This window comes from Tachypleus tridentatus, chromosome 1 (assembly GCF_004210375.1).
Source record: "Tachypleus tridentatus isolate NWPU-2018 chromosome 1, ASM421037v1, whole genome shotgun sequence".
NCBI lineage: Eukaryota > Metazoa > Arthropoda > Merostomata > Xiphosura > Limulidae > Tachypleus > Tachypleus tridentatus.
This window is the reverse complement of record NC_134825.1, coordinates 125,778,655-126,034,662: the sequence shown is the minus strand read 5'-3', so window position 1 is coordinate 126,034,662 and position 256,008 is coordinate 125,778,655. Positions and strand designations below refer to the sequence as shown.

Sequence of the window (256,008 nt, the reverse complement as noted above, 5' to 3'; positions counted from 1 at the left end):
TTTCGTTTCTTCTTTCTCTCACATCTCTACAAACAATAAATATTTACAGGTTGCAGAATTCTTTAGAAACCCCACAGTTCAACACCAGCTGCGTCGAAATATGATGTATTATGTTCAACCGAAAACAGATCGTGTACTGATTCCGAACTCCGAAAACCGACTTTCAAAACTGGAACAATAACATGTATGAAAAACTTTGACGGTTCTTCATCTTATAATAGACACATCGATCGTTCAAAAAGTGTGTGTGTTTTGAATTTCGCAAAAAGCTACTCAAGGGCTATCTGTGCTAGCCGTCCCTAATTTAGCAGTGTAAGACTAGAGGGAAGGCAGCTAGTCATCACCACCCACCGCCAACTCTTTAGCTACTCTTTTACCAACGAATAGTGCGATTGACCGTCACATTATAACGCCCCCACGGTTGAAAGGGCAAGCATGTTTAGCGCGACGGTGATGCGAACCCGCGACCCTCGGATTACGAGTCGCACGCCTTAACACGCTTGGCCATGCCGGGCTACGTTCAAAAAGTGATGTATTTTCCAAGGTTTCTAAAATCACAGTAAAAATCTTTGGTAACACCACCAAGACGTTCAAAGACATTTAACATTCAAACACCTTATTTTCCTAGTGCTTCTAAAGATGTCATGACTTTCGGAAATAAAACAAAACACTTATGCTTTATTCAAGAGCTGGAAGGAACAGGTTACAAGACCGTTTTCCATCGCACATTGCGCAGTAACTGGTCTAAACTGGTAACGTGCAAGATGTCTGCTCCTGTATTCTCCAAGACATTGAAAGGTCACCAATGCTCTTCATCATGTTTACGTCGTTAGTCGTAAAGTTTCTAAAAATCTGTAAACTTTATCTTCTTAGTTACTTTTTAGTTTAATTGTCATCTGTTTTTAATTAACAGAAATCAGAATCCACAGTCAGCCGAGAATGGTTTTATACATTCATAACACCACAACTACCTGAAGACATTATATTTAGCCTCAGTTTATTTAGTGCCCATAACAATATTTCTTCGATTAAAATTCGCAGTTGTTGTTGTTTTTACTATTCTTGGAATACTATGGTACTAACATATAAACATCTAACTCAAACAGGTTATTTATAATAGTATCTCATAAGTTTTTCAAGATAAATATTTACGAATCTTCCACTGTTGTAGGGTATAGCTTGGCCACCTGAAGATAAGGTATATATATATATACACACATACATAAATATATAGACTTAACCATATTTTTGAAAATAATGCACTCTGTAAATATGGAAGACTTTAAACTGACTTCTCTTAATAATGCAATACATTTTGAATAATAAATTGAATTTTATTGAATAGTAAACAATATTAAAAATAAGTAAATTTTCTTCTGTAAAACTCAACATAAGTTAGGCGTTTCTAACTTCAATGTCAGTGTTGTCAGTTTCTTCATTGTTAAAAGAGACATTTCTTTTTTGTGCATATCTACCTCGTTATCGTAGATATTTAAATAACTGATTTATAACAACAATCAAACAAAAATGAAAATATTGCCATAAGCTCAATTTTGTAAATCAATTAAATGTAAAATTATCACGAGCTAAAAGGATAGTTCCTGAATCTACTTTATTTCATATTCTCTGTTAAAGCTAATAAAAGGGCTAAATCTAATAACGATAAAAGTGTGTTTTTCCAATTATTTCAATAAAATGGCAAATACTTCTATCTCATTTCTCACGTCTGTCTTTGGCCTTCTTACAATCTCCAGATTTTGGCTATACCAGTAGTAGGATGCATTACTAACACAGAAGAAAGATACCAGAATATTCACATGAAGAATGTGCTTAGTATTTTAATAGTAAGTACCAGTGAATTGCCGTTTAGTTGTCGGTTTAGTCAAATTTACATTATACTACTTAGGTGACCAATAAGAAACAAAGTGTTTAGTTGGTAGGTAGAGATGTAATCCTTCTGTGGGAGGTTCTATTTACTAATCAGTAAGTACCAAAGTATCATTGTGTAATATGTAGTGTGTACTTGGTCGGTAAAAAGTACTGTCGTCCTATGTAGGATGCTCTAATTACATGACCATAATTTGTGCAGCTTATTTTCATATAAATAGTTGGTTAATATAGGATATATACATAGTCAGTAGGTAGGCCATGTATATGCCATCAGTTCATCTCTGTGTATTATATATATATATATGATCAGTATGTATAAAAATATTCTTTTGCACAGACGCAAAATAAATTTGTCGTTAGGTATAAAGAGACAGTATTCATGAGCTTATTTCAATAAACATCTCTACAAGTTCCTATCATTACTAAGGTGTTCCCAAATGTGAGCTTGAGAGCTCGTAGACTACACCTTATTGTAAACTCCCACTTCACACTTTTGACCCGAAAGTGTTACAAGAACGGTGGTCAAGTCCTACTATTCGATTGACCAGCTCAGGGTTGGCCTATTAACTCAAAACTAGGGACAGTTAGCTTGGATAACCCTTGTGAAGCTTTGCGCTAATACCAGAAACAAACAAACACAAAAACAAATAACTATAATTTTATTAAGTACTGTAACATTTAGTGTGAAAGTGTTCAAGGTAAGTAATTTAGACTAGTGCGGTTAAATTGTTTGTTTTATGCATTCTTTTTTCTTTCCGTTTTAAATGTGGTCACATTTGTCAGACTACCTGTACGAATAGTTTATTTTTATGTAATTTTTTTCATTTATAATAATAGATAGCTATCATTGTACATTACCCATATATTTTAAAATTTAAAGTTCGAGAGGCATATTTCATATCGTAATACCAGTATCCTACATTCGTTGATTACTTAAATGGTACGTTTCGATTCTGTGTACATTTATTGGTGCTGTAACTTTATGACAAGTGTCGTCACTCTGATTAGGCCCCATCTAGTGAGTAATAAACGAATTAATTGTCAAACACGGTTTTATCTATGAAACAAAAACATAATAATGAGTTAAAACATTGTAAGGGTGTTTATCCATTGCAAAAATATAGATACAATTTTAAAAAATGTTTGCGCTCTTATAAAAGTATTGATGATATGGTTTGGTCAGCAGAGTAGATATATGAAATAGGTCTAAAGCTTCAGTGTAGTTTATTTTTAACATTTCGCTTTAATTATATATAACGTCATAACTAATACTTTTAACTTACTACTCCAATGCCTTAGAAACACCACACGAAGAAATACATTTGCAATCTACAGCTCATAAATAAAATATTGTAAGTTCATCTCATATGAATAAATATTACACTTAATATCAAAATCCTTAAACATTAATCGAAACTAAATCTCTTCACTGGATGTAACATTACTTTGCATGCAAGCAGGCTATAACGCACAAAATTATCCGAATATATTACTTCTTTTCTGTAACGTTATGCACTCGAAAACTGAACAAGCAGAAATACTTAATATATAATTTCACAGAAAAGAAATTTAAAAAACAACCTTACACAAAAAGATATTAATTTAATAAACAACTTAAAACAAGACAACGTCAAAATTCTAAAAGCAGATAAAGGCAATGCTACAGTTATAATTAACACAAATAAATACATTCAAAAAATGAACAACATCTTTCAGATACAAACACATTTAAACTGCTAAACACAAATCCAACAAAAACACATGAAAAACAGTTAAACAAAATTCTACTACAAATGAAAAAGCCAACAAAATCTCAGAAAACATTTATTTTTACCTACAAAAGACCGACTCACGAACACTACAACTATACGCCACCCCTAAACCTCACAAACCTGATTGTCCACTACCATCCATAATGTCGATCTACGAATCATTTAACTACAACCGTGGGCATTTTCTAAATATGTAACATCAGCCAGCATCTTTTTCAAAGCCTCTTTTAACTTTAAATATAGGCCCGACATGGCCAGGTGGGTTAAGGCGTTCGACTCGTAATCTGAGGGTTGCGGGTTCGAATCCCCGTCGTACCAAACATGCTCACCAGTTCAGCCGCGGGGGTGTTATAATGTTATAGTCCCACAATTTGTTGGTAAAAGAGTAGCCCAAGAGTTGGCGGTGGATGGTGATGACTAGCTGCTATTCCCCTAGTCTTACACTGCTAAATTAGGGACGGCTAGCGTAGATAGTCCTCGTGTAGCTTTTGGCGAAATTAAAAAAACAACAACTTTGAATATATTCTTAATCAAATAAATCATAAGGTCTTAGTGGCCAGTTTTGATGTAGTCTTCCTCTTCACAGAAGTTGCAACGATTGAGGCCTGCAAGATAGCTTTAGAACTTTATATCCAAGATCCCAACCCATTGATACACATCCCCAGCAACCAATTAGTTACCCTTATACAATTCACTACCACCAAAACTAACTTTACGTTCTATAACCAAAACTACCTACAAATAAATGGCCTAAAAAAGTATGGGAATTTCGTGTCACCAGTTCTAGTCAACATTTTTATGACACAGATTGAATCTCAAGCGCTCAATTAAGTCCTACACTCACCACTATACTGGTACAGGTATGTTGATGATACAGTTGCTGGATTCACATCTACAGAACACACACTTAGTTTTTTCAATCACGTTAACTCAATACACCCCAACATTAAGTTCACCTGTAGTAAACAGGAAAAACTAACCAAATAACATTTTTTAACCTCAAAATCACTAGACCTGATACACAATTCAAAACAAAAATCCACAGAAAAATCACCCATACTGGATTATACATTCCTTGGGACTCAACACATGAAACAAAACAAAAACTCTACATATTAAGAAACCAAATAAACACAGCCACAAAACTATGTTCACTTGATAAAATTAACGATGAAATAAACAAAATGAAACAACACTTCATCAACATCAACAAATTTCTTCAGAAAATCGTGGAAAAAATTATATGCACACTCCTAGATCAATAACAAACAAACAACAATAAATCCCAAGATACAACAAGCTATAAAACATTATACTGCTGCTTATCACACGTTCCCGATACAACAAACTATAAAACATTATACTGCTGCTTATCATATGTTCCCGACATCAGCGAAATTATAACCTACATTTGGAAAAAACTTAAAACACGACATTCCATTAAACACCAAATTTATTCAAAAACCAGGTACAAAACTAAAGTCCATATTATGTAAAAACTACACTGACAAACACAACACCAACATAATTTATAAAATACAATGCAACAAACAATTGCCACGACTTCTATATTAGAGAAACAGCAGAAAAATGGAAACTAGAATCAAAGAACAAAACAAAAACACCTTCACACGTTTTTGAACACTGCAAATCAAATAAATACAACATAACCATAGAAAATACCCAGATATTAAGTAGGGAAACAAATATAAACAAACGCAAAATCAAAGAAGCCCTACCTACACAACAACTAAAATCAAAATTAAACCAATATAAAGGAACACCTTTATGCTTATAGTAATTAATAACTTAACATCCATCTGCAACGCCCCCTACAATCCGGCACCCGTTTATACTCTCGTCCCTAAGACGTGTGTCTATCAACGGTCACATTCAAACACTCTCTCTTTCTCAACCTGAAGATGACCTAGGAAGGTCGAAACGTTGTTGTCTCCTTATCAGTAGCCTAGCGCGTTAAGGCGTGCGCTTCGTAAGCTGAGGGTCGCGGGTTCGCGCCCGAGTAGCGCCAAACATGCTCGCCCTCCCAGCCGTGGGGGCGTTATAATGTGACGGTCAATCCCACTTTGCGTTGATAAAAGAGTAGCCCAAGAGTTGGCGGTGGGTGGTGATGACTAGCTGCCTTCCCTCTAGTCTTACACTGCTAAATTAGGGACGGCTAGCACAGATAGCCCTCGAGTAGCTTTGTGCGAAATTCCAAAACAAACAAACAAACAAACTTATCAGTAAAAGTGTTAATACCCATACCTGTCGTTTTGAGATACATTTTTATTTCAAGTAGTTTCTCGTCATCAAGAATCTATTTGATTATTGTATGCTTTAAACTACGGAGCTAGTACGTCTTATATTATATGTATTATTGAAAGAAACCCGCCTGTTATTTTGTTTTGACATTTTTTTATGTAAAAGTTATCCTAGGATTAAATTATGTCGTTTTATTACCACTTGAATGTTCTAATCTATCATATACAAATTCTTTACAAGCACTTTATAATGATTTTTGTCTAAAACTTTGGAAATCTTGTGTTTTATAGGTTATTGTCTTAGGCAAAATATTTGCGTGTTTATAACAAATGAGATCATTGTTACGAAGTGTGTGTGTGTTTTCTTCTAGCAAAGCCACACAGGTCTATTTGCCGAGTCCACCGAAGTGAATCGAACCCCTGATTTTAGCATTGTAAATCTGTAGATTTAGCGCTGTGCTAGCAGGGGACTTGTTATTAAGATGAAATGCAAATACCTTTGATGGTGTCAAACTGAGAAATGGATCTTATATTAAATGTTTACATATGTAATTTGTGTAATGTGTAACGGATTTAATATTATTTTAATATCTATGTTTGTTTCAGTTTAATGCATGTAACTTACATTGTTTAATGTGTATCGCGTAAGTCCCACCTGTTCTCTAAATTTGTACACGATTCTCGAGTTTAAGAACCAGCTATACATGATTTCCGAAAACACTAATGTGTCTTCGATCATTGTTAAACATTCGAGAATCTCGCCTTAAAGTTATAAACCGACGCGTCAAGAGACAGATCAGAATATTATTGATCCGCTACAATCAACATACTATAAATCTCGTAAGCTATAATTGTGACAAAGGCTTAATAATCGGAAAACTACAAATATTTGATCAGGAATTTATAGATTTGGAACATTACAAACTTCAGTGAATTAACCTCGAACGTTAGTATTTCAACGAGGACTTTAAATATTGTCGTCAGTAAAAACTTATGTGTGAAGAATAAAGCTAGCTAGCATTGCTGTAAAGTGAAGCGTATCTGTGTATCAACATAAAATTAATTTACTCGTCTGTTCACGTCGATAAAATATTCAGTTCAAGACCAGCTAGAAATGTTAGTATTGTTTGCAAGTTTGTAAAGCTTTTGTATATAAATCAATATTTGTAATAACTAATGGTAATAACCGTTATTATAAACTGTACTGTTGTTTTTATATTAAAATAGATTTGTGTCAAAAAAGAAAAGTGCGCGTGTATCAGTCTTATTAAGAAATATCATTAATTTAATACATATCGGCATTTAAATAGAAAATAAAAAATTCTGATTATTTGAAATTGTAATACGTAACGTAAGTAACATAATAAATCGGATACACGTCCAAGATAAACTGTAACCCGTAACAAATAAAACAGGTTCTATGGACATCACGAATGATTTATTTTACCTATCACAATAAAACCTTACCAAAATATATGATGACAAAACATAGAATCATATTATTATAAGTAATAACTGTAACCTTATATCAGCTCATATTAAATATTCAGTGATTGGTTGGTCCTTCGTGTACTCCAATAATCTCCGCAAGGCGATGTGACATGTTGTTGATGAGATTATTGATGTAATTTACTATGAATTCATCACAACTTGTCACTAGAAGGCGCTACATCTCAGCTAAAGTAGCTGGTTTAAGATCATGATTAACTATTTTTCGACTCAGTTCTACTCAACAGTCCTCGATATGTTTATAATCTGGAGCCTTTGCTGGTCATGGCAGTCTTGTAATACCCTCCTGGTCAAGATAATCCTGTACAATACGAGCACTGTGGGCAATGGCATTTTCATACTGGAATACAATGTTATTACCAAACCTTGCCCTAGCATATGGCAGTAATATTGTCTCTATATATGGCTTGTAGAATGTGCCATTGACGTTTCCCTGAAGGATTTAAAGAGCAGCTTTCCCACCATAATGAATATCTGCCAAAACATGCACTGCACCTCCTCCGGTGTGTTCTACGTGGAGAAAACAGTCTTTCCTCATCTGTTCTCAAGACAAACAACGAATGCAAATCCTATCATAAGCTTTAACAAGCTGAAAATAGGACTAATCTTAAAATATCAAATGTCGCCAGTGTCCTAACTGTAGGTTGGCATGCTGTTTTGCCAAGGTAACACTATGATGATAGGAAATTCTAGTTAATATAGGTTTGCAGGTAACGAGTCTTGTAAAATAATCATGTTTGGTCACTCTCCCATTCACCGTTCTTGTTGATTCACTGAAATGGATATATTCATGGCATTCCTGTCGTAATGTGTTGTAAGACTTATTTCGACCTTGATGTGTTAACCTGATCAAAACACGGCCATCTCGGGCAGTAATTTTTCAGTGTGTACTAGTAAGTGTTTCTGAAAAAACATTCCTTGTAGTCTGATGATGTTTCAGGATTAGGGGAACTTCACTGTTCTGGCAATATCCGTTTGCTTCATACCATTTCTGAATAGTCGAGCAGTTTGATGCCCTATAACTTCTGGCACGTGATGAGGTATGACTGTACACTAAACACAGAGAAACTGTCTAGACAAAGCGTTGATCTGTTTCGAAAAAGATTATATCAAAAGCACACCATTTTATACAAAACAAGTATGTGTGTGTGTTTCACAAACAAATGTTCAAAACAACTCATACAAACCATAATAACAGCTCGTACATCTTTGTCTGATCATATACTACCTATGGCCAGGTGATTAAGGTGCTCGACTCGTAATCTGAGGGTTGTGGGTTCGAATCCCTGTCATCCCAAACATGCTCGCTCTTTCAGCCTTGGAGGCGTTATAAAAGGAAGGTAAATCCCATTATTCGTTTGTAAAAGAGTGACCCATTTTGACCAAAACTGTATAAAGAGCAGTGCTTGTTGACTCACGTTCTTGGACCCAAAAATATATTATACTAATCACTTTAAAGGAGGGACAACCCATACATTTTCTCATCGATTCTCTGACGTCAAACGCCAAAGCTTATTACTTCTGACCGTTGAAAATTTTGGTTACTTATTCTCCAGGAGATTAAATGATATAATCTTTGCTCCACTAAGTAATCCTATTAAGGGAAATACAATAGCACAAGTAGTACGAACTATCTAAACGCTCGCAATAGTACCATTTGTATGGAATATCTAATATTACAATCTGTGGTATAATTATATTTTCTGAAATATTTGCTAATGTGACAAACTGGTGTAAATGTGATTAAATTACAATAGCAACAATGATTACTCTGTCTCTTTCGACAGAATATATATTGAATGTATGTTATATATTTCAGTCGGGAAGAAGGATCAGTGTACAGTAAATTACGAATGTTATTGTTATTTCATACCTACCGCTGAAAATCTTCAACTAACAATAACAACTGATACATTACAATCTACATTTAAGAGTAACATAAACACTGGAGAAACTTTAGATATCTATTACTCTTTACTGTTATTTTTATTTCTTATTATTTTAAAAAGTACAGGATTGGCACCTCTAAAGAAGCTCATGTTCAAAAGAACAAAAATTTAATATTTTATACAATATACAGCGTTGAGTACGTTGTGTTAACTCGATTTTAAAGTCTCATGAAGTCATTACAATCCATGTCGTCGCGTCTAGTCATGCTTTATCTGTTTAAAGTGCATCTTGACAATAGCCCTGCAGCGTAGTTTCAATTGCAAAAGGCTCCGTCATGAGGCTCTTATGTGAAAAAACACCATTCTTCCCTGCATACTTTCCATTGTTCATAAAATGTACAAGAATGACTACTTCGTCGATGGGAAGCTTGGCTGATGTGCCTTTGTATGAAATAGTATGAGTATATGTTTCTTTTTCCATATGCTTGAGGTATACGACGTTTGAACAAGAGGTATGACTGGAAGGTTTATCTTATTGAATCTATGGCATGATAGTTTCGTTTTCAGACGGTGGTAATTTTTCCTGTTTATTTTGTGTATAGTTACTAGGAGTAGAAGAAGGTCGGCTTTAGCCACAGACCTTTGTGGTCGTTGACTAGTCACTGATCTCTCTATATAAATAATGCATAGCCGACAGTGTATTGAGGTCACGTGTCACCCAATTAGTGCTACCTTAAGATTGATTGGATAATATTGTACGAGACTTTTCTATTGAAGTTTGTTTCTTTAAAATCGGAATCATAGAATAAGAACAAAAATATTTTATATAGTTGAGAGGTGGTTATATTTATATAGTTGAGAGGTGGTTATATTTTATCAAATAAGGTGTAGTTTTATAAACACATACCAATAGAATATTTGACATTATTTCATGTAATTGAGTATAAAAATAAGAGAAACCAGTTTCATTTAATAAAATTTCCTTTGAGTTATATTGGAGGTACATTACATGCTTGCTGTGACTCAGAAAAACAGAGATAACAAAGATATGCCAAAAAAAAAGGGTATTAAAATTTATTTTAACTTTTTCCATAAAAATATGGAAGATCGACCCTAAATCTTACAAGAAAAAACAAATATTTATTCATAATTTGATACCAACTATGCGGATACTTGCACTGAATGGATTATTCATACAGACAAATTATGTAAGATATGATGCACAAGGAGAGCTTTTGCAAACATAAGTAACATGAATATTATTTTTTTACTTTTTTATAAAAATTTAAGTTTATGATAATCAAACAACAGTTTAATTAAAATCACGATGTTAACGTTTCCACGTGTATGATAACTTTAGTTGTATAAATAATGTTGACAGGAAATCACACTCTAAATGTTTCAGAGGGAAGGCACATGAGGTTCGTTTAAGTGCCAGAGTAAATGTACATGTACAAATTAACATATTATAAAGTGAAGGTATTTGCAACATAGAATCCAAGAAACTTACTTCAATAGCTCTTAAACCGTAATTTGTATTCAAGCTCATCATTTTGTTCTAACAATTTTCATTATTCTCTTATATCTCTTTTTTTGTTGTTTACATTCATCTATTGAAGTAATTTCACGCTATCCCAATCAATCAATACACGTCAATATTTCGTCATATGTTCACTCAGGGTTGAATAATTTGTTTCTAATTTATCAAATGTAATTATATATTCTTTCATTCTAAGATTCAAATTTCTACATGTATGCCCCAAATAATTTAAACCACGACGATTGTATGTATTCTACGTTTATATTTTAGTTTAATTGTATCTTCGCTTATTATTAAAACCATATTATGACCACAGAGCAGCAAATAATAGCTCAGAATTATCCTGACTTAACTTAATAAGTCAATAAGTAGGACAATTGTGATGCATCTAGCTTTTAATTATTGTTCATGGACTTACCCGATACTTTCGACGTCTCATAAAACCATTGAAAATTATCTTGAGTGTTGTGGTAGTGATTAGCTACTTGGAGGTTTCAGTGCTGCTACACACTAATACGCTTCATTCAAGACCAGCATCAAAGAGCTCTAGTTTCCAAGGCTTCATGGGCGTCTTGCAGGATTTGTTTCGTTCGGTGCGTCAAACAGCTTTTTAAGATGGTCAGTAAGCCTACATGCAGGATCACTTTTAGCGCCGATAGAAGCGAATAGCATCAGCAACTCTTGAACTTAGTATTCGTATAGTATAATAAATACTAATCTTTTGAGACTTCCATGTCATGTGAGTTGATTTGAGCTTGTTCCCTACTGTTGTTGTAGTTTGTTGACACTTTCTAGGTGCTGCTTGCTATCTTGCATATTTATCGACGCCAATAACCTATGAGCCAATGATCCCTGACCAGCTTTTGCATGCAAATATTGTTGAATTTAATTAATCATTTTCATATAAAACTAACTATAAATATTTATATGACACAAACGTACTTATCAAATAAAATTACATCACTTTCATTTCTAAATGCCAAAGACACACTTTTGTTTTGTTACTAGACATCGAAGATAAAATAACTACAGTCATAAATAAGCATGAAGAAAAAGGCTTAACACTTATTTTATTTAAACAATAACAATTTCCAAGACTATGTAGTGAATAGATACCTATAAACAGTCATGGTAAATTTTAAACGAGTCTCTGAACTAACTATGACAAAAATCTTCATTTTACACTAATACGAATTACAGTGAGAATTATTTGATAATCTTATGTGTAGATCAGGCTTTGTGTTAATCCAGTTACTCGTAATCACCAATAAAGTTTTATTGTGTACTTATCTGAATTTAATAAGTAGGAACAGCAGTAAGTCTACAGATTTACAACGCTAAAATCAAGGGCTCGATTCTCCTCGGTGGACACAGCAAATACCCCGATGTGGCTTTGCTTATAAGAAAAACACAAACTTAACAAGTAAGCAGTAATCCTTCTTAGTACAATGGATGAATGTACATTATACCAGTTACAAATTATCAGACTTCAGTTTCGGTTAGTTTTTGTTTGCCACGTGTGTTGCAGACAGTACGTTAAAGTTAATAAAGTTCAGATAACTGATGCGTGATAAACATGAAACAAATAACAATAAATGGAAGTTCTTGCCACATCCCTTGTGCTATATCATGCTACATCTGAAGGTCGAACGCACAAGCACCTTGATCAAATTACTACGGGATGGCTATGTATTGTTGTAGTGAGATGGTTGTGGACAGTCTTCCGGTGACTTCACATCCTTGACATAGCCTTATAGCAGCGTACGTTATCCACAGATCCGTGAGATTATCACCTGTTGCAAGACATTTCAGTTTGCTTAACACGGATAGAATACGAAACGTTGAAAGGCCTTTACCTGACGATCTTGGTAACCTAATTTGATCGATATTCATTTCTTTTCCAATATCACTAATAACAAGAGACATTCGTGTCTTGGAAACGTTTTATTCTCTACCTGTACATATCTTTATGATCTGAGTGTATGTATAACTTGTATCGAAAAGGGTTACTACATATCCCTGTTAAAAGCAATCAGTTTTCAGTGACATCACGCCATTTATGCCTTGGCAAAGAGTATTACATATATTCTGATACATCCCATGCCATCGAGCATCTATATCAGATGTGGTTGAGTGACTTCCTGATTTGCGTATCTGAAATTGTTTTAGTACAACGAGTTTATTACATTCACATATATGTTTCTTTTCATTTAATACAGCATTAGTGAAGTAGTGAAGGTTCAAATAACTTTAACAGAATCTACTTATATCGTTATATTAAACCAGAGCTAAACACTTAAAATCTACTTGCATCCTTAGATAAGAGGCCCTACATAGCCAGGTGGGTTAAGGCTGTGAGGGCGTTATAATGTGACGGTCAATCCCACTGTTCGTTAGTAAAAGAGTAGCCCAAGAGTTGGCGGTGGGTGGTGATGACTAGCTCCCTTCCCTCTAGTCTTACACTGCTAAATTAGGGACGGCTAGCGCAGATAGCCCTCGAGTAGCTTTGCTCGAAATTTAAAAACAAACAAACCTTATATAAGAATGCATGAATAGAGTAACACTAATACAGTTATAGACATTGACAAACAAGAGTTAACTTGCCGTTTGCGTAGAAGGAATATATTATTATTTAACGAAAGAAAGGTATTATTAATTTTGTCAGAAAATTAAAAATACGAATGCTACAACCACAAGTTGGTTCCCTGAGAAGCAATACAACATAATATTTTATTTTATTTTTTTGTAAATTTACCATGCGGTGAAATAAATAAAAAACAACGTGTAAAATTAACATAACCTTGAACCGTACATAACACTGAACTGAATGGCTCATATAATTACTTAGAATAATTTAGTGTATCTTATTATATAATAAAATAATTATAATATTTGTTCTATGAATCTGAAGTAGGTTTACAAAAACGCACGGCCAGGTGGGTTAAAGCATGCGACTCGTAATCTGCGGGTCGCGGGTTCGCATCCCCGTCGCACCAAGCATGCTCGCCTTTTCAGCCGGGGGGAGGGCGTTAATATGTAACGGTCAATCCCACTATTCGTTAGTAAAAGAGTAGCCCAAGAGTTGGCGGTGGGTGGTGATGACTAGCTCCCTTCTAGTCTTACACTGCTAAATTAGGAACGGCTAGCGCATATAGCCCTCGAGTAGCTTTGTGCGAAATTCAAAAACAAAGCAAAAACGTAGAAAAATTATTTTCATTCTCCACACAAAACCGTTTTCAACTGGTATGATTAACTTTTCTTGAAAGTCAAACTGAAAACAAAGATATTCTTAATTATCTATATCTTATTATCTGTATTGCAAAAGATATCGCTTTTCAGTGTTTAACTTTACAAAGAAAAATATCCTACTGCCAAAAGCACAAGTTAAACTTTTGTAACAAAAAGCAAAAATAAACGGACGTTAATTTGAGTTTACTTGACCAGTTGTGTTCTGGAAGCTTTTCCTGATGAAGTTACCTTTTTGAAACATCTTGACGCCGTTTTTTATTCTTTTAATCCTTGAAATTATATCAAAATCTGTTTAGCCCCTTACGGTTTATTAAAGAAACAAATTTTTAAATAAATAACTTTAATGAATTTAATTCATATTAAAGTTATTTTAACATAATTTTTCATTTTCGTTCCTTGCTGAACCAACAAATTAGTTTAGGAACGAGTTTTATTTTAACAGATTCAAATACTGGTTGTTGTTCTTCAAGGTTTATTCCATAGAACTGATTGAACAGATACAAATACAAAGAAAAAAGCAGTCCAAAATTAGCATAATAATCAACATTGACAAGGATGAAACTGTCTGTAAATTGGATGAACTAGTGTGCACGCTCTGAATGATGAAACATAGAAGGGGAAGATTGATTAATGTTATTTGCGGTCTTTAAGTATACATATAACATGGAAAGTTAAATCTGTAATCTAATACGGAAAACTGACAGAATAACCCCATCATAACAATTTTAATATCAATAGTTAAATGTGTTTTTTCTTATAGCAAAGCCACGTCAGGCTATTTGCTGGGCCCACCGAGGGGAATCGAACCCCTGATTTTGCGTTGTAAATCCGAAGACGTACCGCTGTACTAGCGGGGGACATCAATAGGTGAAAAATCAATAATAAACCTATTTGTTTGTTTGTTTTGAATTTCGCGCACAACTACTCGAGGGCTATACTGCGCTAGCCGTCCCTAATTTAGCGGTGTAAGACTAGAGGAAAGGCAGCTAGTCATCACCACCCACCACCAACTCTTGGGTTACTCTTTTACCAACGAATAGTGGGATTGACCGTCACGTTATAACGCCCCCACGGCTGAAAGGGAGAGCCTGTTTGGTGCGACCGGGATTCGAACTCGCGCCCCTCAGATTACGAGTCGAACACCTTAACACGCTTGACCGTGCCGTGCCCTATAAACTTATCTATTGGGATAAAAAAAATATGAGAAGGATGTTATTGAAACATAATCTGGTGATGATGCTATCTGTATATATATATATATATAGTATATAAAGTGTGAAAAAATTCTATATTTCTGTCTGTCTGTCCATTATATAACTACTCTTAGGTCACTGGGACAATCTCAACCAAATTGATGATAGTTCGGAACAAGGGGCATATTACTTTGGGTTAACCTCTCCACCCCACCCCACAATTATTGCTGTTGCTGAACATTTATTATTTTTTACTTAAGTTAATGTTAACTATATTCATAGATAGTACTACGTCCTTAAACAAAAAATTATTACATTTTCCGAAAAACAAACAGACGCACATTGTGAGGGGAGAGCACACAAACGTTTTGTACATGACAGAGAGCGCGCTAGCACTCTCTATGCAATAATACATAAACTATATGTAGATGACGTTTATACTCCAACAGCCACCAGATGGCTAATATGAAGAGCCGTTTCTTAAGTTAACCCAATTTCTACTTTGATCCATGACCTTCCAACTCTGGCCCTTAAAACACTTCTGCGGCCAACTACCATCAATTAATTAATCGCGTGAAACACTGTCAAAGGACATTAAGAGTTGTGTCTTTTTAAAGCAGTTAACATAAAGCACCCTCATCGCCCCTACTTTGGACGTTACCTTTTAATACAGTCATCCTAACTATCTTACAATGTATACCATGTTTTAAAAGTTATTAAAGCTTCTGCGTTATTTATCGTAGCATACATCCCCACATTTTTAAAGTTCATAATCCGAACAAAGGACAGCTACAACAGCTTGTAGAAAAGAAATTTCGACGTATTCAGTTAAAAATTAATAATAAAAAATGGCTTGTATAGCGAAAATTGTAATATATTATTTCTAAGAGTGTGTGTTTTCTTATGGGAAAGTCACATTGGCCTATTTGTAGAGGGCCCGGCATGGCCAAGCGTGTTAAGGCATTCGACTCGTAATCTGAGGGTCACAGGTTCACATCCCCGTTGCGCCAAACATGCTCGCCCTTTCAGCCGTGGGGGCGTTATAATGTTACGGTCAATCCCACTATTCGTTTGTAAAAGAGTAGTCCAAGAGTTGGCGGTGGGTGGTGATGACTAGCTGCCTTCTCTCTAGTCTTACACTGCTAAATTAGGGACGGCTAGAGCAGATAGCTCTCGAGTAGCTTTGCGCGACATTCAAAAACAAACAAATTTGTAGAAAAAATTCAGGATTTCATCTATAAACAGATTAACCCAAAAGACAACACACCTTGACCCACTTGGTCATGCGGAGCCATTCTGTTATCTATGTGGCCAATTTATCAAAACAAGAACGAAAAAGTACTCTGTGAAAGTATCTGCTAAAATGTGTGAAGCCTACAAGGCATATTTCGGCATGCCTGTCGGGGATCAAGACAAACCCTGGGCACCTAATTTTACCTGCAAGCACTACAAAAAATTCTAGAAGGTAAGACGAACAATATTTGCTTGCTTGAATAGTAAAATTTTATATTATACAAATTTTAGACATTTTAAAATTTAAATATCTTTCGGTGCACCTCAAAGAGGAATACAATAGCGTCAAGATCTTGCTAGAAGCCTTGAAATATGATAAATATGACTGGGAGGTTATCAGAGACTTCAAAATGGTGGCATTCCTGATGGATCTCCAAGAAAGCTTTACCAAGTTTCCCTGTTATATTTGCCTTTGGGACAGCAGGGACACCGCAGGGCACTATAACAGGAAGCAATGGCCACAACGAACCGAGTTCTTTGTGGGGAGACACAATGTTAACTGTGAACCATTAGTGGACCTCCAGAAGGTGTTGTTCCCACCATTGCACATAAAATTTGGTGTTATGAAACAATTTGTCACAGCTCTTAATAAAGAGTCTGCAACCTTCAAGTACTTTTGTGACTTCTTCCCTAAGCTGTCTGAGGCAAAAGTAAAAGCTGGTGTCTTCGTTGGACCACAAATAAAGAAGATTCTGGAGTGCACAGAATTCCCCAAAAAAACTCAATAGAAGGAAAAAACACTTGGGGCAGCTTTGTCGCAGAGGTTTGGGGTCTTTTGGGCAATAACAAGGCCGAAAATTATGTGGAACTAGTTGAGGCTCTGGTGAAGAACTACGACAAAATTGGCTGCAGGATGTCCCTGAAAGTCCATATCTTTGACACTCATCTTGATAAATTCAAGGAAAACATGGGAGCATACTCAGAGGAACAAAGCGAGCGCTTCCACCAAGATATACTCGACTTTGAACGCCTCTACCAAGGAGCGTACAACGAAAACATGATGGGAGACTATATTTGTGGGCTGATACGCGAGAGTGATTTAGATTACAGTCACAAATCTCGAAAAACTACTAACTTCTAAATATTTTTGTATAACTTAGTATAAATACATGTAATTCTTGAGATTTATGTGTCATTTTATTCAGACCTTATGTAAATGAAAATGCGTAAATTTGCCCGTTTTTACATAGAAAATAGGTTAGTTTTCAAATTTCTTTAACTATGTGACAAAAGCAAAGTTTGAAAGGAATAATGGCCATTTTCTGTACTTTTACAACATAAGCAATTAAGAAATAACACATAGTATCCAGAAACAAAATTTGTGTTACATAGTGCAATTCTACAAAACACAAAAATTCTACAAAAAAGACATCAAGATGCGCCATAAATAATGCCCTTACGTAACAAATTCAACGCTCCTCAAACACGTTGACTTAGTTGAAATAAATGACTTATAATGAGTTCCAAGAATATGTAAAATAAATTTGTAAAGATTGTTTGTTTGAAGTTAAATACTAAGCTACACAACGAGTTATCTGTGTTCTGTCCACGAATATCAAAATCCAATATATAGCCTTATAATGTTGCAGACATACAAATTTGAAAATAACGAGTAAATCGTAGCGTATTAAGAAATACGAAAATTTGTATGTGATCATTTTACTGAAAAAAAAAGAATTAATATTCCGTGTTTTTTTTAAATAATGCTCTACAAAATACGGAACTTTAAACTGTCCCTGCATTGAAAGAAATATTTAGCTTTCTTGTTTTCGTATTAATATTCCAAGAAATGCGGACGATACATAATCATTACACTGGAAAACATACTACTAATCCTATTTGTAATATTATATGATATTTAGCACTGACTGTGGTCAGTGTGTTGTGGAACCGTAACGTGAAAACCTAAAATAAGGTGCATCTGTTCGCTATGAAATTTAGGCTGTCTTACATGATTTTAAACTATAACACACATATACTCTATGTCGTATGAGATAGTACTACTTCATTGTTTCAGAGTGTATAAAATCACTCATTTGTTGTTGAACAAACGGTCACCGGTTGGATAATGTCAAAGAAGCGAAAAACAACAACACACAAAATCACACTGTAATGAGCACACAAAAAAACAGGTTCTAGGTCTGGTAGTTAGGCTTTTCTGACATCTCATGTTAAAGAGCGAAAAATAGGTTTTCTTCTTTATAAAAGATTCGAATAAAAGCCCAACAGAATGACAGGAAGCCAAAGCCTACCAAATTTGAATCCTTCAATAAGCACTTGCAATTTTGCTGCCTGTAAATAAACATAATGAAAATAGAGGGTTTTCTATCTGCGAGAAACCAAGTTTATCATGAGCAATATCTCCTTTACTTGAAGAACGTCTATCTCCAGCATAGATCTTTGTCCCAGTATCTATTGATCACACTTATTTTCTAATCACAGCAATTGTATCATTGTAATAGCTCTTTTAAAACCATATTTCTTGTAAATACTTGATCATTGTTCAAAAACTTTCCTTTATAACAAATGGCAAATTAATTTCACTCAGTGCTAAATAAATATTTGGTATAAAATCTACCTTCTTAACAGGCTTTTATATAGTACAAAAAGTGCCGAAATTTGAAGTTGGTTACACATATGTTAGCGATTGAATTCAATAGCAACAGGAAATTAAAAAAGGAAATATTATAGGAGAAAAGATGAAATTGGAACTATGTAACTCAAGAAATTCGGGGAAATGGAGCGTGATCGACTAACTAACTGACTGACACTTAGCTTTTGTGATTATGACAAATAACGGAGCTCTGTATATTTATTTTCTTATAATTTCCCATATTCTAAGTTTGTGAATTGGCTATATTTATTTGTAAAAAGCAACCACAGATAATATATGACTATAATACTTGAAATATTAACTGTATTATCGAACACCTCATGACTTGCTCTAGAACGACTTATACTGTTTTCATGTGCAAAACTAGTACTGGTAAATCACAGTAATAAACGATATACTTACCAATGATGTTAATTTAGAGGCATTGTCTAAATTACATTCCTAATCACTAGAGATGGTAATAAACTTCTGATAACTAAGTAAACATAAAAAATTACTCACTTAAAGCTGTACTGTAAAGATTATGGAATTAACAATTTGTATTAACACGATGAAAGACAGCAGGGATCAAACAAAATGTAAGGACAATTAAAATAAAGAGCAAAAGTATACTCAACAAATGAAACATTATATCAACTATGACTCAGGTGCAAGAACGAGGGAACCCAAGGCCATTAACAGCTTTGCCTTCTATTTTGGGACATCAATAGCTACCTTTCATGCAAGAAAATAGGATTAAGTACCATTTAGGAAAAGTTAGAATCAGAGAAAGATTGATGTGTTTGCTTGAATGGTTTTCTTTGTTCACACACACTTAAATTGTAAAACTTTAAGAATTACGTAAAGGAATAGGAAACTCATAGTTCAATTCTGTACCACACAAACAATATTTAATTCTAGTTTGGAAATTTTCCGTCAATATCTAATAGTTAGGTTCAAAATATTTCACAGTGTTGCAAGACATACTATTACAGCTAAAACACAATTAAGTAATTGTTAAGTTATCTTTATACAATGAGGAGAAGAAAATATTATAAAAAGATAGGTCAACTTTTTACGAAAGTTGATGAAACAGAGTAAAAAATATTATTACACCTACTTTAAGTTTGAACAAAAATTAATACTTCATATTCTTTTATTTCAAGAAAGCTTGAATAAAGTACTAAATAAAATTATTATTTCTAACTGATTTTTTCATACTGTTAGGAGTATGGCGTATTTAACAATGGGGACGGGGGACTTTCTGGCAGACTTGTTTTTGTAAAAGTTAGGAACTGATAAATGAAGTAATATTGAGGTATTTGAAGTATATTAAAGGTCTCTTTTGTTGTAAGATTAGAAAAGTGAACATTCCTTGTTCGCTAAATTGTTCAAGATTTCTAGCACTTTTATGTATTTAGTGCACTTAATGTACATATACCATCTTTGAAAAGAAGTAACCTTATTTTTGTATTAACCACGTACGATCAAGGTTTGTTACACTTTGGTGCTTAAAGATTTACCCATGGATGATACTGCTAAGGGGTATAGGTAGCTACTTAAGGGACTGGAGTTTTTGCCCCAAGAAACTGATACTACACAAAATATTTTAAACATTATTGCAATGTAATATATTGTAGTTAACGTAATATAAAATAAAATATAATAAATTGTGAATCTGGAATTATTTTACATATGTTTTAACTCGCTTCATGAGAAATCAACAATCTAACATTTAGTATATTACCATGCACATAGAAAATTAATAAGTTAACACATCTTGTAATCTCTCGAATATAATAGAGAGAGGTCAGCACCTGGTGCAAGTTTACTTCCAAGTAAGAGGTTCAAGGGCATTTTTTCTTGACAAAATGTTTAAAAAATAAACAAACAAAATTAAGTGAAATAATGTCTTTCCTCTGGTCTAGGCCAAAGAATAACTGCAAATAAAGTTAACTGGGATGACTATTTATTTCTTCATGCATCTTCTAAAACAAGTGGTAATATATACTTATCTGAAACCAGTTTGAAACAGTTATTCATCGAAACTATAGTTTGACAAAAATATATGTGTGTGTATATGTATGCCTGCTTATAACTGACGAACTGCAGAACCTGGCACGTAGTCTTAAGGTCCCAGGAAGAGCGACAACAGTATTTCTTAGGGCCTCCCAAAGAGTGGCTGGCATACGAAGGATCGGCGTTAGGATATAACCCATCTATATCATCCTTAGGGGACCTTATATTTTTTCCTGTGTATTAAACTGGTATGTCAGCTAATATCTTTATAACGGACTAATATTTGGTAAAGTAGTATGAACTTCTAAATCCAATAGGCAATAGAAAGGTTCTGAAATTGGTACCCTTCTGCATGAACCTATAAGTTTTGACAAGGATAATGACATTTGTTTTTAGTATTTTAGACCAAGGTAAATTTTAAAGTCATTTATAAGGTAAATATTTTGTATTACAGATGAAGCACTCTAAAAAATAAAACGAAAACTAACATCTTCTCTGTAAATTAAGTTTACAGTTTTCAAACGGGGCTATTAATGATTCATTAGATGAAGAACAAAATTTTATATAATAAATATTAAAACATGGTAATACCAAAAAATTTTTAATACGGACCTTTCGGAATTTTCTTAAATTTCTTCATTAACATTAATATCTCAAAAAAAGCTCATAATATTCGAACTACAAAAAAACAACAATATTTGCATTGAATAACTTTTTTGTATTAAATTAGAAGATTAAAAAGAGTATTTGAACGGTAGCAATATAATGCAACGTATGATATAAAGTGCAGTACACACACGTTTAATAAATAAATAAGGAAAACTCGCTCAATACTGACGTTTTTTGTAGTTTGGATATTATGAATTTTTTGAGATATTAACGTTGCTAATGGAATTTAAGGAAATTCCGAAACATGATTATTAAAGTTGTTTTTAGGTATCACCATGATTATGATATTTGTTATAGCTATTAATGATTCTGCAAAGAACGTGTTAGTTTTACGAAAGCTTTAACTACGTTCACAACACATTATTTTAGAATTAGTTTCAATATCTCGATTAATTTACATGACAAAGAAACGATAATTACTTTACATCTACCTGACCAATAATCTCACTTATCTGTTCTATGTCTTGCACTATTATATTTATAATTTTTACAGACATATACAGAGAAACAAAAATGATTATTTCAAATGAATAACCACTATATCACTCCTTATACTGTATGGTAGTTGCACCCCTCCTAATACCAGTGAAGTGACGGGCAATAAATATTTTTACCCCTTTTAGTTTAGTTAGTTTCATTTATTATGATTCATAATTCCTAAGGTTGGAATATAGCATTTATCAAGCAAATTTCTAATATTAACTTTCCCCAGGTCTAATTGGTTAAAGTGAAGAGTTGGTGCCCCATTCTCTGATTATCCTATCAGAATATGTGTGTGTGTGTTTTTCTTATAGTAAAGCCACATCGGGCTGTCTGCTGAGCCCACCGCAGGGAATTGAACCCCTGATTTTAGCGTTGTAAATCCGTAAATATACCGCTGTACTAACGGGGGGCATCTAGCAGCCTAACTGTGGATTTTATAATCATAATCCCGAGTTAGTCCTATCGGCGAATCGAGAATTAGTTGCAGGTAGACTCATCCTTTATTTTCACTGCTCGCTGACTGCTTTCGTGTTTCTGAAACTCGGTGGTTTGTATTATTATGTGTAAAAACAGTTGCACTTTCAAGTTAACTTTTATTTTCGTTTGTGCAGGTACCATTTGGCGTTTCCCTGTAATTAAATTAAATAGTTCTTCGAGTTGACCAGTTAGTGAATTATGTATTAGTTGCTCTTTACAATTGTGGAGTATAGGTTTTATTTAAAATATGGAACTTGGCATGGCAAAATGGTAAAGGCGTTCGACTGTTAAATTAGGGACGGCTAGCGCTGATATTCCTCGTATAGCTTTGCGCGAAATTCAGAAAACAAACAAGCAACTAAAAGTATGGATCGCTATTATTATTTTGAAGGTAAGACGAGCTTTCTGTATTACGACTTAATTTAAGTTGGGGCTCTCTCTGTTTGTGATTCTCTTTTATATGCTAGCTTAGTTAGAGGGGGGAGGTGCACGTACACACTGGTAAGTGCATATTATTTAGTAAAGTATCTAATGCTCTTGCCAGCTAGATATTGTTTCTAAATATACATATAACCACGTAATAACTTGCCTACTATTGTATAATAGTACTTTGCTGTTTATATACACTGTAATAATTTTAAATAAATGTTAGTCCTTTATGTAAATCCGTGAGTTCCGTCTAATACTTTGTGGTCCAACCGTCACATCCGTTGGAAAACACATTTGCATACAAAATCCATGAACTTCCTATTTTTACAGGTTCAGACTTATCTGCTTTGCCGAATATTCTTGAGATACCAAACACGGGCAAGTCATAGAACAAATAAAATTGTTTGTTTGTTTATAAGCACAAAGCTACACGATGGGCTATCTGTGCTGCGCTTATTAAGGGTATCGAAACTCAATTCTAGTCGTATTTAACCTGGATTATATTTAGTCACAACTTAAGGTAATCCAGTTAAATTTGTAAGATATTTCTTGATACGTATTGTCAACTAGTGTTCAAGGATTCGGAAAACTGTTTCATTTCTGGTAAATTTTCAAATTAGTTTATCACAGTGGGACTGCTTGTGTGCATTATTGGAATTGCCATTAAATTTTTGGGGGAAGAAAATGGTTTATCTTGATACGTGAGGAAAGCTGATATGCTGAAAGATGTTCTAGGTTTATCCATACTTAAACAAAACAATTTAATACACTTTATTTGTATTTCTTCGGTGTATTATGAGATAAAAAAATCCAATGCGCTTTTAAGATCTTTGTTAATCTACCTACTTTAGTTATGTTGAATTTTTTGCTGTTGTTGTTTCAATGTTTTAATGGCGGCAACGGGTAGTTCAGAAAGTCGTTGAGTTTGCCTTTTTTAGTTGATTTGTTTTCTATGGTAGACTATATCTAACCTGCCCAAGATAATATTGCAGAGTTAAACGGTATCCACAGTGATAGGATTAACACTGTAATATCCTTTGCTGATCAAGATAATAATACTTAGGTGTAATAGCTGACTAATATTGTGAGAAAACGAAGGTCACGAAGTGAAACTGTCGACAGGAAAAAAGAAGCTGAACTTATCTGTTGAATTCAGATAACAGCCCAGCATGGCCAGGTGGCTAGGGTGCTCGACTCGTTATCTGAGGCTCGCGGATTCGAATCCCCGTCACATCAACCATGCTCTCCCGTTTAGGCGTGAAGGCGTTATAATGTTCGGTCAATCCTGCTATTCGTTAATAAAAGAGTAGCCCAAGAGTTTGTGTTGTGTGGTGATAACTAGCTACCTTCCCTCTAGCCTTACACTGCTAACTTGGGGCAGATGTCCCTCATGTAACTTTGCGCGAAATTCAAAACAAATGATTTCGTTAATGGAATTGAAAATTTTGATACATCATTTTTTTGAGTCCTTAAAGGTGAGAATATTAGAACTAGGGGATACAAATGTAAATCATGGCGGGGTAGTAGACGTCTTCAGCTAAGACAGTTTTATTTTTCTAACCGGGTGGTTGGACTTTGGAATATGTTGCCTTCAGATGATCTAGGTGTATTATATTTAAACTAGTTTAAGGAAAATCTTGTAAAATACTTGAATGAAAGGGCCTGGATTTTAGTATTTTATTTTCATTGCTTTAGTCTAGTGAATGAGATAGCATAGATCCATTAGGTACCTTGTTGTTTTTACAATTTATAACATGTTACGTGATATAGGAAGAAAATAATATGATATAATACACATACAACTGTGTATTATGAATTCATGTCAACTTAAGAAATTATACCGACTCTTGCACATAATTTTTTATAATTGTTTTCATTTGTTTTGTTTTGCCCTTTCTACCGATTTTCGATATCTGTAGCGGACACAAAAGAGATAGCCCATTTCATAAACTTTGCTTAATTATAGACAACCAACTGATAACATGGCAAGGTTTGAGCATTTTAATATGTGATTTGTTTTTTGTATGTTATTCTGATTTATCTACAATATAATAAAATAATATTGAGAATTATTTCCAAAGTATTTTTCTCAGCTTGAAAATTTTACTTGTTGCATTAACGTAGCTATTCTTGAAAACAACTATACGTTACCAACAATAATATTTGTTTATTGATGCCAAATCTAGCTTATGATGTCGGAGTAAATTTTCAGTTGCTAAGCTAACTTCTGAAGCATGTTCCCAGGCCAACAACGTCAACAACACTTACATGAAATCTGTGAGCTTGGAGATAAACTTTGGCTAAGGTGTAAACAGAATCATTCAAAAATAAGACTAAAATAAACAGCTGTTATTTTGTTGGTAAGCTTTAATGTTATCTAATTATTTAAATTTAAATCAAATAATTAGGATCATTCAAATATGAATTTTTAATACAAGTAGCTGTAGTTTTTGTAAAGCTCGATTACACTGTGAGTTGTAACTTACGATGTTATTTTATCCGTTTGTAAACTATAATTGTTAGTATTACTAACACTTTGATACTGAATAATTCATTGTTAAGTGTATTAGTTTTTGTATCGTTTTCACTTTTATTGTTCAAAGTATTGTAGTAGCATTAATAAATTACGTTATTTTTGTGTTGTACATGTAAAGTTAGTGACTTGTTACCAGATCTTCTGGGGCCTTAAGCCTATTGACGTGATTATTAAAGACAAATGCCTTAAGTAGGCCTAACTGCAACGTACAGTTTTGCTGATGATATAACACATAACATTAGATTTTACCGGTCTTAATTTGGTTCTACTGGCCTGAAAATTTAATCCGTTTTTGTTCAGAACTTGACTAATTATATGAGAAAAAAAAAAGGCATCAGTAAGATAACATTTGTGTGAACAATTCACCAATTGAATTTGTAGACAGTTTGCTAGCATTTGTTAATAATATTATTGAGAACATAAAAAAAAGATTTGGCATAATATTTATGCATAGTGTCTTTTGCATTGGCATTATTTATAGTGAAAGTAGTAATAGTAAATAATCAACATAAGTGTAGAGTATTTTAAGCTAAAAAAAGGTTATATGGACCATCAAGCTCATCCTGTCACATGCTATAGCAGTTAAAATCCACTAAATGATATAAGAATATGATACCTGATCAAAGACAAAGCATCTTTGTTGTGTAGGAGAATACCCAACGTTTTTAGCAATTGTGCCAGTTTTTATGTTATGAATTTTCAGTAAAGTACCACTGACCTGAAAAAGCACTTCAAATGAAATTACACAGGAACTATGAAAGGGGACTGAAGCAGTCAAATTAAAAGGTATTGAAAATTAAATGAAACAATTAATAATATAACATTTGTCTTAATATTTTGTAGTTTTTGGAGAAATTCCAAAGAATAGTTTATGCAATGTGCCACAACGTATGATATTTTCTAAATGATGGGTGTGATGTAACTTTTTTCTTGCCATACACTGCCTATTTCTAACCTGGAGGATGAGTTAGTTTTCTGTACAGGGGTATATTGGTCTAGTATTTACCATCCCTTTATACAAAAATATTATATTAAGTATATATTTATCTATTCTGTGTCTTTAAGTAAGTAAATAGGGTTGACATTTGAAACTTTGATAATTTTATATGCCATCTTTATTCCTTTTGTTATTATGATTACAGATACAACTTCTAAGTATTTTTTTTAAGAACAGTAAATAAATACTTAGTGATTTTCATACATAAAGAATTACCACGTGGTAGCAGTTTTTAACATTTCATAGTCAATTTAGTCATCATTCTTGTGCCATAACTTAGCTAAACAACTAATAACTCTTAATAATCAAGCTTTTCTCTTTATAACTCTAGTTTTGTCTTTGTCTTAGTACTGATTACTGAAACAATATGTATTATATATTATGTTTCTGTAGGAAAGACAGATCTTTAGCAGCACTTTTTTTATACTTCAAAATATGTAATTGGAAAGCATTTATGAATTGATTTTTCACCTGTCATCACAAACTCATCTGTTTGATTGATCTGTTGTACTCATTAAAGTTGGTTGTGTTATAATGCATTGCCAACTTTTATTTGTTGGTAATTGGAACAATTTTTTTTTATTTCATTTACTAATTTTATAATCAGTGGTTCTTGAGAGTCATTGCTTATAAATGTTCCTGTTTTAAGAGTTTTATTTTGGTATTTTTAATGCCATTCTTGGAGATTGAGGAACATCTGGCTGAATGTGATCAAGGTTAAATTAGGTTTGATACTTTGCTGCATATGGGGATAAGAAAAAAGAAAATGAGGTTTGGGTTGCAAGTTTCAAAAACCAAAGCTTGAAGGAATGAGACAAGAATGATCTGTTGTGAACTGGACAACAGTATTAATTGTAGATACTGATCAAATGTAGGAAGCCTTTAAAAATATTTTTGTAAATATTCAGAATGTGCATTTTGCTTACAGAAAAAAGCATCTACAAGTAATGAACTAGATTGGCTCACAAAGGATACACAGGATAAAATTAAAGAAAAGCATTATGAATATAAGAAATTTAAATTGCTGTGATTTAAGACTTAGAGAATCATAGAAAAATAAGAGAAATTATAATGAGAAATTAGAAAATTGGAAAAAAAATACATGAAGAAAGGTTGGCTAAGAATGTAAAAGTTAATAGTAAGAATTTTTAAAAATACATTAAAGATAAGCATAATGTTATGATGGGTGTAGAGCCTTTGAGAGATGTTACAGGTAGTCATATTTAATAATTATAAAATGGTTAGGTTATTAAATTCTACTTTTTCTTTAATTTTTGCTAATGAAGATTCAAGCAATTTTTCTCATCCTGAACAACTTCTAGATGGAAACAAGACCAAATAGGATGTTTATATTAAATCTGTGTTTGTTAAGAAAAAATTGGGAAGTTTTTAAAGAATGATAAATTTACTAGGCCAGTTAATATTTTCTCAAGAATTTGAATGATTGCATAAGTGAACCACTTACTAGTGTATATTTGTAGATCCTTGAACAGTGGACGAATACCAAATGCTTGAAAGTTGGCTAATGGTAATCTACTTCTCAAGAAAGGTGATAAAAATTGTCCCAATAACTATAGGTCCATTAGTCTGATATTACTGGTAGGAAAGGTTTTGAAAGTCTGAAAAAAGATACTTTGCAGAGTCATTTGATGAAGTTTGAAATTTTGTTTGACAGCATGGTTTCACTGTGGGAAAATCTTGTCTTGCTGATTTTTTGACATCCTTATGTTGATAAGGTTATAGGTGCAGATATGGTTTATATCAGGATTTTCAGAAAACAATTAACACGGACCACATAAAGGGTTTGTTAAAAGAAAAATTACCTCTGTTAGTGTAGGGGATAGATTAGCAAATCAGATGGAAGAGTAGCTGAATGGAAGAAAGAAGAGTGCTGTTATAAATGAAGTTCAGTCAAACAAGCTATTAGGCACCCCACTTGTGGCATTAATCTCAGTATAAGGGCCTTTTCTAATTTTTGTTTACTTCAGTGATGTAGATTTAAGAATGGTCAATAAGTTACTTAAATTTGATGATGATATTATTTAACTTTTGTGGTGTTGCTGGCTGTAAAGAGGATGCTGCTGCTGCTGCTTATCAGAAGGATTTGTATTATTTTGAGTTAGACAAATAAATGGCTAGTGGGTTTTACTTATAATAAATGCAAGGTAATGCATGTGAGATATCATAACTTGAATTATGGTATAATTTTGATGGAAATAACCTTAACTGTAGAAGAAAAGAACATTGGAGTTCTAGTTTATCAGTCTTTTAAAACATCCAAGCAATGTGCTATTGCTAGTCTTAAGGTAAATATGATTTTAGGTTGTATCTATAGAAATATTGAAAAAAGTATAAAGAGGTTATAATTTCTATGTATGTCATCAGTGAGGCCAGTGTTCTGTTCAATCTTGAGCTCTTCCTTTAGGAGGGATATTAAATTGTTGGAAAAGCCTTGGAGATGGGCTGTGAGGAAGATATTTGGGATATAAAGGTTATCATATGTGGACAGATATCTTAAATTGCTTTTTCTTGAAAAAGGAAGAGTTAGAGGGGATCAGATTGAAGTGTTTAACATTGTTCAAGGAATTGTTAGGTAATGTTGTAATGTTGATGCATCATATTTTTTTATACTTAACAGTTAGAATGGTAGGATTAGGGGACACATAAATTTTGGCAGAGTAGATGTCATCTTCAGCTAAAACAGTTTTATTTTTTTAATAGTGTAGTTGGCCTTTGAAATGGGTTGCCTTCAGATGTGGTGGATGCACTTTTATATAAGAGATCTTAAGAGAAGGCTTCATAAATATTGAATAACATATGTTGAGTCTCAGTATTTTGTTTTATTTTAAAGTTTACTTTATTGGAGGGATGTCCTTGATGGACTAATAGGTTTCTTGTTGTCTTTAAATTATTTATAAACTATGTGTGTAAATAGAATTGAATTTAAATGGATAATTGCTAAAAACAAAAACTAAAGTTTTTTACACTCTATAACTTTCATCATTTTCAAAGCTGGTTACATAGGTTCCAATCTGATCTTTCAGTAATGAGGTAGAAATTCATAAAATACATATTTGGAATAAATGTTGATTATATAGTCAAAATACTTTAAAAACATTGTGTTAAATGCTGTTTTCATAACATACTGTGCTTGTAGTATAAATCTTTGCTATATCCTGCATGATTCAAAATATTTCATATTTTATAATGCTTGAAGTGTGACTTTTAAAGCTCTTTTATGTATCTGTTCTTGTTAGTGAAGAAAAAAAGGTAAAATTCAAAACTTGGCCTTCATTTTTCATTTTGATTTGTTAATTGATTTACAAGTTGTAAACTAATTCAGTCATTCAGAATTTTGTGTCAGTTAACAAAGTTTAAATAAATTAGTATTAAACAAACTTATGAAACTTATCTTTTACATCAGCTGTTTTGTACCTTATATAGTGTCCAGAATTACTATTGATTAAGATGAAGGCATTGCATTTAGTTTTAATAGAAATTTATCTATTATTAAGAAGGTGGATATAAGCTTACAGAAAGTGACCAAAAAATGTAGAGATGTTTTATCACCCCTATTATCCAGCTATCAGCAGAAGCTTATGAAAAAGATGCATATATTACAAGGGAGTATCTTACAACATTTCTTCTTATTCTTGAAATAAAAAAAATACTTTGCATGGACTTGAACATGCTTCTTTAATACTGTATCTGTGAGTGGCCATATCTTATTTTGTAGTGTATTATATTCTTATGATAAACTCTACAGTGATTTTTTTGTTTGTTTGTATAAAGAGTGGATATTCAACCATTCTCTGACATCAATGATGAAACTAAAAAATAAAAGAATAATAATATTTTATGAATTTTGTGTTAGTCAGCTAATTTCTCATGAATTTTAATTCTGTGTTTGCCATAATGCCTTATTTTTTTATATAATAGTTTCTGATGTACATTTTGTGGTTAAAATTCTAAGTTGTTTTTTTGATATTTTCTATATTATATAATATAAAACAATTTATATTTCTCTAAATTTTGTGTTTCTTACATTATGTAGTTTTGCTGTTTTCTTAAAACAATAGAGGTAATTATTTCAACTTGAAAAAATCTATTATTTTAAAAAATCTTGAATAGGCTCTGTTATAATTTTGCTAAAACATCAATCTATTTTTCAAGTAATGAATAAAATAAGTTCATACATAAAAAAGGTAATTACTTGTTTTAACTAAGCTGTCTGTTTTCTTTCACTTACTTATAATGTACAAAAAAAATTGTAAACAATGTTGTTGCTTTCTATATTACATTTTGAGTCACAATTATAAGGAGCCAATACAAAACTAAGAAGAATAATTGTGGACATTTATTAATTGAATTTTTTTATTTTATTTATAATGTTTGTTGCCTGTTTTTAAAGGTATGAATATTATTAATCTTTTGAAAGGAATATTTCCTTTTTTATCAAAACTAAAAATGACTACAAAATGACCCTTGATTCTTATATGGAACAGTTATTTTTTTAAAAAAACTTATTTAAATAAGTTACTGCTTTTGAGCATTCAAGTTAAAATTCTAAGTTTTCTTCTGTGTTACACATATATTGCATAGTGTTCTGATAAAAGATGAATTGTATATGTTTAAAAATTCCTGTTTAATAATTTAAATTTTAAGAGATTAGAAGGTGAAGTTATCTAATTTGATCGAGACTTGAATTTTGAACTCTTAATTCATAAAGGATCAGTCTAGTACAAAACCTTATAAGCTGAAAGTTCAAAATACTTCAAGCAAACAGAACAGTGCACAGTAACAGTATTATACCACCAATCCTGTGTCAATAGCTACAAAAGATATGTACACAGCTGACTCAAATGGCTTTATACTGTGTTTTAAACATAACTAGTCAGAGCATAAAATACTCTGGAAATATTCAAACAATGTGCATACAGCACAGTTTTAATGAAATAACACTGTATTGATCAAGGAATAAGTTTACAGTAATTTAAGGTTTAAATTCAGAAACTAGGTTCATATTATTACTCTCAGACAACCATAGTATATGCAATAATGGTGTTTTAAGACACCTATTTGTGTTTTGATTATTTTAAATCATAAAGGTTTAAAGGTATTTTGCTTTGTTTTCAGATCATTCAGTGTTTTATGAGGTATATATGTTATATTATTTTATTTAGTTTAAAATTATCTTATTATTAGGTGATGAAAATGTATTTTATATTTTAAAAAATTAAATTTTTAAATGAAAGAACCAAATGTGTTGTTTGGAATGATTAAATTTACAGTTGAATCATACTGCAGTTAGTTTTCAAAATCATAAGGCTTAGGTAATTTTTATTGAACATGTGATTGGAACAAAAGTTAATTACTTAAGTTCTATGGGTGAAGTTCTTATTTATCTTAAAAGTACAGAAAGCATCTGTGTTTATAACTAATACTCATCATAAAATAACTTGCAATGTTTGTTTTTAAATTCTAAAATATAATTAACCTTTATGGTTCTATACATAAATTATTAAGATCTAAATATTCTGTTTATTTTATGTAAAAGAGAGAGTTTATGTGATTAAAGGAGATGAAAAGTAATAGTTACTTATCTAAAAACTTGTGAACACTAGACAAAATTCACTGATGCATAAGTTTCTTGATTACTCTCATTCTCTGCAAATTAACTAGTTATGCTAGTAGCAAAGTAGATTTCTGTGAAATAATTGGAAACTTTGTTCAAGTTATAACAAAACATTTACCATGAAATGTCTAGACAAATTTTAGCATACAAATGTTCTCTGAAACAGTAAGCCAAATGTGGATTTCTGTTGGTTCTATGATACTATATGGAGACTTTGTTCTAGTCATAATAGAAACTTGCAAACAAATTTATTGACAAAGTGTAGTGTACAAATATTCTATGAATAAACATCAAGAAATATCAAAGAATTCTACAGGTGTGCAATCAAATAACATTTATGGTGTGTTGGAGAAAGAGAGAAACACTTGTTTCATTGTACAAGTTTATATAAGCTCTGTTGTAGATTTAGACATAATGTAACCATATCTTTTCAGGATCCTGGTCATGCACTACAGGAAATTCACTTTACATTGTTGGTATCAGATCTTTCTCCTGATAATAGCTGCAATTTGCTGTGCACTTTATCAAGTTTAAATGTTTCAGTTGTGTGAAATCTGTGGCAATCGCATATTATCTGTATTATGTTGGAAACTCATTATTATTGTGTGCTTAATAGTGAAGCAGTCTTTTTTGTTTCAGCCATTTAAGTGTATTCAGATCTAATATTACAACATATTTTTATTTTTCACATCCAAGGTATTTTACAATTTTTAGCTGTTCATCTTTCTGTCGCAAGATGTTTGTAGAATAGCTTATGAACTTGTAATTTATGCTATTTTTTTCATTTTTATAAAAGCAATATCTTTATGAATTATCTCATTAACAGTTGATTTGGATGTGTATAACTTGCTAGTAATCATTTAATAAGTTGAAGAGGTCCTTATATGACTATTATACACATTTGCAGTAGTGCTATATGTGGTGGAATGTTGTTTTAGATGGTTTTAGATCATCATATGGATGTGCTAACCTTCCTTTGCTGGTGCTATACATTGTGTTATAGAAATTGGTGTGCTATGAATATTGCATTCCTTTGTTTTATTTTCTATATCAATCTTCAAAAGCAAAAATCAGGACGTCATTGTGAACCAAATATTTGGTACTAAACCATGTTGTTCTTGGTACTGTAACTTGCACCACTATAATAGAATATGCAAATCAACTCCTTATATTTTGACAAAAAGAACAGGTTATAATTACAATGATTTATAGGAAGAACTTGTCAAACTAAATTTTTATTCATTTTGTTTATTGATAAACAGATAAATATGTTGCAAAGTGTATTTTATGATTTTCTTTTTTGCCACTTGATGTTACTAGGTAAACATAGTGAAACATGTATTTTTATACATTTATTTGTTTATCCACAAATAAATAAATAACATGTGAAATTAGTTTCATGCTATGCACAAAATCATAGTTTTTTTTTAAACCTTGTAAAATGTAATTCAGAAATTTGTTCAGTGTTTGCAATTGTTTCAGTTTGGTATTTTGTTTGAAAGCAAGTAAAACAGTTTCAAATTGAGTAATATACACATAAAAATAATGTTTGTATTTTAAATACAGATACTTAAGATCATGTCTGTTTGAACCTAATACAGTGGAAAGTAATTTAAAAGTGAGCTTACTACACCAAAACGAACTATTTGTACTAGTTAACTACACTTGATAAATAAATCATTTACCATGATTAGTTGAGAATTACAGTTTTATTGACTCTTACCAGTCTAGCTAAACAAATAGTAGAGAATACCACATTATTGAACCAAAGTATGTTTGAAATAATTGCAGTTGAAGTGAGATTAAAACTCATTACTAGGTTAATACTTTTATTTGGTCAAACAGTTTTGTTATCTTTTTAACGTTACCCAGAAAACTTTCATTGAATATGTTTCTTATTTTGTAAGCACTAAAACTGAAGTGTATTGAACGTTAATCCATGAATGTTGTAAATTACGAGACATCCTGAAGTATGCACTGCATAGTTTCTGTTGTTCTCCATTACCATATACGAAAATCAGCACCTTTGTAAGACGTCGTTTTTAAAGTATCTGGTTTCAAGTATAGTAGTAGTAATAAAATAAATCTTTTGTACAATAAACAAAAATAAGTTACAATAGAACTAGAAGAAGCTAGCAACAGAGACTCAATAGGCTTATTTCACTTTCAGTTTAATGTATGTTCTCCCATGATAATACTGGCAGAACACAGTTTTAGTTTAATGCATTCTACAGTGTATTCATAAACACCCCCACAGTATTCCTCATTCACAGCTTACAATGACACGAATGTAGGCTTCATATGATGACAATTGGTGTATTGCAGAGAAATGTGTTTGCAAGGAGTGCTTGTGACTTCTTGGAATTCCTTGTTTGTTTTAACACTTTTTTGTTTTAGTATTTGACACTGATTGATTTATTAAGGGTGTTTAAGAGAATTAAAGCTGTATAGTTGTAGTTAAAAGTATTCTAGTTAATATAAATATTTATATACGCTATTCACATAAAATTTCAAAATTTGGTGTTATAAAACTGACATGGCAAATACTAAAAATAAAAACAGCCGGCTATTTACTTTTAATAATGCTAGTAACTGATTTAGTTGTTTTTGTTTTTACTTTACATGTATATAATATGAATTTGTCTTGTTTTTATTGAATTTCGTTCATTTTTCAGTTCTTGTTTGCCTTTTTAAAAAAAATTGTTATATTTTTCGAGAGATAAATATTTTTGTTGTTTAATGCACTTAAATTTCCTTTTATTCGCGTCATTATTAATAACAGTGCTCTGAAATTGCTTGGAAAGTAAACGAAAACAAATATTTACAGAACATTTTATAATATTCTAGTCGCCAATACTAAAAGTTCGTAAATTCTTGTCGACGTCGTTTTAAGCAGACAATTGTGATAACAAAAGTATTTTGTTTTATTTTTCCTGTTTTGATATGCATGTGCTTAACAAATGTTTGCACACCAAACTGTTATAGTGAAAGCTTATTCTAGAAGTTTTATTCTTCAAATATATGGAATATGCATATGTTTATAAAGGGCGGGCTTAACGTGTGAGCTTTTGTCCCTCCTTCCCACTCCTCCTATATTAGCAGATATTGGTGACGGCCTGCCATGCTGCTTTCGAAGACAGCTTAACCTTTGGTATTTAGACTCAGGTTTTTATCGCTGAACGAGCACCATGTGCGCAAAGAACATTGTTGTTATACTAGAATCTGTGTCCATGACGCATTCTGTGACGTCAAACATATGGGGTGGTTTGTTTGTACCTTCTAGGCTCTAGTAAAATTGAGATGAAATGTAGCACGACATAAGTCTTTAATATGTGTACATGATTATAAGATTTGCACTACTAGTGCTTTTCGAGTAGTTCAACTCAACTGCAGCCTAGTAGCAATGCCTAATAGTGTTTTTTTATTCCTGTCTAGACGTTAATCAACTCGACCCATAGAGAATATAACAGATATTAGAAGTGTTATCGGAATCTTAAGGATGATTAGCAATTCATGTTATGTTCATACTTCAAGTTTGGAAGTTTTCGGTTCAGAAATAATTAGTGACATTTCTTAGCCACACATCCCCCCCTTTTTTTTTGGTCAAGAAGATAGAAGCGATCAATTTGAGCGAAAGAATACGCTTGTGAAAGTTATTAATTTATGACAAATTTCACATAATAATTGGCTTGAAGAGGAGCAACCAGGTGAGATTTTTGGATAAAATATAACCACAAGAGTGTCGTGCATGAAAACAGTTTAAGTGTGAGTATTCCTTCTATGTAGTTGAAACATTAAACATCCATTTTTATCTTGATAATATATGCTATAATATGGCTTAAATAGCGTGTAGAAAAATAAAAATATAAGTATTACATAAGTTCGAAAATGTAGTTTATATAAACAGTGTGCATTTACGTGAAAAAACTTTTCCCCAATATCTTGTATAAGTTTGATTTCATTGAAAAATTCCGATTAAATATTTTATTGGAACGAAGGTGGTCAGGTTTTGCTTTACGTCTACCAAAATGGTGTGCGTTTAACGTTCAAATTTTTTTAAGGAGTCGTATTCTGTACATTGATGCGTGTTCTATAGTAAGAAAGTAAAGAAAATCATACGTTTTCCTATGTAGTTTGAAAAATTTTACTCGAACTAATAATACAAGATTAGCTCGACGTGTTTTTAGATCTTATCATAATGACTTCTAAAGTTTGTTGAATTTAAATTAAACGTTCGAGATATTACAGCTTTTCGGCTGCGCTTATCATAAGATTACAAAAAATAAGTGTATTTGAGGATGGTCCTTCCAGATGCCCTAAACCTCATGTCGTTGTATGATGGATCACTTTTCCCGGGCTTCTGCAGCTATGTTGCTTATACGTGTTTTGTAGAGAACAGGATGACCTTTCCCGCATTACGAACTTTCCATCACTGGAAAATAAAACGTGGATAACTTACTTTCACAGGCCTTTACTGTTTTGTTATGAAATTAAAATGTATATGGATAAATTTTGCAGGCTTTCACCATTAAGTTAGAACAGTAAAATATGTGTGGATGAATTTTTTAGGCCTTTACTATTTAGTTAGAACAGTAAACTATATGTTGATGAATGTTTCGGGCCTTTACCGTTAAGTTAGAAATCTAATGTGTGTGGATGACTTTTCCAGACTTTTATAACATTATGTGAGAAAAGATGAATTATCAGATAGTCCAAAGTGGCTATGACCGTATCATCGAATGGGGAGAATACTTCCGTCGCTGATATATAAAATCTGATGGACATTCCGTCTAAAACACTTATCTTTCACTATAATTTCTTCGAAAACTCATCCCATACCCTACTCTTCTAGATAGCACATGCGCTATATAATGGTTTTTTTATTTTCACTGTGCAGAGCGACTCAGAATCAGCATACGGGTAAAGTTTCGGGAATTGTTTCGTATCCAGTTATTCCTGAACCTTATAACATGTTTAAGTAAGATATGCGTAGAAAATTTCAGAATGTTTACAAAAGGCAATACAAAGTTGTATGCGCATAACGTCTATAATTTTGAACAGACAGACTAGCGGGAAAGCGGCCAGTCAACAGTACCCATTGCCATCTTATGAACTACTGGGCTGAATAGTGGAGTTTCACCGCCACTCTTATAACTTACTCATGACCTGTAAAGTACTGAAAGAAATTTTACGCAGAGGGGATATAAATCAACCTTGAAACCTCGGCTTCACAGTCCTAACACATACTAATCACTAGGCCATGTCTGGTTCAGGTTTATAATAGGGGTAAGTAAAGGGGCATACTAAATGCTGTTTTTATTCACTTTTATGTTACAATATTTTATTTATCGCCGGATAAAAGAAACAAGTAACACCGGATAAATCCAGGCTTTTCGTGTCTTATTCGTTATTTGTTCAATTTGGTTGTTAAATTCATTAAGCAAAATTTATACTCTATGAAAAGAAATAAAAAATGTTTGGTACTATTCCAGGCTCCTGTTATTTTTAACACCACCGTTAAATAGGTATTTTCGTGTAGAAGTTGAACAATATTACTACACACCAATGGATAAACAGCTTTATTCATGAAGTTTCGGTTATAAAGTTTTTTAGGGTATTGTTTTTGTTTCATTTCGGTAGTTTCGTTTATTTTATTTTATCTATTTTAAAGTGTGGTGAACTCCTTGTTGTCTTGAATATGTCGTCCCCTGGTGGGACACGGGAAATCTACGGACTTGCAACATTCCAGACATTTTCTTGGGGTGGCAAAAACACCCAAAAATTCAACATGGCTCACCCAAATCCATAAATCTGTGGATGTTAATCATGTTTTTGAATAAAAATGGGCCTAACATGGCCTGGTGGTTAGGAAGCTCCATTCGCAATTTGCTACTCGCGGGTTCAAATCCCCGTTACATCGAATGTGCTCGACCTTTAGGCCAATTTCATTATTTGTGGGTAAAAAAAATAGCCAAAGAGTTGGCGGTGGATGATGTTAACTAGCTGCCTTGCCTTTAGTCTATCGTTTCTAAATTAGGGATGGCTAACGCAGATAACCTTAGTGTGGCTTTGCGCGAAATTCCAAATAAACCGTATCAAATGAAAGCTGTATTATATTTTCACCACACAACAAATATTTGTTATCTTTCCTGATCCTCTATATATGGTAATGTTACGCATGATGCATGTAACCAAGTCGTATTGCTAAATGCAAGGTTTTATATTTTAATGAGGCAAAGATGTTTTGTGGTGTAGCAAGTTGCGTTCCTCTATAGGTCTGCAGAAATTTTATGGACTTACATAACTTACTTAAGTTACGTAATTTTGAAAATTGAATTACAGCATGTGCTAAAACATATGTTTGTATATAAGTAATATAATCACTTTCACTTAAATATTTCTGAACAGTTTGAAAAAGCTATTGTTTTTCAACATCTCATGTTATAGTATGTACAGGTTTCGATGTTGTTACGTGCGAGTTCTCTAGGTATTTCGCGTATATAAAACAAATATATCTTATGTGAATAGTTATATACGTTGAAAATCGTGTAATTTATTAATTTTAGTCTTCTTTTTTTGTGGCACGCGTTGGCATTGCAGCAACTCTATGGATTTCGGTACATTCAAGCCAGGTTCTGATACTTTCGATACTGCAAAATATTTTTCTTACTTTAAGGTGTGAGTATGTTGTAAGAGAGATGGTTTGTTTGTTTGTGGAATTTCGCACAAAGCTACTCGAGGGCTATCTGTGCTAGCCGTCCCTAATTTAGCAGTGTAAGACTAGAGGGAAGGCAGCTAGTCATCACCACCCACCGCCAAACACAACAGATGTGTCTGACTCTTCACAGTTGCTGTTGTTTATTCGCAGAGTCAATATTAATTTTGCAATGCCTGAAGAATTAGTTTCTTCACCACCCACCGCCAACTCTTGGGCTACTCTTTTACCAACGAATAGTGGGATTGACCGTCACATTATACACCCCCACGGCTGGGAGGGCGAGCATGTTTAGCGCGACGCGGGCGCGAACCCGCGACCCTCGGATTACGAGTCGCACGCCTTACGCGCTTGGCCATGCCAGGCTGTAAGAGAGACAGTCAATCCTTTACCGTTATTGGTGGGAGATAGGATGCTTTTTGTTGACTATCCTCCCTCTGGTCTCTAGTTCAAAATTTATAACTTCGCCATAAATATAAAATAGAAATTGATTGTTTTATTGTACAATGGTATTCGCGTTTTACCGAAACGCTACAACTTATGTCAATTGTGTGTTTGTTGTGTTTTTTTACCTACTGAACTTTTTCACCAAAAATTTCCAACTACATAATTTTAATTATGTTGAATTTAGTATAAAAAAAACTACTTCATAAGTTTTGGTGTTGAAAGGTACAAGTTCTTTAGGTAATTTACGACACGCTCGAACATTTTCAGACAAATCAGTACCGGCAAGTACAAACGAAACGAAACTGAAATGTTATCCAGTTTCTTACGTCAAAAGTATTTTGATGCTAATTCATACGCAGTGATAAATCAGAAATAAATGAGACCTTATCAAAGTAAGAATTGAGCGTATAGATTACATTTTATATAGTTAATTATTTTCGTATATGTTTTAATATGTACTATATTTAGTTTTGTGATAGTTCTTGTAACCGTAAGTAAAAGAAACTGCATTTATGTGTTTTGATATACATTTAGAAATGAACTCTCTTTATTTGTCGAGGAACATCTGAGACGCAATTAGTTTATCGGGAGTTGGTTTTGACGTGATTGGGAGGATACAATACAGCATAGGAGATTTTGTTATTCTTCAATGAGGAATCATTAGTGAACCGTTGTGAATAATTTTCAAGGTTAAGCAAACAGAAAAAAAAGGTTAAATAAGATGAAATAAAATAAACTTTAGTAAAAGTCATATTTGTGTTAGTAATTGAAAAAGTATATACACTTAAAAGTATGTACGTAACTTTGGAAGATATGTTTGTTTGTAGTTAACCACAAAGCTACACAACGGTCCATCTTTGCTCACCTTACCAGGGATATAGAAACCTGCTTTTTACCATTGAAAGTTTGCAGACATACTGCTGTGCCATTGAGGGGAGAGGTATGGGAAAACTAATTATTATAGCTATAATAAGGAAGAATTATGATCGTAATACGATTTACAATATAAAACTTCAAGAAAATTGAAAGATCTAGCTGATTTAAATGGAGTTGGTTCATCAGTTAAAAATGTTTGCTTTTTTAGTGTCAGTATAAAGTACATCAAAAAAAAATTGCATTGGATTTAATATGGCGTTTGTGTATTTGTACAGAACAATATATGAATATAATAATGCTTAAGTATTATGTATTATTTAAATTCATACTTAATATGTATTAGCTCCCCAGTAGCACAGCGGTATGTCTTCGGATTTGCAATGATAAATACCAGGTTTTGATATCCGTGGTAGGCAGAGCACAGAGAGCCCATTGTATAGTTTTGTGCTTAATTACATACAAACAATAATATGTATAAAAACCTACTTGAAAAGGAATCTGTAATATGATGGTACTGAAAAGCACCTTTTATGGAATAACAAAAATCGTAAGTTACTATTATTTTCAGAGAGAGAGGTAAAAAGGCTTTTACGTTTATTTACCATTCATTGCGCGCTATTCAAATTAACTAACGATTGTGTTGAAGCTTTGTAGAATGGACGGCAACTGCCTTTTGTGGAGACACAAGTGTGGAGGACGACGTTGCAAATGTCTTCTGCCTTTCGTCTTCAAGTCTACTACACTTGTGTCTCCACAAGAGGCAGTTGCCGTCCATTCTACAAAGTTTCATCATGAATGATCTGCCTAAACAATCTATCAAAGAACGATTGTGTTGTTTAGGAGCTAATCTTCTGCAGTGTAGGAAGTCTTTTGTTGTTTATTTGTTATTGTAATATGTATAGTTTGTAGTATTATCAAATATTCAGTTGTTAATTTTGTCTAGTAAACTCCAATACTAGTGCTTTAATAAATCAGCTAACTTTAGTTACGGAAATAACAATTATTAACACTGCCTTCTGATAACCTATTGACCCGAAATCTTAAAATGTCTTTCTCGCAGCAAATTTTGTCATGTGACTTCTAGACCCTCTCTCACTTCACTATAGTACAGCAACAAACTGTATCTGACAAGCAGTAACAAAAAGGGCACAAACGTTTGTACATAAAACATGAACTGTCAGCAGCACAATAAACGAAACAACAGAGGGAGATTGTTGTAAAAGGACAAAGTAATTGACAGGATCGGGTGAATCTGAAAAGTAAACTCGAGGCTAGTTTTATTTTTTTTTTACCGATTGCTGAGTGCTCAAACATGGATTAGTTACTAATCTATACAAAAGTAATCGATGATTGTAATATGTTAATGCTTGATTAATTGGTTGTATACACAGAAACAATAATTTATTCAATTTCCATTAATTGACTTACTCGTTTAAAGAAGTCTCTTCGTAGGTCATTGGGTCGTAAACAATGTATTTTAGCTTCCAGTGATAGTGTTACTTAATACGAGAAAGAAAATTTAAAATATATCTATTACTTAAACCAGTGCATGACATTTTTTTTGTTTATTTATAATTGGCGAACTAGTGGACTGATTATCGCAAAACCTTGTATTTACTCTTAAAGCCTCCGGGGAGTGGCATAGAAGGACTGTCGCTCATATCTGATCATTCGTGTTACCCCTAAAGACTCCGTATGTTTTCCTTGCGCGCTGAACAGATGCATCAGTTGGCTATTGCCTCAATTAAGAGAAAGTGTAAACTAAATTGGGGTGGTTAGTTTTGTTCTGCATAGTGCAATGAACCTATTGTCGAATATTTATATTAAAAATCTGACACTTATATCAGAAAATCCTACGACATCGAATAAGCATTTTCTATTATACTAGATATACCTAGCTATCTTTTTATTAACAGGACATAGCTTAAACATATAAATACATGCGCCCCTATTAGCTTTAACCTAATACCCTCACTCATATTCTCAGAAAGCTGAACCTATGCCTGGTTTGGTTTGGTTTGAGTTTCGCGTAAAGCTACACAAGGGCTGTCTGCGCTAGCCGTCCCTAATTTAGCAGTGAAAGACTAGAGGGAAGGCAGCTAGTCATTACCATCCACTGCCAACTCTTGGGCTACTCTTTTTACCAACGAATAGTGGGATTGACCGTAACATTATGACGTCCCCACGGCTGAAAGGGCGAGTATGTTTGGTGTGACGGGGATTCGAATCCGCGACCCTGGGATTACGAGTCAAGTGCCTTAACCACCTGGCCATGCCGGGCCTAATCTATGTCAAGTGATTGATGTAAGTAGAACTAAACCATTTCTACTGCATCTTCGATATAATTCAATATGCATCTCTAAAACTAGGTCTGGTGGTTTGGATGATCTACTTGCAAGCTTCGGATCGTGCGACCAAAACCCGTCCACTAACATACTCGCTCATTCAGCCGTTGTGGCGTTATATTGTGACGATCATTCTTTCTCAATGTTCGTTGGTAAAGAATAGCTCAAGAGTTGGCGGTAGGTGGTGTTGATTATTGCCATCTTTCCGCTTGTCACTGTGATATTAGGGAAGTTTAGCGCAGATTGTTCTTTAGTAGTTTCGCACATAAATTCAACAAATACACTAAAACTACATTTTCAAAAACTAGCTATTATTATGATATTTGTGCAAATATCACAGTATACAAAGACTGAGTGCGTTATAGTAAAACAAAGCTAGAGCCTTAACATGTCTTTACTGTTTATGTCGTCACTGCCGGTTACAGTAGTCATGCAACGTAGTTTGTATTGAAAAAAAAAAAGCTTTGTCGTAAGGCTTCTATGCCCAAAGCACACCACTCATCCCTACAAACCTTTCCATAATATATCTACTCTACAAGGACAACGGATTCTCAACGTCCATTTCAACAGTCAGATCGTACATAAATCCAGAGGCACTGTGTTTGGCGACTTCACTGGCATGACTTCCTATGGAATAGCATGGATACCCCTTTCATTCTTCGGCTGCTTGAGGTACGAGACGGTCGAAGCCTTGTTGGCCTTGTTTCTGTATGAAGATCATGTTTAATTGTGTCTCTTACTGTGGCCTGGACGGCTTTTACCACTGACATTTGCATATTATGACTTGTTGCTGATCTCTTTCTGACTATTTTTGGATCATTAGGTTTTCCATGTTCCTTTATTTTCTAACGCCATTTAGTAGGATATTATCGTCTTGGAAATTCTGTATCCTTGAACACAGTTTCATAACCTGGTTACATTAATATCTTGCACAGAAAGGGCTGTTACATACCTTTACCTAAAGCAATTAATTTTTGGTTGCAGCACACTACCAACGAAACGCGGGGACTTTATATCGGTTGTTGGTGGCATGTTATTTAATAATTTGTAGGTTTCCAACCATTACTCAGTGCAGTGCCGCAAAGAAGATGATTCAAAGCTTGGAAAATATGTCGCAGCTTTTCCAAGGAAAGATTTACGAATATATATTTAATAACAAAGAGGTGTAAGGCCTAGAAGACATTAGTTGCCACGTTGGTGATGATGTGTAGTATAGTAAAGGGAAGACCAGTTAAACTATTTGGGGAATTTAAACCAACCAAACAGCATCTTGCTACGCGCAAGGTAATTCATAAATATATTGCTCTTTATAGACTTTGTCCCACCAAACATGGTTAATCTTTCAGTTATGTGGGCGTTATAATGTGACTGTCAATCCCACTATTCCTTGGTAAAACAGTAGCCCAAGATTTAGCGGCGAGTGGTGATGACCTTCTCCCTAGTCTTTTACTGCTAAATTAGGGACGGCTAATGCGGAAAGCTTTCGCGTAGCTTTGTGCGAAATTCAAATTAACGAAACCAATCTTTATAGACATTTCAACCACTTGTGTACAAGCCGATTTTCAAACACTAGTGAGAGAGAAACACAAACTATGGAAAACTCTATGAAAAAAAAATTGTATTGAGGGTTAAAAGTTTGTTGAAACACGGAACGAGGCCTGGATGTACGAAGTCGAACAATTACGATAAGAAAGGAACGATATGCTATAGATCGACCAGAAGGTGACAAGTACTTTTTTTTAATATTTTTGAGGGAAGGTGAGGAATGTTTTTTATTGGGTTATGTTTTTTGCAGGTTTATCGAATAATAGAAACTTTAAATTTATTCCGTCTTTAAACTCCATATAGTGCATTGAAAAACATAGGTAAAGCGTAGTCGCCATCGGAAGAACATATTGACACCAAATATGAGAGACAAGATCCTGCGTTCTGTGTTCAGGATACTCAAAAGGTACAGCTAAACTAGGATAAAGTATCAATTCACACTGTTCGTATCGCCAATAACTATGTAGTAATGCGATTGTGAATCTGTAAACTTTTATGGATTTGATTTGTTTAAGCGCTCTGGCAACAAAAACACGAACTAGGAAATACGACACGAAAAATACCTTCCTATACAATATCTTTAGCGTCCAGTGTAGACCAGAACCTTTCCAACCAATTAGGTTCACGTCAGTGTTTATAAAATTGACCACACCGTCATTTGCAGAAGAATTTTACGTGGGAACTTACGGTATCGGGCACATAAATTCGTAATAATTGCATTCATAAATTCCGGTCCTCAAACTACGGGAAACTGTACGATAAATACCTTGCTATACCAAAATGTGTGCGTTATGGACTGTATGTATAGTAATTTTGTTTTGGCAGGTGGAAATATTCAGTCATAACATGTATATAAGTACTAAATGCCAAATATCTTGAGTTGTTACTTGCTAGTCTGTTAGTGATATACAGCAGTGTCAATTTAAACATAATACAACTCGGTTAGCTAATTTAATTAAAGCATCCATCACCGACTCTTATGTGACTCTTGGGTAAAAATAGGCACGACGTTGACCAGGACCTTCGGGGAGAGATACAAGTGATTTATGGGAGGTAAGTGTAGGTTTGAAACCCACACAGCATCGGGTTAGTGACTAACTAACACGCAAAGACTAATCAATGGAAAATTTACCAGTGATTAGTTTTTTTAATAAAAGCGTGTAGTAAAAGTAAATAGATAGGGAGATGAGAAGATTGTTGGTTTTGTGTGTCCTTAAATTTTGAAGTTATAGACTACAGTTGGAAGAGTTTGTTTGTAGTTAAGCACAAAACTACACAATGGGTTATTTGTACTCTGGCAACCAAAGGTATCCAAATCCGTTTTGTAGCGTTGTAAATCCGCGGGTTTGTCTTGTGCTACTGTGGGGCGTAGGTGAAAGAGAACTATAGCCAACACCACCTACTGTAAACTCTCCTCAGACAGAATAGTGGTATTTGATTATCACTTTTATAACGCACTCGCAACTTCATATTGTTCAAAGCGGTGTTTTTGGTTTTTTATTATGCGGGCAATGGGACACGAATTACGGAATCCTCACAGCCCTGGACATTAATCACAGGGCCTCAAAACTGACCACTTTTATTTCGGTGAAGATAGAGCTACACAATCTAAATAAGAAGCTCTTTCTTCTATTCACGTCAAATTATCAGCTATAAAAAGTTGTTTGCCTGAAAAAATTCTCATTGGCTGAATTTGATATTTTCGTGATGAGCTCATCTATTTTATTTATCAACATCAAACCCTTATTTCTTTATTTGTCTATCCAAATAATAGTCTTAATATTACCATTTTGCCTAAATAGTGATATATCAGTTGAGCTGTGGTATTTTTCAAATTCTTTAGGTGCCTTTTTTTTTTTTTGCATGGGAAAGAGTTAACTGACTGTACTAGTCGGTTACATATCTTGCCGTTTAGAAACTTCAATATTTAGTTTAGACGTTAAAACGGGGAATGAGCATTCATTGGAAAATGTAGCAACATTACGCGTTTTTAAATGTACATCGACGATCAACCGATTTATTACTTAATGAAAACAACATTGTACATCAAATGAGGTTTTGCATACATCATTGAAAATTCTGGAATCCTCTGTATCCAAATATGCAATTCATATGGTAGTAACTTATTTCAGTTGGAGTTACGAGCATACAAAAAGACGCAGGGACACGAACTGTCCTCACCACCTTACCAGCAACGGTTGCACACGCACAAGAAGTTATTGTTTATCTTTGTGGTTCTGTAACCAAATTGTGCAAATTATCTTCACTATGACACTGAGGTTGGAAACCTTGTTCTTTATCTTCTAGTAATCATCTTCATGCGCTCAATCAAGGGAATATTAGTGATTGATAACGACAAGCCGAAGAGTAACAAAGTTCCAGTCATTGTCAGCTGGTCCTGGAATTACCTGCTGAATATTTATTGGGCTCTGTTATGAAAAACAGATAGAACGGCAAGCGAAGAACAAGACTTCAGTGGTGAGCCTGATAGTTAAATATCAAAAAGTAGTGCAAATATCTATGGGATTTCTGTTGATGACGTGCCCAATCATGGCTTTGTCATTATATACAGACAGAAGCACACTACATCCTAAATAAGTTTCACCAAGTTCAGCTGAAGTTAGTGACTTTTAACAATATTGAATTTTTCCCTGCAAAAGATCACACAACCAACTACTAAGGTAAAAACTGGGTTACTAAAACGATTATTTTGAAGTCATTATTTGTTTTTAACCCTAAAATCAGGAATTGATCATACAGACACTATTGGTTATTTTTGGTCATCATAGAATCCGGCAAACGATGAAAAGCACTTAAATTGCCTTGTAACAATACTTTATTATCAGAGCTTTCGCACAATACAATTTTTGCCCTTATTGGATTACCTTTTGGATAAAATTCTTCTTTTGAAAATCATTTCATCTCCCCATTTACTTCAACAATCTTTGTAGACTCTATTGCCTAATTTACGTATAGAATCCCTATTTTCAGTGTTAAATTACTTGACACACACACACTAGAAGAATGTCCGACAATTATTGTTTATCCTAGTCTCAGTTGGCAGTGTCAAGTTAGAAAGAGTGGTGTTTGCAGCAAATGCAAGTATTGTGGATACAGCCACTATGGGGTTCCTGTTGCAGTGAAAACAACGAAAAAGAGTTCGTCCACAAACATTAAAGTCTAATCAAAAGAGAGCATGTAAAAAATGAAACGAAAGGAATTGTAAGAAAAAGATAATTTGTTTTTCTCATTGTAACAACTGTTATTGTTTTTGGTTGTTCATGCCCTCCAGTGGTTAAGCGGTAAGTCTGAGGACTTACGCCGCTAGAAACCGGGTTTTGATATCTGAGGTGAGCAGCACGGATAGTTTATTGTGTATCCTTATATTTAACAATAAATAAACCAACGGTAGATCATTCAGTGATTGAGAGAACTGGATATAATTTATCAGATCTTAACGAACGGAAGTTATAAGAAATAGCTGAAAAACATTTATTTTGTTTCTACTAAGTGGTATAATGCCCCTGATGATATAAACATGCTGTAAACCATTACAATGAAAACCGAGGTTAAGATTAAGTGATATTTGCTTTGTAAAGGCTTTTAATCAACACCACACAAACTACATTTTGGGAATGTGTTACGCTTTTTCAAGTAAGAGGTCGAATTCTGAACTTATACAGAACTTATTAGTAGATAATGTAGAGTAGCTGACTTTTTTCGAGTATAACGGTTCTCAAACTGTGTGTCGCGAGCTTCTCTTAAGTCAGTGGTTCTTAACCTTTTTCAGTGTTTGCACCCCTTTCAAATCAGTAATCATTTCTCGCACCCCCTGGAAACTTAGGAAACTTCTTCTTAGGAGAAATATAAAGCATACTCTTATGTAAAAATATAGATTTGCTTTAATTATTCATGGGCATCCTCGCACCCCCTAGGGGTGCGGGCACCCCTGGTTAAGAACCCCTGTCTTAAGTGGTTCGTGAAAAGGTTACTTAATGGTGAAAAGAAGTAGCATCACAGTATATAGATCTTATTATTGCGTCTTTACGAAAAAACAAACAAGTGAAAAGAAAGTAGTCCCGCAAACCAAACGTTTGAAAATCGCTGCTCTAATCTACCAGTTCCAGCTTCCTAACGCTAAGTCTGAGGGTTTACAACAATAAAAACCGAACTCCGATTACCGCATTAGACAGAGCACAAATAGCCCATTATATATTACTTGCTTAACAACAAACAAGCTATCACCTCAAAATTATGGACGGGTTTGTGCAATTAGCCCATTGTACGCTTTGAATACTGTGAAACTAACAGTGAAAATGATCAAAAACAAAATAATACTGCATCCCAAAAATGTTAAATGCAGAACTGCGGTGCATTGGTTTATACTAAAGCGTACTGTTTGATTCGGCTTTGATCTTTTGCTTTTTCACAGAATTAATTCATACAAAATAACACGCGTGCTTCAGTGTATGCTTTGTGATAGCAAAGCCACAATGGGCTATCTGCTGAGTCCACTGAGGGGAATCGAACCCCCTATTTTAGCGTTGTAAATCCGAAGACTTACCGCTGTACCAGCGGGGGACAAATTATAGGTATACAAGTTAAGTTAGTTTTCCAATTTCATAATGCATCATTGTACTCAAACCTATGAAATTACGCTGATTTGCCGTTTGCCTGTGAGTTTGTTAACAGAAGCTCCATGAACCGATCTTAGGCCCTCCAGTGGCTCAGCGGTATGTCTGCGGACTTACAACGCTAAAAACCGGGTTTTGATACCAGTAGTGGGCAGAGCACAGGTAGCCCATTGTGTATCTTTGTGCTTAATTCCAAACAACAACAACAAACAATCTTAGACTTAATAAACGATGAGGCTTAGTATATTATTTTGAAATTCATTTTTATATGATACGTGTATTCAATTTGTATGCCATAAAATTAGGTAAAACACCACTCAAAGCTCTCGCTGCCTGTGTTTAAATGCTCATAAATGAACTAAACTTCATATTTTCGTTAGTACTGACATTTGCGAAAACAAAGTCTTGCTCTGTGAATATTTTTCGAAGTAATTCTGAAAGGTAATAACACTATATATAGTGTTTGATTATTTATAATTATTGATATTAGTTTGAATCAAATGTGAAAATTTGTGATACTTATCATTTTTTGTTTTTTTTTATTTAAGAGTGAAGCTTACTGTTATTAGTCTGCCACGTTACTGAACTCGCAATGTACGAGTTGAGCGATCGTATTTTGTCACTAGAAGTGTTCTTCCTTTCAGCCGTAGGGATGTTTTTAAAGTTTCAACCAATCTCAGTATTTGTTAGAAACCATAGCTCAAAAGTTGGCGGCGCGTGCTACTAACAAAGTTACCTTCCTTCTAATCTATTAATTCCAAATTATAAAAGATAGCTCTTGAGTACTTTTGCGCGAAATCCAACGAAATGAACTTATTGTTCTGATAAATAGTGGAAGAACATGAATTATTAATTTTAAAAATGTTTAACTCTCCATTAACATTTGCAAGCAATTAGTTTACGCATTCATATTTTATATACAGAAAATTTTTATATGCTTATGGTTCAGGAACCTAAGTTTAGAAAAATCATTTTTAAAGTATATTGTATAAGAAAATCAAACGCTGTATGTAACAATTTTACAAATTACTGACTTTGAAATTTAGTTCAACTTATACAACAGACTTTTAACATCGAAACACTTGAGAAAAGCTATACAGTTGCTCAAGTATGCATAGGAGTTATAAAACTTACTTGTGTGTTGTGTCGTGTTAAATAAAGTTTGAATACAGTAAGTCTTTCAAGTGCTATTTTATGTTGCAAGAAGTACTTTGTATTTAAGAAACTTTCGCGTAAATATAGTCAGTAACGTTGAAAACAGTTTCGTACGAAACATTGAATTAGAAATTACTATTGGTAAATTACTATATTTTGTATAGTATTTATGAAAAGAAATAATAACGCCTAAAATAGCCGCCATTATATTCTATGAAAGGTAATTTGAGATCATGGAAACGCATGTATCGGTTCCTTGTTGGCCCCCAGTGGATCAGCGGTATGTGTGTGGACTTACTACGCTAAAAACCGGGTTTCGGCTACACAGATAGCCCTTTGTGTAGCTTTTTTCTTAATTCAAAACAACGAAACAACAACAACGGTTCCTTGTTAATGCTAGGATGTTGTATAACTGCAACTACTTGATGAATACATACGCTAACCGATCTTGTAAAATACTGCCGAAACTTGATAGGTGGCTGGAAGGGCTATGTGACTACTTTTTCTAAAGAGAATATTGCTAAGCTTATAGATCAGTGTTTGAGCCATAAAGACTTTTTGCGTCCTCTAGCGTCAATATTTGCAAACTACTTTTAAGAAATCGTGGGTATTTATGTGAAGTAATAAAATTATAACTCTGGCATATTCTGTTTTTAATTTTGGTTTTAAGGGTGTGTTTTGGTTGAAAACATAATATTTTAACCATGCCTCTCATAGTTTATACTAGCTCGTCTTTTGTCTATAGGCCACAAACATTTAATTGACATGTAAAGCGCCAAACTAAATTTAAGAATCCGAGTAGAAGACATGCTGTTAATCTGAAAATAAAATATTGCGTAAATTAGTTTTTAAAAAAAAAGATATGTTAAATTGTAATATCGAGGTAGACTAGATCTGATGTGTTTGCTTCAGAATGCTTTCTCAAAATTCCACGGAGGGCTATCTGAGCATGGCTTTCCTTAAGTTTAGATTGATAAACAGAAAGAAAGACACCAATTCTCGGAGTACTCTTGTCTGACCGAATATTGAATTTAACTGTCACTCAGACCCGCGACTCTAAAAGAGTTTAAAGCATGTTTTTGTGGCAGCAAGCCAGGAACCATCACACTAACCACTAGGATACGTCTGGCCCTAGGTCTGTCATACTAAACGAGTGAACAATGAAAATTAACTGTATTGAAAATTTAACGTATATATTTTAATGGCGAACCTATTGAAAAATTTCTTTATTGAAAACGAAGATGAATGAAGGTATACCGAAACTTCATCTTCAACAAAGAAACCTTGCAGTAGCTTGCCCATTATATTTATATTTTACAAGTTGGTCCATTTGCCAACTACGACCTTTATTGGACCTAATCTATTCAATAAAGACTTTTAGAACAAACTATAGATTAATAAAGAATCATTATATATGGTTAAGACTATAATAAATCATAATGTTAAAGTGTTTTTCCTCTTTTGTGAAAAAACAAACAAACATTTTTATTCATTAAGAATTCACATTCAAATATTTGGAAACCAGGTTTTCACGCGTCGTTTGTGTCTAAAACTTTAAATCGTATAAGCAGTTGTGATATAAATGGTCGTCTGTAGCAGTCAAAGTGATATATAAAATTGTTCTTACACATTCAAGTTTTGAAATCCGTAATAAACTTACTTCGATGATTTTGATGAGAGAAATAAAAAATTTACATTTTAAAATAATGTCACGCTATTTATCCTCGTTAAAAAAACAAACAAACAAACATAAGTCTAGTCTGTTCGCCAAGGCAGATGCTTACACTGAAATACATAAAATTATAATGAATATTTTAGGGCGACTATCAAAGTACGATACTGGGTGAAACTCGTTCCAAAATACCTCTTGGTGACAGATGACAATATGTGTAACAGTTTGATCTTAAATATTTTTACAGCAAGATCGTTAAGCGATGTAAAATCAAAGGACTCAACATATGGAGAAAGAAGTATTCCTTGTCCTCTGTGGTGGCGAGACATTAGAGCATTTAGGACAACAATGGGTTCCGAAACCAAACACCAAGCTAATCAAAACAAACGCCGCCAGCCGTTTAAGGTGACAGTTACATAAGAACTAAAAAACCTTAGCGGTGAAGCATGGCATATCTCCTGGTGCTGCTAAAAAGTAGTAAACAACAAAGGATATTTTGAGTTAACGAAGGCTTACAAGCTTCAAGAACATTTTTGCAAGACTTCTTTTTAAAAATCGGTGATATTCAGATAGAACCTAATTTCGGATGAATACGGCCTTAAGTACTAGTATATCAAAGTTTAGCATTTGTTTCAAAGAGTTTAGGCGAAGTTAGGTTATACCTTAGGTTGTAATTACTTATTTTGTTTTCGACCTTAATATAGAAATGTTATTTTAATCAAAATGCAGTGTCTGTTGCAAGTTTCACCTAATGATTTGTTTTGTAACATTTATGTGTGTTTCTAATTTCAACTCTACACTAAGAACTTCAACTGATTAGACGAGATGGAAGCTAGCTAGTCAACAACATTCAGTACTAACTCTTGGGTTATGCTTGTCTGACGGAACGGTGAGATTCGACCGTCATAATTTCAACGCACCCATAGACTCCCCTCCCCTCCTCTACACAAGCGCGTTTTTGTAGCAAGGGGATACGAAAGGTGTAATTTCGCATTCACAATCTGAACACGTTATAATCGCAACGTTTCTTATGCTCCTGATTTTTTCACAAGCTAAGAAAATGCTGATCTTGAAACTGTTTAAGGTATTATAGTTTGACATTTGCTTCTTTTTTTTTAATGAAGCAAATAATTTTAGTAACTTTCCTTTATTTCAGTGATTCTTTCAGTATTTTTACGTGGTTTCAAAGATAACAATCAAATTAAAATTTGGTGAATTTTGCTTGTGATAATATACTTTTTTCGTAGACAGAAGTTGCGTACTCTATAATAAAAAGATTTTACAACATTACTATATTGTTAGAATTCATATCGTTGCGTCTGATTATGCTCTATCTGACGACTGTGTGTCTTGACTATAGCTTTATAGCGTAACTTTACTTGCAAAAGGCTCCGTTGTAATGCTTTGGTGTCTAAATCACATCCTTCTTTCTTGCATACTTTTAGTAAGCAATCAAGTATAAGATGCCAATGTCTCCCAGTTCCCGTTCAATAGTAACTAGATACGAATCTGTAGGTGCTGCATCTTTCAACTTGTGCAGCTTGCCCTCTTATGAAATAGCATGAACACCCGTTTTATTTTCCAACTGTTTGAAATGCGTGACAGTTGAACGAACATGTAGAAACAACTTGTGTACAATTGACTTGTATTTCTTTTTCTTGATTTATGTTGTGTATTGCATACTGGGGCACATAGACGACGTTTGCCAGTGGCTTTTGTGTTCGTGGATTTTTCTCTTACAAAACGTTGCATTTTGGTTATTACAACTTTGCACCTCTTTCTGGATTTTCCTGGTGTCTCAAGTTTATCCATATTCTTGTTTTCCACTGTTGTTAGGTGCAAAGGATTTACCCATCGTATGAATTCTAACTCCATGATCTGAATACATTGTACTATAATGGAACTCTTTTTTTTTATATGATACTAGTAAAACATTTTAATTACACGATGTGCAACCCCCAACTTTGCGAAGTTTTTATCCTGTGTGCATGTAGATTTATAATAGGAGCCACGATTTTCCCGTTTTCTGTCATGAAGAACTCTATTTTTCTCCATTCCTAGGGTACAAATATGACATCATTAATATGTTACACACTGATCTAATGCACTGGCGCAACGTGTTATTAAAATAATATTTCTATTTACGAAATAGTAAAACAGATCTTCCAAAAAAAAACTTTCAGACTAAAGAGGTAAATCTAGAAACATCATTACGATTACTTGAAACTCGCTGTCACAATGTTTTGAATCCAAAACAAACGTTATTTACTTTTATTATGCAAGTAGAAACGCGTGAACATTCTTGTCTTTATAATCTGATTGTTACATACCCTTCCCAAAAACGACCAATCTTATGTAGCATTACAGTATCTACAAAATTTCAAACATTGTAAAAATGTAATTATGATATTAGGTTGTCCAGAAATAAATGTCGTTTTTGAACTGCGAAGTTTGGAAAAGTATAAACCAGTGTTGTAAAACATACTTTAATCAAAGTGAGCATCATTTGCGTCGACACACTCTGGCCAACGTGTAACGATTCTATTTATGCCCTTGGTGTAGAAATCAGTTTCTCTGGTGAATGAGCTCCCTGAAAGCTGCAGCTGCCTGGTTTTGAAAGCGTTTATTGTTCAAATATTTATCAAAGTGCTTGAAAAAATGAAAAAATATGTAGGGGAAGGTCTGGGGAATAATGTGGATGAGGCAGAACCTCGATTTCCAATTCATTCAATTTTTGGAGCGTCATACTTAACAGGTCTCATGACGCCGATTTTGTTGATCTTCAGTCAGCTTGTGCTGAATCCACTTATTCAAATTTTTCGTCTTTCTAATCGCACTCAGGTGGTTAGCAATGCTTGATTTGCTTGTGCCTATATTTTCTGCAAGTTCACGTGCCGTTTTGCGATGGTCTGCCTCAACTGCTTCTCTTAATGTATTTTCATCTAAGGATGGCTTCCTTTCACGACCTTTGTGGTCTTCAAGACTTTCATCTCCATGTCGAAGCCTTTGGAACCAACGCTGACCTATACATTTAGTAACAGATCCATAGTCTAATGCCTGGTTGATATTCCCTGCAGTTTCGGTAGCTTTTCATCCAAGTTTGACGTCGTAGAGGAAAATCGGACGAAAGTCCTTCTTGTTCATGTTGTCTTGGGGATTACGAAACTTACTCTGAGTAGAGTTGAAACAGCAGACAATTAAGGCAACTTGTAAGCGACAAACGTTGGATTAAACCAACCAACCAACCAACGATAAGTTACTCAATATTCAGCTTCTAAATGTCACTGTGAGAATTCCGACACTTTATTTCTGGGCAACCCAATGCATATCGTACCAATATACTGTTTTTATCAAGTGACTTGTTGATTTGCATATTAAAGCATTTTCATATATTGCATGAAACGTATGTGCAGGTTAATGTCAGTGCATTAAGAAAAGATAAAAAGATAGAGGATCACATCTACTTTTTTTTTTCATTGTCCAATTGTTTGTTTGTTTTATGAATGCTTTTGGTATTTATCAGTTGGTTAGAAACAGGGGAAAATGCTTTGTACAAACTATAAGGGAAAGAAAAACACTAAGAAATTAGTAAGTTACTTTAATAGATAAAAGCCACATGTTTTTAAAAATACTCTGGATTAAATTCTATTGGCGTGTACCGTGGTCAAGAAGTATTTTATTAAGCTCTTATTTGACATCTGTGCCCGGCGTGGCCAGGTGGTTAAGGCACTCGACCCATAATCTGAGGATCGCAGGTTCGAATCTCAGTTACACCAAATATGCTCGCTCTTTCAGCCGTTGAAGCGTTATAATGTTACGGGTAATCCCACTATTCGTTGATAAAAGAGTAGTCCATGAATTGACAGTGGATGATGATGTTTAGCTGCCATTCTTCTAATCTTACAATGCTAAATTAGGGACGGCTAGCGCAGATAGCCTTTGTGTAACTTTGCTCGAAATTCAAAAACAAACACAACAAATATTTGACATCTACAGTGGTCAAGTGTTTTCCTAAATAAATTTTGAATTGAACTGTTATTTGGTGTATACCGTAGCTAAGTGTGTCCTAAAGAAACTTTGTATTAAACCATTATTTGGCAAATACCGTGACAAAGTGTGTTTCTAAAGAAACATTGTATTAAACAATTATTCGGGATCTATAGTGGCCAGGTGTGTTCCTAAATAAATTTTGGACTGAATTATTATTTATCATTTATATCGTTGCTGTGTACGTTCCTAAAGAAACTTTGGATTAATCGATTACTTGGCGTTTACCTACTCAAGCATATTTATGAAGAAGCTTTGGATTTAGTGCTTGTTTGACATGTACTGTGATATACAAACAAGAAGCTGAAAAAAGTATAGTACAATCATGCCGATACTTGTTACAACAGCGTGTATATATATTTTTGATATTACAAATACAGTTCGGTTTAAATCTTATTGTTCACTTTGTTATCCTACAATATATGACTTATGAGTTGCATCACTGCACTACATTTCCATTTTGATTTTCCTTATAGTTAAATATTTCAGGAACTACTTCATTAAAAGGATATCCTAAAGTAATTTACACTTCCTTGGAGTGTGTGTACATTATTTGTAAAGATAATTTACATTCAGTGGCATATAACTAATAGAGTTCCCAGTTTTATGTTCCCCCCCTTTTTATTTTGGAAAATTAAAGGAGAGTATGTGGTATTTTGAGCTTGATATAAATCTTTTTTGGAGAGAAAAAGAAAATATAAGTACACGGAGCACCGCCGCGTAGTAAAGATCCGCGTGCCATGAATGAGAAACCTCTGAGTAATGCATTTCAGCCAGAATAGAATTACTAATTATGAATCAACTTTTATCACTACTATCAAAATAACTTTAATGTCTTTAGCGTATGCTTTATTGTATGATATAATCAAATACCCACTAACTTTAAAGGAGGTTAATAGCTGCTGATGGATCTTTGGAATGCTTTTACGCTTTTTCTTCGTTGTTTTCTCATAGTGTGTGTGTGTGTGTGTGTGCAATTGAGTGCTCTTAGTTGAAAGTCATAAATTAACTAATACTGATAACCTAACTGTTTTGTAAATCGCGAAACTGTGCAACAAAAAGTGTATAAACAAGTAAATATTCTCTACCAAGTTTAAATTCTCGAATTACACGTACTGGATAGCTTTCGCATTTTGTCTGGATAAAATCTTCATTTTTTTCAATGGAAGCTTTAATATGTATATATACATATACATTACTAAAATGTACTGTAAGTCTACAGACTTGCACTGCTAAAACAGGGGCTCGATTCCCCTCGGTGGAGTCAGTAGATAACCTGATATAGCTTTGTTATAAGAAACACACACACACACACACACACACACACACACACACACTAAAATGGTTTGTTTGTTTTTGAGTTTCGCGCTAAGCTACAGGAGGGCTATCTGCGCTAGCCGTCCCTAATTTAGAAGACTAGAGGGAAGGCTGCTAGTTATCATCACCCACTGCCAACTTTTACCAACGAATAGTGGGATTGACCGTCACATTATAACACCTCCACGGTTCAAAGGACGAGCATGTTTGGTGCGACGGGGATTCGAATTCGCGACCCTCGAACTACGAGTCGAATGCCTTAACCACCTGGCTATGCACTAAAATGTACTATTCATGATGCACCACTACGTTGTCCAATTGTAAAACAAATGTTGAGAAAGTTTATGAACTTTGCTCTCTGAACAATATTTTAAGTTAATGAGTATTTTGTTGTTTTTTATTATATTTATGCTCCCCGCTATACGGTATATCTCCGGATGTACAACGCTAAAATCAGGGGTTCGATTCCCCTCGGTGGGCTGAGCAGATAGCCCACTGTGGCTTTGCTGTAAGAAAAACACATATACACACACACAAACACATACAGCTTATTTTAAATATAAATATAATATGTGTCTGGTGTTTTTTTAACATTTTCCAAACATATTCAAACGTAGAAGAACAAAAACGTGTTGTAATTGTAGGATGAAGTAAAATATAAAAAAATTCGTGAAATTGAGAATGAATATTTAAATACACAAAACTGAATTATGAATCAAGCTGTCAGAAGTTTCGATGTGGACCTAAAATAATTTAAATAAAATATTTATTAAAAAATGTGGATAGTTCCATAATCATTTGGAATGAGTATTAAAGCAATTTTGGAGTTTGGTGTAAGGAATTTAATATATGGGAATGTATGTGGAAAATTAATATTTAAACTTAGAAATTATGTGCCCTGTTGGATTACAAAAATATTAGTCCATTGGGTTAATGTTCTAAATACATTACATTTATTGTATATTCGTGGAGTTAATGTTTTTTATGACAATTTTAACTAAAATTTCGATGTACCATATATTTTATCGGCGTAATTTTCAAATAGTGTTAGCGACATTAAAATGGTGACCGAGAAATGTGCATAAAAATAATTATTTTGGGGTTGCTTGAATATGTCATGATAGCAGTTACATAGCTTTATGTTTAGTTGTTTCTCCACCGTAAACACATAACAGTTTATATCGTTCTGTTGTATATTTTTTTATATCTATTGGTTGAATATATCTTCACATGACATACGCATAGACGCAGTAAGTTGTAACAGTATATCGACTTTTGTATGCGCTGCATGGCTTCTCTTGGAACCCGCGGCGCACTCTTGAAACCGCGGTGCGCGAGCGGTATGCGCGCGTTGATCGAGTTGAAGCTGAAGATAGTTAAGCCATACAAAGAGAATAGGCTACAAGTGTTCATTCAACATAGCTTCGTGCTAACAAGCTACAATAAGCTTTGATGAATATTTACTGTTTATTAAAGACGAAAACGAATTTAATTGAGCAATGTTCTGCGTCAGAAACTTCGGAAAGCTGTTTGCTGTACGCAGCTCATAATGGCGAATCTTGTTCTAAGTGAGGTACGACGGAAAACGGTCAGGGTAAGTTCAAGCACAAGTTACTTACGAAATGATAGGAAACTTAGGTATGCTGCATCAGTACATGAGGTTGTGTGTTGTCTGTGATATCGTAAAAAATATTAAAAATACTGGTAATAATATGACGTCTGGCAAGTTTTACCTATATAAAAACAACAACAGTTGCATCGATTTACAATGTATGGTGTTTATTGTAAGAAAACAGAAAAAAGTTTATTTTAGAAAGAGCTTCAATAGTTGTGTTGTAGTCTTGGAAAACTGAACTTTTGGCGTTACCTTTTAACCGAATTAATGTTATCAAATTAGCTATTTCATAACTCAAGGAAAACTGAATTTAGGGTTATGATAATTCGCAATAGACTACTAAATCGTGTGAAAAGAATTAATTTTATTTTAATCAGTTTAAGCTAAAAATGTTCGTTCTAGAGTTCATTTATAACTAAATAAGAATGTTATTTTTGTCATTTTTCACTCGTAAAATTTAGTTGCTTAGCAATCCAAAAGTAAAGATTTTATTTGGATCAAATTATTTTTCATTGCACGACAGAGTAAATTTTATTAATAACGTTAAAGACGTATTGCGCACTGCATTCGTGTCTCTTAAGCATGTTTGGGGCTCTGTCTGTTTGGTTGCTATAGAAACGTGCCAGTTTATATTGTTTATATTTATAAAAGTTTTTTTCAGCTGTTCCATTAGCAGCTAAATTTATATACATATATGCGCAATAATAAAAAGTAATAAAGTGATTTGGTTTTAAATATACTTGTTAAGTAATAACAAGTTAGTAATTGAGAAGTATTAATGTCGAAGAGTGAAATAATCAAACGTAACGTTTTATTGTTCTGACAAAGGTTTAATATGTTTAGGAAAAGATGAAACAATGGAGGAACTATTTCAGAGTTTTCCTGAAGGAATAAAACTAACCCAGCGAAATTGCTGTAAATTCAAGCATTTGTCTCCCGTTCAGACTCAGTTTTTACTTCTTTGAAAAAAATTAACAGACAAAGAAATTACATGAAAATGACGGATTAAAAATAATTTCTTAAAATGTCTTTGATGTAGTAGTGAAAGTACTGGTTATTTTATTTGCTAGCGTTCAAAGGACACTCACATAGGTTTACTGAAATCAGGCGTTTATGTAACTATTGGTTTGTAGACGGTATATTATACTAAAATAGTTTAGGCGCTAATTTTCATCTTAATACGAGCACTATAATTCCACTGAGAACTTAACTTCATTTGATAGCACGCACACTGTCACTTCTAAATGTCAGTAGCTTCATCGAAAGTTTTTAAGAAAAGGTATCCAACGAATAAACTACTAAGCTTGAACACTAACTGGAATGGCTGTGTATACAACTTCCATTTTAACAACATATGACAGCGATATTACAAAGGGAAAGCATCATGGACTGGCATTCAAATTATAAATTACTGGCCAAAGTATCCGGCTTTGCTCGGGTTATTAAACTGATTTATTCTAGTTGGTTATGTCATTGTGTGTATTCTGAACCCACTTGAGCATAAAAGTATAACTTGTATACTTTTGTTGCTCTTTTACAGAAATATTTATAACGGTAACCTTCCCCGTGACTTGTCTCTTAGTTTCAAACTTAAATAATAAAAAACAAACCGCTTCAATTAACGTAGGCTCTAAATTAGAAAACTTTTTCTTCAATTTTTATAGTGTATACATTTAATTTTATACTTTCAACGCACAACCTTTTAACAACAATGTTAGGTTATAGTTTTATTGTTAAACAATATGATATAAAAGCTATTATTGGAACACACTGCCTTTTCTATGTATTAGAAGTTGTTACATAAGGAACCACTTCTCTTCTGTGCGGTTTTTCGCTAACTTGTTTCTACGTGTTTGATGCGATTGAAGTCTAATGAGCTTCCAGTATAGCAGGGTAGAAATTGATATATCATTCATAAGATTAAATCAAGGCCACCTATGCTAGCTTGTAACAGCATAAGGGGTTATGAGATGAAGTTCATATAATACATGATATTATGGGTACCATTCCACTGGATATAGAGATCAATGTGTAATTTTACTAATGATATACATGCCCACAATGTACTTCAATCACTGCAATGAGTATGAAATTTTTGTATGAAAATATTTCCTGGATATGGATCTAGAGTAATCTAAACGCTTGTTTTCTGGCTGCAGAGCAAAGTGAGGGATATCTGTAAAGTGGATATGTTTGCATATGTCCATATGTCTATGATCCATTGCACTGGTATTTTATACTATCGCAAGCTGTTTTGTTCCTTATTGTGAAAGAAATGCTTTGACGTAGACGTTGGCCGTGTGAAATCTGTTTCTAATCGTTTGTACACAGATACGACGTCCAGATGCAGCTAAAAACAAATGATCAAGCGTCACAATTGTTAGTCTATCATTGCAGAATCAGAATTGATTGACTATATGGTCACATTCTTATGTTGGGGTTGATAATCTGGATTGTCCAAGCAACTATGTAATTGGTTTTGGCAGTGGATGATAATGACTAGATGCTTTCTCTCTTGCCTTACACTGCAAAATTAGGGACGGCTAGCGCAGATAGCCCTCTGACAGCTTTGCACGAAATTCAAAAACAAACAAACATCCCTCAACAAGAACTATTTTTTATGATGTTTCTCATTAAATTTGTAAATAATATGAGAAACTCTTATATTTCATGAAAATATAATATTTATGAAGTAAGAACAGAAAGGCGCCTGAATTACATCATTATGTTTTAATATGAAAACATGCAAAATAGCCTTAACAAATACACGAATGCCAGGACCATCTGTGAGCTGTAGTTTCAAACAGTATCAGTTCTATAAGAGTAGCTAATTTAACAATACAGAATGTTGTTCTATGAAACTTTGGGCTAGGTATAATACAGTGGTTGGCATGCCGGACTGTAAATCCAAGTTTATGTTTGTTTGTTTGTTTGTAATTAAATCCAAAGCTATACAATGAGCTATCAATGCTCTGCCTGCCACGGGTATCGAAACCTGGATTCTAGCGTTGCAAGTCCGCAAACATTCCACTGTGCCACTGGAGGGCCAACGGTTTGTGAGTTTTTGCTATATAAAGACCATTCGTACTTTGGGGCTGTGAATGACACCCAGTTCTCACCATTCGATTAGAATATTCCAAGAGTGTTGGTGGACGATGTTCATTAGCTGGCTTCTTTCTATTCTATTAGCTCAAAATTACGGTGTTTGTTAGCAAAGACGATCTTTGTGTAACTTTGCGCGAGTTTCTGAACCAACCAATCCATAAAGCTTTATATGCATTTTGTATGTCATTTATATACGTATGTTTGTATAAATACGTATATACATCGCTACTTGTCCAATAGAAACCGAGGAAAAAATGTAATCCTTTTTAAAAGTTATTCGTACCCCTTTGACCAACTAGTTTGATCTTATTGCAGCTAGTTTAACAGGTACATGAAAGAGGAAATATTTGGCCATCAACATAAACAATTGCAAATAACGAAAAATAATGTTAAAATGAAAATAACGCAAATTTTCATTGAGTAAAATTGTTTTCGTCAGGTAGTCAAAATAACACACATACTGGTATATTAACAAATGTAAGAAACGTCAACAAAGAGAAACAAATTGCCACTTGCATTAAAACAAACTGATGTTCTCTAGTATGAAAAAAATAACAAAAAATTTCAGTAGCACCTCGATATGTCTAGGGTCTTGTAAGAATCGAGTTTCGATACTTCCTGTGGATACAGTACAGATAGCCTGTTGTGTAGGTTTTTGCTTAACAAAAAACAAACATGTAAAGTTGTTTTTTAATATTACATCTATTTATTTCAACTTATTTACTTCAAACAGAGATAATTAAATTATCTTTACTTACTGACGCCATCTCTTGTTTGTTTGTAGTTAAGTCCGAAGCTACACAATGGGCTATCTGTGCTCTGCTCACCACGGGTATCAAAACCCGGTTTCTAGCGTTGTAAGTTTGCAGGCATACCGCTGTGCCACTAGGGGGCGATGCCACCTCTTGTAGTCTTGTTATAAAGTAAAAGAAATCATATGTGGGCGTACTTAAGAGGTTTACAAATCCTCTTACAAAGATCCATTCTACAAATGATATTTCCGGCCTAGAAGCTGAGAAATTGCGAAACCCAACAAGTTTCTATGGTTACCTTTGCAACTACAACTTTTGTAAGGCTTAACAGACAATACGGATTATTATAATTCGAAAGGCATAAATTTACTTCTTTGTACAGTCCCATATAAAACTTTTGGCACGTACGCTGCATGAACAACAAAATACACGTTTTATTAACACCATATAACCTTTTAAAACTGTCAAGTAAGAATTACTTGTTGTTATCGTCGTGATATGGAATAAGGAAACTCTCTTCTTTTTTTATTCTTGGAGATAATCGTTTGTTGATTTCTGCATAAAACAATTTTATATCTAATGAGTTAATTGTCTTTTTTTCTGTGTTGTTAAAACTGAGGCAAAGATAAATTGTATTATGTTTGCACATTTTTAAATAAAGTGAAGATATGTGACAGTAATTATGATACACGTGCTTATAAAACTTTTTTTTACAGTTAAGTTATTACCATACCCTTTGTATGGCTTGTTTTTTTTACATTTTATGATGTCGGAGCTTACGTTATGATGACATCAGCTTTAAATGTAGAATTTTAAGATTTAAAAGGTCATTACGTTTCGCATTCAGAACTCGAAGTTTTTACTAGTAATTGTTTGAAACGTGCAAAATGCTTCAAGCGTTGAAAATCATTACATATAAAGAGAATTATTTTCAGTTTCCGCTACAGTTTTTCATTTGAAACTTTCAATCTGTAATTTTTACTAAATGTTCTTCGTATACTTTTCCTTATATGCAATATTTTGAATAATAAAGATTTCAGAAAAAAATAAAGTTACAATAAATTATTCAAACCTCGAGAGCAAATGTGTGTTCGTACATGCGTGTATAGCGTACTCATAGTATGTTTCTTTTTATTGTTTTATTGTTTTTATTTGGGGCTCAATCCTTATTTTGGACACATTTCATTATGAAGTACTTTCCTATTAATATCGAAGACGATTATTTTTATTACTTTTTTAATAATAAGTGTACTGAATTTAATTTAATTTATAGTATTGACTCCAAAGTATCAAAACCTACGCTTTCGTGGGAAGTTCTAAAACAAAAGCGTTTTGCTTTACACACTATATTTATACTTAGGATTACAAGATTTTACATTAAAAGTTCATTTTGCAAAATAATCGATATTCAGTAACCCTTCTTCAGCCTTAATTGTATATAATTTATACTGACATCGATCCAGTGTGTTACTAAATATCCATTGCGCTAAAATTCGGGATAAGATTGCTTTTGTGGGTACAGTGCAGATGCCCCATTGTGAAGTTTTGCACTTAATTGGGTAGGCATCAGAACGTTGGATTAGCCATTTGATGAATTTTATTTCACCAAGTCTTTCCTTTTCCAAACACCTCTTCGTCAGCAGAGCATTATGTTTTGTATCATTTGATACAAATTTGATAATCGTCATTGAATATTCCGTAACAAACCAAGATGTTATATCGTTATATTCTTCTTCATAGTACTGTTGCGTCTCCCAACGCTATTTATATATGTCGTATAACACTTTAAAAGTCACAGTTTAAAGGCTTAAAATCTGTGATACAAATTCACCTAAGCTGCAGATTTTTCATTGTTTTTTGCTTAACTTCCGATTTAATACTTTTGTCTTGTTTTAGAACCTGGTTATTACGCGGAAGACAGTTTTCTTAGCATCAATATCAGTAGTTATCCAAAATTTATTGGCTGTTTCAGAGAGAAAGGTGGGATTAGACATAGTACTATGAAGTATTAGGTTGTTCAGAAATAAATGTCATTTTTGAACTGATAAGTTTGGAAAAGTATAAACCAATGTTGTAAAACATGCTTTAATCAAAGTAAACATCATTTGCTTCGACACGCTTTTGCTGACGTGTAACGATATTGTTTATGCCCTTGCTGTAGAAATCAGAATTTCTATAGCCAATGAACTCCCTGTAATCTTATTCTGCAACTGCCTGGTTTTGAAAGCGTTTATTGTTCCAAAATTTGTTAAAGTGCTTGAAAAATAAAAATCTGTAGGGAAAATGTCTCTGAAATAAGTTGGATGAGGCAGAACCTCGATTCCCAATTCGTTCAATTTTTGGAGCTTCATTCCTGACAGGTCTCATAAGGCCGATTTTGTTGATTTTCAATCAGTTCCTGCCGAATGCACTTATCCAACTTTTCGTCTTTCTAATCGCACTGAGATGGTTAGCAATGCTTGATTTGCTTGTGCCTATATTTTCTGCAAGTTCACGTGCCGTTTTGCGATGGTCTGCCTCAACTGCTTCTCTTAATGTATTTTCATCTAAGGATGGCTTCCTTTCACGACCTTTGTGGTCTTCAAGACTTTCATCTCCATGTCGAAACCTTTGGAACCAACGCTGACATTTAGTAACAGATCCATAGTCTAATGCCTGGTTGATATTCCCTGCAGTTTCGGTAGCTTTTCATCCAAGTTTGACGTCGTAGAGGAAAATCGGACGAAAGTCCTTCTTGTTCATGTTGTCTTGGGGATTACGAAACTTACTCTGAGTAGAGTTGAAATAGTAGACAAGTAAGACACCTTGCAAGTGACAAACGTTGGATTAAATCAACAAATCAACGATACGTGACTCAATATTCAACTACTGAATGTCGTCGTGAGAATTCCGACATTTATTTGTGGACAACGTTATTGAATCAGAAGGCACGTTGCTGGGCTCTCACGACACTTGATAGACGAATGTTTCATGTCGCCATTACACTTGACAACAGAAGTTGTCTGCTACCAGAGAGCGCGTGGATAGAAGATCTCGCATGGCATCATAAGTTGAGTGTTACTCAACAGAGAGCGTGTTACTAGGAGTCGTAGTTCCAGGATGCGACATCAGAAGGTGCATCGGTACGATGAGTGCGCAGATAGTTCGCAAGCGAACTACCACAGGGTGACGTAGATCAACGTGTCTCAACTTTGTAGTAACAATCAAAGTCTTTAAATTATTAATTCAATTTGCATAATGTAGTGTTTACAATGACTAGTACCGAAAATGTGTTTTAATCACAATTACATTTTTGCTTTATAAGTGAAACATTTAGTACGTTTAATAAAGGCAGGAGGTGTTCCTCTAAGTGGATAGTGTTACTAAATATGGTGTTTGTACATATGGATGGTGTTGATAGGTGGATAGCTTAATAGGATGATGAGCTCATCGCAGGTTTTTTATGGGTGTCCCAAGAAAATGTATACACAATTTGAATTATTATAAATACAATGTTTATTAAGATATATCTAGGTTTTATAATCCAAGTTTAAGAAGAAAAATGTATAATATTTTGAGTTATGTCAGGTTTTCGAACTGATGACCGTTCTGATCAAGGCGCTGCTGATAACGCGGACAGATGGAATTGCAAACTTCATGAATCATTTCATTTGGTATTTGGGTGCATTCTCTTTCAGTTACTCTCAGCTCATTGATTGTTGCATGTTTTGTGCTATAAACCTTATCTTTCACTTATCCCCATAAAAAAAAAAAGTCCAGGGGTGTGAGGTCTGGTGAACGTGATGGAAATTCAATGCTACGCCTTCGCCCAATCCATCTGCTCGGCAAATTTTCGTCAAGATAGGCCCTCACATTACGATGGTAATGGGACGGTGCTCCATCTTGCTGCAATGTGGAGATGAGGAGTTTTATTTCCAGCAAGTTCAGATAAACGAGACCAGTGATTGTGTTTTCGAAAACGAATGGTCTAATAAAGCCAAACGCTGATAATCCACACCACACTGTAACCCCTGGTAAGTTTACGTGGTGTTCAACCGTAACACGTGGGTTCTGAGATGCCCAGTAAGTGCAATTGTGGCTATTAACTGAGCCATTTAATTTAAATGTAGCCTTATCGCTCCAGACAATCTTGTTTGGAAACTGTGCATCCTCTGCATATTTTACTAGGTATCACTCACAAAATTCAACACTCTGGTCAGGATCATCTTTAATGGATGCGTGGGCTAATTCTGGAATAACACTTTTCCAATGAACGTGCTTCAACATGCGATGGACGCTCGATTTTGGGATTCCTGTCTCACGGGCTGTTTGCCGAACAGATTTTCTTGGAGATCGGTGGAGACTTTCCAACAGCTCTACTTCTCGTGAGGGACTCCAACTCTTAGGCTAATCTTTTTATTAACGAATAGTGGAATTGACCGTCACATTATAACTCCCTCACGGCTGAAAGGGCGAGCATGTTTGGTGCGACGGGGATTCGAACCCGCGACCCTCAGATTACGAGTCGAACGTCTTAACCCACCTGGCCATGCCGGGCCTTCAGCTACGTTCTCGCACTTCCAGTAACACTTTAACATAAATTTCCTTTTCTCAAAGCTTAGTCTTGCTTCTGCTATTACTTTGAATCAGTTGCACCTGTAAAAAAGGAAAGTTTGAGTGAGTGAGTTATAATCAGTCAAAGTGTGTATACATGTTTTTGGGACACACTGTATATTTAATTAAATGTCCTAAAATGGACCAGCAAAACCATTATTTTAATTAGACAAATATTTTAACCTAGTGTATTACGTATGTCTCTTTTTGTACATATAATTAAATCTAGGCTACAATGTTGGTGAGGTAATCACATATTGAGATACCCTACCTAAAGTTTCATTTTTATTGCGCAAGATAGTATAAGCGATTGTATTTTTTTATGATTTAGTACACATTTAACATACAGTAGTATAATTTCGCCTCTGTATTTAATTTGAATAACTCAGCTGGTATAATAATGTGTCAGCTATGTTTATTGTTATGCGCAGTGTTGACTACGTCTTTCGCCGAACATTAGGGCTCATCAGGTCGGCTTCAGATAAAAAGTCGAGATGCTATTTAAATCATCAGCTACTTGAATAACTGATGTTTCGCTGTTGAATAGATTAAGCTGATGAATTTTACGAAATATATTTATGTCATTGCACATGTTTTTTGTTTTTTTAAATTCGCACAAAGCTACTCGAGGGCTATCTGTGCTAGCCGTCCCTAATTTAGCAGTGTAAGACTAGAGGGAAAGCAGCTAGTTATCACCACCCACCGCCAACTCTTGGGCTACTCTTTTACCAACGAATAGTGGGATTGACGGACACATTATAACGCCCACACGGCTGAAAGGGCGAGCATGTTTGACGCGACGGGGATGCGAACGCGCGACCCTCAGATTACGAGTCGCACGCCTTAACACGCTTGGCCATGCCGGGCCTGTCATTGCACATGAGGAAGTAGGATTTTAATGTTGGGACCAATAGGGAGCGGGGTAGTAAACTATTGTGCCGCCATCAGCGTTTTACTTTATTATTATTCCACCAGAATATACGACACTTCGCCCACTTGCTACCAAAAAAGCTAGTAACCTATAAAGTGGTTATACTTAAGACAGACGCATATAGATAGGTAAATAAGTTATTATTTATACATACACTGCTGGCCAAAATATTAAGGCCAATGAACGTAAAGAAAAGATATGCATTTTGCGTTGTTGGACTCAACCACTTATTTGAGTAGAGCTTCGAAAGATGAAAATAATAAAAGGGAAAATAAAATAAATTTTTTTTGGCATTTAATAGGGAAAATGTGAACACTATGAAATTAGCCTAAATACTAGCTGGTCAAAAGTTTAAGACCATACCAAAAAGAAGTCCTAAACAGGGTAGGAAATGCCCAGCAAGAGGTCTCGGTAGTGAATTGCACGGCCGTCCTTGCGAATAACTGCAAACATTCGCTTTGACATGGTCGATATAAGCGTTTGCAGAAGGCTGGCTGGAATGTTATTCCAAGTGGTGAAGATGGCTTCACAAAGATCATGTACTGTTTGGAATTGACGTTCATTTCTATAGACTTCCCTTGCCATCCACCCCCAAACATTTTCAATTGGGTTCAGTTCGGGCGAACATGCTGGATGGTCCAAAAGAATCACATTATCGCCATGAAAAAGTCCTTTGTTCTGCGGGCATTGTGGATTGCAGCATTGTCTTGCTAAAAGATCCAGTCATTTCCTTACAATTGAAGGCCTTCAGTCAATAAGGATGCTCTCTCCGACATGCCAATGTAACCAGCTACTGTTTGACGCCCCTGTATAACCTGAAGCTCCATTGTTCCATGGAAGGAGAAAGCAACCCAGATTATGATGGAACTTTCTCCACTGTGTCGTGTACAAAATGTCTCCAGTGGGATATCTTTAGCGTGCTAGTAACGATGGAAGCCATCTGGACCACCCAGGTTAATTTTTTTCTCATCAGGGAACACAACCTTCGTCCACTTTTCTACGTACCATGTTTGGTGCTTCTCAGCAAAGTTTAACCGAGCTGATTCGGGTTGTGGAAGGAGGCGTGGCCTTTGAAGACGTTTACGGTTTTTAATGCCTTTCTCTCGTAGATGCCGTCTTATTGTCCTTGAGCTGCATTATGCGTCCGTAAGGGCCTTAATCTGGTTCGACGAACGGTTGGTGTCTTGTCGGAGAATCCGTCGAATCCTCCTGCTCAACGCCGGCGAAATTTTCTTGGGCACCGACCACTTGAAATTTTCGTTCCATATATCTCAGGGTCTTTTAAGATATTTACAACAGCAGTTTCACTACGCCCAATCTCACCAGAGATGGCACGTTGAGAGAGACCTTGCTTTTGCAGCTCGACAATTCTGTCACGTTCTAACTCTGTCAACTTTTTAGCCTTTGTCATGTTTTTACTCAATGTTAACAACGCTAATGCTTGAACACAAATGACTAAACTTCGTTACGTGTTTACCGATTAACGCTTCGTTTCAGTATGGTCTTAAACTTTTGACTAGCTAGTATTTAGGCTAATTTCATAGTGTTCACATTTTTCCTATTAAATGCTAAAAAGGTTTTTTTTTTTCCCCTTTTCTTGTTTTCATCTTTCGAAGCTCTACTCAAATAAGTGGTTGAGTCTAACAACGCAAAATGCATATTTTTCTTTTATGTTCATTGGCTTTAAGATTTTGACCAGCAGTGTTTGTATGTATAGAAAATTAATAGTTAAACAGTAAAGCAAAATAAAACCAAAGGAAAGAACTGCGTTTAAAACAGTAAATCCAAACTTCTAATAAATAACATTTTAATGAACAAAACTATCCCAAACATACAATTAAATCTAAAATGCTGCATAAATTAAAGAGATATCTAAGGCACAAGCTGTAATGTGGGATATAAAATATGCACTGGGTTTTGGAGGTAACTTCAGAAAGTAGGACCCACATTGCGGTGAGGATACACTGTTTACCAGTTTTAACCTAGCGCAGATAATAGTCGAGTAGTTTTGCGCGAAATTTAAAACAAACCAGTTTTAACCTCAATACGCCAGTGTCACATAAATAAATCTGTAAAAAAAAAAAAAATCAAATACAATTGTTAGATGAAATACAGTTTAGTTTGATAAATTTGAATTCAACACAAAGCTACACAATGGACCATTTGTGCTCTGCCTACCAGGAGTATCGAAAATCGGTTTCTAACGGTGTGAGTCCGCAGATATATCACTGTGCCACCAAGGGTTTACTAGTTAAGAGAGCGAGATGTGGGTACTTAAGACCATTACGTTCCACATTTAAAGTATGAAGATTGGTAGTTACAATGAACATAACGGGTGACGGGTAAGGAGTTATACTAGTTACTTTAGATAATTGGTTGAGCTTTTATAACGCTATAGTAGTATAATTTGTCCATTTTACTTGTAATTAAGTTAAATTAGTGCGTTGGTTTTAATTTTTGGAGAACTGTTTACAGGCAGTGCAGGGTGATATTGATGTGAACTGTTTACAGGCAGTGCAGGGTGATATTGATGTGAACTGTTTACAGGCAGTGCAGGGTGATATTGATGTGAACTGTTTACAGGCAGTGCAGGGTGATATTGATGTGAACTGTTTACAGGCAGTGCAGGGTGATATTGATGTGAACTGTTTACAGGCAGTGCAGGGTGATATTGATGTGAACTGTTTACAGGCAGTGCAGGGTGATATTGATGTGAACTGTTTACAGGCAGTGCAGGGTGATATTGATGTGAACTGTTTACAGGCAGTGCAGGGTGATATTGATGTGAACTGTTTACAGGCAGTGCAGGGTGATATTGATGTGAACTGTTTACAGGCAGTGCAGGGTGATATTGATGTGAGCTGTTTACAGGCAGTGCAGGGTGATATTGATGTGAACTGTTTACAGGCAGTGCAGGGTGATATTGATGTGAGCTGTTTACAGGCAGTGCAGGGTGATATTGATGTGAACTGTTTACAGGCAGTGCAGGGTGATATTGATGTGAACTGTTTACAGGCAGTGCAGGGTGATATTGATGTGAGCTTGAGCACCCACATCTCATTCTCCTAACTTGTATTTTTTGTGATGTATTTAATTTTGTTATGAATTTCTTCATGCGAGATTGGCGAACGGAGGTTAGGACTGGTAGATAGTATATTCCCAGTGCAATGTGGTTCCTACTTCTGCAGCCACCTCCAAAATCTAAGGAACATCGTATATTCCACATTATAGCCTGCACCCTGGGGGTTCTTTTAATTTATGTAGCGTTTTTAATTTCATTTTTATTGTTTGAATTTCTTTTGCTCATTAATACGTACATACATATATGTTTGTCATACTGAATGTTTCAGTTATATATACGTAAATGTAGATTTAGAGAACTATTTTTGATTACATTTTGTATTAATAAGCTATTTGAAATGTTTTCCTTACACTCAAAATTAACTTGTGTGAGATTACATTTTTAAAGTAACCTACAAGGAACATAAATCCTGTATAACTCATTTCTGGTACTCAATCAACTGATATTTCATGATAAAAATTGATAAAGTAAGCTTTGCGAGAAAAAGATAGTTTGTGGAATATTTTGTAATGTAAAACCTAACATTATTGTACAGTGCTTTGCAAAAGTATTCACCTCATGCAAAGTTTTCACATTTTATTACCGTCTGAGCTTTCAATGATAATACTTTCAAACGGGACTTTATCTTTGGGATACGCACAATGTACTTCAAACTGAGAAATTAAAAAAACACGCTGATATTACTTAAATTTTCTATATTTTCAAAGAAAATTGGAATATCATCATTTACATTAGTATTCAACCCCTATGCTACGGCAACTTTAAATCAGTTTAGGAGCAAAACATTAGTTGAAAGGTCACCAAATTAATGTAATGACCTCTATCTGTGTGTAGTAAAAATTGCTTAACTTCAAAATAAATTAATCTGTTCAAGCCACAACTCGCATAGTGATGTGACAAACCAACCATGAAGACTAAGGAACATTCCAAAATAGTCAGGAGTAAAGTGATAGAAAACCACAGATGAGGTGAAAGTTTAAAAGAGAATTTCAAAGTCTGATTATCCCTTTGAGTACAGTGAAGTCCATCATTAAGAAATGGAATATGTTTCTTACTGACCAGTCACTATCTAGATCAGGCCGCAATTCCAAGCTAGGCAAGCAGAAAATTCGTTATGGATGCTACTGTGAAGTCAACAGTGACTTTGAAAGATTTTAAAAATTCACATTTGAGATGGGAGTCAGTTTTCATACAATACCCTGGTACTTACAAAAAGCTAGCCTGTATAGGCGAGTGACAAGCACTCATTGCTGAAAAAATCATCTTATATTTTTTACGGAGTTTGTGACAAAGCATGTAAATGATACTACAAACATGTGGCAGAAGTGTTTGTGGTCAGACGAGAGAGACAAAATTGAGCTTTTTGGTCTAAATTCAAAGTGTTACGTCTGGTACTCGCCTAACACAGCACATAATCCAGTTAACACCATCCAAACTGTCAAACATGTTGGTGGCAACATCATGTTATGGGGATGCTTTCATCAGCAAAATCTAGGAAACTTGTCAGTATTGAGGAAAATATAGACGGTGCTAGAAGAAAACCTGCTTGACACAACCAAAAATCTAAAACTGGATCTAAAATTCACATTTCAACAAGACAATGAGGGTCTAAAGCACAAAACCAAAGCAACACTAGAGTGGTTTCAAAAGAAGAAAGTAAATGTCCTGGTCAGTCTCGGCTTGAATCCAACAGAAAGTTTATCGCGAGATTCGAAGAGTGAAGTCTGTCAACAATTCCCAACAGACTTGTCAGAATTAAAGCAATTTTGCTAGTAAGAATGGACAGAATTACATCATTTTTTTGTGCATAGCTGCTAGACACCCATCCAAAGAGACTCGCAGCAGTAATTGCTGCTAAAGGTGCTTCCACCAAGTACTAAATCAGTGGGCTGAATTACTTATGCAATCAGTAAATTTCAATTTATATATTTTCTTTGCAGATTTTGCTGACGTTCAACCTCTTTCACACATACAGTGTTACGATTGATCATTAGAATTTTGAAGTTCATTAAAAATTGTTTACAGTATTTGTATTTTTTTAAATGTTACATTCTTGGTAGGAGTGAACATTTCTGCAAGACACTATACTTATTTAATATAATTAAGGAGTACGTAAAAAAGGAATAAATATGACAGTCAGAAGTCAGTTTGCCAAATTCTTCTATAGATAGATGGTTCAAAAGAAAATGGAATTTTATATAATTATCTAGTACAATTGTTACACCCATGTTTTCATTATTCATATGCTCGTGAAAAGAGTTATTTTATATTATTTGTTATTTTACATATGTATACAAGTTATTAAGCTCTGTATATCGTGTACGAAACATTTTACGCTAACCAAAAGTAATAACCTTTTGTTAAACAAGAAATTAACACTGTATCATAATAAATTGGCAAGCAATCAGCGCTACCGTATCATAATGATCTCACACTGGTGTTTTAGGTTTAAACGGATTTCTTTAAAAATTAAAAACATTTTAAGTTAGATATAGGCCCTGCTGAGGGTCGCGTGTTTTAATTCCGGTCCCACCAAACATGCTCGCCCTTTCGGCCGTGGGGACGTTAAAATGTGATGTTCAATCCCACTATTTGTTAGTAAAAGAGTAACCTAAGCGTTGGAGGTGGGTGGTGAAAACTAGCTGCCTTCCGTCTAGTATTTCACTTCTAATTTAGGAACGGTTGGCGCAGATAGCCCTCGTGTATTTTTACACGAAATTAATAAAAACGAACTAGAACTTAACTCGTTGCTCAAATATGAGGGCAATATAACTTTAGTTTTACGATCTAGCTCATCACACATTCAATCTCTACAATTCTTTGTGACTTTCGAGAAGCTACCGATAAAAATAATTCAACTTCCTCAAAAATCAACAACAACAAAACACCACTGTAGGTAGAAGTATCACTTATCCTGCGTCTTGAACGTCACGCAGTGATACTAATATGCAGAGGTGTGACGACAGTTGATTGAAGTTGTACAACCATAATTCAAACCAGAAGGGAGTGTTATTCTTAGCGTAGTCTAGGAGTATTTGCTCATCAGATTAAGATATCGTGTGACTATATTCTGCTTTTGTACGTAATGATAGCTAAAGCTCAAGTAGTTTGACGAATTAAATCAATTTTTTTATATCTGATATGATTTTTAGACGTTTTGTGTCAAGCATGTTGTACATACTTGTTTTTCTTTTTATTGTTATTAAAGCCTGCACCAACACGTGACTTAAGGTTTAATTTACACGTTTGTAAGTTTGTTTATATTAGCAGTGTATTTTAAAGATTACAAACCTACGCTTCTTATAATTCAAACAATTTTATTTGTACACTTTGTTCATACGATTTCATATATACCAGCGTCAATCTTCAACTCTATAATGTAAACTAAAAGGTTGTTGCTCGCCCGCACTGTTGATCAAATACTCGTTTCTTTAGTTGATTAGTTGTTATCTTGTTCAAACTGATTTTAATAACATTCATAACACATTTTCGTTATGTTTGTACGTTATATAAGTATGACAGAACATGCTTTTTCGTTTAAACTTACCTTGAATATATTACAATGTTCTTGATATAATTGCGTAGGAAAAAAATAAAATTACTGATTTATGCACTTGATGTTTAATTTATATATTTATAGTTGGACTGGTTGTAACGTATTAATTAGCGTTTCAGACTCTGAATCCATAATTTATGTATTTGTAGTTTGATATATTTTTTAGCTGGGCCGATTATAACGTCGTGATTAACGTTTTGGACTGTGAATCTGGGTGTTCTTTAGCTCCGTTCCTGTTGCCACAAAATCACACTCCGCATTTTGGGGACGCGGGTGTGTTATGAGAGTAATGGTTAAATCATATTAGTCAACTAAAGTAGCTAAGATTAGACAGTAGGTTTTGTTGACTAGATGGCCTTCGGTTTATCAGTTCAAAATTAGGGACGAGTAGTGCAAGTAACCCTCGTGTAGTTTTGCGCACAATCCAAAACGTAACCAAATCTTAGAGTAACAGACATGAGAAATTATACAAACAAACGTGAACACGTGTGTGTATGTGTATCTGTTCTTTATTTGTTTGCACATTTCTTGACCAATTAACACCAGATTTGACACAGTGATACAGAATTACATGAGATCTGTCAGGACAGGGTTGACCACCACCCCATCTATTTTCATATTGATAGAATTCTTTAAAATCGTATGCATTTCTTTTCAATATTTATACTTTAGTGCATTTTTTGCTCTTTTAATGTTCATTGTGTTAAAAAATATGTAATCACAATATTTTATCCTTTGCTACTGACGTGTTTATATTTCACCAATCCAGTAAGTGTAAAATAAATCCCCTCATTTATTTCGATTATTTTCTTCTCATCAGAACTTGAGCAACCATTTCTTTTTATTTATGGTTTAATGCACAGTCTTATATTTTTTATATCGATTTAAGTTAAAGTTTAAGGTTTAAAAGGTTTTTATTGAGTTTGTGGTTAAGTTTTCTGGTCTTGGAAACCAAAACCTGATACATAAAACATTAGATACACTAAATTCAATAATCATTGCTGGTAATAAAAGAACTCTTCTATAAAAGGTTTACTTTGTTTATCAAGTGACATGTTGATCTTGTACGAGTTTTTATTTGTTTGTAGTCAAGCCTGAAGCTATATAATGGGTTATCTGTGCTCTGCCCATTGCGATTGTTAAAATCCGATCTTAACTTATCAAAATATACGTATCCTTGATATTAATAGTTTTTTACCCTCGTCGGGTCAACTGTACTTTATTGGACCTGCAATGTAGAAATCCAAGGTTCGATTTCTCGCGAAGAATAGAGTACAGATAGTCCATTGTGTAGCTTTGCACTAAAAGTAATAATAACAGCTATAACAGTTCGTTTTCTGCAAGGCATAACACTTTGTGTGTTGTTTAAGATATATGTCAGCTATCCGTAAATTCATATTTATAAGTTACTTCGAAAATGTCATATTTGTATTCAAACCTATGGTCCATGATACTTAGGTATTTTATTTTTGAATTGTAGGGATGGAAAAATATTTAGAAGATGTGTACTTGTGCTCAGTGAAACGAGTAAATGTATTTTAAAACCTGTTAAAGTCGTTAGTGTGCTGGACTACATATAGATCTGTGGGTTCAGCGTTCGCGTCCCATTATCACCGAAATTAACAATAAAAATGAATCGCGCTTTTGGACTGAATGCGTTATTAGGATGACAGTCAAATCCTATTGTTTTGGTCAGAGTTGGCGGTAGTCACTACTGGCTGGTTGTCTTCCTTCTAGTCTAAAATTGCGACGAATATCTCAAACAGGTTAAGTGTATAACACTTCTTACTATCTGTTTCACTTAAAATTTTACTTATATACTCTTTCACTGAACACTTTAGAAGGCAATATGATCCCCACCCCCGAAGTGGCTCAGCAGCAATCTCAACTTACACTGCTAAAATTCAGGTTTTGTTACTCGTGATGGGTATAATATAATGGGATCATTGTTTAGCTTGATACCTTAATAATGAAAACAAAGCAATATATTCATAATTTTTCTCTTCATAAATATACAGTACACGGTTCAAATATAGAGATTACAGTTGGTGATTACCACATTTTTCTAGACTTTGCATACCATAATAAAAACGTGTATTAAAGACTAGAGAAGAAGGATTTTATCAAGAATTAATTGGTATTGTATGGAATTTTAGAAAGTAAATTTTAACCTTTTTGCGATTTCTGTCTAATTTGTGATATAAAATTGCATGTACTCTTTTGTTGTTATTTTATTACAATCTGCAAAATTCATAAAGACCAAAATTAAGTCGTATTAACTGATATTGCGTTTTAAATTTTATTATTTTCTGGTTTTTCAGGTCAAGAATTCACTTTGAGAAGAATTTCGTCATTCCTTCTCAGGACTGTGACTAGGCTTACGACAACTGTTTGACTGTGGAAAATATTATCATCCGAAACTTGAAACATGCAGATAGATGACTGCTGTAGCGAGATTCCTTGAGTGCATCGATATGGAAATCATATAATCCATTAAAATCGTGATAGTTTGAGTTATTAATTTTTTTTTAGTTAATAAAAGCTAGCCAAAGAAAACATAATCAAAGGCCAGTTTCGTTTTTGTGGGTTTTCTGTATCTTATCTTTTTCGTTTTATAAAAAAACATGGACAATTGCCCATAAGGCTGTCAACTCTCAAAATGCGGGAAACTGATCTACAGTTATGGCTGTCTTCGCGCACACAGCTGTGAAAAAAAAAGAAGAGAGAGAGTCAAGACTTAACGTCAGGTAAGATTGACTCGCATCAAATTTGGATTTGATCTTTTGGCATACGTCGACATAAATCTGCAGCCATGTTAGTGAAGGAATATCGGATCCCACTGCCCCTCACGGTCAGTGAGTATCGTGTGGCCCAGCTGTATATGATTGCAGTAAGTATTGACTTGTTTTAAACTTACCTAATATAACAAATGTACATTTTTATAGTGTTCCAGAAATAATCAAACTCTAAGTATGTCAAGGCAAATACTTGTTAAGTAAAAAAATATTACTAGTCGTTAACTGGATAGTTTTAACATGACACATTAATTCTTCATCTCACGGAACTGAGAGCCATTTATTTTGCGTTTCAAGTGCTCCTGAATAGCTTAAACATCTCAACACTAAAGCTAATAAGTAAAGATTGTTTTCTTAAACGTGAATGAAAACATTTGTACAAACACTTTCCATATTGTAATGATTTCATGCCATCAACACTCATTCAAACAGATCATTAGAGATCAATTTCACAAGTTTCTCACTCAGCAGATAGCCCGATGTGGCTTTGCTATAAGAAAACACACACACACACACACGTTCAGTTTGGATTAAAGTGTTTTTTGTTTATACTCTTCATTTAGCGAAAATTGTCATAAATTACATTTTAGAAAAAAACTGTAATAAAATTTACATTTCTTCGGAAATGTGTGGTCTGAAAGTTTCCATTATCCACAGATAAAATTGTGATAAAAATACGAATAGTTATTTAGATCTTAAATGCCTACAGTCTGAAAGATATAATGATTTTCGAATAAATCGTTTAAGTTGCCCTATATTGCGCTAGAAAAATATGATAGATTAACTTGATAATTTATTTTTGGGCAAATTTTGCTACTATATTAAGAGAGAAAAACGATATGTTTTGGCACAGTGAAAAAAAAATCTCTAAGCTATTTCAATCAGCTAGTTTCAGTATCACGGTTACCATCGTTAACGGTTTTATCTTTCATAGCGCAAAAAAATTCGTGCGTTTTGTTTTTTTCTCTCAGTGAAATGCTTCATTTGCCCCTCGTATCCTGAGTGTCAATATGTGGAGTTTTTTTTAATGCATGAAAAGGTAAACTATAAAGCTTGCTGTATGTGTGATATCTATACTTTATGTCAATTAAATATTTACTTTCCTTAAAAGTATGTGGTACTAAACTAAACGTCTCACATGTTATGAGGAAACGCACTGTTTCTATCCCGCACAAATTTTGTTGATATCGAAACTTAAAGCCATTTGAAATGATTCTTAAAATTAATGTTATCTAGATGTAACAACAAGTGGAAACGTTGTTGGTCTTACTACGAAATGTATATAGACAACGAGAACTAGTTGAAAATTTTATTGGAGTTACGAAATCGCTTCTTCCCTACAGAATAAACATTACAGTACAGATGAGCGATATGTGTTTGTATTCTCATGGATTGCGTTTTTGCACAGCGCATTAATATTTTTATATTACTTACATTGTAAATGTTTACATATATGCTGGTAATTTTGCATTTTCGATTATCATACATTCTTTGAGTTTAATAGATTCAATTTTTTGCTTGAAATATAAAAAAAGATATATGTCTCAAGAAGTCAACTGAAAGCTACTGCAAGAAAAGCAGTATAAATGAAGCATATAAAATGTTATTATATTCCCAAACTATATATTATGTTTTCTCTTTTCGGTTTCTCTAATATTCAAGTGGCATGTATTCTTAATTATCACCTTTTGCAGTTTATCAGTATATCAGCAAGGGATATATGGAACTTCAGAATAGCCTTACATCTATTTGTGATAACCTTTTACTGTATGTTTTAGCGGAATATCACCAAGTTTCTCGGAATTAATAGTTCAAATTATTCCAGTATACACTTTGACTTTTTGTCTTGGTCATTTCATATGATATACTCCTTTTATAGCTTTAATGGACGTTTATCAGATTTTCTTCACTTTTACAACTTTCCCACTGCCCTAACCAATAAACATATCACAATTACTGACGAACTTTTCCTTTCTTTCGGATCTATATTTGGTTATCGTCTTGCAGACATGTTTTTTTATACTTACAATCTGAATTTAAGACACGCATGGCCGGATCATTATGACGCTCGACTCGTTGTCTGAGGATCGCGGTTTCGAATCTCCGTCCCACCAAACAAGGGAGCGATATAATAGTATGACCAATCCCACTATATATATTGCTAAATAAGTAGCCCAAGAGTGGGTGATGATGACTAGTTTCTTTCCCTATAGTCCTTCACTGTTAAATTAGGAATAGCTAGCATAGATAGCTCTTGTGTACCTTTGTGCGATGTTCAAACCACTGAGTTTGACAAGTCACGAGATAATTGAATATACAAGCTGTCACCGTAATTTATTACCAACCCCTATACAAAATACCACAGTTAATTAGATTGTTTTGTGTTTTTGTTAAAATTATTTATTCAAACAAAACTAACAATAAAAAATTGTTTGTTCTAATATGATACTTAAATATATTATACTATAGTAGTTGTTTACAAATGAAAAATTCAAAAAATCGTATTTCCTTTTTTATTGCGTTTGTTGATTTAACTTTTTATATAAAAATTTAAGTTTTTTTTTATTTCAAGAGCGTTGCTTGAATTATATAGAATACCAAGAATTTGCATAAATTTATCTAGACCTTTTTATTTTTATGTAGGTTGAGCGTAGTAAGCGTTATAAATATTCTCGAATCATTATAAATCACTAAGTTCTTTCTCTGTCTTTCAATTATCATATAGTGGTTACTGATAATAATATTTTCTTACCAAAGAGCCGATGTCTCAAGTACAATAAATCGTAAAGTGCTATATGAAGTAAGTTGATTCTGTTTATAAAGTTGTCTCAGCTAGACTTGTTTATACTTTTATCCCATCTAATAGTGATTTTTTTCTTATCCTGCCAAAAATTTCCTCTAATACATCTCAGAGAGCCAAAACATTTCCGGTCCACGTGGCAACCGTTAAGCACTTCCTGTATGTTACAATCTAACACATATGCGCATGCAAATAAGAAATAATTTAGATTGAAAAGAAAAAACGAAGAAATTCACCAAGTTTTCAATTTTATATCTAAGCGAAAGGATAAATCTGCTATTCGTTATAAAGAACACTACCACAAGGTTAAACTGTAAAAGTATCACCAGTTTGCTGTTTTACAATAGAAAGTTTATTCAATGTTGAGTTGAATTTAAATTGTGGTAAAGATGCTATTAAAAATCGGTTAATCATTATTACTCATTTTTGTGTTTTTCTGCCTTCCGTAAATAAATTGGAGTGTGGGTTGGTCCTGCAGGAGAGCTCTCATTTTAGAATTTAGCGACCACAAAATATTCCTCTTACTTAAAGTTGTGATTGTGTTATATGAGTGACAGTTAACACCTTTAGTGTAGGTGGTAGGGTGCTGTTAATTGATTGCTTTCGTTTTGGTCAGTACTTCAAAATTAGTAGTTTCGCCATAACTACACATATGCAAGTACATAAAGAATTGTTTTTTCAGAAGATCTATCGTGTAATTAAGTTATTTTCTATAATATGACTAGCTGCCTTCCCTCTAGTCTTACACTGCTAAATTAGGGATGGCTAGCACAGATAGCCCTCGAGCAGCTTTGTGCGAAATTCAAAAAACAAACGAACAAACAAAACTTATACGAAACATTTCTGCCCTTTCAGCCGTGGGTACATACGAGAACTTCCTCTGCTGTTTGTTAAAGAGTTAGCGGTGGGGATGTTAACTGGTTGTTTCTCCTCTAGGCTTCCTCTCAGAGATAGCCCAAGGTGGTTATTTTTAAATGAAAACACAGACACACCCTCTAGTCTTACACTGCTAAATTAGAGACGATTAGCGCAGATAGCCCTCGGGTAGCTTTGCGCGAAATTCAAAACAATTTAATAATGCTGAAGCTAATGCATAATGCACTAAATTATTATAATAAAAATTGGCATGAAAATGATTTATTGTGTGATTTCGACAGATACTACGTTCATGATGAACATAGTCCTAAGTACCTCTCTCTCCTACGAATATATATTTAAGAAATATAAATCAAGCTGACCACCATGCACTAGACGCTTAAAACTAGTATAATATTCAATTTTTTTTTGTATTATCATTTTTTCTTTTTCTTTTTCCGTTATATATATATAGATTAAAAAAAATAAATGAAAGTAATAATGGGAAAAAAAAGGGGCAACTCAAGACAATACATAGACATTGCCCTGAAAATGGCTGGAGTACTGTGGGTTACTCCGGCCCGAAACCACTACAACAACATAGTAGTAGCCGACATGAAAGTTAGGGACGGAGGAAGAGGTCTTGTGCATCTGACCCTCCTGGGTATCTAAATATTCAACACACCAAAATACCCACAAAGAAGAAGCGAAGCTAACATAATTGAATAGTCAACATTAAGCTAAAGCACCTTACATATTTTTCTCTCTTTTTATTATTTTGATTTTTTTCTGTTGAAAACTCGTTGACAATTGATATGCATATATCAATAAGAGCCATGCTCGTGAGACAAGACTGAGTTAACGCACGAGTTTCCTGTTCATGAGGGTAACACAAGGTTACGACATTCAACCCATTCTGTTTGGTAAAAGTGTTGTTTTAGTTTTCTATTTCAAATGTGCACGTCTTTTACTACTGAATGGTGCAATAAAATATAATACTGCAAATAATACCTTTTTCTCCCTATTTTTGAGTGTCTAATACGTCATAAATAAGTCATCATACATTTTCAGTGTACCTTCCCTCCTCTGATCTTTTGGTCCGACATGGCCGGGTGATTAAGGCACTTGACTCGTAATCCGAGGGGCGCAGGTTTGAATCCCTGTTACAGAAACATGCTCACCCTTTCAGCCATGGGACGTTATAATGTCACGGCCATTCTCACAATTCACTGGTAAAGAGTTGGCGGCGGGTGATAATGACTAGATGCTTTCCCTCCTGTCTTACACTGCTAAATTACGAACGGCTAGCGCAGATAGCTCTCGTGCAGCTTTGTGCGAAATTCAAAACCAAAATCAAAACAATCCTCTGATCTTACTTTCTTTTTATATCAAAAAACTTAAGACTACATATCAAATAAAATTTAATAAGGCCTGAGGAAATCTTAAAAGTGCTTCAGTGACACTGTGGTATGTCTTCGAACTTGTACTGCTAGAAAAAACGACTTTCGATATTCGTGGTGGGTAGAGCACAAATAATCCTTTTTGTAGTTTTGTGCTTAATAACAAAGTCTTAGAAGAACAGTTAGCACATGACAATTGTGTCAGTTCGAAATTTAGCAGTTATCAAAGTTTCCTTAATTTTATTGAGGTAAAATCCAGTTTTTGTATAGTTTCGTGCTCTAAACGTTTGCGAGATCAGCTAGTTTATGTGTATGTGTAAGTGTTCTACGCAAATAGATTTTAAAGAACTTCGGTTTTGAGAATTTTTTCTTGCATAAACACTGGTGGCTGATAAACAGAATTTATTGTTGCGACAGAAGTGTTAGGAAATGACAATACTAACTTGTTCTTGCATGTTTAATCCAATGGGCTTTTAGAAGTCGTTTCAGTCGCCCTAAAAAAAACCTGCACTTTGTCTCATATTTGCACTCGCCGTCTGATAAGCCTATTTTTAAATATTCTTTCGATGCTTTATCAAGTCTTTTGGACTCATTTTCGACGAGTCAGCAACACAGAATATAAAAACTGAACAACGACCTGTGGTACTGTAATTAACGAAACCTGAGCCAAGTTGAGAAAATCCACTTCATTAAAAAATATCAATAACAGTTGAAATTATATTATTTTTTAAAATAACAATTCTTTGATATTTTGTTTATTAGAATTATAAATTTCAAGGTTGAACGACCGGATTTAACTAGTTCATACGAAAATGTGTGCACGGACTCGATTCCTCGGACAGACCTCGTATTGGAGAAAAAATGCTCACCATAGTTTCGAATGTACTATGTGTATCTAAACAAAATACGGCAAACCTTTAGTAAAGTGTGTTTCGAAGGTATTTATACTGTAAATTGACGGTCTGGTTCAGGCTCTTGACAAGATAATGTTCATTTGAAGAATACTACTACTTTTGCCATTGTATAATTTCATATCAAATTTCCATAGCCTGTAGAACTTCCGAAATGATTGTCCATAATTTTTTAAGCATCTATATATATTGTATTTTCTCCTTAAATTAATGTTTTGATGCCACATGTTTCCATATCATTATGATTATTCTATCCGGTATTTACTCCCCTCTATTGCGGCTTGTTACTAAAATCACCAATGTAGGGCTAAAGTGAACAATTGATAATCCTGACATCAAATACATAACACTGATTAATGGTACTGTAAAAGGTTGTGGAATCGTTATTCGACTCCTACCTGTACTCCTGAGGTGAATAAATCGTCGAAATCAAACTGATCGGATACATGTGATATGCAATTCAGAAATGAAGTAACCAGACTACTATTTCATTCTACGCGCGCGGTTAAACATAAACTTAACATTTTAAAGGTTTCAAAGTTTAGAGGATTTTTTTTGCGTCCAAAAGTATCTACCGTTTATGGGTGACTAAAAAAAATATTATTATATATATTTTTTTACCTTTAGGTGTTCGTTCATTTCCTGTTTACCTTACAGATATACCAGATCAAAACATGGTGCAGTAGTTTAACTTTTTTACTGCATTGATTCAGTTTTGGAAGCAAGAATTTGCCGTTGTACATTTTACATTATTGGAGCTATACAGCGCTTAAGTGATTTTGGAAGTCTTGAATAAAATTATTTTAAAAAATCGAAAATTCGAAATTATGTTTCATAAAGGAAAGATGTACATAATAAATTAGAAAATGATTAAATGTAAAAAACAGAGTTACAACCGTAAGTCTGTTTTTATAGGTACGTCAGGAAAACAAAAAAAGAAAAGTATGCCATTGTACCTTTGCTATAATTGTACAATTAATTAGTATTATTTACTTTCTTTTCATCTAAACATTAACCAAATGGTTAGAACTCTTGACTTGCAATCTGTGGGTCGCGGGACGAATATACTCTGCCTTTCAGTCGTGAAAGCTTTATTATGCCACGATCTATCTCTTTTTTTGTTAGTAAAGAGCAACCTAAGAGTTGATGGTGAGTTATGCAGGTCAGTTTCATTCCATGTGGTCGGCAGTTCAAAATTAGTAAATAGCTTTTCTTTAACCTTTCTGTGAAAAACAAAGAAAAAACAAAAAGTAAAATATTAGTGCACAACAAAATACTATTAAAATGATAAAGAAGACATAATTAAATCTTAGAGAGATGAAGCGGCAAACAGAGTTGTAGAACGACGAAACTTGTTAAACTTGGTTCATCTACAAAGGATTTAATCGTCATACACCTTAGTGGGCACACCAGGAATTCGTGTAATACGTATATTTCCCTATTACTTTCCCCTTTTAAGATCTAGCTAGCTGCTAAAAAGGTCAGAGCTAATATACCAGAAACCAGTACTTATCATGTGGGGGAGGAGTTTACCCCTATGTCTAATTCATTGTATGCTTAATTTGGTTCAGTCGTTTCCCTCTTGAAAGCAGAGTTAAGGTAGTTGGCAACATGCCATGAAGACTGATCAACTGTGAAGGTAATTACAGTATTCTAGTTTCATACTGAGATGACTTTAGTTAAGAGTAAATATAAAAAAGTTATCAAAATCTTCTTCATCTTCTTGGTGAAAGTAGGGTCAATGATGTAATCTGACAGAAGAAAAAGGAAAAAGTATAGTTTTGAAGTTATGTTCGATAATAAGATAATAACGTATTGTGGTTATGATGATACTCCTTATAAAGATTTTTTGTAATTAAATGTAAAATATCTCATCAGTATTATGAAAATATTTTGAAGAGTACGTTGACAGCAAGTTTATTACTATTGTTATCATATGTACAATGGTACTTATAATAGGAATGGGCCAGATGTGCAATACAAATTAAAATCTCAAACACACTGCAAACAAAACAAAATTTTATGAGCACTTTACAAACTATTGAGTAATAAACAAATCATCTGCAAAGTAACAAGCCACCAAAGTATTTGAGAAAGTTGGTAAAAATTAAAATTTCACAAAACTACGAATGTGTCAATTTGACTTTCTGACTGACTGATGTTGTTAGAAGGCATGGCTTTCTCCTGTCTTTACTTTATGCAAATCTAAATGGACATGATTGAATTAGGCTACCTTGGCTAAAAGCGTTTTTTTTAGTTTTGCTTATAATAATAGTAATAACAATAACCATTTTGCAACACTACTAACGAGCTACCAGTATATTAATAACCATATTATATGATTGGGAGAATACTCTATGGATTGTCAAAGTAACAGTTCATACTCGTATCTCGTGCTGGTGCACAGTTGCTTATACTTACCTGATACGTGATCAGTTAAAGTTGTATCAGCTAGATAACAAACGTGGACTATGTAGATTCACTACATCTAGGTTCTAACTGTTGTGTAACCTCTGAAAGCAAAGTTTTCAGTTCGATACATCTGATTCGAGAGTTTTGTGTTGGAAAAAACAATTCTATCTAGCAGTTGGTGCCTAAGACGTGAGCCTCTTACGTGAGGATGAATGTTACCACTACTGAAGACTGATATGACTTTGCTTAAGGAATGAAAACAAAAACAATAAGTTGTTTTGTTCACCTTTGTGTTAATTTCCAACTAAGTGTGACCCAATGACATCTAAAGTTGCACTAGAAACAGTGAGATTTTTAAAATATGCTTTTCAAGGAAAAAAAAGAGTAATGAAGAAAATATTATGTTGGTAACTTTGAAAAGTCTTTGCACAGCAGAATAGAGATAAGGTTAGAAAAAGTAGCATTGAATATGTGAAATGTGCCTTGCCCATTAATCCAGCTGAAGAAGAGGGTGTCACCTCGGCTAGAAAAGACTATAGCAAAGATATCAGCACGATCTAGGAAATGTCGAGAGATAGCCCTAATGAAAGCTACAAGAAGGATAAGCCTAGAGTCCAGTAATTCTCAAGACTTATTACCAGAAAAGTTGAGACAAGCATAATACTTTTAAAAATAAATTGGACTAGGAATTGGAACATAAAGTAAGGAAACAAGGTTTGAAAATTGGCAGGATAATATTACAACACTTTGTGTTTTTTGACATGTTCAAGCTCAAAATTCCACCAATTCCTGCTTTTGCTTTCTGTAACTTAGTAATTGTTCAAACTAAATAGGCCTGGCATGGTCAGGTGGTTAAGGTACTCTACTTGTTACCCGAGGGTTGCAGGTTTGAAACCCCGTCACACCAAAATACTCGCCCTTTCAGCTATGGGGGTGTTACAATATGATAGTAAATCCCACTATTCGTTGGTAAAAGTGTAACCCAATAGATGGTTTTTTTTTAATATACTTGGTATTTACTGGAATGTTGTGTTTTGCTATAAGTTTTTCCAAATATTGGTTATTTTTCTGCTGATGTTGGAAACATATGGTATGCAGGATTGTAAGGTTTTGTCGTTTGTTGTATCTTGGAATTTATTATTGTTAGTTTGTTGTTTGTCTAGGTGTGTGGGTACACTTTTTCCCACAGTCTTATGAGGAAATTTGTTGATGTTGATGAAGTGTTTTATTTTGTTGATTTCTTCATTAATTTTATCAGGTGAGCATAGTTTTGTGGATGTGTTTATTTTGTTTCTTGAGATGTTGAATTGTTATATTGTTTCATGTGAATGTATAACCCAGTGCGGATGATTTTTCTGTGGATTTCTGTTTTGAATTATGTATCAGTTCTAGTGATCTTGAGATTAAGAAATGTGTGTGTGTTTTTCTTATAGCAAAGTCACATTGGGATATTTGCTGAGTGCACGGAGAGGAATTGAACTCCTGATTTTAGCATTGTAAATTCATAGACTTCCCACTGTACTAGAGGGGGGGCAAATCAAGAAATGCTATTTAGTTAGGTTTTTCCTGTACACAGGTGTACTTTATGACATCATAAGGAATGTCGGACGTCGCACAGGAAGCTTCAGTGGTCATGCTTTGCTTATGGGAGATATTATAGCTACCTGACTGGTAAGGGGGTGGGCCAAAAGAATGGTGTCAAAATTACTGATTTTGGAAATTTATAAATTTCTTAAATATTTAAAAAGGATTAGCTACTGTTAAAACTCAATTCATGTCTATAATTGGATCAAAGTTCAAAGTAAAACACAAGGTAGGAATGATTATTACACCCACTTTGAGGTTGCACATGTCAAAAACCTCCAAGAGCTGTAATGTTATCCTGCCCATTCCTACCTTTTCTCCTTATTTTGTGGTGCTCTCATTCCTACTTTCTAACTGTTTTATTTAAAGATTTTGTTTTACTCTTATTATTATCTACTTTAGGCATGATATAAATTATCAAATGCATCTCAATGAATCATTGAAGAATTTTGGAAATATATGTTATGGTTCAGTTTCTAATGGGGTGAATTGTGAATTTCTAATTGATTTGCAATTACTATTTAACAATATAGTTTCAAAAGTATTGGATTGGAAATACTCCTAGTGGTTAGGACACTTGTCTTACAATCTGCAGGTTGAAGATTCAAATCCATTTCCTTCGATATGCTTGTCCTTTTAGTCATGAGGTCATTATAATTTGATGATCAATCCCACTTTTCATTGATAAGAGGGTAACATAAAAGTTGGGGGTGTTGGCTAGTCTATTATTGCTAAATTATGGATGGCTAGTACAGATAGCCCTCAAGTAGCTTTGGGTGAAATTTCAGACAAACTGAATTACCTTGCTAAATAGAAATATAATAAAAGCATTATCTTTACATTCTTTCATTTGTAATGTTGTTAAGTAGAAAATGTGGTCATGCATTTGTTTATGAAATTATTTTAAATTTAAATATTCTGTATCAGAAATGAATACAAAAATTGCAAAAAAACAAGCATGTTTTAATAACGTGATTACATCTTTCAGTTTCAATGCTAACAAGTTAAATAATAAATGTATCTGTATTTTTTCAAAGCAACAAAATAACATAACAGAATATACATAATGTTTTCATTTTAGATATTTGTAAGACATTTTACATTGAAGTAAAATACTTGTATTATAAAGGTTTACTTTCAGAATTGTATCTGTAAAAAATAAATTTAGCAAACTCTACATATTACACTCTGTACTATTAGTTTGAATGGTTATTACTTAGGTTAATACTAAAGATTATGGACATACAAAAAATATGTCTTGCATGTTAAGATATGCTAAGAATAGGAAAGTCATTAACAAAAGTTGATTAAATGATATTTCTTGATTTTTATACAAAGACGAAAGTAAAATATGAAAAAAAGAAAGAAAAACATCTGCTCTGTCACGATATCTCATCAAATATAAGAGAAAGTGTTGTATAAATAAGTATTAAACAGTTGTCATTTATATATATGTGGTATATATTCTGATACTGTGCAGAACAATCGTTAACGTGCAAGTCTATTTTGTTGGTCAAAGGAATAACTCTGAGATGTAATACATTTTTCAGTGTACCTTGGTTGGACAGTGGCAAGTTTAACGATTTATAACATTAAAATCTATGTTTTGATACCCTGTGGTGGACACAACAAATAACCCAATGTGGCTTTGCTATAAAACAAATATTGCTCAGTATTAAATATTTTGCTTTTCATAGCTCATACCTTGATGACCAATTTCGTGATATAGTGTGTGTGTGTGGGGGGGGGGGGTATAAGGTAAGTTTAATTTCATTTGTCATAGCCAAATGGTGTTTAGCAGTCCTCTATGATGGTCACAATGTGTACTTTGATACATGGTGTGATTTTTTTATACTATGTTAATAAACAAGGTAAAGAGTCATAGGATGTTTGAGTTCATTTATCAATCTATAAATATGCTGCAGAAGTACAGAACTGAGGCAAAAACAAGTAAAATTGTACATTTTTACAAATACTTCATTTATTAACTACCATGATTTCATAGTAGGGGTATCATCAAGTGTCAGTGCTTTTGTAGCGTTTTTGTTGAATATTGTTAGTTGATGATATTTTACTTATTTTGGTGTGATGAAACTCAAGTCAGAATTGATATTTTAAAAATGTAACATTATTGATAAAATAACAACCAATCAACCAGATCATATGAGGATATCAGTGGACTCATCACTTCAAAAAAACAAATGGGTTGCCTATTTGCCCATAACTTTGACCTAATTGTCCTTAACTTTGTTTAAAAGTATGCTAGATTAATAACCAAACCACACAGACAACATTGTTATTTAAGCCATTTTGTTGTATAATAACTATTAAATGAGATAAAGCCATGGTATTCCCATTTAACTGAACTTGTATTATTTGAAACTGAAATTCTCAGTGTATCACAAAATGTATTTTGTTACCTAATAAAAACTTATACTTTTCATATTGCAGTCCTGCTGGTAACATCTCTAACTAGTCATTGGATATAGCCTGAAAATTATATAACTAACTTTTATAATAAGAAAGACAGGTTCACAAAAATTCTTAGTTACATTCCCACTGGAGAATCAATACTTCCAATATGGTATTTATCTCTAGTCACAAGTTATTTCTGTTCAGGACTACTCTCTATATGTGAATTTTTGCTTTACACATGCCCACAAGCCTTGTACTTTTATCCCCTATTGGAATTACAAGATTCCAACATGTTTCTCATACAAATCATCATGTGTCACCTCCTTAACAATAGGAGTATAACATGTTTATGTGGCTGATGATTTTTATAATATTTTTCCATCACCAGAGTTTAATATTCCTTCTCATCTCAACCAGAGGAGTCTTTTAGGCCTAATTTGGTATTGAATTTGTGTCCCAGCCTTGTGCCATTTTATCCCTTTCCCCTAGTTTTTAGATAACTCATTCTTCTTTATTGCATGAGCAAGCGTCCCAACCCTTTTTGGTTTTTACATCTTTCTCTAATTCTCAGGCTCTTGCTGATCACTTTGCCTTTACAATTAAGTGAGGGGATCAACATGTTGCACCCTCAAAAGACTTCTGATCAGTTCACCCTTTACTACCATTGTGCTGACTATCCATTTTTAAATCAGTTGTTGTTAGGTTCCTTATCACCTACTTGGGGTCAGCTCCCCATTAAAATATCAGTCATATCCATGTCCAGTATTCTTGCTTACATTTTGCCCTTACCAACCTCATATGGTATTTTTCTTCCAAATATCTCCTATCTAAGACTCTCTACAGAAATCCTGAGGTGTTTTATGCAGACATCCTTGCCCTTTACTCGTCCACTTTATTCCACATATTGTATTTGGCATTATATACATGGTTTTTTGTTGTTTGGATCTTTATAAGTCATGATTTTGTATTGGTTCTTGTCTATTTATCATTTACTTTTCTTAGAAATTTACAAATGACCTTATTTCTGAGACGTTCCAATTTTGATATGGTCCTAGAAACTATTGTGCCTCAGGTGACATCAGTCCACCAACAATTCAGGCCATCCCTTTCAGACTATTCTTACATATTTGGTCGAGTAGCCCATGCTTTGTTCGGCATCTCCATTCTATGGGCTGTGATTTCATTATTACACGGATGACTGATTGGATTCTTCTGGCTTATTCCAAAAAGGAATCAGCCAATTATACTTAGCAACTCATTTCTGTAGTGACATGCATGGGCTGGCTAATTAAACTGGAGAAGTCCTTCATCAAACCCACTCAGTATTTTGTCCATTTGGAGGTTGTTTTAAACAAATGTATTATTTGAGCCTGACCTTTTTCTTTATGATTTTGTTCAATGACATTTATTGTTCAGCATGCCCTTTTGGCTACTGTTTCTGAGGTTCTATCATTTTTGAGGATGTGGTCTTTAATTACATTTCTGGTTTCTTTTTATCATACCTGTACGTGATTCCTTCACTGGGCATTCTACAAATGATGGAACCTTGCTTAGAATCCTCTTTCCTCCTTCAATGAGAGATGATCTGCTCTGGTGGTTGAACGAGGCCCATATATATATATATTGATGGGGGTCAGCTTCTTTCTTTGTATTCAGTCTAATATCTTTTAACAAACACATACCTTCAGGGATGGGGTCATAGTCAATCACCAGGAGGCTTTGGGCCATTAGTCTGTGAACAGAAGTATATAATGAGTGTTGCATAACGTCCTTCTCACCCAACATTGTCTGGTGATGGTTGATATGGACAATTATGTGAAGGTGGCACTTATCAATCAACAAAGGGACAGGCCAGAAATCTCTGTTTTTGGATGTTGAATCTATTATCTGGGCCCATGCATATCATACTTGCTTTACTATATTTCATGTTCCAGGTGATTTTAATATTGTCATGAATCATCTTTTGTGCCCTGAACAAATACATCCCATGAAATGGGCAATAGATCTCATTTTCAAGGATCTTTACCTTCAGTGGCGTTCTCCCCACTTAGATGCCTTTGTTATGGGCCTCAACACTAAGTTATCTCTTTTCTGGTTGCCTGTATCTCATTCACAGGTTCTGGTGCTCAATGCCTTCAGCCAGGATTGGTCACACAAGTATCTTTATATGTATCCACCCATCTGATTACTTCATTGAGTGATTTCTCTCGCCCACTACATTTTTTGTCAGCTCCTCCTGATTGCTCCTTATTGGACAGCTCAACCTTGATTTCCACAGTTACCATAGCTGCTCTTTTCCCTTCTGGTTCCTCTCCAATTTTGTCTGTCCCGTCTTTATCGACCTCAGCCACATGTCCTACATCCAAGTCCTTCATCTTGGTGCCTGGCTTTTGTCTGGTCCTTGGTGAGAAGATATGATTTCACATTTTGAGTCACTTCTTCATTAGCTGGTTTCATTCATCCATCTTCCCTGCATGTGTGCCAACACAAGCAGAAGGTATTTCATAGTTGGTCTACAACTAGGAGTTTTTCTATCGGCAGGCCTATTGTGCCTCATGTGGTAGAATTTCTCACCTGGCTCTTTGATTGTGGATCTTTTGTCTTCTCACTTTCCAGATATCAGGCTGCCTTATTCCATACTTTTCATTTTTCCCAATTCTGTAGAATTTTTCTAACCCTGTTCTTACCATTCTCATGCATTCCTTCTGGACATGTTGCCATCTGAAGTGTCCCACCCTTTCAAATTTGGATATTAATGTAGTCCTACATTCCTTTACTTTACCTCAGTTTGAGCACTTTCTTTATATTCCATGCTTTATCTTTCATGTAATACTGGTTTTCTTCTTTTAGCTTGTGGATATTGAAGGTTGGATTTCTTTGCCATTGATGTTTCACATATCCTTTATTACCCTACCTGGTGAATAGTGCCTGATCAGGTATTCTTTAAACCTAAATTTGCACTGTCTAGCCATGTTGAGTCATGCTTTATCTTCCATGGTTTTGCAGTCTCACAGAGACTTGTTCTACAAGATTACTTGAAGGTAAATAGCCTCAAGATATTTTACTTCATAAACAAGCTAATCCCATGTCATATTATCCATTGGCTGCACAGGTAAAGTAGAAGAGGATTGCTTTCCATCCTTGCCACACCTGGAGTGAATAACTCGGTAAGGTTTGCTTTTCAAAATAAGGTATCATGATCACCCATTGCACCATCTCCAGTGATTACATTCCACATGACTCTCCAATGCATTGTCACCTTCCTTTCTTTAAGTGTAGTATAGGAGTCCTTGCCACGTTTCCACTTTCAAGCTACTGAGGTGGTTGACCTATGAAGACACCCTGCTGAATGTATTCTGTACAATAACTATTTAGTTACAGAGTAGGGTGGTGGTGCTCTGTGGTTGTAAATGTTGTAATATTCTCCTATTTGTGATAACCAATACAACTAAGTGATACGTCCAATTGCAGCTCACGCCATTTTTGGAAGCCTTCATCTTTCTCTCACGTGGATGTTGCACCCCACACACAAGTTTTGGACTTAGAGTAAACTAATCATTATAAGTGTATCTCACACAGATTTAGGGTTATTTGTCTTCCTTCCTCAATTTCCTGAAATTTACATGGAATTGTTATGGTTCTGTCCTCTATCTCATGCCCTCTTATTACAGGGATATTATTGCTATTTGGATGGTCCCAGCTTGTTGCATGGTTGGGATAGTTGATTACCTGCCTTAGACAACCTTTTTAATACCAGATGTCAGATTCTTGGATCAATAGCTCAAAGCTAATTCTCACATTATAACTGGAAATTGGAGTGGTTTTAAATCCCTGGTTTGTGGGTTTGAGGTTAAAAAGGTACAGTCCTCATCATACCCTTATGTGGATATCGGTACTTTGCTAGGAGGTTTGGGATATAGTTGACTTACGGAGTATGGTCTGCCATACCCTAGCCACTCTACACCAAGTGACAAATTCTTGTTTACCCATTTTCTTATTGTGGAATTGAATTATAAAATCTTTTCCTAGTTAGGATCACTTTCTGGACATATTTTCTCCCACTCAGATGTGCTCCTCTAATTTCCTCCCTGATATCTTACACTTTCCATAAAAAGGCAAAGAGTATATCTGGGTCAGAAGTGATGCAGTTCCTCTCTTCTGATCTTTGTAACTGAATTTCTCATTTTTAGGGATGTCCTTTGGACACTTTCGAGGTGGTACTTCTGTCATTCCCTCACGCTTATCCCTCCTCCTTCTCAATATGTGAATCAAGCTAATCTTAAGAGAAGAGGTAAACACCATATCAGAAGTTACAATTTTTTTTTCTACTGGAAATGTATCAAAAGTATATTTAATTAGCTATAGTCATTATGAAAAGATGTTTATTTTTGCTCTAAGTACATAGTTTGCTGTGATTAAAAGTTAATATTAATCAAATTACAACAATCCAAGGACCATACTTCACAAACATCTTTTCTTTAATAAATGTGTTTAAAAAAATTATTGCAGTGTATTGTTTCCCTAGTGTATTTTGATGATTTCTATCTATCTGGAATATAGATCCAGTGAGTTAAAAAGTAAAACATTGTTTGTTATATGTATAATTTACTGGAACTTGGTCATATGTATCAGAAACGAATTTTACTTATTTAATTGTACAGAAAAAAAGTAGGGAGGAAACACGAGGAGCTGGGAGTGGTGTAGAGTTTCTGGTAAATAAGCCATATGTGGATGGTCCTGGTGGAAGTGGACAATATACTCACAAAATTTATCACATTGGCAACCATTTACCAGGTGAGCTTTATTTTTAGTCCACTTTTTGATAAAGTTAAAGAAATAAAAGGGGAGCATTTCATATTCATCCCCCACAAAATCATCTTTACAATATTAAGCAAGTTTAAAATCAATGATTTATCAGTGGGATATTTTCAGGTGTAATAATTTACTTACAAGTATCAGATAGTTATGCCTGCTAATAGTAGCACATTCAATCAGAAAGTAAAGATAGTATTCTGTGTTTGATATCTTGACTGGATTTTTAAATTGCATAAGAAATAAATGGATTGGATAGTTTTTGTGGACTGTGAAAATAATCTTCATTTAGACAAAAAAAAGTGTGTGGACAAGTTGACTATCATCTCTACTGAATTAGTGAATAACTCATTAGCTTTCCATCTCTCAAGATAAATTACTTTCAAACTAGTCACAATGAAACCTTGGGTAGAACTTAACATTTGAAGAAAATCTGCATTCAACAGTTAACAGTATCTTCTGTTGAACTTTGTTTTCTTACAGCAATGGTTGGCTGTAACAATGAGACAATGTCAACTCAGCCAGTAAATAATTTCAACCCAAATGTTGTATACTACTACAGTATCTGTTTGGACAGAATAGGCATTATCTACTATAGAGAACAAAACATCTAGAAAAGAGACAATCTCAATAACTTTCATGGCTATATGGTTATGCTAAAACTTAAAAATTAAATAAATGATTACTTTTAAAAATCCCTGAATAACTATAGCAAGTGAAAAACAGATAATATGCATGGATATCACATCAGTATAAAACTCATATACAAGCTTTGTTTGATGAGTTTGTGATATAGTGAGTCTCCTTCATTTTGGTTTATTTTTTATTTTTCTCTAATTCAAAATATATTGCACAGACCACAAGTAACATTCTAGCTGAACTTCCAAGACCAGATCATTGCCTAGTAGTTAGCATGTTGGACTGGGGCTCTGAGGGTCTGGGTCTCAATTTGTATTATAAACAAATACACTTTACCTGTGATAGTGTTAAAAATTGACAATCAGTCCTGCTATTTGAAAATATATGTTATAATTAATTTAGCTTTCAATATGCAACAAATCAGAAACATCAATAAGGTAATTCCTAATACTTACCATAAATGGAAGTAATTATAATAAATTTGAACAGAGATTTATTGGTGTCACTGTTTTTTTTAAACAGTTCCTTTAAATTGTTAAGTCTTGCATTGGGTCACAGGTACATTTATGGATTTACAATGTTAAAATTCAAGATTTAATTACTCCCATGTATACAGTACAGATAACTCATTGTGAAGCTTTGTGTTGAAACAAACAACCAAGTCATCAATTAAGACAACCCCCTCAATGCAAAGAAATTAAAAACAAACGTTTTTATTACCACATACAATCTGTAGAATAATATCGGAAAAGAAATTTAAAACATATAACCTGTATAATAATATGAGAAAAAATTTTAAAGAAGCATTATTGGATTGTTGAAAGTACAGTTCCTTAGAGAATTTAGTTGATTTTTTGTTTTATTTAAAATGCATGAATACTTTTGTTTGTCCTGTCTTTCCCTTTTAAACTGTAAGTTCTTACATTAATAAATTTAAGCTCAATAATTTCTACTTTGAGTGATTGGAAGTCTCTCCTTTATTAAAAAAAAAAAGACTTTAAAGGTATGTGTCAAAGTAAATATTAAAATAATGAAATGCTAACAAATATGAAAATTTTTATGCAGTGTTTCAGAAATTTGTTGCATGTTATGTTGTAGATAGCAAGACTTGGATGCAGGCAGATGTATCCATAAAAACACAATAACAATTTGTAAAATAATTCCTGCAATGAATTTAGGCAACAACCTTTTTATGCTAGTCTTATTAAAACTGATTCCCTGAATATATTATGTAAATTATTAACATTTATATGAATCTCAGGTGGATTTAAATTATGAAAAAACTCCTCTCAAAAGATTCAACAGTCACTGGAGCAATGCCCAGAAAGTATTGCAGACATTAGAATGTATTGGTGCTAAATTATTAAAGCATCAAGTGTCTTTGGGAGAATTATAGCTAGACTTAAAGTGAATCCTAAACTAGTTCCACCAACATTTGATGTAGCTCCATTAGGGCTGGATAAGTACTACAGATAAATCCATATACTCTACACTCTGAATTACTTTAACCCATTCACTGCAATTGGGATATATATACTTCCCAGCATGTTCCAGCTGCAGTGATGGGATTAATGTCACATGGAAATCTAAAAGCTGATGTATAACCACAGAGCAACCCAGACCTAACCTTCAAAATAGCCCATCTGCTACATGATGCTGCAAGATAGTATATTTTCCTTGAAGCAAACCAAAAACCTTATTGTAGAAGGTTCAAATAATGACAATCATAAAGAACATAAATTCCATTTGGTCTATTTGCCATGACCAAGATTACACACCCTTGTGTTAATTTTACATATTTGCATTATTTTCATATCTAATGACTTGGCAATCACTGAACATAATTTCATTTTTCATAAGGTTTTCAAGAATTATTCTAACAGAGAAGAGCTTGTGATCTCATCTCCTCAATATCGATGAAGGATATGGATGTAATTTATGTTCATTTCTTAGACATTCACCCATCTTAAAGTACCATTGACTGCTCTTGGTAATTTAATTTAAGTGATTAAGTTCACCATTATGGAATAGTACTTCCTATGTTTAATATTTAGAGAAATGCATTGGTGATTTCATTTTAAAGCATCTTTACAGCTCATTTCTTACTTCATGACTCGCATAATCACTACTTCATTTTTATTAATCTACAAACATGTTAATTTATTATAGAATCAAATTATGCCACTTCAGCAAAGTGGTTTAATCAGTAATTTCATGAAAAGATTGATTTCTATCTGTTAATGCATAACAATGATAGGTATTCTAATTATTGTATTAAATATACCTATTAAATGATGCTATTCAGTTTTGATTAAAGTTTAAATTTGAGCTGTATTATCTACTGTAAAATTAAGTTTAAATTGGAGCTATAATTCTTTCCATTGCATAAGAAATTTCATATGTAAACTGATTTTTTAAATGAGATTCTAGAATTTTTGATACTTTGCCAGAAGTATAAATGGTTATTAGTCATTAGTATTTTCTTGTCACCAAACAGTTAAAAAAAGAAATGAAATATTGCATCTAGTTTACTCAGACCATGGATGCAGCACCTTCTTCTTTTTTTTATTTTTATTTTCAAAACATAGTTATCCTCCAGTCATCTTCCAGGCTGACTTTCCTTAAATAGCAAAATAACTTTTAAAACCCCATGATTTACAATCACAACTCTTTTATGATCATCTTTATTTTGTGTCCATGAACTAATATCTAAAGTTCCAAGTTCTTATATTTTGTAATACTACGTTTACAAACAATTTGTCAGTTTAGGATTAGTTAGAATAATATGCTTCTTTATACAAGTACTTGCATGTTGTTATTATTTTTTGTTGATTATTTGTTGAAAGTGAAGAAAATTATTTTCTGTTACTTTGATGTTTTTTGTTCTCTATTGGTCATCATTTTCTTTTAATTTATTGTCAGTTGTTGTTTCTACCCCTGTGCTTTTTATTATAGTATGGGCTTTCTCTGATTTCTTTCCTCTCTGTTCTTTGGCAATTCAATAAATCAAATTTATGATTAATTTTTATTGTACTGAACTGATACAATAAAGTAAAATTTATAACATAAATAACTTGAATTAAATATACTGTATGTCTTAGGTGAAACCAAATAACTCATAATCTTTGACATTGGTTGAAATGCTCATTAGGTCCTGATGGCTTGAGGCCATTCAAGCTTTAGTCCACCCTTAAGTAACAGGAAGACAAGGTACTGATAGTTGCCTTGTGTATAACTTATTTCAGTCTCTGTCAATGCAAAGGCTATGTTGTCTTGTATTGTTGCTCTTCTGTCCTTGCTTTTTTATACTATTTCCCAACCAAAAGTCACTTTAAGAATTTACACAGCTATTTATTATTTCTTTTGAAGATAATAAACAAGTAATAATTAAATTTGAATAATTCAATTCATCTTTGAATATTAAATATAGTTTACTATTTATTTGTAGCTCATTTGAAGTTATAATTAACACTTGGAATAAAGTTACAAATTAGGGTTTTATTCCTTTTGAAACTACAAATTTCAAAACTAAGTTATTTACTGATTATATTAATAACTGATACTCAGGCATATTAAGATTGAAGTGCTAGAACTACTTTCTTATATTAACATTCAACCTGAAAATATGGGCAAGGTGAATTTCATTGTGAAAGAAGTAAGTTTTACTATGTCTGTTAAATGAACAGGGTGGTTTCAAAAGTCTGTTTACACTCTATATCATTATAGATTTTTGATTATTGAATTGATCCTTTTAGGGTGGCTAAAAGCATTACTTCCAAAATCTGCCTTGACTGTTGAGGAAGAAGCTTGGAATGCCTATCCATACACCAAAACTCGTTACACTTGTCCATTTATCGAGAAGTTCTACCTTGAGATTGAAACTAAATACTTCAATGATGCAGGACATCAGGAAAATGTTTTTAATCTTTCTTCTGCAGAAGCACGTAGCAGAATTATTGGTAAGCCTAATCTGTTTTTCAGAATGGTAAATGCAGCAGATCATGTGACATTAAAAATCATATCCTATAGTTTTACATTTTTTGGTAAATTGTACAGTAGCCAATGATTAAGATAGTAACTTACATCTGTTTTTAGCTTATTATTATGAATATTCACCATTAATCAACATGAATGGAAAATCCTAGCAAGATTTTTTTAGGGTAGGGCAATATTTGGAATAAGTAATACAGATGACTATCTAGCAGCATCTATGATTGTAAAATGAACTGTGTCTTGAAAAATATATTTAGTTAAAGTGCAATATAAAACTATATAAAATTTGAGATAAGCATGAATGAGATTGTCGAAATATTAGTTTTACAAATAGACTAGCATTAACCTTACCTTATTAAAGATGAATCAGATAGTCTTTATATAACTATTTATGAAATATAGTACTATACAAATCTAAATATTCAATAAACCACTTATTATATTAGGAATCTTTCAGTGCTATTAACTAAGATATTCTTAATGTGCAGAAATTATGTGTATTGTGATTTCATCATTACACAATGATTAAAAATAATTTACATAGTAGTAGTTTGAATATTTGATTTTTTGTATTTAAGAAATTAAAGCTGAATAAATTAACAAATTATTGCAATTCTTTGCCTTTTTTTATAGTGTTTCAATGGATAATTTCATTTCATTAACTTATCACTATAATGTTCAATATAAATGTCTGTTCATGATTACTCTCTGTGCTATTTAGCATTCTTTTAACTTATACCAGTTGCATTAATAATGCAAATTTCATAATATAACAGACCAATTTCTCTCTCCACATGTTTTTCAGTATTTGATAACAGACCTTCAGTATATTGAGATACATCTCAATCTAGTCAAATATGATAATACCTATAAAGAATAATTTTGTTTTTGGAATACAGTAACTTAATTTAAATTTGTAGTAATTCCAAATTAGTGGCATCACAGACATGATGTATATTAATTTAAACCAAGACCTGTCTTTAAAACTTTTAAATATGGTTTGCTTAATTAAATAAAATGTATAGTTTATAGCAAATTCATAAGCATAACCCATGCAATTTAATTTTTATTTATGTTAAACTAATAAATATGTTCGACAATTAGCTTGTGCTTCCAATTATTTCATGCAACTGTGTTAATACATGAAATTCAACATTTTTTTTGGACATTAGTCATAGGGAATAAACCATTTGTTTTTATTTTTTAAATGCAAGAATTATAGACTTAGCATCTATTCTCAATAACTATTTATCATTTGATAACTTCATGTTTATTTTTCAGATTACATTGATGTTGTAAAGGATCAACTTCATGGATCTGACTATAAACGAGAAGAAGATCCCAAGTACTATGTATCCACATGTACAGGACGAGGCCCTCTCTCAGAAAATTGGGTCAATGAATACTGGGAAGCCTGTAATGGTAAAGAAACTCCCCTTTCAGATGGGAAGGCCATCATGTGTGCATATAAATTATGTCGGGTTGAGTTCAGATACTGGGGAATGCAGAGCAAGATTGAAAAGTTTATTCATGATGTAGGCAAGTAGTTGCATGTTTCTTTAAATATTTGACTGTATAAATAGTTAAACTTTTCCATTAGCTGTATTGTAATTTAAAATTTTTACATACCTTGAACAAGACAATAGTTTTGACAGAAATGATTTTAAAAGTCCATTTTTTATATTTCTAGATATTGATCCACTATTACTATATATATACTGAGACTGTACTGTGTTTTTGGTGTATTGAAATATTTATGTTGACATAATTCTGCTTAATATAGAATCAAGTCAGTTTTAAAAAATTACTAGCCCAGCATGGCCAGATGGTTAAGGCACTCGACTCATAATCTGAAGGTCATGGGTTCGATCCCTGTCACACCAAACATGCTCGCCCTTTCAGCTGTGGGGACATTATAATTATTTATTGGTAAAACAAGAAGCCCAAAAGTTGATGGTGGGTGATGATGACTAGCTGCTTTCCTTCTGGTCTTGTACTGCTAAATTAGGAATGGCTCATGTGGATGACCCTCATGTAGCTTTGTGCGAATATTCAAAACAAACAAACAAAAAATAAGGTAACATGAATCACCTATGATGCATTTGTATAACATTTGCCAAGCACCTGTAGTAAAATGGAAGAATCTGTGTTTGAAACCTAGATTATTTTACTTGTACATATATGGTGAGTGATACTGCATCTACATTGCTTTCCAAAAGGGTTACATACTATGGAATGGAAACTGGGTTGGAGCAGCATCCTCTGTCTTGAAGTAAAAAGGTTTTGAGTAATTGCTAGTTTTATTAAGATGTTTTAATGCAATAGTAACAACTAAGTACACAGCTTCCACCTTATAAAAGGTTTATAGTTTTGTTAAGTGGCTTTCAGCTCTACCTCTATAAGAAGTGTTTTGATACTACTAGTTACTGATGTAAACTAGCAAATTTACATCTAATCTTGAAATGTATAAATGTAAAACCAGATGTTATGAAATGAATGAGAACTAGTTTTTGGTGTATGTTATATTACTATTTATTTTGCTTAGAAGCTCATCGCAAAATATTATGCAGAGTTTTATTTTTGTTAAAAGCTTATAATTTTAATCGAACTAAAATTGTTATTTTAAGCCTGCATGTGATTGTTAGGTATTGCATGAATATTTCCATAGTAGAATATTTGTTTAACCTTTGAAATTTATTGTTGCTTGTTTCTTCTTGTGATTTTAAGCAAGAAATAAAATAGATGAAACTTTTCAAAAAAGGTCTGCATCATACTGAAAACTTTTCAAGCACTTAATACTTTTGTATTAATTAATGTTTAATATATTGGGACAGAATATATTGTTCTGTTATGACCTAATCTGCAGCTTGTGAGAGTGAAATCCAGCACCAAACATGCTCTATCAGCCATGGTTTGCTGTAATGTGACAAACAGTTCAACTGTTTGTTTATAAAAGAGTAGCCCAAGAGTTGGTGATAGGTACTGCTGATTAATTGCCTACCCTCTGATAGGTGGTTGGAAATTAGAAACAGTAGCAAGTAGCTTTAATAGTTTTTTTCATAACCAAACAAACAGAAATTGCTAAAATGAAGTATTGAATGATCTTATGAAGAATATTAAAAACTTTGAAGCTGAGAATAATTTTGTTTAAAATGTTCTTGAGGTAAAAAAATTTTAAAAATGAATATTATATTTTACAGGTATAAGGTTTTGTACATCATTATCTTTTATTTTAGTAATAGTTGAACTTCTTAAAATCCTTTATATATTATGGTTACAAACTATTAAGCATACCTTAATAGTGCAAAAATGTTTTAGTATTTTTAATATATTTTTATTTGGATTTTCTCTGTTATTTGTTTGGTTGTGTTTGAAAGCATGCTTCTTGTATTGTAGCTCTAAGAAAAACAATGGTAAGGGCACACAAGCAGGCATGGGTGTGGCAAGATGAGTGGGTAAATCTGACAATGGAAGATATTCGTCAAATGGAGAAAGAAACACAAGAACTCCTTGCCAAGGCCATGTCTTCGGCTTCAGGTGAATCTGGTGGAGAAGATAGTGAGGACACACCAAAGCCAGATAATGCTCTACATACCAGTCCTTCTAGTCTTTCTGGACAAGAAGTAGATTTAAATGTTATTGACAAGGACAAGGACATTGGTGTGAACCAGGACTTGATAACTTGTCCTGCAAGAACCAGGAGCCCTTCTCCCCACAAAAGGCCTTCTTTCCTGTCTTCTCAGGAAGTATCCACTTCAAGAGAAACATACATAACAGAAAATAGTAGAAAAAAAGCTTGGTCTAGAAGTAGCTCAAAGTCAGCCCTTCATTCACCAGGTTGGTTGAAAGTGTATGACAGTAAAACTTCATTTCAACTAATGCTGTAATCAGAATTGTTATTGACTGTCAGATGCAGTAATTAGTGTGTTTTTATTTGATTTTTTGGTATTTGTTCAGTAGAATCATCTCTTTATCTGGTAAAATATTAAATTGAAAATTACCTTTCCTTTAAATTTAAATGGTTTCTGTTGGCTGGATGCTTCTTTGTAGTCTGTTTTGGAAGTAGGGATGACACCAGGCTACCTTCACTGTGCACTGGCCAATGTGCTGCAATGGGATTCCACTAATATGTAAATCATTAAAATTTTAAATTTGGTGTTGTGGAAAATTATCATTAATTTTCTTTACTTCTTTTTAAAATTGGTTATGATAGCCTTCCTGCTAGTATTTCTTCTCATATTGCTTGCTATTTTCCTAATGAATAGAAATAGTTCCTGCTGAATAGTTCAGGCAGTCAAGTAAAAAAAAGAGAGATTCAACAGTTTAGTCTTCAAATCTTTATGGAGCTAATTAGCATAAAAATATGCTGTATTATTTGTAGTGAGTAATTCACCTGACTTTATTGTAACCCCATCAGTTTAAAAACATAAATGGTAAGTAACTTTAAAAAAATCTTAACCAGTAAGTACTTGAAGATTAGTATTTAGTTTTTAAGTATAAAAAGATTAAAGCATTTTGTGATTCTGTTTTAATTTTTGTATTTGATAGAACTCGTTTAAAAACGTGACCAAAATTTGCTTTAGATTAAGCTTTCTTTAACTCCTGCATGATGTTCTTTATACAGATTAAAGAGTAAAACAAATATTCAGATATGTGTGTGTATGGTATATTATATGAAGTAGTTTCTAACATAACATTTTTTTCCTTTTAACCTTTTACTCATTTTAGTGATTCAGCATTTCAGACTATTTTGTCATATTTGATAAAATATTTGAATTTCTTTTATCTGTTACATATTTTATTGGATTGGAACTATAGTTTTTATAACAGCCAGCTTATTCTATCTAAGACTCAAATCCTTTGAATCACAAAAGCTTTTATAAGTAAGAAACAAGTATGAATAATTTATGGTATGTGTACTTAAATTCTTCTTTATATTCTTACAGATGGCAGCTCAGTAAAGAACTTTGACATTCAGATGGCAAACTGGAGGATGGAGAGTATTGTAAGAGATTTCGACTCTAGCTCTGAGGATGAATTCTTTGATGCTGAGGGTATGAAGCTAATAGGAATTTCTTGCTTATGCAGCATTTTTTATTTTATTATAAATTTTTTATTGTAAGATCTTTTATAAATGTTTAGAATTAGAACTTAAACAATATTTTGAAAACAAAAACGTGGTGATTATATTATTACTGCAAGATACAGTTGTTTAGGAAAGGAAGATTTATTTAAGATGTAACTTGTAAAATAATACATAATGAGTAAGTGAGCATAAAATAAGAGTTTCATAATTACTTAAATTAATAATTAATTTATATTTTTTAATTTGTATGTGGAAATTTGACTTTGTTCTTCAGAAACAGAATATTAAAAGTAAGTTTACAAAATGCTATTCACTGAGTAATATGTTATCTTGTAATAAAACATTGAGACCTCTTATGTCTTTAAAGATTGGAATCGGGTGTTATGTTATTACAACTATATATTTTAATTATCTTGCATTTTTAATCTCTTACTTGTTTTCCTCATGATTAGATGAAGCTCAAGTTGTTAGTCTGGCAAAGTGGAGCTCATTGGAGATGCTCTCAAGTGAAGAAGGAAAAGATTCAGAGGAGACAGTGAATATCTGTGATGGTAGGCACAACTTTCACCATAAAAGAAAGAGAAGACATAAAAAAAATACACTACAGCAATTGTTATTATCACAATAATGGTTAAAAAGTAGAAGAACTGAGGTGTCTTCAGTTGACAAAATCTCTCATTACTGTGGGTTTTCAGATCTCACCTGGTTATCCTAACTGTTGCCATTTTAAGAGTAACCTAAAATGTCCAATGTTTCATTTTAAAAAATTTGATCCATGCATACTACAACCATATTCAAAATTAAGTACAATTTGCACAGCTAAGTTTATCAATAATAAACCCAAAACAAAATATAATTGCCTGCTGTTTAGACTAGGAGTGACACAGGACTTTTTGATTACAAGATTTTTAGCATTAGGAATGTAAACCTATTATCAATGTATCATCACTCAGTTTCGTAACATTTAAGAAAGAAGGGGAAAAAAATTTAAGCAGCTGTCATCATGTCTTCATGTAAACTAAAGTGTACAATAGTAGAAGTTAATCACATATATTAGTTGTTTAGTGTCATAAATGTAATTTATGCCAAAATGAGTCTTGTAATATTAATTAATTTATGAACAAAATTAATTGAAAAAAGTTCATTAACATTGTAAAAGAAAAGACTTAGCTAGCCAGTTATTATCATTAGCATTCTAACTTCATAAATATGAAATTAATAAAAAACAAAATAAAACTATTGATGTATGAGTGAACTGATGGGTTTTTAAAAGTTTTTTTTATATTTTTGGTAAGGGCTTCTATAAAGGTAGGAATACTACAAAATAATGAAAATTATTATTATTGGAAATGTTACAAACCTTTTCATTTTCTAAGTGTAGTTATTGGATAAAACTAATTGCTATAATAAGTATTAAATTTTAAAAAAATGTTTAATACTTTTAAATCAATAAATTTTTGAGTAGCTGGGGTAACTGTGTCTATTGAAAATTGATCTTATTACTCAGTAAATTTTTATTACAACTAGGCTTTTAAATTTATTTTCTTTTTAAATGCATAAAGTAAATATTTTGGCACTTTAGAAATTACAAATGAAATTATAGAAAAATAATATGCAATTATAATAATAGTTTTCACCATAATCTTACAAACATTCGGCAAAATACAAATATAAATTACTAAAATGATAGGTTAACTAGAATTTCTAACATGAAAATAGTTTAGGTATTTTTCAGAATGACTTTATTTGTTAATTTATTTTTTATATTTTTTTCTTAATTTTTGTACAGAAAATTGACTTGTTTCTTCAAAAATAGAATATAAATAAATTAATTTATGAAATGTTATTCACTGAGTAATAAAACTTTACTGCAAATATAAGTTAATTTAAGTAAAAAGTTTCTAATACTGATGTATTTCATTTTTAGTAGGAAGTTTGATTTACATATTTGCAAATTATCAAGTATATTTTCTGTTTAAAGTAGAATGTATTAATTTTGTTAACAAATTTATCAGTTGATTTAACTCTTTTAAGCCCATAATTTTTTTGTATATTTTTCCAAAATTATTTTTATTATTTCCTAATAATTATCACCATAGTTTATAAATTTCAATTTTCTTAATTTTATGGTTAATAACAACATTTATATTAGTTTTCAGCTGATGAGACATAAATGTTATTGGAAACTGTCACTGTCCAATTGGTAAATTGAGATTTTGGGCCAGATTCTAGCAGCATCCACTCAGGTTTAAGTAGCTAAAGGTCCTTTTTTTGTGTGCAAATTTATTTCTATTTCTTTCAGCTCTGGTACATCATTGAAATATTTTTGTTGTTTGTGTAGTAAATTCTAAAACAGTATTACTGAAGTAACATATAACATGTATTAGTAATATTTTGTTTCCATAAAGCAGTAGTTAACTGTCTTTTCACCAGTTTGTTGAATTAGGCTTAAAATTGTTTTTGAATATTGTTACCAATATTTTGAAGACTTAAGGTTGTGGTTTTAAGTACTTATTCATAATAATAAATTGTTTTTAAGCTAAAGTATTTATGAGGACATTCATTTTTTCACCTCCATTACGACCATTTCTTCTAATTCCCATTTTCATATTTTTCTTTCTCTTTAATTCACACCTTTGTACATAAAACACAACCTAACCTTGCTCTAGCAGACAGTATTTTTTCGTCTACCTTCATTAAAAAAGTACAAAATGGACAAATTGGACAAATCCACCCATTGGGCCTGTCAGAAGTAGCTTCAAGTGGAAGTCTGGATACCTGTGTGCCCTCAAGTCCCTTTACTTCGCCCGTCCATCAAGTTTGTCCCACTACTGCACTGATACTGGTATTTCATTCTGGCAGTGTTCTAGACAGTGGTACTGATTTGAGCTCTAAAAAATCTGACATTAGCACCTTTCGCAGCACTTTTGAAAGCCTAATACGTCAACATTATCCCACCTTAATAAACCACATAGTAATTCGCCTGGTGTCTTGTCCTGCAGTATGTTCAGAAGCCTTAGCAGTTTTGTCCAGGTAAGTGCATAGCTCAGCATTGTTACACTAAGTATATAAACATCTTTAACTGTGGTTTTTTTTGTATATTTGTCATTGTTGAATGGATTCATTTTTTTTAAATACTTTGCTCTTTTACAGATTTATTACCTAAGAAATTGGTGGAAGAATGTAAATCTAATAGTTTTTCCATTAGTTTGTATAGAATTAGATCATCAAAATATGAAGTATGGTTTTTGTTAGTCTGCTTCAACAATATTATTTAATAATATAAAAAAATATGTAGCTGTTGTACTTGCTAATAGATATAGTTTTGTATGGAAAAGTTATATAATGGAAATCTAATAGCTTTTCCATTGGTTTGTTTAGAATTAGATCATCAACACATGAGGTATGATTTTTCTTAGTCAGCTTTAACAATATTATTTAATAATGTAAAAACATCTGTATTTGTTATACTTGCTGATAGATATGGTTTTGTGTGGGAAAGGTTGTATATTGTGTTTTCCATTAATTGATTCATTTTTTAGCCATTGTATATATTCTCTATGTTATTCAATACAACTTTATCAATCTTATATTAGCCTAAGCCCATATAGCTTCCAGTCTTCTCCATCTGCCATTGATGGTATTTCACACACTTATGATGCAATTCCTCTTGGCTCTTTGCCACTTTTTGCCACCTCATCTCCTGATTATCAAGAGAATGTTTCACGAGCAATTGCTACAGCCAACCAAACATACCATGAATTTCTTAAGTCTGAAGAAGGCAGTGGGTTTTCTGGTCAAGTAAGTTTTGAACATATAGTTTAAACAATAGTCAGGAAAAATGGATGTTTTATAGTATAGTTACATTTTTATGTACAGTCAAGGATGTCTATAATTTTTTTTATACTTTTATCTTTGGCTAAACACTAAGCTGCATAACTTAAGTATTATTTGCTGGTTTAAATTGCTTACACCTGAAAAGATATAACAGAGACTGATATAAGAATCTTTTTTTTGCTGTACATCATCAATTGTGATGTTGGTTATTTTTACTCAAGATTCTAGAAGTATTTAAATTGTAGGTTACACTTTGAGGTTGTATTTGAGGTCATTTGTCAAAAGGATGGCTTGTTAGAGCTTAGTTAGTGGATTGTCTTACTTCCGTTATGTTTTATTTTTTTAATTTGCTTTTTGGCATCTACTTTTTCCATATTAATCACATTGAAATCTGTTTTTTGTAACATTTTTCTCATCATTGTTGCTCAGTTTCATGGTATATATTACACTTTCACACATTAAATTAATATGTGCAATTATAGCATAATTCCATTGGTCATAAGTATCTTATGATTAATTGTTTACTTACCTACATATGTTCACACAATGTGCTAGGATTCTACTATGCAAGTTATAAATTCATTTCACATGTTGTGTGCTTTTTGCTCTTTGTGGTTTTTGCAGTTAGCAGAATAAATTAAGTTTCATAAACATATCTAATATTTAACATATTAGTGTATGTTCTTTTATGTTTTGTGAAGCATTGCAAAGTAAGCTGTAAGCCTAATAATGTGTATCATATATATATAATATCACAATAGAAAAAATACTGTATTATATAAACAGATACAGTTAGGTAAGACACATCTTATTATAAATTTTACCTCCTTTATATGTATTGTGATTTACTTGTGTGTACTATTTATCTGTATAAATATATATTGTTTTAAATAAAGTACATAAGTACAGAACAGTTCAAACTTGTAATTCTGTCTTTAATTGCAGCAAATGTTTTTTATTGTTTATTTTTTGTATCCTACAAATAAATAAATTTTATACTTTTTTACATTAGAGTATGAACAAGATTAGACTTTTAAAAGGTTTTGCAAATTCAGTTTTTGAAAATAGCTTATTTAATTTTTATTTTATAAAGATGTATGTTGTTTTTTTTCTGTGCTTTCTTTAGGTATTTATCATTGGAGATAGTATAGGTGCAGTGTTAGCCTATGATGCTTTGTGCCGAACATCACAGTTAAATAGCCGCTATGGAAGTGAAAGTAGTATTGTGGAAGCAGAACCCACTCATCCCAAAAGTATGGAAGTCCGTTATAGACCTCAGAGCCCCAGCTGTGTTAGTAATAGGCCTAATCCTTCAATTTCTATTGGTGATGGTAGTGGTAATGAAGATGAGGAGGATGTTAATGAGGTGACAAGGAGCAGGGAACCAGCTACTGCAGTGAGCAGAGCTTACAGGAAATCTTATTCTCACCCTCAAGATGCTGATTCTACTTTCTATGATGCTGTCTCGTAAGTTGACCCATGCTTGTCAATAGTTACTTGTTTGGGTTTTGCTCATAAAATTGCAGTAGCAAAGCAAAAGTATGAAAGGCCTGAAAGTAAGCTTTTTTTGTCCCTTGGCCTCTTTTTCTTTCATTGTTAAACAAGTTCAGAAAAAAAAATTTTAACACTGGAAAAATGTTGAAAAATAATTAGATATGTACTTCTGTGTGCAAATAGTGTTAATAGGTGCCTCACTCTATTTAATCAATGTTAATTACGTGGCAGTCAAATTGTGACATTTAACTCTTTTATAAATCTGTATGTTGGAAAAAGTAATAATTATGTAATAATCCTTCTACTGAGAGGCAAGTGTTACAGCTAGCAGCTGATGTAATATATAAGGATTAAAGCATAAAGAAATTCCTACATCATTATCATGGTTAATTTATTGTTGTTCCTTGCCTTGAAGTTTATTATTATTTTAAATTGATTGATGTTTGTTGTATTCCAATATAGGTCTATTTTGATTCCTTTAACTGTGTAATAGAAAGTCAAGTATTAAGATTTTGAATTATTTGTATTTAATCATTTTATATTCTACCTTTTAAAACCTTTCTATCACTTTTTTCATTATAACAAAATATGATTGCAAAGCATGAAATTTAAATGAAATATAATAATAATGTCAAGTCTTTGAAGTTGTTCAAAACATATAGTTCATCATCAGTGATGTCGAGAAACCCACTTGTTGAGAAATTTATATGCAAAAATGGCTCGTTTGGGTTGAGAAAATATTTTACATAGAAGAGCGAACAATACATTTCGACACACAGTTACACAACCCCTTTCAAACATGTGGTCAGCTTCCGGTCAGTTCCCTCTTTCTTTGTGAACCTGACGATGACCAAAGAAGGACGAAACATTGTTCGCTCTTCTATGTAAAATATTTTCTCAACCCAAACGAGCCGTTTTTGCATATAAATATAGTTCATCAATAATGTGTTATTCTGTTCTCAAGTGAAATCAGCAACAGTCAGTGTCAGTAATAAATGGCACTAGTTAACCTGAGATGATAAAAATCTCACTTGAAGTAAAAAATCTATCTTGGGATGGCTGGTATGGGTATTAACACTTTTACTAATAAAGCAGAGAACAATGTTTCAACCTTCTTAGGTCATCTTCAGGTTAACAAAGAGCTAGTTAGTAATGTCTGATTCTAGCCATTAAAATAATCAAATTACTTAATAACTACTTTTTTCAACTACAATATCTAAGGATATAGATCTAATGTGAAAGATGAAAATATTATTTTATAGCTATTTACTTCATGGTTTAATTCCCTGAAGTCAGTTTGTTTCAAATAAATTACTGCTGTAAGCTCTCTTATTTTTATTGTATAATGTATAAGCTTGTTTATTGTTTTGAATATTCCTTAGCTATACCAGACTTCTGTCAGCTCCTCCACCTCGTCGTTGCAGCTCTGCTTGTAGTGACTATAGCACTCATAACAAACTGGATTTCGAAGTTAGTGATTTCTTCATGTTTGGCTGTTCTTTAGGAATGGTGATGGCCTACAGAAAGATGCTATCATTGGATGACAAAAATAGTGCGTTCAAAAGAAGTTGTAATGTTCAAACAGATCTTTTTTAAAACAGTGATATGTAGTTTATAGTATTGATATTTTCTTTGACCTTTTATGCATTTTGTTTCCCTAAATTTAGTAAATGACTTATGATTAATTTTTCTTTGCATATGACTTTGTTATAATGTTATTCTTTGCATAGACTCAACTATACAAAAGTAACTGCCAGAACAGAAATATCAATAAGTATTTTTAATAGTGAAATGGTAAGGAATTTTTGATTGAGATACGTTACCCTTTATTAGGAATAAACATTTTGATCATGTAAACATTCACTGCCCTAAAACAGCTACATCCACAAATATATTATGCAAGTAGTAATTATGAAATAAATGTTATAGGCTGTGCAAGAACTTAGTCTCAGATAGTTTACTTAATATGGTTCAAAACAACCTTACACCCTATTTTATCACTTCAAATTTTCATCTCGGACATATCTGAAAGAAGAAATACAAAAACCTAATTCAGATTTAGTTCAAAATAGTAACATTTTCTGAGGAGTCAAAAACTTTTCTAACACACAAAGAACTTTCATGATTAGTGTATATAGTATGTTACTTAGGGTAAACTGAGACAGAAGTCAAAAATACTTTAAGATAAAATTGTGTGATTTCTATGAATTGAATATGAACAATTTAAAAATGTAATTACTGTTGCCCCATATGAACTCACATGACGATTACTGATGTTTAAATGGAATTTAGTGTGATGAACTACATTCATACCGTCCACACTGTGGAACTGTGACAATCAAGAATTAACTAGTTTAGTGATATTGCTAAAGTTCATATAAACAAACACACACATACATATATTTGAATTGCAGGCCCATACAAGACAATTGTACACAAAAGCCATATTGTTACTGGTACGAGCACAAAATTACAGCTTAACAGACATATCAATTAAACACGGGATCGTAGCAAGATAGAAACAATGAATTAAAACTTATACTCAATATCTTATACATTCTGACTCTTACATTATCAAAATAAAGACACTCTTTGAAAGTTTCCAAAAATAAACAAATCAATACTTTGTTCAACCAGCAGTCCCCAATTCAAATTCCAAAGCCTCTAGTGTCTATTTTAAGCAAATCTACATGGTTGTGATCTCACTAACCTTAGAGTGAATCTATTTATAGGTATTCTTATGCACTTGGTTTACAATGATGGCATAATTATAATGTAAGAAAATTGTGAAGATATATAACATGTATGAAGGCAATATAACAAAACACTGAAATATACAAATGCATACATTATCTCAAGGGTAAATATCAATTTTCATATATTCAAGTACTGTGCATGAGAGAACTAATTGTCTATGGAGATGAACGTGTGTGATTGGGTTTCCTGATCGTTTCCCAATCTGGATCAAACCAGATTCATCATTTAGAAGGGCATAAACTCAGATATTGTTAGGTTTCAGATTCAAAAAAAAATTGAGCCAGCTGTGACTACAGCTACCTAAAATACATTGTAGTTAATTGTGTATGTGGTGGAATTACTATTGTATGATCTTCATTTTTTCTGGAAATATTGTGAGGGAACAAATAAGTAGCATTAAAACAATACTAGTAATATAATTATAATGTCTTATGGCAGTTATAATTAATCATAATAATTATTTAACAGCTTGTAAAAGGTATTCTCATCGTAACAATTGTTGTTGTAACGAATGGCTCGTATAAATAGCGTTGTGACTTGCTGTGTTTGTGGTATCCCAACTAGTCTGGTAAGCTTTATATTGAGTGAAAATGATTGGCAGTGGATATGACATACCTTGTATGTTCAAAATAGTATTGTACACTTTTGTTCTTCTTGAAGAACCTGAAGGGACCAAATAAAGAATATATTGTTAAAATTATAATAGGCCTATTATGACAAGTATATTAATTATGACAATGCATTGATAGCTTAGAAAAGTTGTTCACACTACAACAATTATTGAATACACAAGACAATGTAAGTGTAAAGCAAATTTCTGGAAGACTTCTATCAAAATATGAAAAAGAAGCTTTTAGTTTGGAATTTTAGTCCAGTTCCAGAATATTCCTCAGTAGAAGACATGGTTACCAATTTATGATTATCAGTTTAAAAGTTATTTTCAAAAGACACACGTGATTGTAGGATCCCAGTGTGAATATAATAACTGCTTTCAAACATCAGTTATGATACTGTTGAAGATGTGAGCAAACTGTTTGTTTAGATGATAGAAAATGTATAGCTCAATAATCTTTGTGACTTTCAAAAGAAAATATAGTGCTAGAATATGTGAAGTGAAAGAGAGTCTTAAAAATTAATACTTTGACAAAGTAAACAGAGACAAGGATGTTCATCTCTTGAAAGTGTAAAAACAAACTTTCATGAATGTTGGAAATGATAAGGATTGATGAAAATTGCAATTGAATGTTACTAAATCATTTAATTTTTATTTAGGTTTGTTGTTGAATTCATTCATTGCAGAAAAAATATTATTAATATTAGGTAGTCATTTCTGATTAAAGTAACCTATTTTCAACTCTCAGTGTTATTGAGAATAAAATGACTCCTGCTTTGTGTTTTATTTTATCACTTAAAATATGTTAATTATGTTCATTGTATAAAGACCTATTTTTTTTTGTGCACGAGTTGAGTATTTTTATTAGTGATGGTTACAAATTTTCTTAGCCTACATTTTGGTTGTACAACTATGGCATGTAAAAAAACAACAAAAAAAACAACTTTTGTGATCAGTTAAATATACTTATTTATGGAAGATTACATTTAATTTAGACATATACAGTAGAAGTCATATATTTGATTTAGGCTTTTAATTATTTTATGTTGGTGCTTCAGTTCCACCTCCTCGACCATTTTGCAACCAGGTGTATAACCTGTTTCATCCAACCGATCCTTCGGCGGTTCGTATTGAACCTCTCCTGAGTGCTAGATTTTCTCATTTACCACCAGTTAATGTTGCACGATATCAGAAGTATCCTCTTGGAGATGGTCAACCAATTCATCTGTGTAACTATTATTTATATTCCTAAAATAATAATAATAACAATACTTCACAATTTTATTTCAGCATAAATTATTGTCTAATTGTATTATGTTTATTTCTTATGAACCTCTGTTTAGAATAAGATTTTCAGGAAACACATATTTAACCTATCTAAACTAACTGCTTTTTCTTTAATGTCTCATTTTATATGCATGTAAGTGTAATACCAAGCTTCATAGAAAATGCCTTTAATAATATTGCCAGTTTTTTGTTAGCTTCAGTACTATTTAACTCGGTAAGAAAACTATTCACTTTGAATAATATGTATGTCATTTTTATCTTGTTTAAGTGGAAAAAATTCTCTGTGTGTGAGTATAATTTTGTTCCACTTGGTTAAAATAACCATCTGTAAATGTAGTAAAGAAAAAGTTTATCAGTCTTGGAAAGTCTGTTTTAGTAAAAATGTTCTGGAAAAAAAACCTTTTAAAGATATGCATCTATGTTTTTTCAAAGCATGTGTTACTGAAATATATGTAACTGTCAGAATTTATTCAATCACTTATCTAATTTTGATATGTATTATTGGTAAATTTTGAAACTTGCAAATATACAATAAGTGTATGTGTTGATATTGTACTGATGTTGCTTGATGAACATACTGATTTAGTTATAAATTTTTATTTGATTGGCAATGTGTCGTAGAACTCAGTGTTAGAATACTAATACATTTTATTTTTCAATGGATGCTTATAATCTTTTTATCAAACTTGGAATTTAAATATATTAATTGCCTGTCATATTTTGTTCTATTTCTTTATATTTAGTAGACCATTTTTAACAGTTATTAGATGGTTCAAGATTGATACTATCATTTAGATGCAGTTTCATTCATTACTTTTTAAATCTATTTTGTCTTTCTTTTAAAAACAAATTGTAACAGCACAGAGTGATCAAGTAGTCTTCTGATTCTATCATTGTTAATACATCTATGTGAAACTTGTTGATATGCCTTACTAATCCCCTTTTTTTCCTTTTCTTTTATGTATATACCATTTTTTCTATAGTGGAATACATACAAAGTCATGCTCACTTGTTTACTGATGGTGGCTTCGCTGTATCCCAGTGTATGTATAGTACAGTGGGTAGGCGAACCAGTGAGGCTAGCATCACTAGCACAATGTCTGGCATCAATGAAGCAGTACCTCTCTCAACCATATCTACATGTGAGCACCTGCTGATATGTCTATTTCTTTGCTAGATTTGCTTCTTTTTTTGAAGTCATCTTGTATTCTCCTTTTTCCTGGCATGCTTATCTAAGAGGTGAAAGAAATTCAGATTGAACAATTGAAGGCCATATGTAAGGCAGCAAAACTTAATTAAATTATTTCTAACTATTAAAAGTTTCCTATATAATAGCAAAAACTTCGATCTAGTAATAAATATGTTTCTTTTGGTTTTGAATTTGGAACTAAATGAATATTTTATGATAACTCAAAGATGTACATATGTTATAACATTATACTTCAGTCATTTGTATCAGTGAAAAAGTGAACAAAATAAAATATTAAGAAAACCTATTTTTTTATTTAACCCTGTCTTGCCCAATTTACATGAGAAAAATTAACTGCATTTTACTTACCTTACTATAACTGACCAAATATAGGTTCCCAAAGTAAAATGCAACTGTATGTGTATTTTTTGTATCTGCTAAAGAATAATTCTAAGTGTTACTACGAACATTGCAAGTAATAACTTATTTTTCAGCTCGAAGTATGATACTGTTTCATACTTCTTCGTTATAAAATGAAGTAAGCAATCTAGGTTCAGTGCTAGTGATATTATATAAGACTTATATCTGTTCCAAGTTTCTCAAATCTAACACATATTTTCAAAAGTTGCAGTGAGGTAATGCTAAAAATTCAATTTTCTATTACAACTGACCATACTAGTGTCTACAAACACACCCATATTTTTTCTTACTGCAGTTTTTTTCTAGCATATGTGATCAAAGTATTGATTAAATATATTTCTGAAAATCCTTACCACATGAAAGATTTCATAGCTTAATTAAGTCCAATGTATAAACATCTGATAGCAAAATTAAGTTTTTAAACTGGCTTCCATTTGGTACTGCAGGGGTCTCAATTAAGTAATGATCAGATTTATTTGTTGGGAAGGTTTTTATTACAATACTTAGAAATGTCTGAGCAAAAAAAGAATTAATGGTTTATCAGTGTTTAAAGTCAAAACCCAAATTACTGTATGTGAAATTTATGAAATGACAAAACATTTTGTTGCTTTTGAGAAAATAAGAAAGATTTTTAGAGTATCTTATTTGAGACTTCTGAAATGTCATCATATAAAACTAATAAACAAGCAGTCATTAATTTAAAAAGTTTACAATTTGAATTTTTGGAAAATTATTTTCTGTAGAAAATAATAGACTCTTAAATACAATAAATTGCCTCTATGCCAAAATAATGCCTTTTGTATTTTCAAACATTAAAGAATAATCAACTCTTACAAACACTTCTCTTCTTATTTTGTTTCAATTTCTGGATCTGTTTTTTGAAACAAATTTTCATTCTTCAGACACATTTTTATTGTCTTCAAGTTCATATGTATGGAATAAATTTTATTTTAAAGGTATTAATCATTTTAACTAAAAGAATAATTTTATCTATCAATTTATAATATTACATTAACATGTATGTCTTTTAAGTGCAAACAGAGTTTAGGTTTATTTTTTTCATTGCAAGATAGAGTAATGTCTGAAAGTTTTTGAATGTATAGTATGAATTTCATTCTAAAGTTCTGTGCTGGTTTTTATACAGTTCTCTAACATTAAGCTCAGTTAAATTTTTTTATGTTATTCATTTCAGTGTATAATAATATTTTAATATTTTTTCTCTCCCTAATTTTTACTTATTTAATTTTTAACTTATTAAATTTGCTACTGTTTTATTATGTCACTTAGTGACACAGAAATGGTGGGGAACAAAACGACTGGACTTTGCTCTTTACTGTCCAGAAGGACTAGCTAATTTTCCAACAAATGTTCTTCCACACCTCTTTCATGCAAGTTACTGGGAGTCCACTGATGTCATTTCTTTTATCCTTAGACAGGTATGGGCTGTAAATTATTTGTTTTTATTCTGCAGATGGAAAATAGTATTTAGTACTTTACTACACTAACAGTTTTCAAAGCCACCAAAGAAGTGTTGTAAAACCAATAGACCTAATATTTATGATAAAAAGCATGTTAGACTACATGGTCATTTCTTATTGATTTGTTCATTACAGATTTTATCATCAGGTTAGTGTTTTTATCAAGTTGCAGTTTATTTATAACTGAAAGTGACTGTATCAGTCCTATGTTATACTATGATGCTCATACCTACAATTTTCACACTTTTTCACTTTTATTTTTATGCACACATTCATGCCCACAACTACCTCATGAGAGTAAGTAGCTGAAATGTAAAGTTGTAGATATAAACTTGGTCTTAGTATTGGTTAAATTTATCATTTCACTTGGGTTTGATTGATGACTTGGAAGGGAGGAGCCTAATTAATCCTCTAACTATGGACATTTTTTTTCTATGCATGATGTTAAAAGATTTTACTGAATTACATTACATTTATTGTCATATCATATGAAGAAATGTGGCATCAAGGTGTAACTAATAACCCAAATTTTAATATTAAATAACATTGAAGTTCTTAATTTTATAAGGCAGTATTAACATGCATTGCACGAACTAAGGGAAGTCATTTTTACTGTGGGGTTGCTGGTTGCCAAAACTTTTTCAATGTGGAAACTATTGAAAACCATGTATTTAGACATATCTTGAAACAAGAAACTATAACAATTTTATTTTATTTAATTTTTTTACAGAAATTGAATAAATATAACTAAAGTTATGCCACTTTGTTTCCAAGTGGATGTGTATAATCAAGCATATTGACATAGTAATACAAATACTATGGGATGGTAGCTATTTGACTCTTCTTCATCAGCTGTAACTGTATTCAAGAAACTAATGACTCTAGTTGGTCATTTCTTGAGAACACATTACTGGAACATCATATTTATGCCACACATTAAGATTCCAGACTTCATTTTTATAGTAATAGTGTAGCTAAATTCAGACACAAAGGACATTGTTGTATCTCCATAAGATTGCTGTATTTCCCTGGAAGAGTTAATGTCAAGTGTACCATGTTTTTTGTACTTTTCTGTGAGGGTTTTGATACATTGTTAAATCTCTGTGTTGGACGGTACATCAAACCAATCAGGATATTTAGATCACAGTTATTCAAGCATTTTTCTGGGATATATTCTATTCTGCTTGTCCTTTCTTCAACATTTCAACAACATTTTCCTTGAATCAATCTATATACTTTTGGCTATAAGCCTTACAATGTGGTAGACATGGTGCCCAACCAAATGTAAATTCTTCCACAAAGTATCTCACCATTACTGTAGGATATAATTCATCACATGAACAACCACAACAGCTGCAATTGAATCATATTCCATGATGCAGACACTTGCATTTACATTTTAAATACTCCATTAGACTTCCTTTACTATTCCTTACTACATTTTTCTTAATCTGGTCATCAGCAGAATCGTTGATTCAGTAAAAGTGGTGCCAAATGGCTGAATTTCAGCCATTGAAAATTCTCACAAGGTTAGAACAAAAATAAAAAGGCACGATAGGTTAACATTTCTTGATCAATAACAAAGACTTCTCCTCGGCTCATACAACACATTAAAAAAAAATCCCCAATTTTTTTTTCAATATGCAAATTGTGGCATTTGTTCTCTAGGTATCCACTATTCTCTAATTTAGTTATCACAGTTCCAAAAAGTATGAAATTTAATCTAAATTACTCCTTATATTCTTGTCATCAAACAAACAAAACAGAATGTTTGTAGCCTTTAGTCTTATTTGATTATAAAGCCATAAACTAGAAAATCACACCTTTTTTACATCCTCTCTTTCCCAATTTGCAAATAGTTCTCTCTATTATTTAACACTACACCATTTGTAACCAATAAAAAACTAAGGTTTTAATACATCAATTGACATACTATATTATTTTGTTTTTTGTACATACAAAATTGTGTATTTTGTTTCTATTTCAAAATTTATTTCAACATGAAACACAATGACAACTTAGCTAAATTTTTAACATACTTTTCACATAGTTAGAAAGCCATAAAAACTGTGACAATTACAAGAACATTGTCTGTTTTTTTATTATATGCTGTTATAATCCTGTGTTTTTTGTGCATTATTTATTTTGTACAGTAGTACCATTACAATAAAAAAGTAGGAAGGGTTAATTTTCATCAACAGTTGACAGAAAAAAAGAAGGCCCAAGTAAGCACTATATTTCTTGTTCTTCATGTGCAATATATATTTACTATTATAAAAGTATCAGAAATGTAAAACAATTAGAATTTTTTAGGTTAGATAATGTTAGATTATGTAAAATAAAGAAGAATAAAAAATTTTCACAAAGTACACTCATGAGCAACTCATAAGTAGCTTGTGCAATGTGTAATTCAATAAGGTGTGTGACACACATGCTCACCAAGTGATTTTCACTTTGTGTAGTAGGAATATTAGTCACAATATTAATTCAAAGAGCAAGAAAGCAATTAAATTTATGTAGGAACAGATACATACTATTACAAGTTTGAAACTATTAAGGATAAAGAAATGTAGTTTTGTGTTACACTAGTCATTCTAGAAAAAACAAAGGGGTTATTTGGTTTTATTTCAATTTTATTGGTAGTTAAGAGGTTGGTTAAAATGACCCACCTTAGGTAGAGTTATGGTAGAGAATATAACAGAAAATATAAGTTTTACTAAAAAAATTTCATATTTATTTGGGAGGTTTTAGAGATTATATAAATGAAATTTGAGGTAAAAGTATTTTTACTTTAAACATGAAAATCGCTTAGCACTTGGGCCAGTCAACACTTTGATCCCATATATTCATGTAAAAATGTAGTAATAAATATACTTTATTACAAATTCTGATTTTTGTCTACACAAAACTCTTAGTGATTACAGGAGGTTTGCAAAATTTCATGAAGATACACAAATAATATTAGAAGTAATAGTGTGGAAATAATATAGGTCAATTTGGCATACATTTATAATTCAAATTGACTAAGTCCATAGCAATAGAATGAAAGGAAGGATGTGATCAAATTCACAAAAGCAATATTATTCTTTAGTAGCAATGAAAATAGATTGCAGTGAGTTACAAAAAAATTAAGAAAGCAAGAATATTACAATGATGATAAAAACAATTTTACACTTGTTTGCATTTCTAAAAGTCTTTTAAATGTTCATACTTAAAAGTATAAAGCAATGAGAACATTACAACCAAGAAACATCAGAAGAGTTAAATTATAGTTAAAAATATTTGAGCATTTACAATTTGTATGTTTTTCAGGTATATGTGAGGCATGTTTATTGCCAGAATATGTTACCATGTATCAAGTCATAACATTAATTTTTAATAACCTAAGGTTCTGTTTATGTAAGTCAAATAATATGATAGTACAAAAAATGTTGAACGTTATTTTCTTATGAACTAATTTAAAGTATTGGTTAACCCTCTAACTGTAAAGCTCCTTTAACACAATACTATTAATATAAATAAAATAAACATCTGAGTCTGTCTTATGATATTTTAATTTGAGTTCTTATATTGTTAAGGAGATGTTTTTAAACATCTGGCCCAACTGATCAGACAAAGATTCTTATTCATGACAGTTTGGATAGTTAGCCATAACCATTATGAACTTGTGAAAAAGTACATTTTGATGTTTTTTGGAAAATAGTAACTATAGTAGTTTTTTCTAGTCAGGGCAACCCATCAAATGAATGGCATGTTTATATTTTACTATACATCATCTATGGAAAATTATATTTTAAATGTAGTATAATTTAGTGATCACTGGTCAGAAAAATTCTTTCAAATAAGTCTGTTTCAAGTGGTATCTTTTTTCTTTGTGAACTTCAGTACATTCAAAGTTATAGTTATAATTTTTTATGTTTATTTTTGAGAAACATTTCTTTTCCACAAAACTTGTTATTAAAGCATGCTATCCTGAAGTAATAAAATTTACTGCAAATTCAAGTTTACTCACATACATTTTTGGGAAGCCCTCAGATTTTTTTTATATGACAAAAATGTATGTCTAATATTAAGGTATTATGAAATTCTAACATTTAGAATCATAAAAAGGTTGTCCACATAAGATGTATATTCTATTATATTCATTATCAGTATCTGGCAAGAAAAATATGTCAAGAGAATTGATCTATCTGATTTCTTGGCCAAGTGAGTTTGAGAAAGAAAATAAATGAAAAATTAACTTGTATTCAAATATCTGACAAAGTTAAGTGTTTTTGATCAATTAGATATTTATTTCTGATGTTATCTACAATTTTGCAACTATCCTTGTATTCACAGAAATATATTTATTTCATTTAAGAGACTCTTTCCTGCACATGTGCTGACTCTCATAGGTCAATGTAACAAATGAAAGTCAAAAATAACTTATAAATTTTTGTCATTTCTCAATTTACATGAAACGAAATAAATGAAATGATTTTTTAAAATTGAAAACCACAATAAAAATAGATTAATCTTTGGATGTTTCCAAAGGTTGTGAAATCAGAACTATTAATACTTCAAGGAGAAAATGAGAAGGAGGTATCGGTCTTCATTCCTTCACAGCCTCGAGAAAAATGGCTGAAGAAAAGAACATCCATAAAGATTAAGGTAAATTACTGGTTGAGTCTGAGTTTAAATTTTTTTAGACTCTGAAGGTAAGAAAATGAGTAATATTTTAATCAGATGATGTATCCCAGAATTTTAAAATATATTGAATATATGTTTCTGGAGAAATGTTCTCATATTTTGTCTTAAAGATAAGAAAGGTATAGAACCATAAAAGTTATAACTTTTTGTTACTTTAGAAATCTTGTGAAAAAAATGAATAAAATGGGTTAAAAAATGCAAGTATTATGTGATTATTCTTACTGTGATGTATGAAAATAAACTTTACCAGATTGTAGTCATATGTTGACAGCTTATATTTTGATGGGCTGTCATCAGTGCTACATCAGCATAATGTCTGTAAAAGTATGTGTTGCAACATTATTCCCAGCAGTAATATGGTGAATGCACTTATATCTCAAAGAATAGAAGAGCCAAATGAGAAACATGTAGAAATCAAAATTTTGGCTTGTGAAGATTACTTCATATGACAAGTTGAAGAAAACTTTATATTACAATAGGAGCTGTATGGAAACTAAAGAGGATATTATTGATAATAGAAGCAATCAAGATAGAAAAGTCAGTCTTCAAAAATGATATTAAGCAACTCAGAGTGTGCTTTTTAAGTGTTGTGCAACAATCCAGTATAGATATTTTTTAAAACTCCATTATAGATCTTGAAGATAACCTAGCTGCCAAGTACAGGTGTAGAGACACCCATTGGCACAAAGCTGCTTAATGGTTGTGCAACTCCTAAAAAAAAATATGATAAAAAGCATTGCTTAGGAGATAGAAACAAACAAATGTTCTGAAATGAGCATTAGAAGTTAAACAATTGAATAAGCAAAATATACATAAATCCAAATTGTATGGCAACAGTTAATGATAGTTTAATGACAGAAACATTATTCAAATTGCAACTTGAAGCTAACAATCGGTGTTTGTGTTTTCCATAAGTGAAGTCTGCTGCATCCTTTCTTTAATCTTACATTTATTAACTGTATGTATTGGTTAAAATTTGTAATATCTGTTTTTATTATTTTTTTCATTTTCTGTTGTTATTACAGAGATTGCTTTGCGTCATTAACTTAGTATATGGAGTCAGGACGAACCCAAATCTCCTAAGCTGGCCAAATCTTGTGAGATATTGAGAGTTTACTGTTAAAAATATCATTGACAGCAAAGGTACTTAACTGATGATGAAACAATGCATTCTAACCTTCACTAGTAAAAATGGAAATTTCATAACCTCATCTTATAACCAGGCTGCTTGCTTTGATTGTAAGGTAATATTAATTTAAACCTACAGTAGAATATGGTGAGAGACCAATACAAGTGTTATTTGATAGTCAAAGAAAATTGATGGCAACCACAAAACTGACAGGCACAAGCCTAATTTTGTCCATCATTTCATCCATTTAAAAACAAAGAATTTTGTTTAAAGATTCATCTACTGGTAAGACAGTAACCTTAAGCAAGCAGCAAGCCTGATATTTGTATAAGTACGATGCCACACAGTGTGCAGTGTACAATAATTAAGAGAAAATTTTGCATTATAATTCTTGGAATAATATTGTATTTAAGTTTCAGGGTGGCTAGAAATGATGCAATTCCATCAACCTTACCAATATGCTGATTCTGAGTCTCTACTAAACAGTGAGAATACAGTTAATGAGTGTTAACAATTAAATGGTCAATTTATCATGTATTGCATAATATTTGTATTTTCACTGTTTAGTTTAGGTTAAACTGAAAGGTTATGATATACAACATTGAAAATAATTAATGAAAAGCACTCATGTATGTGTGGAACTGGTATTATGATTTGTTTTGAGTTATGCTAGTTCTCATAGAAAAGTTATTTATAATGAAAACTTCTCATTTCAACAATAATAGCTACATTTCTTCTACTGTACTTCTCATCAGTTTACTTGTATACTTTTAATTGTATTGTATACTTGTTATTCATATTTTCTAGAATGTGACTGCTAATCATCGGGCAAATGATGTGATTGTTAAAGAAGGTGATCCTCAGACTTTAATTGCAAAATTCCTGTATGGTCCATTAGACATGGTTTCCTTAACTGGAGAAAAGGTTATTGTAGTTTGAAATGTTGATCTTTCTATTGTTTGTTCGTAATTCTCTAACTGTTGAAAATCATTCTGTAATTTCTGTCATTAGATATAAGACAGGTTAAGAACAAGAAAAAGAGTTATTTTGTTTTAGAAGATAAAAAATTAATTGAAGAAAAATATATATCTCTGTCTATTTGAAGTTAAGCATGCTGCTGTGTCACTGGAGGGCTATCTCTTTGTCACTCAAACATGATTCTGATATAGGTTGAGTATTTTAGAGCATTACTTCTAGGGGGGTTTGTGTCCTACACCATTAACCAGTACAAATTTATATGCAGTGTATGTGCATATACAATTATCATACTGGTCTAAAGCTCATTTCCATGTAATATCCAAGCCCCATTTCATGCATCAGAAAAAGATAGTGAGTTTAACATTACTTTCACATAACATATGCTAAGTGTATATAATGCTCCTTCTTTGATTTGGCTGTGGGGTTACATCTTTTATATAACACCAATAAGAAGTAGTAGTAATAGTATGTACATGCAACTTTATTTTAAGATGATGTTTGCAACATAAATGTGTTAACTGTCTTTGAAGGTAGATTGACCATAGTGGAACATGTTTTTGTGCAAACAGTAAAAATGGCTGTGGTTGCATAACATTACACTAAATATTATACTAATATTTTGTATCGGTGTACGTTAATTAATTTGTCAATTTGTATGTAATAGGTTATATTTCTGTTATTTCTAAAAGGAACACTTCTATCTGTGATACAATATTTTAACTTAGGTTCTTATTTTGTTCACACAAAGTTTATATTCATTACAATTTGTATATTCAATCATAACCATTATGAATTTGTGAAGAATTACATTTTATTGGCATTTCTTAGGTAAAGTATTGCCACCAAAAGTTTAGCACTTTTAGAAGGGGTATGTAACACCTGTTTCCAATACAAAATATTCACACACTCAGTACATAAAGTGTGTTCAGGTTGGGGATTTAGAACTTCTAAGATGCAGATATCCTTGTATTTAATTGTATTGGAAAACAAGGGAAAAGATCAAACTGGGGCACTAAGTCCATCTAGAAAGAATATTGCAACAAGTCAATTCCCCAGTCATGATAAGCAGTGTAACATCTTGTAATAGGAATAAAACATGAACAAAAAGTCAGTGACAAACCTGTCCATGTGTCCCAGGCAATAGTATACAGCATAATCAAATGTATTTCTATATGTAAAAGAAACCAGTATGGTATGGGTTCACCAAGATAGGTCATACCTCATGTTAAATTGGTGCAAGCAGCTTGAGAAAGAAATAGATATCTACATTATTTTATGTGAAGACATACCATTTAAGTTTCTAGAGAAAGTTCTGATAAACTTCTGTGTTTTATCAGTTGAAACAGGCACTGCAAAACTATCACTCATATGCTAGATGGTTAAAAGAAAGCAAGTAAGGAGCAGTGGTGTGCTTCAGATATAACATCCCTATGATCAAGTTTATTTTGTAATGTAATCTAGACTGTAGAGCTATAGTCAAAATGCCCAATTTGTAGATAGAGCTTGAACAGATGTAGTTAAATGTACTACAGTGATGTGATAAGGCTCCATAATTCATATTAGTATAGTGTACACAGCTTCTGTATAAGTTATCAAACTATTAAGGGTTTGACTAGACTTTCTGAGGTTATTGTTAATAAGTTCATTTTCTATACTTCATTATAAAAGTGATTACTCTAAAAGTAGGAAAAACATTTTTGATTCTGCATGACATATGGACTTGAAAGTTATTAACATGTAATTCTGTATTTCTTTCCATTACACTACAATATCTAAAGTTAAGGATGTTAAATATCACTTCAAAACTTTTTCATTATGTCACATATCTATGGAATGATTGCATCAGACAGTTTATAGCTAAATAATATATTGTGGTATAAGCATTCTGTTCTGAAAAAGAAAACAATTAATGAGAAACTTATCAAAAATGCTGATATAATGATGGTTGGAGTCAAGAAAAAGAAATCAGTAGCTAAAAATGATGATAATAAGAATAGATTACTTAATGTATTTAATGGGATTCATGTTTCTTACACAGATTATTTTAATATGAGAATCAAGCTAACAAAGTTTGATATGTTTAGAGCTATAAATATGCCACTCATGATTTGTTATAAATATTTTAATGTTTATGAATAGATTGACATTCATATTATGAAAGATCCTCATTCATGTGAGTGGACATTCTTGAAGACAGAATCATCAGACAAGAATGGTAGAATCTGCTATACTATTCCTAAAGAAAAAGCATTAGGTTATGGGGTATTTCCCATAAAAATGGTCGTAAGGTGAGCTTTCTATTTACGCTTAAATGTTCATTTAATATGAATAAATTATAAATTTTTTGTAATAGAAGTAAAGGCATCATGTACTACTTAGACAGTGATGTTATTCAAACCAGTATTATTAAATACACAGGTATATAAAAATTAATAAATGTCTAACTTTTTGGTTTTCCACCAATACTGAAAAATTATAAACAAAGCAGAAGATTTATCTATATTTAATATTTATCCAGTTTGTGACCTTAAAGCATTTATGTATTTCAAAATACACTGTTTCTAGAAATTTCTGTGCATTCTGTGTAGGGGAGACCACACTTCTATTGACTTTTTCCTGGCAGTTGTACCACCAAAAACTGAATGTGTTGTCTTTAGTATTGATGGTTCCTTCACAGCCAGTATGTCTGTCACTGGAAGAGATCCTAAGGTTCGAGCTGGTGCTGTGGATGTGGTCAGGTAATTTTTTTTCAGTTGACAAAGAAAACACTTTTTGACATCAGTAGATTGGCCTAATGGTTATGGCACTCATCTTGAAGTCTGAGGGTCACAGATTCAATCCAGTGCCCAAACATGCTCACTTTCTCAGCCATGAGAGGTGATATAATGTGATGGTCAATCCCACTTTTAATTGGTAAAAAGTGTAGCCCAAGAGCCGTAGGTGAACAAATGTTCACTAGTTGATTTCCCTCTAGTCTGTCTCTAAAAGTAGAAGTAAGTAGTGCAGATAGCTCTTATGTTGCTTTATATGAAACTTATAAAAACTAACACCAATAGATCATCAATTGTAGGCAATCTTTACTTGAAATATTTACTACTAAAGAGTACAAGAGCATTTAAGACATGGTTATTTCAGATCCATTTGGGTAGTTGCTATAAACCCAGCAGTGTCAGGATCTAAATATACAATCCATTCATCTCAAAAATGATTATTTTCAACTTTCAATACATTTCAAGATCAGAGTTGAATTAAGATTTAGTGAAGTCCTAGGCTCAGGTAATATTTGAGAATAATAATAATAATAATAATAATAATTTGCTCTTTCTTCTATTCTACTAGCCTTATTAATCATAATATATTACTTGAGTGGCTCTAGGTGGCCTATGTGTTCAAGATATGTTAAATGTGAGCATCCTGTTGTCAGATAAACATTCATCTTTTTTTTTTTTCTATTCAAAGTTAACTGATATGGATCACTAGGACTAAAATAATTATTAATCACTTTTATTAATTATTACTGGTGCCAGCTGATGTGCAAATAAAAATATTCAAAATCTTAAAGTTCCTCATTATATATAACCAGAAGAAAACATGAAATCAAGCATACATTAAATTAATAAGTTTAATTAAACATTGTTTAGTAAAATAAATGAGCTTCAGTTTTAAGAAAGGTTATTTTACTTTCAAAATTTGTATATTTCAAATAATGTTATAATATTATGACTCAGTATTTTAACTTTGTATAATAATGGATAAATTCAACAATATGACACACCATTAAATGTCTATGATATTTAACATCTTAAATACTTTATATGCCAAGATAGTTTCTAGAAAGTGTTCAAATATTTTTCAACATTGTTATTACCAGTTCTGTTTCTGTTTATTTGCATAAAGAAATGGTATGAATCGAGTTTAAAATCTAAAATTATCATTATCTTACCTGTTTCGAGCTTAGCTCATCCATGGAATAGATTACTTCAGGTCTAAAATGTTGAGAAAGCATAAATCTGGTTTGCATTCTGGGTAAATCGTTTCAGCTATCATTAAATAAAAAGGAAAGAGATAACATGTATCAAGTGTAAGCAGAGTTTCAATGGTCAAATTAATTGTATTGATGAATAATAAAGAGAAACTTTAAACTTTCAGTGTAAAGACAATACTAAAATTTAGGTAGAAAATTTAAAATGGGAAAAGATGTATCAAATTGCTGTTTAGAAATAGTTTGAACTCACTATGGTCACATTTTTTGTTAACATTTTACCAAGACATTGGCAAGAATTGGGATATCTGATTATCTACATTACTGGCCGTCCCGATATGCAACAACAAAGGGTGGTTTCCTGGCTCTCACAACATAATTTTCCTCATGGACTGGTTTCTTTTGCTGAAGGACTCTCTACTGATCCATTGCGCCATAAAGCAGAATACCTTCGACACTTGAAAATGGATGTAAGTTCCCTTTTCTTTAAATAATATTACATGTTCCTATCTACCTTGTACTCAGTGTTACTGCATTTATTTTACTGCTTAACCTTGAATGTTGTTTAAAACTTTATAATAATTGTTTTTATAAATAATGAAGACATTTTTATATCCAGTTGAAGCATACTTTATTATAATTGCATTGAAATTTAATACAACTTGTATTATTTACATTTTATTTTCATTACAATTATTTCAAAATAATAAACTTAATTTTCTTTGTTTGTTACATATTTCAAGACCAATTAAGTTTATGTTACTAACAGATATCATAAAAAGGGGTTTTGGGGACTGTTGTATTCATGTAATAAGAATAAAATTAATTACAATTTGTACTTGACCATTTTGACTTCTTACATTTTTTCTCTTTAAAAGTACTTATCATTTGTTGTGTTATTTTCTAAAAGTTAAGCCTAATAGTTTCATATTAGTTTGCAATTATAGTTTCAAAAACTTTATACTATTTTTCTTTTTTTTAATTGTTATGATTTTCTCTACACTTCAAAAGATGTCTTCAATTTCCAGTATATCATTAAAAAACACTAAGATTTTAAATACATAAAGTAACTCTCTAACCAGATAATATCAAATCACCATTTATTCCATCAAACTAAATTCTTTAATTAGAAAAATATTGTTTATTGTGTTATAGAATAGACTGAATTAATATTATTACTTAGTTCATATGATTTGATATGCATGTACAATAATAAGTCTGTGCAAAGCTAACCTAGAAACAATGAACACAGATCATCACATTTGTAACGTCAAAATGTTTTTCTTTATATGGTTAAATTTACTAGACTTAAAATACATAAATAATAACCTACAACTACTGTAAATGATAAAAATTATCAAACAAGAATCCATCTTGCTGAATCACAACATTAAAATGGATTATAAGAATACATTTTCAATGTAGTAAAATTAAAACTTATAATAAACATTTTTCACTTAACAATTAGATAAAACTTGACTGTTAATGTTAATAAGCCACTAAATTCAAATACTTTGACATGTTATACACAGTTTTTTTATCTAACTGATATTTATTTCAAGAGGTTAAAAAAATTGATAACTCATACCCATTGTTTTAAGATGGGGCAGAAAATAAGTACATTATTTGATCTGAAACACAAAGTAAATGCTCAATAAAGACAACTAGCTTGTATGTTAGTTGCATTTAGGGAATGCATACTAATATTGATAGACCAACCTACAAACCTCATTGGTAATACTTTTTGAAATAATTTGAATCTAAAGCTGATTAATAATCTTATTATTTATGCCAAATGTGAAAAAATACATATTAAAGTTATAGTTGCTATTTGGTCTGAGTTTACATTTGTTAAGAACTTTCCTAGGTTTTACTATAATTTTTTAAATATTTTTTTCTAAATGGAAATCATGGGGGAATCCTCAGTAGCTGCAGCACTTTAAATTCTTTACACAGAATTAGAGTAAATTAATCTATGAGACTGTTTTCTTTTTTATTACTTATATTTTTGTGCTCCAGCAATACCAAGCATAGTGTACACATATATCCAATTTTATATTATTAACCATCAAGATCTCTACCAGCCTATCCTTGAATTTAAATTATTTTAAGTAGGATTAGAATAATTTAATCTATAAAACTTTAGGCATGGTCAAATACACCAAACAAAAGGGTTTGATTTTCTGAGCCTGAAACTGTAATTATAGCTCAAAGTGGTTGATATATGATGGAGATCCATTCTATGAGCCACTATTAAATACTTAATAAAGCAGTGTTATTTTTAATATATTGTCACATTTTACAAATGTGAATTTTAAATGATCTAAAGTTGAAATAATGAATATCTATAAATCAAGTATTTAATGAACTTTCTTTAACACAGGTGCAAAATTAGCACAGTAGTTGAAGTGGAAAAGTAGGCTAATAGAAAATAGGACAATAATATAGTTGTGCAAATTTGTTTCTGTACCTTACAAAATCAGAAATAAAAGTAATCATTTAAAGGCATATTTGTCTTTTCATGCTTATATATCACATTTAATGATACTATATAACTGTCTTTCACAGGTTGATATGATTATCCATGCTGCTTATGGTTCAAGTAAAGACATCTGGGTATATTCCACTATTGGGTTACTGCCAGAACAGATTTTCATTGTGGGAAAAGCATCTAAAAAGCAGCATTCCTTAGCTACTGTAAGAATTTTATCATTAACACATACAAATTATCTTACAAGTATTTCTAATAATAAAAAGTTGATTATGTTTTCCCAACACAAAAAAAAAAATATCCTTTATTTCCAAAGATTTATGGTATTTTTGAGAACACTAAAATAACTGCTTGGGATTCAGATACCTTATGCAAAATATTCTCTTTGGACTGTGCGATTTATTTTATGGAAGTAATCAGATTATTCTAATTTGTAAAGGCACTTTAACCATCAAGGAATATCATGTTGAGAAGAGAAGATAATGTCTGTTAGAATATTTGATCATGTTTTAGTATAGAAAATAATAAATATACTTTAAGAACTACTTTTCTAAAATTACTATACTGACTGTAGTATACTCTATAGGGAAATCTAAAAATAATATTTTTCAGATTCTTACTGATGGCTATGCTGCACATCTCAGCGATCTTAAGACTCATGGTGGCTCACGTCCTGCTCAAGGTAATGCCCGTATGATTCTCCCCAGAGGTGTATTTGTTTTGCCAGGTCAAGGCATTGGTGGTCTGCGCCAACGTCACTCAGCAAAGAGAACAACATCTTATCCTTTATCTGCCCAAATTACAGATTCTAGAACAAGAGCAATTTCTCCAAAACTAACTTCCACTAAAGTGTAGTCTAAGAGGGGTACATTCAGGCCTACTGACTGTGGCAAATTACTCTCCTAATGAAGTAGGTTTTGACATAGGTTCACAACAAGTTGTGTTAAAGTCTTTGAGTATGAATTTTCATGGAACAACTCCTTTCCCTCATATATGTTACTGTTGTATGCCATAACTGGCTAAGTGACATCTTACCTGACAATGCATTTTGTTTACTTCAAGAAAAGTTTGTTCTTTGTATACGAGCCATAACCACTGTCAACAATTACTGTTGGTCAAAATGTGTTTTTCATTATACAATATGAAAACTTGTATAAACTTCGTTTTAAAGAGAAATAATTCCACCACATCAGATAACTTCTAGAATCCAAATCAGTATGAAATGATTGGCACATTGCCAAAAGGACTTTAATGTTAAGGAAATTTGTTGTGCCAAATGTTGATGTAAGAATCCATCATTCTGCTACTTAAAGAATTTGTTGAGAAATACAGTTTAATTAATGCGATAATAGAGTTGTTTGTCAAGGTTGAGCTGTTGATTGCCATTGTCTTTCACAAGCTTCTCTTGTCCATTTATGTCTCAATCACTGATGCTTTTCAATCACACTGAGAAAAGACTCAGTTTGCTTGTGGGTAAGGAAAACTACATATTTACTGTGACTGTAAGGTCAGTTTATTTTCAACATGATATAATTGGTATTTTATAATATAATACCAAGGCTATTGTTGTATACATTCCTCCATGAAAAGAACAGATGTTTCTCAGTATTTTGTTTCATAACCTACAGTATCCTTAATGAGACATTGTAATTGATGTGTTTCCATATGATATTATTTTTAATGTTTAAAATGTCTTGTAGTAATTAAATGTTTGTCAAGTATTTACTGTGGGTACCTTACAATATAAAAGGTCAAGCACCCTGTGGTGTACCTTCTTGTTGTAAATGCCATGTTTTTTTAATTCTTACTATTACATAGGAGATTAAAAGTCTGAGTGCTTTATTGTTAAACATGTTTGTTAATGTTGTGGTAGCCATGACAAAGATTAGTATTAGTTAAATATTCTTGTCAACTATGTCAGAGCTTCAGCAATCATGTCATAGGTCATGACTGTATTCTGTTATATATACAACATTTATTTATTGATGTCAAGATTCGTCTTGGTATGCACATTTTTATTTCTATTTTTTCATAATAGCCTGTTGTTGCATTTTTGCTTATTTTGGAGATGCTGTATTATTAAACAAATTTATTAACGTTGAGGACTGGAAAACACAACAAATAGTGGTATTAGTCTAATACTGTTATCAGCTAACTTGGTATTTTAGCCATTGTGCCATGAGTAGATGTTTTTTTCACATAAAACCTATATTTGCTATTGCATCAGAGTTAATTTATCTTGCATTCTGCTTTTTTTTTTTCATGCAAGGCATTGTTACATTTTCTGTGTATCTTGGGGAAACGTAATTAAGCCAGTATATTTATTTTAATGTCTTGTTTGTACAAGTTCTTTTATCCTAGTCTGTTTTCCATGAATCTCTTATTGCATTGGCAAATTATTAGTTTGGCTATTAATAAAACTCAAGTAAGATCATATATAGCAAGTGAGGATAGTATAAGATTGAATAATGTATGTAAGTGTTCTCCAAAGTTTTAAACTAAATCTAGATAATATGTATATGTATATACATTTTTCAGTTTTCTGCATTTATTGTAAGAGCATTATGATCATCTTTGCTTTTAACAAATACCTGTTATTTTCTAACTTGTTCAAAGCTATTCCTGAAATATATTAGTGTTTTCATGATATTTATTTATTTACTCTGGAATAAATATGAAATGCTGTGAAAAATAATGAGACCAAAATTTTGATCAGGCTAGGAGAAATTCCATGCAATAATGAGAAGATATGTAGTTTTAATTAGATGTGGTACAATTATAATGTGCTAAAACTGTTAAAACTGATTGAAAGAAACATATAGTTCTTTAAAAATTCACCTTAACATTCAGCTATAAGTTAAAGGGTGATTTTATGAGTTGTGGCATTTCAACTCTTAATCAACCCAAAATAAATGATAAAAAGTTTGTAATTTCAAATTTCTGTTAAAAAAACAAACAAACCTGTCCTGTCCTTGTAGTAAGAAGTGCTCAAGTGTTTTAGTGTCTCCTTAAACAAAACAGGGCTGAATTAACTAGCTAAAGTGTTGGTTTCTTTATAGTACGTGTTAATTTATATTTCCAATCACGTTTTAAATGGAAAATTGTTTGTTTGTTTTTTTCATCAGAAAAAATTGTTATAGTTATTCTTGATGTCATTTTGAGAATCTTTTTTATTTCTCCATAGTATTGTATGTGGCTGAGCATGCAAGAAGAATAGTTGTATAAGCAGGTTTATGTAATTAGTAAAAAAAAAAAGTTTATTCATTTTTTTGTTTGTTTCCATCTTAATTTTTCAGCTTTTTGGTATTTTTAGCATAGCACTTTTTTTATTCAAGCTTTCCAACCAATAATTTTACTTATAGGTTATTATTTTCAATACAGTAAGAAGTTTTAAAACAAGCAAGTTGGAATACATAAAGATTGCTAATATTTCAGCCACACTTTACAAAAATATTCACATCAGATGCATATTACCTTGTTTATAGTATTCTTGTTGAGTCAGAATACAAAAAATAAAAATACTTAAATTATATTAGAAACTAAACATAACTTTCTACACAAAAGAAGTTTCTGAATGTGAAATTGTCTGTAAAATATTTTTACTGTACCAAACTTGTTTTTTACTTGGATATTAAATAAGCTTATGCTTACTTAATTTATTGGTCTAACATAAATATTCTCCAACCAGTATCTGTACATCTGGTTAAAAACACAAAGCAACCATCTTGTATTAAATATTTATTAAATGTTATGTTTTGTATCAATAACAATAATTTATTAAATAACTGCATAAGGAAAGTTTTTTTTCATACCAGAGTTTGAAGTGAAAGTCGCTCAGAATAAGTTAAATATTACATGTTAATATATAATAATAATTATTATATTGTATTAGAATCACTAATAATTCTATGAATTTAACTGTAAAATTTTCTTTGTTAGAGTGTAAATGTGATAAAGTTCTAACTGAAAAAAGATGCATATGTTTTGTGCACATGTAGACTAGAGCAATAACACCTTGATAGAGATGTTTTTTACGACACAGTTACACGCATTTCACAATCATATTCCTTATTAAGTAATAAACATAAATTTATATTAAACATTTGTCTTTGCAGTATAGTTTGCTCTCTGATTAAGTATAAAATACTTTTTGACACTTAAAAATTATTTAGTTTTCAGCTTTTGACTCCTAATAGGCCATTGTATTTTAAAAATCTTTAGATTCTTTGAAAATCTTTTTTAACTTGATCCTTAATAAAGGCACACTGTTTAGGTTTTATACAGGTTCTTGGTAATTAATGAGTGAAAGGGCTTAGCACAGAAGTGCTTTTATAAAAATAAAATGATCAAATCAAATGAAGTTAACTATTTTTGTTTTTATCAATTACATAAATGAGAATAGGTATTTTATATTGAACTGTATATACTGTCACTTAAGGCTTGAGCCTCCAGTTTCACTGGAAAACTCCACTAACATAACTGACTTTTGATCCAGCTTCACTAAGAAACTCCATTAACATACTGTCTGTTGAAACAATTCATTTGTTTAAATCTGTAAATTCTTACTACTATGTAATTTGTTAAAACAAATTGCAATGTGTTTGAAAATCACAAATGGAAATTGTTTAAAAATTTGGCATGTATGGTTGTTGTGAAAAGCTTTATATTGACAAATTATTTATTAACACTTGTAAAAACGTTATTTGACTAAAGAAAGAATAAATATCACTTACTGATGTTAAATCATATTCTAAGTCACAAAAACTTGCAAATTAAAAAACCTGAACTTTAATACTTTTTGCTGATTTTATTTAAGATGTTTCTTTTTAAATGTTAGTGATAGTGTACATGAAACACTTCAAAAAATTTAATGGGAGATTGTGGTCCATGTAACACATTGGAAATATTTTTAGTATTTTCTCTTCATACAATCATGCCCTTGCATTGCATAAAAGACCATATTACAACATTAATTATGTGTTATTACAGTACTTTTTTTTCAGTTTTTATATGATGTATTAATATTTATGGTACATGATTACAAAAGTTTCTGTAAAGCATTATTTTGTGAGTACTGTGAAAATGTTCTTTGTTCTATCTATATTTAAAACATCGACTAGCATAAATTTGCTGCCTTTCTCTGATGTTTGAGCCATTAAATTTCTTTGTTATATTATTTGAAGCAACAGTTCCAGAATTTTAAATATCATTCTATATAATAGATGCTTCTTTGTTGTATTTAAATAGTACCTAGGTTTAAATGTGTTAGTTCACTGAGAATTAGTAAATATATTCCTTACAACAAAAAAGGATAAAACTAGGTTTCTAACAAAGAAATATATGTATTGTGTATTCTTAGCACAAACTCATAAATATTGTGAAATATTATAATTAACAATGTTATAATTATGTTGTGATCATTAATGATGACCTTATATATTAGTTGAAATGATACGTGCAATGTTTACACTTAAAAGAGGACTTCACTTTGTATATCAACTTTGTTTTTATAAATCCTTGATTAAATAAAGCTCAACATGTTTTATTTATACCTATAAAAATATTTTCTTCAAGATGTAGAGCTTTAGTCCAAAGGAAATCTTGAAATGCATTACTGTTGTTTTAGTCATTGGTTGCATTCTCATTAATACAATAGAATGCACATAAGAATTTCCTTCAGTTTTTAGAAAAGAGAATTATGTGAAATCTCAACAAAATTAAGCATGTATTTACAGCTATTCCAAGTATTCATCAAAAATCTGTAAATATAACTTTATACCTTTAATTTGCAGCTATTTTTAAGGAAATATTCTTTACATCAACATAACGTTTGTTTTATTACCAAACTCATTATTTTCTATGTTTAGAAGAAAAACTTTCAAAAAGTTGCAAGTTAAACTTTTATTTAAAACTAATCTTCAGTAATCTTTGAGATCTTTTAAAAATTTAACTAGTTATAAAATAAAAATTAATTTATTATGAGCCACAATCTTATTATTAACAACAAATTATAAAAACTTTTTTGCATTATAAACAAAAAAAAATAGCTGTAATTCATCATTAAGACATAAATTATGTTTTGTTATTATAGATGATTGGTTTAATATTGTGTATTATTTAAACATATTTTAACTCTCAGTTGTGCAGATATAAAATTGATTGTGTACAGATAATTGAAGGAATAATAACAATAATAATAATTGGTGCAATATAGGAACAGCCTCACATTACATGAAATTATTTTATCTTGAAATTTACATATTTTCATTTCTCATGTATCCACACAAAAGTTGTTTCATTCGTTACTGTATCTATATATGAAAGCCAGTATTATAAAATGGAAGAAGTATTGCAAGGTACTACACAACTTTGTATTTTCTTGAAGTACTGACTTATTTTTAAATGTTTTTTTCTATTGCTTCATTTATTTTTACATATGGTAAATTATCACTTTACATTAATCAATTAACTTGCATTTCAGAAACAGCCAAACATGTCAATCAATAAGCATGTGTGTGGTAAATACACCATATGTTTTTTACACTTTTATTGCAATAACTGGAAACTCATTTAAGTCTTTATCCATTTTGTTAATTGAAAGTTCCAAATTATGTAATATTTAATTCAACTAACAGTTGTGGGGTTAAGCTGTTTAAATTCATATAAGAATTGAACTATAAAACCAGATATAATTTCTATGTTATTTTAGTCATTGGAGATGCTTCAGACTAGTGTTATTTAATTTTTAACAAAAACTAGTAAAGCAAAGTGTTTTATATAAAAGTCCTGTGTTTGTGAAGGATTTGTGTTTCTTCCTGGGACAATCTCAGCATTCCTATAAGTTTACAGGTAATGTATTGTAAGGAAGAAAAATCTATTTTGGCTTGCTGTCTTTGACATTTTACTACCTATTCTTATTTCCAGCAAGTTGGACTCAATAAATTCATTGATGTTTCCACAGTATACTTTCAGGCACATACTTCTTGAAATTAGATAATTTATCATGAAAGTCCCTATACATATGTATATGGTTAAGTAACATCAGCAGTGCAGACTGGACATAAAATGTGCTTTGTCAAAATATTTATTAGCTGAATCAGGTCCTTTCACAAATATGTTTTATGTTTGACCATACTTTTAGTAAAATACATTACTCACTGAATTAATGCATAATTATTAATCATGGTAAAACATTTATGACTGACAGCCCTTAGTGGGCATTAAGAAAAGCAAAGTTGTGACATTAACCAGTTTCACAAATTCCTTAACATCTAGGGACTTGTTTTATTGTTTTTACTTCCTTCTTGTATCCAATAACAGACCATTTCACCATTATCAGATTGCTTGTACATGAACAGTAGTGTAAATTTGGGCCTACCTGCTCCTTTTCAGTGGTCTTGTAATATAAGATTAAGTTGAAGTACTCTGCATCTTATACAAATATTGTATTTTAGTAACTTTTATAACAGAGTGTAAGTTATCATTATACACATGCCATCACAGTAGGTTTAAAAATGTTAAAAAATTGAAATAAAGTGTTTTAAAACTTATTTATATACATCATAATACAGGTTTAAATTGTAATGGCTTTCAGTTTACGCAGTAACAGAAACATATGCTAAAAGCTGTAATGGTAAAATGATCATGATAAAGTTATTATTAGTCTCAAATTAAAAGTTGTTTGAATAATACTTTCCTGTAACCTTGTTTTAAAGGTCTGACATCTGTATCCTAAATGTTGAGTGTATGTATACTATTTTGAAATGTATTAAAATATTTCACTCCACCATAAATTGATATTTCTTATTGCTTCTTTTCATACAAATACACTGTTTAAAAAAAAGTTTATCCAAAAAAAAAATATAGCATTTTTGCTACCAGCAGCATACGAACTGACTAACTAATGTAATAATTACTCATTATGCAATTAATAGACTCAGTTAATAATCAATAATCCATCTACTCTACCCTAACTTGCATTTTATACTGTTTAGAACTTTGGGGGTAGCTACTGACATTAAATCATCATCATAAGTCAACTAAAATATGAATGTTTAAATCAGAAACATAGCCAACAACACCTTTATTCCTTGGCTGAGTAGTGTACACTAATCCATGCCCAATACTGTGAACCAGAATATTAATAGTTCTCACTATCCAATTACAGTAGCACAAGGGTTGCCAGTGTAGTCTGCCACTTCAAAATTTGTGATTGCTAGAGCAAGTAGCATTTGTGTAACTTTTAATAAATATTGAAAACATTTTATCTCTTCCCTGACATATTTGTCTTTAGAAACATTTCTTCTGCTGTTTTTTTTTTGTGTGTGCTTTAATATTACTACTGATTGCTGAAATGTTGTCACATTGGCTTATAGATACTTTTCAATTTCCTTGTTTTATTACTTCTGAATCCAGAAATATACCCTGTCCTGTTTGTAAATATTGCTTTATTTTTGTTTTCTTATTGTCTCTGATTGCTAAATGTAGTGTTTCATGAAGACCAAAACTACAAACAATTCCTTCATCATTGTGTAATTTCAGTGTTTAGGAACAACAGCTGTATGATTAGTGTATGCCACCACAAGAACCTGCAACTTACCATTGTTCTGCTTCCACCACTGGCATTAGTATCTAACAATAATTGACAGTCTTGTTATGGATATGCCAATGCTAGAGCTTCTAATAAAGTATATTTTTGTGACAGTTACACCCCTTAGTCAATCTAGATTGTGCATTGGCAGTATAGTGGCAACACATAATGGTGCTGCAATCTTGAAGAAGTTGGTCATGAAAACAACAATAATGTTATGCAAAACAAAGGAAACTGTTTTTGTTTAGGCCAATGTTGTAATACTGTAATCTTTGTGGGGTTCAGTAGAAGCTTAATCTCTCCCCACAATATGAGCAAAAAATTCCACTTGCCTGTTTTCATCCTCAGACTTGCCTTTCTTATCTTCTGAAGTTCAATATTCATGTTTACATCAATAGACTTGAACGTGTGACCAAACATCTACGTAGACCAGGGACCATTCTCATTGCTGTCCCTTTCATGTGAGCTTCATCAGCTTCTCAAAATGAGTATGTTTATTATTAAAGTTGAATAGCATGAAGCAAAACTAATACCAACTATCTCAAGTCCTGAAAACAGTTTTAGACCTGCTTTCACCATTCAGTTTGACTTGTTGATTTCTGGATGGCAAGTCTAAAAGTGTTGAACTATCAGGTTCCTTCTAATGCAACAAAACATATCTCTGTCTGTAGGGGTGGAAAGACCTCAGTGTAGGTCACCACACTTATCTGTCTGAAATCAATACAGAGCCACTATATATACAACTTCTTGACAATTATTACTTCTGTAGATGATTTTGAATTGTGTGAAGGCCGTATGAGTTTGTTCTTTACCATTCACTGTAGTTTTGCAGTGGCTATATCCCTAGTGCTTCATGGAAACGTGCATTGTGTTTGTTTAATCAGATGTGAATTCCTTATTTCTATATTTTACTGAGTTACTTCTTTTTGATCCACTTGGTTGTCTGGTCCAATTAATACATTGACACATTCAACCAACAAATCACTAAGTACAGAGTGATGTGGATTTCCTCTCCTTTTACAATTTATTCAAAGTCACAACTTTGGTTTCTAGTTTGGTAAAAATGTCTTGCTCTCAACTAATGCTTCATTATCTCAGTGGAGAGCCCTTCCATAAACTTTTCTTTTATTATATCCTCATTTTTTACCAAAGCTATGGTAAGATGTGCTTTTGCATGCAAACAACAAAAATCATCTGTAAAAGTGTCTTATGTTATTGCTAGTAATCCTTTTTTGAGCCTTGAACTTAGCCCATTACAGAGTTTAGTTCTCCACAGAGTCAAAACAGTGGTGCAACTGTTTTTTAATTCCACAGTTGCACTTTAAGTGTTAAATAAATTCAAGGGATAAACCATCTAAATTCTGAACCAAGTTTTGTACTGTAAATTCTCGAGTATATCCATTCCAGGTAGTGATATGCTTAAAAACCTCCAGTAACCATTCATATCCTCTAACCATTTTTTTTCTTAAATTGGCTCTATATTTACAATATCAGTTACTGTAGAAGACAACACTGTTATAAAGACTGGTAGTAATCAACCAAACTCTTATTTATCTTCTTCTAAGGGACATGTGTATCGCACAGTTACCTGAAAAAAAGTGAAACTGTACTATTTGAAACTGCTAGAAAGAAACAAATAGAAACTATCTAGTTTTTGGACATACACCTTTAAGGAAAGTAGATTATAAATATACATTTTATTTTTTTTAGGAAATAATCGAATCCCCTCTTAAATTTATAAAGATGCAAGTCTCCACTACTACAAAAAATAACTGATTCCACGAGTTAATCACCCTTTTGCAAAAATGTAAAGGCTTTAACTGCCTACTATATTTTTTACTGTTCTCAAACTTTTGTCCTCTTATGCTATTATTTTCAGAATATAGCACAAATAAATCAAAGGTTTTTTTATGGTAACGATTCTCTTGATCATCTTTCAACCTTCAAAAAGTCACCTTTTATCTTCCTTTTCTCAGAAAAAAATTATTATAAATGAAACATTATCTTTAACATATAAACCCATAAATACATCATATAATCAAAACATCATACTGGTCAGCCATCCATCTACTGGCTCAACTTTAAGTCTGAGGGCTTGTAATGCTAAAACTTGAATTTGATACTCACGGCGAGCACAGAACAGATAACCTATTGTGCAGCTTTGTGCTCAACCCACCACGGGTATCGAAACCTGGTTTCTAGCATTGTAAGTCTGTACACATACTGCTATGCCACTGCGGGAGAGGGAGCTTAAGAAAAAGAAGAGTATATGATAATGACATAAAACATTAGCATTAGATCTATGACATTTTTATTTAGTCCTTTAGGGTTTTTCAAGAAGAAGGAGAGTATATAATAGTGTTTCCAACTTGGGACTGGTTTATTTTTTAAATTTTTCTTAAGACCTGGCCTCCTCAAATACCTAATTGGATAACCTGCTAAGACATCAAGCCAGAAACAATAGCCCTACCAATACATAATTGATTATAAGATATACAGATCTTTTATAATACTAATATGTAAAAAGAAATTATATTTAATCGCTATTTAATCTTTACATTAACTGCACATTTATTAATGCTCTTTTAGGAAATAAACTTACTTAATGAGAAGGATGCTGCTGTTTTTCATCAAACAGCAACTTCAAATCAGGAGGAAAAGATGTCACTTTGATTCTCAAATCTGACTTGACATCTAACCTGTTCCTGTACTTGTTTTTAAGAAAACCAACATTGAGAAGTCTGGTCCACAGTTATAAGTCATGACAAAGGGCACAAGAAATCTAACTGCTTTTTCTGATAAATTTGGATACTCAGCACGACAGTTCAGCCAAAAATTAATTAACAAGACTTGATTAAAACGATCTTTCAGTGCAGTGTCACAGGACAGTTCAATAATAGAATCAATTTCTGGTTCATTGAGTTGTAATCCTTCCTAATTTTCTGTACCAACAGTAAAAAGAATTCCTAATTTACATTTTACTGTTCTCAATTAGAAGAAAATATTTCTTCAACCATGACTTTAGTCCCAAAAGATGCCCATCTGGAATACTATTTTCTTCATCTTTGTTTTGTAATTCTGCTAAAGTAGAGAGACTTATAATTTCTCTTCTCAACTCGATGTACCTACAAATTATTTTTTATAAGTGCTTCTATCTTTTCCTGGACTTTAAAAATATTTATGTTAGTACCTTGTAAATGTAAATTTAAAGCATTTAAGGAGCCAAAAATGTTACAAAATAGGCCATTTTAATTAACCAATGCAAATTATGAAACCCGTCTCTAAATTCCAATATTACATCCTTTTCTGATGGGAGATGTTCCTCCAAAAACGAGATAACTTTATTCTTTATTTCAATTAGTCTATTTAAGACATTTCCTTTTGATAATCACTGAACTTCACAATGTAATAGGGGATGCTTGTATACACTTCCTAATTCTTTGCACAAAGCAACAGAGATTATGGAATTCAACAAACGAGATTTTATATAGTTTATTAATTTGAAACATTCTTACACAGTTGAATTCAAAAGTAAAGACATTTTTTCAATGCTAACGTCTCTCTGAAAATTACAATGCACCCATTCACAGTCTGATATCACTGCTCGGATCCTATAGAAAACTCCTGTATGAGAACCTACCATTGAGCGACCACCATTGATACTCAATCTAACACTTTCTTTCCCTGTTGAATATCACTTTGAATTGTAAAATTATTGATTAAATTAAAAATATTGTCAGCCATTCTTCTTCTTGGAAGTGACTTACAAAACAATCAATCTTCGTGAGTTGTGTCCTTATAATCATATCTTACAAAGGACATTAAATTTGCATAATCTACTATGTCTTTGCTTTCATCCACTTGTAATGAAAAAACTGACTACAGTGAACTCAACGTATAAGTTTCTTTAATATTTTTTACCATATTCACAATTCTACCTTCACTGTATTATTACATAGGGACAGTAAATTCAACCGATTTTCTTGTTTTTTTTTTATAAACACGAGATGCAGTTATTTTTACTGCAGGACGTATTAACGGTTCACCAATATAATTCGGATAACATTTCTTGGCTAGTGGTTTTGAAATTTCATACGAGACCATAACTAAGTTTTCACTGGATCTCGTGGAAAAAAGTGTGTGAAATTATCTGTTTGGAAAAAACTATTTCTTTTTTTTCATATTTATGAAAAAAAAAATCTATTGGCTTACTCGAGTGTTCTGGACGTCTAGTATCCATGTAGCGTTTCGGTTTCTCATTTGATAATGTTGAACAATAAACAACATATACTGGCAAGTCATTATTGCTACCACCACTTATAAAACCATACATCAAATATTCATCACACTACTGTCGAGTCCAAAAGTTTTCTTTTCTTTGATACTAAGCTGGGCATCACTTAAACGTTTATAATTAGACCAATTATTTTCATTAAACTAGCATTTGCTCATCACTTGAGGTTTTCTTGTATGGTGCATGTTTTTCAGCCAATTATCCATACTGAAGAGGACTTTCTTAAAAATGAAGGACATGAAGATTTTTTAGTTAGTACAAATTAAATCACAAACAATTCTCCTTCTTCTGCTTCTCTGCTGCCACCTGGCGCTACCAGATGTAAGAGTCAGGTCTCGCATGCCTGTAAATTTCCATTAACAGAGTAAGCAAATTCAACACATTTGGAGAAAAGTTCCTAGAAATTTGGTGTCGACACACCGGTTATCTTCAATAAACAAATGGTCTTTTTATGTGAAACAAAATCCCTTCTTTGAGCTTACCTACAGACAAGAGAAGATCGTCTTTGATTCAGCAGGGGAATGTGTCTAGCTAACGTGTGGTTTAAATTTACAGCATTTCACAAGAATCCCAAGGTTATCAACACCGTAAAAATTAATCTTAGGCTACCTAAATTGCACTAAGTAAGAAGGACTGAAGGTATAAAGATAGCTGTAAACTTGTAAATTCTATAGTTTCGTACCCTTAAGTGCAAACTTTCACTTTTCCTTCCTGTTATATTAGCTTAGTTGAAACACTGAGAAATTTAAGTTAAATAAAATGAAAATTTAAATTATAATGATTTCAAAATATTAATTTTATAATAATATATTTATATTAACTGGTTTAATTACATCTTTTTTAATATACAACAAGGACTTGGAAAAAAATTTAAAACAACGATTGTTAGTGAAAGGGTTAAAATTAATTAAATTTTTTTTTAGTTTTCTGCAGACCATCATTTCTTTGTCATGGACCAGTACCTGGTCGCGGACCACACTTTGAGAAACACTAGTGTATAATAGTATTTCAGCCACACTACTTTCGCCATATTCATTGCCAACTATGTGTTTTGCTCAATACAAAGCTTATTAGCATAAAGAGTTAATATATGTAATAGATCTAATGCTATTATGATAAGTGTAATTAATTTAACCATGCTTTGCCAACCTAGTAAAGTCGTTCACATCATAATGACTGTTGTTATATCAAATCTCCTTATTTAAGTAGTGTTATGACCAGTACCCTGTTGTGTTTTAACGAACTTGATGAGCTCTGTATTGAGCAAATCGCGTCGTAGCTGATGAATACGTGTGGGCGTAGTTTAGTCGAAATAGTGTTATATTCCCCTATTCTTCTTAAGAACTCGGTGGACTCAGCAGATAGCCCGATGTGGTTTTTGCTATAATAATATACACACACATTCTTCTTAAGAAAACTATAAGGGGAGGATAAGTAATTGGTGTTAAAAACATAACTTAAACCAGATATACGAGAAGTATAAATTATAATAATGCTTTACCAGCTAAGAAAAAATGTTCATGTCAAAACAGTTATTATAATCTTGATTCACATCGTAATTATTATTACTAGCAGATATCTGTAAAACATTTTACGGTCAAATTAGTATTTTTAATGCAACAGTATTTCTTTAAACGTAGAATTTCTAAAATAACGCAAAAGAATGATAATAGGAGCCTCCGAAATCTTATGCCTAACTTTAGTTACGCATTTATACGATACAGAAATAAATAAATTAATTAACACTGTAACTGATGTACGTTTTTTATCTTAATTAATGCTATCATTAAATTAAATTGCTTTACAATTTTGTTCCAGGATCAAACATCAGGTCTTTTGTTTGTTTGTTTTTGAATTTCGCACAAAGCTACTCGAGGGCTATCTGTGCTAGCCGTCCCTAATTTAGCAGTGTAAGAGGGAAGGCAGCTAGTCATCACCACCCACCGCCAACTCTTGGGCTACTCTTTTACCAACAAATAGTGGAATTGACCGTCACATTATAACGCCCCCACGACTGAAAGGGCGAGCATGTTTGGCGCGAGGGGAATGCGAACCCGCGACCCTCAGATTACGAGTCGCATGCCTTAACGCGCTTGGCCATGCCGGGCCAAAGGTCTTTTTAAAACTTTTATATGTTGTTAATATGTTGTCGTACAAATTCTCTACTAATGCATATTTGCAAGAGATTTTTGTTTACATCCGTTGAAATAAAGTGAGTGCGCACGCGCAATTAAGTAGTAAGGTGAGCGTACATTTTCAGAACATACAAAGCAGTGTATTACTATAAAAATTCTGATAAATGGCTTACAAAAATAATGTATTTTTCACTAATCTAACTGTTTTAATATTTATATCATGTTTATATGTTTTGGTTTACTTGTTATGTAATTCAAATTTATGTCTATTTAATATGCGAAAATATATAAATTAATTTTGCCACTATTTATACGTCCTCTAACGGGAAAATTCCACTGCATACAATATTCTTATTGGTAGTGAATGTACGCTGTTGGTGATGTAATGTAGGTTGTCAGAATGTTTAATTTATTGACAATTCTACAAGAAAGCGTGTAACAAAACGTGGTAACAATATTGGACTTACCTTAAACCAAGGTTAGGTATGAATTTATTTCTTAATTTTTTTATCATGTCAAGTTGGAACCCGTTATCATCAAGAAGACGCACGAGTGGTGGTGTTAGGGCGCCTTTGAAACTTCCTTCCTTTGATGAGGATGAAGCAGAACTAGATAGTTATATCAATAAACTTGTCAATCTGGAAGACTGCGTAAAAAAGTTATCAAAGGATGCAAAAAAGTTTAGTGACTTGACACTGAGTGTCAAAAGGTATGAGAAAAAGATGACAGCAGATTTGTCAAATTCCAGCGTATGCCAACAAGATGAAGAATTGCGAAAATTGGTAGAGGAGTGGCATTCATTTAATTGTGGAGCAGATGAAGCATCTCAAGAATTAGTAATGTTAGTTCACAAAACCATAGTTGAACCAATTAAAAAGTTTTCTGGTGTATTTTCAGAAGTGCAAGGGGCTACTCGAAAAAGAGATCAAACTCTTAGAACCTGTATGAAGAATAAAGAAAAGGTTCAGTCCTTACAAGAGAAAGAGTTTAAAACTTCTCAGAATGTAGTGAAGTTGGAAAATGCTAAAATGGATTTAGAAAACTTGTTTCTAGATTACAAAAGACAAGTTGCATCTTTGAAAGAGGAAATTCCACAGGTTTACAATGGAAGAATTGATTTTTTCCAGCCATGTCTGGAAGCACTGATAAAATCAGAAATCAGTTTTTGGGGTGATGAGACAAGGTTATTCAACAGCCTTATGGAGACTTGTAAGCAACAGAGAGAAAGAAAATTAAATTCAGAAGAGCAACAGCAGAAAAGATTTGCTTCCCTTCAGGCCCTGTCAATTGTTGGAACTGAGTAATAATAGCTTTTCCTGTTTTATTTTTTCCTTTCTTTTTACCTAGGTGTATTTAGTTGATTAATAGTTTACATTAAATATTCCATTGTACTTGTATCCTTCCTTTTAGGTGTTATTAAAAGGCTTGATTTTGTAGCGTATTAAAAAAATCAACTTATTTTCAATGTTGATAAATAATATTTTGTTTGGTGGTTTGATGTAATTTAGTGTTGTGTTTTAAGAATTTTTTTTTAGAACTTGAAATGTATTTCACATGCACAAAATATATTAAGTATTGTTTGAATAAACCATATTAATACAATTATATTTTGGGCATAAAAATAGAGTTGTTTCTTTGTGTTTTTATCTCAAGTGATAATGGTGTGTACAGTATAGTTTCTCAATAGTTATTGAGAGTAGTAGTAATTCTATTAAATATTCTCTATAGAAATCCAATAACTTGAATAATTTATCAATTATTAATTTATGTGATATTGTATCACAGTATGATTAGTAATCATTTTGAACAAATTCTTGTTTTTACTAGCTCTGTACAAAGTAATATTGTAGGGCTAGTAAAAAAAAATTGTTAGTGTTATTCTCGTGTAATATCTCACAAACTATTGATTTATAGATTATCATTTATCAGCATAGTTTTTGTGTACTATATCAGTAATGTATCCCTGAGGAAAGTACTTTCCAGAATGTTTTAGGTTATAATGTGTATTTTTTTTATTCCACATATTCTTCAGGTATGAATGTTATCATTCCTGTATAACATATAGAGTGATCCATGCAATGTGTTACCATGCTGTGTTACATGTAAGAGATATAAGGCATTAAATATGTATTCAAGATGTATAAGATTCAAAGTTGGAGAGTTGATTAAAATTTGTTCACTGTGTATGTGTATTTAGCTATTAAGTTTGAATATCAAAGTTATAAAACATTTTTATTCATATGAAAATTCTTCAGCTCTGTGTCACTGAAGTGTGAGAGTAAATAACAGGATTTTTTGCTTTTTATAAAATAAATTTATCAACCAAATTTTATTCCTGTAGTACCTAGTAAGGCAAGTATGTTGCATTAAATATGTTTAAAAACATTTCTCAGGTTTCATGCCCTTGGTCAGTTTAAACATTTGATATTCTTTGTTTCTTTTTGGTTCTATCATGTTTTCAAAGCATTGTAAAATATATTATCATGCAAATGACAGTTAATGTTTAGTATGGATACAATGAACTGAATAGTTAATTTAAAAATAGAATTGCATCTTTTACACTAGGAAAGTTTTGATTTTAATAATTACAACATTTTGACCCATAGTGTTCCACTGAAATGCAATAAATTCTACCTGTAGTTGTGTAAAGATTCTTATTCTGAGTTTTCAGTAGTTTTATTTTATTTAGGTTTAATAATCTCCTGTCTTGATATGTGGCATAAGTATTCATGATAAGATAAGTTGTTCAACAAAGTAACATACTTTTCACAATTGTTTAGCCACATTGTATTTTGTCGTTTTGAAACTGGTGATATTTAACTTGTGTATTTGATAAGAACTGTTGACTTCTTAATGGTTTTATTTAATTTTTACTAAGTGTTTCAAAAGTCACTCTTGCTATTACCAATGGAGACATTCTCTAACTTGGCCTGTAGAGCAGTTTGACCTTGCAGAAGACAGTTTTTGCGATGTGTTATGCGTAGTTTTGAATATGTCACTACATTATGTTGTCTTCTGCATGGTTAGATTGGTCACCCTACTAAGTTTTACAACATTGTATCCACCTGTCTCCTGAACACACTCCTTTGAAAAGCATAAGTGACATTTGAAAGATCTTTATATTAATGCAGTTAATTAAACTGAAAGTAATTATATAGCATATAATTATAACTTTTTTTTTAAAGAATGTGTTTAATCATGTCAGCAAAATTCGATATGAAATTATTGTTTGGTCACTTTGATAAAAGTTAAAGGTTAAAACCTAAAGATGTATATGGAACTCACTCATAGGGTGTTTTCACATTTTACATACAAAGATTTTACTTATTAGATAAGATTCAGTTTCATACCTTTGTACTTGTAACATGGTTAACTGAACTGTGTCATGACAGATAAGACCAACATTTGTGTAATGTTCATCTGATTATTGCATGTAAGTTTCAATAACACAGTTAATAGAAAACTATCCTATTTATATTTCTTTGTGTTAATACTTTCATATTGTAATATTTATATTATTTGCATGGTTTGCATTTGGAAATCAAAAAAGAAAAGTTATGTTATTGAATCCTCATGTTGTTTGTCAAACCACAAAGCTGAGAATCAGTCAGATAAAACACCATTTCATTTATGCAATAAGAAGTCACTGTTAAAACAGAAATCAACAGCTCTGGACCAGTTTTACAGACTGTAAAATACCAGTTTCTCCCCTGCAATGAACAACCAATATGTATGAAACACTGGCTATAATTCGTAAGTAATAACATTAAAACATCAACCAGCTACTACCATGCTCCTATAAAATATCACCCAGTTGACTTAAATCCATAATATTATAAAACTTTGAGCAACAGTGAGTGATACAACCTCAAATAGTAATTCTCAGTCAACACAACACTTTATAATAGTAATTCAGTATATCTAAGTCACCAACCAACATCAGCTATCATTCTGAAACAACTGGCTTTTCAAAGTGGCAACACATAAAAATTATAATTAACTGTTCCAATAAACCTAAAACTAGAACTAAAACCCAGAATTATGAGCTAGCATAGCCAAGTGGGTTGTGGCCAAAGAGTTGAAAGTGGGTGATGATGGCTTGCTGTCTTCCCTCTGGTCGTTCAGTGCTAAATTAGGGATATCTAGTGTAGATAGCCCTTATGCAGCTTTGCATGAAATCCACAACAAGCTCACAATTAATTAATAGTTTTAACCATGGTTATTGCCTAGTTAAACCAGACAGCCTCATCACCATAAATGTCATATTTTCTAAAATTCTACTTATCTGTATAGAGTTTAATACTTTTGCAAAAACTTTATAAAATTACATGGGACTGATTTGTACAAAAATGTAAACAGTATATCATTAATATGTTGATTCTGAATAAGTTAATGTGACTGACGAACATTAAATATTGTTCATTAATGTACAAAAGTGTTGTCTAATAAAAGTGCAAGTTATTTAACAAAAAAAGGTTTTGTATCTATTATTTTATTATTTCCAATTAAGATGCATTGTAGTCATAAACATGTATCAAAATAAAACTTGTAAGCTCTCGTATGTTTATAATAATATACAGTATAGAAATATTAAAAATGGTTATAAACTGAATGTTTGATTTAATGCATATTTTGGTTGTTATTAATCAAAACATTATATATTTTTCACTTCTAAGCAGTTTTGAGTAAACATTTCTTTTAAATGAACTCATGAAAATTGTGAAGTTTTATTGTGATGTCCACTTTTATGAGTGTTAAGCCAGTTGTTTCTAAACCTGACAAGCACTCTTGAAGGTCATTATTCAAATTTGCTTCCACCTTCATGTCACATCCAAGGACTCCTATGTCTCTTCATCCACATTGTGTTCAATTATAATTGGCAAACTTCTGGCCCAGTTGTTTCCAAATTTGGCAAGCACAGTTAGGGGGATCTGGGGGACCAGGTTTTGGATGTGGCCCTCCTTCCCAGGATCCCTTATGTTTTTCTTGTGTATTGAATGGGTACTTCAACTAGTTACAATTAACAAAGGCTAGAGTGTGGCTGATGTAGTTCTGCTGTTACTTCAGGAGAGAAACATTTCACATCTGACCAAACCTTGTACACAGTAATGATGAATTAAAAAAAAATGTCATCAGTTGAAATACTTAACATAGATGTCAGGTGGGCAGAGGTGTTGTTCCATCCATTTGGTTTCAGAGCCAGATCACTGAAACCATTCCATTAAAATATGTATAAATTTCATGTATGGGAAATGAATGATAAAAGAATTTCACAGAACAACCTAAAAATACCCCTCAACAGGGGGTACTTGGGTCCTTGCCCCTTAGTTTGATGTTTGCTCTGGCATCTATGATTGAATGATTATTAGTTGGCATTTAGTTCTTGTTTATCTAGTAAAGCTCATTGGTGTTTCTAACAAGTGTTTACTTAACTGTGGTAGTGTAGTAGAATTCATAGTGTCTTAATATTCATGAAAGGTTTGAGCCTTATGTGTTGAATTACAACTTCAGGAGTCCATTAAACGTATACCTTACTCTAAAGTTGTGGCCGTAAGTGTGACAAATACCAGTATATATTAAAATATATAGTGCCATAATATTATAAAAGAAATAATTATGAAAGAAGTAATTATGACGTAAATAATAGAATAATTAATCACGACGTAGCAACAGCGTAGTTTTCGAAGTTTTCCCCTATCAATAATATTTTATGATATAATTGGTATATTGCACACCAAATGCTCCCAATGTAAACTAAAATGCCACATAAAATGCCTGAAAATACTTCGAAAAAGAAATATATAATTATGTACGTAACGCAGGGCAATAAAATTTTTTTTTACCATCGAGTGACTCGATCTGCCATTATCGCTCATACAACTAGCTTAGCCGATTATTTGCGATTATCGAGATCGATTAACGGTTAAGCAGTAACAAGTCTTAACCGATTATTAATCGGTTATTTTTAACCGGGTGCAAGCCCTAGTAGGTGCTATAAAGTAGCTTCTTTCCTTCTAAGTCTATCACTTGAAAATCAAATGTGTCTAGCTGTGATACTCCAGTATACCTTTGTGTGAATATCCGAAATGAGGTTGTATGGCTAAAATAAGTTTATGTACGTAAAATCGCAATGTTGTGAGTTGTTTAAAGAAGATATGGTCTGTGTTTAAATTTGTTTATAACATTACATTTAATTAGTTTTATTATCGATGCAGCTAAAATGTTTAACGAATGTGTTTAAGAAAACAATAAACAAAGATGTAGTATATATAAAGTTAGCGATAATGTTAATTTTCGTAGTCTATTTTCAGAAGCCCTATATTAAATTCAGTTTCAAGTTAAAGCTTATAATTGATGGCTTATTATTTGTTGCTTACAAGTAGTTTAATAATATTGTGGTGTCATCTAGTTCGCGAAGTGAAACTTATTCTAACCAAGGCGATGATTCGATTTTGCAATTTAAAAATATTTCTTTTTATCGACATGCCTAAAATTGCAGGTTTTATTCAACATAAGTCAGAAAGTTTTTGGAAGGTGTTTGAAACCATTATAACGTTTTTAAATTTGTTTTCTACATATTATTGTTTCATGTAAAATAATTATTATCATGGCTCTTATTATAGTTTCTGTTAACTAATCAAGTTTTGTGAAAACAAATAAAGTAATGTGTAATAGATTCAACTCTAAATCAAGCAAGTTGGGGGAGGAAGACAAAATTAGTAAAAAAAAATTGAAGTTGTTACATTTAGATAGTTCATTTTCATGCTTGCCTGATTAAACGTTACAAGTGATTGTATTTAATAACAATGTTTCTAAAAGGAAATATCACATAACCTTTCTTATAAACCATGTGAAATGTAAAGTAGAATGGTATGGAAATGTACGAGTTCTAATTGTAATTCAATTTTAAATTAATAATACCATTCGGTAAAATCAGTGTTGCATTTTTTTTTTTTTTTTTTTTTTTTTTTTGTAGTTCCCTCAGATTAGTTTGTAGGATCAATCAAGTAACAAGAGGGTTCTTCGAATAATATTTTATGGATCAGTACTTGTATTTTCTTTGCTTTTGACCGAGTCTTTGCAAAAAAACAGAGAGAGAGAATGGACACAAACCTGCAGACGGTTACAATCTTTATTATACAAAAAAATCAAGTTGAGCACTTTATAAAGTTCCTCATGTTAAACTGGAAAAGGGGCAAAAGCTTTATTTGTTTTCTTCTGTCAGTATTCTTCTAGTTTACAGTAAATCAACTTTAACTAAAAACTGTATTAAAGATAGGCCTACTCTAGACAGCTAAGATGAAGTAATTTATACGTTCCGATAATCATAAAATCTACATGGAAATCGTATAGGTTTATCAGGTCTAGGGGAAAATATGAGAATACATACAAGATTTTCTCTCTCGCGGAACACGCGCTCTTCTCGTGACTGAGGGCCACACTCGTGTCAGCGCCATCACATACTCGTCATCTATGGCATCTTTCATGCTACATGGATTTTCTCTAACGAAAAACACCTGTGGTGTCCTTGATGACTTAACCACTTTCGTGAATAATTGAGATGAAAGAAACTAAGTGGACTCCAACCGACTTCTATATTAAGACAACTAAAATATACTGCAAATTAAGAAAAACCTGTAGCAATTCTGAAAACTTCAAAGTGAAAGTAAATAAGTGAGAGGATGAAAAACTTATGATGCGCCCACAATTCATGTGGGGTTCGAATGAACTGTTGGTCACAAAAGTTTAAATTTTGCTTTCTAGATGGAAGTACAGTATAGATAACTAGTTATTCCAGAAGACCCTAGATACTAACATCATGTACTGTAATTAAATATACTGACAATAAAATAAGCTACTTATCTCGATAGTTAACATCATGTACTGTAATTAAATATACTGACAATAAAATAAGCTACTTATCTCGATAGTTTTTAATTGAAGCTGATTTTACCAACTCACATTATCAATTAAAAATTGAACTGTAATTGATTCTTAAACATTTTAATAAGATTTTACTTTGCATTTCATCTGGTTTATAAAAGTTATATCATGCACCTTTTGATAAATATAACAATTCAATTTACTTGCTTAGTAAAACATCAGTTTTTATTTGAATTGTCAGTCGTCGAAATACAACTCTTCTAAAGTCTTATATTTATGTTTTTAACATTTTGGTCAGCATTTTTAAGGTTACAGGATTCTATTAAGAAGAGATTTATATATATGTAAAAATGGCTGGTTTGGGTTTAGAATTTTTTTTTTTTTTATGTAGAGGAGCGAACAACGTTTCGACCTTCTTTGTGAACCTGACGATGACCGAAGAAGGTCGAAACATTGTTCGCTTCTCTACATAAAAAAAATTCTTTACCCAAACCAGCCGTTTTTACATATATATTTTCCTCTACAAGTGGGTTTTCTCGTCATCACTGATAAGAGAGATTTATTTTGTTACTTATATTAGAAAATTTGGTTAGTTATCAAAATCCCTGTTATGTTATCCTATAATATGTTGATATTTATGACTTAATTTTAATAATTTCAAGCAGTTTTTGAAATTTCTGTAATTAATGAGGATATGAAACCTACAGTTTCTAAGTGCGTGGAAGAAGAACATGATATTTAAATCGAAACATCTTCTTGGTGAGAATAGTTTTTAATTTGAGCACTAGATGGCACGACAGCATTGTTAATATTGTTTTTTGTATAAACTCGAAGCATTAAAGATACCTTTTGTAATTATAAATTATTTTTAAGTTTCAGTTTTAAGTTTTAAATTGAAACAAGATTTACTAGACGAATTTAAAAAGTAGGTGTTTAATTTACACTAAAAAAATTAAATATTGCTGAGACCTTTCACTAACGCTAGTTTTTCAAACATATTGTGTGGCTTTCTTTAGTATCTTAAATACACTTCTGAGGTCTCAGAGACAAGTCTAAACACTAAAAACTAGGTTTTGGTGGCCTTAATGGGCGCAGATAGCCCATTATGTAGTTTTGTGCCTTGAAACAAACAAACAAAAACTTAAATACAGTTTTATAACCTTTTAGTTGCACAAAGTATAAAATTGATAGAATATTACAATGGGCGTAACAAACTAGACAACAACAGTTTGTTTAACAGTTCATAAAATAGTGTTTCTTTGTTTTATTGACTTAATATAATTATGTGCGAGGAGAATAATTTTAATAACATGGAAGAAAATGATACTTAAACATGTAAAGAATGGGGGGATAAACATATAATCTGTTGGATATACTTTTGTGTAAAATCTTAATTTCTCTCACAATAATTTGACCTACTCTTCCAGTGGTACAGCGATATGTCTACGAACTCACACTTCTACGAATGGGGTTTTGATACACGTAGTGAGCAGAACACAGATAGCTCATTATGTAGTTTTCTGCTTAATTATAAAACAAACAGGCAATAATTTATTTTCGGGGGGATTATTAAGATGAGTTTATAGCATGAAACAAACCGTTACATGTTCCTTGAGTTTCGTGACTTAAAGTGAATAAATGTAATTACAAAAATTGATGTAACAAAAACTTTCGTAGAAAAACTCTAACTTCAAATGTTGTAGTTATTAATATTTCAGTTGATGTTAATTATATATATAGATTTATAATGATAGTTAAGTATTGTAAGACCGGAAAATATTTACGACACATTCCTCATATGTGTATTGTACAGCAAATTATAAATTGAAGTAATTGACCCAAGTACGGACTTCATGAAAAGACAAACATATTTAACCACACAACATCTTTTTAGATGTAAATGTTAGTGAAATATTATACTACATAAACAGATTTTCAGAAAATTTGTTATCCTCATCATTTAATCCATTCCATGAGTTTTGGTATTAAATGAAAAGCCTCTTGGCAATGACTTGTGAGAGACAAAAGATAGATCTGTTTGTTTGTTTTGGAATTTCGCACAAAGCTAATCGAGGGCTATCTGTGCTAGCCGTCCCTAATTTAGCAGTGTAAGACTAGAGGGAAGGCAGCTAGTCATCACCACCCACCGCCAACTCTTGGGCTACTCTTTTACCAACGAATAGTGGGATTGACCGTCACGTTATACGCCCTCACGACTGAAAGGGCGAGCATGTTTGACGCGACGGGGATGCGAACCCGCGACGCTCTAATTCTGACAAGTCTGTTGGGAATTGTTGATAGACTTCACTCTTCGAGGCCCGGCATGGCCAAGCGTGTTAAGGCGTGCTACTCGTAATCTGAGGGTCGCGGGTTCGCATCCCCGTCGCGTCAAGAATGGACAGAATTACATCATTTCTTTGTGCATAGCTGCTAGACACCCATCCAAAGAGACTCGCAGCAGTAATTGCTGCTAAAGGTGCTTCCACCAAGTACTAAATCAGTGGGCTGAATTACTTATGCAATCAGTAAATTTCAATTTATATATTTTCTTTGCAGATTTTGCTGACGTTCAACCTCTTTCACACATACGGTGTTACGATTGATCATTAGAATTTTGAAGTTCATTAAAAAATTGTTTACAGTATTTGTATTTTTTAAAATGTTACATTCTTGGTAGGAGTGATCATTTCTGCAAGACACTATACTTATTTAATATAATTAAGGAGTACGTAAAAAAGGAATAAATATGACAGTCAGAAGTCAGTTTGCCAAACTCTTCTATAGATAGATGGTTCAAAAGAAAATGGAATTTTATATAATTATCTAGTACAATTGTTACACCCAGGTTTTCATTATTCATATGCTCGTGAAAAAGAGTTATTTTATATTATTTGTTATTTTACATATGTATACAAGTTATTAAGCTCTGTATATCGTGTACGAAACATTTTACGCTAACCAAAAGTAATAACAATTTTGTCAAACAAGAAATTAACACTGTATCATAATTAGCCGTTCCTATTTTAGCAGTGTAAGACTAGAGAGAAGGCAGCTAGTCATCATCACCCACCGCCCACTCTTGGGTTACTCTTTTACTAACGAATAGTTGGATTAACTGTAACATTATAATGCCCCCACGGCTGAAAGGGCGATCATGTTTGGTGTGACGGGAATCCGAACCCGCGACCCTCGGATTGCGAGTCGAGTGTCTTAACCACCTGGCCATGCTGGACTTAGCTAAAAGGGAAAGCACGTGTAGTAGGACGAGAATTCAAACCCGCAGCCCCCATATTGCGAGTCGAGTGACCCTGGCCTACATCAGTCAATGATATATATTTAGCTAAACTTCAAACTTAAAGTTCTACACTTTTTACTTTACTTCCGACTTAAAACGCCTTAGTAAGTGAACAATATTAATATTGAAACTGACGCTGTTAAGAAAGTATCTATTAAATTTCGCGCGAAGAGGAATAAAAGGAAGATTAACGACCTCGGAGAATGATTCCTTGATTAAAGACGTACAACCTAATAACTGTGTGTTTAAAGAGATTATGTAGTAATTATTTATTTATGTCGACTTAAATAAAATGCTATAATTCAAAACCATGTATATGTTAAGTTAAGGAATCTTAATAAATAAACCAAATCTTTCTTTATTTCTTTACCTTTTAGGGACCATCATCATAACAAACAAAGTAACAAAACTAAAATCTGAATTAATTTATATGTCGAAGACATTAGGCTTTATAATAACGTTTTGTTTTAAAGTGATCATTGTGTATATATATACATGATTGTTTCAACTTAAGTATAGCGTCAACGTTGAATTTAATTATTTCTTGAAACTATAGTTTATTACAAGCTTGTTTATTTAATTGTTTACGAATCATGCGTTATGTAGTTAAGTTGTGAATTAGCGATTGTTATGTTATTGCGTCCTTGTTACTAGAACCTTTTGAGCTTATCTCGTTGTTGACCATTATTGCATCACAATATCCAGTAGTGTGTGGAATGTTCTGGGCCTCTGTCGTGGTACAAATAGGCGTCAAAAAGTAAGTTAGATATAAGTTGCGTGATTGTGACTTTAGCCATAAAGAGCATATAATGGTGATTTTAAAGTGAATTGCCACAGACTATATCACAATAACAGAGAAGGAAGAACAATTCATCTTGTCAAATTGTTTTATAGGGTAACTGAATCTTCCTGTGTGGTTTTGACGAAAAGGAGACAATTATTTAACGTATTGGGTACAGCTGTGATAACCAACAATGTAATGAACATTTGTATATACGTTCGACTTGTTTTTATTAATATATTATTTTAAACAAATGGACTGTATGTTGTTTATTACAAAAAATTACAAACGATGACTGTATACATACATAAAAACTGACATTTATTAACTTCTATCAGTTTCGAGATATTTGTTTGTTTTGTTATTATGCATAAAGCTACTCAAAGGGCCATTTATGCTCTACTCATCACGGGTATCAAAACCCGGTTTATAACAGTATAAGCCTGCGAACATACCACAGTGCCACTGGAGGGTGTTTCGTGACATCAGGATGTAAGTTTACAGATAATTTATAATCAGAACATTCAAATACCGCTTTTCAACTAAACATAAATAGCCTAAATTAAATAACTTTTTTTCCCGAAATATACAAATGTAAAATACAATCGTCATATAAATTAAGGATATTAAAATATAAATTTAATTAATTTCAACTTATCAAATATACTTTCTTTTCTCTTCCTTTCTCATTTTTATTTGCTTAAAATGTTATTATAATTATACGTTTTTGTTGTTACATAACATCAGTTTATTTCCTTAATCTTAAATACTTTAATACAAAAATGTACTTCTTACTTATTTACTTGTGCTTGTTTATGAATTTGAGGGTCGCGGGTTCGAATTCCCATGGAGCATGCTCGTCCTTTTAATCGTAGGGGCATTATAATGTGACTATTTGTTAGGAAATGTAGCTGAAGAGTTGCTGGTTGTTAAAGATGACTAGCTATCTTACACTGCTAAATTCATGGTGGCGTTATAATGTGAAGGACAATCCCATTATCCGTTGGTAAAAGATTACCCCAAGAGTTGGCGGTGGGTGGTGATGACTAGCTGCCTTCCCTCTAGTCTTACACTGCCAAATTAGGGACGGCTAGGGCGGATAGCCCTCGTGTAGCTTTGCGCGAAATTCAAACCACTGTTAAATTACGAATGGCTGGCATAAATAGCGCCCTCATGTACAGTTACGCAGAAAGTGTTCGTTCCCCTGCGTCGTGAGTAGTTTTTTTCCTCATAACTTAAAAAGTATCATGATTAGGATAATGAAAGTATAGTATATTATAAATATTATGAAGACTAGTATTATAAATATTATGAAGACTAGTATTATAAATACTACACTTTCGTTATCCTGATCATGATACTTTTTAACTTATGAGGAAAAACAACTCACGACGCAGGGTTACGAACACTTTCTGTTCGTATTTATAATACTAGTCTTTATAATATTTATAATATACTATACTTTCATTATCCTAATCATGATACTTTTTAAGTTATGAGGAAAAAACTACTAACGACGCAGGGTTACGAACACTTTCTGTTCGTATTTATAATACTAGTCTTTATAATATTTATAATATACTATACTTTCATTATCCTAATCATGATACTTTTTAAGTTATGAGGAAAAAAACTACTAACGACGCAGGGTTACGAACACTTTCTGTTCGTATTTATAATACTAGTCTTTATAATATTTATAATATACTATACTTTCATTATCCTAATCATGATACTTTTTAAGTTATGAGGAAAAAAACTACTCACGACGCAGGATTACGAACACTTTCTGTTCGTATTTATAATACTAGTCTTTATAATATTTATAATATACCATACTTTCATTATCCTAATCATGATACTTTTTAAGTTATGAGGAAAAAAACTACTCACGACGCAGGGTTACGAACACTTTCTGTTGTAACTGTATCTTTGCGTAATATTCAAAACATACAAACAGTTTACAATTACCGACCCGGCATGGCCCAGTGGTTAAGGCACTCGACTCGTAATCCAAAGGTCGCGGGTTCAAATTCCCGTCACACCAAACATGCTTGCCCTTTCAGCCGTGTTATAATGTTAAGGTCAATCCCATTATTCATTGGTAAAAGAGAAGCCCAAGAGTGGGTGGTGATTACTACGGGACTGTATTCCCTCTAGTCTTACACTGTTAAATTAGGGACGGATAGCCCTAATGTAGTTTTGCGTGAATTAAAAAATTCAAACACACACTATTTACACTACTATTTTCACCTTCATCCATTTTAAAGTGGCGTCAAAAACTTTTATGAAATATATTTCGGAAAACGTTTAATTATGTTTTACATTACATGTTTGGAAAAAGAAGGAAAACATGTAAATATAGCTTTTTAAAATTTGGAGGTTTCTTACAATGCATTAATTAATTAAGAGGTTTGCTTGCATATAGTGGGAAACCCTAACACGGAAGTTATGTTTTCACTTTCTGAAAGACATATCACATTTATAGAACTGTAATTAAATATATCATTAATGAAAACCGAAATATTTTTGTCGTTTTCGTAATTTTTATATAAACTAAACTGTATAAAGGACGGTTCTTTCTTTCACAACTGAAAGTACTTTTTTAAGGCTTATTTAATAATCTATGTAAATTTTAAGTTGTTTTCTTGATAAAATAATTTTATTATCTTTAACATTTTTTACGTAATCTTTATTTTAGTAGTGTATTAACAAATGAAATATTGATATGGGTGTTTGAACAATAAAAATATATATTTCATATTTTTAATCGTTCTCCAAACAAGAAGAAATCGATATGAATGGACGTATAAAGATAGACACGCGCTTCTAACGGCGGCGCCAGTTCTGATAGTCCAAGGTTGTGCACGATTAAGGAAGCCCTGAACTAGTTTGGACGCCAATAGTAGGATAAGATAAATGTTAGTAGGGATCCAGCCTGACTCATTTCTAGAAATGTACCTTATAAACAGAGACATACAAAGTCAGGTACAGTATTTCCTAATTAGTTTATTCTGCCTTCTTTTAACTTGAATCATCAGTCGTAGGAAAAATATATGTGATGAAGGGCGGGAAAAGGGAAAGTAGGGAGGGGTTCATACCTCGTATACAAACCTCACGTATCAAAAATCACAGAACGCGTTAAGATGTTACATATCTGTGTAAACTTTTATGTTTGAAACTAAGCGTATCTTTATGTCATAAAGTGTATTGTTAAAACTGAAATGCTTTATTCTCCTATGTATTAATAAAGTATGTAACACTTATTTTAACTATTTTTAATGTTCAATTTTACATTTACCAATGACCCAGTAATATCTGCAGTGTTCTGTATTTGAAATAAAATCTTTGTTCTGCAGATATAGCTACCCTAGTTTCAAGGAAGTGGTCACCCTGAGTTACCTGTTTGAAGTGGATCTGGTTAAGAAGTTAACACACGAGATCACCTTCAGAAGTTGTAATGTTTTCAAACGAGACCAAAACTCGAATACTTTTGAACAGTTGACTATTCTTCTACAAGAGAATAAATAAGCAGTTTTATCTAAACAGAAACTGTAATCTATGCGGATTTGTTTTGTGGTTCGAGTCACAAGAGATTAATTATTATTTCACTGAGTTGATATGATGACTAAGTCTCTGGGCAGTTTTGTCTCACCTTTAAGTACTCAAAAAGATGATGCATCAACATTATAAATTTCGTTAACTGAAATGTTTGTTTTTGAGATTCGCGCAAAGCTACACGAGGACTATCTGCGCTAACCATCCCTAATTTAGCAGTGTTTAGACTAGAGGGAAGGCAACTAGTCATTACCACCCACTGTCAACTATTGGACTACTCTTTTACCAACGAATAGTGGGAGTGACTGTAACATTACAACGTCCCCATGAATCGTCAGATTGTCATTCTCAATACGTTAAATAGGTTATGCCCGTCCAAGAAGACAGAAGTATAAACAGGGAAGGTGTGCATAACCATCTCACCTCAGAACAAAAGTGACAAAAGTAAGATATGTAAAAACTAACACAATAACACTATGTGGTTGATAAATAGACTCTAAAAGTCAGGCTCATAAAAATTAAAAATACATAGTTACTTATACTTCTTTAAAGTAAATGTTTCGCACATTCTACTTATAGTAGTGAACGTTTTTTAAATGAGCCATTAACTTACTTCCATGCCTCTAAGTATCTCCTTTATAACTTTATAATACATTTCCTGGAAGGCCTGGCATGGCCAAGCGCGTAAGGCGTGCGACTCCTACGCCGAGGGTCGCGGGTTCGCGCCCCCGTCGCGCTAAACATGCTCGCCCTCCCAGCCGTGGGGGTGTATAATGTGACGGTCAATCCCACTATTCGTTGGTAAAAGAGTAGCCCAAGAGTTGGCGGTGGGTGGTGATGACTAGCTCCCTTCCCTCTAGTCTTACACTGCTAAATTAGGGACGGCTAGCACAGATAGCCCTCAAGTAGCTTTGTGCGAAATTCAAAACAAACAAACATTTCCTGGACTGACTACGTTATATTTATGTAGAGAAATATTTTATTTTGTCTAAATTTTAATTAAGATTTTACCATGACTGTATTGAGTGTGTCACACACACACACACACACACACACGATATCAGCCAAACCTCATAATCTGTAGCTAATGATACACTTTTTTCTTTTGTAATTAATACAATTCTTTATCTCAATGAAACTAAGATTAGCAATTTCCTACACACTCTTTACTCTATGATTCGAAGCAATGCCAAAGCGTTTCAGTGAATAAAATACTTGCTAATTCACATTCTCATAATAATTAAAAATTGTGAAAATGGAGTTACATTTTAGTACCCGAAACAATGATTTTTAAAAGTATTTTTAATACCTTTCCAGTAATTCTTTTTGCATTTCATGTTAAAAGAAACTTTGATTGATTGTAATTGAATATAGAGATATAAAACGAGCCCTCTCTGTTTTGCATACCACGAGTATCGAAACCTATCTGCTAGTGGTACGAGTTTGCAGACATATCATTTTGCCACTCGTAGAATGAAAACAAATGCTGTATTCTAAAGATGGCTGTTGTTGGTATTAAAACTGTAACTGAAGTTGTAATATCCATACAGTCTTCTTTAGAATAAATTTTTAATTCGAGTGGGTTTCTCATCATCATATATAAAAAGGTTGTTTGGCGTATTTGCACAAAATACACAAGTGCTATCTGTGAGAGCTGCCACAAACTTTGAACTGACCAGGGAACAGCAACGGAGGTCTAATACGCTTTATTAAAACGAATTTGGAGTATCACCACGTCCAGTCATGATCTATTTGGCGACAGTGCATCTTCACAATAGCTTTCTAGTGTAATTTCCATTGTAGAAAACTCTGTCGTAAGGCTGTCATGTTCAAAGTATCTCTCTCTTCCCTGCAGCTGTTTATGATCTTATCTAGTATATCAAGGACGGCGGTGTCCTAGAGCCAGTTCCAGCAGTCCTATCGCGCAGAAATCCGCAGGTGCTGTTTCAGCTGCGTCATGGGTGTCTTGACCGTTATTTCTTTATATGGAAGAGTTTTATAATCGGTTTCATTCTTCAGCTACTGGAGGTATTTGATGGTTGAGTGGATATGTTGTGGGAGCTACTTGTGTCCTCTTTACAGACTGAAATAATTCTAGATTATATTGCGTACTGTTGCTTTAGGCATATATACGGCTTTCACTGCTGATCCTCATGTTCATGGACTTTCACCTGTTATAGGACGTTGAACTTTGGTTATCGTGACTTGTTCCACGCTTCTTTGTGTCTTACGAAGATTCGTATTCTTTTTATTTTTTAATTCCTTTAAGTACAAAGGATTTCTTTGAAATTTTAAACACCAGATCTGAAACCATCTTTACAATCTGGGTTTATGATGATTTTTTGTCCATAAACTATCAATTTTCGGCGGCATCAACAAAAAATCGTCAAAAATGTAGTAACGATACGTGATCAAGCGGTTTTACGTTATCAGCTGAGTTTCTGATTTGTGAATTATAGGTCGTTTTGATATCAAGCACTTAAACATCCGTATACTTGTCGTCCCAAAATATGGAGCACCATTTTACAGCAACTGGATGCAAATTTTATACTACTGGATTCATAGTACAGCACGATAACCACTAGACAAGATAAGGGCCATAAAATAGTAGGTATTTGAAATAAAACGCCAAGTAAGGTCCATATAGCTTGGCACAGCCAGGTGATTAGGGCGCTCGACCTGCTACACGCGAGTTGCGGGTTCGAATCCCGCTTGCACCAAACATGCTCGCTCTTTCAGCTGTGAAGACGTTACTATATGACGATCAGTCTCACTATTCGTTAGTAAAGAAATAGCCCAAGGGTTGGCGATGGGTGGTATTTAGCCCAAGGGTTGGCGATGGGTGGTATTTAGCCCAAGAGTTGGCGATGGGTGGTATTTAGCCCAAGAGTTGGCGATGGGTGGTATTTAGCCCAAGGGTTGGCGATGGGTGGTATTTAGCCCAAGGGTTGGCGATGGGTGGTATTTAGCCCAAGAGTTGGCGATGGGTGGTATTTAGCCCAAGAGTTGGCGATGGGTGGTATTTAGTCTCTCACTGATAAATAAGGGATGTTTAGCGTATATAGCCCTCATGCGGTCTTGAGCGAAATTCAAAACAAACAATGAAGCTCCATACTTCTAGATGTTTTTGTTATGATTTTATGATAGGAATGAAAATTATTAAACAGATCTTAAATACCAAAAACAACGAATTAGGTGGTGAATCAAAACAATCATAAATTAGATTAAATATTTAAAATACGGTTAGAATATTTGATACCGAATCATTTAAAGAGTAAGTTTTAGAATAATTTTAACACGAATTAACTTTTTGTCTTCAAACATTAGGTAATAACAAATATTCGATTACCTCTTAACCGTCAAAAATGTATAGTCTTTGATTTGTTTGTTTTTAATTTTGCGGAAAGCTACTCGAGGGCCATCTACGCTAACCGCCCCTAATTTAGCAGTGTAAGACTATAGGGTAGGCAGCTAATCATCACCACCCACCTTCAACTCTCGAGTTACTCTTTTACCAACGAATAATGGAATTGACCGTCACATTATAACGCCCCCACGGCTGAAAGGGCGAGCATGTTTGGTGCAAGCGGGATTCGAACCCGCGACCCTCGGAATATGAGTCGTAACACGCTTGGCCATGCCGGGCCTGTATAGTCTTTGAAGGCGAGCTATCTGCTGCGTACACCGAGGAGAATCGAAGCGCTGATTTTAGCGTTGTAAATCCGTATACTTACCGCTGTCCCAGTGAGGGATCTGTTTGTCATTACTACCGAAACAATACTTAAATACTTTACAACGTCTGTATTAACAATCAATCAGTTTCTTCAACGATATTGTACTGGTTTTAGCAAACTGAAATGTACCCTTAAATCTCTTTTCTGTTTAAAATAACATAAATTGTTTTTATATTTTTTATTCTCAGTGCTGTTCTCTCGCTTTTTGTATGTTTTATATTTATTTACATGTGGGAAAATTGAAACTAAGGCAAGCATAACCTTTAAAAAGAATCCAAGTTTTTTTCTTACCCGTACATCAAATAACGAAGGAGTAGAGCCTATAGTGTTCAAGAGGCACTTTAACTGCTTTAACCATTGGAAAGAACATTTCATTATAAACAAAGACTACAGTATTTCATAGTAATGAGTTAAAGTTAGGTATTTTTAATGCTATATTATTAAGTTATTATAAAACCAAATCGTTTATTATTTATTGTTATTATGTATTTATATTTATGTTTATTTCGGTTAAGCTACTCATAACTAAAATGAAGTGGCGAACGAGCGAGCCTTTTTTTTTTTTTCCAGAAGTGGGTCAAACGATCACAGCATCAATGGGAGAAGGTTACAGCAGTAATTATTTGAACTTCTGAGTGAAAGTAAAGAACCGTATGGAACAATACATCAACCATACCATATGTGCTACAACCAATGCCAACGAGACCTTTCGTCAATTCTAAGTCATTTAAGGCCAATTGGGATACGACAAACACAAAAATTGTTGAGACGTTTTCTAGCACTTTTAATATAAAAAAACAAAACAAAAAACATTCTGAATATCTTATCTAATGTTTTATGCACTGAGGAATATGCGTTTTAGGGCTAAAATAATGATGGCTAAAAAGGGTACGGACAATTCTGAAGATGGCGGTACGACATAAGTTTGTGAAAGTGAAGAAAATCACTTATCTGTTGAGGAAAATTCTAGTGATTGAAACTCAAATAAAATAATATGATAATAACAGTGACAATGAAGAATCGGAAGCGTATGTTTTGAAAATGATATATGAATGTAATGGTCTATAATATAAATACACCAGTCCACTGGAGAAGATTATACCATTTTTAAATGTTTGCAAAAAGAAAAAAAGAACAAATACAGCCAGGTAAGCAAAAAGAAGTATTCACGCAGCATTATCTACATTCAGTCCATTCGTCAAGAAGAGCATTATGGGAAAAATAGTAAAATGAATAAAGTTTGTTTGTTTTGTGGAATTTCGCACAAAGCTACTCGAGGACTATCTGTGCTAGCCGTCCCTAATTTAGCAGTGTAAGACTAGAGGGAAGGGAGCTAGTCATCACCACCCACCGCCAACTCTTGGGCTACTCTTTTACCAACGAATAGTGGGATTGACCGTCACGTTATACGCCCCCACGGCTGGGAGGGCGAGCATGTTTAGCGTGACGCGGGCGCGAACCCGAGACCCTCGGGCTTACGCGCTCGGCCATGCCGGGCCAAAATGAATAAATAAAGAAAGGAAAAGCTGCACTGAAAAAAAAACACATTGTAATGTTTCTACGTTGTGAAGTCAAACAAAGAAGTAATCATACACATGGACACTGCTAAAATAATTTTGATTCATCTTGACCCCGACTGGAATAAAGAGTCGCACATGAAAGTCTTTCTTTTTCCATAGAAGCGAAGAGAAGAACTAATTCAAGAAAAAAAATTTGGTGCCCAAATGCAACAAAATCCCAAACGACTGTGAGAACCAGAAACTGGATCCCAAACGACTGTGAGAACCAGAAACTGGTACTACAGTAAGTTACTTTTCTTTCAAGTTATACGTGACCTCCCACCCCACCATTGACACAACGATCTGCGGACTTACAGCGTGGTGGGCGGAGTATAGATAGCCCATTGTGTAACTTTGTGCTATCTGCAAATGAACAAATAAACACCCGAGAAAGATATGAATGATGTAAAGGCAAATATTAAAAAAAAAAATGTTGTGTGTGAACACCACCAGCTAAAATGATTTTAAGATGATTCTTTAGGTTATCGACATAAGTTATTTTCATGCTACTTTCATTTTCAATATTAATGTGTCGAAAACTAACCATGCATATGCTAAAAAATAAAGTTATATAGATATTATAAATATATAAATGCATGGAATCAATGTGAACTTGTCTCCCGGTGGGACAGCAGTAATCCTAGGTACTTATAACGCTAAAATCTGGCGTTCGATACCCATGGTGAGCAGAACACAAATAGCTTATTGTGGAGCTTTGCGCTTAACTAGAAGGAAACACACCATGTGAATCTCTTGGATAATGAACGGTATGAAGAAAAAACTGTAACCTGAAGATTAAAGCTTTGAATGTTTATCTATAAATTTATAAAAATAACCTCTATTTTTTGTAAAAAACACACAAACACACAATGATAAAACTTCCAAGAATAGATCAGATTAGTTTTTAGTTAAATATGCACATACCTCCAAAGTAGTCCCAGCATGGCCTGGTCGTTAAGGCACTCCACTAGTAATCCAAGGGTCGCGAGTTCGAATCCTCGTCGCACCAAACATGCTCGCCATTTCAGCCATGGGGCGTTATAATGTGACGATCAATCTCACTATTCGTTGGTAAAAGAGTAGCTCAAGAGTTGGTGGTGGGAGTTGATGACTAGCTGTTTAGTCTCACACTGCTAAATTAGGGACTGCTAGCGCAGATAGCCCTCGTATAGCTTTGCGCGAAATTCAAAACAAAACAAACTCCAAAGCTGTGCTGATAATAAAAGGAAGGGCGTTATTTAATGAAGCCGAACCATTTTAGTTGTGTTATTTGTTTTGAATTTCGCGCAAACTCAAGGGCTATCTGCGCTAGCCGTCCCTAATTTAGGAATGAAAGACTAGAGGGAAGGCACCCAGTCATCGCCACTCACCGCCAACTCTTAGGCAAAAGCAACAAATAGTAAGATTAACCGCCACATTATAACGCCCCCACGGCTGAAAGGGTGAACATATTAGGACGAAGATACGAACCTGCCACCCTCATATTGCGTGTCAAGTACCCTAACCACCTGGCCATGCCGGGCCTAGTTCCGTTATCAATTAGACTTCTATTATATTTAACCACAGGTGGTGGAATTTGGTTACGTCAAGAGTAAGTGTCCCCAGTTCGAGTCCGATAGAAATTCCCCTTTGAACAGGGAATAATGACTGGTATGTAACTATCAATGTTTAAATTAAATGGTCACGATTAATAAGGTTTCCCTCTCGTCTGTTTCCCTCCTCCCAATTTAAATATATTTCGCCGCCTCTGTTTAACGACTATTTCTGTACTTTTTATCTGAAAAAAGTTTAATTAAGTCTTAACGAACAAGATTTGATCTCACCTTAATTTAATTACCTCAGTTTATAATCCGTAATAAACTGCATAAGTAGGTTTGGCGATTGCCAAATATGCGTATTTTATTGCATAGTAAATTTTTCTAGTTTTTCTGAAATGTCCTACATAGCTCTCCTATTTCTCACTTTGTTATCCATTAAAGCCGTTCTGTTTAGAAACAAACACACGGGTATATTACTTTAGGGTCTACATATTACTAGCCTGAACGTCTCTCTTTGAAATGTTTAATTCATCACTTTAAGGCAGTGCTTACCTTCCATCTGATTAAGCATGTCTACGTGACCCGATGTTCTTTGATAATCCTTGCTGAAGTATTAGCAATGGCTGCTCCCTTTCTTTATTTATAATACCATATCTCCCTATTTGTATACTTGACACCTCTACTTTCTTGGGGGTCTTGACGTTTTAATGAGGACTTGAAACTAATGACCCAGCTGATGGTAGCTATGAATAATGTATCCTCAACGGTCGTGAATATATTTACAAGTTTATTATCGTCATTAACGTGCACACAAAAATATATAAATACGTACAACACAAAAACAAATCCTGACAACTAACAAGTTAAATCTGAGTTACAAAGCATTACATACTCGAATATGGTTATAAATTACCGCAGTAAAGTAAACCGTATCTAGCTCTTGTCGAAAAACGCCAAATATTATAACAAAGTTACGATAAGTGATTCAAAAAAATGTGGTGTTTTGGTGAACTTTTGAAAGTTGCATTGCCGATTAGGCAGTAGCATACCAAGAAAACGTAACCTTTGACCATGCGCTTGCTCATTCGTGAATGTAAGTTTGAATATCTGAATTAAATTTATAGTCTCTAGAAATTAATATGGATCATCATAATAAAACAGGATCATTTCGTATCGTGGGGCATAAAACACTTTTCTTTAACTCTTTTTGCATGTTAACACAGCCAGAACGTTTAAAGTTATAAACAAGTGTGAAACAACAACAATTTTCGGGTGATAATTATGTAATCGCTTCTTTTGTTAAAGTATTCTGATTCTAGGACGACCGAGATAAACCGTGTCATGACAGGTAAGAATTAACATCGCACAGTAGGTCAAAACAGGTAGAAGAGTTATTTCTTCAAACGTTTTCTGAAATTGGCGCAAAAGCTGCACTGATTTAGTCACACAAGTAATTTCCCTGGTAGCACTCACGTTTTCAATGAATATAGTAAGAATGTGATGTTCCAAAGAACCTTCATCAAATCTTAACGCCATCAGCATGTTTAATGTATTCAGATCATCAGATAATAAAAGTGTTTTGCATGATTCTAGAACTAAGCTACTAATCTTCAAGTCAACACTATAAAACTAAACAACTGAAAATAAGTGGGACTTCGAATTTAATATGCAACTTAGGTACTTATTAATTAACTGTTACTAGGATATATTCACTTTCAATTATTAAAATTAAGAAATATACAAGAAAATCCCTAGTTATGTACATAAATAAACGACATAATACGAGTCTTATTTAAGTAGAGAACACGTAGACTTAGTAACAATATACTTCGGTACACGTCTTTGTTCATCTGATTACCAAATTGAACTTGATGAAATACGTCCACAAAACACATAAAACAAAGGAAGTATAATTATGCCTGGTTTAAGTCGCTCTAATCTATGAAATTTATTTCAGTTAATTAGTATCACACTGTAGTTTAATACATAAATGAACTTTAATAATTCACTTGAGAGACGATGGACACAATTCTCAGAATACATGGATAACGAGACTAGTAGTTTTTAGGGTACATGAATGATAATTAAGAGATTCGCAAAAATGATGAGATGAGGATTCTTGGGACACGTGAATAACAGCAAAGATGTTCCTCAGAATATATGCAAGACGATGAGAATATTCCACAGGATACTCGAATGATTAAGAACGTTCTTGGGATGAATGAGAATGCGGGGTTTCTTAAAATAGATGAATGATGATGAAAGTTTTCTTGAGATGAATGAGGATGAGGGGTTTCTTAGAATACATGAATGACAATGAAGAGGTTTTTTTACAATACATTAATGAAAACAAGGATATTTTTCAAGCCACAACAATAATTATCCTTTTAAATTACAGCTTTTGTTTTTTCAGTTACAGTAGAAGATAAACATGATTTTATAGTTCGGTCTACACTCTTTTTTTTTTTACTCGTTGAGGAAAGAAACATGATAACTAAAAATTATCAGATAGGAGATTCATTTACAAAAGCATTCAAAATTATGGTTTATTAGTTACCTGAACAGACACAGCTTACCTACCTACTGTAAGAATTTTGTTAACTAAATAAAAACAGTCATTTGCTATCAAACGTTCAAAAATATGTATACGATCAATGCATGTTCTTATGTAGAAATAATGTAAATTATATGTTATAATAAATTGCACAGTATAATTAGACTGTACATTTTAGCTTTTTAAATATATATAAAGCGCTTGTTTAATAAGATGAAGACAGTTGATAAAACACATATTTTATTTACAATGTTTCGGAATACATTAATTCCATTTTCAGCGAAGTCTGAAAATCGTGTTACAATGATATTTATTAATTAAAACTATAATATAATATCATAATCACCAGTTTACTTAGTTATTAAGAGAAGTCATAAACGGACAGATAAAACAATGATTCCATATATATGTATTACAAAACAGTTGAGTTTAAGTGTGAACATTTACAACAGATTTAGATTCAAATTGCTTTGTGAGTCGTTAAAGGTCGGGTACTCTTTGTTTGTTTTAAAGCAAAACCACATCAGCTATCTTTTGTGTCCATCGCAGGTAATCGAATCTCAGAATTTATCATCGGAAACTGTCCCATTGTGGAATTGAATAAACTCCTAGTTTATCAGTTATTTGTAAAATGAACAATTGATTGCATAATGGCTAACATATATATATATATATTTAAATCTATGTATCTCTCAGCTTCAAATCATAATGGCTAAAATTGCATCAAACTTCTTTTATGCTCTCCTAAGTGGTTGTTTTAATGGAATTGGTTCAGGATTTATAAAAAAACACAATAAAATTGTGTTGAAATGTACATTTTTGGACAGATCTCACTAATGATGCCTGAATATTTTCGAAAGAACGAAGGAAAATTTCAGGCTTGAAAAATATCACAAAAATTGAAAGAACGAATGAAATAATGTGTCTTAGACTGAAGAAACAATAATTCAACTTTCTCTCTTTTTTTTGAAAATTTAGGGGAGTTTTTGTGCAGGAACGCGACCATGAGAAATTTAAGTGAAGCAATGAAACAAGTTGGCTGATATACCTAGACTGGTGTGTAGATGTTCTATTGACTGTGTCGCGAAGCTAAAGCGATATCTCAAAACCTTGGTTTGTCATTGGACGGCATTTAATTGGCATTAGTTATTATTTTTCAGCATGATCCAAAGCATACTGGTTTCCCGAATAAGAGCTATTCTAAGGTACAAAGGAAGATAACCCATGGCGACTTTGGAACAAAGTGCAGTGAAAACAAACGAAAGTTCAGGTTCATAGTTTACAAAACTGGTGCTATACTTGTTTAGGTGAAATAATCTCAATACTGTAAAGATGGAGAACGGTTACTCAAATACTGGTTGTTCAGGATTTTGAGTCCCAGTGTAAATTTTCTCTTCCTCCAACCTTCTTTTTTCTTTGCAATATTAAATACACATACAACATGTAAACCGAAACTCCTTTAGCAATCGTTTATGATCGCGAGAGTTAATGACCTGGATTCATACTCTAAGTTTATTTAAATACCACGTAATATTGTAAGTTACCATGTAATGTTGCAATGTTAAAGGAGGTGTTCGTTCTCGAGACCCAGAATAACCAACAGACTCATAAGGGAAGATAACACTAAAGAGGTTAATAATTTCACCAGAATTCTATAGCCAGCGGCAAGGTAATTCTATTGTTCTTCTTCGCTTCTGCGTTATCTCTTCTGTAGCCGTTTTTTTTTTTTTTTAAGAGAAATGTCAAGCTTGTTCTAGCAATTTAATCAGTACTTCTTTTGGAGACAGTTTTTACTCTCGTCACGACTGCTACGTAGAGTTCAGAACGGGGTCAAGGGGTGAACTGATAATCCACCTCGAGGTATAGGTGTGCATCTGTTTCCTGAGGAGATATTCTCCGGCACAGCATGAAATCAGTTATCTGTCGGAGGGTAATAGTGAGGGTCTTTATGCATCAAAATTTGATTTTATAGCCTGCAGTTCTCTAACTAGTTAGGTTTGACTCAGATGATGGCTGAAATTGTTTCACGTGCAAGGATTATATAGTTACTGATGGTGTACGTGAGAAGAATGAGTGACGTTGTTTCCAAACGTACCAAATGAGCACAAAACAAATAACATTAACAATACACGACATTCTGTACAAAATATCTAAGTCTATTTTATACAGAATGAAACACGAACAAGATCACAAAAACAAGAAGTGCAGAAGTTAGTCTAGAAAATAATATAATAAGCTAAGTTTACATTTGGAATACAGTGTGAAGAGTGGTGCCCGGGAATTGTAAACGTTGAAGAACATGGTATAATGATTGAAATGCTAAAGTTTAGGGAACATAGCGGAAACTGTAGATATTGGGAAAAATAGTGTGATGTATGTACATTGCAAACGTTAAAGAATAGAATGTGACGACTGAAAATTGTGAGGATTGGAAAATATAGTGTGACGGTTGGATAATATAACAGGTTTTTGATTGATTTTTTGTAATTAAACACAAAGCTATACCATGGGTTATCTGTTCTCTGCTTACTACGGATATTGAAACCCTGTTTTTAGCATTGCAAGTCCGCAGACATACAGCTGTGCCACTGAGGGTGGCCAAATAAGGAAAAAACGTTTAGAGGCATTTTCTAATGAAAGTTTCGTTAGATGTGAAAAACATGTGAAAATGCCCCAATGCTATCAAGTCATAATCACGCATTACATTGAAATGTTCTTAAACTTAGATATTCTAACCTTTTACAAGCATTTTAGAGCTTTGCCTTATTTTCTCTTTCAGGATTCTTATAATGCTAAGACGCTTCTGATGTTTATACATAACAATGTTTACTTTGAATGTCCACAGCCATGACTTCATAATTTCTTTTTAACATTTAAAATTGCAGAAACTCAGTTAAGAAAAAAAAGAATAAGAAATAATTGAAAAATTATCTGAAAGGATTATTTATTTGTTTAGAAAAACATATTAGTAAACATAATGTATACAGTATAATATGTTAGAGTATTTGCTTGCAGTTAATTTTATAAATAAAGAACTAATGCTTAGGTTAGTGCTGACTATACTCATATAGCATATTTTATATATGTCTTTTGTTTATCTTAGAGTAAAGCCCATTAGGAGGGAATCGAATCCTAGATTTTAGCGTTGTAAGTCCGTAAACTTGCCGCTGTACCACCAGGGAAGGGGGACGTCACGCAGTCAAGTGACTGAGTAACCCCTAGTGAAAGCTTTATGTAACAAAATTTGTCATAAATAACTTGAAAATTTTCCGCTAGAAAGACGGAATTTTACTCTGAAACATTATTGAAAGTTATCATGGCAAATCTTATGAGAGATTTTATTATGTGATCACTGCAGCGATATCAAGATGATTATTAACGATCTTCCGTAATCAAAAGTTTATGTTTATATAAAGTTACGTATATATTAAAAGCTTTCTAGTGGCACAGCGGAACGTCAACGGACTCACACTGCTGGAAACTGGGTTTCGATGTCCGTGGTGGGAAGAGCAAGATAGACTATTGAGTAGCTTTGTGCTTAATTCCAAGTAATCAATCAAGTGTATATTAAAAGAAAAAGATTATATGCAATTCATTCCCTTTTTCTCTCTAATGGACAACCCTCCCCTCAGTGGTACAACAGTATATCTGCGGATTTATAATGCTAGAAACCGGGTTTCGACACCTCTAGCGGGCAGAGCACCACTGTATAGCGTTATGCTTAATTACAAACAAATAGACATACATTGTGATTAGTTTATCGGATTGTGAGGCTGAGGTTATTGCCCCGTTACTACTGTGGAATGTCCAGTAAACTGATTTCTTCCAAGAGTGACAAGCTAAGATCAACAGAGATTTTAAAATAAAATTTATTATAAGGTAAGTTTAAATTTCATGAATCAAAATCAATTTGAAAAAAAATGAAAAAAAATAAGATAGACTGAACACAATGTAAAATTCAATGAAGTAATCTTTATTCAAAAGTCCAATCAAAATGAACAATATATTTGCGGACAGTGTCTTTACTTGAGAGGACTTTCAGTAGCAACTGTGAAGACTGTATATCTGTTAAAAATGTTGCAACCATGCTCTCTCAATTGAAAGAACGTAACATTATATATATGAAACAATATATACCCGTACTCCCAGGGCGCTTGCGCTATCCACCTAATTGTTTGTCATTCACATTGAAATGGTTGTAGCCTCGAGAGAACATCTGACTTGCAAAGGTTATTGTCACTTTGACACACAATATTAAAATATTTCAGTAATATTTCCTGTTGGAAGAAAAGGTGACACCTTAAGTGAATAGCACAAAACAGTAGGTAGCTAAGGTGAAATGTTCTTGGTATTTGTCTGGATTTCTTTTGATAAACATCCCATGTGAAAACTACACACATCTGAGTAAGTTAAATTTTTGAAAATAATTCTATGTCAAAGAGGAGAAGTTACAAATGCATTATATCACACCACAAAAAAAAAGTTCACTGTACTTTGGGGTGTGTTGAAAGTTTATCCTATCCTATCCCACCATTGAGTTTTTCATACATTCTTCTTAGCTTGCTCGTTTCGTATATTAAATATAGAGTGTGTAAAAACAGATGATTGACAGTAAATAATAGATGCTTCCCACAAGGTTTCTGTGGACACAGTAAGATATTAAAACTTCGAGTGACTTTGTAATCATAAGCCGTTATCTGGACTTTCCAAATAAGATATTTAGCAAGGATGACAACTAGATATTTAACAATGTCAGCTAAATCAGTCTTGTTGATGCTGACGTTAAATAACAAATGTTTTCAACACTTGAGAAAATATTCTTTTATTTTCTTCTTAGAACAGAAGATAATCGCTCTTTTTTTTAGCATTCTAGTGATGAATCCAAACCAAAAAAGGTATTTACCGCAGCCCAAAGAACTGTACTGAGAGTAAAGGTGGACACAATGACAGTATCTTTAGAATATCAATATAATTTACCAGGGTACATTGTCTTAGGCATTTCAACAATATAAAAACTTTAAAGAAGAGGTGATAGAGTTGAGCTGTGAAGAATTCCAGTAGAAACATTAAAGAATCGAGATAGAGTCCCTCAGTAGAAATAGCCACATGTCTTCCACATAAAATGAGTTAATAGTTTACATGTAAGTAAGATGCAACATTACGTTTCATAGTCTGTAGATTACACCAAGATGTCATACGGAATCAACAGCTCATTCAAAATTAGAACAACATACGGAAAGCCTTATTAGTGTTAAGTGGTTGGAAATAATGCTCAATAAATGCAGGAGTTGCTTCATTGTCATTATCTTCGGACAAAACTCATTCTGGATACTTAACAAGAATTTATTATCAGCAATAAATCTTTGAAGTCGATGATCTAAAATGTATTCGAAGGTTTTTCTGAAGCCAGAGATAAGACTGGAAAGATTAAAAGAGCCAACACTCGTTGAAGACTTACTGAGTTTTAGGAAGAGTAATACAATTCTTTCAAATATGAGGGTAAAATAGAGAACGAAGAAGAAAAAAAATTTGCAAGAAGGAAAGAGAACCTTACTGGGTCACGTTTGAAATCAGTAAAATGCAAGGGAGGTGGCTGGATAGTCTCAAGTCTATACCTTTCTGCTTTTATACCCCCAAAATGCACTTTTTTCCGTCATAAAAATGTCCAGAATTACTAAAATACACGTCTGGTTACTGTATGTGTACCACAGGCAACCCACGGTTCTCATAGTTTTCCCTAACATTTTCACCTCCAAGAAAAGTGTTGCCTTGTGATTTTTGAAAAGTGCCCTTTTTTGTCAACCATTTCCTGCTCTTTTAATGTCCTCTACGCTTTACTGTTTTAGATAACAACACGTAATAAAATCTGAGCAAGAGAAAATGTTGCGTTCATTCCTCAGTATTGGTTGGATATCTTGTACTGTGATGGTCCCATTGATGTAGTTATCAATCAGGATATATGCTGCTCTGGAGAAGAGTTTACGAAGAAAATCATCAGTTAATTTATTATATCTTCTAAACTGGAAGGATGATGTACAGGGGATGTAAGGTCATTTTTATAGGATGAGGCGAAACTCATCCAAAGTAAGGAAACAGAAGAAACTTGGGTGTTTATAGGAGAAGAATTTTTGTCCAGGAATGAGTTAAAATCTGGTTCAGTGTTTGAAAGGATTTAAAGTATGACAGAGTTGGATGGATTGTAGTGCTTGTACATATTTACAGGACTCTCTTTGGAAGTCCCTATGTTGCAATAAAATAGATGATACATGAGACCCAAAATATGGAAGGAGAAGTCGCATAAAAATCTTTTGCCGTTGGCTTGTCTTTATGTACTTATAGATAGGCTAGAATATGCAAGGAAATATCAGAGGTGAAAGAAATTTCAAAGTTTCAAGAACTGTTGTCAATTAATTAACATTAGCAACAGAGGGGAGATTCTTAACATCATTTATAATACTTCTTTCAACATAAATCACATAAGATGGTTAGTCGGCGAGGCGGTAGTTTAGAAATACCCTATTTGTATCGGGATAACCACAGGTTATCTGGGTCGGTATTTGAATCCGTACAGAGAGTTATTTACCATCTATCAACTAAGTAAAACGCAGTGAGGGAGTGAAGCTATGTTTGGTAAAGCAAGAACAATATCTGGTGAAAAGTTTGATTCTAGACTGCGAGAAAAGGAAGGGGTGAAATGGATCCAGTAATATTTCGCTAAATAGGTTGAAACTGATTATACGTTTCATCATGTTAGTTGATCTCGGCCAAGAAAATATAACTTCTAAAATTGTTATCCAAGCTGCGGGGGAAAAAAGTATGCACTGAGCAGTGGTTATGATTTTTAAAGTTTGAAAGTACACTGTGTGAAATAAGAGTTCATGAATAAATATTATGTGTTAATGAATTCGGATGGGAGGGTGAACACGACTGTAGATTGTTCCCTCCTCTGCTAATACCTTAAAGGTGATCGCAGTTTGTTTGTGGATTGTAAATTGTTTGTGGATAACTGCTCCTCTGGCGTCAGTTTGAGGAACGTCTCATTGAGGTTAACGCAAAAATCGAAAAAGTTGAATCCACCTACAATATGCTGTAATCTATTTTTGCATTAACATATTTAAGAACCTTAAGGATTATAGAAAGTTAACTAGTGAATAGTTAAGCTAAAGCCGTTTACGACGTTAAGTATCGTCACTCGCCGAATATTTCTGTTCCTTTTGTTATTTTCTATCCCTTAACTTTTTTGTATATATGGAATATCGAAATCTTGATTACTTTACTTTTTTATCTAATCAGCATTAGTTTCAACAATCTATGAACTCTTTGACTTAGTCTATAAAAGGAATTTATTTACGACAAATAATGTAATATAACAGATAGAGTATGAAGTGTTTGTTTGGAATTAATCACAAAGCTACACAATGGATTGTCCATGTTGTGCACGCCGTGGCTATCGAAACCCGGTTTCTACCGTCTAAGTCCTCAGACATAGCGCTGTGTTATTGGGGGACTGTATGAAATGTTTTACTGAAAAATATTTACTATATTTCTCTGATAATTACAGTTAAGACGCTGACATATAAATGTGTATGTATATTGCGTGTGTATGTGTGTTTTCTTATAGCAAAGCCACGTAGGGTTATCTGCTGAGTCCACCGAGGAGAATTGAACCGCTGATTTTAGTGGTGTAAATCCGTAGACTTACCACTGTACCAGCGGGAGATGAGTTTATTGCAACATCTGTATCTGTACATACATAGAACACGTTCTCTCATAGAATCAAGGAAGGACAAAATACTCATTAATGTTCACTATATGAAAATACCGAGATCTATGACACAAATAAATATTTAAACTTGTAAGACTGATTTATATTTAGATAAGTATTTTCAGTTTGTATTTTCTATGTAATGAGACTACATATATTTTTCAGATAGTCTAAAAATAGACATGTAGTCATTTTGGGTTTTCTACTTTAAAAGGTTTTTGACTCCCAAGTATCATAGATATATAAATCGGTCCATGAAAATGCTATGATGTCATGGGTTACACGTGTAAGGAAACACGTGGAATTAAACACACTTTTTTTTTAGTTGAGGAGAAAGTTCAGAAAAAAATAAAATATAAAATAAATTAAAAGATATTATTTTCCGACAGGTTTGAATTTGATATTATTTGATTGCTGTTTTATAAATCCTTACCAAAACTTTACAAAATGTTTCCAACTATATCATTTTTACAAATTGTTGTCCACGAACATGTCAAAAGGTTTTGTAATGAGACATTTCTCATTAAACAATAACCACATGATAAGGCACATTACATATCACAATCGCTCATTGTTGTTCGGTAACATATTAGAAAATATTATTGCAATAATACCTTCCTAGTTAAACAATAACAATAATTTAAGGCAGGATATTCTAGGACTAAGATATGCTAATCACAAAACTGATATTACTCGAAAAACGAGACTGCTAAAAGTACAATGAATTATAGGATGGATTTCACAAGTATTGTTATTGACTAGTAAGTAAATTTACGGATTTACGGATTTACAACGTAAAAATCAGGGGTTTGATTCACCTCAGTGGACTCGGCACATAGCCTAATGTGTCTTTGCTGTAAGAAAACACGCATTACTAGTAAGGAAAAATACATGCTTCTCACGGAAAGTAAAAAAAAAAAAAGATTAATTATGTCAACTTAAGGAAAGCTGACCATAAGATTACACAACATTAATCACAAGTACTGAGGAAATTACTATGTTAGAAATAAACTGAATGTATTTAAAGTTGCTAAATTCGTTAACTTTTTCTAAGATTAACTTGGAATATTTTTGTAAACTAGTTTAAGGCCCATTAGTTTGGCTGAGGAAATATAGAAGTAAAATAGAACGTCTAAACCTCATGCCCTACTAGTCAACGACTTCTTCAACTATTTGAAGTCATAAAGACTGAAAATCGAGACAAGAGTGGTTCATTATTCAATGTACGATAAAGTAGTTAGGGTTCATCTTTCTAACGTTACCCTGCGAAGGATATTGTGACAGATTTTTTAAAACAACTAGAAGCTAGTCCGAACACTACTCATCTCAACAGCAAACAATATTTGACATTTTTTAGTGTTTTTTTTTAAATCCTTACCAAAGCTTTACAAAATATAGTTCCCAACTACATCGTTATCACCAATTGTCCATGGACGTGTCACAAGATATTGGTGATTTATTCGACAGAGCTACATGTTACAAACGCAACAATAAAATGAAAATTTTAATAGGAACTTTTATATTCTATCCTGTTACAAAATGTTAGTGTCAGATATAAACGACTGTTCATTTTAAGTTTAAAAGAAGAGTGTTATTTAGTTTATATTGTATGACGTTAAAGCAAGATATTTTAGGAGTGATAGTTATGACAAGTTTGTTTACGTAACTGTTTACGAACAATTTGTTGTTCAGTTGTTGTGTACTGACATCGTGTTACTCGAACTTTCTGAAATTTTCTCGTTGTTTTATGAAAGTATTGTTACATCACAACGTCTCGTAGTTTGTAGAAAATTCTAGGCCTAGCTAGCAATATATGTATATAGCGACCAAGTTAGTTCTAGAAAGTTAAGATAGTGAAAGTAAAAATGAAGTTAAGCCTCATGTAAATTTAGCCAACCGAATGATTTCTCAAGTAAGTTTCACAACTTTTATTATAATAACAAAATAAAGGAAAATAATTTGTTTCGTGAAAAGTATTCTAAATTAATTGAACCCGCCTGTGAGAACCTTGACGGAAAAGAAACACTTATTTAAAGCTCTGGATACAACCGCGATTACCAATAACGTAACGAACTTTATATACACGTTTAACTTGTTTTGAACATATTATTAAAAAAAAAGGATTATGTGCTGTAAAAAACTGACAGTTTCAGTTTTTGTTTGAAATTCTTGGTTATAACACCTAAAGCAAAAGAAAAATACATAATAAAAATGTTCATACATCGTTGTAACAGTGAAATGTCTAGAGAAAAAAACACTTAGAATGAGAAGATATTTGTTCATCTGAATATGTCATTCTGTGGATACCAAAATTTTCCTTGTATAAGTTAATTCTATTATATTTTTAATGCTTGTTTAGAATTAAGCACAAAACTACACAATGGTCTATCTGTGCTCTCCCTTCTACGGGTATCGAAACCTAATTTATAGCAGTGTGAATTCGCAGACATACCACTATGTCATTGGGGAGCTATTTCTAACCCAACTTTAAATCAGTAAGTGAAGACTATTACATTTTTTTATAACAGTTGCCAACTTTAAGATTTTTCCGTGATCTCGGCACTCTGTTTAGTAATAGAAACTTAAAAGTTAACCTTCTGACGTTTGGTGTTTATCTTATAATAACTTTGGCGTTATTGGTAGAAACCAGGGTAACGTCTTTGTGTTTCGTTCATATGAGGGTCTAAAAACAGTTTTATTTCAGTTCATAAGGATAGGTAAGCGTTAAGCTGTAGATAATTTCGTAGCATCCTGTGTTAGCCCTGAAGGGATAAATTATAAATTATAGAAACATGTGTTGCTACATGTACCATATACTCCCTGTCTCTGATAGAGACAAATAAAAAAGATTTGTATGTAAATTGTGGCCGTTATACCGTTTCCTTGATGCAGGTCAAAACGCTCAACACTGTTCACCCTCTGATTAACGATCTTTGTTTATCGAGGTTATCTGAACCTGCCTGTTGGATTCTCCTGTTATTAGCGAACTGCCTTACCTCTGAAGTAATTGTATATAAACAAGAAAATCACTGGAAGATCAAGGTGAAAAGCGGCATGAAAAGTTTAGCTAATAGCAAAGAGAAAACATGTCAGAGCAATAACTTAAATAAGCCATGGTTTAAGAAGTAGTTAGTATCTAAGACGATAGGAAAAGATAAGATGCCAAAATAATCCAAATAAAAAGTGCAGAGCAGACCGTGTTAGACGAAAATCTCTTTCGTCTAAAATAATAATTTGATAGAATGGACGATTTCAAAGACTGAAATGTTTACCTTTTTTTTTCAGTCTAGGTAGGCTTGCTCACCAAAGTAATGATTACTGCCTTTTACTGAGACATGTAGGATTAAAGAATTATTTTATGTTCTTATCTTGACCTATCAAAATAAGACCCCGACAGGTTATGTTGGCATGATTCCATAGAAAGCTCGTCTGTTCTTCCACCCACCTTCACGAACTAAGATAATGTAATTTGTAACTTCTCATGAGATAAACGAAAAGATTGTAAGGCTTTCGTATTTCTAATACAAGTTATTTTTACCAGGCAGAGTGGGTGACTACACGTAAGTACAAAAGCCAAATGAAGGAATGATTGAAAACACACTTTAGAATCTCTGAAGATACTGAGTTATACACAGTTCAGTTGTGCTATCTCCTGTTTCATTCCTTGAGTTAATAAAGGATTGGAATAGAAGATCTTTATTCAAACAAAGTTGAAGCACTGAACCTTTTCGATTACTACTTTAACTGCTCTGAATTCACTCAAAATTGCCGTTAATCAGATTAATATATAAAATTTAAAAATTATTCTGTATCCATCTTTTTAACGATACCTAGTTTTACCAAATATTTTATTTATCTAGTATGATACCTCTAATTTATTATTGAGTTTTTTAGTGGTTCATGTTGAGTTTTTCAGGTTTTTCTCCAACAACACGTTTTTTTTTTCTCTAGAAATGCATTCATGCTTCCTTTATTGTATAATATATTTTTGTTACATAACCGTTTCTTTCTTGAACAACAATGTTAGCTGTTCCTTTGTAATGCACCCACAATTGTTTTTTTTTAATAGTGCACGCTTATTCTTTTTTGCTTGAACAATACATGGAAATTGAAGATTACTTATTGTACGGGGCAACTACATGTACTACCAATCCCCATCTCATAGTATACCTTAACCTCACTCTCATTTCATAGCTAACTGAAACAAATGAATTTTGCGAAGTCAAGCCTGACCAACAAAGAGTCAGTCAAACGTCGGTAAATTTCTTTGTTTGCTTGAAGTTCAAAGTTACACAATGGGCTGTCTGTGGACTGCCTACCATGGATATCGAAACCCGATTTCTAGAGTGGCAAGCCTGCACTTAGCCAATCAAAATTAATATCATTCATGAAATTAATTCGTGGCGTGTTCGTAGAGATATTATTGGTAAAAATCAAATTAGAAATTTCTAATTTGCAGAAAATCCAGTGCGTTTTGATAACACTACGTTCCAACAATAGCTTTTATGTCACGTCGTTTAACCGATATCTTCTGTGAAATCAAATTTTAATTAAAGTTTGATTGCGCATGGTAAAACATTGTTTTTGTGTTTCATTGTATTTATTTCTACCTTAAACATGCATGATAGTTTTGTGTGTGTGTGAGTAATAATATTTATTTTGTTTTTCAAAGTTCACGATACTTTATTTCTTTAAGATACATACTAAGTTTATTTAAAAGTACAGACTTCATTCTGCCTTTAAAAATAATTTATATTTTCCTTTTTAAAATACACATTCGTTTTCTTTAACAGTAAGTTTACGTTCTTGTGCCTGTTATTAACAGTATACGATCATTTCTTTCTTTCAAGTAAGCCACAAGGATAAAATATCCAAGCTCCTCTGCATGATTCAAAGGTCCTGTCATGATCAAAAAGAGGCCCTAATGTATGAACAAGCTCCTCTATTATTCTCAATTACTTCTACGTACCAGAAAATAAACCCCAGGACGCTCGCTTGTGGTATTTAAGAATGCGCATCACTTTTGATATCGTTAGCAAGTCTGAAGCTGTGAACACAATCTCAAACATGGTTCCTTCGGAATCCTAAGTTGGCCAAAAACACAGAATTCAATATCGGGTTCACAGACTTTGAAAACCTATTCCTTGATCCCCCATAATTCCTAGGTGACATTCCGGATAAGTTTTAAATTTCTTAGTAAGGAAGGTTAGCTGTGCCTAATAGATAAGGACTACCTGTGGCCGTCTGCCAAGTTTGGTCTTTCTAGCGCAAATAAGTAGGAGGAACTGGAAGATAAACAAACAACTTCATCAAAGTTTACGTTTTGAACACTATACTGTTAATTAAAGAGTCCTAAATTAACACAAATATTGTGCAATTTCATGACAACACAAATTATGTTCTCCAAATATAGACTTCTGTGAACTATATGTAATAATATGAACATGTAATTCCGTACGTGATTGAACAACATCAATAACGTGCAGTTTCAGCTCAAAACTATTAAGTGCAAGGTTTTATAGTGAAATGACGACTTTATTACCTGCACTTAATCAAATACAAGGGCTGTACGACTGGTACAGTTTTGGTTTTTTTTAATTTGAACTTGTAGAATTTTCAACACCAGATTTACACAAATCACAAGTTGTATTTTGTTAACACAAATTTCTCATAGTGTACATGTCACTGCTTTGATAATGCACTTGCCTGTGTATTGGTGACTTTTTTTCACTTCACGAGTTGAAATAAATACAGTTGAACCCCTCTAAGCGGCCACCCCTCAGATTCGGTCACCCCTCGAAAGCGGTCATTCAATCACAGTCCCTTTTTTGTTTACATAATCCCTAATTATGTACAGTGGAACCCCTCTAATCAGGCCAGTTTGCCTCAGTCCCGAAGGTGGGTACTTTAGAGGGGTTCCACTGTATTACAAGAAAACCATATCCTGTATCTGATAAAAGATGCATTAAAGGTAGTATATTTTCAAGTAAGCTGTAAGTTAAATTACAGATAAAAGATGTGTCATATTTTCAAGTAAGTTGCACATTGAATTTGATAAAGGATGTATCATGTTTAGTGTGAAGGCTTCAGATAAGTATGTCTTAGACGATCCCACTTGATTTTTTTTTCTTTTTCTAAAAAAATAAGAACTGTAAACATTTGTAACGCTAAATATGCCACAAGACACATTGTCCCTTTATCTTTTTGATATGTTTTTCCTGCCAAATTCCACAAAATATAACTGCAAATACGTATATACTGATCAAATAACATGCAACAATAACTACTTAATATTAAGGATTTTATTTTTACGGTCCTAATATGTTGCCTTCTAGTCAGCCTGCTGCATCACACGCAAAATAAGCGACATTTTTTATATTTTTCGTCTGTAAGTATTCGCCCAGAATTCACATTTGTGGCTAAATTTGGCTGTAAAGGTTTGTCAAAACGTTTTGAGTCATGTTCGTCATGTGCATTTCAGCTTGATTAACTTGCGGTTCACATTGACCTCGGTCCGGCCTGGCCAGGTGGTTAAGGTTAAGGCACTCTACTCATTATCCGAGGATCGCAGGTTCGAAACCCCATCACACCAAACATGCTTGCCCTTTCAGCCGTGAGAGCGTTATAATGTGAGGGTCAATCCCACTATCGTTGGTAAAAGAGTAACCCAAGAGTTGGCGGTGGGTGGTGATAGATAGCTGACTTCCCTCTAGTCTTACACTGCTAAACTGGGGACGGCTAGTGCAGATAGCCCTCGTGTAGCTTTGAGCGAAATTCAAAACAAACAAATACATTATTTTTATTTTCTATTTTTTCGAAGCAAAGTCAAAAGAGTAATTATTCAATAAATAACTATAACAATTCTGCAAAATCAGAGGTATATATTACATAATATAATAATAATAATGATGCTATTAATACTGAAACATTTGCTTTGTTGTTGTTGTTAAGGGACATAAATTTACCAAATATAATTTGTTATTTTGCTACTAGAGACACCAGAAAAAGAAATCTTTCTTCGAGATCTTTTGAGTAATATACATATACAGAAAAGGCGTCGTTATCCGAAATCTTCGTATCCGGAAATAGCAATACTTACAAATACAAATACTCACTGCATTGATTCTCTGCGGGACAACGGTAAATCTGCGACCTTAGGATATTAAAATCCAGGATTCGATTCTTCGCAGTGAACATAATAGATAGCTGAGCGTGGCTTTCTCCTGAAACTAACAAACAAAAAAGCTAATTCTAGCTTAGTGGCGCTGTTGTGGTCGTTTTTACGTTCTTTCCTACCGGCAAGCTTCAGGCGATAGTTACCTTACGGCGATTCAAACTTAAAATAGCGTACTTACAAATATTTTTATTCAGTTTAAGGGGGTTTTTTGTAACATTTATTATTGTTTAAAACCGTTGTTGCTATAGATGTCGCAGAAGTACTATACTTTAGAATATCAACATGTCAAATTGTTTCCTATGAAATATCTTAAGGGATACAGCTTCGTAAGCGGAATTTTTACCAATCGGATAATCACCAGATGCCGGATAATAAATTATTATATATAGATATAATAGTTCAGCATTCTAAAATGGAAGACAAGAAAGATATAAACAAGAATAACATAAACTGTTTAGACTGGCGAGTTATTGCAGCTGATAATTAAGTAAAGCTTCGTTGATATTTTTGCTCCGAAGTTTCACTCGTTTTCAATAGATTTGAAACAACGGTGTCGCTGTTTTCATTAATTAATCATTCAGAACACTTAGAGCTATTCATGTGAATAATGAGAAAAAACTTTAAAATACAACAAGGACCACTGGGACACAACATGTTTTCGAACGTACAACGCTAAAAACTGAGTTTCGATACACTTGGTGGGTAGAGTACATACAGCCCATTATGTAGCTTTTTGTTCAAATCACAAAATAAATAAATTTACTGCCAGTTTAGAATGCGTTAAAAAGACATGAATTAAATTACCAAATCAATATGCTAAACTACTCGTTAATTCATTTAACGAGTTCATAACTCATTTACATAAATGGATTTTAAATTCTAATTACAGCAATAAAAGTTTAGTTTATAAAATAAGAAATTTAGCCAAGTTTAGTTTATAAGACAAGAAGTTCGGACACTGCGTCTGTAAGAGAACAAAGAGACAATTGCCTGGAAGAAACACCTCGAGAGCGGGCCTCCGTGAGCCATTTTATCGAAATTCTTTAGGCATTTGTCCTCTATAAAACCTTGGAGGATTCCGTTTTAAAGAGCCATAACTGAATCTGTTTCAGTTCAATGAGAGAGAGAGAGAGAAAAAAATAGAAAGAAACGAAACACTAGTTGAGAGTCATGCTATAAATGTTTCATTAAATTTGACCCAAAATTTTCAATCATTTATTTTAGGAGGGGTTGGAGTAATTCAAGCGATAACCCCAAGTATTTTGTTCGAGCCACACAAATTTTTAACCCGGCTTTGTTTCCAGGACTACCAATAAAAGTAAAAAGTAAACTAAAAAACTGTGTTTCAGTTTGAGGTTGCTAGTCGTATTGTGTCTTAAATACAGAATTACAGGAACCTTAATTTCTGGACAAACGTAATACAGATGTAAAAGTAACACTACTTATAGGGTTGTGTTGGATTATTTATTGTTTTATTTATGTATTAATAAATCAGTGTTTTAAGATAATACACAAGTTTATTTTCATGTCGACGTGTTTAGATAATATGCACACATACTTTAAGTTATTTTAAAATAATCTTTATTAACCTTTCTTCCTTGACAGTACAAACAACAAAATATACATCCCCGAGTTACTTGTCAGTTTACATGGGAAAACAAATATATATATATATATATATATTCTGAAACAAGTTAACAAACTATACTTTAAAAAATCCTCTGCTCAATAACTTACGTGTTAAACTTGAAAGTTTGAACACACTTAATACATTCTGTTTTTCCTTGTTCGTGATCTTATAGCGAATTTTACTAGCAAGCAGGAGAAGAATTTGGAAAGTATTCTTTGCCAGAGTTAAGGGCAAAACAGCGCCATGGACTATATATCTATGTTGTACCAGCCATGGAAATCTAACATCGAATTTTAGCATGATAAACTAAACTCAGTGTCACTGCTGAGCCACCAGGAAGCTTTCTTATCCATATGTCCTGTTGAAAAATAAATAAAAGTGAAACCAACTAAGTAATCCTCCTAAATTATTGTTCCTTCTACTAAAATAATTTTAAAATACTGTTTTATTATTTCTGGTGTCAGAGTTCAGTACGAAAAGTTTCCTCAACTAAATATCAATAATTATTTGTTCCCTTCACTCTATCCTGTATAATAGAGTAATCTGTCGAAAATTATTAATATATATTAAAAAAAAAACAGTATTAATTCCTATGACAAGATACATTAGCCACTACTTGTAAACACGAAAACAACAATACAATCAATTAAATCTATTTTTAGAACGCTTCTAAGAAAACTGATTAATTTTAGTCTGAATTTTGATGTAATGCTTCTTTTGTTATTCCCAAACTAGTTTGATTTTACAACTAAGTCTCGGGCAGTACTTTTTATATGATTTATCATCCATTTTCAAATTCAACCTATAGACTTCCTCATGAACTACAGTATTTTTTCCTGGTTATAAAATCAACCTTCATATATAATTACGAAGAGTGTGACATCAAAAGAACCATTATTTACGTCAATAATTCAACAAATCAGATTTGGAGTTGATATTGCCATACGTTTCGTAAAAACAAAACAACACGATAATATACAAGGATTTTAGAAACTTGTTAATACTACTGAAAATTAATACTATTTTTAAAATATAAATCGTCTGTTATATGTTTAAAATAATTGTAGTTTTCAAAATATAAAATATCTATGTAAAATAAGAAAAACAAGTCAAGAGAATGTCATTAAAATTATTGGTACTTGCATTTTTCTTTATTAAACATTAAAGGCGTTTAAAGTAAAAACATAGAATCAACTAAAGATCGAGGAAACTCATTACACACAAAAACACAACAAAAAACAAAAACATAGATTAAGAAACCTACCCTAACCCACGGATTCTTGGAATGTTACAAATATATAATTAACTGTCAATGACTTTCAAGAAACCAATTATAAGATTATATATAATTAACCTTTTTCTTGTCATAACTATGTTGAAATCTTCAACAAATTCTAGCACCATATACACACATATTCACTACCCTATTTACAAAAACATACTTATGAACACAGAGCAGTCATGGAAATTAAAGCAAACATTTCGAAAAGTGTATTACATTTTTAATACAGTAACAGTTGAAAAGTCGGTACCGTATTTAAAGGAAAGGCCAAATATTGAAATGGTACTAAAAACAAAACATGTTAGAATATCATTAGTTTCTGACATCTTCAAACATCAATCTCAATTATGTGCAAATACTTATTTTTATTTTTCGAATGATTGCAAAACGAAATTTAGTCGCGTGTAATTTAAATACACTTCAGTTGTATTATTAAGTACAAAATACAATTTAAAACGATTTCATTTTATAACAAAAGAGATAAAGGCTAATGTTGGAGGGAAAAATAATTTTATCCTAAACGTCAGGTCCAAAAAATCAAAATTTTCAAATGCAATTCTAACGTTTTTGGCGCAATTTTAAGATTTGATCTTTTCATTATAAAAATAAAATTGTGGAAAAGCCAATCTACGATATCTATTTTAGTGAAAAAAAATAAAATAATTATGCAAAACTTTTCTAATTTGATGGATTCAAATAGATGTAAATAAAGTTATGAAATGTCAGTGCTAGTGTATTTAAATCTGATGGAAAATTTCTAAACACTTACATTAATTCATGTTTTAAAATGCGCATTATATACCTGAAAAATAATTTGCCAAGTTCTATTGCTACATGAAACACTTAACCATAAAACCAACAAAGCAAAAGTGTTGGAAATTTTTAAACTTTAGAGAGTCCTTGAAGTATATAGTATTGCTTAGAAGAAGAAATAAAGGCAGTTGTTTTATCCATTATATAACGCCATGATAAAAACAGGCACAGTTTTCATTTCTGCTATATTTACAGTCAGTTACTAATGTCGTTAAACGCCTTTTAATTCATCTATCTTCATCTTAGAAGTAAGAATTATAAAAACAAAAATATCTGAAGGAAAAACTTCTACAATAACAACAAAACTTTGGTTAAGTCTTTTAAACTTCTGTTTAATGAAACCTAATATTCAAATGTTTTTATTTTATATAAACGGGATCATGTGATTATTATAAAAGTGTCTTTTGATGGAGAATATATGGTAGACAATAATACAATCGAAGGAAACAAAATATACTTCACTATCCACAGGAAAATTGCTCAACGATATCATAAGCTATTAACAACCATAATATAAATTCCAGTTTACCCACAGTGTCTTCACATTAATTATTTTGAGAAAAATGAATATAAGATGCGATATGAAGGCTGTATACCTTGGGGAATAAAGTCATTGTTAATTCAATGTACCTAAAATATTACAGCATTTTACTATATACATTGCTATCTAACAGTTTAATCCGTTTAAAAATTACAATAACTGACGAGAATACGCTGAGCCTATGGACAGACATTCATCATTATCTCCATATGTACAAACCTAAACATCTAATCGATGCAGCCATGACGTTATCACACATTGTGATCATAGTTCCAGACTGTTACAGATTTTGAAATTATGTCGTTCTGTAACAAAAGTTATAATAAAGTGAACCCTGTATACATATCTGAATTTAATTATAAATCCTTTCATGATATATGTCTACAAAGAGAGATGCGGGTGGTGATGGAGAAAATTACGAGAAATTTCAGAAGATATTACAGTTCACAAGTAAAGCGTTTAAACACTGTTCTAAATTTTGCAAACTAAAACAGTTTATGATAACAAAAATATATAACTGACATAATTTTCAACCAGTTGTTAAGTCTAACTGAATATCGTGTACAAATAGCTAATATATTTGTTATTGAAGTGCAAAGCTACACAGTGGACTATTTACGGTTCGAGCCTTAAATTGTTTCAAGCTTATAAGTGCGTAACGGTTTATGACGCTAAATTTAGTGTTCAATACTCGAAGTGGGCACAGTGCGGACAACCTATTGTGCAACTCTGCGCTTAAAACAAAACAAACAAACAAATACTTAAAAGACGCTACATTTATTAATACACAAAAATGTCTGAGTAAGATTTAAGGTTTGCCACTTCTGCTTAATATAGTCACTCTCTGCAGTGGACAACCGGAAACTGATTTATGAAACATATTACACTCCAAACCATTTTTTCATCACTATCGCCCTTGAACGTAAGAAATCATTATAATTTAGATTTTTAACGTTATTGGGTAAAAGGCTAACACGTCATCCAGTGTTGCATGATGTTGTCTGTGATTGATTTTATAAAAGCTAAATATCGTATTTCCAAATGAAATTTATGGCGGAATCACTGAGCAATAGTTTACTATTGTAATGTAGGCCCGCTGTTCTTTGTCTACTCTGATTCTTTTCAAAGAATCTTGGCTTTCTATTCAATTTAAAACGTTTAGTAACATTAACTCATTATTTCATATTATGTTCAGATGGAAGACCTTAGTTTGTGGTATCGAAAAAAAAATCTTAGAGTATCTGTGCGACAAAAATCTCAATCACTGACCGCTGTAAGATAAGCGATGATTCTAAATTTAAGATTTTTAAATCTTATTTTATAGAAAGTTACTAAGACAAAAAGCTCTTGGTCAGATAATGTTTCAGCACCTCACCGAGACGTAGTTTCCAACATTACTACTATTCACGTTTGTTGTATCTAACGGACATTGGGATCTTTGAAGAACCTAAGCTATGAGACCTGGACTTAGGAGGGGAGGGTTGTAGAGGATTAGCTCCTCGACTTGGAGGTCTCTCATCAGGTAGAACTCCATACTTGTCAGTAGACTGTACTCGCTTCTGGTTATCGTCAATAGAAAAATTCATCAACTGTCCTTCCTTTAGCTTTTTTTCCACTTTTGCTTTATAACTTTCAATAAATTTTTCCATTTCAGCCAAAAAATCATGGTCTTTATCAAAGTCCACATCCTTCAGGAGTTTCTGGACTTTATCTGGAGACAGAAGTGGTTTTTTGACTGAAGTTTTCTTCTGAGGAGGGGTGTACCTAGTGCTGTTAGAATCAGTGCTTCTCATCCTAGGAGCCGGGGACCTTGCAGGTGATTGAGATCTTGCAGATGGTGGTTTGAAAATATCTGAACTGAGAGAAGTCCTTGGAGAACGCTGACGGAATGTCCAAGTTTTATAAGCAGACTCTTCTTTAGATCCGATATTAGATGTTCTAGGAGCCCTGTAAGAATGCCTGCCGAGAGTCCCTCTGTTAAAAAACAACAGTCCATCTTCTGTGGAATCGCTACTGTGAGAGCGGCTTCTACGCATACCAAGTGGATAGTTTGAAGAATCAGATGATCTTCTTCCTTTTCTAATGACCTGTACAGGAGTGCTGTTACTTATCAGAGGTGTTCTCACCTTGTCGTTGTATCTTCCAGGATACAGATTTTCTGAGCTTTGAGATTTCTGATTTATACTCAGGGTCTCAACGGGTTGATCAGGATAGTATGGAATTTTTGACCTACCTCCGGATCGGGAAGTTGGGACTTTGCAACCAGATCCAGGTACGGGGCTCCTGGAATCTCTGGGAACTTGAGGAGCACTCATACGTCTCTCTGTGAAAGTTCCTGTGCATTCAACTCCATTCACAAGACCATTATCATATTTAGATACTCTAATGAAAGACTCTTCCCCATTTTCTCCAAGTTTCTTTATCTTTAGTGGGGTTGGTTTCTTTTCCCGTCCTCCACCTTCGACCTCACCATGCTCAGCACAATCTGAATGACCTACATGATGACCATAGCCATTCATTTGAAGTGGCTTTAAACGTCCTGCTAGCTTAGTGGCATCTACTCCGAAATTCGAAGACAACATTTCTTCACTATTTTGAGAGGTTTTTAAAGGATCCTTGGTTAAGTCATCCGCGTCTTTTTGGGATGGATGTGGGGAGGTCGAGTTTAACACACGGCGGCGAGTCTGTGGAGAAGAAGGAAGACTTTGTGGCTTCGAAATGTGGAAGGTGGGGAGGTTTGGTTCATTCGGTCTGGAAGGAAATAATTTGCATTCCTTTAGACATGAATATTTAAATCTAAAGTTTCAGATATCAAGAACATCTATGTAAGGAATTATCATGAGCGGTAAATGTCATTAAGACATCAAATCGTTATGTGTACCAGTGCAGACATAGCTTAAAGATAAATATATGTATCTCTTTAAAAACAAATGAACAAACTTTTTAGTCGCAATTCAGATGAAATTTGAGTAACAGTGATAACTACTTTCTAACACAACGTTAAATATTTGATTTAATTCAGAAATTTAGTAGAAGAATATATAAAAGTTTATGACGTAGAGTCAGGTTATAATAAATAACAAAGACCTGTTTCTGAGACCTGATAGATTTCTTGGGTTTTTAATTTGTACACAGAAACTGGTTTTTATGGAACTTTCTCTCGAATAATGGTTTGGTTAACATTGTTCAGTAGGTTTAACTTACGTCTTTTTTCCCGCAAAAGTATAGTTTCATCTTATTTACTTTGATTTAAGGAAGAAATAAATGGATGTCAGACAAATCAAGCATGAGACAACGGAAAATAATTTAGATTGTTTTGGAATTTCGCACAAAGCTACTCGAGGGCTATCTGTGCTAGCCGTCCCTAATTTAGCAGTGTAAGACTAGAGGGAAGGCAGCTAGTCATCACCACCCACCGCCAACTCTTGGGCTACTCTTTTACCAACGAATAGTGAGATTGACCGTCACATTATAACGCCCCTACGGCTGGGAGGGCGAGCATGTTTGGCGCGACTCGGGCGCGAACCCGCGACCCTCAGATTACGAGTAGCACGCCTTAACACGCTTGGCCATGCCGGGCCCAAATAATTTAGAATCAAAGTATGAAGAGAATTCTTTGTTTTAGCAACTCAAAAAAATTAGGAACTAACATAAACATGTGAAAACTGTCTTTTCTAGTCTGAAGTACCTATAACAACTATCCTAAAGTGTTAACATTTCGAACCAGGACAGATGTTACAGTTTCTAAGAAATTCAGAATTGTTTACGATTAAAATAAATTATTTTTACTTAGTTGCTATTAATATAATAGTATTCCAAATACAATTTTGAAGGAGGTTAATAACATTATCGTAAAACTTTAAAAATATTTTATTTGTAAGTTAGTCCCTAAGATAACATGTTTTCCTTTTGATTAATGCATGATAAACTCAAAAGGTAAAAGAATAAGGACTAAGTAAAAATCAAAGCACAGTGCTTCCAAAACTATTGTTCGTTTTAACACGACAGCTTATCTTATAAGTTACAGAATGAACTCCATTTCTCTCGTACTAACCGGCTATAAGTGACCTGCATGTTGGGTGAACCTTTTCCGGGTAACATGGTCAGTTTTGCTGATGTCGAAAATCGGTGCCCTACAAAAACATTAAATATATCTTCAAAGAAAACCCATGCGTGAGTAGATGTCACAACATATAGAAGCAAGAGTTAATTTATCACTGAAGCATTGTAATAAAATATGAATATAGCATATTAAAAGGCCTATACGAATCTCAGAAACAAATAACAAATCATTATATGACATTAAGCCGCTGCGAACTTAAAATATTGCATCTTGTTATGTGTTAAACATTAATAAAAATAACAAGACAACATGAAAACAGGTTCATGAAACTATATAATATATGCATATGTTTGGGAAATTGACATTTGCAGACGAAATCATTTCGAAAGAAAAGACCACACTCTACTCTCCCCAGTCCCTAATTTAAAGATAATCTTGAGGGCTAAAGGTTGGGGTTCAGTATTCGTTTGTTTGGTTTGAATTCGTCGCAAAGCTACAAGAGAGCTATCTGCGCTAGCCGTCCTTAATTTAGCAGTGTAAGACTAAAGGGAAGGTAGCTAGTCATTACCACCCACCGCCAACTCTTGGGCTACTCTTTTACCAACGAATCGTGGGATTGTCCGTCACGATTTTCAGCCCCCACGGCTGAAAAAGAGAGCGTGCTTGGTGTGAGGGGGATTGGAACCTACGACCCCAAGATTACGAGTCGAGTGCCTTAACTCGACTCGTAATGCCGGGCTTCAATATTCCTAATAGCAAATAGATCATTATGTAACTTTGTGCTTAATCTCACATATATAATAGAAAAAAAAAACACCTAAATAACCCTGGTATGATACCAAACTGGTATTAAAATTAGTTCTTAGTATTTCTAAAACGCTGCACTTCCTTGAGTGAATTTTGTACAGTCACGACAGTCAATAATTATATAGCCTATACTGCTTGTTAGGATCAGTTAGTAAATTACATAGAGTTATGAAAATGGTAATACAGGCTGTACTGATTGTTAATATCAGTTGGTGAATTATGTAGAGTTATGATGATAATAATACAGGTTGTACTGACTGTTAGGATCGGTTGATGAATTGTAACAATAATGATATAGACTGTACTAACTATTTCTACATCTTATTTTTCGTACTTAATAAGATATTACTTTCGAATGAAGATTCTATATATAAATAAACTGAGTTTATTTTTCATTAACAAGAACTGAATGGTTGAACTGGATATTTTAATGATAAATCAGCGAAAAGGCTAAAAGATATGTTTACTTTCAGTTCAAGTCACCTAGAGCAGAAATAAGTGAAAGGAAACATTTTTAGGTGTGTGTGTGTGGTTTCTCATAGCAAAGCTACATCGGACTATCTTCTGAGTCCACCGAGGAGAAGCAAACCCTGATTTTAGCGTTGTAATTCCGTAGACTTACTGCTGTACCAACGGGAGACTATTTTTAAGCTATACAATTTATGCTGTATTTTTCTTTATTTATCTACATAATTTATATGATCATATCTTTGTATATATGTCTCCACATGTGCTGATATAAAATTTGGTAACCACAGGACTAAATGCTGATATTTAAAGGACATTTACAGCTTCACATCTGGTTTCATGTAAAATAATAAACCACAAGAGGATGTGCACAATTGTTCCACTCCCCCGAGTAAGTGGTAAAAAGAGCGCAGATAACCTACTGTGTAGCATCACGCTAAACCATACACACTCATGTGTGTTTTTCCTTTTATTTTTCACATTTAAAAAATCGCTAGAACCATTACACTGTATGTAAATGGAAGGGGAGTTTGATATTAACTCTTTAGTCTAGCCCCGGTCTTCACATTACTGTTAAAGCAGGGACAGTTCCACAAATCATAAAACCAAATTTACATGAAACAAAAGTTAAACAATCACAAAGCCGACTGAAAACTACGGTATTATAATTATCTTTGTTTATTATTTTACCAGTTGGTAATATTTCAAATGTTTCACGAAAACTACATAGGCTTAATTAAATTTTAGTTCTTTATATGTGATTATCATGTTTTTAGATTTTTGTTTTTAGAAAGGATATGTGTTGTCTTTTACGATTTTTTTAAATTTGTAAATATTATTATATATTTTCATAAAAATTAGCATTAATTAAGAATTTTTATAATTTTCTTATCACTTTATTAGTTTATCAGCTCGCTATATTACTATATTTAGCTTACCTGATTTACATCGACAGGGGTCGTGCTTGTCAAGATAATGTTCTAAAGTATCCCATCCACCACCAACACGAACCATCACGTGATTTCGAAGGATCTACCACCGATACGAAATATTCATGAAGATTATAAGTACTAAATATACAATATAAAAAGCTGTCATATTTTAATAAGGGTTACATCACGTGATTTTCACGTGCTAATTATTAAAGAAAGTGTAAGTATAGATCGAAAATCTACACAATATTTTAAACAATATGGTGTAATAATTTCGTCTTGCAGTATCACGTAAAGCATCTGTGTAAATAACATTATCCGAAGAAAATCTTATGGATATTTTAACTACGTATTTTATTTCACTTTGTGAAGTTCCCTGGTGAGTTAGTGGTAAGTTTACAAACTTACAACACTAAAAACCGACGTTTGCAGTTGACAGAGATCAGATAGCCCATTGTGTAGCTTTGGGATGAAAACGAACACTGTAAAAACGTTAATAAAAATGGTCCATCTGTAAGTAAGTTGTGTAAATAGAATTCAAACAACTGATAGTTTAGTTTCGAAAGATGTCTTTCGAATTATTGCAATGCATCTTGAAAATATTTCCCATACCGAAAAGTTAATTGCAAATATTATATTTGTGTATTTCTATTGTAATTTTATGCCATCGAAAGATAACTGTATGTAAACAATACGCTATTACTGCTATTTAGTGGCCTATTCAGTAATAATAAATAAAGATTCATATCAGTTTTCTTGAATACTGTCATCCAGTACAATAAAAATATCTTTATTTGAGCATTCTTTAGACGCAATTTGTTCATGCGACGTGAACGCAAATACCACCACCACCAACAACAATAAACAAAAAGACATTTTCGGAACAACGTGGAATGTTAAATATAATCTTACTGATAATGAATATCATGTTTTTTGGTTTTTCTTAAAGAATTATATTAATCTTTGCCATGGTTGTCAAACAAAGTATACTACTGCTTGTTAGGGTTATCAAATAAGGTGTACTGCAACTTGTCATGGATTTTAAATAAACTATATTACTGCTTGTCTTGGTTTTCATATAAACTATACTACTGCTTGACTTGGTTTTCATATAAACTATACTACTGCTTGTCTTGGTTTTCATATAAACTATACTACTACTTGTCTTGGTTTTCATATAAACTATACTACTGCTTGTCTTGGTTTTCATATATACTATACTACTACTTGTTTTGTTTTTCATATAAATTATACTACTACTTGTTTTGGTTTTCATTAAACTATACTACTGCTTGTCTTGGTTTTCATATAAACTATACTACTGCTTGTCTTGATTTTCATATATACTATACCACTACTTGTCTTGATTTTCATATATACTATACCACTACTTGTCTTGTTTTTCATATAAATTATACTACTGCTTGTCTTGGTTTTCGTATAAACTATACTACTACTTGTCTTGGTTTTTATATAAACTATACTACTACTTGTTTTGGTTTTTATATAAACTATACTACTACTTGTCTTGGTTTTCGTATAAACTATACTACTACTTGTCTTGGTTTTCGTATAAACTATACTACTACTTGTCTTGGTTTTTATATATACTATACTACTACTTGTTTTGGTTTTTATATAAATTATACTACTACTTGTCTTGGTTTTTATATAAACTATACTACTACTTGTCTTGGTTTTTATATAAACTATACTACTACTTGTCTTGGTTTTTATATAAACTATACTACTACTTGTTTTGATTTTCATATAAACTATACTACTACTTGTCTTGGCTTTCATATAAATTATACTACTGCTTGTCTTGGTTTTCGTATAAACTATACTACTACTTGTTTTGGTTTTTATATAAATTATACTACTAATCTTGGTTTTTATATAAATTATACTACTACTTGTCTTGTTTTTTATATAAACTATACTACTACTTGTCTTGGTTTTTATATAAACTATACTACTACTTGTTTTGATTTTCATATAAACTATACTACTACTTGTCTTGGCTTTCATATAAATTATACTACTGCTTGTCTTGGTTTTCATATACACTACACCACTACTTGTCTTGTTTTTCATATAAATTATACTACTGCTTGTCTTGGTTTTCGTATAAACTATACTACTACTTGTTTTGGTTTTTATATAAATTATACTACTAATCTTGGTTTTTATATAAACTATACTACTACTTGTTTTGGTTTTTATATAAATTATACTACTACTTGTCTTGGTTTTTATATAAACTATACTACTACTTGTCTTGGTTTTTATATAAACTATACTACTACTTGTCTTGGTTTTTATATAAACTATACTACTACTTGTTTTGGTTTTTATATAAATTATACTACTACTTGTCTTGGTTTTTATATAAACTATACTACTACTTGTCTTGGTTTTTATATAAACTATACTACTACTTGTTTTGGTTTTTATATAAACTATACTACTACTTGTTTTGGTTTTTATATAAACTATACTACTACTTGTCTTGGTTTTCGTATAAACTATACTACTACTTGTCTTGGTTTTTATATAAACTATACTACTACTTGTTTTGGTTTTTATATAAATTATACTACTACTTGTTTTGGTTTTTATATAAACTATACTACTACTTGTTTTGGTTTTTATATAAACTATACTACTATTTGTTTTGGTTTTTATATAAACTATACTACTGCTTGTTATGGCTTACGAATAAAGTATATGGCTGCTTGAGCAAGTTGTACTCTTTACACAGAATAAGAAATTAAAATTTCTTGCGATTTTTAAAAAATAACTAATGGGGACATTCTAACCACTTTGCTTAAGCTTTAGACTTCATGTTGTGTATTTACATATATATATAAAATATTACGTGATATACAGATGTTAAACTTAAATTTTTCTTATGCAATTTTTGCACCATATATATAATTCAGTTCGGTTTTTATTTTTCTACATATTTTTACACAATAGACTATTTGTGCTCTGTCCACCGTGTATATCATCAAAACACGGTTTTCAACGTTATAAGCTTTCATACTTGCCGCCGAACCGCTTAAAGGGCTTCTTGTTTATATAGTTATTATTCACACCGTAGTTGCTTGCTTATTATAGTGGCCCCTTAGTAGTTTAGCGGAAGGTTTAATGGTTTAATACGTTAGCCTCCAGGGTTCGAGTTGACAGAAATCCAACATAAGAAAGCACTAAGAGTTCTTCTGATGCAATTACTTTTGAAATCCAGTAATAAACAAATAGTGAAATTTTAATATAAGTTGAATTTTTATTTTGTCTCTACAATGCATCAGTTTACATTACTTTTAACAAGATTAAGTTAATTGGCTTATAAGTCCGTAAAAAACATTCGTTACTATTATACGATTAAAGTTACACTGTGAAGTATGAAAACTTAATATCTTGCTTCAAAGTAATTTTACAATTGACGAAAATGTTTTCTGATTACTGGATTTAAAAAAAAAAACAGTTAAGTCAGAAGAAAGTTTAACCTTACTTTGTCAGATTGCTCACTTTTACTGAGATGCTTTCATAAATGAACAAGATATTCTAAAATCACGGCCAATGTATATGTCATCTTAATAGAAAGTAAGATAATAAAAGTTAAAAAAAACTAACGTAACAGTCAACTCGTTTTTCAGGAAAGTGAAGACGAAGTAAGAGTAAGAAATTAAGTATTTAAAAAATACAGAAATTATACCATGTAACACAAATTTTGTTCCTGGATAGCGTGTGTTATTTCTTAATTGCTTATGTTGTAAAAGTACAGAAAATGGCCATTATTCTCTTCAAACTTTGCTTTTGTGATCTGGAAAATGAAATTTAGAAATTAGCCTATACACTCTTTGGTAGCGGCGTTCAAAGTCCAGTATATCTTGGTGAAAGCGATCACCTTGCTCCTCTAACTATGCTTCCATTTTCTCCTTGAATTTATTAAGATAAGAGTGGGATATGGAATTTCAAAGCTATCTTGTAGCCTATTTTGCCGTAGTTCTTCACCAGAGCTTCAACCAGTTCCACATAATTTTCGACCTTGTGACTGCCCAAGAAGCCCCGATCCACTACGGCAAAGCTGCTCCAAGCTTTTTTTTTTTCCTACTGAGCTTCGTAGGAAATTCTGTGCACTCCAGGATCTTCCTTATTTGTGGTCCAACGAAGACACCAGCTTTGACATTTGCCTCAGACAGCTTAGGGAAGAAGTCTCAAAGGTACTTGAAGGTTGCAGACTCCTTATGAAGAGCTATGACAAATTGTTTCATAATACCCAATTTTATGTGCAATGGTGGGAACAACACCTTCTGGAGGTCCATTAATGGTTCACACTTGACATTGTGCCTCCCAACAGAGAACTTGGTTCATTGTGGCCAGTGTTACCTGTTGTAGTGCTCTGCAGTGTCCCTGCTGTCCCAAAGACAAAGATAACAGGTAAACTTGGTAAAGCTTTCTTAGAAACTCATCAGGAATGCCACCATTTTGAAGTCTCTGATAACTTCCCAGCCATACTCATCATACGTCAAGGCTTCTAGCAAGGTCTTAACGTTGTTGTATTCCTCTTTAAGGTGCATCAAATGAGCCAGGAGAAGAGACGGATACTTATTCCCGTTATGGAACAGTACCGCTTTGAGGCTTCTGTATGAGTTATCAATGAAGAGGCGCCACTCGTTCGAGTTACAGGCAGTTGCAATTGCCTGGCACAGACCGGATACATTGTGGCAGAAGCAGAGCCCATCTTGATGAGTGAAGAAGCTTGAAAAATGTCGGTGACGCTTCCTCTGACTTGCGACTTGCACTTGAAAATTCTTGTAATTTCGAGAAAATTCTCTATCAGCTACTCAGCACTGTATCTACCTGGAATGTTCTGGAAAATGGGTAAATTTGAATATTTCGTTACTCAGGTCACAAAAGCAAAGTTTGAAGAGAAAAATAGGTTTTTTCCATTTACTTTAGGCATAAGCAATTGAGAAATAACACTTTCTGCTCAGGAACAAGAAAAAGTTAAAATTTTGTTACATAGTGTAATTTGACGATACAGGCAATGGGAATATTGTACTCACCCGGACAAAAATCAGCACCTTGGTGTCACCTATCCTGTACTTGCCTTCAGACACCCTGATCATGGGAAACTGAGAAGGACAGGTACACCTGCTAAGAAGGTCTACTACCTACGAAATAAAGGAGTATTTTACTTCATATAAGTTTAGGTGTTACTTTGAATTCATGTTATCTATATCATATTACAGAGAAAATAGATTTCAGTACATAAGGTTCTAAGTAAATCTCACATCAATTGTAAGGGAACTAGAAAGACCATTGCACTAAATATGAAAGAAGTAATTAAATGTTAATACAAATACGTGAAACTTCCAAGAATAAATACATATAAACTAATCAAACAATTGCAAAATATCCTAATCATTGAACAAAACAAGTTAACTAAAAGTCCATACCATTGACGAAAAGTTACCTAAAGCAACAGTTTTGGTTTTAACATTTGTACTTAATATGTATATTTAGATAATCTGGCAAAGTATTTTTCTAATGGAAGTGAATATTTTGGAAAATTCATGTAAGAATTAACTTCATTTCGTCTTTAACGCTACTAATATTACTTTATATGATCTGTTATAACAATATTAAATTTGAAAATGCGTGCGAACGTTATTATCTAACTGCGCATTCTCTTAGATTATTTTTGACGGATGTAAACGAAACGCAGATGCAAAAATACTTTAGTAGACAATTTGTACAAAACTATATTAAAAGGTTATCAAAGACTTTAAAACGGTCTAACGTTAGGCCGCAGAATAGTTTTTACTGATAATAATAAGTACGGTAATGTGTAGTCCTAGCTAAAGCAAAAAAAAAAAAAAAAAAGTACACAGGGTACAACGTTAAATTATCTCTTTATCACATTTCGGTTGTACTTAATGAAAGCTTATCTAAATGTTAGGCCTAAAACAAGAGGACTTGTGTATTTCGGGGTGTACAGTTAGAAAACCTGTATTTAAAGGATTGCTGTTGCAATAAAGGTACTAATTTTACTGAAGATATTTTGCAGGTCTTTGATAATGTATATATTCACAAGACTAGAACTACAACGGTGGGCTTTAATTAAAGAGATAATCTTCATACACAAAAAAAATAAATAACCGTTTCTGTAATGTCTTAATTTATTTTCTAAGTTCTGAGTATTTCCACCTACAGACGTGAGCACCTTAAGTTAATAAGTTATATTTAATACTATAATTTAATGTTCTGAAAATTTAGATAAATAATATCCATTGATTTCATCCTTATATTTTTTTAAAAAAGAAAATACTCATAAAACTACTGCTGACTGACTGTTGGATTACTTTTTTATCAAAGAAATATTATATGGATTTGTTTGTTTTGGAATTTCGCACAAAGCTACTCGAGGGCTATCTGTGCTAGCCGTCCCTAATTTTGCAGTGTAAGACTAGAGAGAAGGCAGCTAGTCATCACCACCCACCGCCAACTCTTGGGCTACTCTTTTACCAACGAATAGTGGGATTGACCGTCACATTATACGCCCCCACGGCTGGGAGGGCGAGCATGTTTAGCGCGACGCGGGCGCGAACCCGCGACCCTCAGATTACGAGTCGCACGCCTTACGCGCTTGGCCATGCCAGGCCCAATATGATATGGAAAACACCATGTCTTAATAAGTTATTAGGAATGGAAGTAAATATTAAAAAACAACTTTGTTACCAAGTTTATTTTTAAATCCGTTAATAAAAGGGTAATTTTCCAAATACTAGGAATTCACCTATTATTATATGTTTAAAAATACAGTTGAGACGATGAACTGCTTATATATATTTACAGAGCGATAGAACGGACCTAGCAGTTTGGTTTGTTTTGAATTTCGCGCACAATTATTCGAGAGCTAACTGCGCTAGCCGTCCCTAATTTAGCAATATATGACTAGAGGGAAGGCAACTAGTCATCACCACCCACCGCCAACACTTGGGCTACTCTTTTACCAACGAAGTGGAATTGATCGTGACATTATAACACCCCCCATGGCTGACAGGGCGAGCATGTTTAGTGTCACTGGAATTCGAACCCGCGACCCTCAGATTACGAGTCGAGTGCCTTAACCAGCTGGCAATGCTGGGTCCGGACCAAGAAACGCAAAGTGGTTAGAGCTTTTGATTGCTAAATTAGGGATGACTAGAACAGATAGCCCCAGTGTAGCTTTGTGTAAAATTCCAAACACATCAATATATATAGCAGCGTCGCACCAAACATGCTCGCCCTTTCAGCCATGGGGGCGTTATAATGTGACGGTCAATCCCACTATTCATTGGTAAAAGAGTAGCCCAAGAGTTGGCGGTGGGTGGTGATGACTAGCTGCCTTCCCTCTAGTCTTACACTACTAAATTAGGGACGGCTAGCGCAGATAGCGCTCGTGTAGCTTTGTGTAAGTTTTCAAACACACCATAATATATAACAGCGACATGAAATTCTAAGCAAATCAATATAAATATATTTATCAGTGATAAAGTTAACCAGTGTTTTTAAATCTTAAGCCAAATCTTATATTCTCAATTTTTTCGTATTTCTTTTCGTTCTGAATATGAATTAATTAGCCTTTAATTTTTGTACAATAATTCTAGAGAAATACCAGCACAATTATAAATACTGTTATTCCTTTGTGACATGTGGCGTGCCTACAGTGTAAATGTAATTCATGATGACTATTATTAATAAACACTGGATGATAATATCAAACATCGAACAGATATAGTTTCAACACTTGACAGACGACATTTGGTTCTTTATTTCACTTGTTTAAACTGCATGTGACCTCAATACTCAATACGTAACAATAAATTGCCAATAATCATGAATTAATGATTAAGCTGGGGTGTAAAGTAGGCCTTCTTTAGAAACAAAAACTGTTTATTACTCATTTTACACAATAACATTCGTTCAGATAAATGTGGTGATCTCCAAACAGCAAGGAATGTGCTAGGTGCACAGTAGGCTACACTATATAGTCATGTCTAATATTATTATATAATTATATTGCAGTCATTTTGAGAAGTCACAGTGTAACAAAATAAAAAGTCAGTTTGTTCAGAGAAAACGTTGTCCAGTAAAGCTTAACGTGGCTCATGACTATCGACGAAACAGTTCTTGACAACGTTACAAAACAATATCTCGTGGGTTTGATTTTACTTGACGTTTAAACAGTCTTTGTTTCGTCAGCTCTTACGCTGAAGCTTTCAAAAATTGGATAATGTGTGAAATTTTTAACCTATATGGCACCTAATGAACAGAAACTCTACACAGGTTTAGATTCGACCATCTATAATTTTAAGCTACTGACAAGAGAGATAGCAGCTTTGAACCGAATAACGAGACAGATTGTTATTTATAACGCACACACACAGCAGAAAGTGCAGAACTTTCTCTTTGCAGTCCCGAACGTTAACCACTTGGGCACACCTAACCTCAGTAACTGGAATGGACAAGTTATGTTTACCTATGATTTGCAATCGTGGACTAGGAGGCATTAAATCACACTGAGTTTGTTTTTGTGGTAGCATTTTGCTTTCACATTTGAAATTTAAAATATCTTTGTAATCCTCATTCTCGTTTGTGTAATTATAAATGAGATATAAATAAATATATATATCGGACATATATACAAAACTTTATTATTATCTGGCATTAAAAATTGAAAACATTTTTAATTGTTTTAATTTGCTTATCAAATTAACCATAAACATTGCACTGAAGTGTATATTCCATCAGACCCTACTCTACTTCTCATCGTTACCGTGGGAACGAACCTAAGTTCCCATGCATATTTTCAATATACAAATTTCTGGTGTGGTTCTTCGAGAAACCTCACTGTCTCCACACACATTACAAATAAACATAACTTCATGTGTGTATTACTAACTTACATGAGTGCTCAAGTTTCAGGTGTACTACAACATTCTAGTGCTACAAAGCAGCTACTGTCTGGAAAAACAACTCAAGCAGTGTTAGAGACTTAAAGATTAAATAAACACGAATAATCAAGGCCTTTCTGAATCAACTATCAGTGTCCAAGCTAATGTAGTTTGGTCAAGAAATTGTAAACGTTAAAACATAACAAAATAAAAGGCATTTAGGTGCTGCCTCTTTTCTTGTACCACCATAGAAAACACACAATCGTGTGATTATTTTTTATTCCTAGCCACTAGTTTTATTATAATGTTGTTGATTTTATTAAAACATGATAATAAAAAACATCATTGTAAATGCTGACCGTGTCTTTCGTTTTTTTTTTTTTTTTAATTTTGTTTCTACACCTTCACTTGCTTTTGTGTAGCAAAAATAAACATGTAACGGAAAAAAATGACACCAAAACCCAACTTAAATTGACATAGACAACAATTACAATTACATTTATTTATCATACTCTGAATTATAAAATTAAAATATTCTGACGGGTGTGGGAGGGGAGCAAACATCGGTCATTTATTGATATTATCTTTAGTAATTTTTAACAAGGGTGGTTGCTTGGTGGTTAAAACGCTGGAACCGCAACTCACGGGACATGGATTCAAATCCTGTCATCGAACATGTTTACCCTTTTAGTCACTGAGGCGCTATAATGTGACGGTCTATCGCTAGTAAAGAGTAGCCCAAGAGTTGTTGGTGGGTAATGATGACTAGCTGTCTTCCCTCTTGTTTCACACTTTCAAATTAGGGATGGGTAGCAAAGATGGCGCTTGAGTAGTAGCTTCGTGCAAAATTCGAGAAATATTACATTTGTATAATACTTGCAGCGATTCCAGCAGTGAGAAAGAGATGTTAGAATGCCATATTTATCCATATTTCCAACTAGTTCTTCACATTTACTTTCACAGTCACTGCTTACATGTCTATTCAAAGTAAAACTTCTCATTGCCTTGAGAAAAATGCAGATTATTACATCAACGAGTAGTACAATCGTGTATAGGTAACTTTTACGTATATCTTTGGTCCCTATTTAAAAAAAAATCAAGAATGACCGTAACATATTTTGTACATGTTTGTTCTTGTAATAAGTACCATCTCGCTACACGAAACTTGGGTTTTTGACTAGAGATATTTAGAAGTGTCTAATCAGCTGTTTATCTACGTATGTATATCTATCAGGCAATTCCAATCACTACGATTTTGGCCTATAATCTATTCGTGATAAGCATTTTAGTTTTTGCTCACGCCCAATAAAACTTTCTGGCCGTGTTACACATTATGGAAGTTAACAATTGTTCTACTGAATGTAAAAAAAAACAAAAAAAAAAAAACGCCACAGTGCCACAAAAGTAGTTTTACGGGTTATGAAAAATCGTACTGATATTTCAGTCACTATTGTTAAAGAGGATTTCCCATGTGCAGATGGTAAAACAGGGAAATTATAAAGTAGCAGGAAATAACCACAGAAATGCAAACAGCGTAAAATTATTAGGAAACCTTCTCAATTAAGAAACCTTGAGGTAATTCACCCTTCAGTTACTGTTCCTCGAGGCTCCGCCTTTACAATGTTTAAGCGTTATCAGTACCTAGGATAATGACCTATCTTTCTACCCACATTACAGCACCTGAGAAGCGAACATGAGCACCCATCATTACCAAACGTGGGCGGGAATATATAAAGAAAGCCAGGTCTCTTGTACTTGATGATAATAGATACCCATCTTGCAGATGAACGCTAAAATTTCCACTATCGCCAAATTATAGCCATTTTTAAAAGTTTTAGTTAACGATTAACCCTAAGCTTTTTCAGGTCCTGAAAGATACTTCCGGGAGGTCCAAAAGCTTATTTGTACTACATGAGCAGAAAATGATTTTTTTTAGATAATCCTAGTAAAAACTGTTGGCTACTTTTTTTTCTGGAAATAACATTTGTTTATAGACACGATATTTATAAATAATGCCAATTGTTTCATAGAATGTGCAGAGTGTCGACCTAACATTTTGTTAACACACAGCAAAAGGCCTCCAGTAGAACAGCAGCAACACTGATAACTTACGGCGCTCAAAACCGAAATTCTTTTCCAGCGATGAGCACGGCATTGATAGTCCATTGTGTAGCTTTACACATAACTACAAAACAAACAGCAGATGAAACAATTCAGCTAATAATGTTTGACGCTAGTAAAAAAGCTTTGTCATTTAAAATAATCAGTTTTTATAACATCCTGCGAAACAGTTAAAACTAAGAGAGTAGATCCTCTGTTAAAAACAGCTTACGTTGTGTGCACACAAAATAAAGAAATAAAGACTAAAAACATATGCTTGTACGATCACAATCGCAAACAACGACCTTGACAAGAACGCTACCTTTTATGGACACTGCTGAACACTCCACAGACATCGCTGACCGTGCTGTCTCCTTTAGGGCATGATTTCAATGCCATTTATTTACTGCTGTGGGAATCCCCCCTCGGTGTCAGAGAAGAACTTGCATAATATACTGTGTTGCTCAGCGGGAAAGAGAAGTATAGACGTTTTCTCGAGTACGAAAAGATAAGAAACCTTTTCGTCACTCGTTAATATAACTCGCTTAATAAAACTTACATTTGATTGATTAGATATGGTAAAAAATATCCACATATTAAGGTAAAGCGTTCTATACAAACAACTATGGACGACCCGTGAAATTATAACCCAAATTATGTACCTAAGTCACGTGTCCGGCAACGGTCAGTTATAAACTCTCTCTTTGTTAACCTGAAGACGACCTAAGAAGATCAAAACGTTCTTATCTATTTTATTTTAATAAAAAATTTAATACACATACCAACCATCTTAAGATACAGTAAGACCAAAGCCGATCAACAAACGAATATCATAACTAATATAAGGTTTTTATATGCTTCCTGAACTATGCAGAACTCAGCTAATAGAATCATGTATTCAGCAGATGATAAGGCACTACAGATAATACCTGTAGTTAGAAACACTATGCAAATTTTAACTGGCCGCTACTTCCTCGTTGCAAGTATTAAACGATAAATAAATGTCTTAATTACTTCTTCTGTTTAGTTTCTATAAATTGAAAAAAATACTAATTAATTTAAGCTGTTAACGACGCCAGATAAGCGTTATAAATACAGTAACATAAAACACAAATGTTTTCCGTTTCATGTGATTCTTGAAAACCTATTGATACAGAGACGTGTAGATAAATAAGTATTTCACACAGAAACTATACCATATTAACAATAATTTGTAATCGTCTTTTTATACAAGACCTTTTTTTTCAGTTATAATATTATATAGAACTTCAAAACTCCTCAAAACATAAACATGGTAGCTAGTGACTTATGCTCGCTTTCCTTCAGTGCAATTCGCTAGCACATTTACATTTGCTATGATAATCTATACTTAGTTGCATGTAGTATAATCAGTTGAAAGGTGTGCAACTTTTGATATACTAACATATACGGTCCATACAGTATAATGAAATAACAAGTGTACAGCTTTCATTATAATAACCGATACTGGGTTTCGTACAACAGAATAAACTGACGCCTTTACAAGTTTTATTATGGTAACCTATACTTAGTTCCATACACTGTAATCAAATTTCACATGCATAACATTTACTATGGTAAACTACACTAGTTATCGTATGTTAGAATCAACTGACAGGTTTAAAACCTTTATTAAGGGTCTTACAAGGTGTTTCGCTTGGGAAGTGCAAGACGGCTGATCCGGTATGACCAGGTGGTAGGGGCGCTCGACTCGCAATGCGAGGGTCACGGGTTCAAATCCCCGTCACACCAAACATGCTCGCCCTTTTGGCCGTGGGGGCATTATAAGTTACGATCAATCCAACTATTCGTTGGTAAAAGAGTAGCCCCAGGATTTGGCGGTTGGTGGTGATGACCAGCTGCTTTCCCTCTAGCCTTACATCGCTAAATTGGGGACGGCTAGAGCAGATAGCCCTTGTGGCTTTGTGCAAAATTAAAAAAAAGACAAAGCAAGAAGGAATACATATTATTCATTGCTTTGTGATAATTCAACTTTTGATCGTACTACCACCTTACAATACTTATGTTCCAGCTAAAAGTTGTGTTTTTAATTAAATGTAATTAGCTGTTGAAAAGTTAAAACGAAACTCTCGTAACTATAATCAAATATCTTTTCGGTTGATGAACGTGCCTGCATGGATTAGTAAAAACAAAATATGGGAGGGAGGGCAAGTAGGTTTAGTGGTTAGTGTATAGGAATTGAGATGTTCGACATTAGTTGTGTTACATGAGTAATAATAAATACCACAATTTGGTTAATGGGAGCCGCTTCAAGTAGCAAGTGCTGCCAACTAGTTGCCCTTTTTGTTAGTTTGCAATTAAAAAATTATCTCCAAAATTAGTATTAGACCAGCAATTTTATCGGCATTCTTAATAGTTTGATGGTAGATTATTTCGTATTTGCTTAGTTGTGAAAGGTCGAATTTCCTTGCCCTTAGCCTTAAAGTTTGAGTTTCAAAAATATGTCTAGAAATTTCGTGACACAGCAATGAAAAGGTTTCGAAGACTTTGGTTAAAATGATTAAACATCAGAAGGTATTCAACATACAGATATAGCAAGCATACACCTATTGTCAGACTAGTAATCTTGAACACAAACCAATCTAAATTTTAAAATATTACGAATTTGTTTGTTCGTAGTTGTATTTGCACTTTCTATCAACTTCGAGAATTATAAAAGAAAAAAAAAATTAAACATCAATAATAAAACTAACCTTATGCACATCGGTGGCTTTGTACACATCTCTGTCTTTCAAAAACTAGGTTAAACCCCGACTAAACATGGGCGTCGCTGCTGTATTACCCTAAATGTTATGAGAGACTATCTAAATATTCTAACCACTTTTTAAAAAAATATTTCAACTTTCAAGCGAAGGTTTAAGTCGTCAGCTAAAGTATAACCCGCTTTGATACAAAACACAAACCAAAAAGCGAGAAGATCGAGCCTTCATAGACTATTGTTAACAGATATTAACAAACAAAAGAAAATGAGAAGTTGGTGCTTTTATAAACTGTTGTTAACAGATATTGACAAACAAACAAATAAAAAAAGTGAGATGATAGAGCTTTCATCGATTATTTATTGTTCACAGATACTGCATACACTCTTAACGTATACAATTATAAACTGCCATCTTTGTTAGAAGAAGCACGTACTATTTTACGAATTAAAAATAGCATGATATTCAGTTACACAAAGTTACACAATGGGTCATTTGCGCTCTGTTACTTTTCGGGAATCAAACCTAGAATTTTAGTGTTGTATCTCCGTCAACTTACTATTGACTCACCGCAGAACAGGAACATATTTAACAACCTGTGTTACTATTCCCATGTATAATTTATTATTTAGTTTATTATGTGATGTGTGTTTTTTAATCATGAAGTACATTTGAGAAAGAAATTCAAGAATTAAAGTGCTTTTCTTAATGGCAGAGAAAAAGCTACCAATTATATAAAAGTATCTTCTATTCACCACATATACACGTACACATATGTCGAAAATAATTCAATATTTTCTTTTTTTCTGAGAAAATATCAAATTCTATTTATCTACAGGTAAAACAATAATCAAGCGAAACTTAGCTTGGATTCATTATCATGTGTGTGCGTGCCCGCACGTGTTATCGAGGATAAATTTAGTGTTTACAGTATTAAATATTTCACACGGCTATTGACTTCATACACACACCAAAATATCAACAAAACAATATGGACATTTGTCTTCCGGAGATCTACTCACTTTTCTGCCTTTCTACACACACACACACACACACACACACACACACACACACACACACACACCTGTCTTTGAGCCTGTATTTCAACGTTTAGCTTGCTGTATGTTCACCACATGGGTGAACCAAAAGACAAGTGTTTTAGTTCTGTGGCTCGAAGCGGTAAAATAGATAGTGATGAGAAAGGGAAAAAGATATTACAGCTAAAAATTATATAAATGAGAGATAAAAAATAAACTCTGCTAGCACACAGTTAGTACATATTTATATATAAGACAAGTATGCAGATAGAATGAGGAACGTTCAACCAAAATAACTGATGAAATTAAAGTTTACAATCACAATACAGTCCATACGTCATTAAGCAGCAAGGTGACGTTTACCTAGAGGGTTAACTGCATCTTATAACAAGTATCTGCTTGTGCTAATTCAGTGACGTGTCACCACAGATTCCAGCCATGGCACCACCGGAGACATGTTTATTATCGGTATATTTGGGTTATAGCGGATTCTTGAATATATTGATAAGCCACGAAAGATTCCTATGAAGAAAAAGTTCATACTGAGAGATTTTTAAATACAGTAAATTAAAAACAATAACATCAATGGCACAACATTTCAAAGAAAGGAGATTTCAATTTTTTTCTCAACTGGCTACAAAACCACAAAAGCTATGATTACAAAAGAGAATTCTCTAGCTCCAAAACCATCTCGAATATTTTTAGTTGACAAAGACTTCACAAGCTCTTCAGCTACGCCTTAAAATCAATATTCGCTTTCACGAGAAGGATGTAGAGGAAGAAACTGGCATCACAGCAGTTTTGTTTGATAACATAAGTTCAAACACACTTGTTCGCTCTCTGTCTCCTAAAACTTAGGCTCAGAAGAAGGGGTTAACGTAGAGAGGAGGTTCTGATTAAAGTCCTTCCAAATGTATGGTCTGAAATCGCCGTCTTCCGATCAAACTTGTTGCATTAAAAATGCAGTGTTTGATATTAGTGAGTAATCATGCTCATGAGACAAAGCACAACTTTTGATAAAGGAAAAAAATTTTAAGAATAGCGACAGATCTGAAACATCTTTGGTCTTATAAATACAATCAACCCTTTAAATCACCACACAATACATGACACGTGTTTTAGTGAGGAATCACTTTTACACAGAATATACCAAAATAATAGTTATAATCATAATTATAGTTTAGTCTATTGTATACCACATCAAACAGTTCCCACACACTGATGCAGAAAGTAACATAATGCCAAATACTTTCTGCCAGACAAGAGAAGCTCTTCAAAACACAAGCTGAATGCAGGATATTGTGGGTTCTCAAAATAAACTCAAACATACATACAAAATACTTCATGGAAATATTTTGGGAAGAAAATTTTATTTTTACACTTACGTTAAATATAAAAGACAGTCACTTAAGAATATTTATATGCAACTTGAAAAGGAATATTACTGAGGTGCTAAACTCTTTTAATAGTATTTTAATTAAGAAGAGGAGATCTTCAGGTTGGGCAGTTTCTCCAAACGTGACGAGAAATTTTCATTAAATTCTTTTCAACAGATACTGTTTTAGAAAACTTGAAAAGCTGGTCGAAAATGGAAAATAAACCTCCTCTTCCTGACAAGATTTACTCTAAAATCCTGAAAAATACAACTGAAGAAGTAGTGAAAAATTTAATAGGTATTTATCAAAAGACTCCTGACACCATAGATATTCCTCGTAACTGAAAAAATGGCAGTATGAACCGTTAAAAAAACCAAATAAAAAAGTAAATATACCGGTACTGTAGGCTAATTCTACGACTCGTGGTCAGTGTGATGTTAAATACTATTATCAGAAATCAAAGAGAAGATTCGAGTTTGGAAGTTTTGTTTTTATCGAAGGTATCCTGTTTATTGCTTTTCAACTTTCTTTGATAATACAAGTTAACAGGTGTAAAGTAACTACTAATGTAGCAATGTTTTGAGAATGCAAGTTAACAGATGCAAAGTAACGACTTATACAGCGATATTTTGATAATGCAAGTTAACAGGTGTAAAAAACTACTAATGCAGCGATGTTTTGATAATAAACTTTAACAGGTGTAAAGTAACTACTTATGCAGCGATGTTTTCATAATGCAAGCTAACAGGTCAGAGGTAACTTCTTATGCAACGATGTTTTGATAATGCAAGTTAACAGGTGTAAAGTAACTACTTATGTGCAGCAATGTTTTGATAATGCAAATTAACAGGTGTAAAGTAACGACTTATGCAGCGATGTTTTGATAATTCAAGCTAACAGGTTTGAGGTAACTTCTTATGCAGCGATGTTTTTATAATGCAAGTGAATAGGTGTAAACTATCTACTTACGCAGAGTTGTTTGGATAATGAAAATTAACAGGTGTAAAGTACCTACTGATGCAGCGATGTTTTGATAAAGCAAGTTAATAGGTGAGGTAACTACTTTTACAGCGTTGTTTTTACAATGCAAGTTAACAGGTGTAAAGTAACTACTTACGCAGCGATGTTTTGATAATGCAAGCTAACAGGTGTAAAGTAACTACTTACGCAGCGATGTTTTGATAATACAAGTTATCAGGGGAAAGTACCTACTGATGCAGCGACGTTTTGATGATGCAAATTAACAGTTTTGAGGTAACTACTTATGCAGCGATATTTTGATAATTCAAGTTAACAGGTGTAAAGTAACTACTTATTCAGCGATGTTTTGATAATTCAAGTTAACAGGTGTAAGGTAACTTCTTATGCAGTTAATGCTTAGTGGAAAGCTTTAAAACGAGGATAGAAACTTTAAAAGGAGAATGAGAGAAGTGGGTTACTCTAGCGAATTTTTCATGAGTTATGCAAAAGGCTGGTATCTATTTGGGTGACCGAAGCTGAACGTGAAAAGAAAAAATATATAACACTGTGAAATATAAGGGTATTCGATTAGAACAAGAAAATTTGAAAAAAGCAACAACTTATTTCTCTCGGAAGGTGAGTAATGCAAGTATTTCATGATTAATAGCTGTAGTTATTAATGAAACCCTAGAGCATTCAACTAGTTGTTTAGTCGTGGTTAAAAGGGCATTTGGAATTCTGTGTTCTATTGACATTCAGGTATCTCCTAATTAGGCCTCGATCGATATCTTTAAATATTGTAGAGATGTTGATTTATCCAACATCTCTCATTTCTATATTTTGTTAAAACTGATAACAATGACGTGGCCACTTGTGGTTTTAGGGTAGCTGTTGTTTTCGGTGACTCACTTTCGAGGACTCACACCTATATTATTCTTCCACTGACATTTATTGCTCTCGGATGACTGGTTCTACATCTGTTTACACATCACCAAATACTGCTACTTTGGACAACCTCAGCTACGTTAATTTGAACAAAATGCATATATGTATGCGCACGGTTCTTAGAAACTGTTTTGTCGTTTCCGCCTACCATTCGGATGACCTAATGTACAGTTAGTTTTTGTTATTAGGAAAGTATTTCAACGAAAAGTATGAAATTGAAACAGAACAAAAACGTCACTTTACCATAAACCAAAATGAAGAAGAAAAAAGCTTTCTTGAAGAGAAAATGTTTAATGTTGAATAATGTGGATTTTATGTAGTGTCTCAAAATGTTTTAACTGATTGTATAGAATGTGAAAGAAATTTTAGAAACATACTAAAATAGCATCTTGTGGACAGTAAGTGTTCTCCAAAGCTGTTTAAACCGAAGAAAAAATATTATTTTTTGACATTTCCTATTGCCTTATATAATATAAATATATCTTTCTTCTTCTTCTTCTTTTTGAGAACAAGAACATAAACATTGTGTTTCACACCTCAGCAGTAAACAACAACATAAACATTGTGTTTCACACCTCAGCAGTAAACAACAACATAAACATTGTGTTTCACACCTCAGCAGTAGCACGTTGATCTTCAAGTCTGGAAGAATTAAGACGGTGAAACGCTTATTTCAAATAAACAATTTTAAGTCGCTCAGAATATTTGTACACGTGTTACGCTGGTATAAGGGTAGAAAACTGTGATGTTATCCTGTTATTTGAAACGGTCATTTGCATAAAAAATACTGTAAATACGATAACAATTATTGAAAACGATTGTAAATTTTTAGAGACTGGTTAAAAATGTAAGAATTAGCCTAGTGGTTGAGTTTCAGATGTCGGACCTGGCGAGTCCCGTTCAAGTCCATATTATACAAACAAATGTACCCGTCTTTTAATTCGTGGGAGCGTTATAAGAGTTACTCTCAATCTCTTGGCGTAGGTGGTGAGCGTGAGGTGCTGCTAAAAGGTTGTTTTCCCTCTGGGCAGTAGAAAAAAATGGGAATGGCTTTGCCACAAATGCACCGACTGCCATTTAACGTTACTCGTATCTTTAGGAAAAACTATGTAGGGAAATATGTTTATACTCTTAGAGTTGTGATGAAACTTCAGATTCCATCAACTGTTTTAAAAAGTCCACAAGGTGTTTCTCTAATATTACTTTTACATGCTGCATAATAAAAAAATTATTTTTCCCAGTGAGTCAACGGTAAGCTTTTTGGTTTACAATACTCAAATTCGAAATTCGATTTCCCGTGGTGGACAGAATGCTGATAGTCTGTTGTCAGACTTTGAACTAAAATAAACGAGCAGAGACATCGATTTCAAAAATACTATAAATGACTATATAACCAGTTAAAATATTTTTCAGATAAAATTAAACATTAATACAAATTTATTCAGAACCAACTAATGAAGACTTGATTGTATTTGCGATTTATTTTATTTTTTTTATGAAGCCGTATTTTCTGCTCATCAGCTAAAGAATAAGGCGATGTATGTTTTATGTTTTGTATTTTAACGTTGCTTTAGCTCAAGAACAGAGAAATATATGGCTACCAAACTTTATAAAACTACGAGTCACTGTTATGATTATACGCTTAGAAGTATACTTGTAACAATAAAAACCAAATATAATTCAAAATGCCCTGTAAAAACCAAACCAAACAAATATTGCTACTTTTAGAACTTATAAATTATTTCATTTTCAATGATTTTTGTGGTTTCTATGTGGATTATATAATTGAAATAAGGTTTAGGAAGAACGAGCCAAGGAGAAAAAAAAAAGGCTTGGAAGAATTCTTCAGAAAGAAAAGAAAGAAAATTTATATTTATACTGTGTTGAACAGAAATAATTCATTCGATTGAACATGATATTTGTCAAGCAAGTGTACTATTCAGCTAACACTACTAATTACAATGTATTTTTGAGATCTTTTAACAGAAAATAATGAGAAAAGTAATAATTAAACAAGTTAAAGACGTTTAACGGTAAGTAAAAGACAGAATGATCTTTCCTTTCAACCCGATGGTTAACAATAGTGGATTCCTATTAGTTTACGAAATAAATTAGCATATAAATAGTCAGAGAAAGGTGGAAACACAAAACAAAGATGAAACACGTAAAAATCGATTTAATTTAGTGGCACAGTAGGATGTCTGTAGACCTGTATTGCTAGAAACCGAGTTTTCGATACCCCTTGTGGGCTTTGTGTAGCTGTGTGCTTGCCAAACAACAACAGCATTAACGAAAAAAAAACAACAACAGTTAATGTAGTTTTTAATCACCTATAATATATACGTAATTGCATTTCTTAGCCAAAAGCGCAGATATTCCCATTTTACTCTGGACTATAGGAAGTTCTACGTATCAATTCTGGAAGCCAAAATTAGTTGCTTATGAAAATCATTAAATATGTAAATGTTTCTGGGCAAAGGAAACAAGATGCCCACCTGAATATTGAGTGATGGCAGTCCTAGTTTTCGGACATAACTTTAAGAGTGCATAAGAGTTTCTGTTTACACCTTTGCCTTTAGGAATTTCGACTTTTTTTTTTATTTGCGCTTGTTGATTAATTTAAATTTACAATATTATACAGTTTGATATGAGATCAGTACTGTAGGTCGAGGATGGTAAGGCAGCATGTACTTACACCCCCCTGAGGTTAAATTACATGGTATAGATGATGCCATGAGCAGAATTCGAACACGTAGCGAAAGAAATGTAAAACGAATTAGCAGAAAACTGGTTGAGGTGTAAGTATATGTTTCCTACACGTGTATACAACGTGCAAGAGAAAGGATAAACCTGTAGCCTAACAGGTTAATACATCCAATGATTTAATAGACTGTTTTTGACACATATAAATACTTGTAATAGTGATTAAAATATCTACGCATATTATAAGCTGTCTGTTACCCTTTACGATATAATTAGAAATAATGTAACACTTCTTTGGCCCAGCGTTCCTGCTGGGCGACTGAAAAATAGTTAAACCAGAAACAAAGTCAGCAATTTAAAATGAAATAATAACAATTATCAGTAAACATTACAGTCATAAGCTCTCCATTGAAACACTTCCTGCGATTCACACTGTCGCTAGTGGAGCGACCTAATGGTTAGAGGACTTGCAGTTTGTTCACCTATTCAACTGTAAGGGATTTATCATGTTACGACCAATCCTATTTTTTGTCGATAAAGAGTTGCCCAAGAGTTGGCGGTGGATGATGTTGGCCAGCTGTCTTTCCTCTACTCTATGACTTCTAAATTAGGGACAACTAGCGTATATAACCCTTGAAAATGTTTGCACGAAATCAAGAACACAAAGAAACAAAGCTAATATAAAGTTATAATAAAACTGGCGTTTTTTTACCTTTATTCTTTGTCAAAATAAGAAATAATTTTAATATAACTAAAGATTCTAACTTTATAATCCAGAGCAGTTGTTCGAAATGTAACACTATTTAGTTTTTAAAATAATTCAGGCTAAGGACGTAATAATATAAAATATGAATAACCATGTGAATGACATTAAAAGATGAGACAATGTGTTAACTTGGGTAGAGAAATTCTCAAAGCATAAAATGTTAGTCATAAACGTATTTACTAAGATACATCTAACAAACAATTGCTGTATATATACGAGAATGTAAAACTACAATAAAATATACATATATACATATATGAAACATGAACGGAATTTTTCTTATTGAATTTAACTATCTCTTTAACCAAAGTAATTTCCTTAATTTTGGAAGAACCCCAATAAGGAACGCGTTTCCCGGTTTGCATCTATACAATATGCAAAAGTAATATCTATGAATACAGCTTTTACGAAAACCGGTACTTGTGAGACATCAGTGCCAACTGGGACAAACACGAGGACATACAGGTACTTTTACAGGTTCACATGTCTAATAAAAGCGGAGAATACGAAAAAACCCATAATTTTAACGAAACAAAATGCAAAAATAAAGCAGTATACGAATGTGATGCAGGACAATCACTTCTATGGAATAACCTGATTAAGTTTAGCATACTTTGAGAATGAAACTCACGATTTGTATCATGTAACATAACAAGTAACACAAAACTCAGCTTGTCAAAATTATTAGTAAAATATAGGATTTCCTTTTTCAATATACAAGACACTAATTCCATATATGTTCGCAAAAGAAAACAAAGCTTTCTTGAACATGAGAACTCACATGAGCATAACGGCTATTAATGTTTCGAGTTTCAAGCAGGTTTATCTATTTGTTATCCATCTTGATTATGCAGTGCTACTTGTAACAAGGGAAGACCGATGACTCATATGGCAAAACAAAAAACACTCACATATACAGACAGACAGGCAAGAGAACAGTCAAATAGATACCACTAGTTTCGTGTTATAAATAACCAACGTGATAGCCAGAAATGAAGTAGAAATTTAATATTGCGACACATATGAAGAGAAAGTTAAATAGACAAGCATAACTGTGGGTGAAAGGGCAGACAGATAGACTTATTTACTCTATCCTGTTGTGTAGTTAATAGTTTCAATCAGGGTGCAGCGAACAAGGCAATGGGTGTGACTTAACCTTCACCAAATACCACCAGTTTCCACTGCGGATAGATTGAGGTCTGATGGTCATAAACAAGAATCGTGCAGTAGCGACACACTTCTCGTGACAGGAACGCACGATTCGGTTAATTGTCATTTATCTGACTGACTGGATTAAGAAAAATCATGAAATGGTGATTCATCGAATTTCTTTTCCTCGTTTGAAGAGACTCTGCATAGACTGGATTGCACGGTTTACACATGTACGGTCAACTAATTAATAATAACCATAGTTGGCCCCGATTAGAGCACATATATGGAGGAACATTTCCTCTTGCATATTTATGGGCGGACAGGGAAGAGAAAATTGATAGAAAGAAATGAAATGAAAAACTAAGTTAGGCCATAATACTTTTCTTTGTTACTTTATTTAGTCTGTGGCGTATTTAGGTAGGGACTAGAGGGGGCTTAGCTCCATGGCTCATGGTCTCAATGAGAGCCCATTGATAATTTTATTCTATGTAAAATTAACCTCTGGGCACACACAACATTAAATCCACCCTTGGTTATAGCATTACTTATACAGTGGATTTTAGGGTGAGGGAATAACTGTCCTTTAGTATTTAATAGTGTCGAGTGTCATTATATAATAACTTAAAATGGTATTAAGATTAATAACTTACAAAAATTAATTGCGATTTATAGCACATACGAGTGTTTATTCCTGTTCAAAAGTAGTGCGGAAATCTGTTTATTACTAAACGTTGAGGGTGAATACCAATAGAAGAGATGGATTTAAACATTGTAACCAATGGTGATGGGATGGCTATATTGTAATATTAGCAATGGAGTAAAACTATTGTAATCATCAGAGCTGTGTGTGAAGTGAAAACTGAGTAACCAGCAGCGCTATTATTGTGAGTATTTGTTACTGAATTACGTCATTTGTTTTTCAACCATGATACAGAGTATCATATCGTAATAGACCAATAATTGGTAACAAGAAATAATGGAAGTTAATAGCATAACTGCGTAATAATCACACTTATCTTGAAAGGAAGATATAAATAAAGATGTCATAATTACGATTTATATAAACAGAATTAGGAACAGAAATTATTATTATAAAACTTCAAAGATATACGAAAACGTTACGTTTTATTTACAAGGACGAATAGGGAAAAGTCAGGTTAGGCTTACTTGGCGTTTATTAATATTATGATGTTACTTTCTCGTGCCGCGTGCTTTTGATTCATACAAACTAGAACTGTATAATCTGAACTACTCTTATAATGAGGGAAATCTTGTGGTCAGCTGGCGGTGTCGGATATTGTCAAAATGGCATTTAAAGGATACGACATTAAGGAAGTCAATCTTGTTTTATTGTCTATTATTATACCCGACAAGTCCTCAACTATTACAATTTTACATATGGGTTAAGTTATCACGATCAATATAGTTGCTTGATGTTTTATTTTCACGATTTTACTCCCAAGATAAGAAATAGCAATTTAATTGTACCGTAAAACATGCGTATAATAATATATAACGTGTAGCTACCGATAGATGCAGCAAAGACAACTCAATGTGCACCTTTGTGTTCATTCACAAACAAACTTGAATTATTTTAAGTAAACATTGTAGCAAGCGACTAAACATAGACACGTATCTTTCACGCAGGCTCTAATAGCCGACCTTGCATGTGATTGATAGCACTTCCAGGCATTATCTATGGTGAAAAAGGGAGGTTTTTTTTCTCCAATTAATTGTCCACCCACTAACTCACTATATCAATATGATACGGTATACGGTTCACATATAATATTAAATCATTGCTCTCGGTTACTCATAGAAGCGCTTAAAATAAATAGACGTTCCTATTTTCATTTACTTTGTCTCATCTTTCTACATGTCACTTGAGTCAAAACGTCTAGTAATGTTGTTTGTTTTGTTTTTTCTCTTCACAAGAAACAGAAGAACAATGAGTGATTGATCATCAAATGTAGCAGTGGATTGTCTATGTTTGGTTGGTTTGGTTTCAATTTCGTGCAAAGCTACATGAGGGCTATCTGTCGCCAGCCGTTCCTAATTTAGCAGTGAAGGAGTAGAAGGAAGGTAGATAATCATTACCATTCAACCACCAACTACTGGGCTACTCTTTAACCAATGAATAGTGGGATTGACCGTACATTATAACGACTCCACGGCTGAAAGGGCAAGCATGTTTCGCGAGATGAAGATTCCAGCTCGCGACCATTAGATTGCCAGTCGAGTGCTCTAACTACCTGGTCATGCTGGACCTTGACTTTGGTATCATCTAAAATCGGAAATTTTTGGACACTCAAGATCGTCAATATTTGCAAAGCTGAAGTTTTTCTGTAAATAATGACTTGACTTTGTTCTAGCTTTACCTACTTATAGCGCTTAATTCCAAGGTTCGATTTCCCATAGTGGACACAGCCTTGATATCCCATTGTGTAACTTTGTACTAAACCAAGAATAACAAACACACGCCTAAAATCCAAAATATATCAGGTTAAAAGTCTAATAATGTTGTTTAAGCATGGTTACTTGTATCACATTCTACTCAACCCCAGCATCGCCGATGGTTAAGGCGTTCGAATCGTAATCTGAAGGTTGCGGGTTCGAATCCTCGTCACATCAAACATGCTCGCCATTTCAGCCATGGGGGCATTATAATGTGACGACAATCCCACTATTCGTTGGTAAAAGAATAGCTCAACAGTTGGCAGTGGGTGGTGATGATTAACTGCCTTCCATTTAGTACTGCACTGCTAAACTGGGGACCAGATAGCCCTCGTGTAGCTTTGCGCGGTATTCAAACCAAACCAGTAATGGTTTATACATAATTAGATTTAATTCTGTATAGAAAGGAAGAGTGTGTGTGTATGTGTGTGTTTTCTTATAGCAAAGCCACGTCCAGCTATCTGTTGGGTCCACCGAGAAGGGAAGGAAGTAGATAAACAAATATCAATTATACTCCCAAAAACAAATATCCACCAAACTAATTTAATTATATTCCATCCAAGGTTTGGATGTACAATGTAAACTTCATGCTGTCCTTCCTTTTAATTTAATATGCTAAAAAAATAGTTTACTTAAATGATAGTATATCTGTGCGCCTGCGTGTTGTTGTTAATTAAGCACAAAGCTACACAATGGGCTACCTGTGCTCTGCCCGCCACGGGTATCGAAACCTCGATTTTAGCGTTGTAAGTCCTCAGATATACCGCTGAACGACTGGGGGGGGGGTATGTGTGCGTGTATTGAAATTACGATATATTTGTTTGTTGCTACGTGGAAAAAAAAATACATAATGGGATCTCTGTATTGTTCCCACAACAGATATCAAACCCTTGAATTTTATCGTTATAAGCTATCAAGCTTTTCGCTGAGCCATCGGAGAGTAACACGGTACACAGTTACGTTTTATGATATAATCGTATTACCAGTAAGTACGTGGTACTTACATTAGTAATTATTTAAACGGTATGCGCTTTTAACGTATACCCGGGTTGTATATTCTTTAACTTCCTCCCATGGTTTGAGATTCTTTTTTTTTAATCAACCTTGACTTTGACTTCTTATGTAATTGAAATAGATTGAGAAATCCGCTACATTTGTTTGTTTAGTTATTACTGTAAGTCTAAAAGTTAGTTCTTGGAACAACTCCAACTGATAAAGTAAAAATTCACATCAAAAGGAAAATTTAGTGACGTGTTATTAGTAAATCACGTACTTATAACATAGGGAATCGAATGACGTAAGACACCCTGTAATCTAGTAAAGACTTATACAACATTCAAGGCCAAAGCGACGTTTTCTCACTTAAGAAGACAAAGCACAGATGGTAAATGTTATTTAACATGAAAAAATATAAAGTTTTAAGAACGTAACCTTATTTCAGTATATCTTGATAACCGTTGTTTCAAAGTGTAAGTGAACTTTCTCAATCATCTTATAATTGTGTTATACTTATTTTTGCTCTGTTTTGCTTTAATTTTACACTATTGCCTCAATATCTTCTAGGCCCAGCGTGGCCAGATGGTTAAGGCATCGACTTATAATCCGCGGGTTCAAATCCCCGTCGCATCAAACATGCTTTCTCTTTCAACCTTGGGAGCGTTATAATGTGACGGTCAATCTCACTATTCGTTGGTAAAAGAGTAGCCCAAGAGTTGGCGGTGGGTGGTGATGACAAGCTGCCTTCCCTCTATTCTTACACTGCTAAATTAGGAATGGCTAGTGCAGATAGCCCTCGAGTAGCTTTGAGCGAAATTAAAAAATAAACAAACAAACAATAACTTCTAAACGCTTGATTATTGTGTTTGCTTATTTTACGAAAGTTTTCGTTAATACTGTATTATTTTAATATATTTTTTTAATTATATGTGTTTAACGTATATCACACGGAATTATACAAAATAATAACAAACCAAAACTCAATCACTCATAAGTCTGTCTTTATAAGTAACAAATATTCATTTATACATCACCCTGTTACAGTTTACTATTGATCTTAACGGGTTAATGCGATTATCCAGTTAGTATTTATAAGTTATAAACACAACCGCAGACCTTCAGGTTTGCGATTAAAATTCTGGGACCCTTAACTAGATTGGTTAATATCAGTTAGTCACGACATCCAAGGTTATAAAGTTCACACACTTATGGTGAAAAAAACCCACAAAAGTAATACAGTTATGCGTCTTCATACAAGAGAGGTGTGCGACCATTTGTAGGAAAATATCGTTTTTCCCTTCGAGACACAAGTACATGATTTTTACATTTGAAACTTGTTTTCCATATCAGTACAAATATACGAACACAAACACATTAAAATATACGTTTGTAGTTACTTCACTTGTTAATAAATTTAATTATAAAATGAAATAAAATTTACATCCACTGTTGTCGGAACAAGAGCTTAAAACTTCAAATATTTTCGTATTACTCTATATAATATTATGTATTAACTTACTATCGAAATTGAATTATGTTTCAACCCTATATTCTTATTTATATATTTCACTTTAAATGAAAGTTCTGCTTACAAGACAGTTTGAGCTACAAATTATGAAAAGGTATGTGTTGTAACTACAACCTGCTCTTTTTACTATTTTTGTAATGCTTTGTGACGACACTGACACCTGAGCAAATTTCTTGAGTTTGAAGCATATAATACATGCATAAATCACGCATTACTTTTGTTTACATGTCACAAGTGAAATTATGCACCTAAGGAAAACAGAAAACTAACATTTGTTCGAGCTGCTTCTTATTAACCTTACACAATCACGCCAAGCACGTAGACAAAGCTAAGAATGTCCTTTGTTATGACCCAGATATCATAACCCAGATGTTTTAGATCGCTCACAAAATTAACACGCCCCTCAACACGCTTCAGTACTGGGTGCAAGCATTTTGGGGCAACAAATAAGGTGGGGCGTGACGTTGTATTTAACGTGAAGTTCTACGAACCTGAGGATTCATTGTTTGTCGTGCTGTTCGTGTAAAAAAAAAAAAAATGCGCTTCGCATTTTGGGGCCGTGTGTTCGTTATAAAAGTGAGAGGTAAATCTCCATATTTAATTAGAGGAGTCCAAGAATTATCGGTGGGTGCCATTAGTAATGTGCCTTCTCTTTAGTCTGTTGGTTCAAAATTATGTATGTCTAATGCAGTGTAGTTCTTGATCGAAAACGTATAAAATTTATGTAGAGAAATTCTGCATCTCACTTGTACGCTGGCTCACTTAATTTACTAGAAATAGAAAACCACCTGTAGCTTGCCCTGATGTCCTTGTTGGGCGGAAATCAACCCCTACGGTCAATATTTGCGACCACCTGACTTCCTTCTGCGATGTTCCAGATGGACTGCGTCGGCTCACTAGAACGTACACTGTTTACAATGGATGTGTATGTAAAAATTCCAAATTAGTCAAGTTTCTCAGCCACTTGTTTTTTTTTTTAATATACAACGCTGTGGTTGATTCCACTTTCGTAAAATACCTCATTGAAAAAAATGGAAAGTATTCTACTAGAGAGCACACCTGTGGTCCGAAGCATGAAACTCGAATTTGAACGCTCACCCTTTTAAAAATATGTTCTTTATTTATGTTTAAAATACCTTAACATGTATTTCCTTGTAAATACACGCTTAAAAACAAGCTAATGACCACGTGACGATATTGAAGAAAAATCATTTATATTTATCAAGCATTATGAAAAAATTGTCTTTACTCCATAGTTTCGCAACGGGCTATTTGCGCTCTGTCCATCGTAGGAAATCACACCCTGGATTTTAGCATTGTAAAGCCATAATTTACTGCTGACCCTCAGAGGGACATTATAAAATAAGGTTATTCAAAAGTACTTTGTGTGTGCGTGCACTTATATATATAATAACCATAAATATTTAAGCTAAAATGAAACACATTAAAATTAAACAAAATGCACTGATTTTTTTAAAAAAAGATCCTGATGTACAAGCTATAACGTGAGATTATAAAATGTATCCTAGGTTTTGAAGGTGACTGTGGAAGTAGGACCCATATTGCGGTGAGGATACACTGTTCATCAGCCTTAACCTCCAATCTGCTAGTCTTACATTAGAAATAGAAATTAGAGAGAGAGATATGGATGCTCAAGCTCACAACGTGATTAATTGATTGTTTTGAATTTCGCAGAAAGCTACTCGAGGGCTATCTGTGCTAGCCGTTCCTAATGTAGCAGTGTAAGACTAGAGGGAAAGCAGCTAGTCATCACCACCCACCGCCAACTCTTGGGCTACTCTTTTACCAACGAATATTGGGATTGACCGTAACATTATAACGCCCCACGGCTGGGAGGGCGAGCATGTTTGGTGCGACCGGGATTCGAACCCGCGACCCTCGGATTACGAGTCGCAGGCCTTAACACACTTGGCCATGCCGGGCCCAGCTCACAACGTCCCACATCTATATCACCCTTCATTGCCTGCGGACATCATATTCTGTTCCATGGCGTAAGTTCGAGTTCGTTTTCTTTTGTTGTTGTTGTCTTTTCAGTTTGAAATATGTGCATGCTTGTGTTCATTTTTCGTAGAAAATATCCAGATTTTGTGAAAGAGAGGTGTTCAAAGTTCTGGAGTTGTATGAAGCTAATAACCCAATAAAATATGCTTTCATGTCGCAAGACATAAGAAGATATCGTTAAATACTATCTTTTACATAAAATTTTGGAACTTAAAAAATCCCAAAGCGATAATGTTACGAGCTTACAATATCCTGAAGAAATATAAATTGAAACTTAAGAAGGATATGAACATGCCAACTGCTCTGAATGCTTTAACATAAAGAAGATTTCGTGTTTCGAAAGTTGGAGTTGTCAGTTTTGTAAAAATTTCCGTATTTCACAAGTTAGTGCGCGTATTGTTCAATCTCGTAACATTTGCTGTATCAAATGTTTTATGATGAACAAGTAGCACACATTGTGGTTGTAATCCAGAACCGAATTTCTATTTACTTCTTGATAGATTGCACACTCGTCAAATTCTGCCCTTTTCATAATGTCTTTACGACTTTGGAAAATTCCGTATACTATATTTCGAATGTCAGCGAGACAAAGACAGTCACAATGAGATTACTTCTTAGAGTTTTGGTAAGCCAAAACAATTTCGAAACTTATACTGGTATTGACTTTGTGATCAAAGTAAGTTACCTCTATAGATCAGAACTAATAATTAACTAAATAGATAATATAAGTAATTCGGTATATCGATATTTTAGTGTCACATATTTAAATTTCCTTGAATAGTCTCTCTTACACACTGCTTACTTTTTAATACATGATTATAATTTTAATGCTTGCGGCATCCGTTCTCATATAAGAATCCTTCTTCGGTGGGACAGCGTTAAGTTTACGGGCTTATAACACTAAAATCCAGGTTTCAATATCCCGAGGTAGGTAAAACAGATAGCTTAAGGTGTTTTGCTAAAAAAAAAAAAAAACAAATACAGAGAAGGAATCAACAATTAAGTTCGTCAGACATTTACACCTACTTTTGGTTTTCATTTTATTGAAGGCACGTATGGTGAAGGATGAAACGTTAGCTTTAAGCTGTCACAATTAAATTAACATACGCAGGACAAAACGATAGTAGTGATTTTCTACTTCATTATGGGCACTTACATGTGTGTGTGTGTGTGTGTGTGTGTGTGTGTGTGTGTGTGTGTGTAAATGGAAAATTGCATTCTGCTGAAGGAATTGTGGAAATAGGCGAAGCATTCTAATTAGACAACAAAAAATAATTCCAGTTTTTCTTAAAAAATTTTACCACTATATATTCTAATACACCCAACTATTACAAAACGATAAATTACTTCATGTGGGAAACTGATATCTAGAACTATGAAGTGTTGTAGTTTAGTATAATTAAAACATCATATATATATCTTAATATCATAAAAATAAACATTGTTGATTTAGTGAAAAGGTACACAGGGCGCTGTTTGCACTTTGTCTAACTCGGAGAATAGTACCTCGAATTTTAGCATTCTAAATTCGTGAACCCACCACTTACTTACCGGAAAAGACTGGTAGGAATAAATCGTGTTGTATGTTACTTAATTTATTTTCTCTGCCGTTTTACACAGGTTAGTTGCAGGGCGGTGTTTTACTATAAATGTTATTGATTATGCTTTGTTTGACATGTTTACTGCTTACCATGCAGAATATTAGGGTAGTTCTTTGCATTTTGGGATAATCGAACGTAGGGCGTGACCTGATCTAAAAGATGGAAAATATATTTGTAAAGTTGCCTAGTGATTTCAGACTCTCTTTTTTTAATACATTTTATTCCAATTTGGAAAAGAAAATTACTTTAAACGGTTTAGTAAAACATCGTACATTGGCAGGTGACACTTTCACAGTAAAAAAAAAAAGTTAATTATTCACTATTTCAACAAAGTGTGTGTGTGTACGAACATGCTTGAATAGATCGTGAAGTGTGCGACAAGGCAGTACATCGTATAAAAAACGTCACAGTATGTTTGTTTGATATCATTTCAGAATATCTTAAGTTCCAAGTTTGACTGTGTGGGTATTTGGGTATTGATGTTGTTAAATACCCAGAAGGGTCAGGTACATTTGACCTCTTCCTCCATCAGAATATCTTAAGTTTCGAAGGATTAGGTTGTTTTAAATTTCGCGCAAAGCTACTCGAGGGCTATATGTACCTAATTTAGCAGTGCAAGACTAGAGGAAAGGCAGCTAGTCATCACAACTCACCGTCAACCCTTAGGCTACTCTTTTACCAACGAATAGTAGGATTATAACGCTCCTACGGCTAAAAAGGCGAACATGTTTGGTGTGACAGGGATTAGAGTCCGTGACACTCAGATTACGAGTCAAGTGACTTAACCACCTGGCCATGCCGGGGCCAAAAGGATTAGGTGCAAATTATATTATTGCTTTGCTATTTCTTCATATATACACATAGTGGAAAATATTTCAGAGAAGCTCAGTTATTCGTACATTTGTTATTTGTTGGAAACAACCGAAACATTGATTTTCTGTTGATATATTCTTTAAATATTTCTGGAGCATTGACACTGTTAACATGTTACTCCTTGCTACTGACTGATAATGACAGATAGTACTATTAAATGCTTTAATGCGAATTCTTCAACACCTCAATCAGAGCAACTCTGGATGCTGATGAGACGGTTGTCAAAGTTACCTCGAAACTTAGTTCTGCCCTCCACTACAATATAACACCCAGAAAACTCTACATTTTTAATTACATAGATTTTAATGTTTGCAACGTATTAATACAAACGAAAGAGAAACGCTATTCAACATGAAATGGATATGACACTTAAAACTCACTACATCACACTCGGTGTAATATTTCATAATAATTCAAGGTCGATTATTAACTTTTATAATCGTGTATTATTAATGTTATTTTCAGACATGACTTGTTTTAAATGTGAGTACTTTACAATGTATTTAGTAGCTTCCCAAGTTAACAATGTTTCAAATGTTTCAATTAAAACAAAAATATTAATAAGCCAGCTTGTGCTATGAAAGAACTCTACAAAAAAAATCACTAATGTAATTTCCAGACAGTTGGAGTTTCTTTAACTGCACGTGCACACTTAGATAAAATGTTCACACTTACTGAAGGCGTGATAAAACTTTTAAACAGCCCACGTTTGTCCGATACGATATGCTTGCATCTTATAATGAGTAAACTCCTGAAATGTGGCCTAACATGGCAAGGCTGAGCATGAAGTGAGTGAATAGTTGCCAAGTGTGTTTATATATCTTCGATATTTCGTTGATTTACAAACAGGTTCCTATGCACTGACTACCAATTTCTTCTATTGCTGTGGTCTTCCGTAAGCGTAAGGGGTTAATCTGACGTGAGAATCATTATAAACCCGAAACAGGTTTGATGCAAAATTTCCAAACGATTGAGGAAGTAATGAAATAGTAAGAAATGTTTCTGTGAAGTAGCCTCAATTAAAACTGCTTTATTTTAGTGTCTGACAACATATGTGTGCTATTTTATTTTTCTATGTTAACATTTATACATACAGGTAACTTTACTCCCGATGTCATATACATTCTGTGCGTTTCTACTCAGTTTGATATTTTAATAAAAAGAGCCGATACTTGGATAAGAAACAATTGAAACAAAGGAGCGATCTGATATGTGTGTTTTTATAAGCTATAACATAATCCATATCTTTTACGTTACCTCTGATATTCCACGTTTCGAGCATTATGAATGTGTGTGTGTGTGATGCTGCGCGTGCCAGACAACTCACCCCGCATGTGGTAACCGACATTGGACCTCAGATAAAGAAAGCCCACGTCGTTGGGTGAAGATATGTATATTTCACGTATTCTCCTGGGTCATATTTTGCAGTAGTTTTAATTCCCTTTCTTACAGCCTAACCCTTAAACAACGGGAATGTTGTAGGTAGCAGCATTAATTGGCGAGGGCTGCTGTTTAGGGGTTAAAGCCATTTTGTTGAGGATTTTTACGATTCAACATTTAAAATCAGTATGGTATTTTAGAGTAAAATAATCTAATACACAACAGCGATGTGATTAAAACACCACATGTAACATAGTGGTATTTATCTTTAAGTATTTGAGGTAATTTTGTAACACGAGTGACGAAGAGAACTCCCTATCAACGAAACACACCTTAAATAACAACAACAATAATATTCTTCTTCCTGCCCCCCAGTGGCTCAGCGGTATAGCTGCGGCCTTACAACGCTAAAAACCGGGTTTCGATACCCGTGGTGGGCAGAGCATAGATAGCTCATTGTGTAGCTTTCTGCTTAATTCAAAACAACAACAATAATATTCTTCTTCCTATAAAACTGACAGTTTTGTTTTTAATTTTAAGTAGTGGTGTTGCTTTTACCCTTATAACTCACTAATACACAGCTTGAATGCCTGTTATTTTTCATTTTTCAGACTAAATTTAAATCTCTAGCGGTTTCAATAAAGAGAGTATTTCCTGAGGCTATATTAATCAAAAATGAGGTGTAAAATTAAACTAAATATGTCAATTCTTCATAGCGAATCTTTACAATAATTTGTCAAATTAAAATGCTTTCGATTACATTCCACCCTGCTTAGAGCGCATTTTATCCCCATTCGAGTGCACATCTCTTATATATAATACACTTACTTTAAACTAAATACCACACCAATTTATAGACATTTCATTAGCATTCAGCATACTATAAGAATATATTTTACAGATCTTATATGCAATATGCCAAGAATAAATGTAAGTTCTTCCTTAGGCTGCCTGAGAATTTATCAACAATAAACAGCGGGTTTACTTCTCTTCAAGTGTAATCTATATAAAACTCTTGTTTTGTATTAAGCACAAAACTACACAATGGGCTATCTGTGATCTGCCCATCAAGGATATTGAAACCCGGTTTTCAGCGTTGTAGGTCCGCAGACATACCACTGAGCCACGGGGGCCTGTATAAAACTGATAGTGACTTTAAATTAAAATAAGAACACCAGTGTATTCAAAGAGTTTCAATGAAACATAAGTTGTTACCAACTGAAACCAGGTTTTCGTTCTCAATCATAATAATATTAAAATTAATCATAATATTTTTTTGTTTAAAGTTAAGCACAAGGCTACAAATGTGCTATCTGCGCTCTGCTCACTACGGGTATCGAAATCCGGTTTCTAGCATTGTGGGTTAGTAGACTGTGCTACTGGGGGCTTTAATAATGATAATAATTTTGCTTTATTTCCTGCAATTACAATCTTTCAGGCTACTATATTCTCTGATATTGTATGAATTTTAATATTTTGAACTATCTTAACTATTTTATCTTAGCTGCGATCAAAACAAAGGAACAGTAACCTGAAGTATTGAAAGCAAGGGGAACCTAGGCTACTAATATATGCAACAGAAGTCCAAGCCAGGCCAAACCTCTACAAATTTCAGTGAAAGGACGGCCTATTTTTAACCGCCGGAAGTAGGTCACTGGGTAAATGGCCAGAGTCATTTTGTTTTACATGATTTCGTCAAGATCGCTCACCTTGGCCTAAAACAAAAAAAAAAAAAACTAAAAAAATAAGTTGTCGCAATTAATCATTTGGCGCAGGTTTTTAATCGCTTACAGTTAACATACCAGAAACACATGTTGAGTTTTAATAGGTAAATCAATAATTTGTTGGAATTAAAACAGTAATATATATATACTCTTCAAAACAAGAAACGCAAAAGGGATATTTTTGTTACTTTAAGGAGAAATATATGTAATAACGTTACAAGCTCAGAGTATGTGATGTTACACGTGTTAAGGCACTGATTGTCAGACCAAAATGACAATAAAAGTTGTGCACTTTGGAAACGGAGGAAAACATCGGATTTTTCGCCAAAACGCATGCGTGTCCAATAAATTTGTTTGAGAGATCTGCATGTTCTGCAAGTGCAACATGTGCAAAATCCCTATAAAAGTGACGGGTTCTCGGTTTCCATAGCTCAATGTTAAGCCACCGACACGCAATACAGTTACGCCAAGACTGACTGAAGCACAACGCAACAACGCCATTGGTCGCTTGGAAGCAGGCGAATCTCGATCAGATGTTGCCAGAGCTGTGAATGTCCACCCAAGCACCATCACAAGGCTATGGAATCGTCACCAACAACATGGATCAACTCGTGACCGTCCACGATCTGGCAGACCTCGTGTGACCACGCCCGCACAAGATCGCAACATCCGGTTACGTTACCTTCGGGATAGGACCACCACTGCGACGTCTACTGCCTCAACCATACCAGGGCTGCGTAGGATTTCCGATCAGTCCGTACGCAATCGTCGACGAGATCCTTAGGCCCCATGTGCAACCCATCATGGTGAACGTCAACGACGTTTTTCAACATGACAACGCCCGTCCTCAAACAGCCCGACTCACCACTGTCTTCTTGAGACACCACAACATCAACGTTCTTCCCTGGCCCTCCAGATCACCAGATTTAGACCCCATCGAACATCTTTGGGACGAGTTGGACCGACGTCTGCGACGGCGACAACCTCAACTGCAGACACTACCTCAGCTTACAGTAGCTTTGCAGGCTGAGTGGACAGCCATTCCACAGGATGTGATTCGTCATCTCATCGCTTTCATGGGCAGGAGATGCCAAGCAGTTATTGATGCTCACGGGGCATACTCGTTATTGACGTTGAGTGACGTTAAACTTCACCTAGTGAGCGTGGACTTCGCCTTTGCAGACTTTGGATGTTCAGCAGTGAATGTGCAAAGTTTCACACATGTCATACAGAACTATCCGGAATAAACTTGTTAACAATTTGTCTCATATTTTGCCTTTTGCGTTTTTTTTAAGAGTATATATTAGCAAGCACGTAACATACACTACCACCACATGCTACAGTTAGTCCTGTACGTTTATCCCAAGCAGCATACTAAAGTGCCAATTATTAGTAGTAGCTTTAATCAAAGCAAACTAACTTTACAGATCAGGCTAAAAAGCAGGTTAAGATATAATGTAACTAATTACACACACTCACACATATATAACTGATGAAGTAAGAGTATATAAGATCGAAAACCAAGTCTCAATAAAACAAAAACTTGTAATGATTTCAGTGTCTTGACTCATCAAATAGTGTCTTTCACTTAACGGTATTTTTCGGTCGCAATCCCATTAAGTTCGACCAGCTTAAGAGATTTAGGTTAATCCTAAATTTATATACTAAGAAGCTCACAATGAAAACTAATTTTCATGAGTGTGAAAATTAAAGGAAAATATAGATATTTATATACATATTAAACATAATAACGATATTAACGAAACAAATTTTAGAAAAGTAATGCACTGTTCTTATAAGTGCCAGAAGTATTACACACGTTATTAGTTACTGTTGCTCAAAACAAGTTAAAAATACAGAACTGTTCTCAAGTTCACGAAACATTTTAGCTCAAAGTAATTTTGATCACTTTTAAACGCTTTATTTTCTTGTTCAGTGGTGGTACTACTGGTATTTAGCGACACTGAATAAAAACACATGAGGTAAGAGTATTGTGTGTGAGTAATGAAATCACGAGTTTTACTTTCTCTATACCCCTTTCTTCTTCTGTCCAGTAACGAAGTGTTAATTTTCAAAAGTGTATTTATACGCAGCATATTAGAATTGCAATGTGACCTGTTCTTTATGGGTTCGATTCCCTTAACGTCATTTCGAAGAACTTTTCCACTCCCCCCCCATAGAATACAGCACAAGTTTTCAGTAGAGCTCAATCTTCCAAGAATTTTTTATTCTTGTATGGGGTTTTTTCGAATCTACTCTAAGTGTTCATAATATAGTTGTCTACATATGTATATGTTCAGAAGTCAGTACCACAACATTGTCAGATGCTAATTCTTGCACAGTAAACTAGTTTATTTATTGCATCATTACGTAAAAACGCTACATCATTATTGCACAACACGTTACACGCATGCTTAAGAACCTAAATAAAGTTGATTACATTGTCGTTTTTTATTTGTTTTAATTTTCAAAATTGAACAACGAGTTATTCACTGCCTCTCACTGTACATATGACTTTTTACCAATTGCTGATATACATAACATTCGTACGCACAAGTCAACCTTTCTCAGACAGCGTACAAAAGAATTTACAAAAACATCCACACGAAAATCAACAAGTCTCCCTGTCAAAGTGTTGAAGCATATAGTTGAACTTGTCCGCTTATTTGTCATTTTATCAGGTGGTTAGGGCGCTTGATTCGCAATCTACGGTTCGCGTATTCGAGTTCTCATCACACCGAACATACTGCCCTTTAAGCTGTGGAGTGTTGGCGACTAGGTATGTTGATCAGTTAGCTGCCTTCCTAATTTAGCAGTGATAGACGAGACTTCTTAACCATGATTAAATTCAATTTAAAACTTTTTTATGTTTACAAGTTATATTCCGAAACGACACAACTCTACTTTTTTAAACATAAATTTCAAATATAAAATGTTTTTAATTCAACTTAATCATGGTCAACAAGTGTAACTTCGCTGGGATAAGCGGGTGCATATTTTAAATCAATATTTAATGAAACTAGTTGTACGTTTATATCAACAAAAGTTTTCATGCACGTGTTTAGTTTTCTCTTCAGGCTTAAACATAAAGTAAAAAAAATTCAAGTAATTTTGTTACAAAGAGTGAAACTAACCGGTTTATTTTAATTATTAAACCAGACGTAAAAACGTTTCACAGAAATTGAGCATATGTCAATTACAGGAGATGGATTAGGTCATAGGAGAATTATTGATAATTCAATGGTTAGTCAAAGAAAGACATAATAAAATTTACTTGACCTGCTGAGACTGTGGTCAGTCATAAATGATTTAATTTAGTTGTCGTGTTGTATAGTAAGTAGAAATACTAGTTTTATCGGTTTGACTCACTGCTAAAAGAGAAGGTGCAGTTCAATGTATTTTAAACCAAATATTTAATTTATAGTAAACCATTTATTTAGTAATTTATAGTAAATATCACATACGTTCATTAACTATTTATGCAAAAAATAATAAAATTATGAACTTCAATATTCCATTTCAATAGCCAGTAACTTTATTTTCTAGTTCAAAATGTACAAATTAACGTATCTAGATTGATTATATAAAGTAACAAAAGGTGTGACTTTGGGCAAGTATATCTATTATAAAAATGTACATTAGTAGATGTGTTTGAAGAATGCCAAATAAAACAAAATATCATTTACAACGTCATCTCCAAATTTGGCTTAACTTAACCAACAAACAGATGAATGCAGAAAATGCTAGTTTCGGATACAGCTATGACAAGAATGTTTAATCAGGAACTTTTAACCGAGGTCGAGCTCTGACTCTAAAACCCGCAGCTGATAACGAACCGGACCGTAAGGTTGCAACAGTATTCCTGTCAGTCATGTCTGATAGACTGACTTCAACACCTAAAATGGAATAGACCACACTGAAAAGTGACTGACCTTCGTATCAAATCTCAGACATACACGCCAGTTTCAGCAAACAATGTAGAATGGTTTCGTGATATACCCAAGTTATTTCGTTTAAAGTTTAGAAGTGTTACTCAGCAGTTTGTCGGTATCTTTCAGATAAACCAAAAGTTTCCTATACAAAGATATGTTCTACTTCCATACCTGATGTTATAGACATAGTTGGAAGCTTATAGAAGGTTGTTTCTTGTCGTTGTTGTTTTTTGCAATAAACACAACCGGCATCAAATACAGCTCATATTGTATACAATAAACACAACCGGCATCAAATACAGCTCATATTGTATACAATAAACACAACCGGCATCAAATACAGCTCATATTGTATACAATAAACACAACCGGCATCAAATGCAACTCATATTACATACTTTATAACATTAATTTCATTCTACGCAAAATTAATGTGTGTGTGGTTTTCTTGTGGCAAAGTCACATCAGGCTATCTGCTGAGCCAGCCGAGGGAAATCGAACCCCTGATTTTAGCGATGTAAATCCGTAGACGTACCTCTGTACCAGCAGGAGGTGCAAAATTAATAATAATAATAGTAGGTGGGGGAAAAAAATTCGCCTCTTCGAGCAAAAAAATTTGGGGGTTTGCAATAGTGCCACATTATTTAGATAAAAACGGTAACAGTTTTTGAAAGAAATCGAAAAATACTTATTAAAAATAAAGCATAATTTGAAGAAAAATTTGTTAAAAAACCGTATTGGTAATTCGCAGTAATTATAACACATGTTTCAGACAATGAAAGCAACCTTATTTCGGCATCATCAAACTGAACAACACTGCAAGGAAAAAAAAAAGCAGCAGCAACACTAATATAACAACAATAACCAGAATAAAAACCGGAAAACTTATGCTATGGCAAAAAAACGGATGTCAAATAGGTGGTAATTTTAAACTTTAATGGAACAGAATGTTTAATATCACCAGGATCATCAGACACAAAATGCTCGAAATTAACATCATGCAACAGGACAAAAGTAGCATACATGTGAATCACAAATAAATGAATGTTTTGTACAACCAGATAATACTTTAGATCTGTTGCATGATGTTATTAATTTATCTGCTTATTTAATTAAGTTATTAATTACTCTAGTCTCAATAAAACAATTTTAATACCTTATGTAGTTTTTTCTTCAGAATAAAAATATGTAGAAAAACAATACCTTAGCTACGAGAGACAAACAGAAAAACACAGAACTTTATGGAAACGATTACTAAAAATTATAGATAAAAGTCGTAGCAGATAAGTTGTGTTAAAACTTTGACCATCCGCAAATATTACAGATTTATCACATTTCAACATCTACAGTTATTCATAAGCTAAGAGCGGTATAATAAGCCATAAACGTAAAAACCGAAAAAAATAAAACTTCGTCATCATCAGATCATCACAGTAATTACACTGATATGAACTTGAAAAGTGAGGCAACCAGTGCCTGAAAACTTAACAAAAAAAGTTAATATACTTGGTAACATTTTAAAACGAGAAAGTTAATAAAAGAAGCATTATGTATTTGGTAGATTAAACTAGGACAAGTTAAAATAGGTCATCATGTGAATCACTTAAATTAAGAACAGAAACAAAAAAATAGCCCACTTACTCTTTCATGAAGACTTCGAAGATCATTGGTGATAATCTGTGGCTTGGGGCTGACTAGAAGACTCGAGTCCTCTTGACCTTCGCAGTCTGACCCTCCATTGGCTAGCTCAGCATCGATTTCTTCTTCCATCTGGACCAGAAGTGGAGCGGGCATCCCAAACTTGGAACCTCGGCGAGCGACCTCTAAGAGACATAAGATAAAGCTCTTTTCGTTCTTACGGAGAACTAAGTCATCAGATTCAAAGAGCAGACACTCCTTGATGTCCAGCTTGCGACACCAGGTGATGAAATTAGAAACATTATCTCGAGATTGAAAAGTGCCAGGTTGGACATCAGTGCGATACACTACATCACGCTCAGGAATGGGTATATTGAGTCCGTTCCGTCCAGCTTGGTGCCACTCTCGTGCCATGCGCAACACATTGTTAGCATGTTGACACAAGATGACCCCAGTTTCTAGCCTCTCTAAAAAGTCGTCCACTGTTATGTCCAACTCGTACAGAGCATTCAGCCATTCTGCTAAGTCTTCTTTCATTGCGTACAGGTACTCTTCACTAGTTTTAAAAGGTCGAAATGGTCGGGGTTCTAAGAGCATAACATGAAATTCCTCATCTTCTGTTCCTGGCGCTGGTCCACGGTCATCTGTTACTGATGTAGGCACCGAAACCTCTTCATAACTCATTTTCAAACTAAAAAAAAAATCACCGGTTTACTATAGAAGACAGAAATGAGCAAACTAGTCTACATAATTGATTATAAATCCTATAGTTCAACAGGAAGGAAATATATAAAACCATATCATTCAACGATATAAATACTTGTTAGTTGCGTAGAATCTCATCATGAGTATTGTTTGTTTATTTTTTAATTTCGCGCAAAGCTACACGAGAACTATCTGCGTTAGCCATCCCTAATTTTGCAGTGTAAGACCAGAGGAAAGGGAGCTAGTCATCACCACTCACTGCAACTCTTGGGCTACTCTTTTACCATAGTGGGATTGACGGGATACATTATAACGTCCTCACGACTGAAAGAGCGAGCTTGTTCGGTGTGATAAGGATTCGAGCCCGCGACCCTAAGATTACGAGTTGAGTGCATTAACCACCTGGCCATGCCGGGCTTCTAAACCTGGGTATAAGCTACTTTAACATTGTGACTTAAGCTAAAACAAGTATTGCTTACTCATGTTGAGATTAGATAGTATTAACGTTGCGACTTAAACTAAAACAATTATAGCCTAATCATATTTATATTAGACAATATTAACACTGTAACTAAAGCTAATAAAACTTTAAAAAAATATCCAGCTTACTTACTTTTTTTGTCTTGTTTTCCCCCTAAGAGATTTATATGTTTTGGACACTCTTGCCGTCGGAAGTTTGTATTTGCTTGGCTTCTCACTTTGCTACTTTAATTTAGACGACCTTAACTACGTCATTGTGTAAGCTGTTGCTATCAGATATATCTTTTTCGTTTCCCTGCTCGAACTCAAATACCGCGATCAGGCCGGGATCTCCTGTATACAAGTCATTTCTAGGAGTAGGCTAACTAGAAGCAAGCACGTGATCGTGTTAAACTTTTTTACATGTGCGTAACAAATTTCACTCCCTCTTTCATTGGCTGGCAACTTTTCTTACCCAATGTAAATACAGCGCCATCTTACGAAAATAACGAACAACACTAACATTTGCGAATATATGTATAATGCATATGCAAAACATACTATATCCATTTTGTCTCTATATTAAAACACTACTTTGTTAGCCAAAAAAAACAACAACAACAACAACAAAAGAACAACATTGATTTGCGTAGCTGAGAAATATGAAATTTTAGAATCTCAGATAGACTATAAATTGAAATTAAAGTTTAACTAGTGAGAAGGGAAGTACGGTCAACCTTTTTTTTATGTCGCAGTTGATGTTGTAACTTATGACACTTTAGACATATTATTTGATCTGTTGTAATTTTACTGTTTTATGTTTCTCAGTTTTGCTATACCCTTTGCTAGGGGTGACTTACTTGACATAATTAGGACAATTGTTACGGCGTGATTCATAACTCATACAGGAAAATAACACATATTCAACTGAATATCGAATATAATACGTAGCACAACCAAAAAGCTTTGGGGGTCGGATAACCCGCAATAGATATCTTTGTTTGGTTTACGACCCCCTAACCTTCTGCTACAAAATATACAGCTTAAAATCTAATCTTTAAGATATCAACAACAGCATAAAAATACAGTCCTTGTTGTTAACGCGGGAAATATTTTGTACTCCCAAGTCTTTCAACCGGTTGCTGTAACCGCCAGTTTTCAGAAACCAAATCGGTCGTATTCCTTTATATATACGTGGCTGCTATAACTGATAAATGTCTTGAGGGAAGAACTCTTCACCATATCCTAATATAGTTATCTATATTATTTAGGGAGCGTTTATTTGTTTTTTTCTTTCTTTTTCAGGGAAGTGATGAAATAAGCAAGAGATAGAACTCCCCGTCTTTGCACCATGCTATGACATAATCACTAAATATTATTGTAGAAAGGAAATATAAGGGGTGGACTTCGATGTCTCATGCAAAATAAGCAGATCTTGTGTTCACCTATGTTTGTTTATATAAAATCAACACTTAGAAGAAAGTTATGTGATCACTGGTGTATTTTTTTTATTTATATAAAATATAGACATACGAGAGGTGACGCGTCTAGATTTGTTGCAATGTTGACAGCTGAAAGATGATTGAAACGAAAAACACGTTACGAACAGATTTCACACCATAAATAAAGAACGATGTTTTACAGCGTGAAGAAACAAAGAGTCCAAATTACTCTAATCAAAACTTAATTGGTGTGTTGTTGTGAACTGTACTAGAAGTTATTTATCGTACGATAACTCTGATAATAGACTAATCTGGGGTAGTGACACGAAATAAAGTGGTTTAATCAAAAACAAGAAAGTAAACATACAGTTATACTAGGAGCTTTTAATTATGTGATGAGTCAGATGATATATTAATAAATATACTGATAAATCTTGAATAGTAATGTGAAATAAAGCAGTTTAATCAAAAACAGTTACAGTTATATAGTTGCATTGTATACTGTAAGATATTAAAAACTGTTAAAACAACAATGATCTGTGGGTATTGTTATTATACAAACAGTAAAGTTCAAGATACGTATTTAACAATATTACTCAGCGAATATTTAGTGTGTGTTAGAGATTAACAAATAACACATAAGAATATCGCTATCCAATTGCGGGCTCGAATCACAGTCACGCCACACATACTCGCTCTTTCAGCCGTGGGGGCATTATAATGTGACGGTCAATTCCACTATTCGTTGGTAAAAGAATAGCCAAAGAGTTGGCGGTGGGTGGTAATGACTAGCTACCTTCCCTCTAGTCTTACACTACTAAATTAGGGACGGCTAGCGCATATATCCCTCGTGTAGCTTTGCACGAAATTCAAAAACAAACAATCAATTCAAATATTTTTTATTTAGATAAAAAATCTTGTTCTACGTTCTCAACCTATTAATTTTAAAGCTCCACCTATAGTTCGTCAAGATTTGATTGTTCTATGATTATTCTCCAAACTACAAAATAAGTGAGCTGTAGAAAACCCTTCTGTAAATTAAAGGTTTTGTATAGTAAGCTTTCAATTCGCAGGTACGTTGTTTTAACGCAAAGTTACACAACGAGGCATCTGCGCTCTGTCCACAGGTTGGAATCGAAACCAGGATTTTAGCATTATAAGCCCGCAAACTTACCCCTGACCCACTGAGGGATGTAGGCTTTCACATAGTTACGTAAAAACTTCGTTATCAACATTCCTGTTATCTATCTTAGTAAGTGTGGTGTGTTTTCAACATGAAACATAGAGACAGAAGAAATTGTGGCATTGCTGATAAAATGTATTCTATGATTTAATAGTATGTAATGTCTTATTCAGTGGTGTACAAAGAAGTTGCAAAGTGGTGGTTCTTGGCTAGAAATGTAGATTTTACAATGAGAAAATACAATCAAAATATAAGAACTTGCTTAGAGCAAAGGCAACTCAAACTAGGGTATCTGGGGACACGATCCTTCCAAAAAATTAATATAATAATATAGTTTACAATTGTTTTAAAGTTGTTTTTATGTATTCTTCTTTTGAATTAAATTCTGAAAGATTGTAATCTATCAATGATTTTAGTAATTGAGTTTTATTGACTTTAAAATTTGTGAATGGAAAGTGTTTACTGTGGAATCAGTACAGAGTACAAAACAGTGTCGAAAAACAAAAGAAAAAAGACCAACAGATAATACTAAAATATATGTGGAAGCCAAAACAACATCAGAAAAGCAAAAAAAAGCTAGAGTATATATTTAATATGAGCCCCCCAGTGGTACAGTGGTATGTCTGCGGACTTACACACTAAAAACCGGGTTTCGATACCTATGGTGGGCAGAGCACAGATAGCGCATTGTGTAGCTTTGTGCTTAATTTAAAACAAAAAATATTTAAAATATAACCACAAGAAATAATCACAAACGTAGAAATCGTCTATACCATTTAGATTACATGGATTTAACTTAAAACATGGTCAGAAAATAAAACGCGAAAGTGAAAATTATGACTGAAGATTCATGATTCGCGTACCGATGCTGAAAATAAATGGCATTCCACAAATTAAAGAAATATGTCCATTATAAAAGTGACAGTCACATCCCACTTAAAGCTAGCGATGGGTGCTGTTAACTAGGTGCCTTCATTTTTTAATTTATCAGATTAAAATCAGGGATAGCTAACATATGTAGCCCCTGTGTAGTTTTGCACCAATATTAGAAATAGATGAACGAAATTTTAACATACATCATGAAATTATACTTTATCAATCCAAAGTATCAACTAGGGTTAAAATAGACTTAAAATATTCTCAACATTTTATATCTATAACAAGCACAAGTGAAGCCTTTTAAAGGTAACCATATTGTTATTATTATGTACAACAAAATGTAACAACAAAGAAAAATTATAGTTTTAGATGGATGGATGAATCATACGTGTACACCGCATTACCTCTAATTAACGTCCCCTGGAGCGTTGCAAACTGTGAAAGAGGGACGCTAATTGTCCACATGTGTTTTGTTGATTTAAATGCTAATAAACATGTATCAGTATTTGTTTATTTTCTTCAGGTTTTTTTTTTTTCAATTCAAAATTAGGGTACTAAGAGTAAATTATATGCTGGATAATTATTGTTGTCGAAATGACAGTATGTGTGTGGGTGTTTTTTATCTGCTGAGCCCACCGCGGGGAAGCAAACCCCTGATTTTAGCGTTGTAAATCCGTAAACGTAACGCTGTACTAACGGGTGGCGAAATTACACTAATAAAGCGGATTATACTAGATGATTATATGTTGTATTAATATTACTGTAAAACAAGGTAAGCTTTATAAAAATACCGGGGTTGGGGGATAAACAGAGAGGATGCTTTAATTAGGGGAAATATAGTATATATTTCAATTTATACACCAAAAGGTAAACATATATATGTGTATACATTACAAAAGTGTATATTATTTGCTGTATACATCACAGGAGTGTATATATATCATCTGTCAATTTACAACACTTTGTGTTACACTGAATTTCACAGTAACAAAACTGTTAAGTGCACTTGAAGTTTTCATCACGCGCGTGTGGTTATGACAAATAATTGTTGCTGAAGTAGTAAATCACATTTCGTTTACTGATTTTTTAACCTATACTTTACCTTCAGTAGTTTACTTATATTGAAACGTCACCATTTGATTTTGTTTAATCCCCACAGGGTTGTAACGGGTTGATTTTTTTCTTATTATTCCACATGTTTTTATTTCAGTCTTCGAAATTTCGCATAAATCTACAGAAATCATGGTTTTAATTCTAATTGTGTTCATTACGTTAATCTGTCGTTAAAGTTTTGATCTTTAATGCTAGTCGTGTTCATAAAGTTAACCATTTCGTCAGAGTTTTGATTTTTAACGTTACATATGCTCGTTTAGTTAAATAACTTGTCCAAGTTCTGATTTGTTAATGCTATTTAACTTAGTTAACCATATCGTCAGAGTTTTGGTTTTTTACGATATTCTTGTTCTTTTGGCTAATGATTTCGTCAAAGTTTTGATTTCATTGTCAATATCTTTATTATTAAATTAACCATATCGTCAGAGTTTTTATTTCCAATTTTTACAACGTAAGTTGCATTCCTTTAATTTCGTTAAGTTCGACGTAATCCTTATTTTATTTTGTGCCCATTCAAAATTATATACACAACGTTTCTGAAGATTACATCATCAAACACCACTTGAAGTTTGCTAATATTCGTGTGTTAAAAGACGCGTCTGTTTAATCCATATCGCGTTCATCTTCGAGAATGAGCCACTGTTGTCTAGCATTGTAAAACATGAGAGCCAGAATCAATTTATAATGTCTTTTATCAGACTTGTACTCTGTTATGCCACTATTACTATCTATTTATGTATATTAATAACGTAGAAAAATTCAGGTCGTACTTGTTAAAAATCAAGTATATTTCAGAATGTGTCTTAACACCATAAAATAAAGTAGCGATTACAGTTACTAAATGTTTATCGGCTGTTGTTTTTTTTTTCGGATAAATGACATTTCTAATATCCAATTAATTATTGAACATAGTAAGACTAACAGGTAGTTAAATTCACCAATGTTAAAGTGGCGATGCTTGAATATTTTGTATCCTTTTAGTGGACATTTTGAACATTCTCGTCTAATACACTTTTCACACCTTGTGATATTTGTTTGTTATTTTCATTCCATTTTAACTCCTTAATCTGGCTATCGTCTGCTCTTTTATATAACTACCAGCTGAAGTACCCTCAACGCACGATGAAGACATAATAATAACTATTGTGTTTCGGTATATTTATGCCATTATTCAGTGTTAGCTACCTGGACATTTTAACGTGTTTTATATTATTGAGAATAACTATTCAGTTATAAGAAATACGACGCAGCCCGGAAAATAAATTTGTGTATTGATTAAAATCTATTCATCTATTCTTATTGACTTTTTTTTTTTTACTTTACGAAGTAAAGTTCATTTTGATTTTTCCTCATCTAAATCATTTAAAATACTATACATTAATTACTGTCGTTACCTTCATAATGTAGTTTGAGGTTATGCACCTGTATATGAAATATTAACAATAGGGGTCTTTGGAAAAATAAAATGTTCATTGTAATAACAGCTGAAACTTGAAGACAGCATATTTATGTTCATAACTATAAGCTTTAAGTGAGAGGAATGACGTTGATACATTTCCTAGCATGTTGTTTATTGAATTATTACGTGAGAGTGCTGGTGTTGATACATTCTTTATAATGTTGATGTTATTGTACGATAAGAATGTAAGTGTAAGTGGATTTTCTCTTGCTAATGCTTTAGAGTTCAATTTTCATATGAGGTTTTTAATCGCTGGCGTTTCTTTTATTTTGACATAATGTTCGTTGTTATGACGACATATCCTATATAATCTCGTTGCAATCTGGAACAAACAAATCGATAAATAACTTCGGAACTATTAAGTTAATTAATTATGTCCTTTTCTCTCGAAAAATTTCTAAATATTCAGCCCTAATGTTAAAATATACACATCAAAGTTTGTGGATAGTATGATTCCAAGATATTATTTCACTTTATTTATCAACATAAAACTGCCTGTACCCATAAATGGGTTGAATTTTGCGCAAGCTACACGAGGGCTATCTGCGCTAGCCATCCCTAATTTGACAGTGATAGACTAGAGGGAAGGCAGCTAGTCAACACCACCCACCGCCACTTCTTGGCCTATTCTTTTATCAACGAACAGTGGAATTCATCGTAACATTATAACGCACTCACTGCTGCAAGGGCGTGTATGTTTGGTATGAACCTGTGATCCTCGAACTACTAGTCGAACTTCCAAACCACCAGGTCATGCTGGGTCTTCCATAAGCATAAGCGACTTAAAATCACAGTTTGGATACATTAAAATTAAACGAGTCGAGTATTTTCAAATAATGGAAGATGAAAACCATTTTAAATAAAACATTTTACACTTTCTAAATGTTTATGAAAAATCATAACTGTAATTGGTAATATGAGAGGCTCCAGAGAATATTTATAAAATTATACTTACATCTAATAGGTATAAAACATGAGTATAGAAAGCTTTATAACTTGGTTTATTTAGATATTCTACAAATGAATTCACCTATTCTAATAGGTATAAAACATGAGTATAGAAAGCTTTATAACTTGGTTTATTTAGATATTCTACAAATGAATTCACCTATTCTTCCACAAAGATAACACAGGTATCATCAACTTACTTGTGATATCTGAAAAGTTTAAATTTCTCAGAACAGTTATTTAACTGTTACTTTTTATGATGACATAAGAAACACATTTCCCATACGACGTATTACTTTTTATGATGACATAAGAAACACATTTCCCATACGACGTATTAATTTTGAGCCCATAGCAACACCATCTATTTGATCATAAATACTATTATTACATTTAAGGTGAGAATTTTAGTAACCAAATTTAATAGTTCATTTAGGCCTTATGTTCTCGTATCTTTTTGAAATAACAAATATGTTGACACTGGAATTGTCTCTTGTGAAGAAATCTAGGTGAGTCAACCACTAGGTGTAATCGATTAACGAAAACAGTGTTATTTACTCGTGGTTATGAGAGTGATAACATAGAGTAACATTAGTTACTTTTTTGACAATTTTAGAAAAAGAAAGTTGTTTTTGAACTGTCAAGAAATCGCCTTCGCATGGTTAACCAATCAGAAACTTGGAAGGAAATTCAATGCAAATTTCGTCTTCAGTATACGCGGACAGCCTTATATGCACCTGTAAAATGGGATAATAACCTAGCCCAACCCAAGTTTCCATTTCCACGTGTTTCCTTTAATAGGTTTAACACAGCTAGCTGGCAGTAAAAACATTCCGGCGGCAGCTAAAGGACGTCAACGACTGTGTAGTGAATACCCAATATTGCATGTAGGTGTTGAAACTCGACAAAAACAGGGATGAGTCAGCTCTCGCTGGTCGTAATTCACTCTAAAAGTTAATCAATCTCTGCAACTACACTTTGCTTCTTAATTGGAAACTCGAGTTTCGACCAAGTCACAACCTAATTGGAAACTAATGATTCGGTGAGAGTACAGTAAATGTCCGTCTATTTCTACTCCACGGAAACAATTATGAATAATAAGAGTAAATAGTATATGAATATATGTTACTTATATAAATAACATGGTTATTTCTACAGAGCGTAAACAATAACTGTGTAACAATTATTATAATACTAATTCGCTACTTTCACGTTTACAAACATTTTCAATAGCTTTTTCTTAAAGGTTGCTTAACAAATTCCTCATTTGTGACTCATCTTTTAGAATTGTTTGTTTCGTGGTTAATGCTAGAATGCCAGCATAGGGTCACCATTACCTCATAAACGTTTAAACTGGGGTTATAGGGATATACGTAAGGCTTCTTAATGGGCTACTTGCACTGTGTCCAATGCAGGAATCGAACCTCAAATTTTAATGATAGAAACTTTCAAGCTTACCGCTGAATCACCAGGGGTTGAAACTTTCTAGAAACAAAACAGCTTAGATTTATGTAAAACAGTTTTCTTTTTAATGTAGTTATATGTACTTTATGTTACAACAACTTTAACAAATAGGTCATTTCTTGCTATTTTGTTTTTTTTATACTGTATACTCCTAGTAAGACCAGTACATTATATTAGCTGTACTACTTACTGGATTAGTTCTGATAGATATAGATAGCTTGCTTTGATCAGAAATCTCAAGTAATCAAGTTTTGTAACAACAATTAATCTAAATAAATCCTAGACGTGCAACGATGACACATAAACGTAAAATGTCTTTAAACAAAGGCAGTTTTAAGGTAAGAACAATAATAAAACTGTATATTTAAAAACGACTGTTATGGGTATAGAAAGCACTAGTAGAGGAGCGAACACCTGACGATGATCGAAGAAGGTCGAAACTTTGTTTGCTCCTCTACTAGTGCTTTCTCTACTCATACCAGCCGTTTTCAAATATATAACTTTCTCTACAAGTGGGTTTTTTTGTCATTAGGGAATAATAAAACTGTATGTCTGTTTGTTTGTTTTTGAATTTCGCGCAAAGCTACACGAGGTCTATCTGCACTAGCCGTCCCTAATTTAGCAGTGTTAGACTAGAGGGAAAGCAGCTAGTCAGCACCATCCCCCGCCAACTCTTGGGCTACTCTTTTACCAACGAATAGTGGGATTGACTGTACCATTATAACGCCCCCACGTCTGAAAGGGCGAGCATGTTTGGTGCGACCGGAATTCGAACCCGCGACCCTCAGATTACGAGTCTAACGCCTTAACCCACCTGGCCATGCCGGGTCAACTGTGTGTCACACACTGAATAAAACATAATTCAAAATAGTTTCTCTATACAAATCCTCTACCAGGTTGAATGTAATGCCTCTGTCAGAACGTTTATGGTATAATTTATTGTTAAACACAAAGCTACACCATGAGTATCTATGCTCTTCTCACTGTCGTTATCGAAACCTGATTTTTAGTTTTATAATACCTAAGATTTACAACTGAACCAACGGTTGGAGAGGGTGACGAATCTTTGCTAAAGAGAAAATCTGTAAACATTTACAATCACTCATGCATGTATATTGTGCGAAAAGTTTCCTCTTTGAACACTTATTTATATCATTTAAACTCAAATGTCTGATTACAGGTTTCGTAGTATAGTGTGATTTAAAGCTACGTGAGGAATTACAAGTTTAAATCATTGCCAAACGGTAACGGCTGTGAATTTACGGTTAGTAGTGAATGAAGGGCATGTTTCTGCCTAATGATTTGCTATTCATTACAGTACTACATGTTCTCTGTTCGTGGCTCTCAAAATATCAAGTCGATCGATAGTAGATTTCCTTTATTTAGTTGGCCATTATATAGAGGAGCCACAGTGGCTATTACATATCTGTTCACATAGAGTCATCTGTGTCCTATAGACGATGTTCTTTATATAACTCGAGAAGAAGTAATGTCTGGTGACCGTACTAGCCAGCGGATCGGCCCACGCGACTCCAATGTTTCGTGACTTTTGAAACTGTAGGTGCGACTTATTGATAGAATTCTTAACCGGCGGTCCTTTTGTACCCTACGATATTGTGTTTGAAGTATAACAGGCGATTTTATTTGTGTACGCCACAGGACAATCACAACTTTCTCTGTCGCCATATTTTTTAAAGACGTATTTGGCGACCACTCATGTAGTATACATTATAGTTACAAACTTGATACGTGTCCTTTATCTACTACAAACCGTAATTTCGTAACTGTTACTGCTTTTTCCTGGTTTAAGTTTGAAAAACGTCATGTATAATCAATTCCATCACGTTGGAACCGAAATTACTGGTACTACCTTGTGAACTTTGGTGTTTTGGGCTTACATAATGTGTTTACTTAGTCATCAAATATAATAAAATTCACCTACTTACTTATTACTTACCTGTGCAAAGTTGTTTTCGTATACACCCAAACTATAAGTGAAATGTGGGCGTAAAGTGGCAAACAGGAACGTAGTAGGGGTTAATGAACGGGCTCTTAATTAACGTACATCAGAATCCTTTTACCGCTAATCTAAATTGAAACAGAACAAAAATGTTAATGGGAGACTGCATGTTGTGGTGTCTGTGAGCTCAAGAACAATTCATCACATATTTATGTACTTAGTATTCAAGTTGAAGTAAACAGTCAACGTTGCTTTCATTGTAGCCCCCCAGTGGCACAGCGGTATGCGTGTGGACTCAAACCGCTAGAAACCGGGTTTCGATACCTGTTGTGGGCAGAGTACAGATTTGTGTTTAATTCAAAATAAACACACACTTTCATTGTAAAATTTCTTATATTTCTAGCATTGCAGGATAAAGTGAGTAAATTCCATGTTCGATCCTGTATACTTCTGACCGTACTATTCTTAAATTACATCCTTCTTTTATTTTACCGTTCACTGGCGGTGGGATTCACATATTGCATTATATTGAGCACACTTATGCTTTTACCTGTTACAAAAAATTGATAAAAAAAATTAGATTAGATCGACTATTTTCTATATGTAAAATATAGGCAGTAACGAGCGGGGTTAATTGCAATGCTTACAGTAGTTTTGTCTGTACTTTTTCGTGCTATATATATCATCAAGGGATCGTCTAATCAACGAAATCATGGACCTATAAACAATTTGTTTAAAGTCAAAACTGCATTACTGTTGAGCTAAGCCTAAAAAATGTTAGCCTCCTGAGTTTCCCTCTTCATGTTTTCCTAAATCAGATCTTTACAACTTATTCCAGTATGAACATTTAACGCTTCATTAACAACCCTGGGAAGGTTTCTTCTTTAGGTATTCCAGTTTCTCAATATACCGTTGTAGTACATTGCTCATACTAACTATTCTAGTACTCTTTATATTGTGTGGAGTTGGTAGTTTGGGGAGAAACTAGAGGAGGAATTTCATCATCCTCAGAAAAACAATTACGCCAGATTATGACACCACAGTTAGAAAAGAAATTATTTCAAATATCGACTCGGGTGATAGTGCTTATTTGAAATTAAACACAAAGCTACACAATGGGTTATCTGTGCTCTGCCCACTACGGGTATCAAAATCCGGTTTCGTTGTAGCTCCGCAGACATACTACTGTACCACTCGGGAGTGGAACACTTACATCTTACATTAAAAAAAAACAACAAGTCACATAAACACGACATCGTCAGAAATAACAAACAAACTGTTTTGGTCTTTGCATTTTAATAGAGTATAGAAGAAGCGTTATTTACTGACAGTATTGAACTATTCGGATAGAAATTGTTGTTTCCTTTTTGTTATACAACATTAACATCTTACATTATCATCATTAGGTAAAAAGTGTTAAGCTACTACTCAATAAACCTTCACGTAGGGTACTGAGGTCGCGAATAGAACACGTCCCTTCACATCGTGACTTTTTAAGCTGTTTTATAATTAAACAGTAATGTAAAAATTGTACTATAATTAATATTTATAATATGATGCAACATTGTAAGTAAAGTCATATTTCGCACCACATCTAAAATAATTTACCTCTGCTTGGCATTGGCTGAAATTCGCGAGTAAGTGTATTTTGTAAACGTTGATTTCTTTTTTTATATCTTATAACAACACTAGTGATAAATGGCACATGTTGGGGCGTTCATCGTACACGTGCATACACACACATCTTAAAAATTCACTTCATAAAAATAAATCATAAATTAAAAGTTTTGTATTTTCTATTGCAACTTGTTTTGTATTTTCGATAAGTTTGTTGGTATTGAATCTGCAACGATATAAAAATAAATACATAAAAAATATTAAGCATTTTGATAAAAATACTGAAAATCAATAACTTAATCTATAAGATGCTTAAGACCCCTAACAATCCAGTACTTAATACTGCGTTAGTAACTATGTTTAAATCACCAGATGAGATTTAAATAAAAACAAACGTGTTTTTCATAAAAAGTGTTATTACAACAACCAAAGGAGTTTATTCTTCCAATTCTCATAACTATGCCCCAACTAATTTTCACTTTTGCATCATTTGTAAACCTTCAGGCGACATGCTGGATTTTCACTGATACTACAGTTATTAAGGAACTGGGAGTCCCCGAGGAAAAGGTTTTCAATGGGGATCTCAGATTTGAACCCCCGATTTTCGAAATGAGCTACTTGTATAAGGTTGATCAGCTTAGTATTTGTAGTTTCACTTTGCACTTTTTTTTTTTTTTGAGTCCCGAGATTAGTTAAAACCATCGGGGCACTTTCGATGTTTATGTATCACTAGTGATTTTCTGGGTGATTTGCTCGGTGGCACCCATTTCCTCTCCAAGTAGATGTCTCTAATTTAACAGTAAAAGATTGGATGTAACGCAGCTGGTAAATACCACCAACTGTCAATCAACGAATAGTGGGATTGACTGTCATATTTTAAACCCTCCAAATTCCTCCGTTATGAATATTTTGCTTTTATAAAGCAACTTCCATTTCAAGTTACGGGGAGATGTGTAATATACAAAATACTAATGTTATTATTCATAATAGGTAGGTCACCTCCCCAGTGGCACAATGGTACGTCTGCGAACTTACATCGCTAGAAATAGGGTTTTGATATCCTTGGTGAAAAGAGCACAATTAGCCCTTTGTATAGCATTGTGCTTGATACCAACCAACCTAATAAAAGTAATGATAAATATTTTTTTATGTTTAATGGATAAGAAAATATTTATGAATGAACAAACCGTAAGAACTTGTTAAATAAAAGCTACAAAACAATAGGTTAATGTGAATAGATTGATGTCTCTGCCATTATAATAATGCAGTTGCAAATACGTGTTTTCAAAAAAATAACCAATTTTTATTTTTTAAATGTTTTTCTCCGTTATCTGTGGAAAAGAGCTTGAAACTGCAACCATTTGTAGACCATTATTATAACTGTAGTATAGTAAGCAATATAAGAACCAGTTAATGTTAAAAGCACTTGAGAATTACTGTAAAAGAACACCATATGAGATTTACAAAGTTTTCAAAACTTTTCTCATGCATTTCTAATTTTCTTCCATCATCTCATTGTAAGCTACAAATTATGTAGCTTAGACTGTGACGACAAACTAACACGGTGTGTGTGTGTGTGTGTGTGTATAACACTAAAAGAAGAGAGCTTGTTGGTTTTCGTTTAACTGCACGCAATGGTGCACGAGAGCTATCTGCGCTAGTCGCCCCAAATTTAACAGTGTAAGACCAGAGGGAAGACAGTTGGTTATCTCTAATCTATCGCCAACTCTTGGGCTACTCTTTTACCAACGAATAGCAGGATTGACCATAAAGTTATAACGCCCTCATGACTGGAAGGGCAAGTATGTTTGATGTGACGGGGATTCAAACCCATGACCCTCGGATTACGAGTCGAGCGCCCTTACCACCTGGCCATGTCAGGCTTAAGAAAAGAAGTAAAGACAATCTTCAATCGTTATCCGTAACCGGATGCGAGTCAAGGTTAAAAATCTCACCAGTTTGTTAATTTAGTTATGATTATTGAACTTCTACTTAACGCCAAATTCTAGAGAGTTACTAGACTATAGAAAAATATAAATGATACACAATTTAAATGCTTAATCAGTGATTTTCAAACAATTATGAAAGTGAAAAGCAAATGTTCCTGAATAGCAAACCAGTAGCTTTTTGGGGATAATCACCAAATTGTAAATGTTTTTTGTTCGTTTGTTATTGATCGTAAAGCTACACAGTGTAGTATCAGTACTGTTCCTACTATGGGTATCGAAACCCAGTTTTTAATGTTATAAGCCAACAGACATGCTTTTGATCCACTGAAAGACGAAAACTTAAAAAAAAAAGGCAACAAAAATACATATGATATAAACAGTTAATATTATTACGTAAAATTATATAGATATATAATAGGGTAAGAATAAATAAGTACTTTTTTTTCTTAGTTACGAACGTGGTTTTTAAAATCAGATCCCGAGTGAAGCGAACGTTACAAAAACTTTTCGAATAGTTTCCGTCTACAAACCATTAGCCATTCGATTGAAATCGAATACAGTATAACCGAGAACAAGAAATGTATTTAACGTTTTGTACGGTAAGTCTATAGTAGGGTATTCCCTTAAAGAGAAGTTATACTTATTTATATTTTCTTTAAATATAAATCCTTTTCCCTGTCCAGACCTGAATAATAATTATGTCGGTTACATGTCTTTTTGCCTGTATTTTACATACAGAGCACGTCAAAGGTTATTCCACGAGCCAGACTTGGTAATGGTACCTTCGTCCAACCTGTTTCTGTCCTGAACAAACAATACTGACACCCCTTCTTCCCCGATATAACTTCGATTAACGGTGCTGTGAATAATAAAAAAAATGAAACAACTGGCTTGCCTAGCCACGCCCTTTGTAAGGGAGTGAATGGAAACATTTGTTTTAAATTCGAATGTTTTCCGAAACATTTGACTACCGTTGTCCTTATATGAACAACACCAGTTTAACTTTAATTGTGAAACAGGAAGGTTGCTTAGTCTCAATCAGCTATTCAGTCGTTCATGATCATACGATATATGTTGTTTTCTTTTTCGGTTATTTTAATCATTTCAAGTCTCTTTGATTTTATCCCCCCTCCCCTATATACAAGTTTACATCCATTTAAGGGACAGGTTTTAACAGTCGTCTCATTTATTTATTTATTTTTTATCAAAGGTTGGTTTTATACTGATCAGTAGTGTTTTGAACTACTGCAGCTGATGTCATTCTAAGACAACAGCTGTTCTTGGAAAATTAAGTAAGTCCATTTCAAAAGCCGTCTAGAACTTACCAATATTACCGAATAATATTGCTGATATCACTAAGTCCAACAAAAACAAACGATGATATGTTCTATATAACGTTCGTTACCTTAGTGATTACGCTCTTTTTAAAGGAGCATTTTAATGCACAATAGTTTAATATTAACATATTTAAACGCGACGTTCACCTACTTGTAATAATTCACGCCATTTTGAAAATCAGAAAAACTTTTATACTCTTACTTCGTTTTTACTTTCTCTGTTTCAGCATAAAATGTAGAATATTGTAAACAAGATTTTGAACAAGACCTTTGCATAAATTCTGAAACCTATCTCTACAAAACAGACGTTCTCACGATTTCTTGGAAGACATAAGATATAAATCATTATCTGTTATAAGATATTTAGAAAAAAATAATTAATAATTAAACTCAGATAATAACATGTAGTATTTTCAGAGGAAGTTTGTTCCCAAAAAGTGTTAGAGAGATCTTTTAATAACACCAGGCTCGACCAAGGAATTTGAGAGTAAACTGAGTTTGACAACTTGACTAAGTTTTAATTCTTTTGTCAACGTTTCGTGATAATTACATTCATATAGAGCTGAAAAAAATTCTAAGGAAATGGGATGTGATGACGTTTTTTTGTTAGATTATATAGATAGAGTTTGAAGTGTAAATCTAGTTCTGTTAGAAACCCCATGTGTTCCAAGGCACGTATTTGTAAATGGCGAAAAGTCTCACCTATGAAGCTGTCTTTTCAGCAACCATAATCATATATATATATTCATATATGATTTTCGAACGTAATAGTGAATGTAAAAATGCCTTTAGTTCTAAAGAAAAGTTACTGATACGAAGTGACAATTTGAAAATAATGATACATCTCTACTGCAAGTAACAATTCACACAACTCAGTAAGCAGGTGACTGTTGAAATTGGCTTCCTGATCCATCTTAATTTCTCCTAGTGCTCTAAATCATGGTATACAATTCTCATCTGATACACAATAATAGCCAACTATTTATGTTAGCATATCAAGTAATGGATAGGTGAAGTAGACAACAGTGATGGCTTTATATCAGTGACCTCTCTCTTTCTTCAGGAGTGCATTAGCAACATCCAAGACTGTCTTCTACAGAGCAGACCCAAAATGTTCTGTTAAAGTTTATTCTGCTTCAGCCGATTGTTCCTCTAGATAACACACACATTATACAGTGCTTACACTATTTCTGAACACCTTGACCGACTCACGTCAAAAACAACCACACTCAAATGTTATCACAGGTGCAGATAAAGCCTTGAGGTTCTCCATTCTTTCTGTTGTGCGTTACTGTTAAAGAACCACTTTTTGTGGTTTGATAGTAGTAGTACAGTACAAGTGCTTCTTTCCCTTGTAGGTACTCTTACAACTGCCATACGTTATGCACATCTGCGCTACATTCCTCTACTGATGCTAGTTGGGTTCGAATTGGTGGTTAAATCAAATGTTTTCAGTTGCTCATTTTGGAATTTCTAAAGCATTAACTTTGCCATCCATCTACCAGTAGAATCTCCTATTTCGTGGTTTGTAGGTACTGTGGCTAAATGGCCAAAGTTTTAACTCTCACAAAATGTCCAGGATCAGAACACTCCTTAAATGGTTTCACCACGCACAAGATAATCTGTTCTCCCGAGTTTTTAGAGCTTACTACTCACTGAAGCAAAGCATAATCTACCTAAATGATGAGCTTTTTACAAACAGTGTAAACAACATTTTATGAAGATTACCACTGTAGTAACTCTTTATTTCTTCTACAATAGCTACAGTTAGAAGCTGTAAGTGTGCAATTAGTATTTGGAATTGATATTCTACTCCATCTTGAAACTATTACGCACTGCTCCAACTCCATTGTCGTTGGTGTCAAACAGAAACTCACAGTTTTGATGGAAATAGGCCAGCACTGGAGTTTTCACTAAAGCAAGTTTCAAGAAGTGAAATGTGTAGTCACATTCTTTGCTACGTCCACAGTGTTCTTACGCTTTTGTGCTATTCGGTAATGGCATTATTATCTTCGAGAATTTAGCAAGATATTACTAGTAATATGACACAAAGACAAGAGAACTGTGAAATTCCCACTTCTTCATTGGTCCAAACCAATAGCTCACCAGAGCTATTTTAGTCGGGATCATTGAGACTCCATCTCTCCAAATAATTTGATTGAGAAATTTCATCAATATTTGCACGAGAGGCCATTTTCTTAACTTCAATCCCAAGCCTGCTTTTCATATGTACTGGAACATCATCTTCAGGTTATTACACATAAACTGAAAAGCTCAAGTTTTGGACTGGGCATTTCTCCCATTGCAATCCCTTTAATGTAAGATTCATCAGCCAACTCGAAGGTAACTATTG

At 33.1% G+C, this 256,008-nt stretch overlaps 3 protein-coding genes and 2 long non-coding RNA genes across 15 annotated transcripts; 3 read left to right on the top strand and 2 right to left on the bottom strand.

The window, feature by feature from the left end:
• The first annotated feature begins 25,431 nt into the window (after window positions 1-25,431).
• On the top strand, window positions 25,432-144,013 carry LOC143222823 (protein retinal degeneration B-like). 7 transcript variants are annotated; one of them, XM_076449926.1, is made up of 23 exons: window positions 25,433-25,626; window positions 35,870-36,199; window positions 77,143-77,711; window positions 94,655-94,787; window positions 99,200-99,403; window positions 100,719-100,976; window positions 102,834-103,274; window positions 104,384-104,491; window positions 104,976-105,074; window positions 107,196-107,556; window positions 108,120-108,324; window positions 109,487-109,827; window positions 111,237-111,406; window positions 114,283-114,453; window positions 115,495-115,653; window positions 117,408-117,556; window positions 122,132-122,248; window positions 124,224-124,340; window positions 126,534-126,682; window positions 126,983-127,132; window positions 128,663-128,846; window positions 130,945-131,073; window positions 131,480-144,013. In XM_076449926.1, the coding sequence occupies exons 3-23, from the start codon at window positions 77,634-77,636 to the stop codon at window positions 131,720-131,722; spliced, it is 3,966 nt and encodes a 1,321-aa protein (XP_076306041.1). In that variant the 5' UTR covers window positions 25,433-25,626; window positions 35,870-36,199; window positions 77,143-77,633; the 3' UTR covers window positions 131,723-144,013. The 7 variants fall into 7 exon arrangements, with proteins under 7 accessions (XP_076306047.1, XP_076306041.1, XP_076306019.1 ...); XM_076449904.1 differs by lacking the exon at window positions 35,870-36,199 and adding an exon at window positions 26,506-26,588; XM_076449922.1 differs by lacking the exon at window positions 35,870-36,199 and adding an exon at window positions 26,484-26,588.
• Window positions 114,169-141,704, bottom strand: LOC143222858 (uncharacterized). Of its 2 annotated transcripts, XR_013012542.1 has the most exons (4): window positions 141,585-141,704; window positions 128,338-128,434; window positions 115,521-115,743; window positions 114,169-114,472 (listed from the first exon to the last, which is right to left on the bottom strand). It is a non-coding gene; the product is annotated as an uncharacterized LOC143222858 (long non-coding RNA). The 2 variants fall into 2 exon arrangements; XR_013012543.1 differs by lacking the exons at window positions 114,169-114,472; window positions 115,521-115,743 and adding an exon at window positions 126,882-127,375.
• A 2,204-nt stretch (window positions 144,014-146,217) lies between the features above and the next one.
• LOC143222818 (bridging integrator 3-like) lies at window positions 146,218-150,360 on the top strand. The gene has a single exon (XM_076449889.1). The coding sequence runs from the start codon at window positions 146,372-146,374 to the stop codon at window positions 147,188-147,190; it is 819 nt and encodes a 272-aa protein (XP_076306004.1). The 5' UTR covers window positions 146,218-146,371; the 3' UTR covers window positions 147,191-150,360.
• Window positions 150,361-157,666: 7,306 nt separating this feature from the next.
• LOC143254440 (uncharacterized) lies at window positions 157,667-161,442 on the top strand. Its single transcript, XR_013030208.1, has 3 exons — window positions 157,667-157,822; window positions 160,633-160,834; window positions 161,206-161,442. It is a non-coding gene; the product is annotated as an uncharacterized LOC143254440 (long non-coding RNA).
• A 25,859-nt stretch (window positions 161,443-187,301) lies between these two features.
• On the bottom strand, window positions 187,302-238,710 carry LOC143222804 (GAS2-like protein pickled eggs). Of its 4 annotated transcripts, none has more exons than XM_076449868.1 (7): window positions 238,459-238,710; window positions 237,144-237,831; window positions 201,343-201,450; window positions 196,274-196,367; window positions 194,052-194,130; window positions 191,368-192,748; window positions 187,302-187,719 (listed from the first exon to the last, which is right to left on the bottom strand). In XM_076449868.1, the coding sequence occupies exons 2-6, from the start codon at window positions 237,822-237,824 to the stop codon at window positions 191,398-191,400; spliced, it is 2,313 nt and encodes a 770-aa protein (XP_076305983.1). In that variant the 5' UTR covers window positions 237,825-237,831; window positions 238,459-238,710; the 3' UTR covers window positions 187,302-187,719; window positions 191,368-191,397. The 4 variants fall into 4 exon arrangements, with proteins under 4 accessions (XP_076305983.1, XP_076305988.1, XP_076305993.1 ...); XM_076449873.1 differs by having other exon boundaries at window positions 191,373-192,748; XM_076449878.1 differs by having other exon boundaries at window positions 187,303-187,719; window positions 192,231-192,748; window positions 238,459-238,706.
• Between the last annotated feature and the right edge of the window lie 17,298 nt (window positions 238,711-256,008).

Excerpts from the sequence above, each read along its gene's own strand:
- LOC143222804 (XM_076449868.1), bottom strand. The coding sequence starts at position 237,824 with ATGAGTTATGAAGAGGTTTCGGTGCCTACATCAGTAACAGATGACCGT. Across the intron at positions 194,131-196,273 it reads CCCCTGTCGATGTAAATCAG|GGCACCGATTTTCGACATCA; the intron begins GTAAGCTAAATA and ends ATGTTTTTGTAG. Across the intron at positions 192,749-194,051 it reads ATGCAGGTCACTTATAGCCG|ACCGAATGAACCAAACCTCC; the intron begins GTTAGTACGAGA and ends ATTTCCTTCCAG.
- LOC143222818 (XM_076449889.1), top strand. The coding sequence starts at position 146,372 with ATGAATTTATTTCTTAATTTTTTTATCATGTCAAGTTGGAACCCGTTA.
- LOC143222823 (XM_076449915.1), top strand. The coding sequence starts at position 77,634 with ATGTTAGTGAAGGAATATCGGATCCCACTGCCCCTCACGGTCAGTGAG. Across the intron at positions 103,275-104,383 it reads GTCAGCCCTTCATTCACCAG|ATGGCAGCTCAGTAAAGAAC; the intron begins GTTGGTTGAAAG and ends ATATTCTTACAG. Across the intron at positions 109,828-111,236 it reads ACTTTCTATGATGCTGTCTC|CTATACCAGACTTCTGTCAG; the intron begins GTAAGTTGACCC and ends AATATTCCTTAG.